Raw genomic sequence first — 280,076 nt, forward strand, 5'->3', positions numbered from 1 at the left:
AGAGGGAGGATGACATATACTTGTGGTTCAAGGGGTATGAGTCTGCTCTCCCCATGAATCTGGTCCCTGAAGCTCATTGGGGGGCGGCACTGTGGAAGCATTTTGAGGCAGAGGGGAGGGATACACTGACAGCCTTAGGGGATGCTCAGAATCTCACCTACTCTAAAATAAAGGATGCCTTGCTTACAAGGTATGGTCTTACCCCTGAGCAGTACAAGGATAAGTTTAGGTCCTACAAGAAGAAGGAATCCCAAACATGGTTGGAATGTGTTGATTCTTATTGCATGTCACTGGATGGTTGGGTGAAGGGCAGTAAGGTAACTACGTATGAGGGGCTTTACAATCTGATTGCTTGGGAGCACTTGTACAGTTTATGTTTTCCAGAGCTGCGCCAGCACCTGATTGACAGCAAGCTGACTGACCCCAGGAAGCTTGCGCAAGAAGCGGACCGCTGGGAGAGCACCAGGGTCCAAAAGAGGTATGGGGGAGACCATTCCAAGGGTGGGCAGGGTCCCTCTCAGAAGAAAGGGCGGGGTAAGGGTAAACAGGGGGAGTTCTCTAAAGGGCCCCAAACTGATTCCCAGGGTAAGGATTCCCAACCCCCCAGTAAAAAGAAGCCACGGTTCTCCAAAAGGAAGCCAGTGGCAGGGGGTCCCCCACGTAAGTGCTATGCATTTGACCAAGTGGGTCATGTGAGGGGGGGCCCCAAATGCCCCAAAAGTACACCAGCACCCACTGGTGCGACATCCCAGGGTTTGGCCAGTGTAGCCATTGGGGAGGAGTTGGTTTCAGATGGGTGGGAACCAGCTGAGATGACCCTTGTCTCACTAGGGGACAGTGAGATGGTCCAGAGAACCCTAGTGCCTGAAAACACTAAGAAGTACAGGCAGTGGGTGACCATTAATGGACAGAGGGTGGAGACTCTGAGAGACACAGGAGCCAGTGTGACTACAGTGAGGAGTCAGCTGGTGTCTGAAGAGCAGATTGATCCCCGGGTACTTCACCAAGTAGTTGCAGTGGACAACTCAGAGCACCTGTGCAGAGTGGCGCAGGTTCCCTTTGAATGGGGGGGTCTCAGGTTCCTTGAAGGCAGCTGTGAGTCCAACCATGCCTGTTGATTGTTTGCTAGGCAATGACCCGGAGGATTCCCCTTGGAAGGAGGTGGAACACAGGCCTCACTTGGAGATGTTGGGTCTGCCTGGGTAGGTATGCGTATCCACCCGGTCAATGGCAGCCCATCAGGGTAATCAAGAGCCCCTGGAGCCTGAAACAGTGGCCCAACGGACCGCCAAGAAGAGGAAGGGCAGGGGGTGCGGGAAACTGGCCCCAGAAGTTCCCACGGTCTGGGAGGAGGCGGAGCCTGAGGGTGACGCCCCGGAGCCTACAGGGGAACAGGTGGCTGAACTGGGGGAGGTCCCTGAGCTGTTGCAGTGGCAGCAGGAAGGGGGGCCCACCAGGGAAGCATTCTGAGCAGCACAGAAGTCATGCCCTACTTTGGAGGATTTGCGGTAGCAGGCGGCAGACCAGGCGGCTGGCAAGGAGCCAGGATCACACCTGATTTATTGGGAGGATGACCTCCTGTATAGCGAGCCTAAGGTTCCTGAGCCTGGGTCAGCCCGTGTGCTGGTGGTACCCCAGTGCTTCAGGGCCTTCCTACTGGGGTTGGCTCATGATGTGCCTTTAGCTGGACATTTGGGGCAGGACAAGACCTTTGAGAGGCTTGTCACCCACTTTTACTGGCCCCTAATGCGCAGGCACTCAGATGCACATTGCAGGTCTTGTCAGACTTGTCAGGCAAGTGGCAAGAGTGGGAGGAAATGTAAGGCTCCCCTCCAGCCTTTGCCTATTGTCAGTACTCCCTTTGAGAGGGTAGGCATTGAAATTGTGGGGCCTCTGGATCCCAAGACAGCCACGGGAACAGGTTTATCCTGGTCTTGGTGGACCACACCACCCGGTACCCAGAAGCCATTCCTTTGAGATCAATCACTTCCCCTGTGGTGGGTCATGCATTGATAGGGGGTTTTATCCGCATGGGGTTCCCCAAGGAAGTGGTATCTGATAGGGGTACCAACTTCATATCCACGTATATGAAGTCTCTGTGGAAGGAGTGTGGGGTAACCTACAAGTTCACCACCCCTTACCACCCCCAAAGTAATGGTCTGGTTGAGAGATTCAACCGCACCTTAAAAGGCATGATCATGGGCCTGTCAGAGCCCTTGAGGCGGAAGTGGGACGTCCTCTTGCCATGCCTTCTGTTCGCCTACAGGGAGGTGCCTCAAAAGGGACTTGGGTTTAGCCCCTTTGAGCTGATTTATGGCCACCTCGTGAGGGGACCTTTGAGTCTGGTTAAGGAAGCTTTGGAGAAAGCTCCTAGTAAATCCCCCCAGGATGTATTCAGTTACATGCTGGCTTTGAGAAACCAGACTGCCCGCTTCAGGAGTCTCGCTCAGGAGAACATGGAAGCAAGCCAGGAGGATATGAAACTGTGGTATGACCAGAATGCCACTCTGGTCGAGTTTCAACCTGGTCAAAAAGTGTGGGTGATGGCACCAGTGGAGCCTAGGGCACTCCAGGATAAGTGGACTGGGCCATTTGAGGTGGTGGAGCGCAAGAGTGAAGTCACCTACCTGGTGGACTTGCGGTCTCCAAGGAACCCTTTAAGGGTCCTGCATGTCAACCGCCTCAAACCTCACTTTGAGCGGACTGAACTGTCCATGCTCCTTGCGACAGATGATGGGGAAGAGGAGGAGAGTGAGCCTCTTCCTGACCTCCTGTCTGCAGGAGAAAAAGATGGGTCAGTGGAGGGAGTGATCCTCTCCCCCTCCCTGACTGAGGAGCAGCAAGGTGACTGTTGCCACGTGTTGGGACAGTTTTCCTCACTGTTTTCCCTGATCCCAGGAGTCACGCGCTTGTGCACACATGATGTGGACACTGGGGACAGTACACCTATTAAACAGAAGGTTTACAGGGTGACTGACAGGGTCAGGGCATGCATTAAGGATGAGGTATCCAAAATGCTTACCCTAGGGGTTATTGAGCACTACAGCAGTCCTTGGGCCAGCCCAGTGGTATTGGTCCCAAAGGCTGCTGCACCTGGTGCTACCCTAGAACTCAGGTTCTGTGTGGACTACCGGGGACTCAATGCGGTCAGCAAGACTGACGCACACCCCATCCCCCAAGCTGATGAGCTCATTGACGGGTTGGGAGCTGCCAAGTACTTCAGTACGTTTGATTTAACATCTGGGTACTGGCAGATTGCCTTAACTGAGGGGGCCAAGGAGAGGTCAGCATTCTCTACACCAGATGGACACTTTCAGTTTAAAGTGATGCCATTGGGATGAAGAATGCCCCTGCCACCTTTCAGAGGTTGGTCAACCAGGTGTTGATAGGACTGGATGAGTTCAGTGCCGCCTACCTGGATGACATTGCTGTGTTTAGTTCCACATGGGAGGAACACCTGCAACACCTCTGGAGAGTGTTAGAGGCCCTGCAAAAGGCAGGCCTCACCATTAAGGCGAGCAAGTGCTAAATAGGGCAGGGTTCTGTGGTGTACTTAGGACACCAGGTGGGGAGTGGTCAGGGGGCACCCCTACAGCCTAAGATTGACACAATTCTGGCTTGGGACCCTCCCAAGACACAGACTGAAGTGAGAGCCTTTTTAGGTCTCACAGGATATTACAGGAGATTTGTTAAGGGATATGGAACCATTGTTACCCCCTTAACTGAGTTGACTTCTAAGAAGCAACCCAGGAAAGTGATCTGGGCAGAGGCTTGCCAGAACGCTTTTGATGCCCTGAAGGCTGCCATGTGCCCAGCACCTGTGCTGAAGGCACCTGCCTACTCCAATGAGTTTGTTGTGCAAACAGACGCCTCAGAGCATGGTATTGGAGCAGTACTCTCACAGCTTAATGAAGAGGGCCTAGATCAACCTGTAGCCTTCATTAGCAGGAGGTTACTACCCAGGGAACGTAGGTGGAGTGCCATAGAACGTGAAGCGTTCGCTGTGGTCTGGGCACTGAAGAAGCTAAGACACTACTTGTTTGGGACTCACTTCCGAGTTCAGACCGACCACATGCCCCTCAGATGGTTAATGCAGATGAGGGGTGAGAATCCAAAACTGTTGAGGTGGTCCATTTCCCTACAGGGGATGGACTTTACGGTGGAACACCGTCCTGGTACAGCTGGTGTCTGAAGAGCAGATTGATCCCCGGGTACTTCACCAAGTAGTTGCAGTGGACAACTCAAAGCACCTGTGCAGAGTGGCGCAGGTTCCCTTTGAATGGGAGGGGGGGGGGTCTCAGGTTCCTTGAAGGTAGCTGTGAGTCCAACCATGCCTGTTGATTGTTTGCTAGGCAATGACCTGGAGGATTCCCTTTGGAAGGAGGTGGAACACAGGTCTCACTTGGAAATGTTGGGTCTGCCTGGGTGGGTATGCGTATCCACCCGGTCAATGGCAGCCCATCAGGGTAATCAAGAGCCCCTGGAGCCTGAAACAGTGGCCCAGGGGACCGCCAAGAAGAGGAAGGGCAGGGGGCACGGGAAACTGGCCCCAGAACTTCCCACGGTCTGGGAGGAGGCGGAGCCTGAGGGTGACGCCCCGGAGCCTACAGGGGAACAGGTGGCTGAACTGGGGGAGGTCCCTGAACTGTCGCAGTGGCAGCAGGAAGGGGGTGCCACCAGGGAAGCATTCTGTGCAGCACAGAAGTCATGCCCTACTTTGGAGGGTTTGCGGCAGCAGGCGGCAGACCAGGCGGCAGGCAAGGAGCCAGGATCACACCTGATTTATTGGGAGGATGACATCCTGTATAGCGAGCCTAGGGTTCGTGCGCCTGGTTCAGCCCGTGTGCTGGTGGTACCCCAGTGCTTCAGGGCCTTCCTACTGGGGTTTGCTCATGATGTGCCTTTAGCTGGACATTTGACGCAGGACAAGACCTTTGAGAGGCTTGTCACCCACTTTTACTGGCCCCTAATGCGCAGGCACTCAGATGCACATTGCAGGTCTTGTCAGACTTGTCAGGCAAGTGGCAAGAGTGGGAGGAAATGTAAGGCTCCCCTCCAGCCTTTGCCTGTTGTCAGTACTCCCTTTGAGAGGGTAGGCCTTGACATTGTGGGGCCTCTGGATCCCAAGACATCCATTGGCAACAGGTTTATCCTGGTCTTGGTGGACCACGCCACCCGGTACCCAGAAGCCATTCCTTTGAGATCAATCACTTCCCCTGTGGTGGGTCGTGCATTGATGGGGGTTTTTACCCGCATGGGGTTCCCCAAGGAAGTGGTATCTGATAGGGGTACCAACTTCATATCCACGTATATGAAGTCTCTGTGGAAGGAATGTAGGGTAACCTACAAGTTCACCACCCCTTACCACCCCCAAAGTCATGGTCTGGTTGAGAGATTCAACCGCACCTTAAAAGGCATGATCATGGGCCTGTCAGAGCCCTTGAGGCGGAAGTGGGACGTCCTCTAGCCATGCCTTCTGTTCGCCTACAGGGAGGTGCCTCAAAAGGGACTTGGGTTTAGCCCCTTTGAGCTGATTTATGGCCACCCCGTGAGGGGACCTTTGAGTCTGGTTAAGAAAGCTTTTGAGAAAGCTCCTAGTAAACCCCCACAGGATGTATTCAGTTACATGCTGGCTTTGAGAAACCAGACTGCCCGCTTCAGTAATCTCGCTCAGGAGAACCTGGAAGCAAGCCAGGAGGATATAAAACTGTGGTATGACCAGAATGCCACTCTGGTCGAGTTTCAACCTGGTCAAAAAGTGTGGGTGATGGCACCAGTGGAGCCTAGGGCACTCCAGGATAAGTGGACTGGGCCATTTGAGGTGGTGGAGCGCAAGAGTGAAGTCACCTCCCTGGTGGACTTGCGGTCTCCAAGGAACCCTTTAAGGGTCCTGCATGTCAACTGCCTCAAACCTCACTTTGAGCGGACTGAACTGTCCATGCTCCTTGCGACAGATGATGGGGTAGAGGAGGGGAGTGAGCCTCTTCCTGACCTCCTGTCTGCAGGAGAAAAAGATGGGTCAGTGGAGGGAGTGATCCTCTCCCCCTCCCTGACTGAGGAGCAGCAAGGTGACTGTTGCCACGTGTTGGGACAGTTTTCCTCACTGGTTTCCCTGATCCCAGGAGTCACACACTTGTGCACACATGATGTGGACACTGGGGACAGTACACCTATTAAACAGAAGGTTTACAGGGTGAGTGACAGGGTCAGGGCATGCATTAAGGATGAGGTATCCAAAATGCTTACCCTAGGGGTTATTGAGCACTACAGCAGTCCTTGGGCCAGCCCAGTGGTATTGGTCCCAAAGGCTGCTGCACCTGGTGCCACCCCAGAACTCAGGTTCTGTGTGGACTACCGGGGACTCAATGCGGTCAGCAAGACTGACGCACACCCCATCTCCCGAGCTGATGAGCTCATTGACCGGTTGGGAGCTGCCAAGTACCTCAGTACGTTTGATTTAACATCTGGGTACTGGCAGATTACCTTAACTGAGGGGGCCAAGGAGAGGTCATTATTCTCTACACCAGATGGACACTTTCAATTTAAAGTGATGCCATTTGGGATGAAGAATGCCCCTGCCACCTTTCAGAGGTTGGTCAACCAGGTGTTGGCAGGACTGGATGAGTTCAGTGCCGCCTACCTGGATGACATTGCTGTGTTTAGTTCCACATGGGAGGAACACCTGCAACACCTCTGGAGAGTGTTAGAGGCCCTGCAAAAGGCAGGCCTCACCATTAAGGCGAGTAAGTGCCAAATAGGGCAGGGTTCTGTGGTGTACTTAGGACACCAGGTGGGGAGTGGTAAGGGGGCACCCCTACAGCTTAAGATTGACACGATTCTGGCTTGGGAGCCTCCCTAGACACAGACTGAAGTGAGAGTCTTTTTAGGTTTCACAGGATATTACAGGAGGTTTGTTAAGGGATATGGTATCATTGTTACCCCCTTAACTGAGTTGACTTCTAAGAAGCAACCCAGGAAAGTGATCTGGACAGAGGCTTGCCAGAACGCTTTTGATGCCCTGAAGGCTGCCATGTGCATAGCACCTGTCCTGAAGGCACCTGACTACTACTCCAAGGAGTTTGCTGTGCAAACAGACGCCTCAGAGCATGGTATTGGAGCAGTACTCTCACAGCTTAATGAAGAGGGCCTAGATCAACCCGTAGCCTTCATTAGCAGGAGGTTACTACCCAGGGAACGTAGGTGGAGTGCCATAGAACGTGAAGCGTTTGCTGTGGTCTGGGCACTGAAGAAGCTAAGACCCTACTTGTTTGGGACTCACTTCCGAGTTCAGACCGACCACAGGCCCCTCAGATGGTTAATGCAGATGAGGGGTGAGAATCCAAAAATGTTGAGGTGGTCCATTTCCCTACAGGGGATGGACTTTACGGTGGAACACCGTCCTGGTACAGAGCACACCAATGCTGATGGTCTGTCTAGGTTCTTCAGCCTTAGTGATGAGAACTCCCATGAGGTTGGGTAGTTGCTCCCCACTTTCAGCTGAGGGGGACACGTGTTAGACTTTTCATCCTTGGCGTGGTCTCCCTTAACTTTTTGCCTCTGTTACCCAGGTTGTTGATGGGTGCTGGACTCTGATTTTCCTGTTTTTGTTACTCTGGGCACTTTACCACTGCTAGCCAGTGCTAAAGTGCGAGTGCTCCTTTACAAAATGTGTATGTGATTGGTTTGTCCATGATTGGCATATTTGATTTATTAGTAAGTCCCTAGTACAGTGCACTAGAGGTGCCCAGGGCCTGTAAATCAAATGCTAATAGTGGGCCTGCAGCACTGGTTGTGCCACCCACATAAGTATCTCTGTAATCCTGTCTCAGACCTGCCACTGCAGTGTCTGTGTGTGCAGTTTTAACTGTAAATTCGACTTGGCAAGTGTACCCACTTGCCAGGCCTAAACCTTCTCTTTTCTTACATGTCAGACACCGCTAAGGTAGGCCCTAGGTAGCCCCAAGGGCAGGGTGCAGTATATGGTTAAGGTAGGACATATAGGGGGTCATTACAAGCTTGGCTGGCAGAATGCGGCCGCACTCCTGCGGTCCCCATTACAACATCCCCGCTGGGCCGGCGGGCGCAAACCTAGTTTACGCCCGCCGGCCCAGCGGGGATGCGGCCGCAACATAGGAGCCGGCTCCTAATGGAGCCGGCGGTGTTGCGGCCGTGCGACGGGTGCAGTAGCACCCGTCGCGCTTTTCACTGTCTGCTATGCAGACAGTGAAAAGCTGCATGTAGGAGGCTGGACTGGCTTGTAGTGAGTACCAAGGGGTACTTGCACCTTGCACCAGGCCCAGTTATCCCTTATTAGTGTATAGGGTGTCTAGCAGCTTAGGCTGATAGATAATGGTAGCTTAGCAGAGCAGCTTAGGCTGAACTAGGAGACGAGTGAAGCTCCTACAGTACCACTTAGTGTCATATGCACAATATCATAAGAAAACACAATACACAGTTATACTAAAAATAAAGGTACTTTATTTTTATGACAATATGCCAAAGTATCTCAGAGTGTACCCTCAGTGAGAGGATAGGAAATATACACAAGATATATATACACAATAGCAAAAATATGCAGTATAGTCTTAGAAAACAGTGCAAACAATGTATAGTTACAATAGGATGCAATGGGGACACATAGGGATAGGGGCAACACAAACCATATACTCCAAAAGTGGAATGCGAACCACGAATGGACCCCAAACCTATGTGACCTTGTAGAGGGTCGCTGGGACTATTAGAAAATAGTGAGAGTTAGAAAAATAACCCTCCCCAAGACCCTGAAAAGTGAGTGCAAAGTGCACTAAAGTTCCCCTAAGGACAAAGAAGTCGTGTTAGAGGAATAATGCAGGAAAGACACAAACCAACAATGCAACAACGCTGGATTTCCAATCTGGGGTACCTGTGGAACAAGGGGACCAAGTCCAAAAGTCACAAGCAAGTCGGAGATGGGCAGATGCCCAGGAAATGCCAGCTGCGGTGCAAAGAAGCTTCTACTGGACAGAAGAAGCTGCGGTTTCTGCAGAAACGCAAAGGGCTAGAGACTTCCCCTTTGAAGGACGGATCCCTCTCGCCTTGTAGAGTCGTGCAGAAGTGTTTTCCCGCTGAAAGAACGCCAACAAGCCTTGCTAGCTGCAAATCGTGCAGTTAGCGTTTTTGGATGCTGCTGTAGCCCAGGAGGGACCAGGAGGTCGCAAATTGGACCAGGAGGTAGAGGGGACATCGAGCAAGACAAGGAGCCCTCTTAGCAGCAGGTAGCAACCGGAGAAGTGCCAGAAACAGGCACTACAAGGATGTGTGAAATGGTGCTCACCCGAAGTCGCACAAAGAAGTCCCACGTCGCCGGAGAACAACTTAGGAGGTCGTGCAATGCAGGTTAGAGTGCCGTGGACCCAGGCTTGGCTGTGCACAAAGGATTTCCGCCGGAAGTGCACAGGGGCCGGAGTGGCTGCAAAAGTCGCGGTTCCCAGCAATGCAGTCTAGCGAGTTGAGGCAAGGACTTACCTCCACCAAACTTGGACTGAAGAGTCACTGGACTGTGGGGGTCACTTGGACAGAGTTGCTGGATTTGAGGGACCTCGCTCGTCGTGCTGAGAGGAGACCCAAGGGACCGGTAATGCAGCTTTTTGGTGCCTGCGGTTGCAGGGGGAAGATTCCGTCGACCCACGGGAGATTTCTTCGGAGCTTATAGTGCAGAGAGGAGGCAGACTACCCCCACAGCATGCACCACCAGGAAAACAGTCGAGAAGGCGGCAGGATCAGCGTTACAGAGTTGCAGTAGTCGTCTTTACTACTTTGTTGCAGTGTTGCAGGCTTCCAGCGCGGTCAGCAGTCGATTCCTTGGCAGAAGGTGAAGAGAGAGATGCAGAGGAACTCCGATGAGCTCTTGCATTCGTTATCTAAAGTTTCCCCAGAGACAGAGACCCTAAATAGCCAGAAAAGAGGGTTTGGCTACTTAGGAGAGAGGATAGGCTAGCAACACCTGAAGGAGCCTATCAGAAGGAGTCTCTGACGTCACCTGGTGGCACTGGCCACTCAGAGCAGTCCAGTGTGCCAGCAGCACCTCTGTTTCCAAGATGGCAGAGGTCTGGAGCACACTGGAGGAGCTCTGGACACCTCCCAGGGGAGGTGCAGGTCAGGGGAGTGGTCACTCCCCTTTCCTTTGTCCAGTTTCGCACCAGAGCAGGGCTAAGGGGTCCCCTGAACCGGTGTAGACTGGCTTATGCAGAATTGGGCACATCTGTGCCCAAGAAAGCATTTCCAGAGGCTGGGGGAGGCTACTCCTCCCCTGCCTTCACACCATTTTCCAAAGGGAGAGGGTGTAACACCCTCTCTCAGAGAAAGTCCTTTGTTCTGCCATCCTGGGACAAGCCTGGCTTGACCCCAGGAGGGCAGAAGCCTGTCTGAGGGGTTGGCAGCAGCAGCAGCTGCAGTGAAACCCCAGGAAAGGCAGTTTGGCAGTACCAGGGTCTGTGCTACAGACCACTGGGATCATGGGATTGTGCCAACTATGCCAGGATGGCATAGAGGGGGCAATTCCATGATCATAGACATGTTACATGGCCATATTCGGAGTTACCATTGTGAAGCTACATATAGGTAGTGACCTATATGTAGTGCACGTGTGTAATGGTGTCCCCGCACTCACAAAGTCCGGGGAATTGGCCCTGAACAATGTGGGGGCACCTTGGCTAGTGCCAGGGTGCCCTCACACTAAGTAACTTTGCACCTAACCTTTACCAGGTAAAGGTTAGACATATAGGTGACTTATAAGTTATTTAAGTGCAGTGTAAAATGGCTGTGAAATAACGTGGACGTTATTTCACTCAGGCTGCAGTGGCAGGCCTGTGTAAGAATTGTCAGAGCTCCCTATGGGTGGCAAAAGAAATGCTGCAGCCCATAGGGATCTCCTGGAACCCCAATACCCTGGGTACCTCAGTACCATATACTAGGGAATTATAAGGGTGTTCCAGTAAGCCAATGTAAATTGGTAAAATTGGTCACTAGCCTGTTAGTGACAATTTAGAAAGAAATGAGAGAGCATAACCACTGAGGTTCTGGTTAGCAGAGCCTCAGTGAGACAGTTAGGCATCACACAGGGAACACATACATATAGGCCACAAACTTTTGAGCACTGGGGTCCTGGCTAGCAGGGTCCCAGTGACACATAACAAACATACTGAAAACATAGGGTTTTCACTATGAGCACTGGTCCCTGGCTAGCAGGATCCCAGTGAGACAGTGAAAATACCCTGACATACACTCACAAACAGGCCCAAAGTGGGGGTAACAAGGCTAGAAAGAGGCTACTTTCTCACACTGCACGGGCCCTGTTAGGGGGCCCCTGCACTGCCCATGCCAGTGGCATGGGCAGTGCAGGGGCCCCCAGGGGCCCCAGGACTCCCCTTACCGCCAGCCTCTTCCTGGCGGTGCAAACCGCCAGAAACAGGCTGGCGGTAGGGGAGTCATAATCCCCAGGGCAGCGATTATCACCGCCGGGGCTAAAACGGCAGGAAACCGCCGGCCCCGGCGGTGCGACTGGGTCTCCGTACCGCCAGCCTGTTGGCGGTACGGACGCCACTTTAGCCCTGGCGGTCTCCGACCGCCAGCGTTGAAATGACCCCCATAGTAATGTGTTTTATATGTCCTGACAGTGAAATATTGCTAAATTTGTTTTTCACTGTTGCAAGGCCTGTCCCTCTCATAGGTTAACATGGGGGCTACCTTTAAATCTGATTAAAGTGTAGATTCCCTTTGAGAGCGGATGGACATGTGGAGTTTGGGGTCTCTGAGCTCACAATTTAAAAATACATAATGATTTTAAGATTGTGTGTTTGAAAATGCCACTTTTAGAAAGTGAGCATTTTCTTGCTTATACCATTTCTGTGACTCTGCCTGTTTGTGGATTCCCTGTCTGGGTCAGTTTGACAGTTGGGCTGGTTGCACCTCACACTAGACAGTGACACAAAGGGAGGTGGGGTGTAGCCTGCATATCCTGATGAGCCATCTGTGCTAGGAGGGAGGGGAGGAGTGGTCATTCACACCTGAAAGGGCTGTGCCTGGCCTCACACAATGCAGTCTCCAACCCCCTGGTGAGTGTCTGGGGCCTGGCCTGGGCAAGGCAGGATTTCACATTCCAAAGAGACTTTACTTTGAAGTAGGCCTACTTCAAAGGAGAAATTGGGTATAAAAAGGGCACCCAAAACCACAGACTTTAGAAACACTTCTGGAACCAAGAGGAACCTCTGCCTGGAGAAGAGCTGAATAGCTGAGGAAGAAGAGCTGCCCTGCCTGTGACTATGCTTTGTGGAGCTACCCTGCAGTTGCTGCTTCTGCCAGAGTAAGAGGGCAAAGACTGGACTTTGTGTGCCTTCCATCTTGAGAAGAAATCTCCAAGGGCTTGATCTAGAGCTTGGCTCCTGTTGTCTCTCAGGGACAGCAAAGACTTCTCTCTGCCAGCACCTGGAGTCTCTGGAGAGACTCCTACTCTGCCCTGGGTGCTCATCCAGTTCCTGGGACCCTGAAAGGAGAAGCTGGCAGCCTAAAGACAAGAAAATCCACGCACAGAGCGCTGTGCGGGGAAAAGATGGACGCAAATCTGATCTGCAGCTGAGAAAAATGACGCACCGCCGGCTCCGCAGCTGAGAAACGACGCTCGCAGGAAACACTACCGAAGAATCGACGCACAGACCAGGAGAAACGACGAGCAGCATCGCTGACGGAGGCTGGGAGATCACAACCTGTGCTGCGGGATTTTCAGATCATCGTGCGGCTATATTTTTGACTTGTGTACCGCTGTGCGGAGTTATTTTTGACGCACACCCGTCCGTGCGGGGTTATTTTTGACGCGCACCAGGTACATTTTTCACTCTAGCAGCGCTAGTGTGTATTTAAAACTACTTAAAGACTCTTTGATTTTAAACTGATAACTTGACTTGTGTATGGTGGATTTTTTGTCATTTTGGTCTTGTTTTGTTTAGATAAATATTTCCTATTTTTCTAAACCTGTGTTGTGTCATTTTGTAGTGTTTTCATTAAGTTACTGTGTGTGTTGGTACAAATACTTTACACCTAGCACTCTGAAGTTAAGCCTACTGCTCTTCCAAGCTACCAATGGGGTAATCAGGGGTTAGCTGAGGGTGATTCTCTTTTACCCTGACTAGAGTGAGGGTCCTTGCTTGAACAGGGGGTAACCTGACTGTCAACCAAAGACCCCATTTCTAACAGTGGTGTATCACTAAAAATCTATTCTGATTCAGGGCTACTATACGCCATTGTGAATGAGGGTGTATGGAGAACAAATGTGGCAATAAGGTTGGTCTGCAACTTTTGTTTGGAACCAGACATACAGCCTGAGGGATATAGTGGAGAAAAACAGAGGTCTTGAATTTCAGGTGATTAACATTCAGGTTTAAAAATCGAAGTGCAAGAGGGAAGCTGTACATCACAGGGAATGGTCCATCTGTTCTGATGTGGTTGGATCAAGGTAAATTGTGTATAATCCTTGGTCCAAACAGTGAGGAGAAGGTTCTCATTGTGGATGAAGGAGTAAAATTGGTATTGAGGTTTTAAAGTAATTTTCAGCATTGTTCGGTAAGACATTGGGGAACTTACAATATTTTGAGCAAAAAATATTTTACAAGTTATTGCTAACCCAAAAATCCATAAAGTGCATAATATTCCTAATATGGTGAGAGAGGAGGTCTCGAAGGAACTGGAGAAGCGTACTGCAAATAATATGATCGAACCAGTGGAGGTCTCAGAGTGGATTTCTCCCATGGCGGTGACACAAAGCAGCACTGGTAAAATCAGGCTATGTGTGGATTTGCCCCAAGTGAAAAATAATGTAGTGATAGATCAGTTTTGACTACCTAAGACCAATGAGATGGCAATGTGTCTGAAGGGTGCAAAGTGGTTTCCCACCTTTGATCTATCATCCACTTACCATCAGGTTTCTATGGCACCAGATTCTAGGAAACATATGGCATTCATGACGCCTTTCAGATGTTCCCAGTTTGAGAGGATGCTGTTCAATCTGGCTTTTGCTGCGGCGGTTTTCCAAAAGCGTATGACCAGTTTATTTGGGAAAGAACACAGCATCGTATTTTCTCAGGAAGACATTTTGACTTTTGGAGAAAATCAAGTTGTTCATGGCGCCAGGTAGCGGAATGTGTTAGGAATCCTTGAAAAGTATGGTCCAACAGTGGAATTTCCTTAATGCAAGTTTGCAGAAAACAGTGTGACATATTTAGGGCCTGTGATCGGGGTGGACAGGGTAAAGCCAAAATCTTCATTGATCGCAGCTGTTGATAGATCTTCTGCCTCAACCAACAAGGAATAGGTTAGACCATTTTTGGTTACGACTGAGTATTATGCAAAGCTTGCTTTCAAGCTCACAGAAAAAACTTACAACAGTTATTAATGAACAAAACCAAGTTTGAATGGGCACCCCAGTGTGAAGAGTATTTCCAAAGGAATAAACAGGATTTTGTTAACGTTACGGCTTTGAGCAGTTTTGACCTTGAATTGGATAATTACATCACTACTGATACCAGTAATAAGGGTATATGAGCGGTTCTAACACATAAAAATTTGCAAGAGAAGGAGCCAGTGATTTCTTTTGCTTCTAGGTCATTATCACCATCTGAGGAAAAATGTCCTATCATAGCAAAAGAGGCATTAACCTGTAGTTGGGCCTTAAACTACTTCAGGGCTTTTATATGGGAGAAACCTTTGGTTATTTTTTGTAATCATACGCCCTTGGTGAACTTGTTGATGATTGAGGGACTGGTGAGTGCTTCTGCAAGGATTGCTAGGTTGTTTAAGCGTATGCAAGATTACATTTATAAAACTGAGTATGTTTCAGGGAAGGATAATGTGGTGGCCGACTGACTTTCTCATATGCCAGCACTATTGGAGGAGTGTGAAGATGACATGTGGAAAGATTTTCGAATGCCGTTAGTACATGATTGTGGTATGTCTGCTACAAAGAAGGATGCGTGGATTGAGGAATATGGGAAGGATAATATTTTGCAAAGTGTACTCAGGAAATATGGCCAAAAAAAGGAACTTCTCCAGAATGATTTGAAACCATTTTGGGATGTCAGGTCAGAATTGTCTGTTGAGAATGGACTGTTTTTAAGAGCCAAAAGTATTGTACATCCAATTGGGTTGATGAATGTGATACTAGGCTTGTAGGTTTGTATCATGAAGGCCACTTTGGTGTGGTGAGAACCAAGTCTGCAGTCAAAAAAGTTATTTTTGTGGTTGGATGTAGATTTAGCAGTCAAATGAATGGTGGGGAATTGTGTTAACTATTGTTTGGCAGATAAATATCTACATACTTTGAAACCGGCCATAAGGGAATGTTGTGTGCCCAAACAACCACGGGAATCAGTAGCTACTGATTTCATGGGGCCGGTTGGGGAATTACAGAAGTATATCATTGTGCTCATGGATTTGTTTTCCAGGTGGCTGGTAGTGGATGTTGTTGATGAAGTGGATACTTGCATGGTGGTGAATTTTTTGTACAATATTTTTGTATCTGAAGGCATCTAGTAAATATTATAAGTGATAATGGAGTACAAGGTGTAGCTAAGACATCAAAGAAGTATTTTGAAAGGATTGGCACTAGACCCAGGACCACTTCTTTGTATATGTTCTTTGAACAATCCCAGTGGTAATTACACGCTTGAAAGATTCAAGAGTGTACTCAAGGAGGTCATTCAATCAGCTGTTGGTAGGAACAGTGATTGGGATGTTCAATTAATGAAAGCGATGTGGGCCTATAGAGTGACATGCAATGATATTACTGGACATTCACCTTTCTTGCTTATGAGATGAAGGAATCCAAGGACCAAGTATAGTCCTGGATTGCTGTGTGGTACTGGTGTATAGGAGTGGTCAGTGGAGTTGGTGCCAAGAAGGATAGCAGACGTTCATAGGAAAACAAAAACTTATTATGAAACAAAGCAAGGAGAGAAGCCTCTTTGCATTGAAATTGGAAATTCTGGGTAAGAATTAAAAAGCCCTATAAAGTAGCCAATGGTGAGAGCATGTTTTTTGATCCAGAGAAAGTGGTGGAAGTATTGCAAAATGCGGTCAGAATGAGCAATGTTGAAGTGTGGAACTTGAAGAGGGTTTCCTTGCGTTTGCAAGATTTGTGGAAATGTTGTTGTGGTATGTCAAAGGGTGGAAATCCTTTGTGGGATTTAGAGGATGATGAGAGTACTGATACTTTGCTCTTGGTGAGAAATTCACATCTGATGCATCGCTGGAGGGTGAAGGGGGGGGGGGCTTACCCACAGTTGAGGATTCTGTAGCAGAAAGTTCTGCATCAGAGAAACTGTTGGGGAATGTGTGTGAACCAAATTTGAATGTTGTGGATAAAGGATTGGTTCGTGATACGGATGATGGTGGTGAAGAGTTTCTTAAGAAGAAGAGAGAGAAAAAATTGCCAAAGTGGTTAAAAGACTACTTTGTAGAAGTGGAGAAGACGTGTAAGGATTCAGTGGGGGGTTAATAATGTGATCTGTTTTTTTTGGGTAGGGTGGGTGGGGGGGTGTTATGTGTTGATGCTTTCTTATGTAATAGGATTCTTTGTGTAGCACTCCAATGATGTGTGGAGTGTTCTGTGTGAGCACAAAACACTGCAAGCAGAGGAGTAGGTTAGACTACTTTCCGTTGTTCCCTAGAATAAACGTAAGTACTAATTTGGAGCAGTTTCATTAATTTAGTTGAGATTTTAACATAACAACGAGATCTGGGAAAAAAACTGCTTCTGTGGGCACAGTATCCATCAAAAACATTTAATATATCCAACAGTCGACTTGGTTCAGCAAGGAAAGAAGAAAGACAGCATTAAGACTGAAAGTGGTGGTTGTAGTGACAAAAGAAGCCCAAATTGGGAGCTCTACATAGTACGCAGTGCTTTAAATTGGAAAAGATAAGTGCAGGTACTCATTAAAATGAACTAAAGGTATGATGGGTGGACTTGGCTAGGAAGGTGAGACTAAAAGGAAGACATGATGATACTCAATGACTTCTATACCAGTTGCAGCACATACTACAACCCAAGAAATGCATTTATATAAACAAAACAGGTTCTCATTTCACAAAATGAAACTCAAACGTGATGATATGTTAATATGTACTTGTTTTTTGTAATATTTGCAGCTTCTTAATGCCATACTATTATCTATTTTTGTTTACCACAATACAAAACCTTCCTGGGCCTGCACACACTGGAAAGGAGCAGACATTCACACACAAAGCATTCCACACATATCCTTTAAATACATCCTGAGAGTGTCCCGTTTCTCTCTCTATTTCTCTCACATAAAAACACAGGAGCAGGCAAGCACGGACATAAGCAGACACTCACACTAAAGACTCGGATGGGATTAAAGCCAATTTAAACTCCTTACCTCCCATGGCTTTCTTATTGCCGTTGTCAGTGGGCTGACTTGATTCCTGTGCTTGCACGAATACGAACAATAGCTTGAATGTCATTGAAAGCACAGTGCTTGGACGGATCCTGCTCTGTCAAACACAGCGGGACGGTGAACACAAGGCCATTATGGAAATGAGCCCACGGTGAACTTGTTCAGCGTGAGCTCAGCTCAGGGCTACAGGATTAACTTGGCTATCAGCGACAGGTACTATGACAGCCCTGTGCTCACCAGCGCTAGCAGCCAATGAGCTAACCCTTTCATGAGTGCCAGTACTGTCCTTGACTGAAGAGAAGTACCGGTACTCTGAGTGATAAAATAAGAAGTGCCGATACTCAGCACTTGTGAATACTCCCCCATTTAAAGCACTGACTATGCATGCTGTACCTCACAGACAGAATGACCATAGTGGTCCATTTTTACCTGATAGAAAAACCAGCATTCTATAAACTGCACTCAAGTCCTCTTAAAAGCACAGACATACTAAGGTCAGCAGGGAAACTGGGGAAGGACCACAGGGTGAATAATAAGCAAACATACATGGTAATGGTCAACAATGTAGGCATTCCAGAGAAGTGAGCAAGTAAAGATATTACCTCTTCTCCCTCTCTCAAAATGAATTATTCCAAGAAATCATCTTTAAATCTGGTAGGCAAGCCAACATTGTCTGAAGGACGCCCACCCAGTACACCTTGGTTACCCATGGAAATCTCAGGGGAAGACTCTCCTATGTCATGGTGGAATGTGGCATTAATAGGCGATGTTGTTGACAAGGAATGAGTGGAGCTTACCTTATCAATGATGGGTGTGGAGACACTGCCATCTGTGCTAGGGATAAGAGCAGGTGGCAATTAGTGCAGTGGGATACTCACCACCAAAAATAAGTTGCGCCAGTACCTGTTTTTGACGTTCAAGACGGAGCTGGTGATCTTTACCACTTTCAAAGGATGACTGAATTTGTCACCCCCAAATTTATTGAATGGTCTCCCAACTCTGACAACATCCCCAACCATTATCTTGTTGTGGGTGGCCACTTTTCTTTGGTCATAATAATGTTCCATTTTATTTTGTTTAGTCTCAACAGCACATCTTATATCATCCTCATTAGCACCTGACCAAACAAAAAACCTCTTCTCTCCTTTTTTTAACTAGATTGGGGCATAGTTAGGCAGAGACAAGTCTGTATTTAATTCGTTCACATGGAATTTTGCCTGATTCGAAGTGAGAGATGGTCCGGTACACCAAAGGCAGATTCTTAAAACATTTTTGACAAGTAAATTCCTCTTTAGTACCAACTTTTTAATAATACGGTTGGTCTGTGGAACCTGCCCATTACCTTGGGCGAGGTACAAGATGCCTTGTAATGGGTAGGGCCACATGACTGAAAGAACTTGGTTATTTATGAAGAAACAAAATGGGTGCCATCCTCACTCTCCAGTTCAGAGGGAAATCCCTCCCTTCAGAATATTTGTTTAAAGAATCCCAGGATACTACTAGTTGTAGGGCTTTCCAGAAATTCTATAACCAGCAATGACAATAATGTAAAACATCTCAGGGAGCTATTCATGCATAGGTTAAAATAAATCCACTCCTACTTTCTGCCAGGGCCCATCAGGGAGGGGAATTGGTGAAAGGGGGCAAGCACGCACCTCAGGGCTTTATCAGCATTTTTCCATAAATGCAACTCATGTACATACATTTCCATGTCTCGGTCCATAGATGGACACCAGTAGTCCATTCTCAATTTCTTCTTGGTGCCTGCCATGCCAAGATACCCTTTGTGGGCCAAGCTTTTTCAAGGGGATAAGAACAATAATGTCACCCCAATGGACAAGTTATCCTTCACCTTCCAGTATGGCCTGAGATTGACCTCCACCCTCTTTTCCTTGGGCCAACCATTGATAATAAATGCAGAAACACTAGAGTACTTAGGGTTATCAGCATTGGCTGTCATCCACTCTTTCTTAGATAAGGGATTACCGATGTTAGGTACATCATTGTTATCATCATCATGTTCTTCATCCTCAATATTAGTGTCACATGCATGCAGGATAAAGAATTTGCTGTAACATTAGACTTACCCGGAATAAGGCAAACGTATCTTCATACAATGTTCATGCCAGTTTGGTTATGTGTGAGGAAACCTTACTTGAACTACCCTTTGCTGAGAATACAGATACGGCCCACACACACATGCTAACAGTTCTCGTATGATAATAGCAATGAGCAGTTTACTATCTTGTGCAGGTAGACTGAGAACTGCACAAGGACCACTTGGCTAGCATCAACAATGACAATGGAATTTAAGGATTTATCAAAGAACTTTAAGGAAGGAGTGTGTTGCAGTTCTTTCTTTATGTCACACATGCTGTATTTGCATTTTTCACTGCATAGGAGGTCTGTGTCCCTTTTGGTGAGCTTATGCAATGGCTCCACCTTCTCTTCATGGTTTTTGATGAACTTAAACTAAGGTTCACATAGTTCTTAGAATCCTATCCTTGTTGGACGATTCTGGGGACAGAACAATGGCAGAGATCGAGCTTGTTCTTGGCAATAGGCCTTCTGTACCAATGTTGTGGTTCAAGTACTCCATCTTACCTTGGAAACATTTTAATTTCTTGTTCTTTGGAGTCAATCCACTTGCTTGAAATCTTCTAAGAACCTCCCACAATATTTCTATGTGGTTTTTCTTGTCATGGAACAAATGAGTGCATAATCTTGGATAGCTCAAATGCCCTTCATTTCTTGGAATAAATTATTCATCACTTTCTGAATAATTGTGGATGCAGAACTGAAGCTGAAGAGCATGCAATAGAATCTGTATCCCCCTTTAGTTTGATGAATGACATAAGGTCAAGCAAATCCCTATGCAGCAGTATTGATGATGAGAAGCTGTGAAATCTAAAGTAGAGAACACCTTGAGGTTGAACAAGGTAGCCATCATCTAATGAATGTGGGGCAAGGACTGGCTTTCCACAACTACTTGTCAGTTCAGTTGGCATGGATCTATGCATAATCTGATTTCACTGTTTCTTTTCTTTGCCACCACAACCAGCAAAAGGCATGCAGATGTGGCAATGGGTTCAATTACGCCCTCTTTCAGCCAACTTTTTGAACACATATTTGACTTCCTTGCGTGCAGAAACAGGAATAACACATACTTTCTGCTTGATTGGAAAAGTGTGGTCTTTCAATCTGATGAAATACTGACGTTCCTTCAATTGCCCTGCGGTTCCAGCAAAAGCTGACCTGAATTCTTGCAAAACATAATCCACATCAGTCCCATGAATAATCAATACATAGAAACCCCTGCTCAGATTGATCAGCATGCAAAGGTTTTTCTGCTCATGCCACCTTAGAATGTTGACACCCCAATTAACAACATGAAACCTGGCCATAGTCATCCTACCTTTAAATGGGCTTTGAATAACCATTTAAGGATGATCCTGTGTGCACCATAAGCACCAGGTGCAATGCAGGTGAGTACTAGGGTGTTATTTCTAGGCAGACCATCATATTTTCTCTTGGAGATGATCAGGATCCAGTGTCCACCAATGTAGTGACATTATGACGGTTGACTTGTACTGTGACTTGGGCTGGTCACTGGTATTGGGTTGTCAAGGAGGGCTACAAGTAGGAGTAAATCCTCAATATGTTTGTCAAAATCGGATTTAGCATCATTTTGTTCCTGAACAGTAAGCACCTCCCTTTGGTGATTGCTTGTCTAAAAAACATGTGCAAAATGATCTCTCTTAAAACATCCACAGCATTTTTTAACCCACAGCGGGGACATTTTCGTAGGATACAACAGTTGCCATACCTGCATCAATAGCTTTTATTGTGGCATATGACCCCCTATTTGTAAGAGGTTGTGCTCAGGCTGTTCCTGGTTGTCAGGTTGTCACATCTGGGTGTCATGTGGGTCAGTACATTGTTCTTCCGCAGCACGCTCTTCTATTTTCATAAGCATTTTCACTCCTTTTGCAGAATGTTTGTGGCCCTTGATTGTACTAGCAACCTTGTCAAGACTCAGGTTTCTATGACATAATAATCTTTCTTGTGCCTTGGTACAGGTGCGGCATATGGCTACTTGGTCATGTGTCATTTCATCTACATTGCCATATCCGCATGCTGTTGTCAGTATGCGTAGTGTAGCAACATGTGCCTCAGTTTGCCCTCTGGGGGCCTGGTACTCATAGTAGAAGTTGTGTATTTCCATTATTACACTCAGGGTGGTGTCAAAATGTTCCTCCATCCTTCTTTTGGTTCCAGTCTACTGATCCCAGCCAGCCTCGCCTTCAGGTTTAATCCCTGGAGCCACAAATTAATCTGCCTTCAGTGCCCAAGCAATTGTAAAGTAGAGCTTGCTTGTGCTCTGCACTGTACCCAGTTCCATCAATGGCTATCAGATGCTTTTCAAAACTAAGATTCCACTGATTTCACCACATGAAAACCAGAGAAATTCAGCAGTTATAGTTACTTCAAGTAAATATAATTCAGGCCTAAGATAACTTTAAATTGCGCAACCAGCCATGCAGTTTATTCTTCAGTAATGTAACTTCTAATGTTTCATTTATATTTTTATTGACATTATAAAAGTTGTCGTGAGTGCTGTAATATCTTGGGTAATTAGCAGGTCATGGTGAGGGGGCAAGTTATAGTTACCTTAGGCAATGACTTATAGTTTCTTGAAATAACTCTAACTGCTGAATTTCTCTGGGTTTGTGCGAATAAATTCAGAACCTAACTAAAACAACGCCATGCTGAGCATGGCCTTTGGCCATTTTGAGCAGAAGTTGGCCACAGGGCCTGTTGCTCTGGGTGTGAAGGCAAAGCAAGTGTGTTTACTTGGCGATCCCATATTCAAAAAATTATCTGAAATCCTTTGAGGAGGTTAATGGATCGTTGATCTATTGGAGCGCAATCTGTATGTGACTGTGATGAGCAGGTTCTTTCTTGTCCTTCCATGGGGCCAGAGGGGCTGCGTGTCCCCATCCCCTGGACCATTCCCAGCGTCCTACCTCTAATCAATAATGGGGTGGGGGGCCACAGGGGCCCCCACCCCGGCCTATTCGGCCTCGGGGACCCCACTCCTGGGGCCCACCTCTATTAAATGGAGGAAGGGGGCATGCACCCCCCCTCTCCTGGCCTATTTTGGCCCTGGGACCCGGCCATAACATATATATTTTTGGGGAGGGGGCCACAGGGCGCCCTTCCCTGGGCCGATCCTCTGTTTGCTCTGACTTGGTGGGAGCTGCCAAGTCAAAGCATACAGCTGTGTCCCAGGGGTGGGCACCTCGGGATATAGCATGAGCCGGCCCTGGGGAGTGGCAGTCCCAACCGTCAGTGACACCCGTCTAGCTCTTTGTGCTACAATGAATACCGTTCCCAACACTCTGCCTCCTCCTTTCAGGCTCCTCCAATGTGAATGGAAATCTTCATGCTGGACTTGAGAAGGTAACTTTTATGTAGGACAAACCTGGTCCTTGCATCCAACCCACGCTGTACCATAGTTGGGCTGAATTCATGACTTTACCTTGGTTTAGAGCAACCAGATGACCATGATGCAGCCCTTTGTGCTTTTAGGCACTATTTTCACTTACAATTTTAAAATTCAAGACTCCAGTTTTACTGATTGGATTTTTGTTGTTCTGGTACTATTGTAATTATTTTTAAAATGTATACTTTCTAAATTGGTTTAGATCTTTCTTGTGTTTCCACTTTATTACTGTTTGTGGGCTGCATACATACTTTACACATTGCCTCTAAGTTAAGCCTGATTGCTTTTATGCTAAGCTACCAGAGGGTTTAGTACAGATTAATGTCATGACTTTTGTGGTTCATCTTGACAATTACTGTGGTTGATGCCTGGGTGGGACTACCATCCCCCTTAACCAATAACCCAATTTCTTACAGCAACTTGTCCATTTCAGGTTTTCATTCTCTTTTCTTTTCCTTTCCCATCACATTTTTCTTTCTTGGTTTCAAGTTTTTTTTTTTTATTATTATGTTTCCTGTCATGTGGTGTTTGATTGCATTTCATTTTTCTCTTCTTTAACTATATAAGGGCTTCAATCTGGTTGGAGAGCCCGTCACAACAATGCAGTGTTCAGTCTTTTGTTTTCTACCTCTGTCCACTTGCTGATTCTGACTCTTCTCTCCAGTAGAATACTAGTAGTAGATTCCTGATTCCTGGCTTCTTCAATCCTTTGAAGTCTTCAAAACCTCTGGATATTTCCTACTGACATAGTGGCAGCTTCTGGAGGGCTCTTGTTTAGCACTTATTCCAGTGTGTGGTGACATCTTGGCTTCTGGCTTCCCAAAAACAGTTGTCCTTCTAAGTATTGTGGAGATTTCTCAAGATTGAAGAAGTTCTTGGACAGCTTGATGTTTATTTTCCTTTCGACTTGGACAATTTTTCCTCTGATAAATCCAAAGTAGGGTATTTGGTTGGTTTCTTGATCAGTGGACATCTGGCATGGACAACTCCCCTAGTTGTTGCTGAAGACCCTTCACTGAACAACTATGCCAATTCTTTTGCAAACTTTAAGAAGATGTTTGAGGATGTCTGATCCTAAAGCTTCGACAGTATGCCCTGTGTAGGATATCTTAGGAAAATTCTGATTACTGTCCTATTTTCACAATGTTTTGAGCTTGCTGCTGAAACTACTTGGGTGGAACAAATTCAGATGGCTTGTTCCAAAGTGTGTCAAAGAAGGAGTTGCAGGATGAGCTGGCAAGAGTTCTTCTGGCTTCTTCATTTGCTGAACTTCTGAATCAAGTTGTCCTGATAGAACACAGACCAAAACAAAGGAGAATAGAAAGCAGATAAATCAGAGGTTTATTTTCCTCCCCAAAGTGTAAGGTGGACTGAGCCTACTGATCCTTCACCTGACGTGTCTGGTGAATCAGTGCAGCTCAGTTCTGCAAAAGCCCCATTGTCCAGCTTCAAAAGGATTGAAGATGCAAGAGAGGTTTGTGTGTCTATTATGAAAGCACCCCTCACCTACTGCAAGACTTTTCTGTTTACCCTTCTAAGCAACAGGAAAACACCAGCTCCAATACTTTACAAGGATGAACATTGATGCAGAATCTGCTTTCCCTAGAGTTTTCAGTTCCTCTGATTTCTCCAGTTTACGCTTGTTTGTGTTGAATCTAATTCTTCGTGTATCACAACTCGTCCATCTTTGTGCCAGCCCTCTTAGATGCCATTGCCTCTGGAATGTATATGGATTTGAAGTCTGCTCTGAGACTCCAAATTCCAATGAGGAAGAATTTTTCTCCGGATCATGTATAAACTTTTAACAGATCTCCATTGACATCAAGTCTTGTGAGCTACATCGCAATTCCTCTTTTAGGCCCTTATTTATATATTTTTAGCTCCTCATTTGTGCCACTTTTTGACACAAAAGCAGCGCAAACTGAAGAAAAACAATTGTATTTTGTAAGTTTGTGCCGCTTTTGCATCAAAAAATGACGCAGATGCGGCGCTAAAAAAGTATACATATGGGGCTTAGTGTCCTTAGGCAATTATAAACAGATGGTTGACTTTGATCTAATCACATCTCCAAACTATGCAATATTGTCAGGATACCCTGGCTTGAACAACACAATTCCTACAGCACTTGCGAAATCAGGGTCATGTTGCATGACCGTAGAGCTAATTGTTATTCGGATGGAAACTATATGGCTCCAGAAATACAAGGCCTTTCTGAAAGTTAGTCTCATGCCACTATTTCTCAAACCTTGTCCATCCCTGTGGCCTATCAAGAGTTTTATTATGCTTTTCAGAAGTCTACTACTGTGTCAGTCCTTCTTCAAAGGGATTTAGATTGTGACATTCCAACTGTACTCCGAGCCATAATTCTCTATTGCAGGATATATTCTTTTTCCCAGCACAAGAAGCAGGTTCTGAAAAAATGTTTGGACGAAACACTTCAAAATCTCCTGCTTGTCCAGTTGATGCCCCCTGTTAGAGCTCCTCTTTTCTTCCTTCCAAAAAAGTCCAAAGTGCTAAGAGCGTATATCAATTACCATGGATTAAATTAGGTCACCATTAAGGAACATTACCTGCTTCCATTCATCATAGGCATCCTTAGACACGTATAGGCTGATGAACGTTTTGGATCGCATGGAGTATCCTAGCCATGTAGTAATTGATGACCATCAATAATCAATGCACAAACAATAATCAATAAGCAAAACCTTAGTCAGCAGATAATAATGTAAACATTTCATGAATAACCACAACTCAATTATATGTTTTATCAATTTTATTTCCCTATTAGTAACAATGCTAGTCCATTGATTAATTCAAACTTTATTTAATCGACTCAAGATTAGTTCATTAATGACCACCAATAACATAATCTAATCAGAACTTGAGAAAAAATATATTCTAATGCTTCAGCAAAATCTAACAAAGATGTATATATGAACATTAATAGCAGAGTTCAGCAATCAGTTCGTCAATCATTTGTTACTGTCAACGTCACCCAAGGAAACCTAACCCAAATTAGCATTAGCATGTGGGACTTCATGAAAAAACAATTTGGAACAAGAATTTAGAAAACATCTAGCTAGGAGAAAAAATATTTAAACAGCGCAGTTGGTACCTAGAAAGAAAGGCACAAAGGTTAAAGTCACATTGTCATAGCTACCTATCCACAGAATGGATCAGCAACAAAGTCAGTCTTCTTCTTAGGTTCATCAATCGATCAGCAACGCATCAGGCTCTCAAGAGCATGAGCTCAATGACAGAATCTCGAACTGCGTCTCCTGACGTCATCAATTCTCTCCTTGCATCTCGCACCTCACATCTGAAGATTTTGCCCTTTGTCATGAATTATTATTAAGGTTTTCCAGTCCATCCCCCTAATTCCTAATTGGTCAATTAATTACCAGTTATGACTCTATACGTAATATTATTTTTTGCAAATCTATGACTTCTAATATTTCACCGTTCTCAGTTCATTGATTGGTTCACTGTACGATGTCCTCATCATCCAGTTCATAAGGTATCGAAAATGTTGCATCTTCTTCTCCAGTCAGTGCTTCTATTGGTCAAGTCCTGGGAAAGTACATTGAGTCTGTCTTACACCAAAATTGTTACATACTCTGGTCCCTCATCTCCTGTCCATTCTGCAAAAGAAAATTGCAGAAAATTCTAGCTACGCAGATTTTATTAACATACGCAGTTCATGGACAGTTCAACGCACCAGCTTCTCTGCAGTGCGCTAGAAATTCAGCTTCTGCATGAGGCCTGGTAACTAGGCCACAACTTCGGCTAAGTTAACTCTACAATATAATGCAAAACACACGTTACACATCTCAATATGACATATTATTACGTTATTATTACTCTTTTCCATTATTTCACACATTTTAATCATTTTAGTACAATTTCGTATAAGCTGACTGTCACTCTCTGTGGGCACATTTTCAAACGTGAACATTAATTTCTCTTTGTTTAGTTTTCTTGTTAATCAACACGCATAAACATTCATTGTCACATACTCTGGTCCCTCATCTCCTGTCCATTCTGCAAAAAAAAATTGCTGAAAATTCTAGCTAAGCAGATTTTATTAACATATGCAGTTCATGGACAGTTCAACGCACCAGCTTCTCTGCAGTGCGCTAGAAATTCAGCTTCTGCATGAGGCCTGGTAACTAGGCCACAACTTCGGCTAAGTTAACTCTACAATATAATGCAAAACACACGTTACACATCTCAATATGACATATTATTACGTTATTATTACTCTTTTCCATTATTTCACACATTTTAATCATTTTAGTACAATTTCGTATAAGCTGACTGTCACTCTCCGTGGGCACATTTTCAAACGTGAACATTAATTTCTCTTTGTTTAGTTTTCTTGTTAATCAAAACGCATAAACATTCATTAATAATTTCTAATTAGCATATCTGCTTCAGCAGAGCTTACCATCTGCTCTGGATATAGAAAAGTGATGAGTGGAAGAAGGTATTCAACCCCCTTGGACTCTATGAATATTGGGTCATGGCCTTCAGGCTTGCCAATGTTTCTGCAGTATTTCAGGGATTTATTAACAGCATATTCTCTGATGTCCTGAGCCAGTTTCTAGTGGTTAGATCTTGACCTTCTTTCCTTCCCTTCCAGAGCATCAAGTCCACATTCGTTCTATCTTTCTATGTCTCAGTGAAAACCATCTATCAGGTAAAGTGGAGAATTGTGAATCTGAGAGATCAGAAGTGCAGTATCATGGGTATCACTTCTCTTTGAATGGATTGTCTATGGACCCTCATAAAATCTCTGCCACCTTGGACTGGCCAGCTCCTAAGTCAATCAAGGAGACGAAGGGCCTCATTACGAAGTTTCTGACCATCGGCCCACCTGCCCAGTGGAGAGAAGACTGTCACGAAGCTGGCGGTCTCCCCCCAGGCCGATTACAAGGTTTCCACTGGTTGACTCTGCAGTTACTGCTGGTCAGTCAATTGGAAACAGTGAGGCGGCATTACCTCGGCTCCTCGTGGTCCTCAAGGTCAATGCCATTGCACAGAGGGTGCTCCCAGCACCCTCAGAATACATGCCATAGCAGACAGTGTGCATTCTGAGGGTGCTGGGCAGGGGGGACGCTGCACTGCTCAAACCTGCTTGTGGGCAGTGCAAGGGCCCCCTTATGGCCCCACCAATGGCTTTCCACCAGTCTTTCCATGGTGGGGTCCCGCCATGAAAAGACTGATGGAAACTGGACTTGTGATCAGCACAGCATTGCTGAACTTAAAGCTGCTGTGGCTTTCCACAACTCCGACCGCCACCACCCTGCAGGGACCCATGTTCCTGGTGGTGGAGGCGGTTCCCTGGCAGCCTGACCTCTAGGATTTTAATTAGGCAGTTGGATCACCAGAAGTGCGGCAATCCGACTGCCACTGCTAGTCTGGCAGTCTAAAGACCGCCAGACTCGTAATGAGGCCCTAAACGTTTCTTGGGACTGACGACCTCTTATAGCCAGTTCATCAAGAAATTTGCCATCAATCTGACACTTTGAAGAATGGGAAACTAACAAATGGTTTTCCTTGGACCTACAAACCCCAGGAGGACTTTGTTAATCTGAAAAAGGCTTTCAACCAAGCTCCTGTTCTTAGATCTGTCCAGGATATTCATTGTGGTTACTGCCCCTTCAAATTTTGCTATTGACACTGTTCTACTTTAGCTCCAGGAAGAGAGCTACGAAAATACCAAGGCCCATATTTATACTTTTTTAGCGCAGCATTTGCGTCATTTTTTTATGCAAAAGCGGCGCAAACTTACCAAATGTAATTGTATTTTGTACGTTTGCGCCGCTTTTGCGGCAAAAAATTACGCAAATGCGGCGCTAAAAAGGTATAAATATGGGCCCATATTTTATCTCTCCCATGCCCTGAATTATTAGGAGCAAATTTGTTCAGTTGTAGAATGCAAGCTTTTGGCCCTCAACCATGTTTTTCTGGAACAGCAGCCTTTTTTAATGGGAGCAGTGTAACTTTTTGAGGTTCAGACATCCCCTCAAAATCTTCAATGTTGTAGAGCATGCAATGTAGAAACAGAAAACAAGCTTGCTAACGCTATTCCTTTCTATATATGATTTTTATGTTGCTCACATTCATGGCGCGCAGACTATTCTTTCTAAATCCTTGCCTTCACAAAATATTGTGGTTGTGGATTCTGAGACACCTGTCCTTTTGCATCCCTGCAAAGTTATCTGCCTAGCAAAACCCTTTTTACAGCATGTGAGAGACCCTTGGGCTACTGGCAAAATCTATAGATTTTTTAGCAGGCCTTGTTGTTCTTTACTAACGATGTTTAAATCAAGGTTCTGTTAATATGCCACAACACTGTAGTAGCAGGTCATTGTGGAGTTAAAGCCTCCTTTAAGGTCAGTCCTTCTGACGGCCAACATTTTGTCATGGTGTAGAGCTGAATGTTAAATCCTGTCCTATCTGTGCACAATTGAAGTCAGGCCACAAAAAGCCTTTTGGGTTTCTCCAGCCTTTACCTGTCCCTCCCTGTGAACAAGTGGATTAGAAGTTGAAGAGGATGCCAGTCCTCTTCAAGTAATAATGGCACTAGTCCCTATTAGTTCCAGTTAGGTTTCAATAATTTAAACATAGGTTCAACCCTTAGTAACTGTAGCGCAGAGGAGACAGGCTTAACTTAGGAGAAATATGTAAAGAATTTATCAGTACCAAAACAAGTACAAAGTAGAAAACACAGCACAATAATAATCAGACTTCAATTTATAAAAATAGAGGAAATATTATTGAACAAATAGACACCAAAATGACAAAATTCAGATGTAGGTACCAGAGTTATGATCCTTGAAATAAATGTTTAAATAAAAATAGTACCAACTGCTGGTATCTGTTTATACCCGACCAGGACAAAATCGCAAGTACTGGCTGACTGCAATGGAGCAGGTGCGTCCAGCCTTCGATGAGAGGACTGCATAGATCTGTAGGGCTTTGCATTGCTTGTCGTCCATTCCAGTAAAGCCTTCACTAGGAGGTACATGGCTCAGCTCTGTGGGGGTCTGTGTTGGATCCAGTGAAGCCTTTGGTGAGGAGCTGCGCGGCTCAGTTCTGTGGGGCTCTGTGTCATTCTGCTTTGGATCCAGGGAAGCGTTCAGTTGGAAGCAGTGCAGCCTTGTGCCGCTCAGTGTTTGATACAGTGGACTTCGATGCCGAGCTGCACAGCTCTGCTTTGCTCTGCATCAGATCCAGGCAAAACCTTCTGTTAGGCAGGGAGAAGTGTTCTATGACTCCAGGACCTTTAGGACAGCCGAGGAGACCTGCAAAGATACAGCTGGTCAGCTGGGAAGCAGGAAAGGTCCTTTTGGGAACTCATTGCATCCCAGTAGTTCCGACAGGAGGGCAGCCAACTGACCCTTGGGGTCCCTTCTGGGGTACTGGCTACAAGTGGGAATAGGTGAAACCCCTGGAGTTTCTTCCACAGGTTCAACAGCAGGTACGGTCCGTCTTCTGTCTTCTACAGGTACAGATGTGCTCTGAAGAGGACACTGGTGATGCCACTTTTATGCCCAGTGCCAGAATGTGGGTAAGGGAAACTCCTGGTCACTCTATAACCAATGCAGTGAAAGTTTGCAGGGGTGCCCCTATCCCCTTTTGGAGCACTGTGTTTTTTACTGTAACAGTGCCCCTGTTTACCAAACAAATGCAGCATAACACCTCTCCTCTTATGCAGAGCTCCCTGTGTCCTCTCAGAGATTTGGCTAGCATAGTGGGCAAACCCTTGCTTGTGGTCACTCAAAATAGGTTGTGAGGCCAACCCCGCTCCTATTGGGATTGGTGCATGGTTGGCTAGCAGGACAATTAAAGGACAGGTCTAGGTGTGAGTTACATCTGCTTGTAACAGGGCAGGGCCCCTTTGCAGTGCAGTTGAGTTTTTGGGCACGTCCAGATGGCCATCCTGTCAGGGGAACATGTATCTCCACAAAGCCCAGTCTTTTGTCCACTGCCTGGGAGCAATACATATCTCACCACAAGAGAGCTATTAACAGTTATGTGACCCAAAACACTGCCTAAAAAGGCACATTTGACCTAGGCAGAGAAAATACCAACTTTCTAAACATGGTATTTTCAAAATAATTTGAAATCTGATTTGGACATTACATTGGATTTAAAATTACTATAATAAGAGTCATTCAATCATTGTTCTACCTATTCACAAACTGAAGATATGCATTATAATGTAACCCACTGCTTTTCTATTGGAAAGCTAGCCTTGCCACAGTGAAAAAAGACTTTGGACATTGTTCACTGCTACGACATGTCAAGGTTAAGTACACATTTCCCACTTTTTACAAACCAAGCACCCTGCCTAATGGGCATATAGGGCCTATAGGACCTAACCTAGTGGTGACTCGTAAGTAATAGAAAGGAAGGTTTAGACCTGCCAGGTCGAAATTGCAGTTTGAAAACTGCATACTCAGGCTGCAGGGGCAGACCTAAAAACATGCTATGAATTGTCACATTAGTGGTAGCAATCCACTAATGACATTTAACTTGCAGGCTCTGGGTATGTGAGGTACCATATACTAGGGACTTATAGGTAAGTTAAATGTGCCAGTTAGGGGTTTAACCCATTTGACCAGTTTTTTAGGGGTCGGAGCAAATGCACTGGGTCCTGCTTAACAGGATCCCGGCGTACAAAGCCCCTAAACCAACAGCATCAGGTAAAAAAGAGGGCTTTCTAGAGAGGCATGGTACTGAAAGAAAATGTGTTACCCAAAATTCACAAGAGTCTAAAATTGCTATAAAAGCTAGAACCAATAAATTAAAAAGACTAGTCCCAATGTTTAAGGTAGGAGATAAAGGTTTGGCTGGCTTCCAGGCTCCTGCCCGCTCAAAAACTGCCAGTCATTTATATTTTGGTCCCTTTGTAATAACCAAGCAAATGATTTGTGTTGCCTTTAGACTCTGTCTTTGTAATTCTTGAAAGAGCTACCCCACTTTGCTTGGGCCTTAGCAGAAGCCTTATGTCCCAGATCCTTATTGTTGGAGTTCTCCTCCTCCTGCTATGGTATATAGGGAACCCGAAAACAAGGTCAGTGAGATCTATGATTGCCTGGGTTTTAGCAGTAGGTTACAGTTCCCCGTTCCATGTAAAGATTGAGGCCCGTATTTATACTTTTTGACGCTAAACTGCGCTAACGCAGTTTAGCGTCAAAACTTTTTGCGACAGCTAACGCCATTCTGAAGCGCCATGCGGGCGCCGTATTTATTGAATGGCGTTAGCCGGCGCAAGCAGACCGGCGCTGCCTGGTGTGCGTGGAAAAAAACCACGTACACCAGGCAGCGCCGGCGTTGGGAAAAAAGGCGCTAGGGCGTCTTAAAAATGGTGCAAGTCAGGTTGACGCAAAAAATCGCCTCCACCCGATTTGCGCCATTTTTAACGACGCCCAGACGCCATTTACATGACTCCTGTCTTAGTAAAGACAGGAGTCATGCCCCCTTGCCCAATGGCCATGCCCAGGGGACTTCTGTCCCCTGGGCATGGTCATTGGGCATTGTGGCATGTAGGGGGGCACAAATCAGGCCCCTCTATGCCAAAAAATAAATAAAAATAAAAAAAATTATACTTACCTGAACTTACCTGAATGTCCCTGGGGTGGGTCCCTCCAGCCTTGGGTGTCCTCCTGGGGTGGGCAAGGGTGGCAGGGGGGGTCCCTGGGGGCATGGGAGGGCAGCTGTGGGCTCATTTTGAGCCCACAGGTCCCTTAACGCCTGCCCTGACCCAGGCGTTAAAAAGAGGCGCAAATGCGGGGTTTTTTGCCCCGCCCACTCCCGGGCGTGATTTTTGCCCGGGAGTATAAATACGACGCATTTGCGTCGCAGTCATTTTTCTAGACGGGAACGCCTACCTTGCATCTCATTAACGCAAGGAAGGCGTTCACGCAAAAAAATGACGCTCATTCCTCATACTTTGGCGCTAGACGCGTATAACGCCAAAGTATAAATATGGCGTTAGTTTTGCGCCGAATTTGCGTCGAAAAAAACGACGCAAATTCGGCGCAAACGGAGTATAAATATGCCCCTGACTCTTCAGTCCATGCCCTCAGATAGGTCCATCATTTTTTTTCTGGCCTTCCCTGACAAGCTTGGGACCTCTTCAGAGGGGCATGCTGTCATGTCTGCAGTGCCTTTGCTGCCTGGGAACCCAAGAACCATGGTACCTTTTGTTGTCCCGTAGTTCCTAGTGCACAGAAAATGCCACAAGTCTGCAGTTGGTGGCTCTAAGGTCTACTGAGGGGCTGCCTTTTCTCAAGCTCCTGGATTACTGGCTGCTGCTTACTGCCCCTCCAACACCAAAATGGCAGTCACCTGCCTCAAGGTTTTTAGCTGCCTTTTAAAGTTGCTTCACAGTTTCTCTAGTTCAGGTTTTCATTCTCTTTTCTTTTCCTTTTCCATCAAGGCTGCTTCTTCCTTGGTTGCTAGCTGTTTTTCCCTAACCCTTATGTTTTCTGTCATTTGGGGTTTGATGTAATTTCAGAGTTCTGTTACTGTATGTCTGTTTGGAGGGTGCGTCAAAACAAAGCTGTGTTCCTTTGATTGCTTTCTCACTTCAGAGAACTGTGGCACAGTGGTTAGAGCAGCAGACCCTGATGCAGAGATCTGGCCCGGGACCACGGTTCAATTCCTGCCTCAGCAGGGCTTGAGCTCAATTCCCTTGGGCCAGATAATTCTAGCCTTGGTGCCTAATCTAATTAATAGTCCCACTCTGGGCAATAGCTTGCTTAATCTCCACAATGGCCCTGACAGTGCTTGGATGCCTGGCTTCATCCTGGGGGTTGCCCAGGAGTGGGTGCCTCACAGGGAAAAGCCAGGAGGGGTTCCACAGTGGTATGTGTACAGTGCCTTGAGACCCTAATGGGTGAGTAGTTGTAGTGCTTTCCTCTTAGCTAGTTTTTAAGCACTAACATAACACAACAGAAATGCACTTCTGAGGTCAAAGAAGACTTTTATTGTTGTTAATTCTTCCCCAACCACAATTTTTATGTATGACGAATTAGTAGCTTTCAAGCCCGCGTTAATCAAACAAAATATATCAGTTTGCAATATACACAGCAGGTTATATTTATAAGATATTGAATGCAAAGCAAAACAAATACTTCACCGTGTGGGAAACTATTTACAGCTTCATCTTTCTAAGGTCTGCAAGCTGATGACCCCCTGTCAGCCGCGAGAAAGAGATTCATCTACCCACACGGGATTGCTGGCAGCTGGCGCCAAGCTCCAGCACGAGGTCCGGCAGATTCGAATCTGAATCTCTGCAGCCTGTTACATTCGTTACAAAGGTGTGCCCCCTCCTCTCAGACCTGGGAAACTGAGCAAGCCTTTTGGAGACTGGCCAGGTCTCCAAGACTACTCCTGTTCCCAAGCTCAAGCGAAGAAAAACAACACCCATGTACCCTCTCTTATCAGGTCTAGTCTACTGTGAGAACAAAACATCTTGGTTCTCTTGTGCAAAAACACAGCTTGGAAAAATACAGCTTGGATTCTCAACTGCAATGTCTAACTCCACGTTAAAGGCAATAGGCAGCTAACCTAAATATCAAATGCAATGTTTAGTGTCATGCCAAAGCCAATAGGCATCTGAGCTGAATACAAAATGCAATATATAATATCATGTCAAAGCCAATAGGCAGTTAAGCTGATAATATCATGTCAAAGCCAATAGGCAGCTGAGCTGATCATGTCAAAGCCAATAGGCAGCGGAGCTGAATACAAAATGTAATGTATAATATCATGTCAAAGCCCATAGGCAGAATATCTAATAGCATGTCAAAGTCAATAGGCAGCTAAACTGAATACATCATGTCAAAGCCAATAGGAATGCAATGTCAAAGCCAATAGGCGGCTAGACTGGATACAGCATGTCAAAGCCAATAGGCAGAATACAGAATGTAATGGCTAATGCAATGTCAAAGCCCATAGGCGGCTCAACTGAATACAGAAAGCAATGGCTAATGCCATGTCAAAGCCCATAGGCGGCTCAACTAAACAAAACATACAATGTGCTACTGGTGAACATTGAGCAACTAATATGCGCAGTGGTGAAACACAAAGTCATTGGTCAAAACAAAATTTATCAAATGGCAGTACATTCCGCCCTTTGACCAATGAATTTTTGTTTCACATATCTCTTGTTTCAAACAAAAACAAAAAACAAAAAACATCAGCACAAAAAAAACATTATCAGCAAATCAGATTTGAATGATCAAAGCAATACCTGTAAAGCAATAGAAGTTAATTAACATATAGATCTCATAACCTTTCACATCAGATACATCTACACAGAAAAGACTGAGCAATTTGTACTCTGAATGAGTCTCTAATTCAACAGTGTTAGCAATTTGATGTGGCATGAGTTCTGCTCATGTAAAGGTGCACGGTCCACCTGAAAGGTTTGCTGGAAGGTAAGCAAAAGTCAGAGTTCCATACGAGAGGGAAAAAAAAAAAAAAAAAACACAGCTTAGTTCCAGTGGAAGAATGCAATCAAACAAGTTGAACTTGAACTGAAGGCGCAGTTTGTGCAAAATGGATCCATGGTGCTGGCACTTTACTCAGCCAGGTTCAGGTTGGGGATTCGGACCCTTCCCCGACCCCACACGCACACACCGGAAGGGGGACCACACAGCACACTCAGGGACAGTGGCGAAACGTGGTAGGATCTGCAAAAGAAACAAGTATGACTTTTCTTGCAAATAACATTTGTCATTTAAACTGCACCCTTCTTCTTTCTTTCCCTGTTTCATAATCAGCAGGACGCTTTTGGGGCCCTTTATTAGAATTTCTGCAGGTTCTGGAGGATCACTTGGGACTTTAACCCACACATCAGCACTGAGGTTTTTATCTGCTGCACCACAGCTTCCCTTTTCTTGCACTGTCAGAAGGGCTGGGGCAGACTCATTCTTTACCAAACCTCCATTCACTGCATTTTTGCCAAGTTGGGCCATTCTGTCTCCAATTTGTATGAATAAATCAGATTCTTTTCTAGGTATCAGCATAATTTCGATTTTTCCTTGGTAATCTGCAGCAATCACTTTCCCTAAAACCTGATCAATTTGCCATTTCTGTCCTGGTAACTTTCCTCTCCCCAACTGCTCTGTGACTGCTTGCATGACAAATTGCTTTTGTGCGTGCTGCACAGTTTTTATCAAATCTAGGGGAATGTGCATCTCTCTCATCTCTGTCCACCTGTAAGTGGCTTTTTCTCTCAGCTGTTCACATTTCTGGGGCACCCACTTAGCCATCCCCACTAAGGCAGAATTCTGGGTGTACACTTCTCTCTCTGAATTTTTCTCATTAACATCTGCAAGGTAATTGAACCAGTTAGGTGCTAAAACATTAGCAATGAACCAAAAATCAGCGTAAAAATAACACATCTCACGTAGCTCTTGCTTTAAAATCTGACACACATTATACAACTCCATTCCTTCTCCTGTGCCAGAAAACAACATTTCAGTCAATGAATCATTAGTAAAACAAACATGCTTTTTATCTTCAGTAGACACGAATTCAAATGGTGCACACAACTTCATTGATAACTCTTTTACCTGTGGTACTCTAGCCCTGTCTTGCAAGTACCAGATCCAGTGTATGATCCTAGCTAGGGGCACTATTTTCTTCCCTTGTTCTTGAATTACATGTACATAAGTATTTCCTTCTTGCACTGCGCAGAAACCTAAAGTCTGCATTATTTCATTTGCCAAATCACAAGCGCGCAGCTGCATATTATTTTTCACAGTGACCATATACAAAAGTGTTAGGATTTCACTCAAATGAGGGCTATTCTTTTTCCAAAAATCAAACAAGCTAATGAAAGTCGGCTCTTGCTCTAAAATCTTTCGTTTTACTTGTGCATTTTGCAACGGTAACTCGTAAATCACATTCTGGTCTCTCTCGTCCGTGTTATCAGTTAAGGAATGCATTTTGGCTGCCAAAAACCCTGGCTCACACGAAAACTCAGTACAGCTCGGAGCTGTCTTAACTCCCTCATTACTGGAATGGGAAAATAAAGATTCTTCTACAACAGCAGTTTTATAACTTTCAGAATTATTTTGAATTATTGTATCCTGGCTAATTTGCTCACGTAAATTCCTATTTTCATGTTCCAACTGCCTACATTTCTCCTGCATTTCTCTGTAAGCAGATAAAGGTATCCAGACCTTTCTGTCATCATTACTTCCAAAAGACACTTTTTCTACATATGTACAACAGAAATTATTTCTCAAAACACTATCAGGCATTTTAGCTACACATGCATTTTCAAACATGGTCTGCCGTGCTTCTGTAATTCCCCAAACAGAAAACAATTCACAGTTTTTCTTAGCACCATCGGGCAGTTTAACAACACATGCATTCTCAGACATGGTCTGCTGTGCTACTGTGATTCTCCAAACAACAAAACAATTTCTGTAATTCTCAAAACAACAAAAACAATTACACTTTTAAAGTGTGCACTTAGAAATCTACCAATTCGTCAATACCCCTTAATCAACTCTTAATGATCGACCCCACTTCTGGTACCAATTGTAGTGCTTTCCTCTTAGCTAGTTTTTAAGCACTAACATAACACAACAGAAATGCACTTCTGAGGTCAAAGAAGACTTTTATTGTTGTTAATTCTTCCCCAACCACAATTTTTATGTATGACGAATTAGTAGCTTTCAAGCCTGCGTTAATCAAACAAAATATATCAGTTTGCAATATACACAGCAGGTTATATTTATAAGATATTGAATGCAAAGCAAAACAAATACTTCACCGTGTGGGAAACTATTTACAGCTTCATCTTTCTAAGGTCTGCAAGCTGATGACCCCCTGTCAGCCGCGAGAAAGAGATTCATCTACCCACACGGGATTGCTGGCAGCTGGCGCCAAGCTCCAGCACGAGGTCCGGCAGATTCGAATCTGAATCTCTGCAGCCTGTTACATTTGTTACAAAGGTGTGCCCCCTCCTCTCAGACCTGGGAAACTGAGCAAGCCTTTTGGAGACTGGCCAGGTCTCCAAGACTACTCCTGTTCCCAAGCTCAAGCGAAGAAAAACAACACCCATGTACCCTCTCTTATCAGGTCTAGTCTACTGTGAGAACAAAACATCTTGGTTCTCTTGTGCAAAAACACAGCTTGGAAAAATACAGCTTGGATTCTCAACTGCAATGTCTAACTCCACGTTAAAGGCAATAGGCAGATAACCTAAATATCAAATGCAATGTTTAGTGTCATGCCAAAGCCAATAGGCATCTGAGCTGAATACAAAATGCAATATATAATATCATGTCAAAGCCAATAGGCAGTTAAGCTGATAATATCATGTCAAAGCCAATAGGCAGCTGAGCTGATCATGTCAAAGCCAATAGGCAGCGGAGCTGAATACAAAATGTAATGTATAATATCATGTCAAAGCCCATAGGCAGAATATCTAATAGCATGTCAAAGTCAATAGGCAGCTAAACTGAATACATCATGTCAAAGCCAATAGGAATGCAATGTCAAAGCCAATAGGCGGCTAGACTGGATACAGCATGTCAAAGCCAATAGGCAGAATACAGAATGTAATGGCTAATGCAATGTCAAAGCCCATAGGCGGCTCAACTGAATACAGAAAGCAATGGCTAATGCCATGTCAAAGCCCATAGGCAGCTCAACTGAACAAAACATACAATGTGCTACTGGTGAACATTGAGCAACTAATATGCGCAGTGGTGAAACACAAAGTCATTGGTCAAAACAAAATTTATCAAATGGCAGTACAGTAGTGTGCTATACAAGTGTAAAGTTTACGTTTACTTGCTCATCCTGTCTCTTTGCTCCAGTAGAATTCCACTACTGGATTCCTGATTCCTGGCTTCTTCAATCCATCCAGGAAGTTGGCTTTTCTTTTTTTTTACACCTTTGACGTTTTCCTTCGGAGAAGGTGGCAGCTTCTCAAGGGCACAGGTCTACCACATGTTCCAGCATGTGGTGACATTGTGGCATCTGGAACCAGCTGCCCTTAGCTCGGACAGTGGAATGCTTGGATTTGAATTAAAGATGACCACCCAGCCCTGAAAAGCAGATGGATAAAACTCACCATTGTGCTGGCTTACTCAGGACAAGATGCCATTCTTTCTGAAAGGATTCACATTAGATCAACCACAAATGTATTTGCTTATTAAGCAGTCTTTCATGGAATAACTCAGAAGGAGATGTGTATAGGCAGGACTTGGGCTTTGGAGTGATGATGATAATTTTGATTTATCAGTTCTTGCTTTTGTAAAATCGCAATCAAACGTCTATATTATGATTTATAGTTTGATTTCATTGCCCATTGTTTGGAGTGTACCACTTACACATTCATATTCCAGATTTCTGCATTAATGGACGGTTGTTTCTCTCTCTATTCCCAATTCTCTCTATTCTCAAAGGCATCTTGGCTAAAGTATACCTCATAAGGAATAACTGGACTGAGGGACACAGAGATAATAGCCCGATTACTTAACCATACTCTTCAATACTTTTCATCATACCTGTTGCAGTCAGAACACCACATCTGCACTCCCTCACTGTCTATCGTCTAAGACTGTGCTTAATAGTAACAGAAGAATGCTAGGAAGACATCTAACCATGGGTGGGCAGGGTTTGCATTTTCAGCATTCCTGGTATTTCATGTCTCTGAAGTAGCATTCACCTCACTAGTAATGACTGGGACGAGTAGGAGTAAGATTAAAGAAGATTACTTACTGGTAATCAAACTAAAAGCAAACAAAATGTCAGCAGCGAAACACACACACAAAAATAAAATATTTTTTGGGGACATAATGCTGCCAATGTCCCCATGTGTTTGTTATCCCTCCAACCAATCAGGTGCCACCCAAGAATATTAGGATGGGCAGCACCCCGTACTTTGCTGCTGTGGAGAAAATTAAGTATAGAACCATAACTACTAAAAAAGTAAACCATTGTCTAACAACATCAATGCAGAAACTGGAGAAAACCTGTGTAGAAATGCCTAACCCAATATAGCCTTAGAACCCGCCGTAGCGGGCTCTACCGGCTATTAAAGGCTCACTCCCCGCGTTAAATGCCCGAGCCGAAGGCGAGGGCATTTAACAAGGGAGAGGGACTTTAATAGCTGGTAGAGCCCGCTACGGCGGGTTCTAAGGCTATTAGAACATTCTGCCACACAGGGCAGAATGTTCTATAAAAAAAAAAAAAATTCACGGAGCCCGAGGGGATTAAAATCCCCTCGGGCTCCGTGAGGCTTTGTTCACAGCTGTTGCTGTGAACAAAGCGAACATTGGAATGTTGGCGCCGCGGGCTTTTACCGGCCTGTAAAAGCCTGCAGCACTCCATTGTTTTCAATGGAGCCCCCAGCATTCCAATGTTCTAATACATCCATAAAGAACCTCATTGAATTCAAAAACTATACCTTCAACATACCCCCACTAATTCAGTGAACAGCTCTTAACATATCGAGGTCCTGGGGCAGTGAGTGTTCATTATGTAGTGACCCTTGTTGATACTGTTGCAACTTGCATCCCAGTGGCTCCAGTACTCATCCAGCTGGAAACTGAAGAGCTCAAGAAAATCCCTGTTTTCTGTGGAGGACTCAGCATCTATATAAAATTTATTGGAACTAAACTATCCTACAGCAGCATTACATCCCATAATTATGCTAATGACATAAACTATACACTGAAATCTCCATTTTCCAGACATCCCGCAACCTGTCTCAATTTTATTCAGAACTGGGGGCAATATTTATCATTGTATTGCATTTCTCTAGCATCATACATGGTCCTTGCAAGGGAAACTCAATACTTAATTCAGATTTATCAAGCAACACAAAGCCACAAGGCCTCCTTGCATGGCCTTGTGTTGCCTGTTAAACCTGGAGTAATACCAGGCGGCACAAGTCACTGCCATGTGTTACTCTGCCATTGGAAGGCGTTCCTGGGTGGAGTGTGGGTGTTCCCACGCATCCACCCATGGATTTTGGTGCATTTCCAGATTTACCAAGACTGGTAAACTTGGGAATGAATCAAAATGCTATGCCTTCCCAGGGGAGGTGCCCCTAGGAGAATTATCTTTATTTCTCCTCATTGTTTCCTCTGTGCTGTATCCTACTGTACACCTAGACAGAGGAAAAACCCTCTAATAGTTGTTTTTGTGCAGTAAGGTGTGCCTTCCTGCACAAAAACAATCCTACCTGCAACACAGGCCCACTTGTACCATGGCACAATGGTGCCCTCATTGGCGCTAGGCAGCAGGCTGTGCTCCAGCGCAGGCAGAGAGACGGGCTGCACCATATGTTGGTAAATATGGCACATTACTTCCCTTTCACGCAGTGCAGCAAGTTGCCTTGCTGAGCTGTGTGAAATATTGATAAATCTCGCCTGGATATCTCTCACCTAACAAAAACTCCCACAAAACAAGACAGAAATCCTTATGTTCATCAAAAGCAATTAACCAAAACAAGCCAAAGCCTGCTTTTCGAAAATGAACCTAGAAGGCCCACCTGAAAACAGACCCCTCCACCCGCCAACACAAAACCACTAGGATTCTCTGTCGACACCAACCAATCTTTCAAAGAACCCATCGATACAAAAACCAAGTCAATATGGTGCCACTTCTTCCTTCCGAAAAACGTGACATTTTCTCCCCAAAACACAGATTTCTAAATAACAACCAAACCCTTAGCCTTCTTGCACCTGGATGGAGGCAAAACCATATCCACATTCTCCCAAAAGCAGACGGAACTCACTGGAAGGTGTCCCATAAACTTCATATCATATGTTCAGAGGCCTGTAGAACATCAGCTATACCACCACAACCATGAACCACTTTAGCTGATCCTCCAAAACCGCATTACCTTGAAGACCAACTGCATCAATTGGCAAGGCACCACATATGGTAGATATGCATAACTGGCTAAGAATGTTGGATTGATGTCACTGTGATTTTCCTCACGCACTACCTTGTCACCCATCTTACATGAGGGAAGCCCAGTTGCTACAAAAAAACAACTCACTCGTCTCCCACCATTTTAAGAAGGAATTTACCAGTGTTTGACCCCCAGAAACCATTTGAAACTCTCTGGTTTGAGCACATTAGAGGTAATATAAGAGGAGCGAGATAGTGAAATATACTGCCTAGCAGTTATGCATGTTTGTAAGGAAATGCCTCCTTGGCATAGTTGCCCCCTGACTTGTTGCCTTTGCTGATGCTATGTTTACAATTGAAAGTGTGCTGAGGCCTGCTAACCAGGCCCCAGCACCAGTGTTCTTTCCCTAGCCTGTACTTTTGTATCCACAATTGGCAGACCCTGGCATCCAGATAAGTCCCTTGTAACTGGTACTTCTAGTACCAAGGGCCCTGATGCCAAGGAAGGTCTCTAAGGGCTGCAGCATGTCTTATGCCACCCTGGAGACCTCTCACTCAGCACAGACACACTGCTTGCCAGCTTGTGTGTGCTAGTGAGGACAAAACGAGTAAGTCGACATGGCACTCCCCTCAGGGTGCCATGCCAGCCTCTCACTGCCTATGCAGTATAGGTAAGACACCCCTCTAGCAGGCCTTACAGCCCTAAGGCAGGGTGCACTATACCATAGGTGAGGGTACCAGTGCATGAGCATGGTACCCCTACAGTGTCTAAACAAAACCTTAGACATTGTAAGTGCAGGGTAGCCATAAGAGTATATGGTCTGGGAGTCTGTCAAACACGAACTCCACAGCACCATAATGGCTACACTGAAAACTGGGAAGTTTGGTATCAAACTTCTCAGCACAATAAATGCACACTGATGCCAGTGTACATTTTATTGCAAAATACACCCCAGAGGGCACCTTAGAGGTGCCCCCTGAAACTTAACCGACTATCTGTGTAGGCTGACTAGTTCCAGCAGCCTGCCACACTAGAGACATGTTGCTGGCCCCATGGGGAGAGTGCCTTTGTCACTCTGAGGCCAGTAACAAAGCCTGCACTGGGTGGAGATGCTAACACCTCCCCCAGGCAGGAGCTGTAACACCTGGCGGTGAGCCTCAAAGGCTCACCCCTTTGTCACAGCACCGCAGGACACTCCAGCTAGTGGAGTTGCCCGCCCCCTCCGGCCCGGCCCCCACTTTTGGCGGCAAGGCCGGAGAAAATAATGAGAATAACAAGGAGGAGTCACTGGCCAGTCAGGACAGCCCCTAAGGTGTCCTGAGCTGAGGTGACTCTAACTTTTAGAAATCCTCCATCTTGCAGATGGAGGATTCCCCCAATAGGGTTAGGATTGTGACCCCCTCCCCTTGGGAGGAGGCACAAAGAGGGTGTACCCACCCTCAGGGCTAGTAGCCATTGGCTACTAACCCCCCAGACCTAAACACGCCCTTAAATTTAGTATTTAAGGGCTACCCTGAACCCTAGAAAATTAGATTCCTGCAAACTACAAGAAGAAGGACTGCCTAGCTGAAAACCCCTGCAGAGGAAGACCAGAAGACGACAACTGCCTTGGCTCCAGAAACTCACCGGCCTGTCTCCTGCCTTCCAAAGAACTCTGCTCCAGCGACGCCTTCCAAGGGACCAGCGACCTCTGAATCCTCTGAGGACTGCCCTGCTTCGAAAAAGACAAGAAACTCCCGAGGACAGCGGACCTGCTCCAAAAAGACTGCAACTTTGTTTCAAGGAGCAGCTTTAAAGACCCGGCAATCTCCCCGCAAGAAGCGTGAGACTTGCAACACTGCACCCGGCGACCCCGACTCGGCTGGTGGAGAACCAACACCTCAGGGAGGACCCCCGGACTACTCTCCGACTGTGAGTACCAAAACCTGTCCCCCCTGAGCCCCCACAGCGCCGCCTGCAGAGGGAATCCCGAGGCTTCCCCTGACCGCGACTCTCTGAAACCCAAGTCCCGACGCCTGGAAAAGACCCTGCACCCGCAGCCCCCAGGACCTGAAGGACCGGACTTTCACTGGAGAAGTGACCCCCAGGAGTCCCTCTCCCTTGCCCAAGTGGAGGTTTCCCCGAGGAAGCCCCCCCTTGCCTGCCTGCAGCGCTGAAGAGATCCGTTGACCTCTCATAGACTAACATTGCAAACCCGACGCTTGTTTCTGCACTGCACCCGGCCGCCCCCGCGCTGCTGAGGGTGAAATTTCTGTGTGGGCTTGTGTCCCCCCCGGTGCCCTACAAAACCCCCCTGGTCTGCCCTCCGAAGACGCGGGTACTTACCTGCAAGCAGACCGGAACCGGGGCACCCCCTTTTCTCCATTCTAGCCTATGCGTTTTGGGCACCACTTTGAACTCTGCACCTGACCGGCCCTGAGCTGCTGGTGTGGTGACTTTGGGGTTGCTCTGAACCCCCAACGGTGGGCTACCTTGGACCAAGAACTGAACCCTGTAAGTGTCTTACTTACCTGGTAAAACTAACAAAAACTTACCTCCCCAGGAACTGTGAAAATTGCACTGTGTCCACTTTTAAAGTAGCTATTTGTCAATAACTCGAAAAGTATACATGCAATTGAAATGATTCAAAGTTCCTAATGTACTTACCTGCAATACCTTTCAAACAAGATATTACATGTTAAATTTGAACCTGTGGTTCTTAAAATAAACTAAGAAAAGATATTTTTCTATACAAAACCTATTGGCTGGATTTGTCTCTGAGTGTGTGTACCTCATTTATTGTCTATGTGTATGTACAACAAATGCTTAACACTACTCCTTGGATAAGCCTACTGCTCGACCACACTACCACAAAATAGAGCATTAGTATTATCTATTTTTACCACTATTTTACCTCTAAGGGGAACCCTTGGACTCTGTGCATGCTATTCCTTACTTTGAAATAGCACATACAGAGGCAACTTCCTACAATGTTGATGTGTTTTTTTACCTTATTCGAATAGCACCACACCAGAAGTCAGGATATCTCCAAACAAAAAAGTGCAAGGAAAAAAAAACTTGACGATAGGCCCCATTTATGCTAAGATTTGGGAATGCAGAAGCGAGGGATTCAAGAATGGAAATCTGGGGAAATTCATTTCTCCATTCACTTGCATTGAAATGGAGGATGTTCTAAGCGGGAGATAGATAAAATAAAGCACATTTGTGTTTAAAGAAATGGCACTCTCCCACCTAAATCTGATGAGTTTGGCAAATACACAGGTCTGGGATCACGAACAGTCTCCCAGTCAACCTTTGAACTCTCCTAGGACTATTGCAATTGAAAACCTACCTCAATAACACAAATTTCCTCTTCGGTAATATGTCTCATTAGTTGTAATCTTAGGCTCACGTTTGCGCTCAGCACTTAGAGCTCTCCAGCTAGGTATGTGCCCTATTTACTTACATACATGCAGTGCTGTTGCACTCCAAGAGGATAACCAAGTTACCGCTGTTGGCAAACTGAGCAGTCAATTATTGCTCTTGGTGGGGATAAGGGTTTAGAAACTGGGATAACGCATGGCCTAGTTATGCTTAATATATTTAATGTGCAGTCCATACTATGTCTCCAACGAAGTATAGAACTTTTATTAATATGCGAGTAAATAGTTACAATTATATTGGACAGGGACACCCAAGGCACAAGATTTCCTATAACATGGTCAGTGTAATATGAGGCTGTGTTAGGGTGAACTCTGCTACTCCGCTGACAACGTCTCGGTCAATGGAACATATATTTCAGACTAAATAATCTAGCACAACAACTTTGTGATGATATATCTGGCCCTTGAATCAATAGTCACGTGCTGTAACACTGGATAATTCTGTGCACCGAAGACCCCGCTGCTTAGTTTTCAGCAAATCTACTAAATATTCCTTTCTTTCCCCAAAAATCCATCATCCAAAAACCAAGGGTACCAACCACATAAACTCAATGAATAAGATATGGGGGCATATTTATACTCTGTTTGCGCCGAATGTGCCTCAAACATTTTGATGCACATTCGGCGCAAACCGTGCACCATATTTAAACTTTGACGCCCGCGGACGTCAAAATTCCTCTGTGTGTGTGATTTTTTGGATGCGGGAAACTGCCTTGCGTTAATGACATGCAAGGTAGGTGTTCCTGCCCAAAAAATGACTTTAAGGCCTGTGAGCCTTATTTATACTCCTGTGTCATTTTGACGCACAGGAGGGGGCGGGCCTTAAAAAACGGTGCACAGCCTGATGTGCGCCGTTTTTTAACACCTGGGTGAGGGCAGGCGTTAAGGGACCTGTGGGCTCACTTCCACTTCCATGGTCTTTGACTATGGAAGGAGACCAGAGGTGCCCTTCCCTGCCCCCAGGGGCACCTCCTGCCACCCTCGCTAACCCCTGGAGGACACCCATGGATGGGGGGACCCATCCCAGGTAAGTACAGGTAAGTTAAGGTATTTCTTATTTTTTTTAAGTGGCATGAGGGGCCTAATTTGGGTCCCCCTACATGCCACTGTGCCCAATGATCATGCCCAGGGGACAGAAGTCCCCTGGGCATGGCCATTGGGCAAGGGGGCATGACTCCGGTCTTTGCTAAGACAGGAGTTATTTCAATGGGGGTTGTGCGTCACAAAATGGCGCAAGTCCGGTTTGAGGCAGTCCGCAGCTCCGGCTAACGTCATTCCTTAAATAAGGCACCCGCACGGTGCGTAGGAATGGCGTTAGCCAGCGGTAAAATTTTCAACGCAAACCAGCGCCGGCGCTGGTTTGCGTCAAAAAGTATAAATATGGGCCTTAGTGTACGAAAAATCTCAGTGTGCAGATCCAATTGCTGCTGGGTACCCTCTGACCAGTGATCAGATGAGTTTAGTTCAGTTATGAAACCGGTCAAAGACCCAAAAGGTTTTTAGATATTCATGGGTGGCAGGGGGTAATTGGATCCAGCATGAAATGCAGGGCTCACCAGTGGTACCAAACCTTAGGACCCGTATCTTGAAGTCATCAACTTGGAGTCAAGAATTTCCCATAATGGGAGCAACCAAGTGACTTGGTGCACCCAAAAGAACAAAGGCTTTACCACTTCCAATTCGATTAGTAACCACAATCTCTCCAGACAAGGATGTGCTACAAAGGTGTGCCAAATAGTTCCAAAATAATTGTTGGCCGGCTCCACATGATGAAACCTGATCCCATATTAGGGGTGTGAAGGTGCAAGAACGTGTGTCCATGGTGACTGAAAATTGGCAAATATGGGCCGACTGGAGGAATAGGGCAGGTCAGGGACACTGCAGGATCACCAATGCAAAGGCAGGGAAGCTTCTTTATAGCTCCATGGTACAGGCCATGTTCACTTTGTAATCTGCAGTTTTCCTTATAGTCCGCAGGGCTTCAGGGATCTCACGGCTCCAGAGTAATCTTGATTTCTAGAGGTGTGATGCATGCAGATCGTCTGCTACCTGAGCATTGTTCAGGTCTTCCAGAGCACAGGGGCTGCTTGTCTCCCTACATGGGAGTGCAGCTCCTCGTTTTCACATGCGACAGCTACAAGTGTTCCAAGAATTCAGACATGGCTGCAGCCTGAAGTAATGCAGCCTCCTAGAGGTTATAGTCCTAGCAATGGGTCTACCAAACACTGAGGTATCCAGGGCCATATTTATACTCTGGTTGCGCCGAATTTGCGTCGTTTTTTTCGACGCAAATTTGACGCAGAACTAACGCCAACTAACGCCATATTTATACTCTGGCGTTAGACGCTTCGGGCGCCAAAGTGCCCGGAGTGTGCGTCATTTTTTAGCGTGAACCCCTTCCTTGCGTTAATGATATGCAAGGGAGGCGTTCCCGTCTTAAAAAATGACTCCCAGGCCTTTACGTGGTATTTATACTCCCGGGCAAAAGAGACGCCCGGGAGTGGGCGTGGCCAAAAACAGCGCATTTGCGCCGCTTTTTAACGCCTGGGTCAGGGATGGCGTTAAGGGACAAGTGGGCTCAAAATGAGCCCAGAGTGCCCTCCCCCGCCCCCAGGGACCCCCCCCTGCCACCCTTGCCCACCCCAGGAGGACACCCAAGGACGGAGGGACCCATCCCATGGACATTAAGGTAAGTTCAGGTAAGTATTTTTATTTTTATTTTTGGTGGCATAGGGGGGCCTTATTTGTGCCCCCCTACATGCCACTATGCCCAATGACCATGCCCAGGGGACAGAAGTCCCCTGGGCATGGCCATTGGGCAAGGGGGCATGACTCCTATCTTTACAATGATAGGAGTCATGTTGATGGGGGATGGGCGTCGAAAAAAAATGGCGCAAGTCGGGTTACGACGATTTTTTCGACGCAACCTGACTTGCCCCATTTTAAGACGCCCATACGCCATTTTCCCCCTACGCCGGCGCTGTCTGGTGTACGTGGTTTTTTTCCACGCACACCAGGCAGCGCCGGTCTGCTAGCGCCGGCTAACGCCATTCAATAAATACGGCGCCCGCATGGCGCTTCAGAATGGCGTTAGCCGGCGCTAATTTTTTTGGCGCAAAACTGCGTTAGCGCAGTTTTGCGTCAAAAAGTATAAATACGGCCCCCAGTGTTAGGCAAAATTATCACCCCTATCCCTTTAAAGGACTTTGGCAGAAAACCCAGGGATCACTAGGCTCTTTTCCTTTATACAAATTAACCCAGGCACAAGGGCCAGCATAAGGCCCATTCAAGTTCAGGAGGTGGAATGTGTACAGGAGGAGGCAGTAGCTGGCCAGCAGTCTACCAAACAACCTGACAATGCTGAGTCTTGAAGGACTGCAGCATCAAATTAAAGGGCGCAGGTGGATGTAAAGGAGAAATTGGTTGGTACAGCTGGAGATCTTAGGAGAGCACAAGCAGACGAAGTGGGGTGTTGTGGATTGGCTTGGATCACTCTGGAGACGAAGGGATGTCTGGACTCTGAACTGGAGTAAAACACTACGGTAAATAAACAAACAACAAACCAAAACATAGCTCTAAAGGGAAGTGTACAACCAGTGCTTTAAATGGCTAGGTGTTGTCCAGTACTGAGTACTTGCACTTCTTTAATTTGATACACAGAGTACCTGCACTTTAATTTGATACAGAGACTCCCCGCACTTCTCAGGCCTGCTGCAATACATTTGATGGGAGAGTACCGGCACTACTCAGGACCAAACAGGTACTCTACAAAGTGAGTACCTTAAACGTACACAACGAAAGAGAAGCCGGGTGAGAAGGGCGTATATAGAAGTGCAAAGTCTATACCTGTATTTAGGCGCTCGCATATTGTCTCTTCTAAGAATCAACCAGAACGGGGAATTCTGAAATGCGTTCTGTGGATCGCATCACTGCACAATTCCTCCTTTGAATGGGGTTGCCGTTGTAAGTGTGTGTTGCCTCTTTTATAGTTTTTCCGACACCTGATTTAAGACAAGGTGACAAGGTGAGGTGAGTGTGAGATTACAGTATCGCCAATCAAACGCTGGAAACAACCAACCCCCAGGAACACGCACTCTAACTGCCACTAAAACAAGGCCGTGACCATGAGCTCGCTAGAGGGCGGGGCGTTACCGCGAGGAACTACCCCCGGACGAGTACTGAGAGCCACAGCCCTTTCGGGTAAAGCCACTGAAGCAATTCTATTCCCTCATGGTTCTCGTGGTCCGTGATGCCACTGATACTCCATTTTCAGACTGTGTTTACGGCTCTGCGGCCTGCGCGTTGAAGCAGCACACGTTCTACATCACTTCTCTGTGCACCGACGAAGGTTCTAGTAACCGCTCGCCCCAGAATTACTGGGAGAAGAAACTGTGCCAGTTTAGAGCCCGGAGGAACTAGAATGTGACTGTCCGCACATGTTTCCGTCTTCTCTCCTAGGTTCTTCCCCCTTTATCTGAACTCTTAAGCTGCCTAGAAGGGTCCGTAGTCCCTAACATATCAGAAAAAAAATCTTCGCTGTCCAGATGATGTCATGCTATTAGAGCGATGGGAAGCATGATGTAGCCTACCTTAGGGCACTGGCAAGATGGCTGATCCAACCAAAGTTCAGCTTTTTATTTTTTTATTTTATTCAAGGTATTTCCCGCCTCAGTGAAAAAAAAAAACAAAAAAAACCCCACTTTTCTCCCCATTTCTATGATTCTCACAACCTCCTGGACCAGTCTGATAGGTCAATTGACTATGGACAGGTCGAGGCGTGGGTGCATAGTGGTCAAAACAGAGCTCAGCACAAAGCGGAAGCTGCTAGATGTTGGCCTACACCGTAACCAGAGATGGGAGGGTGAGTGTGGCTGTAGCAGGGGAAACATACTCAACGTGAAAGTATGGAGTGACTGCTCAGCTCATCCAACAAGGCAGATTTGTTTCAGGGTGGTGGTCTTGAGTGGAGGGAGCTACAAATTACCATGGTCACACATCGAGATGATTATATTATGCAGCTATGCAAACGGTGCCCAAAATTGACACCATGCATTCAATCCACAGTCAATCTCTCACACACACACCCATAGTAGTCCCACATGTGAGGACAGTGTGTGGGCCTGGATAAGTCTAGATAAAGGACAGCTGGCAAGCAGTAGCCACACAAGAAATGCAGGTGCAAGGGCTTTTATTTCTGAACTAAAATAGCTGCCAAAACCACTAGTCACCCACTAATAGGCTTTGAGGAGGTAAAACCCACTCCTACTTGAGTTGAAGGAAACCTCGGGTTAAGCTCCTTCAGTAGAGTCTTGGTTTGTTGACATGCAGCAATATTAAATTGAAGAACACCTCAAGTGGCTTCAAAGACTGTAGAATTCAATGGGAAAAATTAAAATGGGCCGTACTGGAAAAAAAGCAAACATGGCAAGGTGGCACACTTTTTCCAGGCCACATAAAGACTTTCACATTAATAGTCTCTCATTTCCAGAGAAGTAATTAGGCTAAATTGTGTGCAAAAATTACACCATATCACCTAAGATGGAAGAAAGGCATGTGTGAAAGTCTAGTTCTTTCACCATCATGCCAGAAAGGATCAGCTAGTAAAATGAGGTACCAGCTGAATCAGTATTTAAAAAGAGACGTGAGTATCACACTCCCGGCCAACCAGACATTTCACCAGATGAAAGCTGATGATAGTTCAGGGTAGAAAACCAGGTGAGCTTAGGAAATTACTGCTAGCATGGGGTGCAGTAACACTGGTCCCTACAGCAAGTTTCATTACAAAGGCATGGCTCAGGGTCCCAGTCAGAATACCATGGAATTACCCCTGTGGAAGAATTACCAATAGCCTTGGTATCAGTTTTTCCAGGTGTTGGAATACTGATGCAGTATTCCTGCATTCTACAAATGGGGGCCTTTTTGTCACTAACAAGGCAATGATTTTCTTTAGCTGCTAGCTACACATTATACACCAAGGCACGGAGAATACAATTTTGTAAGTTCAAAGTGTATTCATTACAGTATGTAAAGTATGTTCAGTGTGTTTATTGTAAAATGCCTTCAAGGTCCATATACTGTTCTCCCCAGACTGTCCTCCAAACAGTTCTCCTCAGACTACCCTACAATACCTTTCCACCATGAATGATTTAAAAGTCATGGTTTCCCATGAAAAAGCTCCCCAAGTCTGATTTGGAAATGGCGATCACCGCTGCTTTCATTACTCATCTGGTCAGAGTAGTGCTGAACATGGAAAGTTGTCTCTTTTTTTCAAAAGCAAACACAGGGTGTGACGATTGGAGTCTTAAATTAGATGTGCTAGTCATTTTACCATGGAGAAGTTCTGTTTTTTTTCTGAAATTAAGTATACCTAGTTAATGTTGGATCCCTCTTGGCAAGCCTCGTAAAACTAAACCAAACATGATAGGGACAAAATGCACTTTTTGATATCTCAACTTTTATACTAAATACGTTTTTGTAAGAACAATGACACAATAGTACAGTCAACTTAGCTCAAAGGTGCTTTAAAGGTAACTTCTCAACTCTCCTTTGTTGAGTAATGTTTAACGTAAATATTCTCTCCATAAAATGTGATACTGGGCCTTAGGTGGTTTTAGAACTTTCATTAGCCATAAAACCCAAGAATGCAACCCCATTAAATTCATCTATCAAAGCATGTGTAGCACACAAGTTGACCTGAAAACATTGGTTGTGCAGAAAACTTCCCATCAAAAAGTGAAGATAAAAAAATAATGACCTTTATTGGAGATGTCATAGTTGGATCCAAATGTTTTCCCACATACCATTGACCCTCAAGTCCCAAGCTTTATTATACCCCTTCAAATTTCTAGGCGTTCCAGTCTCTCTGACAGTGCATGATGTAAGCCGTTATAAAAATATCACTGAACACCTCAGTGCCCTTGAAATCTGCCAAACCACTGGCTCAAGGGAGCCCTGCAACAGGAGTTGGTGGATGTTATCTGGGTCTGCTAGAAACGCCGAGATAGTAGGAAGCTTTAAACAGAAGAACCGCTTGCACTGCACAAGTTACTTGAAGACTCACCGCCAAAATCTGTCTCAGAATAATGGTATAAGGTGGGGACGTAAACATATCCAGCATGATCCTATACAGCAGGAACACACTCAGAGCCATCGCTTCTATCACTCATGTGGCAATAAGATCCACTTATGAAGAGTCCAAAATCTGAAGGATTCTGTGAGAAATCCTTTAATCAAACATCCCATCGCGGGATCCGAGCCTGTCCAGCACTGTTAATTCCCAAAATACATCATGCATTGTTTATGTTCTAGAAAGCTAAGATGTAGATCCTGAGAAGATTCTAGGATAAAATAGTCTGTAGGACGTTTTAGAAAGTTGATATTTGATTTTTTAAAATAATAAAATAGTTTATTAGGCTAAAGGTAAAAATAACAAATAACACATAACATTCTTCTTACAATTCAGTAGGTTACACACATTTCAATTTGTAAAAACCCAACACATTAAAAACATTGAACTACCTTTCATTATGCATTGTGTGTTGTAACCTTTATGTGCATACATGAAGGTAATTATAGTAAAACGCGTGATAAAAATGATTTGTGTCTTTAAAACCCAGGACTGGCAATAATCTCTGTGATGGCATGCAGTGAGGTGGTCACTAAAAGGGTTTCAGTAGAAACTAAGGAGGTCATGTTGTCCCTGGAAGGTGGACTGCCGGTTCACCTGAAGGCTGTGGGATGTTCCCCCTACTGAGAGATCTTTGCCTGCCTGGCAAGGATCTATGTCCTGCAAAAGAAGCCACTGCTGCAAAGTCTTCCTTCACGGCAATGGAGATTTGCTCGGTGAGCGCCATGTTTATAACAACCTCTTGGCAAACTTTTTTGTTTAGAGAAAACAAACTAGGGGATGAATAGGAACTTTCCCTGCCCAAGTCTGCTATGGGCGGGGGGCAGAGCGGGAGTATTACCAATTTACGGCAATGTTCTTGCTCTGCTAGACTCTAAATTGGGCCTTAAGGATGTTAATGTATCAAAGACGATTTAAAAAACATTTTCTATTAGAGGAGGTCAGAGATAATTTTCTACTGCTGGATCAAACATATCAGAGATAGATGAGTTATCTGTGTTTCCTGTGGCTCCAGTTTCACATGGTCAAAGCCCACTCGTTTTTTTAGAGATCTAATCGGGAGGGAGGGGCTGACGACATGGAAGTCGGCTGGAGGGGGGACTCTGGGCGCTCTGTGGCGCTCTGTTTTAGAATGGTATACTCATTCCCTTTAAGCAGTTACAAACTGACTATGATCTCTGGCGGGCCACTTTATGTCTTACGGCCAATTGCTGGCCAAAATTGACCGACAGTGGCAGATTGCAGACACTAAGCCGCATCAGCAGCTGCTGGTGCACACCTTGTGGTGAGGGCCGCCAATTGATAATATGGCTCACACGCGCCCTGTCACACACTATACATGATCCCCTATTGATGATTTGCAGGAGCTGGGAACAGGATATAGGCCGGAGCTTAACCCAGAAGGAATGGGATAGGGCACTACTGTATCCGCACAAAGTTTCCTACAACACCAAATTTTAACACAACTTCCTACACAGGGCCTACCTCACCCCATCAAGGCTACACAGAATATTTGAATATGCCTCGACTTGTCCATGGTGCCAAGAACCAGACGCACATATGATGCATATGTTCTGGAACCCCATGGCAGCTGATTTGTGACGTGAGGTCATGGATGTGCTGGCTGGCATCACAGTGCATGAGGATCTCTACACCATAGTGAGCGCAGTATTGGGACTGTTGAAGCACAGGAAAGCAGGAAGCGCTGAAAAACACTTCATAGACCTAGCAATGTTTATAGTCCGTAGGTCGATCTCCATACACTGGAATGCCACCAAGCTACTTGGGGAGAGACACTGGTGCGCAGCAACACTTAAGTGGGGGAGGGCCGAATGAGTGGTGCTGAGGTGAGAGGAGGCCTGAGGGCCGCGCAAGACTCCCATAGCAGCAGACTGGGAAAAACTGTTAGAGGAAGTACAGACGTTCCAGGATGGGCTCCCTGGACGCGAATGAGGTACTTACCTAGCTCATAAAAGGCACTATGTTTCAGGGGATGATGCTTGTTCCCCCCCTTTTCCCATGCTAGATTGCTCTGGTGGTGGGAGATGTGCTGCACAGGGGTGTGGGACCAAATTTGCCAAGAACGGCGATGTTTCCAATAACAGGGGTCGGCATACGCAATGGGTGGACATGTGATGAGAGGGATTGCTACCCCGTCCTCAGGTCCCTTTGCTTGAGACTGCAACTGTCATGGCTTATTGTTTATGTTCTAGTTGTTAATGTACTGAACCAATCACTCCTGCAAGACCCGATGTTGCACAATGTTTGTAGATGGACCATGGTGGGGTCGCAAAACGATAGAAACTGTATGGTGATACTGCAAAACCCAATAAAGATGGTTTAAAAAAAAAAAAAAAAAAGGACCACTGGGTTAAGCAATTGACCTTGAGTGCTTTGGGCCCTTATTAGTGGTAGACCTAATCTAATTTTCAAAAGCAGACAAGTGACAGGATTGTGGAAAAAACAAATATGCTGACACGCCACAAATCAATTCAGATTTCAGAAATAAGTACAAGGTTTTTTGTGGTGACATAAATAATGTCATCTTTACGCAATTGATTAGCTGTTAGATCCTTAAAATTTATAGTATGGATTCCAAAATGGGAGGTAAAAAATAGTAGAAAGATTTGAAATTCTAAAAGAACACTCTAGACACCACCACCACACAAGCAGACACTATTGCACCAAAGACTCTTAAAAGAGCTCACCTACTTTGCATAGGAACACACACCAGACTGCCCTCTGAACACAGTAATAATTCCAAAAAGCCAGACGGTCCCCACTCAATGAAGAATATCTTGGTATTTTAAGGACCGCTAAACAGGTATACAAACGAGTTATACGGGCCGTAAAGAGGCAAAATATCCAGACGTTTTGGGCTGGACTAATTTGAGACCTCAAGCACCACAACCCGAACAGGTTCTGAAAAATGGTAAATGACCTTAAAAATATGGCCAACAGCAAACTGGAATGTAACATTGGAAAAGAAGTCTGGGCTACCTAACTATACTCACATTTTAACCTGCTAATGGGCATTAATGCAACCGTGCAAAACTCAGAGGTACTACATCCGGAGGGAACTGACTCGGTTGTAGAGCTACTGTTGGATCCAGGCACCTTGCCTCAAATCACTGCTAACGACGTCCTCCAGCAGATTGCTGAGGGGCGTTACCAGTGCACCAGGCCCAAATGGGATCCCTAAGGCCATTTCCAAATCAGAGCCTTCAATTTGGACTGAAGCTATGGTGCTACTTTTCAATCATGCTCTAACAGGGGCCACAATCCAAGCCTCTTGGACAGGCTCCATAATTTCCCCGATTTTTAACGGTGGCCATAAACTCGATCCTGGGTATTATAGGTTAATAGCCCTCATTGACAATGAGGTGAAACACTACGCACGTATTTTACTTGAGCATCTCTGTGACTAGGCAAGCTCAAAATCATAATTCCTCTGAGTCAAACAGGCTTTACTAGGAAAACTGGAACCACAACAAATATGGTGGGTTTGTCTCTAATCTTTGACTTCTCTAAAATCAAGAATCTTCCTTTATACTTGTGCTACGTTAATTATAAAATGGCCTTCAACTGTGTCAACCACAGAAGGCTCCTGGAAAAGCAAAAGGGTTGGGCCATCCCCCCACGTCTCTTGAGAGCCATAGAAAATTTGTATTTTAACACCTGGGTCTGAATTAAGCTGGGGAGCGGTGGAAATTTATCAAGGGCTATACCCATGGTTAGCGGCCTCAAATAGGAGTGTGTTTAGGCACTGACCTTATTAAAATTATTCTTGGCCGACCTTCCCTCAGTTTTGTCTTTGACAAACTCACATTCTCCAAATTGGGGTCAATACAATTGGGAAACATTCTTTATGCCGACGATCTTGTGCTACTGAGCCGAGCCAGGGTTGGGATGCAACGCTTCTTGGGTGTGACACAAGAATACTCTCTGGCAAATCAGCTGGGAATAAACATTAAAAAGACCAAAATTATAATTCTACCAGGGAACACTCTAAAAGGGGAAACCAGCTGGATCCTGGATGGAAAGAAGCTCAAAAAGACAAAAGACTCTAAATATCTTGGCCTCTCTTTCAAAAATAAAAGCTCTTTCAAACGGCATAAAGAGAAAATTAAAAGGAAGGGGATCGCCTTGGCGGAAGGGCTTTCTGTTATGTTTAAGAATTTGAACGGGTACTCATTCAGCCCTATATTGGAAATCGTAGGGCATAATTAGTTCCAACCTTGGCCTATGGCTGTGAGGCTCTCTGGAGGAGAGAAACAACAATCCTGGACACCACAATAATACATATTTACAGGCACATTTTTCAGCTGGTTATAAATCACCAGCCCAGATTAGGCTACTGTTTGGGATGGTGAACCAGTCCCTCGCCAGGCATGCAGCGTTTGCCCTCTTTTGCCACAAGCTTAAATCAGCCAAGGTAAATACAATTAATCACTATATATGGCAGGATATCCCGACGAGGTTTCATTCATCAGCAACAGACTACCTCAACCAAACAATCGCTCTGCGTGGGTTGGGTAGCTATTGTTGGCTGCCGTGAGCCATGGCATTTTTAAAAAAGCTGTCAACTAAATCTCGAAAAGAATTTCCTCACTAGATAAGGCTACTTTAGAAAAACGCTCTCATGCCTGGACCATACTTAACAGCTATAAGGCCTTAAGTTCACAGCATTACCTTGGGGAAGCCCTGAACTGCAGGACCAAGAGTAGATACCTGAACTAACACCTCTGGATCTTGCCAGCTTCAATCTACAACAGCCCCTGGCTGAGGACGCAGGGGGCAAAGAATTGTCAACTATGCAGCACCACTCCCGAGACCTGGTGTACACTATTTGCTTCACCATTGATATCTGCCAGGAATCGCTGCGCCCCCTCTGGAATCAGTTAGGGGGGCGCTCAAGTAAATAAGCCATTCCAGCATGCCTGAATTCAGCAGACCACAGAACAATCTCACTGACTGATAAATATCTCCTAGGAGTAGAGAGGACACTATAGCAGGCACGACCCATTCAATCGTAATTTGATTGCAAAATTACTTACCTCTCCTGTTACTATCAGGCTCCTTTTAATGACTGCTATTTTTTTAATGCCTTGCACTCGCACTTTGTGTCCCATTCTGCACATGCATTCTTGAACGGCTGAAATCTGTTCTGGTTGTAGACTGTAACGATTTTAATTAATCTAACAATAAATTGTTGAAAGATGAGCACAGTGATACATGCACCTTGCATATGTTGCATCCATACCTACTAAAAATCTCAAGCCCCATCTCTCCTTTATGTCACCGTCTTTCCACTGCTTCTATCGCAGCGAGAAAGACCTACCAGTTAGTAACACATCACTGAAAAGTGCCCCTATGTGTCCATCTCCACTGCAACCAGCCATACTACATGTGCTCAGGCTGATCTCAATGCCTCCCCAACTAACTCTCCTGCAAGCACACAACCTGCACAACAGTATAGACCACCCGATTAGCAACTTGTCAGACTCAAAACAACAGCTATACACCATTCTGTCTTAGGCATACCGTCCTCCAAATATACCTCCATTTAAGAAAACAAGTTCCATGTCACCACCTGCACAAATTCTCAACAGCACGAGCAGGCTATCTTGTAGGTTTACACATCCAATCACTAACCGGACTATCACACACAAGCGGGGTTAATTCTTATTCATATCACAGAACAGACGTGGCTATACAGCCACAGATAGTCCTCAGGCATATAGGCCCTCGTTACGAGTTGAGGAGCATTTCACCCAGAACAAAAACTGAGTGAAATACCACAACTCACAAGTCCAGAGTCCTCTGAGCCCAGAATTATCGGCTCCAGAAATTGTGCTGTAGAATTTCCTGGCCTGGAGACACTGGAGCCTTTTAGATGCTGCATGGGCAAAGGCTGAGCGGGTTGCACCATTGTCTGACTTCTGCCAACTTAAATGCAACAGTCAGAGGGAGAACAGGCAAAGCGCATCCTGGGCAGGCCCCAGTCTGCACTTCACCCCTGCCTCAGACCCCCACAAGCCCCCATGTTGACAGTTTCTGTCTGGTCAGAGAAGGCAGAAAATGTTAGCATTTTTTTCCCATGGAATGGGGCAAAACCAAATGGGAAAGACCTGGCGTCTCTTGGTTCATGTGGTTATTCCCAACTGTAGGGAGAAAAATAGGAATTGAGAGATTTTGGTGTGCGGATACCTGTAATAAGGGCCTGTGAGGCTACAGTGGTGGCGTACACACATTATGCGAACACTGCTATCATAACACGAGTGTTTGCTGGGTAAATACCCAGTGATTTTATTTTTACATCATCCATCATTCTTGTTGCAAACAGTGGGTTACACTTCATATACTTATTACATTTCTGGACCATATCAGTGAGGTGCATCTTGAGTTCTGCAGGTCAGCGGGTATGGGACTCACATCAGGTCATACATGACGCACTTGAGTGTCACACTGAAACACAAAACTGAATGCTTGCAAAGGTCTCAGCCACTGGCAATCACTTGGGACTATGCCACACCAAACAGAAGAGGTATACTGGGCAGACAACCTGGACCACCTACAAAGACTGAGCCTTTTGCAAGAGTTCCATCTCTGAGTGTGACAAGAGAAGATCCGTGTCAGGCGCTGAAAGGGCTTTATCCAGCCTCCGTGGGCTGTCTGAGTTTGGAAACCGGGATGCAAAGTCTCCTGGCGCTGCTTTGACCTGCTCGTTGATAGCAAATCAAGCCTTTGTTGTCTCCCCGTTCCCCACCCTGCTGCTCCTGTACTTTCTGCCTAATGGTGAAATCTGCATTAAAGAGAACAACAAAGTGAGGAGTTGAGTACACCCCTTTCAACAGCCATCCTTGCTGACTATGGAGCTGGGGAACAGGTTCCAGTCTCCGTGTGACATTCTGTGATTCTGGAAAGATCACTTAATCTCTCTGTGCCTGAAAAACACAGAATGGGTCATTGTATGGTGTATCCGGCCTTCAGGTCGAGTTCGTTCTTTATAAAACTACTAAAAAAAAAAACTCTCTCTGCAATACAATCACACCTAGTCCATTTTAGCCCCTCTGTTCATCTCTTCATTAATCTGTATGATGCCATAAATCCCCTACTGTAATCTAATTCCTTTCAATTCCTTTCAATCTATCTCAAGGAAACAAGTAAATGCATGGAATTACTTCCTTGAAAGCACAAGGCTAATCATAATAGCCTATCAGCAGAGCCACTGGAATTACGCGATTGTGTGGCCATGGCGATTTTGGTATAGTTATAGATTTGCCACATAATCCATCATCTGCCGCAGGATTTGCAGATCTTAACAAAAAAATGTGTTTCTAGCTCAATCGGTTCAAAGGTTACTAAAAATGCAGCAGCACGTGTTGGCACACAGTGAAAGGCCCTTTGCAGACTTGGGTTTGTCACCGTTTTGTTGCTGAGTGCAATATTTGGGTATTAACCTAGTACTAATAAGGTGCACCCAGTGTCCAGGCTGGGTTACCAAGTTTAGAAATGCTGAAATAATACTGCTACAAAATGTGCAGCATTATGTTGCATAATTTCCTTTTTCTTGCCACATGATTTACTCAGCCTTGCATTCCAGCAACCCTGCCTAAAATATACTCAATCGACTTCTACCCTTGGTTTCCAGTAGTACTGCGCAATTCAGCTTAATGCATCATCAGGGGTAGTGTGCACTATATAAGTGCAATTACAATACAATACATTTGTTACATAAAAAAATGTTTTAATGAAAGTTAGCGTTGCAATTGCTACAGGATACGAGATGAAAAAGTTTAAAAAGCAATTAAACATTTTTATTTTATTTTAAAGACATAGAGCTATACAAATCATAACTTTTCCTAAATAATGCATGATGTCATGTTATTGTGAGTATGTGCACCTGAAGTGGTGTACAACCGTTTTACTGCACTACCAGGAATAGGGATTAAAGAGTCCCATATTGCAGCAGGAAGCTGCAAATATAGCCCTTTGAGGAGTCCAGAATCACAAAACATGTTTGCCCCTGGCTCCAAAAAACCTTGCAATATTCCTTTCTCTTAATTGAAACTTTGTATTAAGTGAATGGCAACAATGAATTAGCATAGTTGAGTAGATCATAATATACAGATGTTCAGTCTCAAAATGTGTTCTTTGGTTGGAATGAATCTACCTTAGTTTGCCCAATTGTACACTCATTAGAATAAATGTACAATTGTTTAGGCGCACTTTCTAACATAATGGACTTCCTACCAGTTTCTTTAAGCAACACCATATTGTGGTCTCTGGATAGTAACCATAGCTACAGATTTTGCCTTAGCAATGGCTTTGAAGAGCACTATGCTATATTGTAGCATTTATGAATCACTTTTCCACCCCTAATGATGCCTCAAAGATCTTTTGGGGCTTCAAGAAAGCATCAACTTGGGTTCTGATGTATGGCTAGTAGATTAGGTGTTTCATATTGTGGTCTTTGTTAGAAGTTATTTGGGGTTGTGTGTGAGGTTCGGAGGCTTGCTCCAAACAGACGTTTAGTTAATGTGTGGCTGTGCTTAACCATGGCATGAAGCAGAAAGATGTGGGAAACAGAATCACATTTGCCTACATTTCCCTTACTGTTCTTATCATCATTATTTGGTGTGGTGACAGAGAAGTGAGCTGTTCCTGTTGTGCTTTTGAGTAGGTGTAGGCTGGTAGCCTAGGCTAAGAAAGGTCCTGACCCAATGAAAATCAACAGACATTGTTCTTACATGGTGCAGTCATGCACTTACATAAGATGATTGAGCTATCCCATTCATAAATGGGTTAATGGGATCCAACCAGGGTTGATAGTTATGTGGCACACAAAAATCAAGAGACACTTTTATATGAGCTGCAGTGGCACACTGCATAGTGAAGGTGCACCAACCCCAAGAAATCTGGTATCTGTTGGGTCCACTTAGGAGCAGAAGATGCTGTCTCAGGACAATAAAGAAACACCACTTTTACATAGGTACGAGAGGTTCACATACAAGTAAAAGGTGGTAACCATGGGAAACTGGTTGACACCACTTGTACATGAGCCTCTGGGGCCCACTCTGGAACAGAGATTGCTACATCCCAGTCTTTTGGTGAGAACATTATTGAGAAATATTTAGCGACTTGTTAAAGTCGCTAACAACAGAAAGTCCACATTGAGACAAAAAGTCCCTTGCATGGCTCTCAAGGGTGTGCTGCACTGCCTTTGTTGTTTTTCAAGGTGCAGCCTTTTCCTTCAGTGAGCCCAACAATCCATCAAGATCACTGATGCACCTCCATGTTGCATAGCTTTAGACCCCAGAGGATTGCTCTGAAGTCTAGAAAGCACTCACTGTCCAGTCTTTGGAGGATTGGTGGTAGTGACGGAATGATTCCTACAGAAGGCACAATCCTTGTTGCCTGACTTTTCAGCGGGGAAGAGGGTCAGCCCCATATCAACATGTTTGCACATGTCTCTTAAACATTTATTTACACAGGATTAGGATATGTGTAAAAGAATATGGAAACTTGAGAGGAGCTGTGATCCAGGGTTAGAATCTCCCTGGTTACAACTCTTCTGCAAGACTGTGGACTGAGTATGGAACAAGAATCCTGCTCAAAGCCTTTCAAGAAGAACCCTGTCTGTTGCTGAAGGGGGTTATCGAACAATAGCTTACAGAGATGAGACTGCCTGGAAAGAGAAGAACAGTCTAGCTGCATGAATACTTGTGGAAGATGTAGTTGTGAAGTCTATGCCATTGCAGAATGCAACATCACCGAGGTGCTGTACAGGGAAAACACCTACATCTGTCTGCATCACTCAGGGACCAAGGGAAGGATTAACACTGCAGGAAAGCCAGAGCATGTGTCTGTTTGTCTTCTGCAGCTTTGACAACACCCTCCGTTCTATCTCCAGGCCTGGAAAAATCGAATGGGTAACAAAGCGAGGCCACACTGAGTCTGTAACTATATCTGGGTGTATGGGTGTAAAGATACATTGATTTCACCATTAAGTCCCTGTCTCCAATTCTGCTTTCAATGAGGACTACACACATCTGAATCCATGCCTTAGGACTCTGGGCATTTTCTACCACCGTGACTCATGGCTTCAAAGACCCAGAGCTGCAAATGTAGCAGTTCCGATGTGAAATCCACACTTATGTACTCACATATTGTGCTGAATGTGGGGTCCAAAGGAGCCCAATGGCTACCCTCTGTCAAGACTTACTTAAGCATATTATGCTAGCATGTGGATAGGCTTTGACAACTGGTCTCATTCATGGCCAATAGAACTATTAAAGTAAGAACTGCAGAGAATGATCTTTTGTGCAGGGTGTCATGGTAAGATTTCCAGAACAGATTTTTAAAAGTGTTTTTGCTGGAAATGCACTCTGAACATGATGGATTTCATCTAATTATAATTCATGCTTGTATACAAAGCAACGACAATCATGCTAGAGAAATGGAAGTGAGAATGGCGATGCTCTGGCAAATCCATACACCTGTAGTGAGCAGGGTGCAGGTTTACCTTTTAAGCACTTAAGCTGATAAAGACGCAGCTTCAGCTGCATTCCTACAAGTTCACGAGAGTGTAACTGCACTAAATGTACACATCTGACAAAGGAACAGTGCAGCTGCACTATTGTTGCTGAAGTGAGGTACTAGCAGTCCAAACAGAATTATACAGGAGACCTTGATTAACTTCACTTACTAAAGCCAGCCAATGTGGAACTGAAACCCAACTGTGCCGGATCAATACTGGATTGTTCAGAGAAGCCCAAATGAGTGGTGTTCAAAACAAGAGTACAGGGATGTCTTCTATGTGTACTATTACATATATGAGGGTACTCCAACTTGAGTCTTCAAACTCTGTGACTATCACCACAACACTCCCTAACTATACGTTGCAAGAACATGTGTCTTGGGTTTTTAGCTTTCTGTACTTGATTGCATTTGGCAACATTCATTCTGCACCATCCTCTGAATGCACTGTATGTGCTGAAGGCATGCTGCATGTGACAGAGATTATGCAGATTTTCAGAGTAAATCACAGCCTCTGAATAGTCCAAAAAAAGGTAGAAATTGAAGAAATTTTCCATAGAAGATATAGACAAGGACAGGAAGAGAAAGGAAAAAGAGATAGGGGCATAGCCAGATAAGGAGGCAAAAGATAGAATAAAAGAGAAGAATATAAAGAGAAGAAATGGAAAGACAATGTTCTAGAGAAAGGGATAAGCAATGGACAAGGCCAGAAGAGAATGACCATAAAGGAGGAAATGAGAGAAAAGAAGGAGGTGATAATAGAGAAATAAAAGATAACTAGTTAAAGAAAAGGATGATAATGAAAAAGATGACCAAGGTTAGAGATGACCGTGGGTTCAACCAACATGAATGGTACTTCTTGAAATGGAAAATGTCAGGAGCATGTATTTATTATCTTGCAGTACTTGTTTTATGCTCAGAAGATTCCCTATCTTTGAAATTGCTCAGAAGATTCTCTACCTTTGAAATTCAAGTGAGTTTGGTATGAAGATTGCTGTGTTTATCTTTTGCTCTCACTTCCCTGCAGCTGCAAGACAACAGAACCAAGTACTACTGCAAATCACTCTTTCCCTTACACTATAAATACTCCTGTTTGTCCAGAAGCTTCTTCAAATTCTATCTCTGATGGGATTTAACCCCACCACTCTTGCTAGTAGACAGATTCATGTATTTATCATTCTTTCTTCTGTTAGGCTAGTACTGATCTTTTTCTGAGTCTAATGCCATGACTCCTACACCTCATAAAATTAAATGTGAATAACAGATATTTGTTTTTACCGGCCTCACTGGTATTCATTTTACTGACCTCAGAAGAATTAAAGTTTGGATGGGCCTGGTTGGAATATGAACTATTTTTTTACCATGGAGGCAAACATAGATCCCTGCAGTTGATGCATGAGTCCATCCAACTTCACACAAGAATTCCACTGAAGTCACTTATTACGCTGTCTGTAAAATGTCCACTGGCATAAATTGAAGCTGAATACGAGCAATATTGCCAAAAGGTGTTTATGAAGTGTATTACTATTTCATAATGTATAGATACCAAGAATTTTGGGTGGATTACATGTTTTGACATTGATTCTGTGTTGTGGATAATCACACTTCATGCTCAGTTTCTGTGTTTCCTGAGTGCCTGTACAGCCAACATCTTTCCAAATGATCTCCATTTCAGGCCTTGGAAGTGAATAAGCATGTCAAAGAAAAATGATATTTGGTGTCGGCTAAAACTCAGGGATACTATATAGAATGATGGAAATACAGATTCAACATTCTGTGTGTTACAAACCCTGGCAAGATGTATTCTTCCCCAAGACTTTAAGAAAGTTGATTCATGTACTAAGTGCTTGATTTAAAGTTTGGCAGCAAGGTAGTCTGTTGCAAACATTGACAAAGTACCCTTCCCACCGAACCTTTGGTCTGTCTGCCTTTTCCGCAGCTTACCAGGGCTAATGGCTGAATATGTCACACAACAATATGAATCCTGCTAAAATTCCTTGAGGCAGAACCCTCACCCTACTGTAAATATTATTAAGTCTTCCTATGCTGAGATCAACTATACTTGTCAATGAACTTAAAAATGCATTATCAAATATATATCTTTGAGAACAATGGCACCAGGCATTATGGTATTGTACCAGAAGATTGAAAGGATCCCCACAAGTAATTTTAATGCACCTCTGAAAATGGCTCCCACCCACCCCCACTCTTCTAAGTGTTAGCCCCTCCCCCCGAAGTTTGGGTTCAGTTGCGCCTCTGATCTGTGTGCTTGCTGAGCCATAGGACTCAGGCGACAAGGCAGACCCAGTGTGGGATTGGTTGTGTTCTTGTTGAGAGGGGACCTAGAAGTTTGGGCTGAACATTTCCTGGTGGTGCTGGACTGAGTCTTATTTGCATACAGATGATCTCAGTCTGGAATAGCATAGTGGACAAAAAGCAATGGCTGGAATGTGGTCCAGAGTGATTACTACCTATAGCCAAGACTTCTGCAAGCATTCAATCCATCACCTTTGTGTTTCGGTATTAGGTTTGCACCCATTAACAGAAGCTTCTTACTAAAAAAACGGAATGGGGCTTGAACCAGAACATAGTATACACCACAAAAACGAAACCACACACAAGCACTGACTTCAAACCCTCATCACCTCACCAGCCCCCACAAGAACAATAAAAAGTAAATAAAAATGCCCACTTTTATATTGTTATTAAGTAACACACTCCCCAATTACCAAGCAATGAAAACACCTTTTGGTAGCCACCAGTGGGATTTTCGAAATGTTCCTCTCGCTCACTGGAGTTAATGCTGAAAACTGGAGCTCGCTGCATTTTGTGACACATTCAGTATAGATGAGGGAACTGAGAACCCAGGATCACAGGTATTCTTCAAGCAGGAAGGTCAGTATTAACAACAAGGCCACCCATTTAACCACTGACCCACATCCACGGCCTAGTGTGGTCCACTCCACGCTGCTGTGGTAAACAGCTGTTTATTCCCGAATGAAAGAATCTCTGCTTAAAGCATATCTTGGAAAATGGGGGATAGATGATTTCCTGTGTTTTTTCTCAGATGTATATCAAGGAAATTAGACTGAGGAGTATCACAATGGAGGACAAGCTTGCAAAAATGTACAGCGCGCACTCTGAGCTTGCTTTTGGAGATAAACATCAAATGGATTCATGAAGTCCTTGGGCTCACCTATTCAACAGATTGTTGAATGTTTTCCATGTTCAAGCTGGAGACAAAGCAGAATCAGTGGCCTTGCAGTATGAAAGTACGTACAGAAACAAACAAACATTTGAGGTCCAATAGTACTGTTATGCCATTCGTCTGTTCCAATGCTTTTCTAGGTATCTCTGCATTTTGATGTATTGTGATGCTGCGGTTCTAGAGGTTGCCTTTCATTCTTCTTTCCACAATTCCAAATTGTAGTTGCCTACCTAGATACACATTCCATTAGTTTGGACCAGAGGACTGTCATGCCTAGAAAGGGCATGGCCTCATTCAATTGCTGCATGTATATTAAAGGTGTGGTTACACAAGAGCAACCCAGTTACCCTAGGACCCTGGGTAAATCATATACACAGAAATAAATAATGTTCAGCGTTGTCTATAAACAACCTTAGTTATTTGCATAACCATTAATTGATATCAAGAACATTAAATTAGTTTTCAACCACGAATAAGGAAGACCCAATAAAATATAATTCATCAATATACTGTACTCAACACTAAGAATATTGACTCAGCAGTTAAAAGTATCAAAAGGCTGCTACAGAAGTGAACATGTGATGGCGCAGTGCTCAAGTGACAATAAACGTGCAAGGAGAGAACAAATAAGGAACGTGGAGAATGATGGGCAGCGGCTGTCTGTAAACAGCCGTAGGTGGGTAGACTCATTTTCTATTGGGTTCCGGTATAACATGGAGTTTACAGACAGTTCAGAGGTGAGAAAGTCCATGTTTCGGCTGGTAAGGCATAAAGTCACAGAGTTACCATTAAGAACAATAGGATTTAGGGGTCGCATCCCTAGTAACAGGAGAGATAATATGGGTAAGTTCCCGTGGTACCATGTGATGTGCCTGGACGTATGGAAAACACATAAAATAGTGCTTACGTATTTTAAGACAACAGAAAACTGAATCGCTTAGTTGAAGAAGTAGCCCTGAATCGAGAGAACTACTAAAAACTATTCTAAGAAAGGCAGGCAAGGGAAAGAGTTAAATATGTGCCGAAATGTTAGGTAATCAATGCTCAAAATGAACACTACAAAACGTACTTAATTGGATTAGACACACATTTAGGGGAAATTGCAGGGGGTCCCACGACCAGGAAGCAATTGAATTTGATTCACTGAAGGTTTACCGGTCCCTGAAGTCTGTCTCCCAGAAATGAGTAGCCATATTTTGGAAATACAGTAGATTAAACACTGTACAGCTAGAGATATGCACTGCTTAAAATAATTCATTCTGATAAAGTCAGTGGAGAAGTCTGCTCTCAAACGTACATAGAGCAACACCTCTAATTGTTACTTAAAAAACATTTGTGTCCACTGTGAAGGGTCAGTTTGGGTTCCATTTTTAAGTCAAATCATTTATTAACTTGTGCTCGTGTGCTTGATTTATATTTTTTCTCATCTACCAATGGATGCAGGAGAGGTACGATTTAAGAAATGTACCAAACAGAAACGAATTAACCCATAAATCACAAAATTAAACATGTAATAGTCTTAGCTCGCATTGGAAAATGCCAGTTCAAGAAGGATTCCTTTGCATTTACTGAAATTGAAAGGATATTGGTGAACGATCAACTTTAGACAAGGAATGGCGGAGGCAGCCCATGCATCTAGCCCATAAAAATGGTGAATATAACTGCAAATCGTGGTGGTTCCTAAATACTCAGAGCCATTTTGGCCATTGCTAAAAAAGATAAAAGCTGCATGAAGGCCATCACTTTATAACTGAAACATTATTGATCACTGAGGTGGCCAGGTTTACCATCATTGATATGTGCGTCTGGGTAATTTATTTCGAGAAACTAGTAGTATTCAGGGACATAACATTAGAGTGCAAAAGAGCTTACTCTTACAAATCAATCAGGATAAGAAGAAATCTACGGATGTGGTAAAATGTTATTTAATTCTTGATAGACATGGTGTGACAGTTTAAATAGTGCTTAAATACGTTTAAATTATGTCTTGCTCTGAATGTAAAAAGCAAATTAGATTTATGAATCTGAGATTGTCAAGTGATGGTATATCTTCCAAGCCCTCGTAAGAAGGGGGTATTACTGTAAGAGGTTACAAAGGGAATAGGGAGATTAACTCAGATGCTATTTTCTCTTCTTAACTCAGGGTTGTATCTGCACCTGGAGGTTGTAATCCAACCACAAACATATGCCCCTTACATCACAGAGGACGGCTCATCCATCAAGTGTCAAGCAATATACTCTGGGGAGGGACATGTGAATAGGTTGGATTTGAGCATCTAGGGAACCATTTTGTTGGTCAGACAGATCTGAGTGATTTTGAAGTATGAATAAAAGCTTAAAATAGCAGAATAGAAAGACTCCTAGGTCAGTAATTAGGTGCAGAAGACATTCTATTTGAGACACATTCATTTCGGTAGACACTCACTTCACTTCTAGATACACTTAAATGCTGACATATCGTTCATCGAAACATGCATTGGCTATCATTACATGACGTGTTGCACATTGCCATGCAGCAGATGAATACATTTTTTAAGACTGAGGCTTAGTTTCTTCATGGATTGAAAGAGAGAGCACATGTGTTCTAGCCCTCTACTGTCATTGTCGGAAGTAGTCTTTTGAATGAGTGGTGAGAAAAGTGCAAAGAAATTCTGAGGGATATCAGAGTGGAGTAAGCAATTGCATACATTGCGCCACAATTAGTTGACGCTTCACATAATTCAGCATTTCCCAGATAATTTGATGAACTCTGTTTATGGAAGAAACCCAATTCTGAGCCCATTCCTTTGTGTATCTCAAGTGCAGACACTGGATAAAAGGAAATGTGAAGTTGGACTCCCTGTCCAGTATCCACAGTGGTCATATATGTATTTATGTGTTTTTTGTATATCACAAATGCTGTACAGGGTCAAAATCAAAGATACAGGCAGTGAGCGATTGAAGAGGAAGATGGATTTGAGAGTGGAGATGAATATCCACTTTGTTGATGTAGATTTCTGTAAAGAGGCGTGTTTCTGCTCTTCCCTACATTGGAGCACGGCTGGGCGGTCCTGAGGGACATAGGCCTGTTGTTCCAGATACTAGGTACATAGGTGGAGAAGGCCTATTTTCTTGATTTTTCAGTTCAGTGCTTCTTTATGTCCAGTCTGATGGTATCCTGGCTATGGGGATGCCAAGAGCCACCGGGAGTTGTGAACTTGTAAGACAGGTAGACAAGAATGCTGGTTGTGATGGCTTTATACATGATGCAGCAGGTTTTCAAGATGGTGAGGCTAGCAAGGGATCAGGTGAATTTCCATCGGGGTGGGGAGCAGGGTCATCTTAAATTCTGACAACCTACTCATTAGAATTGAAAAGTTGACATTTTCCTGATTAGCCCTCAATGGGTTTCATGTGTCAATATTCCTATGTACATATTTGGCCTTAGGAAAACACCTCACTAATGGTTCAGCACATCACATTTTCCTATATTTAATTGTAGTTTATTCAATTAGAACCATAACCCCTCAGGTAACAAGCACGTATATTCATGTTTCCAAAAGGTTTGGCTAAAAACAAATGGGCGCATTTTTCATTCAACTAATTACACGGTGTGTGATGGACTTGAACTTAAGTGTGATATCACATGATCAAATCAAATGTACCTCGAGTAGCAGTGTCAGTGTGTGCAATCAGCCTTTGGGCAAACAACATATTGAACCTATTTGGGATGCTTGATTAAACATCTGCATATTAACCGAATCCTGATTCAAATCACACAATATTTCTTTTCAGTTTTGCACTGTTTTAAAAGTAAAAAAAGAACCTACTGTTTTTCTTCTGTGTGAAACTAAAAACGCTGTGCCATTTGAAAGAGAAAGGACCACCAGATCTACAAAGCATTTTTGTGGTCTCAAATGCTCTAATGAAGTTTGCGACCATAAAAATGCTGTTAACAAAGAACTAAAACCATTTTATAAGTCAGTACCTTTTTTCCCGACTCCTAAAATGGGTTTAGAAATGGATAAGGAATCTCTGTTTAGAAGGGGCGTGCTATAGGTGTCCCTTTCAAATAGTGATTTGTATCCCTAGGAATCAATGGTTTAGGACCGAAATAGTAGTTGTGAACCATGGAAAAGCTATTGACCCAAAAGTTGGGGAGGTAACCTCTTCGCAAAAGGGATGAGGTCCCCTTGACTCTTTCCCCTTTTTGAATGTTAAAAATAGTTTTTAGGAGAGGAAGCTGTGATCCATGCGACCACTAACAACACTCAACATTAAAAAAATAGAAAGTTTTTTTTAATTTTTTAGACACAATCCCGTTTCCCTTACGGAAAACAAGCTGCATTTAAAAAAAAAAAATATTTATTGAAAGGCAATCACATCCATAGTCCTCTTCTAAATGTGATGGCCTTCAATCACATCTCCTGAATATTAAGGAGGTAGTTTGGATTGAAAGACACTTCCAATGTGAATTTTCCGAACTGAAGTATTTGTACACAAGTCGGGTCAAAAAAGTATTTACTGGCCACAAAAATACTGGTCGCAATCTGCAACCAATATTTTGTGAGCAGTAAATAATACATATGGCACAGGGTTTTGCAAAGCACACAAGTTATATCTATGTTGGTATAACAGTATACGTCTAACAGTTTTAAGATGGATGCTATTCATATTGATATGCATTCATAATGTATGTGATTTAAGATTAGAGAAACAGTGACAAGAAATGTGTTTAATAATAGTAGTAGTGCAGTCTCACCTGGCTAAGAAGCATGGTGAGGGTTCAATTTCATTTAGATGATGCCTTTGCATGTATATGATATTTGTATAGTACAAACCTAGCAAAAGGCATCAAGGTGAAATACAAGGTCAAAGGTAGCATACAGTCGACAAGTGAGGAGTGGCTGGATACTGGGAGCAGAACTGCACTGCTACTGTTTTGTGAAGTAATGTTCTTTAATGATATTTTATAACCCTTGAAATAAATATAATTGAAAGCAAAATTAGTTTAATTCTTACAAACACATAACTCAATTAAACTGTGAAGTATTTCTAGACTAGCTCTATACATTGCATGTTTTCTTCTGTTTCTGCCTGTTCATGTGTGTATTATGTCTTAGCCTCATGGAAAGCTTGAGTACGGGCAGATATTGATTATTGGAGTGTTTCAGTCTTTTTCGTTTCTGTCAAGCATTAGTAATTTGGCAGGAAAGTTAGGGTTCCCAGTATAACTTTGTGTCTATTTGGCAAGTTCTTGGCTCATCTCCATATTGCAACATTGAGGTGCACTCTCTCAGGTGAACCTGACAGTTTCATGTGGCAATTTCTCTTTATTTTTTCTGTCTGCATTAATTTCGCCTAGATTGCACTATTGTAAATTATTTTATGGTGTGATAACATGATTTTGTTAATTATTTTAACGTTTTTTTTATCTTTCTCACTTAAAAATCTAGCCGTTTGTTCCAGGGTCCCTCAACTTTAATAACCCCTAGACCAAGTCCTCAATGTACTGTTTGTGTGACCCTCTAAAAGTTTGTTTCCCCGTCCAAACACCTGTAGATCTCTTCCTTGTACTCCTTAGTTTTGTCTGTCCTTTGACTGGGGCCATCTTGTCTCGTCAGGAGTTTGCAGTGATTGTCCACTACTCTCTCCTTTCAAACATAATGGTGCTTCTTCTTGCATCCTTCAGGGCTCCTCTTCTGCAGGACAGCTCCTCCTTAATATACCAAGGTCTTGCTACCTGCACTAGAAACTTTAGAAAAAGCCCCAAGGACATCTTACAATTTTTCTTCTTAGTAAGGGGTACAGACTTTGTTTCGATTTTTTTAGATTTTGGGCAAACCATTCCAAGATTAAAGTGCATTTCACCAACTGAGAATTTTTTTCCCTGTTTACTGAATGGATGCAATGTTTGACGATGCAATATTCACCTCTGTGTTCATTTCAAAGACAGTAACATTGAAGTGACAATTTTACTGGTAACTGAATACTCATATGGTGTGTCTTCTTTATGGGGTGAATTACGTGGTTACTGTAGTTCCTCCCCCCCAATATTACAAGAATTTACAAGGAAAGACTTATTTCAGGTAAAGCTTCAGACAGAAGACCAGACTTCAAACTGCTTAGTGCAAATTGATAAGTCGCTACTTTTGAATAAGAGTCTTTCGACTTGAGGTTAGTCTTTGTTCACTCGTTCTTCAGCAGCTCTTCCCAGTGGATGGGTTGGGAGAAGACCTCCCTTTCTAGCCACAGCTCGTACGTGTAATGGAAGTCCTCGGGGAGCTCCAGTCGCTGCCCCAGCACACTTTGTAGGCAGTTATCCACTGGTGCAAACTCCCAGTTTGGGTTTTTATCATATCTCCGACTGTTAAAGCTCTCAATGTTGGCCCTTAGCGTGCATTCTTCAGCTTGGAAGTCCCAGGGCCTCGCGTCGATATCTGGGATGAGTAAAGCAGAACACTTTTACAATAATGGATGCAATTTGTATAAATAAAAAATGCAATAATTTAGTGGAAATAATTTCTAGTAGGAAAAGGTTTGGAAAACAAAATAAAACAAGAAATGTATTTAATAGAATTACACTTATTGGTATTAAATTGTACTGCCATCAACTAGAAATGGGCTGGAAAACATCACAGAAAGTCTCCTCTCTATCATAAAAGGAAGGCTAGTGTAATGGAGGTGGGAAGAGGACAACAGCAAAGCTGTTCTATCTTTAAAGCAGATGAACATAGCCCAGGAAGTGACCAAGGAGACAAGCTTGAGTGGGGACAGGTTAGAAAGTGCATGGCAGGGCCACACATAAGGAAACTCAGTTACTACTAAATTGCATTTATTAGTAAAGCAGAAGGGACTACATTTCTGCAGTGACACAAGCTCAAACGTCACAAGGCATGTTAAAATAAGCCTTTTGTAAAAGCACCATAAGCATGGGAACCAGAAGTGAGGAAAAGGGAACTGTGCTTAGATCAGCCGTGAAGAACATGTGGGCAACAAAACAGCAGTTGAAAAGCATCACAAAATATGCTGTACGATGTGGTATGTTTGGGAACCTACATTATGGTAGAGTTCAGGTAGTTTTCAGAGTGACCAGCAAACACTAAATCATTTGGGGCAGGTGGAGGAGGAGGAAGCAAACATGGCTACATTGAATTAAGTAGTATTAAGTAGTGGGCGTGATAGGGGAGGGGCATAAACCGAAGGGAGGAGTAAATCCCAAAAAGAGATAGACTAAATTAAAGGAATTTACAAACAGTGAAAGAAGAATTCCACAGAAAAAAAAATCAACCCCATTTTTTCTAACTGTGTTACAAATAGGAACACAAAGATATTTTTGTATATACCTTTGCTTATGAAATGGATACATGAAATAGTCTCTATAGGCACTCCACATGTCTGTTCACCACACGTCATTACTAGCTACTGCTGCACTTGCTTCTGATTTTGAGAAGACATAGCCTGTAGGCTATTGTTTACCAAATTAATACGAAAAAGGAAAAGCAATCTGGTGACTAGTATCTACTCTACATATGCGAGAAGAAGCAGTCCTTTTAGTGGTCCCCACTCTATATCTACCGAAGAGAACAGCCCTATTGGTAGTTGGCACTCTACTTCTTTTAGGAGAAGATATTTGGTAGTGGACCAAAGAGTAGTGTCATAACGGATGTGGCCATCTTCCTTATTCCAAATTTAGCAACCTTTTTGGGAGTACTTAGTTGATGCATATCAGAATTCTGAGTGTTATTGAGTTTGCTCATCCCTCATATACTGGTAGGACACCTTACAGGCTGTGTACTTCTCTTTTATTCCAGTAGCAGAAAAACTATTAGTGGTGGCATCTTTACACTGGTGGAAAGAGGGCTACTTTGGTGGTCCCTCTGTTTGAACTGGATAGAGCAGTTTTATTGTTGGCTGCAGCTTTATTTATACTTACAAGCAGCGTTTTTGTTTTTTGCTACTCTACATATAGCAGATTGAAGAGCCCTATTGAATTAAGACAATATCCTACTGCTGGGGTGTTGCCTGTACCGGGGTAAAAGCATTATTGGTGGCAGCTAATGTAGGAAGCTGGCTTTGTATATACTATACCAAAATGAGCTATGGTGTGTACTGAGTCCAGTGGTTCCCCAGGGGCTTAACAGAGGCTAAAGTAGATAATATTAATGCTTTCTTTTGTGGTAGTGTGGTCGAGCAGTTAGGCTTATCAGAGGGTAGCGTAACACATTTGTTGTACATGCACAGTCAAGAAACAAGGCATACACTCAATGACTAACTCCAGGCAAATTGTTTTTATATAGCAAAAATATATATTCTTACTTTATTACTAGAACCAAAAGGTCTTTGTTGCAGGTCAGTACAGTTTTAAGTATTTTCAATCAAATGTACTTTGTCTGATTATTGTAGATAAAGAGGTTTACAAGTAAGTAACAGTTTTCAATTTCAAAAGTTGACCCTGCAATTTTTCTTAGGAGTCTATAGAGTCCTGGAGGGAGGGGACGTGTTAGCACAGATAACAGGTAAATCCATGACTTACGATTCCAGTCTTCAGGGGTTAGGATGTCCACAGGTCAAAGTTTAGGCTGGCCCCAAAAGTGCACCACCAGCAACACGTGGCGGCTAGGTGCAGAAGTCAAAGTTGGCATTGTGTTTGCAATGGAATCCTATGAGGACTGAGGGTGCTTGGTAGAAATCATATTGCAGGTAAGACCCCATGGTTCCAGGACACTGGCCTGGGGGTTTCGGTCAGCACCAGGGGGACCACAGGTTCACACCAAACATATACCCTCAGTGGCACAGGGGTGGCCGGGTGCAGGGTGCAAACACAGAGCTTGGCACCCAATTCCTTTCAATAGGGGGGCAGCAGGGGTCACAAAAGATGCTGCAGGCTGGGACCAAAGGGTTGGTTGTGGGAAACCAAAGGTTGAACAAACAGGAGAGGTGCCCGCTGGATGTTGCTGGACCATCTGTCGGATTCTCCAAAGTGAGGGGGCTGCAGGTGCAGGGGTCTCCTTGAGCATAGGGAATCTTCATTAGATCCAGTCAAGGGAGTCCTCTGGATTCAGGCAGCAGGTGTTGTTGTGTTGGCCAGGAGGCGTTAACCTAAAACGCACTCAAGGTCAGAATTGCCTGGGGACCTTCTCTGGTCTGGTGTGCCACCTGGACTCGGGTCGTGGGCTTTGGGTGCAGAGTGGACAGGGCTCGTGGCTCTGGGGCGGTTCTGGAGTCCTTTTGGAGGGTTTGTTCTAGACAAAGCTGCTGTCGTTGGGAGTTCTTGGTCCTCTGCTGGCCAGGCTGTCCTCTGGGGGTTTGTAGAGGTCACTGGTCCTGCAGGATGCATCGTCTTTTTGGAGCAGGAGTCTTGAAGCTGGTAGGGCTGTGGCCAAGTCAGTTGTCGTCTGGAGTCTTCACTGCTGGGGCCGGCTTAGCAGTCCTTCTTTCTTCTTGAGGTTGCCAGGAATCTGGTGATTAAGGTTCAGGGATGCCCCTAAATACTAGATTTAGGTCAGTTACATGGGTCAGAGCGCAGTAGCCGATGCCTACTGTTCCTGAGGGTGGCAACACCCTTCTTGTGCCCACTTCCTTTGGGGAGGATGGCACATTCCTATCCTGATTGGTCCCTTTCGTCCAAACCAAGATGGGGGATTTTGCAAGGAGGGGGACACTTCAGCTCTGAACACCTTATGGGTGGTCCTAACTGCAATGGTCACTCCTCCTTGTTTTACCTAATTTTCCCGCCGGCCCTGCCACCAAAAGTGGGTCCAGGTCCAGGAGGCATGTATCTCCGCTAGCTGGAGTGCCCTGGGACACTGTAATAGAAGACCTGAGCATTTGAGGGTCACCGCCAAGTGTTACAGTTCCTGCAAGGGGAGGTGTGAAGCACCTCCACCCAGAGCAGGCATTGTTTCTGACCCCAGAGAGCACAAAGGCTCTCACCGCATAGGGTCAGAAACGTGTCTGTTAGTGGCAGGCTGGCATAGACTGGTCAGCCCTGCACTAAAGAATTGGATAAAATACAGAGGGCATCTCTAAGATGTCTTCTGTGTGCACTTTACAATAATTCCAACACTGGCATCAGTGTGGGTTTATTGTGCTGGGAAGTTTGATAAACAACTTCCCAGTCTTCAGTGAAGCCACCATGGAGCGGTGGAGTTCGCAATGACAAACTCCCAGCCCACGTACTTAATATGGGCACACTGTACTTACAATGTCTAAGAATGGACCTAGACACTGTAGGGGTCCTCCCCACCAACCTACGCAAGACCCAGGATCTCCTAACCTTCAGAAAGCACCTTAAAACATGGCTTATTGAGCAGTAACCGGCAACCCCCCTTAACCCCCCAATAGCACCTTGAGACCCTAACGGGTGAGTAGTGTGCTTAAGAAATTATTTGATTGATTGATTGATTAACTGATAGGGCATACTGCTCATGCAGCTATGCCCTCTCCTGTGGTATAGTGCACCCCTACCTTAGGGCTGTAAGGCCTCCTAGAGGGGTGACTTACCTAGGGCCCAGGCAGTGGTTTGTGGGTATGGCAGCCATGTCGACTTTACCTTTTTCTCCCCGCCAACAAACAACAATCTGCAATGGCAGTGTGCATGTGTTTGGCGATGGGTCCCTTATGGTGGCACAGTACATGCTGCAGCCCTTAGGAACCTTCCCTGGCTACAGAGCCCTTGGCGTGCCAGGGGTGTGTCAATTGTGGAAACAATGGTACAGTTTAGGGAAAGAACACTGGTGCTGGGGCCTGGTTAGCAGGATTCCAGCACACACTCAGTCAAGTTACAATCAATACCAGGCAAAAAGTGGGGGGAGGGATAATCATGTCAAAAAGGGCACTTTCCTTCAGCTATTGTGAAGACATTTAGTGCTTAATGGCTGGATGGGACTTACCATTGCCATAGGCCCAGTCATCGTTCATGCGGTGCCGCACATTCTGGTAAATGGCTGACATGGTCTTCATGTTACTCTTTCTCCACTGTCGGCCCAGGTACTTGGTCTGAAGTTTCAGCAGTTTTAGGACATGGAGCTGCATCATTGCCTGTTTTACCTTCAGGGCCCGTTTCAGGATAGGTGCCGACTTGAAAACCACCAGCATCTATAAACACCCAAAAAGAAATCAAAATGTTCAAGATGGGTTGTTGTTTACCACTGACCCACTGGGCCAGAGACATTAAAGCGAGGGTAAGAATAAAAGCAGAAAAGTCAAAGCTAATTCCTGGTATTTGGCAAGAACAACAAACAAGAAACCATACACACCTGGCTCAATGTCCTGAATGTTGACGGTTTCAAGCCCTAACTCTCACCAAATGCTAAATCACTCTGATTCACACTGGATAGGAGCCTTTCCCCTAAGGGACACACTGCCAAAAACAAAAGTGGCTTGGTACCATTTCTCTTCCAAATAAAGCCAAACCATTTCTCTCAGAAAGTGAATTCAAGAAGTGCTATTCTAGCCCCTGCACTCTTGCATCTAAATGTTGGTGATACCTTATTCTATGGTTTCCTAGACTCCACACCAGCACCCCCTAGGGGCAAACTACACACCGCAACATGTCTCAACCAGGGCATGAAGAATTATGACCACATCATCCAGCTCCATTGGCTCCACCTACCAGGGAGGCATAATTGTGAGTCCTCGACTGCACAGCTTTTTACTCCATTTATTGTATTTTTATATGTGCTCTTATTGTTATTTTAGTGCAGTTTGTTCTCCATTTTAAATTGCTGAAATCCTTACGAGGTTGGGTTCGGGCCTGTAAGAGCCTGCCCGTCCTCCATTGACGCGCCATTCTTGTTGCCTGTGTGAGACAGGTTAGGAGACTAGTGCTGCCTGTCACGTGGGGGGCGTTTTCGGGGGAAGGGGCCATAACTGTTGGAATGATACAGGCGCGCAGTGAGGCATAATTATGAGTCCTCGACTGCACGGCTTTATACTCCATTTATTGTATTTTTATATGTGCTCTTATTGTTATTTTAGTGCACTTTGTTCTCCATTTTAAATTGCTGAAATCCTTACGAGGTTGGGTTCGGGCCTGTAAGAGCCTGCCCGTCCTCCATTGACGCGCCATTCTTGTTGACTGTGGGAGACAGGTTAGGAGACTAGTGCTGCCTGTCACGTGGGGGGCGTTTTCGGGGGAAGGGGCCATAACTGTTGGGATGATACGGGCGCGCAGTGAGGCATAATTGTGAGTCCTCGACTGCACGGCTTTATACTCCATTTATTGTATTTTTATATGTGCTCTTATTGTTATTTTAGTGCACTTTGTTCTCCATTTTAAATTGCTGAAATCCTTACGAGGTTAGGTTCAGGCCTGTAAGAGCTCACCTGTCCTCCATTGACGCGCCATTCTTGTTGACTGTCGGAGACAGTTTAGAGTCTAGTGCTGCCTGTCAAGTGGGGGGCGTTTTCAGAGGGAAGGGGCCATAACTGTTGGGATGATGCGGGCGCGCCTAAGGCAAGCCCGTCTGCGCCCATACGTGCACGGTCGAGGACAGGGGCCAGGGGGTCTGCTCAGAGCAGGGTAATCCTGAGTCGCATCTGTTACTCGGGACCCGTGCTCCAGGCTATGGCTCCGGCTGATCCGTGCAAACACGCGCTTCTGCCATATTCAGGGCAGATTTTTAAGAGGGTTTGCAGGGATTGTGGATGGGCTCCGGTGACCTCCCAGACATTTTTGGCACTAGGTGAATCTGAAGTGGTCCTTCCTAAGAGGTAGGGGTTACTAAACCGGTAGTTTATGCATTGACTAATGCACAGTCATTGGCGAAACATAAGACCGAAATTGCGGAGATGATTATCTCTAAACAAGTGGACTGTCGTTTTATAACAGAATCATGGGCTAAGGCAGACTCCAGCCCGGATTTTATTGAAGCCTCCCCTGGTGGTTATTCCTTTTTTAGACTGGATAGGCTAGTAGGCATGGGAGGAGGGCTTGCCATTATTTGTAGGTCTACTCTGTCCTGCCAGTGGGAACCGGCCAGTTCTCCACATAAGTCTTGTGAGGGTTTGTATTTTAAAATTCGCCAGAATAATTGCATGCTGATTGAGGGCCTCTTGATTTATAGACCACCAGGCTCAGCTGCTTTATTCATGTTAGATTGGCCCATTCTTATTGAATCAGTGATTGCGGCATCTAATTGTATCATTCTAGGGGATTTTAATTTACACTTTGATAATGTTCAGCTTCCTTATGTTAAAGAGTTGGTGAATCTTATGGCTTCGTTTGACTGAATTCTTTCAGTCACCTTGGCAACTCATCAGGCAGGGCATATTCTTGATGGGATTTTTGCCCGCCCATAGGATCTGGTGACTGTGTCCAACACTCCCTTGGCCTGAACTGATCACCACCTTCTCCTGTTTAAAAGTGCTAAGTGGTTCCCCAACCAACAGATAAAATCAGGCAACAAATCATTGCGGCTATGGAATAAAATTACCAAGACTCAGCTGGGCCTGGCAGTAAAGGAACGCTGGGAGGTAGCGGAGAATCATCATTTGCCTGCTCTGGAGGTTTTCAATTCAGGTTTAGCCCTCGCTATGGATAAGTTGGCCCCGGTGATATTAAAGCCAGAGGGCAGGCCTAAGAAAACTAGTTGGCCCTGGTTTAATAGTGATTTGAAGGTGCTTCAGAGGAAGTACTGTCAACAAGAAAGACGATGGAAGTTATATCCTAATGAGACAGAGAAGGAGAAATTAAGAATCGTTTTAAAAATGTACAAGGCAGCTTGTTTTGATGCAAAATCGGCCTTTTTTTCTACTAAAATTAAGAATGCATCTAATGCGCCTAAAGAACTATTTAAGGTAGTTCACTCGCTAATCCCGCCTCATGTTCCCCCTACCACCTCACCTAATTCTCAGGCAACTTGTAATAAAATTGCGGTGTTTTTTAAAACCAAAATCCGGCAAATGCATGCAGATTTCCCCCTGATGGATTCTTGGATAGCCCCCCGGACTCTCCAAATCAGGATACCCCCCTGCTTACATGTTTCCCTCCGTTGTTGCCGGATAGGATTAAAGAACTTCTAATGGGGATTAAATCTGGTTCACCTATGGATCCCTGTCCACCCGGCCTTTTGCAGATGATTTCAGAACCTTTGGCTCCGAAATTAGCTACTATTTTTGAGGAAGTTCTATCCTCAGGGGTCTTCCCTTCTACATGAAAGCAGGCCACTGTTATTCCCCTCAAAAAGAAGTGCGATCAAACTGCCTTTGATTTAAGCAACCTGCGACCTATTTCCTTGCTACCGACATTGGCTAAGATATTTGAAAAACACATTAATTATGAACTGTCCATGTTACTTAGCCAGGCTGGAGGCTTTGATCAGTCACAACATGGGTTTAGAAGGGCTCGTAGTACGGAATCAGCGCTACTAACGACATCTGACTCCATCCGGAAACCACTGGATGAGGGGCAAGGCGCTATTCTTGTACTATTAGATCTTTCTGCAGCATTTGATACCATTTCACCTGCGATCTTGGTCTCTCGCCTCCATCATGCTGGAATAAGACATTCAGCTCTTAAAATCCTGGAGTCTTTCTTAAGTGATAGAGCTAATATTGTAAGCTGGGAGGGCTTTAAAGCACCGGCTTTTCATCTGCCATGTGGTGTACCTCAGGGCTCGGCGTTGAGTCCAACGCTTTTTAATGTCTATGTGGCCCCCTTGGCAAGACTTATCCGATCATATGGTTTTATCCCATCCTCTTATGCTGATGACACACAACTTATCATTCCGGTGTCCAGGAGCAACTGGGAGGAAGTGGCGGATCGGTTTAATAGTTGTATGCAGGATATTAATCGGTGGATGAGACAGAATTGGCTTAAGCTTAATAGAAACAAGACAGAGATTGTCTTGTATGGCTGCAGTAAGGAACTGTGGAGTCCGCGATAGTGGCCGCATGAATGTGGGCAAATACCGGTCCCGTGCGTGGCTACTAGAAATTTAGGAGTGATCTTTGATGACTCATTAAGTTTTAAACCACAGGTTAGTGCTATAGTCAAATATAGCTATTGGACCCTGAAAATCCTGAGAAAAATCTTACCGTTCCTGAAGCAGGAGGAAAGAGTTACGGTTATGTTAGAATTGATCATGTCCAGATTGGATTACTGCAACTCTCTGTTGTTGGATATTGATGAGAGCTCTTTGAGGAAACTGCAACTAATTCAGAATAATGCAGCCTGTATGATTTTGGCACTTCCACACTTAGCTTCGGCTTCCCATAGCCTAAAGTGTCTTCACTGGCTTCCGGTTGGCAAAAGGATTATTTTTAAAGCCCTCTGCCTAACCTTTAAAGCGCTATATGGGGACGGTGCTGAACACCTGGCTGATAGACTCAGGTGGTATCGTCTAGGACGAGTCCTGAGATCGGACAATTCCTACCTGATTCAGGTCTGTCGAACGCGTAGATTCAGGTAGGAAGACAAAGCTTTCACAGTGGCGGCTGCCAGCTATTGGAATGCTCTACCGCTATACATCCGGAAAGAACACAACTTCACGATATTTAGGAAGCGGGTGAAAACTTGGCTGTTTCCTCGGTAGGGTTACTGGCTTTCGGTCGTCCTCTCATTACTTATGTCCTCGAGCGCTTCGATGCTAAGGCCGGAACGCGCTATATAAATATTCATATACATACATACATACATATACATACATACCATCATGGGCCATCTTCAAAACTAGCTGTATCATTTCTAAAGCCATCAAAACCAGCGCTCCTGCTTATCTTGTAGTCAAGCTCACCATTTCTAGTGTTTCACGTCAGACTTGCAGCCAGGACCCAGCAGACTACAGACTAAGAAGTGTTAAAATGAAACAGACCTTTTTCATCTAAGCACCCAGTATGTGGCACAACATCCCTGTATTCATCAGTACTGCTCCAACTCTTCTCCGGTTAAGGAAAGAGTTGAAGACACACTTCCTTAAAGAACACAACATCACAACGCACCAACCATTCACACTCAGCTTCCTCTATTATCACTCACTGACTTCAAACTTGGCTTTGACCATGTACCACTCTCTGCTGCCTTTTGGCTAGATTTGTGCTACAGAAATATTTAGAAGTACATACATAAATACATACTAATCACCCGTAATTCTTTTTTGTGAAGTGTGAGTCTGTTTGTAAGTTCACATGTGACCCACACAACTTCTACAACCTAAACAAGAAAGAAACATCTGATGTTCAGGTTGGATATTGTTGCTCCTAAATTTGATTTGTAGCTGATGCAGGACTATTGGGCATTTAGTATAGATACATATGGATATAGAAAAGTGACCTACCGCTGAGCCTTGCTTTTAACTTTATATCTATTAAACTGCAGATTGTACAGTGCTTTTCATTTCCACCCTGACCAAGAAATTGCCCTTCATTTGGATAAAAAAAAAAAAAAAAATCACAGGGCAGATGTTAAGCCAGTAGTCTATTGATCAATCAATGAAATTATAAATAGGATTAATGGGGATTTCAGCCAGCTCTTTAACCACCCCACTCTCTGCAGCCAAAGTAAAAGAATTAAAGAAAGGACATGGTTAGAAAACGAGACAGCTTTGAAAGATAAAGCCAATCAATCAACCAGTAGATCTGTGAAGCACTGCTTGTCACCCGTGAGGGTATCCACGCGCTGGCAGGGTCTGGGCGATTAGCTGAATAGCCTGACCTTCAGGGACTTTCAGAACTATGGAAGAGTTGAAAGGGTAGCTCGTTCCCTGTCTTTGCTGCTAGGTAGGAGAAGAAGTGGCCTCCACATCTGCTACGTCAGATGCGTGTGGTGGGGTGAGGGTTACAGAAAGAGAAGCGGGCAGAGGTGTCCGGTGGGCTGATGGAAGTTCAGCCAGTGATTCAGGTAACTCAGCAGAGTGAAACATATATTTTACCCTTTGTTTCTGAAACCACACTCAAGAAATAGTGTAACTGTTCTTCAGACTTCATTCACTTATAAAATGTGATTATAGAACCATCAATCAGGTTCCTGTTTTTTTTAAGATCATGTGCTTGTTCAGTGTCCTGGATTGTTTCTGGCTTCTTCCCTTTTCAGAGAACATGTGTCTGCATATGCTGTTGTCTCAGAGATACAACGGCGGGGGATAGCATGGAGTGAGCTGAGGTGCTAATACATATGCAATACCTGATACAGAAAATGTTTGTCTGGAGAAATATGGTTTCTGAATTAGATGTGTTGAGCATCACACTCACAACATAAGGATTTGAGTGGCATTGCGGACTCCTAACAATGTAAGCTGGCATGGTGCCTTCAGGGGGCACCCTCACTGTGTATGCGATGTGAAGTCTAACGCTAAGTAGAGTTAGATGGGGCTAATCACAAAGGTAGCTTACAATTGTACAAATATGAGTAATGTGCATGTGGAAGCTTACTGCTACACTTTTGAGTAACTTTACTGCTTCTGGGTATTCACAAAATCAGAGTGTAAAGTTACTGAAAAGTGTAGACTTATACATCTAAGCCCCCTGAAAAAAGTGGGTTGAGCCAAATGTATCGGTTTAAGTTACTACTGTTGAAAAGAAACACTAGTAAGTCCAGCAGCACACATGGCGAACCACAGATATGGAATTAATTAAAAGTAGTTGAATTATATTTTAATGAACATTAATGTTATATTAATTTAGAAATCCAAAAATAGCTTGTTTATATAATTAAATAAGAAATATTTGTTATGTTTGGATATTTTTTAACATTAAATAATATTTATAATTTTAACTGTTTTAAATAATTTAATTTAACATTATTTCCTAAGAGGTTTTAAGTCCCTACCATCATTATTTTTATTAGGTCTGTGTTGCAGTAATTTACTACTGTTTTGGGTCCCTATTTGTCTGTAGTAACTTTAGAAGTGTAGCTTGTGAATAGCAATAAACCTACCCTTTTGTGGGTGGGTACATGTCACTCTCTAAATCACCCCTTAACTTTTCCTAAATTCTTCTTTACTCCTCCTTAAACTCCTGACATTTAGTAGTAAGTATGCCCCTTTTTCCAGCCACTCCCCTAGTCCCTCCCACATTCACTAGTAAGTAGTAAAATTACATGTGTGAGGATCTCCAACTTGAAAAAATAGGAGAGGTGGAGAGTCACACTCCTGATTTTCGAATAGCATTTTGTAGTACTTTACTAGTACTATCACAGAATTACTAAAGTACAACAAAATACATTTTTGAATAGGGCCCTAAGTGGTTAGACATCTTTAAAAGACAAAGGGGGTCATTCCGACCCTGGCGGTCATGGACCGCCGGGGACGGAGGAAGCACCGCCAACAGGCTGGCGGTGCTTCAGGGGCAATTCTGACCGTGGTGGTAAAGCCGCGGTCAGAAAAGGGAAACCGGCGGTTTCCCGCCGGTTTTCCCCTGCCCCAGGGAATCCTCCACGGCGGCGCTGCAAGCAGCGCCGCCATGGGGATTCCGACCCACTTCCCGCCAGCCTGTTCCTGGCGGTTTACACCGCCAGGAAGAGGCTGGTGGGAACGGGTGTCGTGGGGCCCCTGGGGGCCCCATTATGATTTTCAGTGTCTGCAAAGCAGACACTGAAAATCGCGACGGGTGCCACTGCACCCGTCGCACACCAGCAACTCCGCCGGCTCCATTCGGAGCCGGCTTCATAGTTGCTGGGGCTTTCCCGCTGGGTGGGCGGGCGGCCTTTTGGCGGTCGCCCGCCTGCCCAGCGGGAAAGTCAAAATGACCGACGCGGTCATTTGACCACGGTACGGTCTTTTGGCGGTCTCCGCCCGGCGGGCGGCACCCGCCGCCCGCCGGGGTCGGAATGACCCCCAAAATGTCCAATTGGAGCATGACCATATCACTTTTCACATTATCATCTTATTTCATGTCAAATTCACAAAAGCGTTTATTTCATGCCATGAGATGCAACCTCATTAAATAAAGGTTTGTTTTGGAATGTTATAATTGTCTCTGCCTGGCACTGAATGAGTTCTCTAGGACGTGTTTGCAGGAAATACCAATGTAAGAGTACAGTGCAAGTGCCTTTACATTACTATGCAGGAAATGTGAGTTCAATTCACCTGTCCCCTGAAGCAGCAGAGCCAGGGCTCCCACTAAAGCAGATTCCCGTGGAAGGCCAGGAAGAGAGAATAGCTGTGTGGTGCTGCTTTTTAGCCATTCAAAACACAATTAGGTCCTCAGTCCCCAGTCTGCCAGATACAGGAGATGTGCAGATGCATCTGATCGTCAATGAGGCCATCATGGTGGAGAGGAATACACAGGACTTTGTCTAGATGCCTTAAGAAAGTGTGCAAATAAAAGAAATCATTAGCATGCTCACCATGGTACGTGAATGTTTCCACTTAGTCAGCTTGTTGAGGATCCTCAGAAGATTAATGCAAGAGAAGAGGTTTCTCCAGCAGAACTGGTTAGTGTCTCCAGTTTCCTGCATACAAAGAGGAATAATACATGTCAGGCAGTGGTAAAGGTATTTGTCTGAAGCGGATGGTTAGGGGGAAAGAACTCTGGGCCTGATGTACAAAGATTACATTTGTAAAAAAAAAATGTTTTTTGCGAACGCAATCTTATTTTGCTTCTCAAATTATATACTGATAGTTTGATTTTCAAAATACAGAATCACAGGGGGTCTTAGAATGCCCTGTCAAATTAATATTCATTAGGCAGGTCACCATTTGCCACTCCCTGTGATTGGTCATAATCACTGAGATGGTAACCTGTATAAGGGCCACAACACCACAAGATCTATAAATGTGTTTAAATAACAAAAACATATATATATTTTTTTTTTTAAATGCAGCCCATTTTTCTTAGCCGAATGAGTTTTTTTTTTAAATAAGCGTTTTTTATTTGTAAAGTTGTATTGAGAGTCACCATTGGTCTCGTGGAACACTGCCTAGTCTCCCTGAAACATTTTTCAACATTCACAAAGGATATATTTTCAAAGTGGACTCCTTCCCATTTTCAATAAATTACCACCCCAATTTGTGATTTAGTAACCAATCAATGGTTTTTAATCAAAATTATGAATGCACACAATAATCCACGGTCCTGCTGTTACCACATGATTCAACCCACTCACAGATCTCCACCCAGAAAGATGTCACAGTGAGTTAAATATGCGTTTTATCTAGCCATTCATCCTACCCCTACTAGTCAGAGTCCCACTCAATCCTTGTGGACAAAAAGGCTACGGACAAGTTATGCAAATATACATAATGTCGCAAATCTTTCTTGCTGGATTTGACTTTAGTATCAATACACTAGCAAGGGTATTCAATTGTAAATTTCGTCAAGAAACACCAAGGACCAGATGTATGAAATGTTTTTGCACTCGCAAACGGTGCGAATCGCAAAAATCGGCCGTTTGCAAGTGCAAAAATGTGGTCTGCGATGCATGAAAGGCATGCGCAGACCAAAAATTAGAAATTGCAAAAATTGTGATTTTTTGCGGTGCGACCTGGTTTTGCGAGTCGCATTTTGCGATTCAGTATTTCCAGTAGGAAATTGCGAGGCGCAAAATGCGATTCGCAAAATCCAACTCGCAAATAGATGCATCCAAAAATCGCAATTAGCGATTTTTCGCAGAATGGCATTTTGCACATGCAAAATACCACTAAGTGAAACCAGGTGGTAACCAGGTGCATCCTATATAAAGAGGCCAAAAATGCCTCAGACTCTTCTCCACAATGGCTGAACTCTACGTCATGGCGAGGAGGATGAGGATCTTGGCAGGTTTGAGGAGAGGGAGGAGGAGACAGGAGCGCATTTTCAGAGTGCGCATTACACTATTTGACCTGACAGAGGAGGAAATATTTGAGAGGCATAGGTTGAACTCAGCCATGATACTTGATCTGATAGCTGAGCTACAACCCATACTGCAGCGCAGAACACTAAGGACTCACAGCATACCCACCCATGTGCAGGTATTATGCTCCCTACACCTACTCGCCTCAGGGAGCTATCCAGGGGTCATAGCAGCAGCTGGAGGGGTCTCACAGAGTACCCTCTCCAGATTTTTCAATGCATTTATCAACGCCATGCTAAGCAAACTCCAACAGTACATCAGATTCCCTCACACCCCACAGGAAATACAGCAGACAAAAATAGAGTTTTACCAGATAGCACAGTTCCCCCACGTCCTAGGTGCCATAGATGGCACACATGTGGCAATATGTCCACCATCAGTCACAGAGTATGTGTACCGAAACCGTAAATACCAACATTCCATGAATATACAGGTGATATGCAATGCCTCCTATATCATAACTGATCTCGTGGCCAGGTACCCAGGGAGCACACATGATTCGTACATCTTTTGCCACAGTGGCATTCACACAAGACTGCTAGCTGGGGAGTTTGGTGAAGGATATCTACTAGGTAATGTCACTCTGTACACTGGTGCATAGATGGCAAACCCATGTCAGATGGCTGAGTTACTTATCACACCTTCTGTCCCTTCCAGGAGACAGTGCCTACGCAGTGCGCACCTACATGATGACGCTCTACCTCAATCCCGCAACACCAGCAGAACGGAGATACAATGCAGCACACAGGGCAACCCGCAACGTTGTGGAGCGCACATTTGGACTGCTGAAGAGTCGCTTCCATTGCCTCCACAAAAGTGGAGGGGCACTACAGTACAGTCCAGAAACCACATGTAGAATAGTGGCTACTTGTGCAATCTTGCACAATATAGCTAGAACCAGGGACATACCTATAGAAATCAGTGACACTGAATCAGATGAGGATGACGATCCCATACCACCTCTACAGCCAGCAGACAGGACCAGTGCAGCAGAGGGAAGGCAAAGGCGTGCCAACATCACACACAACCATTTCAGACGGGAGTATGAATGACAAAAATCCACTGACAACTGTACCTGTAGTGATAGAAATGTATTACCTTACGTCAGGTAATGAATGAGTGATAAATAAAGTAAACAGGTGATGTAAAAAACTCAAATTAACAAATGAACTGAGTCACGCACGATTACGTCATAGTGGCAACAGCAGTGTAATTGCGGCAAGAGTCACTTTCTCCTCCCACGCACACCACTCGGGTGCCCAGTTAACTCACTGGCACCTTGAATGTCACCTTCAGTGGCAGTGCTGCGCCTGGCACTGCGCTGTCTGGTGTCTGCTGCAGGTACGGCAACACTACTGAGGCTAGAACTGTCCTCAGTGTCCCCCAAGGCTACCTCACTGGGAGTGGCAGATCTCTGTCCCATGACATGTTCAATCACATTAGTGATGTGCACAAGGCCCTGGATAACGTCCTTGCTGGTGTGTGCAGCCTCCACTTGTGCCGCCACAGCGCGACGGGTGATGAGTGCTGTGGAGTTCGCCATCCTGTTGGAGGACCTGCAGTAGCTACCGAACATGGTCCTGAATCAGTGTTCCTATCTGCGCCGGCTAACCCCTTCATGGCGCAGCTCCTGGCAGAGGTCACGGACTGCACTAGTAAGGTCCCTAGTGTCCTCAGAAGCCTGCACCTGGTCCCTCACGCAGCTGTGTGATGTTGCTATTCAGTGCGTCCAGTTGCCGATGCAGGCCCATCATGTGTCTGTTGTGGACTCGCAGGTTCCAATCCAAACTAAGTATGCACTTGTTTTGCAGGCGCTGCTGCTGCAACATAGCAGCCTCAAGGCCCCCGAACAAGGACAGACCCTCACCTGCCTGATGAGGTTGCTGCTGGGACATTGTGGCACTCCTGCGTTGTGCTGGCTGACCCCTGCCCTCCAGTATCTGGCTGCGCCTGTCTGGTGCAGACGGTGTGCTTGGCCCTCCCTGCTGCACATCCAAGTCGCCGCTGAAGTCTGGCAATGATAGTGCCCTGGGCCTGCGGCGCACAGTGGAGCTGTGGATGGACCCACTGGTGTTGGTGTCAGAGGGCTGCTGGGTGTCCGTCTCCCCTACACATGGACTGTGTGTGGCTGCTGGGCCTGGGCCACCTGCAACAACAATATGCAGCATGTCAGTTCTGTATGTTACATTATCTGTCTGAAAATGGCAATAAAGGTACAGGTACTGCTCTACATGGTGTTGTGTGTGTTGTGTTACCTTGGGTGTCACTATGCTTCATTACATTTTTATGCTACTGTCTGTACTAGTTTGTGGACCGCAACTCCCATAATGCATTGTTGTGCTGCTTCTAAGATGTGGACTGGACTACTTCACACACTACTTCACATTACATGCTAATTCCGAAGGGGCTTTTGTGCATACACATATTGGGTTCACAAACAACACTGCACTTACCTTGGCTGGTACTCGGTTGACCGCAGGTGTCGATGTCTGTGACCCCTGTCACAGCTTCAGGGAAGAGTGTGGATTCCACCAGGTCCTCCAGTGGTGTGGATGGTGCTTCGGTTGGTGGTCCGCCACCTGTACCCCTGGCCTCTGCAAGTCTCTTTGCCACCCTCTCCTTTGCCCGGAAAAGCAGGTCGTATCACCTTTTTTTAATCTCCTCTATGTAGCGCTGTGCCATTCCAATGGCGCAGATTTTTCCTTGGATGTCCAGCCATAACCTTCTTTTTTCGCTCTCAGGAACCTGGAGTGAAGATTTCCCAAACAGGCGGTCATGGCTCCTCACAACCTCTTCAGTCAGTACCTCCAGCTCCTGTTCACTAAACTTAAGCTTGCGCTTCCTCTCTTGCTTCTCCTGTGATGTTCCTGGGGTCTCCATCCTGGCTCAGGTGTTTCTGCTCCTGCTGAGTGCTGCTCTGTGTGGCTGGGCTGCTCTCTCTCAGGATGCTGGTTTGGGTGTGGCACCTGAAACTGCCTGGGATGACTCATTTCCTGCTGGTAATGTCATCAGGCTCCTCCAGGTGTGCATTCTCGAACTTTCTCGCAATTTGCGATTTTTTACCGAATCGCAAAAAAATCGCAAATTGCGAGAATGCAAATTGCGATTCGGTAAATGGGCCTCGCAAACCACAAATAGCGATTTATAAGAAATCGCTAATTCCGAATCGCAATTTTGTTACATGGCCAATTGCGACTCGGAAATAGCGATTTCTTAAAAATTGCTATTTGCGATTCGCAAGCCCCAGTTTTCATACATCTGGCCCCCAAATGTATAGTTTCATTAATTCCAAGGAAACACACAAAAATAATGCCACCAGCTAAATCGAGGTTCATCCTCATATAAAAGAGAATAAGGCAAGATTAATCCTCATATAACGAGCATGTGAATGTACTTTTATTTTGTGGTGAAACCATCCCCTAATAAAGAGCTAACCGTCTGCGGGACGATAAAGAGGTGTATTGTCTTGGGCAATATTTCCGTTGTATGGTACATTTCACATTTGGGATTAGCTCCATACATTAAATTTGCAGCAGTCATTCATGCCAAGCATTTGGAAAATATAAGAAAAGGACAGCGGTGAGGCAAGTGAAATGTGAGCCAGGAATTTGCTCTAACACGTTTTGTGTTTGCAGTAGCACTATCTCATTACTGGATGATGGCAACATACTTCGTCATGACCTTCTGCATGTAATTACTAGATGTGACCCAATGTCTGCAGGGAAAATTAAGCAGGGGTTGATGAAAAAGCTTGACACCAGAGAAGATTTAAATTGTGAAGGAATTGAAAAGAATGCACGTCACAAGCCTACATTTTTGTTGAAAAATGACGACTTGCATTTAATATCTCGGAAAATAAAAACAAACCAAACAGTAAATACCGTAAACACAAAACATACGCTTTGTTTTGGAAAAATAAAGCTAGTAGTTACCATTAAAAACCTTCTTTAGGTTTCAACGCGCCCTTGTTTGTTCAGGATGTAGGGCAATGGAAGTCAGAGAGCATTTAAACTGTATTTTCTAACTTCCTTTCAACACAAACTGTAGCTATATGTCAACGCGGCACTGATTAAATTATTTGTAAGTAGCACATCAAAACAATAACAAGTCAAACTTTGACTACCACAAAGGCAAAATGTAAGCATCATTTACCATTCCTGTATCTATGAATGCATTTATGCATCACCATATCTTTCAAGTTACAGGTAGGCTCGATATTTTACTCAACTGACTTTTGGATTTGTGGATAGTTTTGTATTCTAGGTCATGTAGTTTTAGTTTACCAATGAGCATGGACTTCCATATCCCAGCCTGGAAACAGTTATTAGTCACAATTATTAGTCAAAACCCCAAAACTACCACACTTTTCAGCTACAGAGGTGTGCATGTGTCTGAATGCAAGTTGTGTTTGATGGTATTTGTGCATCTGTGTCTTGTCTTTGTACATGGTTATCTGTATTATTGAGCGTGAGTATATAGGACTTGGAATGCACTGTACATCGGTGCCTGTGCATCAGTGATGGCTGGGGCGTAAAAGTTGGGTATGACTTTTATGAAGCAAGTGAAGCGAACAAGCTCAATGGACATACATGGGGTCCAAGGTGAGTCCTCCTCTCAAGGCAAAATTGAAAAAAGATTGACAAATGGTGCATTTGAAAGCAAATGAATTTAGTGAGAAAGCAAGGTTTATAAAGCGGTGAGAACATATAGGCCCTCATTATAACATTGGCGGTATTGACTGCCTACCGCCGCGGCAACGGCCGCCAAAACACCTTTGCCGCGTTACCTACCATCCGCCAAATTATGACCGTAGCCCGAATTCCGGCAGAAGGATGACGGAATTCCAGCTGCGGCCACGGCGGCAGGCGGCGGTAAGGTGGCGCTGCTGCCACCAGCAGCGCCACGCCAGTAGACCGCCGCAGACCGTATCATGACCCATGATATGGCCTGGGTGTGTTCTGCTGGCGGATGATGCTGCTGGCAGCAGCGCCCCATCTCCTGCCGGAGGACCCCCCGCAATCAGGTAAGTCGGGTGCTCCGACAGGGGGAGGAGGGTGTAGTGTGTGTGGAGGTGTGGGTGTATGTTTGTGTGTGCGTGCATGCGGGTGTGTGGCGTGTGGAATGCGTGTGTGCATGCATGGTTGTGAGTGTGCGTGCATGTTGTGTTGTCTGGATGCGTGGGTGCGTGTATGTATGTCAGTGTGTGTGGATGTGTGTGTGAATGGATGTATGCATGCGTGGGTAAATGTGGGTATGAGTGTACGTATGCATGTGTATGATGGTGCATGAATGTGCGTATATGTCGTGGGGTAGGTCTGGAGTGGGAGGGGGAGGGTGGGGAGAAATCTGAGAAGGAGGGTGGGGGGAGACACCTATCAGTTACAGGGAAGGGATTTCCTGTCACTGATAGTGCCTACCGCCATGGTTTTCGTGGCGGTAAGGAAGCCACGAAAACCATGGCGGTAGGCAGTGTCATAATCCTGCGGGTGGGACAGTGACAGCTGCCAGGCTGGAGACTGAAGTCTCCAGCCTGGCGGCTATTACCGACCTGGTGGAGGGAGTGGTACATTGGTGGTTTGGCTTGAGCACATAATGCATAAAATGCACAGAAACACAGCATGATTAAACAGCTAACTCTCTTGGGGAATGCAAGATTAGGTAAAACATGTGAAATAAGAGGAACTACATGGCTGACACACATTGCACACATTTTAACATTCATTGTCCGCATATCAATCCATGTTTGTGGCATTAACGTTAAGGACATGACAATAGGGCCACTTTTAACGCCATACAGCAGATAATAGCCTTTAAGCTAAGCAGTTTGACTCAGATATTTGGATCCATTTTGCAAGGGAGGAAGAGCCCTGCACGTCTTTTGAAACAGTTTCATGAGGAATAAATACAGCAGTTCCACTTCTAAAGAAGCCAGCAATCTGGAGGCAGAGCCTGGGGTGTCACATGGGGGAGGTTAGCGTGACAAGAGGTCTCAGTATATACAATAAAAATACCACAAGATTAGCATTGTAACACTTACCATTACCGAAGACAAGACACTAAGGCCCTCATTAAAACCCTAGCAGTTGGTGATAAAGCACGGTAATTTCGCCATTAGGCTGGTGGTAACTACCGCCAAATTATGACACTGGTGGAAAGAGCTCGGACAGACAGCCACTTTACCGCACCAACAGCCAGGGTGGAATCAACAGGCACCACGGCGGTTGCCACCACCAGCCAGGTGGAAGCCAATGTTCGGTCCACTGTATTATGACAGCCCAATCCACCACGTTTTCCAGGGCGGTACCCAAGACATCAAAAGCCTGGCGGAAACAGACCTCAGAAGGAGTGCAAGGCCACAGTCTCTCAAGTGGGTGAATACCCCACTGGTTCTGGAGGGGGCAACATGCTCTGTGATCTTCATCCTGGAGAGGATGGGGTGAGTGAGTGTCTTTACCACTGGTTCCGGAGTGGGCATCGAGCCCTGTGATTTTCATCCTGGAGAGGATGTGGTGAGTGGGTGCCATACCCACTGGTTCTGGAGGGGGCATTGTGCCCTCTGATGCAGATCTTGGGGAGTGCATGGTCAAAGTCTCTCAGCCGGGTGTCGTTCCCACAGGATTTGCAGGGGCAGGCCACACAACAGCCCATGGAGGCAGGACTAGAGACTGTCTGCCGGCGGCAAAGCCTGCTCAGTAGTGGTGCTACTGATGCTGCCGCTGGAGGTGAGGGGAGGCTCCAGACCATCCCCCACAGCCTTGGACGGCTGCCCACTGCTGGTGCTGCTGCTGGTGGTGGTGGTGGTGGAAGAAGGCTCCAGCCCATCCCCTGCAGCCTCAGACGGCTGCCCACTGCCAGTGGTGGTGCTGGTGGCGGTGCTGCTGGTGGTGGTGGGGGAGGCTCCAGCCCATCCCCTGCAGCCTTGGACGGCTGCCCACTGCTGGTGGTGGTGCTGGTGGCAGTGCTACTGCTGGTGGTGGTGGGGGGGAGGCTCCAGCCCATCCCCTGCAGCCTTGGATGGCTGCACCACCATGGTTGGTGGTGGGGGCTCCGACTGTGTACCAGCACCAGGCCTCTTGTCCTTTCTGCCTGCTAGTGCAGACCCCTTGCCCTTCCTGGCAGCAGTTGGGGATTGTTCCGTGCCCTTCCTTGCAGCAGCTGGGGGTGGCACCATGCCCTTCCTTTCAGCAGCTGGGGGTGGCTCCTTGCCCTTCCTTTCAGCAGCTGGGGGTGGCTCCTTGGACTTCCTTTCAGTAGCTGGTGGTGGGACCTTGCCCTTCCTTGCAGCAGCTGGGGGGTGGCTCCTTGCCCTTCCTGGCAGCACTTGGGGCAGGCACCCTTTCCGTGTGGCTGCCTGGTGCCCGGATCCTTTCCCACCACGAGGTGCTGTGGACACTACTGGGCCCATGGACTGGGTGGCTGAGGTGCTTGCCTGGGTTTTACCCACCCTGGCCAGACGTGAAGGATGGGGGGAGGGGTAGGGAAGAGGTCAACGGTGGAGAGGAAAAGCTTCTTAGGGACATTGGAGCGGGAAGAGGGAGAAGGTTTGGGAGTGGAGGGAGTGGTTGTAGGAGATGTCTGTCTGCTGTGTTTGGGTGCAGGTGCATGGGCTGGATGCTGCTGTGAGGTGGATGGCTGTTGGGTGTCTGAGTGCTTGCGTTTGTGTACCTTGGTGGGGGAGACAGACACAGTGGGAGAGGACACAGAGGACGTGTGCTGGATGTTGGGGTGGTGACTGCCAGTGAGGTGTGTGTTCTGATAGGTGTGCTGGTGATGGAGGTAGTGGATGAGGATCTAGTGCATGCAGGTGTGGGTGTTGAAACAACTGGGAGGGAGCCGGAGGAGGAGGGGGCCACAGTGGAGGCAGTGGATGTTGGTATGTCTGCATCTGGATGGTGTTTCTGTGAGTGCCTTTGGGGATGAAGTGTGGTGGCTGTGTTTGCCTGTGCCACTCTTGTGTGTTGTCCTGTGTGCATGCTGGTCTGCCTGTGTGCTTGGGATATGTTGGGGTTGTGGGAAATGGGATTGGGTAGAGGACGTTGGAGGGGAGAGGGTGGAAACACAGGGACAATGGCTGCCATCATAGAGGAGGCCAGAGCCTGGATTGATCTCTGTTGGGCCACCAAGCCAATGTAAATGCCCTCCAGAAATGCATTGGTCTGTTGCATTTGGACTGCCAGCCCTTGGATGGCATTCACAATGGTTGACTGCCCAACAGAGATGGATCGCAGGAGGTCAATAGCCTCCTCACTCAGGGCAGCAGGGCTAACTGGGGCAGGGCCTGAGGTGCCTGGGGCGAAGGAGATGCCCACGCTCCTGGATGAGCGGGCACAGTCAACTCAATGAGGTGCTGCTGGGAGGGCGGTGCTGATATGGGGGGGGGGGGGTCGGATGTACCTGTAGCTGGGTTGGGCACAGAGGTGTCCGCCACCACCAGGGAGCTTCCATCAGAGGAGGTATCCGTGTCCAAACGGTCCCCTCCTGTCTCCGCAGTGGTGGGCCCTTCGCCCCACTGGTGCCCTCACCGTCGGTGGACTCTGCCGCCTGGGTCCTGTGGGGTACAGCTCCCTCCCTTACCGTGCCTCTGCTCCTCCGCCAGATGATGCTAATGCACATAAGGACAGGATGCCAAAACAAAAAGGGGGGCGGGACAAAGGATACACTGGGTCAGTGGCTGCACCTACACCACTTTTGGCGTACACAGCACCCTCACACACAGGGAACAGCCCTACGCACTATATAGTAACAATGCTAGTCACCAGGCCAAGGGGAGGGACACAAACAGCAGCATACCTGGGACCCACACAGCCCTGCCCAGTAGTGGATGCCTACTATTTAGGTTGGAGGAATTTCAGAGTAGGTTCATGCCCCACAAGGAACCTACTCTGCAATGTCAGGCCTGGCCTAGGGGCACCCACAGACACACATCCCCCACCTGGATACCACCCCACCATGTGTAAGTAGTAATGATGGACACTGTACTCACCCCCTTGTGGCTGCTGTGATGCCCTCAAGCGCCCATCCAGTTCCGGACAGGCCACCACCAGTATGCGGGCCATCGGGGGGGGGTCAGGGTTCGACGGACACCCCTTCCTCGTTGGGAGGCTATCCCTAGATGGGCCTCCACCGTCTTCCGTGCCCAGTGTCTCAGGTCCTCCACCGTTTCTGACAATGGGTGCTCTGCCTGCCGTAGACCCCCAGGGTCCGCACCTCCTTGGCAATGGCATGCCATATACCCTTCTTTTGATGGACGAAGACCTGCAGACTAAATATACACAGGGAAAGGTATTAGTTAGACTGTCCTGGCTGTTACACTCATGGCCCACCATAGTCCTTCCCATACCCTTACGCATAGACATTGCCCAGCATACATGCTGCATGCTGCCTAGGGCCCATCCACCAACCACCCCCTACAGGAGGCCTTCACACACAGCACTCCATGCATTTATACCCCATGCATCGTGCTCACAGTGTACTCACCTGTTGGTCTGGAGGCCCATACAGCAGTCCGTACTGGGGTAGGACCCCATCCACTAGTCTCTCCAACTCCTCCGAAGTGAAGGCAGGGGCCCTTTCCCCAGCCACAGGTCACAGCAGCACATGCAGTGTAGGTCCTCTCCTGTTGAAGGTCAGGTAGCAAGTGAGTGAACAGATAGAAAATGGTGGTGACGTCCACGGCGGTGCATACAGTCACCACCGGTGTACATCACCATTGGCCACTGTACCCCATAGGGCCCAATATTATCCAATGAGGAGTTGCATGGCGGGTCCTGACCGCCACCGGCTACGGCGCACAATGCCAGCGAAATTACCTCACTTCTGCATGTCCCGCCATACAGGACAGGCAGACGCCATTTTAGGGGGGCAGTGCATGGATCATAACTGCGTCACAGATCACTATTGTACATACAGGACATATGCCTCTAATACACTTAAAATTCATATCATGCACTGAACTGTAGTGGCTACAAAGAAAAGTTTATGACAGGCTCCTCACTATTTTGTCCCTTAGACTGCAACCGCTGCAGATGAATAAGAGATGGAGACATCCCCCCATGTAGAGACCCCTGGTGGACTTGGCAACAATGGAGGACAGGCACATTAACCTCAACTATGGACTTGACAGGGCCACAATCACTGAGCTGTGTGCCCAATTGGAGCCTGACCTGATATCTGCTATCCGTCACCCCACTGGGATCCCTCCCTGTTGTGCAAGTGCTGCCTGTGCTCCATTTCTTGGCAAGTGGTTCTTACCAAGTGACAGTGGGCTTGGCAGCAGGAATGTCACAGCCAATGTTCTCAATAGTGCTAACAAGAGTGTTGGCTGCCCTGATTAAACACATGTGCAGCTACATCGTTTTCCACCAGGTGGAGGATTTGGCCGTGGTGAAGGCTGACTTTTATGCAATGGGACATATCCCCTACATCATTGGGGCGACTGATGAAACACATATTGCATTTGTCTCCCCACCCCCCGGCAAAATGAACAGGTCTTCAGAAATAGAAAAAGATTTCACTTGATGAATGTGCAGATGGTGTGTTTGTCTGACAAGTACATTTCCCACGTCAATGCTAAGTATCCTGGGTCGGTGCATGATGCATTTATCCTGAGGAATAGCAGCATCCCAAATGTGATGCCCAACCCCAGAGGCACAGGGTGTGACAAATAAGTGAGCCCTGGTTCCCACCCAGTGGATGTTGGTGTATGGGTATGGTGTGGGCCATAAGGGATAGTGTGTGGCTAATAGTTGTCTCTCAATATTTGCAGGTGACTCAGGTTATCCCAACCTATCATGGCTACTGACCCCTGTGAGGAATGCCTGGACAATGGCTGAGGAACCTTACAAGGAGGCACATGGGAGAATAAGAAGGATCATTGAACGTACATTTGGCCTCCTGAAGGCCAGGTTTCGGTGCCTCCATGTGACTGGTGGATCCCTGTGCTACTCACCCAAGAAAGTCTGCCAGATAATTGTGGCTTGCTGCATGTTGCATAACCTTGCCTTGAGATGCCATGTGCCTTTTCTGCAGGAGGAGGAGGATGGAGATGGCAGTGTGGCTGCCGTGGACCCTGTGGACAGTGAAGATGAGGAGGCAGAGGATGAAGATGAGGGCAACAGAACTGCAGTGCTACGTCAATATTTCCAATGACATACAGTTAAAACAGTGTAAATTCACATTTCATTGTCAGTTTAGTGTCACATTGTAACTGGCAGGCTGAAATTTCCCACTTCTATGGCCACTCACTGTACCCTTTGGCAACTCCTTTTGCAGATGTTGGTGCCCCACTATCACTCCTGGTGTGTTCACTGCAGCCAAATACAGGTCTTTCCTATGTAAACATTACCGTACAGTTGTATTGCAATGTTTAAACCTTGTTAAACAAATACATACTGAAATCATTTGACATACTCCATACTTTTATTTTTTCAAAGTGTGTTTATTGCTGTGCTATGAAGAGAAGGGAGAAGTGCAATGGGCTGGGGTGATGATGGAGGAAAGTCCAGGGTATAGTTCCAATCTATTTGTTGCACAGGTGCATTGTCCAATGGGGCATTGGAAGTGGAGCAATGGCAGTTCAAGGTGGACAGGGTGACAGAGTGGGACACAAGGGTGACAATCAGGAGAGTCTTATTTCCTGGTGGGGTCTTGGCAATAGTCTCTGACTTCTGCCTGGATCGCAGGGAACGTTTGTGAGGTGGTTCTCTTTCTGCAGGGGGAGGGGTGTTGGTGGCCTATTGGTCTTGTGGCTGAGGGTCCACTAGCAGCAGTGGAGGTGGAGGGCTGTTCAGTAGTCTGGCTAGTGGCAGGGGCCCGCTGGTGTGACACTGCCTCCCTCATAATGTTGGCCATGTCTGCCAGCACCCCTGCAATGGAGACCAGGGTGGTGTTAATGGCCTTCAAGTCCTCCCTGATCCCCTGGCACTGTCCCTCCTGCAGCCACCTGTTCTCCTGCCTGTTGTCCAGGATCTGGGCCAGCATATCCTGGGACTGTTGGTATGCTCCCAGAATCTCAGTGAGTGCCTCCTGGAGAGTCGGTTCCCTGGGCCTGTCCTCCCCCTGGCGCACAGCAGTCCTCCCAGCTTCCGTGTTGTCCTCTGCCTCTGTCCCCTGAACCGTGTGATGGTGGGTGTGTGGCAGGTGGTGGAGTGATGGGAGTGAGGGTGGGAGTATGTGATGGCATGCAGGTAGGGGGGTGAAAGTAGTAAAGAGTAGACTTACCAGAGTCCAGCCCTCCTCCTACTCCTACTCCTACTCCTACTCCTACTCCTGCCAGGCCCTCTGGATGCATGATTGTCAAGACTTGCTCCTCCCATGTTGTTAGTTGTGGGGGAGGAGGTAGGGGTCCACCGCTAGTCCTCTGTACTACAAGCTGGTGTCTTGCTGCAATGGAACGTACCTTTCCCCGTAGGTCGTTCCACCTCTTCCTGATGTCATCCCTGGTTCTGGAATGCTGTCCCATGGCGTTGACCCTGTCCACGATCCTCTGCCATAGCTCTATCTTCCTAGCAATGGATATCTGCTTCACCTGTGCTCCAAATAGCTGAGGCTCTACCCGGATGATTTCCTCTACCATGACCCTTAGCTCCTCCTCAGAGAATCTGGGGCGTTGTTGTGGTGCCATGGGTGTTATGTGAGTATTGTGGGCGAGGGTGTGTAGGGTGATGTGCTGGGGTGTGTGATGTGGGGCGCGTGGGTGGTGTATGGGTGATGGTGGTGTGTGTCTCTGTTCATGTCTATGGTTGTGGTGTCTATCTTGTGCCAATGGTTTGTATTCGTAAAGGGTTGTGGGTAATGTGGTTGTGTGTTTTATAGTGTTGTGGGTGTGTGGGTGTGGTGTATGTATGGGTGTCAGGTGTGTGTTGTTTGAATTGTCCAATGTGGTGTTGTTTTGTTTGAGTGTGTGTTTTTTGAGCGTGGCAGTATCTACCGCCAATGGTTTATCACCATTGAATGTCCGCTGTGGTGATTCGTGGGTCATAATGTGGTGGGCATGGTTCTGTTGGCGTAATGGTGTGGGTTTTGATACGCCAGTTTTTCATTGACCTTTGGTGTGGCAGAGTTGTGTCTGTGGCTGTATAGTAACGAATTGGTGTGTGTGTGTGTCATAATATGGTGAACGGATATCCGTGGCGGCGGCGGTGGTATGTTGACGGCAGTCAGCATGGTGGTAAGTGGAGTTTACCGCCAATGTCATAATGAGGGCCTAAATCACACATGCTTGTATCCACTCCTACTGCGTGAGGAATGGGGAAGAGTGGGATCTATGCCTGTTAATGACAGATGGCTGCCCTCATGCAGGGATGAAGACTCGGACGCTCAAAATCATGACGCTAAAAGCGTCAGTGGCGTATAGTGGATACTGCAATAGACCACAATCGAAATGTAGGGCTTCAGAGCAATCAGCCCTGCTTCCTGCGTCACAGTGTATAAAGTTGATTTACCGCCTGGCTTCCATCTCGTGCTTCAAAGCGAGGCGGGGCAGGCAGCCTGGGACAGACAGCTCAGACTTAAATCCAACAATTTTTTTAGAGATACGATTGTATCACTAACAAATCGATCTAGTTAATATATTTTCTATGTATGTGTAGGAATTTCAGAGGAGCGCAGCCCCTCCGCCCTAAAAGAGAAACTGCCCCTGCTGTGCATGTACTGGCTTTGGGCATCAGCACCTTTAAGTGTGTCAGTGTGTATACATGAAACCTGCAACAGTTATGCTCTTCCTGCATATTCTGGAGATATAGAAAAAAGGTGCTAAGTAATGAAACTGCCATTTTTAGGGTCGATCCTGCGTCTCATGCGCTTGCGCATGCGTTTCGCTAGCGAGATGCTTTAGGAATTAGAAAAGGGCTCGGAGCCCCGTCCACATCACATCAGTGTCTTTCATTGGTTCGAGGGCTTGCCGGTTAGAATCTGCTTGCTTTGATTAGTGGAAGGCACACATACATCATGCCTTTTCCGGTGGTTAGCCCTCCTCGAGCTCAGCAACCAAGTACAGAAAACATGCGAGGCTCGCTGTTTCCCATCAGGCTTGTGGACTACTTTTTCTCTATTTTTGCAGCGCGATCTCGCTTGGCAGAAGTCGAGTGCTTTGCATAATATCGACCATGTTACACAGTTAATTGCACTTTTGCAGGTTACGTACACAAATGCACTTTTGCTGATAGGTTTCATTACGAGTGAACTGTAGCAGCGTGATCATGCTGTTTTTTTAAATTTTAACGTGGCAAGAAAAATCCGGGTGGGAGTTTACAACTGGTAATAGCTGTAACTCGGACAAATGCGAGACCCTAGTGCATTGCAAATGCTTGTTTTATTTGTAGGGGAGAGAATTATACAAGTGTCTTGCTTCAGAAATGGAGTATACTACTTAGACTGTTCTAATGTGATTTACAGTACGTTTTGCAGTTTTCATTGGAGTTACATTTAGAAGAAAAAAAACATTTTAACAGAACGCATTTAGCAAACATTTATTGTAATAGCAAGTGCTTATTTCAATGTCGGTATTACTGCACAACCCTACTGTAACAAGTGATCACTTTCAAATAGACGCAGTAGGGGTAGTGTCCCTCAAAGATTTCATTGCATTCGACCCATTGTTTTTAGGCAAATGTATACTCAGATAAATAAACATATTTGAGTGCCTACAAGAGTAAAATAAGTCAAAATAATGTATATAGCTGCTGTCCTTTTTCATCTATAGTTTCAAATAATGTGAATAGAAATCATATGTAATCCCCTTCAAAGCAGGAATATAAAATTCGTCAATTTTGTCAATAGCAAACTTGCCAAATTAATATTTTTTGTAGAAATTTAAATCTGGTAGATTTAATATAGGCATGTTGTAGTGCAAATATTATTGCTAGATTTCGCAGCAGAAGCCAGGAATCGTGTTTGTGGTCCTGGACTTTTTAACAAATCAGAGACTCCTAATTGGAGGCCTACGAAGGAGGCCTACAAATAACTATTCCAAAGAGGACAAGAAATTGAACTATGCGGAGTTTTATAGAGAACTAGGATTCAGTAGGCACTGAATCGCAATTTCTTTCACCCCCTTAAATTCATTTTCTCTACAGATGGGCTAAAGGTTAAGCGAATATGAAGCCTGCATCTATCCGTTTTTCAGGCCTTGTGCCTGGTGAGGTGTGTTTTTGTCTGCATGTATGTTTTGCAGGAGTATGTTTTGTCTGTGTGCAGCCCTGCAAGTGCCACATGTCTTGGATTAGACTAATGCATTTAGGGCCATATGTACCAAAGCATTTTCCCATTGACACAGAATGGGTAAAACCCTTTGATATATCTGGCCCTTATTTCCTGTCCCTCCATCATCACACTGAATTTTATTGTCATACAAATGGAGCTCCTCTTTGCCTTTGTACTACTGTTGCTGGAGGCGCTCATTGGGGTATTGCATATTTATTGCCAGCCGAGCTGTCAGTCTGCAGCTGTTTCATGCCGAGGCAGAGACGGGATCGAGGAGAGGTGGGGCTGCCATGGATGCACCAGTGTCTTGTCTTCCGTGAATGTGCGGGCTTCATCCCAGGCCTCTTTGGTCATTAAAAGTCAAATGAGGGCAACAAATACCCCTGCCCTACTGGGCCCCAGAATTCCCCCAATCAGTACAGCACAACTCTACAAACCACCAGCACTTCAGACCCTTCTGCAGAACTGGGGGTGCCTGCTTTTCATAGTAAGGGGGATCTTTCCCTCCACCCTGCTTCCTGTCCTACATTAGTGGTGCCCCTGCAGGGCAAGGCAGCGAGCACTAGGTACCAGTGGCTGGACAGACGCGACTGAAGCATCAAAGGAGCAGAAGTACTGCCCTAGGGTGGCTCGAGCTCAGGGATGACATTTATCTGCACTCTGCCCTCCACTTCTTTCATTGCTGCCCCTGCTCTCTCTGCAGCTTCCCATCTGCCTCAGTACACTCAGCCCTTATCCATTTTAGGTCGCAGCGTACCAGACAGTGCAGCTGCCTGGTTTGCTAAAGATATCTTGGGGTCTTTCAGAAAGTTAACCTAGTAATGCATTGTGCTTGTTGATTATCATTGGCTTTGTGGTTTGTAACTCACACTTTCTGGCTTTCCAGTCACTGGCTTTATTTGTTTTAGGCTCTCTAGGTTCAGTTCGTCCCTCCCATTGCCTAAGCTGTGCTTCCTGTATCCTTCCACAAACTCGCTTTCTGTTAACAGGCCTTTAAATCTTGTTCTTATCTCTTGACATTTGCTGTGCATCAAGGACCAAGGCAGCTTGTTTACTTTTCTTGCTCTGACTTTAAAGTGAGAAGAATTATGTGACTCTTGCTGGATACTTGGGGTAGGAAATAGACTTTTTCTAGCACACAACATTTAAATGAACTGTGTAAGAATTTCAGAATATAGCAGAACTACAAACAAACAAATGTAGCACATTTGTTGTTATTTCTGAAGTGTGTTAGAAACAAATGCTTTAATATGATCAAAACAAATCATTGCACTAGGTGATGCAATGTCCACACATTTTTGTGTGTGCACTGTATAATTTTATTAGTAAAACTGTATGTCCGTGCAAATGTAATGGTCATTTCAATTGAAAATATGTTGTCTGTTGTCTGTAATGGCAGTGGGCGACCACACCATGAATACTCCACTCTATGCCACTCCACTATACTCTGTACCACTCTACACCACTTCAATTTCTCTGCACCACTCCACTTTACACCACTCTATGCCTATGCGCTCTATGCCCCTTTGCGCTATGCCTCTATACTCTACCCTGTACTACTCTGCTCTCTGCCAGTGCACTCTTTGCCACTCTGCTCTGCACAACTTCTCTCTAGGCCACTGTACTCTAAGCTACTCAGTAACACTGCACTCTATACCAATACACCCTATGCCAATTCACTTTACTCTGTAATACTCAACTCGATTCACCTGCACTCTACACCAATCCAGTGTACGTCACTCCAATCTACTCTGCACCATTGCACTCTATGCCACTGCACTCTACACCACTTTGGTTTACGCCATTACACACTATGCCACTCTACGCAATCGCACTTTACCCTACACCACTCCACTCTACTCTGAAACAATCTACTCTATGCCACTGCACTCTATGCCACTCTACTCTAAATCACTGCACTCTACAAAACTGCACTGTCACTGCACTATACTCTGCATCACTGTACTCTACACCACTGCTCTCGACGCCATTCTATTCCACTCTACACCACTGCACTCTGACACTCTACAACACTGCCCTCTCTGCCACTGAGCTCTATGCCACTCTAATCTGCACTCCTCCACTCTAAACTACTCTATGCCACTGCATCATATGGATATATTCTACTCTGCACCACTCTATGCTACTCCTCTCTGCACCACTCTATGCCTCTGCACTTCTAGGCCACTCGACTCTACGGTGCCACTGCCCTCCTCATCACTCAACTCAACTGCCACTCCACTCTGCACCATTCAACTGCACTCTATGCCACTCTACTTCACTCCTCACCACTCAACTCTGTCCCACTCCACTCTTGCCACTCCACTCTGCACCACTGCACTCTACTATACACCAATATAATCTATGCCACTGCATTGTAAGCTGCTGTATTGTACGCTGCTGAATTCAATGCCACTACACTCAATACACTGTGCTCTACACCACTGCACTCTGCAAGTCTATGCAATGCACTCTACACCAGTCCACTCTACGCCACTCCAGTATATACCACTCTAAGCGACTCCACACTATGCCATTCCAATACACAACACTCTCTGCCACTCCGCTCTACAACACTGTACTCCACTGTGTATGCTGGTCCCTTTGTACTCACTCTCTTTCTGTCTCCTATGCCTGCTGGTCTCTGTGCTCTCTCTCACGCTCTGTCCCCTGTGCCTGCTGGTCCCTTTGTGCTCTCTCACTCTGCCCACTATGCCTGCTGTTCTTGCCCTGTACTCCCTCTCAGTGTGTCGCTGGCCCGTTGGTCCATATGCACTCTGTCTGTCCCCTATGCCTGCTGTTTCCTGTGTTGTCAATCTCTCTCTCTCTCTTATATGCCTGCTGGTTCTTATGCTACCATTTTCTCTCTCTCTCTCTCCTATGCCTGCTGGTTCTCCCTTCTCCACCCTCAGTGCTCCTGAGGCCTACTGGTGCCTCTCCTTTCTCTATCCCTGCTTCCCGGACCCGCTGGGCCATGTGGGCTCTCAGATGTCCCTTACCCTGTGGATCCCATGCACGCCTCACCTAAGCAATATCTCACTCAATACCTGGTAGTCATCTGTTGTTGGTGTCTGTGGTCAAAGTAAATGACCAAAGGAGTATAATAAGACCTACCGCTTCACAGTGAAGTCTCAGAACTAGTAACAGCTCTCGTGTCAGGAACAGCGCAGTAACACAGGCTTAGTTGTTAAATAAAAGCCGCTAGATGCACTCAGAATAATGGAAACTCAAGAAAAGATGAATAGAATATTGACAATGAAATTTCAATAACGAAGGACATTACTCAGATCCCCACTATACCAAACACAGAGACATGCTGTTGCCCTTCCAGAAGTCCACATTTTCCATTCATTTGTCCCAAATTATAGCCAGAAAGCCATGGCAGAATTTCCTCACAAGATTTACATACAGCCTAATTAAGGCTCAACCTCCCATCCGTCCCAAAAATATCCTAAGGGTCCAGCATGAAGCAGTGTAAGTAGAAAGACGCAGCTTCCATATGAAGTCTTCAGCCAGTCATGGCTTTTTAGGCATCAGTATTTTGGAAGGGTGGGCTCATAAATGCCATCATATGATGTTAAAATCAAAGCTATATGTCCCAGAATCCAACACGTTGGCCACAAATTCAGAACAGGCTGAAAACTTAACATTCAACATGGTCCCATTTGGTAGCTGTGGTGGACACCATTTTGCCTCCCTCATTGTTAGATAATGATGCTACACAGGTAGGCAACTTAACACATTATATATAGTTTTAACTTCATGACTGCCTGGTAGTGTGGCTGTATAAGGCATGGAGAGGCATGGTTTGATTATGAAAAACAATACAATTGCGTTGTAAAAACAATGAGTCTGGCAGTGCTCCTGGAAACGTGCTATGACAATAGAACGAATCTGGCACAACTAATACAAAATGTTTAAAGTTTCCACAAACGGAAGCAAATAGAACAATTATCAGCAGTATTTCAAATTCCTTCGCTCTGTGAAAGGGAAGCACCACTCAATCTCTGTTTAGAAGGCAATGCAAACACCATCCAATCAGGATATAAGTGTGTTACAAGGAAGGGAGGGGTCTATAACATAGAACCCAAATAGCCCCATGTCTTGTAGGATGGACACCTTCTGCTTCCAAGAGCAGTTCTAGTCTTGCTTTTCCCATTGCCAGATAAAGAAGAAACAAAGGGCCTGATTACAAGAGTGATGGTCGCGGTGGATGTCAGACCGCTGCAGTTGTGGTGGTTCGACTGCCACATTACGAGGTTGGCATGCAGAATGCAATGCAGACAGTGAGCATTGTGACGGTGCTCATACACCCTGCAGACGGCAGCATTGTCACTGGCTCGATTACGAGCCGACGACAATGCTGCCACCATTTTCCTGCTGGACTGACGAGCCGGTGAAAATGCTGCCGCCACTTTCCCGGTGGCTCATGGGTGGAAAACAAGGTGGGAAAGTTGTAATGGGCTCGGTGGGGAGGTAGTCAGTAAGGCGGTAGCCTCACTATTGGAAGTTCGGCGGACGGGTCATCCCGTCCGGTGAACTCGTAATCAGGCCCATAGTCTCACCTGGCTTTGGCTGAACTGGGCCTCTCCGCTGTAACTTTGCTTAAATGCCTGGAGGTCCTTCTTCAGGTGGGGGGCCAACTTGAAGCGGTGTAGCTAAGGGGGGTGGGGTGGAGGGGAACCCCCCCCTCATAAATGTACTTTCTGATAAACAGTTGGGTGCAGGTGCTTTCAGTCAGGTATGCTGAGATGTCTGTCGGATTTCACCAGGAATTGTTACATACAGACAGACAAAAACGCACACACACTCTCGCCTTCTCTGTTTTGAAAGTCCTCAATATTGTTGGTTATTACAAAATATTGCGTTTTCGCTCTTAGTTCTCCTACCAATCTGCATTCCTCTCCATTTCCACTGCTTCTTAGGCCCTTCTCCTGAACTCTGGTTTGCGTATAATGTGTTATCACAATATATGCCAGCCTAATTGTTGGGAAAATCTGAAGTTCACCACCCCCCAATCCTACTTACCAAGCAACGTCCCTGCCCACCTGTGCTGTCTTTGTTGGAAGTCACTACATTCCTGCAGTCTCTGTCTTCCTGTCAAAAAAGGTGCCAGGACTTCTCTACTCTCTATGACGCATGTCATAGCTATCCAGTCTTCTCTTCCTTCACAGGGAGAGTGTGCATCTTTTCTGTCTTTGGAGCAGTGTTGGTGCTTCTTAATCTCAGTGAATCACTGAGTCTGGCTGGCTCAAATAGAGGCCAGACCATGTGGGTCTTCAAAACTGCACTTACTCAGGGAATAATATTTACACAAGCTGCTGCCCACCCTTATGTCCCATTTATGCTTCTTCTTCATGCACACTGTGAGTACCTATCTTTTAGACCCATTTACTTCTACTTGTGCAGCTGTGTGTTACTCACCCTGAGACCCTGGCCCTGGAAATACACCCTCAAAGCTTATGGTAAAGAGATCAACACCAAGAAACCATACAGCACGGGCCCTACAAACACTTGGTGCCAAGAGCTGGCGGTTGAACAGGGACTTCTTGGTGGGTGCCTTGCATTTACACTTTATGATCATTACAGCTGCTTTAAGTCTGTTAAAGATCATTACATTACCAAACAAGCATTTGCAATGCAATAGGTCTCGCATTTATGAGAGTTAGAGCTATTGACTTTATAAATGCATAATTGGACTTTTTTTTTTACACATACATTTTTCAACCCTGCCTCATAATTTTGTCCTTTCCTGCCACATAATTCCACTGAGCAATTAGCTCTGCAAGACCATGCACAACAAGAGGGAACTTTTAATGAGAACAGTGAAACAAGAGTTGTCAAGGATAGGGTATCATAGCACTATACAATGATGAAGAAAATTAAAGTGCTTAACTATAATTAAACAAGCTTTGTGATGCCATTTTGTAAGCTGTGCCGGATGCACTGTCCTCCCGTAAGTGTGATGTGAGGTATCTAAGACACAATGTGAAGTAACTGGTAGTCATGGAGAGAGCTCTTGATAGTGCCCATTGCGCTGTATAAAACGTGAAAGCGCCATGGCCACCATAAGTGGGAATGAAAAAGTAAGCAATGAGAAGTAACTGGTAGTCATGCAAAGTGTGGCCGCCATGAGCGCAAATGAAAAACAAAGTTAACAATGAGAAGCAACTAGAAGCCATGCAAAGCGCTCCAATACTGCTGATCAGGGTAGTGCTGTGTAAAACTTGAAAGAACCATGGCCGCCATGAGCGTGAATGAAAAACAAAGTTAACAATGAGAAGTAAAGCGCTCCAATACTGCTGATTAAGTTTGCACTGTGTAAAACGTGAAAGCGCTATTGCTGCCATGAGCAGGAATGAAAAACAAAATAAACAATTAAAGTAACGGGTAGTCATGCAAAGAGCCCCAATACTGCCAATTGCTCTGTGTAAAACTTGAAGCGCCATGGCCGCCATGAGCCAGAATGAAAAACAAAGTTAACAATGAGAAGTAACTTATAGTCATTCAAAGTGCTCCAACACTGTCCATTGCGCTGTGTAAAACGTGAAAGCACCATGGCAGGCCATGAGTGGTAATGGAAAAGTAAACAATGAGAAGTAACTGGTAGTCATGCAAAGTGTTCCAATACTGCTGATCGAGTTCCCGCTGTGAAATATGTGAAAGCGCCATGGAGCGCGAAGGGGAGAGAGCAAATAAAAAAGTATTTCACTCACAGTAAAACATATTGGCAATCATGCAATTATCCCTGTAACAGGGTTGGTGTCCAAGGCGGTAAAGCCACCCCAAGGCGAGACAAACGTAAAGCATGTAGCAATTACATCAAGGGATTTTTGAAAGGCAAGCCCACGACCAAATGAAAGTGATGGGCATGAGATGAGCGTGCTTAAATCCCACTGAATAGAATACAACAGGTCTCAAACACTTGAGTGCTCGACCTAACAAGCATTTGCAAAGCAATAGGTCTTGCATTTGGTTGAGTTAGAGCTACTGGTGTTTTAAATGTATAACTGGACTTTTCTTGCCACATAAATTGGTGAACCCTGCCTCATAATTTGGTCTTTCCCTGCCACATAATTCCAGAGGCCCTATATATAACTAAAGCATTTCCAGTTAACTTCTGCTTCTATCTGCAGCAAACAAATGACAATGTAGCTCTCTCTCAATGTGTGAACAGTAACACAAGTGTGGGGTGCAACATAGTTATGCACAATGGCTTTCACAAAAGCACATATTTGTATTTAATAAGACACATGTCCAGTGGTTTGCACAGAAGACACATGTCCAGTGGTTTGCACAGATCACAAATAGGTGTAAGGTACATCAAGTGTGTATGCAGTAACACAAATGTATGCTTCATGCTGCGCAGTAAAAAACATATTTACTGTGGTCTGAAAAGGAGCAACATGAGAGTTTCTAGAAATAAAACTGTGCACAAAGGTTTGCACTGTAACACAAGTGGATGGGAAGTACTATAAGCACATATTCGGCAGTCTGCACAATAAGTCAAGTGTATACAGTAACAGAGTGCACTATGGTCTGCACAATAACAAATGTGTTTGTGTTGCTGTGTATGTAGAAGTATGTAACAAAGTTGTCTACAGTGGCTTCCACAAGAGAACGGTTTGTATTCAATAACATAAGTGTTTTAAGTGGTTTGCATTGTAATACAAAGGTGAGCACACAACACAGCTAAGTATTTTGCCCTGCACAGAGATATAAGGGGGGTACAATAGCAATTATGTTTAGTTACCTTCGACGTAACACAAGCATGCACAGTGCCCTGAACAGTTAGCACAAGTATGTGTACAGTAACATCTGGACCACAAAGTGGTCTCCATATGAAAATAGTTTATGTTCAATAACAGAGGTCTGTACAGTAATACACATGTGTGCACAAAATAACACAACTGTGGACAGTGGTCTGAACAGTAATGCAAGTGTGTACGATTACACAATTATGTGTACTTGTTTTCGCAGTAACACAAATGTGTGTACAGTTACTCAATATATACAGTGACACAAGTGCCCCTTCAGTCACAAGTGTGTATAGAGGTCTGCACAGAACATATGTGTAGATTAATACATGTGTTTAGGATTGGGCAGTAATGATGAATGTATGGGTACATGAATAAACGGTAACTCAAATATGTGTAATCACTGAAGGGAAACACAAGTGACTGTGCAGTAAGACAAGCATGCACGGGGATTGCACAGAAATATATGCACGTGCATTGTAACTCTCACAGGAGCACACATCTGTGTCCAATAATTGTGTTGGTGGTTTGCAGAGAAACAACTGAGCCATGATGTAACGTGACCTATACATTAATACAAGCCGGTGTACCATAACACAAGTGTGAACAGCGATCTTGATAGAAACATGACGTCATGCATTTGATTTTCACGACCCTAGTGTCGCATCATGGGAAGTGTCGCGTTCACTGATGATGAGCACTACATTATGGGCAGGTGTGTAAAGATCCTGCGTGCACTCTCTGCCATGAAGCCCAATAATAATGTGCCCAGTGTCTGCCAACAGGCCGCCCTGTGCCTGCCAACTGGACTCACTAAGACTTGTAACATTTCCAATGAAAGGGCCGGTACTAGTAAATATGAGGTGTTTTCGAGGCATTGGCTTTGTTGTAATAACGAACCTCCGTTTCAGATTAAGAACATCCTGCGTAAGGTCACATTAAAAGTGTACGCAAGCCTCAGATAGCATTTATTTCTGGCATATACAGCTTTTGTGGAATGAGACAAGGTTAACAGTTAACGCCGAGATGTTACTAACATTAGTGGTTAGATGTTATTAATTAACATTAGTGGCTCCACATCTCATCGTCCCACGGGCTGGGGCAACGTCCAATGTTAAAAAGTAGTGCATGGGTGCTTTCCATTCACCCACTCTTCAAGTGTACCCCGAATGCGATGGAAGCATTCTACACTCGCAATGTCTGCACTGTAAAGTGAAACACTCGCCTTTCATGCATGTGATGTGGCCTGCCCCTGATGTTTTAGCAACATGAGGTCGAAAAGCGCTTACACGCTCGACCTAAAAATCCAGAGTGCGCTCCGGTGAAGAGACCGCAGCACTGCGGGAGAGAGACATGCTACGCTGCACTAGAGAGGAAGAGGCGGAGGCAGCACCGCAGGGAAGACTTCTGACTTTCACGAGAGACCACAACACTACATGTGAGAGAGAGACCCACAACACTGAACGAAACAGCCTTCCATCGGAGACAGTATCACATTTTAAGAGACCCCAGGACTGCCTGGAAAACCCTCATCCAGCACTGGATGGGAGACACAGCCACTACTGCGTGAGAGATCTAAACATTGCATGGGACATACGGCGAGAGTGCCGTGGGGGTAAGTTAAAACTCAGAAAGAGATCATGGGACGCATCCCAGCGATGCAAGGCTGAAACAGCACTGCAGATGAGAGTGAGGGTGCTGGAGGAGGAATAAACAGCACTGCAGACGAGAGTGAGGGTGCTGGAGGAGGAATAAACAGCACTGCAGACGAGAGTGAGGGTGCTGGAGAAGGAATAAACAGCAGTGAAAAGGAGAGAGGAAGGCCAAAGCTCCTCACAACAGGACTACACTGCAAAGAGAAATAGCGCTCCATGGAGGGTTTTGGCATCCCGAGTACTGCACCAGACAGCACGCTGCAGGTGAGAGGCATTACTGCAGAAGAGCGAGTTCAGCACTACATGAAGGAGACAATATTCCGGAGAGACACATGCCCGTTGTGTAAATCCCAGCAGTGCACGAGACAGGAAACACTGTGAGAGAGAGAGCGCGCTGCATGAGGTGGTTCCAGTACTCCAGACGGGACAGGGCACTGTTAATGAGAGACGTTTGTAGAAGAGAAACAGCCCTGCAGGAGAGAGAACTACGCTTGCTGCCCCTCTCGAGGCCCCTTCTGCTTGCCCGATGTAGCAGGTGGTAGGACCAAGAACGCCTGCAACCCCCTGCATCACAGTTAAGATAACAGGCTGGCCGAACAGCGCGTTCAGAGTAGTTTCTTGGAACTATAAACATAAACAGATGTTTAACTCAAATGTATGCCATACAAGTTATAGACCTCGGAAAGATGAAAGGATAAGTAGAGCCAGTGAGGTTTAGTAATGTGCACTCCGATGGGGTTGAGTACCATGCACTACGTGCCTGATGCCAGTTTGATGCCCCTCTGAGCCCCAAACCATCTAATGTTTTTCTCTGGGGAACGGCAGTGCGAGCCGATTTGAAGTGCCATGGCTGCCATGAGCATGAGCGCAAAAGAAACACAAAAAAAAAAAGCAGTTCACTCACAAAGGGGTGAAAGTGATGGGAGTGAGGTGGGCGTGGTTAAAAGCCCACAATACTTACAACAGATCAAAGTGCTTCCACGCTCGACCCCAACATGACTCCTTTTAGAAATTTTTCTACTTAAATGGACATGAACGGTTAGCTCTACTTGTGGTTGATGACGCAGAAAAAGAAGGTCCGACATATATTCATACATATCGTATAATCAAAACATGTAATGTAGTGTGATTTTAGTAAAGAAAATAATGTACGAGGGAAATTGTGCCCTCGGGGTAGTTCGCCATCATTGTAAACGAGCTTTATTAATCATGAAGTATTGAAAATGTAGTAATCTGTCATAATCGCAAATGTATGCCATGATTTCTTGTTTGAAAACTGTTTTGCTTAGCTTAAATTTAGTACAGGCTTTGGCCTAGTTGCCTGGTTTCGAATTCTAACTGCGTGGTTTTCCTTGAACTAATGAAACATATATTCTTGCTTGAAGTTGTATTTTTCCAGTAGAGCTGACTGGTACACTTATCTTCAAGGTTTCGTGCTAGGGCGGTTTCATCCCCTTTGATACAAGGTCAGTCTCTGCAGGTGCGGACAATGAAGGTACAGATAGTAAAATAATTGGCAACCCATGTTACAACTTGTGTTCCAAGGCTCCAAGGACAGTGTATGCATAAATGAGCGCTAGTAAAAGACAATTTTGATTGGATTGGACAATTTGAAGCCAACCTATGAACCCTCCAATGGAAGACCCTGCAGAATTTGGAATGTTTCTTACTTAAACCCACCGGACAAAGAGAAGTCAGCCATTTTCCTCGATGCCAGTTTGAAGCCTGATGCCAGACTCCATTTTGGACGACACCCTGATGCCCTTTTCTCTATCTGAGAGAAAGAGACTTTAAGAATTCTCACCCTAGAGACTTTGCCCTATGCTGCTGCAAGGAAGCTTGCCCTTAACTTTGCCCCTTTGAAATTTGCCCCATGCTGATCAACCGGTACCTGAAGGACGAAGACTTTTCTTGAATGCTGATTGTATTTGGTAAATATGAAAGGATAAATGTATTATGCATTGTGTTTTTCCTTTTAGGTACCAACTGCTATTTTGATGGGGTCCTAGCTAGAAGTTTTCCAAATTTGTGTTGACTAAATTCGTTTTGCATGAAGTCCCACATGCCAATGCTAATTAGAGGTTAGTCGAGGTACTCATTCGATGTATCATGCTAATTTGAAATCTTGTTATGCTGACCAATGTATGCAATTAGTCAAATACAGTTAGTCATATTGGTGATTTGCATTGCGATAACAGAGTGTATCATTATTCAGATTTTACGTAGATTGCGTTTCTTCCGCCGTTATGGACAGCTAGTAATGTTCATATACATATATCAATTGGTTTTGAGACATATATACATCGTGCTAGCTTTGTTAATATAGGGAAATAAATTCACTAACTTTTAATAAACTGGTGTGGTTATTCATGACTGAAAGGTCATGGTGCGCCGAAATACCAACTGTTATTGATTTCTGATGCGCTATATTGATCTATTAATTGAGTATTGATTACCGATTGTAATAGTTATTGATTATTGATCTGAGTGACTCGACTATTTTAGGATGAGGAGAGCCCGACTCGGTTAAAAGATTCACCGACCTCCAACGTGTCCAGGTACAGGTAATTTATAAGGGCTGGACGCGTTATCAGTAGATGGTAGCAGAGGATGGTTTAGCCCTTTGGGAAGCCATCCGAACGATAGACAGAGTCAAGTTAGAATTTTCTTTGATAAAACAAGTTGGAGAGATGATGATGCCCTAAGTTCCCAATGACTTTCCCGGAATCTTGGAGCTTGCGAATGAGGAACATGGAGGTATGAGAATGGTCTCAGCGTTTCTAGTGACGGTATGAGTGAAGTTAGGGTTTCGCGCTTGCACAGCTTATCGCCGCAGATTAATTGAGAAGTTTGTGAGGATTTAAGGGGGGTTAAAAGATATTAGAGGAGTGTTACTCCAAAGGTGTGAGAGTAGGGAAGTCGTCGAACTTCACGTGTGTGTAGCGCTTTGAGCAGAAAAATTGTCCACGTGGTTGTTGATGTTGAGACGGGCCCTGCGAGGTCAAGAGACTCCGGAGTATGTTGAAAAGTGTATGCGACACTTGTTTGATGTTGTGATCTGGTCAGGTTTAATAGGTTGATCGGGCGTGGTCAACAAGTCGGTATGAATGTTGCAGAGTGAAAGAAAACTTCGACTTTGAGATTTGACGAATTCTAAAGTGCACTAGAATAGTTCATTGATCAGTTGAGAGTAAAATTTGCGGGTCAAATTTTGCTTGCGAAAGTGGGAAACCGAGAAAGATGGAATAACTGCCGAGGCTAGTGAAAAATCCCTAAGGTTTCTGAAGCGATTGTATTACCTTTCCTGTAGTAAACCGACAGATCTGTTTTATTCTTTTGGTTAAGTGCTCGCGTTATATTGCAGAAATTAGTTTATGAGTAAAGCCGAATGAAAAGAGGACAAGCTGCGGGACTTTGTCAGCCGCAGTGTGTGAGTGTGACGTCACTAGGAGCCGCGCTGGGATAGGTCGGTTGGTGAGAAGGGTCGCGCACGGATTGGACGCAGTCCGTGAAGCGCAATTGGAAGGGGAAAGGCAAGCGAAGAGTATTCCGGGAATTAAAGTCGCTTATTGATTACATATTTTAGAAAAACAAAAGACGGAAAGATGAAATTTTTCAAAGCATTTAAGAGTGCCATGAGGGGAGATGTTTATATTAAAGCAAATGTAGGAGAAGAAACACCGCCTGAGGGTACACCAGCTTACATCGTCATTGAAGAAAAGGGTGTAGCGCCATGTCTTTGGTTAAAACAATGGTGCAAATTAACAGAAAAACATGGAAGTGTAGCGTTCCCTATCCATGGGTCGTTTAATCTAAGAGTTTTAGAAAATCTGAGATTTGCGCTATACGACATGAAAGTACCTCCAAGACCAGCACAGTTTGAGGCACTAGCAATTTGGGAGCTAATAGCTAGAAACCAACAACAAAAGAAATTTGAGACAAGAATAAGAAAAGTAGAAAAGACACTAGCGGATGCTAGATGGGACAGCACACAAAAGGTTTGGAGATCGGACGTATTGCAGGGGATTAAATTGTTTCCAGCGATTACTGATGAAGCGGAGACGGAAGGAAGGAAAGCCACCTATAAGACAAACAGGAGTCAGTCCAGAGAGAGAGAAAGCAATAGAAACTCGAAAAGGGGAGACGAGTCAGATGATGAGGAGTTCATTATACAATTGCTGAATGATCTCCCACCACCATATGTGGAAAGCGAAAAAGGCTCAAGCATTAGTACTGCCCCTCCAGAACCAATACAGGGTAATGTAACACCAAGTTTGGGAATATCTCAGAGGCCGAGCAGCTCCGACATGCCTTTCTCACCACGAATACCACGATTCAGAGAATGTACCCAGACATGCCTACATTGAAACCTGCTGATAACTATCAGCCACAGGTTCAAAGGCACTGTTGTGATGAGCATAACATGGGAATGACTTCTGATTCAATGGCGCAGGGAGGACAAAACTATCAGAGACCGACATTGATTCAAGCTGAATCAACACAGTTCTCGATGCCCCAAAAGCAGACACAAGAAGTGCGAGTAGTAGAAAGCCAGTTAGGTATGCCAGCAATGATGAACCACAATGTGGGGATTAACATGCCACAGAATTCGGGGAACAGACAGAATCCAGATGCAATATCTCTACCTATCACTGTAGGTCCACCAGTACCACTGTACATACAGGCAAATTCAAGCACAAGCGACCAAGGGTTAATGATACAGAATGGGACAGGGAGAAGATGCATAGAAACCACTCCAGAGACAACTCCGATAGCGGCACTGCCAAATGGATCTGGGTCCTTGTCGGAATTTAGTCCAATTCCAATTTGTGCTCCGTCAACCGTGGTAAGGTCACATCCACCACTATTAGTACCGTTAACCTCACAGACTAAAACATTACAGAAACCGTCAATGGCAGTTGATGTAACTGCTACACTGATGGGACTGAACGCGCAACAGTTAACACAATGGTTCAACAGCCTGAACTCCCCACAGAGTACATCAAGCGGGAAGGGAGAAGAATACCTGAATAAAATAAGGTTGGGCATGGAGGCAGATGAACTGGTAGAGGGAACAATGGGTTTGAACAGATTAGAATCATACACAGAGGAAGAACTAAGATACATGTGCCCTAGGATTACAAGAGAAGTGAGCAACATACATAAGAAGTTACAAGAAATCGCAGACAGAAACGAGATCGATATAGGTAAGACCAAACACCTGAGCAGAAGTTACAGGTTAGACTTTGAGACAAAAGATTTTGAACACATGAGATCCGCAGGGATGAAAACACACCTTAAGGAGATACTGCAGAGTGCACAGGTCTGGAGATGTTTAGACAAGTGGGAAAGTAGATGGGTTAAGAAAAAGGACAAAAAGAAAGAAAATACTCTAGAACGGAATGAGAAAAAACAACAGAATGACGATCTGATAACTATGCTACCAATGAGAGAAACAGCAGGGGGAAAACTTGTACATGTACCATGGCACAGGTGCGATATTCAATCCTTTACGGATGACTTTCCCAAATTGAGAGAGAAGCCGATTGAGTGGTATCAACAAACAGATAGATTTGTGAAACTCGCGAAGTGTCTCTGGGAAGACCTGAATACTTTATTTGAAATTGTGGTTCCGGCAGATTTGTGGGAAGATTGTAAAAGGGCTGTAGGTTGGCCGACGAGTGAACCAGAGAGAGATAGGGACACAGGTGCGCCATCACCTACGGTAATGAGCTTGTACCACAAGGTGATCGAGCACTTGAAAACCAAGGTTGCGTCGAAAAATGTGGATTGGCAAAGGATTGACAGGACCGCTCAAGAGGTTAAAGAATCTATACACGCGTATTATGAGAGGTTGTTGAAAGCGTTTAAAAATTACAGTGGCACGGAAACGATTGAGCCAAAGGACATGCTCCATTTTGTGTTCAGGTTTGTGGAAGGGCTGAGACCCGAAATTAGCCAGATGATTAAATCGCATTTGATTTGTTGCCAGTCAAAGTCGATCGATGAAGTGTTAAATTATACAAAATACTGCAGTGATGAGATTGAGACAAAGCAGAAAAGATTGAAAGAAAAGGTGATGGTGATGCAGCTCAGACAGGTTTACAAGGTTTGCAAGGTTTTCAACAACAGATGCCGCAGCAGCCGCAGCAGGGAAATTCTATGTTTCAGCTGCAGATGAGAGGCAGAGGCCGAGGAGGTTTTGTGAATAATGGTCCTGATTTGAATACCGTTATGATTCCAAATGGTATACAGGCAATGAAGAAGGTGATGCCATGTCACACGTGCGAAATCGTCGGGCATTGGAAACGGGAGTGCCCAATGATGGTGCAGGAAGGTGTAGGTCAGCAAAACAATGATGTCAATGCATTTCAGACTATGAGAGGACAAAAATTGAGAGGTCCGAACCCAAATTTTCAAAACAATATAAACCAGATGCAGGGTTTACAACCCATGCAACCGCAACAGGTGCAAATGCCTTGTGTGCAAATGACACAATTGCAGCCAATGCAACAGCAGTGTCCTATGGTAGCTAATCAGCAAATGCAAATACCCTTAGCACCAATGAATCAGCAGCAAGCAATGCTTCCTCAACAGGTCACGGGTCAGGGAATGAGTCAAAATGACACAGTACACCAATTCCCACTACACAGCGAGAATGGAATAAACGATGTATGGGAGAGTGGAAGTTCAGATGAGGAGGGAAATTGTGTGCTTGCAGCATCTTTGGAAGTTGATCAAAAGGGTCCGTATGTGGAGGGAAGAGTTATGGGTCATCGCGTTTCATTCTTGGTTGACACAGGAGCTACACGTTCCACTGTTAGGAGCATTGAAGTGCCAAATTTGCCACTTTCAGGGAGAACAGTTCAAGTAGTGGGAGTAGCAAACAGGTACCTGACGAACCCAATCACAGATTCAGTACAAGTCAGAATTGGTAACTATCAAGGGACACATCATTTTGTGGTATATGACTCAAGCCCGATATCACTGTTAGGGAGAGACCTATTGTGCAAATTGGGATGTTCAATTATGTGTTCGAACAATGGAATTAGAATTCAGACGAGCAGTGATGGGGAAGAAGAGGACAGTGTAGAAGGGGATGAGATGGAAACTGTCGATGAAGAGTATCCCCTGATTACCCTTTTTCCGATGATCACTGAAGCAGATATTCCTGCTGAGTTACAAGAAACAGTCGGAAAAGAAGTGTGGGATATGACAGGAAAAGAGGTGGGATTGGTGAAAGGAGTGGAACCAGTGAAAGTGACTGTAAAACCCAATGTAACCTTTCCCCAGACCCCACAGTACCATATGGCACAAGACACCCTCATGAAAGTCGCCCAACTCATTGATGAGTTTGTAAAACAGGGAGTACTGAAAGAAGAGTTAAGCAATCCATGTAATTCACCAATTATGGGACTAATAAAGCCAAGTGGAAAGGTCCGAATTGTGCAGGACTTGAGGAAAATAAATGACATAATAATAAAATGTTGCCCTGTAGTACCAAACCCAGCTGTGATAATGTTTCAAGTCCCTTGTGATGCCGAGTGGTTCTCAGTCATCGACTTGTCACAAGCATTCTTTTCGGTGCCTCTTCATGAGGACAGCCAATTTCTCTTTTGTTTAAAATTCTTAGACAGAGTCTACAGTTGGTGTCGAATTCCTCAAGGGTTTTCGGAGTCACCGTCAATTTTCAATCAGATTCTAAAGAAAGATTTGGAAGCGTTAGAATTGCCATTTGAGTCAACCCTAGTACAGTACATTGACGACTTACTGATTGCATCCAAGACAGAAAGTGACTGCACAGCCGACACCATTGCCCTATTGAACCATTTGGGAAGGAATGGACACAAGGTGTCTCCTTCAAAATTACAGTTCTGTCAGAAGAAAGTGAAATATTTGGGTCACCAAATAGAGAAAGGGTCACGAAGGATTATGAAGGAAAGAATAACAAGTGTACTTCAAATGAGTCCCCCAAAGACGAGGAGGGAGGTGAGGAAGTTTTTGGGAATGGTGAGCTACTGTCGCCAATGGATTCCCAACTTCTCAACTCTAGCAAAACCTTTACTGAAACTGACCCAGAAGGATGCATTGGATGAAATTGAACTGAAAGGAGAGGAGATGGATGCTTTTATTGAATTGAAAGAATGCATGTGCAGGGCTCCAGCTTTAGGTATGCCTGACTACACAAAGCCTTTCACATTGTTTTGTCATGAACGTGATGCATGTTCCTTGTCTGTCTTGACCCAAGCCCATGGTGGCGTAAACAGACCAGTATCATATTTTTCAGCTACTTTGGATCCGGTCGCAGCAGCACTGCCAGGGTGTTTGCGCGCCGTAGCCGCAGTTGGTATCAGCCTCACTCAGAGTGAAGGAATAGTGATGGGACACCCTTTAACAGTCATGGTCCCTCACTCAGTCGAGATACTTTTGACACGCTCCCGAACACAGCACATGACGGGTGCTAGACTCACAAGGTATGAAACAATAATTCTGGGATCACCTAATGTGCAGCTGAAAAGGTGCACTACGTTGAATCCAGCAACCTTGTTTCCCAGTGAAAATGCTGAAATTGAGAACGCTGAAGACATCGAGCATGACTGTCTTCAGGTGACTGAATTTTGCACCAAACCAAGACCTGATATCAAAGATACCCGATTGGAAGAAAATGATCAAATTATTTTTGTTGATGGTTCATGTTTAAGAGATGCACTGGGTGTATTGAAAGCAGGGTACGCTGTATGCACGGTAACAGGTGTTTTGGAAGCATCTTGGCTTCAAGGAGATTACTCTGCACAAGTAGCAGAATTGGTAGCCCTTACTAGAGCTTGCCAACTCTCTGCATTGATGAAAGTTACCATTTACACTGACAGCCAGTACGGGTTTGGAATAGTGCATGATTTCGGACAATTGTGGTCACAGAGAGGCTTCATGACCTCTTCAGGATTACTAGTGAAAAATGGTGAAACAATAAAAGAATTGTTACATGCCATCCAACTACCAGGAGAAGTAGCAGTGGTAAAATGCAGTGCACACTCGAAGGGACAAGACTATGTTTCTCTGTGAAATGGATATGCGGATCAAGTCGCAAGGTTTTGCGCATTGAACTATATATTGCTTACGGATGAATGGAATTTGATAAGTGAACCAGAACTCGAACCAAGCAAAATATTTGCTCTAAAGGTGGTAGATACGATGGACGAATTGAAATCCTTACAGAATGATGTCAGTGAGGATGAGAAACTCTCGTGGACCAAATCACAATGTGTAAAGAGACTAGATGAATTATGGGTTTCAAGTGAAGGGAAATTCGTTCTTCCAAATAGCCTTTTGACACAGATAGCCAGATTTTACCATGGACAAGCTCATCTTGGGAGGGATGCCATGATTAGGTTGTTTAAAACTGATTGGTTTAACCCCAAATTCCGTCAAGTTGCTGAAGCAGTTTGCCACCGTTGCGTCATTTGCCAACAGATGAACGCAGGGAAGGGAACCGTAGTAAATTTGAGCCACATTGGAAGAGCAGGGTGTCCATTCAGCAGGATGCAAATGGACTTCATTGAGATGCCTGTGCATGGAGGCTTGAAGTATGTGTTAGTGGTTGTGTGCATTTTTAGTCACTGGATTGAAGCATACCCTACACGTAGAAATGACAGTCTCACAGTTGCAAAACTACTCTTGAGAGAGTTAATACCACGTTTTGGATTCCCGATCTCTTTAGAATCAGATAGGGGAAGTCACTTCAATAATGAAGTAATAAAATTGCTTTGTGCAGCACTGAACATTGAGCAAAAGCTGCATTGTAGCTACCGCCCTGAAGCATCAGGTCTAGTGGAGCAAATGAATGGCACATTGAAATCAAGAATGGCGAAAATATGCGCATCAACAAACTTGAAATGGCCTGACGCATTGCCTTTGGTACTAATGTCAATGAGAAACACCCCTGACAGAAAGACTGGACTGTCCCCACACGAGATTCTCATGGGCAGAGCTATGAGACTTCCAGCAGTTCCTGCAAATGCGCTTTTGAATATTACAGATTATATGGTGTTAGACTACTGCAAAGGTCTAGCTGATGTGGTTCGCTCTTTCTCTCACCAGGTGGAGGCAACCACCTTGCCACCGATCCAAGGTCCAGGACACGCCCTGAAAGCAGGTGACTGGGTCGTGATAAAGAAGCACGTGAGGAAGTCGTGTTTGGAACCCCGTTGGAAAGGACCTTTTCAAGTGATTTTGACGACTACCACCGCTGTGAAGTGTGCGGGAGTTCCCAACTGGATTCACGCCAGTCACACAAAGAGGGTATTGTGTCCCACAGACGAGGAAGTTGAAGCGTTGAAGTTGCCAGTACCTGATAACAAAGTACCAAGAGCTGAGACAGAGCGAAAAAGAACTAGAAGCGAACAGGCAGAAATAGAGGAGGGAGAAATATTCTCTGAGGACAAAGCAACTGATTCATTTGGGGAAGACCAAGGAGGAGCCTCAGAAAGCGACGAAGCAGCTGAAGGTAACAAAGAGCCTGAAGCAGCTGAAAGTGACAAAGAGCCTGAAGAAAGTAACAGTGACAAAGGGCTCGAAACAGGTGAAGAAGCAGGAGAGCCTGATCAGAGGAGGGCTTTCCCAGAAGCAGACGATACAGAAAAAGAAAAGGAAAACCTGATTGACTCCCCAGAAGGAGGGGACAAGGCAGAACAGAACGAAACTGCTCAAACTCCTTCAGAAGAGATTGCAGGTCCATCAAGTGGACACAGTGCAAAAAGAAGACCAAGCATATCGCCAGTAAAATTAAGAACTAGAGAAACGTTGAACGACAGTGAAGGGCCAAGAGTGAAAGAGAAAAGAAAGGAAGTGTCTGTCGTAGTACCAATACCAAGTGAAGAAAAGGACTTGGCCAAGGAGGAAAGTACCAGTGAGAAAGAATCAAAGAGAGATGCAAAATTGAAAAGAAAAAGGATACCGAGCAGGAGGTATTCCGGTCCGGAGTGGGCATACGTAGCCAATAACGATTGGTCAGACGAATTCGTATCCCTTAGTCTTGAGAACAAAGAGGCAGAACTTCATTTTGGAAATAAAAACTTTATGGACTCTGTTGATTGAAACCATTGATCACCTGATTGACTTTTCAACCGGCTAAGACATTGCTAACTTGATTGACTTTGAAACCGATTTTGAGACAACGCTGCTAACCGATAAGAGACTAAGCTGCTAAAGAAAACTGTGTGAACATTGAACTCGTTCAGCTTTGTAAATACCTGCAAACACGCTTTGATAAAGTGTCTTCAACTTTCTGATTCTATACAGATCATGACTAGCTTCACTACACAGGGGCGTAAGATGAAGTGTTGTAAATACATGTGTATAGGCTTAATAACCGCATGCGTACTAATCATTGTAGCAATAGTTCTTGGAATGCATGGTAAGAATGAGAATGAGACGAATGATGCTTCTACTTCTAAACCTATTATCGTTACTGAACTAACAGCTCTGAAGAGACTTGAGCAAGACGAGAGACACTTGCATGATAAGAAGGAACTTTCATCTAAAGTTTTCTATCGCTTACTGAGTGAGTATGTTGAGACCATGGATGCGAAAGATTGTTATGTGTGTACACAAATACCTACCTCAGTAGTGGAAGGGGTAACGTATCACAGCATGCCTCTTACGTACGGAATTACATGTAGTATAATAGCTTCCAGATTTTATGGTCAAAAGGACATTCATTATTTCTACACTAATTACGATGTTACTTTTGATTCATTTGGGGAAGACCAAGGAGGAGCCTCAGAAAGCGACGAAGCAGCTGAAGGTAACAAAGAGCCTGAAGCAGCTGAAAGTGACAAAGAGCCTGAAGAAAGTAACAGTGACAAAGGGCTCGAAACAGGTGAAGAAGCAGGAGAGCCTGATCAGAGGAGGGCTTTCCCAGAAGCAGACGATACAGAAAAAGAAAAGGAAAACCTGATTGACTCCCCAGAAGGAGGGGACAAGGCAGAACAGAACGAAACTGCTCAAACTCCTTCAGAAGAGATTGCAGGTCCATCAAGTGGACACAGTGCAAAAAGAAGACCAAGCATATCGCCAGTAAAATTAAGAACTAGAGAAACGTTGAACGACAGTGAAGGGCCAAGAGTGAAAGAGAAAAGAAAGGAAGTGTCTGTCGTAGTACCAATACCAAGTGAAGAAAAGGACTTGGCCAAGGAGGAAAGTACCAGTGAGAAAGAATCAAAGAGAGATGCAAAATTGAAAAGAAAAAGGATACCGAGCAGGAGGTATTCCGGTCCGGAGTGGGCATACGTAGCCAATAACGATTGGTCAGACGAATTCGTATCCCTTAGTCTTGAGAACAAAGAGGCAGAACTTCATTTTGGAAATAAAAACTTTATGGACTCTGTTGATTGAAACCATTGATCACCTGATTGACTTTTCAACCGGCTAAGACATTGCTAACTTGATTGACTTTGAAACCGATTTTGAGACAACGCTGCTAACCGATAAGAGACTAAGCTGCTAAAGAAAACTGTGTGAACATTGAACTCGTTCAGCTTTGTAAATACCTGCAAACACGCTTTGATAAAGTGTCTTCAACTTTCTGATTCTATACAGATCATGACTAGCTTCACTACACAGGGGCGTAAGATGAAGTGTTGTAAATACATGTGTATAGGCTTAATAACCGCATGCGTACTAATCATTGTAGCAATAGTTCTTGGAATGCATGGTAAGAATGAGAATGAGACGAATGATGCTTCTACTTCTAAACCTATTATCGTTACTGAACTAACAGCTCTGAAGAGACTTGAGCAAGACGAGAGACACTTGCATGATAAGAAGGAACTTTCATCTAAAGTTTTCTATCGCTTACTGAGTGAGTATGTTGAGACCATGGATGCGAAAGATTGTTATGTGTGTACACAAATACCTACCTCAGTAGTGGAAGGGGTAACGTATCACAGCATGCCTCTTACGTACGGAATTACATGTAGTATAATAGCTTCCAGATTTTATGGTCAAAAGGACATTCATTATTTCTACACTAATTACGATGTTACTTTTGCCTATGTCCCCATAATAGGGCACCTGAGTAAAATAGCTAGAGATTGGTATGCCAAATTAATGAGAGAATTCTTCGAACCGATGTCACCTTTTCACACAGCTCACGCACATAGAGAGAACCTTACATGCTTGCTTTCACCAGTAGAAATAGAATTTTTAGACCGCACTGACGATAGGAAGAATGAAATGAAGGAGAAATTAGAGAGGGAATTACACGAAAGAACATCTGTAGATAATTATGCTTTTGCTGCAATAAAGACACAAGGGAAAATAGCTTTAGATACATTGCACGTAGGGAGATTTTGTATACATAGACATCAATCATATTATGACACAGTTTTTGTGGGAACGAGTGAATGCAAACATACGTATGCATTTCAATCTAAGTGGACGTTCATGCTGAATGGACAAGACCCAGTTATTCCTGGAGTATATTATATTTGTGGACTCAACGCCTATTATCGTCTTCCTAAAGGATGGTATGGGAGGTGTTATTTGGGAATAGTGTTCCCAAAGGTTTACCAGCTAGACGACTTAAAGAAATTTCCAAGGCTGTCTGAATCACATCATGTTCAGAAAAGGGAGACAGCTTCTGGTGTGGTAGGAGATATATTCGGAGCATTGATTCCTTCAGTAGGAGTCATATTGAATTCAATCAAAATACGAAAGTTGTCTACTATTGTGGATAACATGCTGACAAAGTTTTCAGGAGCTATAATCCTGATGGATGCTGAACTTGCTGCAGAAAGAGCTATGACTCTTCAAAATCGGCTTGCCTTAGACATTCTTTTAGCAAAGGATGGCGGCGTTTGCAAAATGCTTGGTACACGTCACTGTTGTACATATATACCAGACAGCAGTGGGAAAATTAGAACAATGCTTACAAACTTAACTAAAGAAAGTGTAGATTTAAAGGAATTGAAAGAACCCGGAGTTTGGGAGAAAGTTGGAAAAGGATTTGCTTCTGTGGGAAATTGGCTCAGCAACGTTTGGAACGGATTGTTACTAAATATAGTAAAGGGAATATTAATAATATTAATTTGTTTATTAGGTTCTTGGGGAATATGGAAAGCTTTCAAAATGTTAAAAGCAAGGAACAAAAGAAAAAGAGAAGAGAAAATAGAGAACAAAATGGTGGAAATATATCGAGAAAAGTCAAAAGGGACTAAAAGAAAAAGGGAATTGACTTAAAGTGCCAAATTACTATACAGAATTTGAATGGAATAAAATTTGTGGGTAGATTTGATGTGATGACATAATTAGTCATCAGAGGAGGGATTGATGACGCAGAAAAAGAAGGTCCGACATATATTCATACATATCGTATAATCAAAACATGTAAGGTAGTGTGATTTTAGTAAAGAAAATAATGTACGAGGGAAATTGTGCCCTCGGGGTAGTTCGCCATCATTGTAAACGAGCTTTATTAATCATGAAGTATTGAAAATGTAGTAATCCGTCATAATCGCAAATGTATGCCATGATTTCTTGTTTGAAAACTGTTTTGCTTAGCTTAAATTTAGTACAGGCTTTGGCCTAGTTGCCTGGTTTCGAATTCTAACTGCGTGGTTTTCCTTGAACTAATGAAACATATATTCTTGCTTGAAGTTGTATTTTTCCAGTAGAGCTGACTGGTACACTTATCTTCAAGGTTTCGTGCTAGGACGGTTTCATCCCCTTTGATACAAGGTCAGTCTCTGCAGGTGCGGACAATGAAGGTACAGATAGTAAAATAATTGGCAACCCATGTTACAACTTGTGTTCCAAGGCTGCAAGGACAGTGTATGCATAAATGAGCGCTAGTAAAAGACAATTTTGATTGGACAATTTGAAGCCAACCTATGAACCCTCCAATGGAAGACCCTGCAGAATTTGGAATGTTTCTTACTTAAACCCACCGGACAAAGAGAAGTCAGCCATTTTCCTCGATGCCAGTTTGAAGCCCGATGCCAGACTCCTTTTTGGACGACACCCTGATGCCCTTTTCTCTATCTGAGAGAAAGAGACTTTAAGAATTCTCACCCTAGAGACTTTAATTTTGATTTGCCCCCGTCTTGCCCATGCAGTAACTTTGCCCTATTCTCCTTGCCGCTGCAAGGAAGCTTGCCCTTAACTTTGCCCCTTTGAAATTTGCCCCATGCTGATCAACTGGTACCTGAAGGACGAAGACTTTTCTTGAATGCTGATTGTATTTGGTAAATATGAAAGGATAAATGTATTATGCATTGTGTTTTTCCTTTTAGATACGAACTGCTATTTTGATAGGGTCCTAGCTAGAAGTTTTCCAAATTTGTGTTGACTAAATTCGTTTTGCATGAAGTCCCACATGCCAATGCTAATTAGAGGTTAGTCGAGGTACTCATTCGATGTATCATGCTAATTTGAAATCTTGTTATGCTGACCAATGTATGCAATTAGTCAAATACAGTTAGTCATATTGGTGATTTGCATTGCGATAACAGAGTGTATCATTATTCAGATTATACATAGATTGCGTTTCTTCCGCCGTTATGGACAGCTAGTAATGTTCATATACATATATCAATTGGTTTTGAGACATATATACATCGTGCTAGCTTTGTTAATATAGGGAAATAAATTCACTAACTTTTAATAAACTGGTGTGGTTATTCATGACTGAAAGGTCATGGTGCGCCGAAATACCAACTGTTATTGATTTCTGATGCGCTATATTGATCTATTAATTGAGTATTGATTACCGATTGTAATAGTTATTGATTATTGATCTGAGTGACTCGACTATTTTAGGATGAGGAGAGCCCGACTCGGTTAAAAGATTCACCGACCTCCAACGTGTCCAGGTACAGGTAATTTATAAGGGCTGGACGCGTTATCATGGTTAAGTGTCACTCAAAGTGTCACAGACAACACATTAAAACATCACACATAAGAACACTGAAAACATGAAAGTGTTACACCCGAACAGACTGAAGACTCGACAGCTATGTAATTATGCATAGCCCCTGTGTGTGAGCATGTGACCTAAGTATTTCTATTGGTGTATGTGAAATAGTAGCTGCATGTATGTTATGTTCCCTATGCATGGCCACCAGCATGTCTGCTAACCTGTGTTCATGAGAGAGAGAGAGAGAGAAACAGAGAGAGAGAGTGTGTGTGTGTGTTTTATTTATTTATGGGTGATCTTTTTACATAGGAGCTTGTACCTTGTGAGTATATCTTTATATGCATCTACTACACAGAAGCTCAAATTATCTGTTTTGTCAGTGCCTACTTTACTTGGCATTACATGGCTAGCCTTGGGTGCTTCTTACCAGACTTTCCGCAGTCAGTTCCGGAAGCTCGTGGGCACTGCAGTATGGATAATCTAGGATGTAGATACTGTAAAAAAAAGAAGCAAAATGCCATCAGAGACATCACTTCCAGGTGCCCTGCAGGCGCACAATGTGAAATTAGCGCTGCCTGTCACTAGGAGATCATCTATCTGCTGGGACATCTTAAGGAAGTGTGGGGCCCCAAGCAAGAACATTGTGGGGCCCCTTGCTATAGGCATGTTTGCATTTATTACCGATTTTCGGCTTATTCATACCATTGCCATCCTAACCAATACTGAATTATAAGTTATACTTTCAGAAACGTTGGCACTGAAAAACAGCCAAAGCTCAATCTGTCTGGTGTCTGCCAGTCAAAAGCACAAAAAAAGCCTGAAACGCATTGATGAAGCCATTTCTTTTTCTGCTTGGACTTAGATTTTTCTGTCTTGGAGCAGCAATATTGTACTGAGAAGTCGGTGTCTAACCGTTTATTCATCCCACTATAGGAAAGACGTGACAAGGAGGACTTGATGGATGTTTAGTGGCCTTGTACATAATATTAACATAAGCCATCTGCATAGTGCTTGAAAATGTTACTTTGGCTGCCAGTTAGGCATAATCACAAATAAATCCACCCTCACAACCAGCATTCTCATTACAACAGAGACAATCAAAGCAATGCATCAAGGGTTTTCACTGTTCCATCGGATGAAACCTGGTAGTTTTCTCCTCAATTCTCTTCTGCTGCCTTGGCCATCCTCGTTTCTTTCTATGTCTGCACTTTCACTAGACGGCAGCCTCTGATTTTGCTAATAAGATTGTTAGCTGGATGGAGACAGAAAGTCAAGAGATTGTTCCAGTGACCCCTGACCTGCCTTAAGGCCAGGCACGACTCCTCGCTTTGGGCGGATCTCCCATTCCCGTCAGCGCCCGTCTGCGCCTGGACCGCGCCCAGTGCCAGGACCCCTGGTCCCCAAGACCACCACGGCCAGCAACGCCATTACACCGCCAGCACCCTCCACGCACTCAACACCGGACGAGCACATGCCTGCTTCCTGGCCTCCCCCAAGCACACCCAGGGACCCTTCACCTGCCGGAACTGCAGCCTTACCAGCCTCGAAATCACCAAACCTCCTGCTGAACCTGACCCCAACTACCTCCGATGCGTCCTACTAAACACCCGCTCCGCATGCAAACACGCCGTTGAACTCTGGGACCTGCTCGACACCGCCACCCCGGACGTCGCCTTCCTGACTGAAACCTGGATGAACGCCTCCTCGGCCACAGACATCACCATATCCAGTTCCGGATGGCCACAAGATCACCCGCAGGGATCGCACCAACGGAATCGAAGGCGGAATCGTGATCGTTCACAAGAACACCGTCAGTGTCACAACCTGTACCGATGACACCCTCAGCACCGCCGAACACCTGCACTTCCAAATCCACACCGACCCCAACACCACCCTCAGGGGAACCCTCATCTACAGACCCCCCGGACCACGGCCTCAGTTCTGCAACTCCACCGCCGACCTCATCAGCAGGCACGCCCTAGCCTCCACCCACTACGTTCTCCTCGGCGACCCGAACTTTCACCTGGAGAATAACGACCCCAACTCCACCACCCTAATCGACAACCTCGCCACCCTCGGACTCAAACAACTCGTCACTACTCCAACACACTCTGCTGGCCACACGCTGGACCCCGTCTTCTCTGCTAGCCCACACGTCACCTTCAGCCACACCACCGAACTCCCATGGAACGACCACCACTGCATCCACTTCACCTTCCATAAACCCACCATGCACCACTGCACCCAAGAGATCCCCCGCCGCAACTGGAGCAAAATCAGCCAAGACCAGCTGAACACCAGCCTCGCCCGAAAACCACCCACGAACCCACCAATCCCGACTTCGCTGCCTGCAACCTCTGGCGCTGGATGGACGACTGCGCCAAACCACTCGCCCCACTCAATAAACCTTCCAACAGAGGTGCCAACAAGAGAGCCAGTTGGTTCACCTCGGACCTTCAAGCTTCCAAGCAAACCTGCCGGAAACTGGAGAGAAAGTGGCTCCTCGAACAGACACCGGACAACCATGGCGCCTTCAAGAATGCCATCCGCAACCACCATCACCTCATTAGATCTGCCAAGAAAACCTCCTTCAAAGACCACCTGGACAACAACGCACACAACAGCAAGGAGCTCTTCAACATCGTGAATGAACTCTCCAACCCCAGCTCCAGCACAAACAACATCCCACCTTCACAAGACCTGTGCAACTCCCTTGCCGCTTTCTTCCACCACAAGATCACAGACATCCATGACAGCTTCAACAACCAGACCACCCCGCCAATCACCGACTCCTCAGACCTTCCACCCACCTTCAACTACGACCCCCTGGTCGTCTGGGCCAACGTGAACGAAGACGACACAATCAAAAGCATGAGCACTATCCACTCTGGATCTCCGTCAGACCCATGCCCGCACCACATCTTTAACAAAGCAAGCGTCACCATCGCACCCCACCTCCGCAAAGTCATCAACATCTCCTTCGAGACCGTGACCAACCCCGAGAGCTAGAAACATGCTGAGATCAAACCCCTACTCAAGAAACCCAAGGTGGACCCGAGAGACCTCAAGAACCTCCGTCCCATCTCCCATCTCCCATTCCCGGCCAAGGTCATCGAGAAGATCGTCAACAGACAACTGACCCACTACCTCGAAGAAAACAACATCCTGGACCCATCCCAGTCAGGGTTCCCGAGCAACCACAGCACCGAAACCGCCCTCATCGCTGCCACCGAAAATATCAGGGCCCTGCTTGACAACGACGAAACCGCGGCCCTCATCCTCCTGGACCTCTTGGCTGCCTTCGATACGTCTGCCAACGCATCCTACGCGCACGCCTCCACAATGCAGGGATCCGGGACAAAGCTCTAGAGTGGACCACTTCCTTCCTCTCTGGCAGAACCCAGAGCGTCCGCCTCCCCGCCTTCTGCTCCAAAGCCTCCAAGATCATCTGCGGCGTTCCCCAAGGATCATCCCTCAGCCCTACACTATTCAACGTCTACATGGCCCCGCTCGACCACGTCGCCCGGCTACACAACCTCAGCATTATCTCCTACACCGACGACACCCAACTGATCCTCTCCCTCACCAAGGACACCCTCACCGCCAAATCCAACCTCCACGAAGGAATAAAGGCTGTCGCCGAATAAATGAGGAACAGCAAACTGAAATTTAAATCAGACAAGACAGAGGTCCTCATCCTCAGCGCCAACCCCTCAGCCTGGGACGACTCCTGGTGGCTGACCGCTCTGGGAGCAGCCCCAACACCCACCAACCAAGCACGCAACCTGGGCGTCATCCTCGACTCAACACTTTCCATGACCAAGCAAGTCAGCGACGTCTCCTCATCCTGCTTCAACACCCTCAAAATGCTCCGCAAAATCCACAGATTGATCCCCACAGATACAAGAAGAACAGTCACCCAAGCCCTCGTCAGCAGCAAACTTGACTACAGAAACGCCCTCTACGCAGGAGCCCCGGCCAAACTCCTCAAACAACTGCAACGCATACAAAACGCCTCCGCACGCCTGATACTTGATGCCCACCGCCACAGCCACCTCACTCCCCTTCTGAGAGACCTACACTGGCTCCCCGTCAACAAAAGGATAACCTTCAAGCTCCTCACCCACGCACAGAAGGCGCTCCACAACACCGGTCCAGCCTACCTCAACAGACGACTCACCTTTTACACACCGCCCCGCCAACTCCGCTCAGCCGACCTCGCCCTTGCCACCGTCCCCTGCATCCGAAGAGCAACTACCGGAGGCAGATCCTTTTCCCACCTCGCCGCCAAGACCTGGAACACCCTTCCCTTGCCCCTAGGACAGACCGAAGACCTGCTGACTTTCAGGAAGCGGCTCAAAACCTGGCTATTTGAGCAGTAGCAGCACCCCCCCCTCCCCTCAGCGCCTTGAGACCCTCGCGGGTGGAAGTGCGCTCTACAAATACAATGATTGATTGATTGATTGATTCCAGTGAAAGTGGTGGAGTGGAGGGGGAAGGGAGGTTTTCATAGAGATGAAGTGAGATCAGTGATGGATGGATTAAGGGCAACAAGAGAAAGGTTAGGTGGCCCGAAAGAATGATACAGAGGTAGAAAATGGAAAAGTAGGATGATGGAGAGGCATAAAGAGACGGGTAAGGTTTTAGAGTGTGACAGAGCACGCTAGAATACGAAGAGCGGTGGCGTACACCAAGAGTTAGGGTAGGGACAGAGAGAGATACGAGTCAGAAAGAGGGTAGGGTTAGAGAGATATGGAGGTAGACAGGTAAAGAGGTGCGGTCGAGACAAGTATAGAGAGGAACAGGGTAGACACTGGTGAATGAGAGACAAGGACCAAATGATACAAGGTGTAGAAAAACATGTAATGCAATGAGAGTAGTGATGCAGCAGGAAATGTACAGGGAGAGTGTTAGAGAGTAGCAAGAGAGATGGAGCGTAAAAAGAAAAGTGTAAAAGAGAAGCAGGGTAGAGAAAAAGAGAGGTGAGCTTGATACAGATGTATGGAGATAGGGTGACTTGGAGAGTTATGAGGTGCAGAGGTAGGTGAGATATATTTATAAGAAGAGGATGAGAGATGTGAGGTGTAGAGGTTGTGATGAAATAGAGGAGATGGAGCAGAAAGATAGAGAGAGATACAAGGGCGATGAAACAGGGACAGACAGCAGAAGTGAAAATGAACTCTGCAGATAAATTGGATCTGCAAGGAAGCAAAGTAAAACTCTGCCTTTTATTGTATTTTCAAACAAAAAGTTTGGAATCCTGCCGGGCCTAGTAATGCACAGTGGGGAAAATACATACACAGGGAGAAGATGATGGTAGAAAACAATTAATCTGGCCAACCTAGCTCATATCATGCTAGAGGTCCTCTTTCTCGCATCTCCATTACTTCTAGGAAAAACGAAAAACGCTTGCACCTCGTTCAATTATTCATAGACTCCTCCATCCTTTGCATAGTCGCAGACATGTTTCAACAACTTCACACGAGTGCAATACATGAATGTGGTGAACCATCAGTGGAAGAACCATTGGTGTCTCTCTAGAACACAGACAGTTCTGGAGCAGCAGTCAGGGAAAAGAGGATTGGCCAGTCATCAGTAAGAAAGTAACAAGGTACCTGAGCCCTCTATGATGTTCCTTGTGACTCAGTAGTGGGTAAAGTGTGTCTGGGTGTTATTTACCAGTCTTTAACGGGACGCATAGGGTCACCCTGTCTCCTTCAACTTCTCTGCTTCCCCCCCATGCATGCCCCTCCTCTACTGGTACCTGCTGTGACTAGATTGAAAACCTACCTGTTCTTAGCACAGATGTACGACATGATGTTCTGGTTGAAGAATTTCAGAATTAGGGGGATGCAGTTGGCGAACACCAGGTGCTGCGAAACGTACTCAAACTAAATCAGAAAAGACAGAGTCACGGACCAGGAAAAATGAGAACCAGTAATTCTCAGACGCAATGCGTCCAGAGTACAAGTTATCTGTTAATTCATAACTTCCGAGCCAGCTGGCCCTCAGCAGAGATATGCAGTCTTCAGTCACCTTACAGATTGTCATGCTCAATGTTATTCACTAGTTTCAACTAAAGAGCATGAAGACTTCTTACCACCAAATAGCATCAGTCGCGTCTCACAGGGGTTACACGGGGCAGGCCAGCGCGCACGGGGTGGGGGGCAGGAGAGAATATTAATAAACTTTAAAAAGTAAATTTAAAAATACAAAAAACTTACCTCCGGTCTGCGCCACGCTGCCGCTCCTCGGTCTCCTCAGCAGGCAGACACAGGATCCCAGCCTGCCCTGCGGCCAAACTGACGCTCAGAGCAGCGTTAGGATTGACTGGGAGCCTGTGTCTGCTCTCTCCAGCCTGGCAAACACAGTGCCGAGCTGGAGACAGCACAGTGCACATGCGTGTTTGGATGTCCCGAAACAGCCAGCCAAACATACATGCGCACTGAGGGGAGTACTCTGTGCACTCCGCTCCATTGCTGTCATCCCCAATGCCCCACCCCCTTTTACTACAAAACGATAATAAACATAGCTTATTATCTTTTTGTAGTAAAAGGTTTGCAGCTGCTGCTGCTGGCGGGGGGCGACGCTCCTTCGCCATAGCTGAGGATCCACCCCTGAATAGAATGCTCATCTATAACGGACAACTGCGTACAAGTTTGGAAATAGACAAAGGATAAGGAGGGGACGCCCCTCTCCTGAGGCTCTTTCTTGCTGAATTTAACACTATCTTCAGCTTCTTCTTTCCATGAGGAAACCACCACTCCTTCAAATCCCATGACTGGAGCAACTAGAGCCGCAGGATTTACGAAATTTAAAATGAATGCAAAGTATTTTTTTTTTTACTTCTTCAGTGCCCTTGCTTAAATGCAAAGGGGAAGCAATGGCTTATGAAGCACCCAGTGTTAAAAAAGACAGAGTATTTATAGCAAAGCTGGAATACTTAAATCTGGAAAAAAATATGCAAATCTCGCGCAGAATAGTGCAAATCACAATTTGCATGTGCTGGTGTGAAATCGATAGGGGCTTGTATAAATCATTTAAATACGACCCTATGCAGTAAATGCATATTAAGAAGTAAATAATGTTGCTTAAACCCTGATTACAGTGACAAATGTATTTTCCTTTTCAAATACAACAATTCTTTCTAAAAGAAGCATACAGCCCATCCGTCTGCATACCTCTTTAATTGCAGTGTAATTCATTTATACATCACGTCATACCCTTGACGAGGCATCAAATCGCTTTTAGGTGATAACTGGCACGCTACTGTGTAGGTTTCTGTCTGAGAAGAGGCATACGCAGCCCCATACAAATCGGATTATAAAAATGGGGTGCTCAGAGCTTCGCAGCCTAGGGCTGGTGGTGATCACACCCATGGTCGGCGGTGACCCACCCCCTCTCACCTGGTAGATGTGGTTTAGCTTGAAGTGCTTCAGCAGGAGCAGCAGCAGGGCCGAGATGCTCTTGACAATGATCTCTTTGTGACGATTGACGTCTATCCCCAGCCTCATGCTGTCCAGCACTGTAATCCTGGTGTTTGGACAAAAAAAATCGAGTTAAAAATATCGGAACACAGAAATGTCAGTAGTTAAATTTTTGACACACAAATATCGCGATGCACAAATATCATTGACAAGAATATCATGTGTTGATGTAATACCGTTTTAAATAATATGATGTCTTTAAAATCGTATTCACTAATTCGGTGGTCAAATATATAATTATTTTAATATGTTTTAGTTGACATATCAATTGTATGTGTTACTGTTTATTTATACGCTATTAATTGTTTTTAAAATATAGCTTGTAAGTTTAAGTAATTGCAAATTTGTATTTACATTTCAATTGTAACTTATTATGTCGTAGCAGGTTGTTGGGTTTGTAGGGGGATAGGGTGAGAAGGTAATTAGGTAATAATTAATTAACAATTATTTAATGCATTTTGTTTAATTATGTGATTGATATTTTTATGTAAATTAAGTAATGTTGATTTATTTTTGTTATATGTTATTTGAAGGCTGCTAGGTGTGTAGGGGTATAGGGTGGGAAGTTAAGTAAAAATAATTAATTGCTAATTAGTTGATTTTTAATTATGTAATTTATAGAATACATATTTATTTTACTTATATTTCAGTTGCAGGCAGGCTGCTAGGCTTGTAGGGTGGGATGGTAAGTACTAATTAACAATTATTAATAGTTAATTATTTAACTGATTTTTAATTATGTAAAATATGGACTATCTATTTGTTTTACTTATATGTTGGTTGCAGAATGCTACGTTTCTAGGGGTATAGGCTATGAAATTAAGTAATAATCAATTAAATATTAATTATTATTTGTAAATTATTTATTTGATTGAATTTTAAACAAATTGTGGAATACGTATTTATTATCAGTATATTTTAGTTTCTGGGTTCTAGGTTTGTGGAGGTGTAGGGTGGGAAGTTAATTAAGTAATAATTAACAATTATTAATTGTGAATTAAATATTTCATATATTATCAATATGTGAGTTATGTGACACTTTTTATGGTTATATTTTAAATGTGGGCTGCTAGAATTGTAGGGTTACAAGGTGGGAAGGTAATTAATAACAGAACAAATATTTATTAATTAATTTTGTTTTATTGAGTAGTAATTCTGTAAATTGATTGTTTTTTTTAGTTTTTAAAATACATATATATTTATATATACTTATGGTAATTCATATTTTTCTATATTTTGTTTAATATTCTTTCTATATTTATGGGGTTACTCATATATGTAATGTGCTTCAAGTGAAGTACTCTTGCTGAGACTGCCGTAGGAGTTGTAAAATTAATTTCTTTGCAGTCCAACACTTTCATACTATTCCACTGTTTGGAGTTGGGAAAATACATTTTACCCCTCCAAAGTCCCACATTTTCCATAATGTTGCACTGTTTGGAGTGGCAATAATAAAATGTACCTCTCTGAAATCCAGTGCTTTCCTTACTGTTGCAGACTTGAGTGAGATTAGTACATTTACCCCTGTGAAGTCCAACACTTTCCCTCCGTTGCTCTGATTGTATTAGAAATACTAAGGGCCTCATTACCACCCTGGCGGTCTTAAGACCACTAGGGCCGGACCACAGTCAATGTCCACCAAGGGAGTTACGAGTCCCTTCTCCGCTGACGATTACATGGCGGTAGCCAAGGCACTTAGCATGGGCAGTGCTGGGGTCCCCCTAGCCAGCCCCGTCGCGATTTTCACTGTCTGCAAAGGTGCACCCTACACACTACAGCATTGCCGCTGGCTCTGTTATGAACCGGCATCAATGTTGTAGGCCATTTCCTGCTGAGCTAGCTGGTGGAAACTCTGTTTTCACCCACTAACCCAGCGGGAAACTCTTAATGGGGCCTGCGGAAGGGGGCCGCACTGGTGGTAACTTGATTGCGGGAGTTTGGCGGATGGCCTTTCCATCAACCAAACTCATAATGACCCCCTAAATCTAACTCCTTCGAAGTACAACATTTTCCTTATTATTGCGGTGACTGGAGTAGAAATAGTAAATCCAATCCCTCTGAAATACAACACTTTCCATACTGTTGAATAAGTTAGAATGAGAATAGTATATTTATAATTTTTACACTTCAATAGTTTTAATAATATAGGTTAAATAAATTTTATAGCATTAATTGTTTTTCATATGTTATATTATTCCCTATTATTTATACAGGATTTGAATGTTTATAGTATTTTTAGAAAATGTATTTTTTTTATTTTGATTTTCAACATTCTATTAATTGTCTACATTAATTCATATATTTTTTCTTATTCAACTGTTGATATTTTTTATGGTTTTAATGTGCATGCAATATATGGTTTATATATATGTATAGTATAACATATTTAATAACATTTATTTTATATCATATTAATTGTAATATTATTTGTAACTTGTTGACGTGAATATATATCTATATATAGATATATATATACATTTTCATATTACTACATTTAAAATATTAAAAATATAATTTAAAAGTAGATATTTTTAGCAACTGTATTTTATATTTATATATGCATAGTAATACAGTTAAAATTGTAAAAGAAATAATATAATGTAAAAAAAATATTTTTAGCAATTATTTTACTATATCTATCTATATATCTATCTATCTACAAACATATATATGTTTTTGTGTATTTATATAACTATATATTTATATATCCTATTAAATATTAGTGGAATATATGTATTTCACATACTAAATGTATATATGTAATTATAATATATATATTTATATATTAAAACATTTAACATTCACTACTTTAAACTGTATTTATATATTTTTTTAAAATCTATATTTTGGTCAATATTCTTTTTCTTACCATTATAGTTTAGGAGGACAGTATTGGGGTAATCAATATTTTCGGCACAATATGTGTGTCAATGATATTTTTGACCAAAATATTGTGTCAGTAATTACTAATACTGAGGGGTCCAACCAAATGGAGACAAAAGTAAACGAATATTCTGAACATTTAACCTACAAAATATAAACCTACAAACTGTGAAAGTAGCAGCTTCTGTGGCATCATTAACAAACTGAGCTATATCATGACTTACTAGCAGCTAAACTACAACTCTGGATTTTTTACCACTGCAAAGACTTTGGGTCTCGTAACGAGGTTGGCGGGCCAACATTCAGCCCGCCAACTCCGTGGAGAGGAGTCTGCTGCGGAGCTGGTGATCTCCCCCCAGGCCAATTACAAGGTTTCCACTGGACTGACCGGTCACCCAGTGGAAACTGTGCAGCAGCATTGACCTCTGCCCAGCACCCTCGGAATACACACTATTTGCTGTAGCAGCCAGTGTGCATTCCGAGGGTGCTGGGCAGGGGCCCCCTGCACTGCTCATAACATGGTTGTGGGCAGTGCAGGGGCCTCCTAGCACTGGACTCCTGATCAGCATGGCGGCGCTGAACTCAGCGCCACCGTGGGCGACCATGACTCCGACCGCTGCCACCCCGCCAGGAACCATGTTCCTCGTGGTGGTCCCCTGCCGGCTCGAACACCAGGGTTGCAATTTGGTGGTCCAACAGCCAGTGTTGCAATTTGGCAGTCCGACTTCCACTACGAGGCTGGTGGTCTTAAGACTGCCAGCCTCGTAATGAGGCCCTTTGTGTCTGTCAATCCTATTGAACGGTAGATCTCCCTCTCTTGCTCAGCTATAATTTTATATTTATATTTACATATTTTGGGAGTGCCTACAGAATTTATACAGAAATGGTTTACAGAAGTGTGGCAAAATCCAGCCATGAGGTGGGCCAATGGTGAACTGAGTACCTTATTCAATAACCACATCCCGAGAACACAACACCAACCTGGACTGCCCACCACATTCCATGACACCACCCTCAATACATTTTACTGATAATCTCACAATATTTTACCCCCAATCCTGCAAAAGGTGGTGAGGTAATCATACATAGCATATATACGAGATTTTCAAGCAACAGTTACATTTATCAGTTAACTCTGGTAAGTCTGTTTTCCACAAGTTGGACAGTATGTGATGACACAGGCACACAGAGGGAGAAGACTGACATTGTAGGAGCTAAAGCAATCATTCTTTTTTTTCCACAGCTAAAAACAACTTTCATTACTCACCTTTCTGTTTCAAATGCCTAAACATGTTTAAGTGAGCCCACAGAAGCTCTAGCCTAGTTATAGTTAGGACCATGTTTCCATAGAAAAAGTATTTTTTGACCCATATCTTTGGCACCATTTGATGAATCTTCATGAAATTTTCCAAAAAAGTGTGCAGGAATTTCTTGTTGTACATGAAAAGTTTCAGGGTGATCCGTCACTCAGGGGTTGAGAAAAAGGGGGGTAAAAAAACATGTGTTTTCCATGTTAATTCCGAATTGGAGTGAACCAGTGGATGGAATTACACCAAATTTGGCAAAAATGTAGCTGTTGGTACGCAGATTATGCTTTCAGTTATTTGGTGTAAACCAGTTCAGTAGTTTTTGATATATTTAAGGAAATCCAAATGTTTATATTGCTGGCCACGATGACTTCACGAATAATCACAAGCTTGTACAGGGAAATGCAGAGCTCTAATTGGCTGCCAACACTTCAACCAGGAAGTGTTGGCAGCCATCCTGGGAATCTGCTTCAGCTAAGTCCCATACAAAAGTAAAACAAATAAGAAAAGAGGTGACGGAGGGACACCCTGATCTCTTAGCTCTGGTGCTGGGGTACCAGAGGAACCCCCCCAGGGCTTAAAAAGCATTTATTTTTTTAAATGTCAGCGCAGGTCCACTGAAATTTAAAAAAAAAAAAAAACAAGTGCATGCTCCGCTTTTGTTTTGTAAACAGCTCATTTATGGGCCAGGTCCCGGGGGGGGGGGAGAGGGGTGGGTTGGGAGGGATTACATTTTGAAGGGGAGGGACCACAAGCCCCCCCCCACAACCTTCCCAGGGCATAGTAGAATGCGAGGGTGTGCCGCTCCTACCTCTCCCTTAGCCCTGGGGACCATCACCTGCCCAGGGCTGTAAACAAATATAATGCAGGGGGCCGCAACCCCGAGGACTGCCACATCCCTGGGGCTACAATAAAAGAGTAAAGGAGGTCTGTTTCTGAGCCCCGGGGAACACCACCTCAACACCTCCTACTTGAAGAAAGAGGAGTTTTCATCTGTTTCTCTGCATGCAGGGGACGACCACCACCTCCCCAGGGACCACTGCCTCCCTGGGGCAATGCTCATTGGATGAGGGCTGCGCGTCTTCCCTTGTGGAGTCAATAATGGCCCTGGGGACCACCACCCCCCAGGGACAGCTCCTACTATGTCCAAGGGTGCCCACCCCTGTGACATAGCTGTTTGCTTTTGCTTGGTGGGAGCCGAGAGCTCCCACCAAGCAAAAGCAAGCAAAGTCCGCTTTCTGACAGCAGGAGTAGTCAAACTGCTCCCGCTGGCAGAAAGTTGAGTTTTCATCTGTTTCCCTGCACGCAAATATGTGTGCAGGGGAACAGATGAAAATATTTCTCCCAGAAGCAGGGAGCTGCTATTTAAAGCAGCTCCCTGCTTCTGGGAGCAATGCTGGCTCCCGCAAGACACAGCAAACCGGGTAGGACCGCGGGGGCCTTAAGGCTCCTTCACAGTCCTATCACTCTCTCTTTCTCTCCCTCTTCCATCCCATATTGGGATGGAAGAAGGAAAGAGAGATGGAGGTTGTCATTCAATGGTACCTCCATGCAATGACTTCAAAGAGTAAGACTAGCCAGATGTTTTGTATGAATGTTATAGTTGCGTTGGGATGCAAAGCAGAACAGAGTCACTTCTGGGCTAATGGTCAAGGTCTTGTGCTGTCACTCGGTAGGCTGAAGGTTCAAATCCTAGTGTCGCTTAGCTGTGTGTTTGTTTTTTTTCTAGTGTTTTTTTAATATCTCATTCTAAGTATATCATTCATCAAAGCCTACAAAACTCTTTATCTCTCTCTCTCTCTGTATCTCAATTTCTCTTTTTCAACCTTTTTCCCACTCACATACCCACTCAGACCCGTATGCACTCACTCACAGACCCAACTCAGACACTCACGTACCCATTCACAGACCAACTCAGACCCTCATGCATCCACTCAGACCCTCACGCACCCAGTCACAGACCCCGAGACCCTCATGCACCCACTCACAGACCCACACAGACACTGACACACCCACTCACAGACCTACTAAGACACTGATGCACCCACTCTCACACCCAGACACTCTCACACCCAGATACACCCTCCCACACCTATTCTCACACAGGCTGCAGGCAACTCCCACTGGGCGGTTTGGGTGGTTATAGAGGTTGGCCACAATGCCTGGCCATGGCCAGACCCTGTGGCCAACCCCTGCTGCCCATGGCCAAAGTCTGTGCGCAGCACCGGGTTGGGTGGTTATAGGGGTTGGCTGCAGGCCCTGTGGCCATCCTCTGCTGTGCATGGCCGAAGGCCATGAGCAGTGCAGGGTTGGGTTGTTATAGGGGTTGGCCACAGGCCAGGCCCTTTGGCCAACCACTGCCGTGCATGGCCTTCCACCATGGCAAGTGGTGGTTGGATTAACGTATAGTAATAAAAATTACTTTATGTTAAAAAAACATAGAATTTCACTGGAAAAAACAAAGGTTGCAGGGACATTATTGTTGGGAAAATAGATTTTTTTAAAACATAGAAATTCACTTAAAAAAACCAAAAGTTACAGGATGTTATAGTTAGGCTCATATTTTAAACGTACAAAACCATAGAAATTAACCTGTTACAGTCAGAGTTATCTCAAGTAACTATCGCCCTTATCATGCGCTGCTAGTTACCCCACAAATCAGGGCAATCATGACACCTTTGATAACATCATTGATAATATCTATGTAATATTTGCAGTAACATTTTTGATGAAACAACTGTGCATGGTAGGGTGCAAGTTACAGTTACATTAGGGCACGAGTTATAGTTATACTTGAGATACTTAACTATAACAGGTGAATTTCTATGGCATACACACACACACACACACACACACACACACACACACATATACATTAGAAGGGCTTTTGGTCAGCTATCTACATCAATTGGTCAGTTCAACTTTCCATCATATTTTGCTTCCACCCACACAGCATACAGCTTGCAGCAATGAAACAGCCAATTTCAGCCATTCTCTTACACTGAGTGACAGCATTTTGCCTGATCACATATGCACACCTAACTAAAATGAAGCACACTGCAGTGGCACGACTGGTGGGCCACTACTTTACTTTGTAACATTTTGTTCTCAATATTTTGTTATTTCTTTTTGTAATCATATATATGTTTAAACTATACTGTTAGAGTACAGTTTTTCGAATTACATCTGCCTTCTAGGAAGCACTCACACTGTTCTATTGAAATAAAAGTATATGTGATTGACATATGCTTTATTTGTATTGCAAGCAAATGGTGACACCACTTAGGTGAAGGCATGTTTTCTTTTTTTATTGTGGTATATGCTTGCAGTAAAATATGAGAAAATCATACCAGGTTGCAAAGGCCAGACCTACTGGCTTTGCAAATTATTGTGGGTGTTGTTTTCAGAGACTCCTAGGAAAGCTCTCAGCTTGTGTATTATTGTCTAGTTCTCTCACATAAAATGAGGCAAATTCCCTTTGAGCATAACCCCACTGATGTAGATTTCCTGTCTTCAATCAGTCACACAGTCCACACCAATGTTACATTTCTCACAGCCAAGTAAGACCATTTCTCTGTAAAACCTCTAGAAAATGTTCCAACCTTGGGTCAATTTCCAGTACATTGTCACTAACACAAAAGAATTGTTCTGTAGTCCTGAAAGCATCTCACACTGGACATCCCTTAAATAAATTACTCATGATCGCAAAAATGTTGCAGTAGAGGCTGACCCGAAGGGCATTGTTCAGAAGCAGAAGTTATTAATGGTGTTATGAGTGACGTTATATGCCTGGAATCATCTTACAACAATACTTGGAAGTACTCAGAGTATAGATCCAAAGTGAGCAACACCCTGACATTGGAAAGCAAAGCTATATCAATGCATTAGAAGGGGCAATGGATGGTGGTCCTTCCATGTCTATTTAGATCATGCAGATACTCTTATTTTTGTGCTGGCTTAATAGTGGTTACTAATTTCGACAACAAACAAAAGGCATCAACTTTACACATGCTGTCCAATTCTTCTTAAGTTGGCCCTTAATGGAAAGTGGCCTATTCCTAAATTTGTGGATATTGGCAATTCCACTCATTTTGGGATTACTTTATGCACCATTCCCTTGTGATAACCCACCTTTTCAAAGAGGACTGACAGTTACTTTTCCTTTTTATGCCTCGTGCATAATTGTCCCTAAGGTTTATTGGCTGTTCTGGGAACTTGGAATCCAAAATGACTTTCTAACATTTTTTGCATTTCAACCATAGACCTAGTTTCCATAGGAAACATTGTTTTTTGACTTTGATATATGTTTGTCACTGTTTGACAAATGTTCATCAAATTTTCAAAAAAAAAGTGTCTTGTTGGATCTTGTTGTGCATGGAAAGATTTGGGTGATCAATCGGGGGCTGAGAATAAAAGGGGGTCAATGGGTTTCCCATGTTAATTCCCACAGGGATTTTGAACAAGACTTCAGCACAAATTGCTGGACGGAATTACCCCAATTTTGGTAGAAAGGCAGTTAGCTCTTGGTCCAGAAAACACACTTTTTGCTATTAGGTGTGAATCCATTCAGTAGTTTTCAAGATATTAAAGTAAAACAACTTTGTATATCTAGGCAGAGCCTAAGCATAGATCTCATGGTGAGAACTCATTGGCTGTCAGCACTTCAACCAGGAAGTGCTGGGAACCAACTTGGGACCAATATATATGATAGAATGCATTGTAGTGAATGGCAGGTTTCGAGGGTCACCAAAAGGAGAAAATATCATTTTAGTTACAATAGTAATCATTTGTTGATGGGACCATACTAGTTTTAGGAATTGTGGTGTGTTATAAGGTGATTCTACCCTGTGAAAAAGCCTTCTGCTGGGATTTCATGAATCATGTTAGAGGGAAAACAGTTTTTTTCATGATTTTCACATAGAGGTTATGAAAGGTGCTCCACAGGCTAAAATAAGAGCATATTTTCTGTAAATTCAGACTATCATTCTCAGCCATATGAGAATGAGGTCTGACGTTATCAGCAGGGGCAGCTCCTTCGCTATGGTGAAGTAGCATCGCCCACAATGGCTGAGCCAGAAGCAGAAAAATAAAACGATAGCCAGTAGTGCAGGGTGGGGCTAGGCCACGGGAGGTGGGAGGGAGAGGACCTACCCCCTCATTTGCCCAGTGTTCCCCTGCCCTCTTGTTTTAATCTCAGACTCCAAGAGGACATGTCCTATACTCTTGGTCGCTCACTCTCAGAAGAGTGCACTGATCATTTCTTTCTGGCCTTCACTAACAACAATTGTTCCTTTGTTGATAGTAAAGCTCTTATGTATCAAAATTGAAACTTCACTGGGCTGTTTGATGTGTAGCTCCATAGTAGGGTATTGCCAGTCTTCTAACCTCACTGACATTCTCATAACCCTACATTGGACCCGTTCTTCCTGGCATTGCTCTCTGCCTTTGAATGTAACACTCCTCCCTATCACAAGGCGTCCGTGAGGGTGAGGTGTCCAGTCTACGGTAAAGTACTGAGCACAGGAGCACTGAAATTCTGCTTTGGTCATTCAGGGATTTCTTGAAAATGACAGCAACTAGGAATTAATTTTAACAGTGAGACAGAAAAAATTATAATTCACAGGCTCCAAAAAATGTTCTTCCCTGTTTTCATGTCAAGGCTGGTTTCAAAGCAGCGTAAACATGTACTGTAGGCCCAAGTGTTTCCTCCTTGTGTGACTCACTGCCAGGCCACCTCTCCCGGGCCTGCATGACTCGGGGTCTTTGTGACAAGTACTGCTGCTTCCCTTGGAAACAAGGACTATGGCGAGATCACTGATCTCCAAAGTACTTGCTTTTCAATTTTTGATTTTGAGGGTGTAACAAAGTCGAGCAATCAAGGCTCACTCTTAGAGGGTGGTGTGTGGTAGAATATCTTGTTTAGGTGGTACACGTGTTCACTCACAATAGACAATGTCCAAGCAGTGTCATTCTTTTTCTTTAAAAACCATGTAAGACTTTTATTACATTGAGGAATATGCGCAGTAACTTCAACACGTTTTATGACGATATCACTTCAGTGAGGAAGTTGTTTTGTGATACTTTGTATTAGTATCTTAAACTAGGGCCATTACATTGTCTGGTAAGAGATACAAAGTTGCTAGCTTAGGGCTCTAACCAAAGACAGCACCGGGAAGTGTGCATCTGCAAGGCCCACAGCTCACTCTTACCCATTCCTTTCAGAAGTGATGGGTATCTCCCTCAGAGGACATTTCTGCTGTTCCCGGGCCTCGTTGCAGGGCAGAGTAGCCCACCTGATCAAGCATGCTTCAGGAAAATCACTGGCTCAGAGGGCCAGCCTGCAGCAGCCAGCGGCTTGGGAACTGCAGCACCTGTGTGAGGATAGGCTCTCGGCATCTCAGCCTGGGCTGGGCTGGAATGCAGGAGTATATTCATTACCTGGGCTGCACAAAAAGCTAGGAGCTCATGGACTGTCCACTGAGCTTGAGAGCTGCCACATTCAACATCCCTGGTCTGGCTGCAGCATGCACCTGAGCTGCTCCACAGTGCAGAGTGAGGAGAAAGTCAGGAGTGGGCGGCTGCAACAGCACTTCTCTCACTGCACCACTTGCATTCTCAGATGCTGGTCCTGGGTCACAGAACCTCCCTTCTCAGTGCTGGGAACGTTAGGTTGGCTCCAGAACAGGCACACTACACCCAAAGCAGTTTAGCATTCTTTTGGGGACACACTAAAATTATATGAAGCGCATGCCATGAAAACATACCTAGTTTGGCAGAACAATTAAAGGAAGAGTAGGTTTTCATGTGTACACTGTTCCAGCAAAGTACAACAGTCTCCGTTGTAGAGTCAATATGAAACCGCCTAGGAAAGCTGCATCACCCAGAAAAGTACACACTAAGTGCTAGTAGTTGTTAAAGTGTATACACTTTGTAGGCAATACGTGATTGGTGTATAAAGGGTTATCAGGACTGAAGTGACCACAGCAGATGATATTGCAAATGATATATTTCCCAACTGACGTATAACTGTGATTTCCGTTCCTTTTGCGTGCAGTATACTACTTTTTACAGCACATTTATCTCGCGGCTCAGCCTAGTAATATGTGTTTAATCAGCTGGTTTGTTCATAGCTGTGAATCCGATGCCACAGAGGAAACACTAATTAATTAGAGCTCCCCACATACTCCCTGTAGTAATGAGACCATTTTTAATATTCCTTCACACTTGAAGAAATCAAAGTATGTGTCAGTCAATCTGCCATACTGCTATGCAGCATACAAGCTGGTCCTAAGTTCTAAATGTTGCTTTTCTTAGCAGCCAGAGAAAGCCTCAATTGAGGGGGCCCTCATATCAAGTGTCACTCATACATCCAATCTTTGAGAGTTCCCTCTGCTCTTCTAGTGCCAGCTCCTTAGTGTACTTACGGCATCTCCTCGGGTAACACATCAGCCAGGATGTTGATGGAGTCAGTCTTTGCTTTAGAGGTCGGGGCAGCAGCTAGAAGGATCTTCAGGAGAGCAATCTGTGCAGGGGGAGCAGAGACATGACAAGACATACAAGGAAAATCCAATGACATACCAAAATCATGGGGCTGCAGAAGTCACATATATCATTACCAAGTTAATGTCTTGGTCAATGCTCCAGTAATTGGCCAGTTTCTCTGAACAGTGCCCAGCTCAGAAATTATAGTGCCTACACGTTTAGGCCCATAAGTGCCCTATAGAAGCCTTCAGCAGGGCTTCAGTAGACCTATAAAAATATAAATGAGGTTGTACTGTTCCATGGTTGGAATATCTGCAGTGTCAATACCAGGTGGCCCAAAAATCTGTAATCCAAACTGTGAACAAATTACTTAGCTTCTGCCAGAGAAAAAGTTAAACTGCTCAAATTATTCCTAAATATTTTTAAGCCAAATAAATATAATTGCTTCTGATAGCTCTTGGTTTATTTTTCTGCTGTGAAGGACAACGGTTTTAGTGTTCAAAATGGTAGACAATAGCACTGTTTTAAAAAACAACTTAACATCTGGCTATTAATTAGCATATGTATTCCAACATAAGTATGTTTTCTTTGTGGAGAGGATCCCCAGGATTCTTTGGGAGGGGCAATAGAAAGGATTTTACAAAATATCCATATAGACCTACCATGTATTGAGGGAGGTTGTACAGCATGGTTCGATAAAGAACCTCGCAGGGGGTCTCTTGAACATTCTCCTCTCCCTGCAAAGTGATAAAAACAACACAAAAATAACATGAGATTATCAGTTACAATCTACCACAAGTACTGCCATTCATCATTCTGCTATTGATGAGTTAAGCCACATAGCAATAGGTTATTAGAGACAAGTCAATCATCATCAACACGGTACACAAGCACCACCTATTCTCCAAAACGTGTTGTTGATGCAGTGACTCATTAAAGCACACAATGAAGTACTTTAATGTTGCAACAATAGCATGAAATGTTTTGTAATCTCCACATGACTCACAACAGAGACTTTAAGCTGCCCTCCGCCATTTCCCTCAATTTACGACCAAGAGGGGCACCTTCAACAAACTTCTTCATGGGCTATTAATAGAGACGACCATGAGTTCTACAGCACAGCCCCAGTCTCCTTCCCACAGAGACCCCATGGTCTCCTTCACAACCCCTCTATAGTCCTCCCCACCGAGCCCCCCGCCCCCAGTATCTTCTCCACAAAGCCCTCAATGTCCCCTCCACAGAGCACTTACTTTAATCTCTGCAGAGACCACTGTGCCCCTCATCCACAGAGAACCCACTGTCTCCTCCACAGAGATTCAAGTGCTCCCCTCCAAAAAGCCCTTGTGTACCCATCACAGAAATCCCTGCTACTCCTCCACGGAGAGCCTATGGTGCCCTTCACAGAGTTCCCATCACCTCTACAGAGATAAAAGAAAATAAACAGAAAGGGTTATGTGGAAAAAAAATAAAACTCATTTGTTGGGATTGTCATACAATTTCTACAAATAACAGAGAATCAGCTGCACAAAGAGACAACAGAGGAGTTGGTGCATAGGTGGGCGTAGGCAAAGGGAGCCCAGATGAAGTTTAACTTGATTGAAGTGCATCATTTCAACAGAGGGTTCCTAACCAAACAGCCTTACCAAAGACATTGGGCAACTCTCCAGGTCCTCTTCATTGCGTATCTGCACATCTGCCACTGACACATACTTGTACTGGAGGAGAAAAAAAGAACACCAACTGGACACAGTTAGCACACAAACATTAGGCAGCATGTCCAATCTAGTACAAGTCCACACACCACCCTGCACATAGACTCCTATTGAGCATGGGGGCCACACATACAGGCCATCATGGCTCAAAGGGTGACTTCTATGTCTCATCCGGAATTAAAACAAGAGAAGAACAATACCTACAAGTAAAGTATGGGTGGGAAGTAAAACAAGTGATGGGACAAAATTGAAGAGACTTCAGACAAATCTAAGCAAGGTTAAAGAACTGGCATCCCACACCACAGATGGCATGAAGTATCTTGAACACTAGTAATCAATAACATCCCTGGTTTGACACCAGTCCATTTAAGACTTGATGATGCATGTCCCACCAAACTTGCCAGAAAAAGTCAAAAATCGCAACAGCCACGGAATTGGGAGCTTTGCTCCGGGAACAAGACACTGGAAAGGAACATCAGAAAGTCCTAAGTCTGTGTTCAGAGAAGCTATGGTTTAAAGCAAGCACAACTATGATTACAGTCTCTGGACTGTTTGGAATCTTGCTTTATCATTCTGGAGATGTTGCCTCCTCAACAAAGAACATCACACAACACCAGGATTAGAAAATAACGTTTGTATTAGTGGCACAACCTACTTTTTGCATCTCTCCAATGTTACACCCTTCTTTCTCTTACTCTTCTCATCAGGACTGATTCTGTTGCAAAGTTACAAAAAGTGACTGCTATAGGTACCACTAGCAGTGGGGTGGAGGTTTGTCTCTGGACTAGTTAAGCATAGCCCCATTGCAAGTAAGAAACAAGAGTTTCACTTTCATTAGGGTGTCACAAAATGTTGCACTGTTTCTGCTTTGTGTGGCCATGTCACTCTTTTAGGTCATATATTCAAGACTGTGAGATGGCTCAACCAAATGCTTTCTTCCCTAGCTGAGACCTGTTCCTGCATGGGACAACTACTGAGAAGTTGGTGGCAGGGATCATTAAACTGTGTCAAATGGCCATAAGAGTTGGGCCGTTAAACAATCAGCAGATGCATTCTGAATCAGAACCACAACTAAAACAGAAGACATGACTTAGGCTCTATACTTTTGAAGTTACCTGCTTTAAGGTCTTGACACTTTCATGGATGGGCCGGGGTAACCCAATTAAAGTATCTGTGTCACTGCAATTAAAATAAAAGCAGAAATCAGATGAAAACAACGACAGACAAGAATATTGTAGCGAGAACTGTACCAACCTATACTCGACTGGATGAGTTACAGTGGCGGACATCAGTACTCAATATATTTATCAGTATAGTTACTTGTTTGGATGTGGTAGTTACAATTTTATAGTGTGCATCTAGTTTTGTTTCACTCCTCAATCAAACTTCAGAAAAAATAATGTAACATTCTGAACAGATATTATTGATTGTCTGACCACCCACTGCATTCTCCAATAATGCATGACTTCAAGGGCCATCTTCTTCTCTTAAAATGTTCCTCAAGACATCCTGACCATTATCCAAAAATAAAGGCCATTTGACAGGAATAGCTTTGCCATCCCTAGTAAAGCATGATACTAGGACAGCAAAACAATTGACAGTTGGACATGGCTGACTCAATCTTTACTACATGGAAATTCATTGGCTAACATTCCACTACATGATCTTAATGCTCCTGCAATATTACCGAAAGGGGATAAACCATATACAATATAGCCACTGCTCCACCCCAAAAGTTGCAGTCCTGTCTGAACTGATGGTCCATGCGCCTCTGAACACAAGGTACTACAAACATGTACGGCCATTTTAGGAAAAGAGTGTCAAGGGCCCTTGTTTGGGCACAACCTTCTCACAGGGAGATTCACTATGACAAACCCTTGAGCTGCTGTTCTTTGTCATTTCTCAGAGAGATCGGATGCCCTTCAAGGATGTCCTAGTGTACCAACGCTGGACTCACAAAACCTAAGACAATGTTTTCTTGTTTCTTTTTCTGTGAGAGGCCAACATTATGTTGGAGTCACTGTGAGGCTGGATTTAGTGCCTGCAGTTTGTGCATTTGCAAATACTATCTTGATCACCTAATAATTTCTGGGAGGAAAAAAAGAACGGGTAATCTCTAACCCAACAGTTTGAACGTGTCCCCTAGTTGTCAGTGACACCTTTGTGTGACTTGCGGATCTCCAGCTCCAGCCCTGGCAGAGTGGGCTCAGCCTTTCATTATTTCAAGGTTGATAAAAGAAGGGCCATTTAGCTTTGTGTAAATTTCAGGATCTCTGAAGAATGGTTTTCCTCTCTGAGCCAACAAATGCAAAGACCAAGATCCCACTTCACCAGAAGAGACCCGTGTATGGGTGGCGTGATGGGTGCGCATGGGGGAGGAGGTGGAGGAGGAGAGATTCACGGGGAGGAGGGGGTCATGCAAGCTACTTGCACAGCACAATGGCTCGAGTCACCCTAATTTGATATGAAAGGCTACTGTTCACTTTAGAAGATTACAGTTTTGACCTCTTCTCCACAGTTATTTTGAAATAACCCCTTTTTTAATTATGCCTTGCATTTCAGTTGCTGTTAACTATTGAACTGCTACCTAATAATTAAAAGTTTCACTGACCCTGAATGATTTAAATCGTGTATACACAATGACAGGTGAGCCACACCCTCAAGCCGCTCTAGTCTGCCTATTTCTGTGCATTTCGGTGCCTAATGTACAGGGGCATAGCTTAAGAGGGGAGGGGTGTTTGGGATGTGACTCCCCCCTACCCCCAAATAAATGCATTTGTGGCTTGATGGTTAGGCCTGGGGGGGGCCAACATCAGGTCTGTTATGTATGTCTGTGTTGGTTTTCTTACTTTCTTCGTTCAGAAATGTGAGATTCACACCCCTTGAATCTCAAAGACTAAGCTACACCCCTGCTAATGTAACGCGAGAGGCTTCACTTAATCTCCATCATTTTCTTTGCTCTAGCACCCGTCCCTTCCTGTATTTGTTCCTTGCTTTTTTTACTATTGTTAATTCTGTTCAGCCCATTCCAACTGGTGTGGGGGTTCCAAGCATTTCCACCCCTTTTTTAAATAAATAAATAAGAATGTTTTTATGTTACTTATAAACATCCTACCTCCCACCCCTTACCTCAAAGACCCTCTTTCTAGAAGCACACCTCCATTGCTTTATATGTACCCCAAGGATACTTAAAAGTCTCCTTTGTACCCCTCTTTCCTCCGCACTTACAGACTATAGACATGTAGATCCTGGCATCTCCCTTCATTACACTTCTGAAGGGGTAGGTGTCATGTCAGTGGAAAGGCCCAGTAGACTTTGTAGTACTAACTGATCTTTTACCTGAGATATCACTCACGACAGAACATTGCAAAGATTTTCAGTGCTCAAGGCAAAATAGAATTTTGCTCTTTGGAGTTCTCTCTATCCCTTAAAAAGGTGTGTTTTGGTTGCGCTACAAAGTGGCACCACATGGTTGATGCCTTACATTATGGAAGCACTTGCTTATTTCCTAGTGGTTCATTTGTAGGCCTGGACCAAGAACCTGTCTTTAAATCCCACCATCCCCCTTTGACTAAATTGTATGATTCTAGACCAGTGATACTCAAAGTACGGCCGACGGCAGCAAGCAGCCCTTCTGACCTTTAGATGCAGCACATTGGTCAACAGCAGCACCTTGGGCTGCTTTTTACTTGAATCAGCACTGACATAAAGTTAAATAAACGGGCAAGCATTTGTTTTCAGGGCCATTGAAGGTACAGAAAGGAAGTAACTACGGTTTCCTGCACCACTTAACTTAGAAACACATTCTATTTTAAAGACATCTTGCACAAATGTATGAAAAGTTGATAAAGTAAATTCCGAATTCAAAAAGTGAATTTCATGGAGAACCGTTTCACCTCAGTACATCAGATTATATCAGTGCATTGAGAAGTGTTTTCATTTCTAAAATGATATGTTTTTTAACATGAATTTAAGAAACCTTAATGGTTCCTTCCACCCACACTGATAACCGTGAACTAACAAGAGGCAAGTCACTTGTTTTGTGCACTCTTGGGATGGCCAGGGTTGCTGTTATACATGGATAACATCATAGTTATTTAAATCATACACATCACAAGGGTTGTACAGCGCAGATCTTAAAGTTATATGTTTCAATGTCATCTTCTATGTGATAATGAAGCAAAAGTAGGGAAAGTGAAATGAAACAATGAAACCGTTTCCTAGAAATACACAAGTTTGTCTCACAGGGAGGCCAGGATTGATTTTTCTAGTTTCACATTGTGCAATGCAGCCACTAGATGTACATGCTTCACTTCTCCCACAACCACCTTACAATCACCAACCCTCCATCTCCCTCCCGCTACCCTGCTGGCATCAATGGGGCCCTCAATCACACCACAGAGCAAACTTTTTGGCCCTTGGCAAAATGTTTGCGGGTACCCATGTTCTAGACAAACCGCCTGATCACTAAGGGCCGCATTTCAATGTGTACCAAACACCGTCAGTGTCCAGAGTTGTTTTAGTATGCAGAATGTTCTATACAGGAAATTTCATTCCCACAATTCAGTCCTACCTCTCTCAATGTAGGTCTACATGAAGTGTACAATACTAAAAACTCAATGTTTTGCACAAACAACAAAAGAATGTGTTGCAAAATATATTACAAAAAATAGGCACAAAAAAGAACATTTCTGAAAAACGAAGAACGCATAAAAGCCATTAAGGAGGTTAACTTCAACTACAGTAATCCAGCACTTGGCTCACTTCTGTAAATCGGCAAATCTTATAAAAAAAATATCATTAATAAAAAGTAAATGCATCAATAAAATAACTCATCTTGACGCACTGGTACTTACTGCCCGAGAGTAAATCCAATAAATTTGTTCCGACTGGATTCCAGGAAGTTTTCAATGTCTCTCTCCCTAATCATGCAGGAAAGAAGAAAAACAACAGAGTTCAATAATGTATATATAAAAAGCACAACACTTAACGCAGCTCTCATATGTACCACTAACAAACAAACCCACCTCTGTCCCCCCAAAGCGTCTTCTACGTGGATATCCCTCTAAATTACCACTACTGAGACCCCTGCTGCAGTTACCATCTCTTCAGCCGAAAACAGACACTGCAAATTGATGCCAGGCGAACATTTCGGAAAATGAACCCCACAAAAAAAGAGAAAGGTTAGACAAAAGCCACTCAAATTATGCAGCTTGACTGACTAAAATATATAACAAAAAGGCCAAATTAGGTGGCATTCAGGAGGTTCTGTGGCAGTGCTATATCGTTGTGTTGTCATTTTAACAAAACACATTCTAGAAAAGGAATCTCAAGCCTATACGAAACTGAAACATTTCTTAACATCCACCAGCGCCTATTGAAAATGTTATTTAGCAACAACTAATCATTTTGGGCCTCATTAGGAGGCTTGAGACCACCAGCCTCTCGGTGGCAGTCCGACCGCTGCACTCCTGGTGGTCCGACCGCCACATTACGACCCTGGCAGTTGGACCACCAGGAGACCACCATCCAGCCAGGAACATGGATTCCTGACAGCAGTCGCACTCATGGTCAGCCACAGCCGTGCTGAGTTCAGAGCTGCCATGCTGCTCACGAGTCTCCTTTCTGCCAGACATTTCATGGTGTTTTAACCGCCATGAAAAGGCTGGCGAAAAGGAAATGCTGAGGGCCCCAGGGCGGCCTCTGCCCACCACTCTCGGAAAGCGCACTGTCTGCTTGTGTGCATTCCGATAGTGCGCTTCCTTAAGGGAGCCGAGACCAATACCGTAGTATTGTTTCCACTGGGCTGACCAGTGGGAATGTTGTAATAGGATATTCCAGATGGTCAGCCTGGTGGGAACATCATAATATGACTGGAGGGGGAGGCGGCTGTGTTGATGGCAGTCTCATTCCAGCAAGTGTGGCTGTTGGCTCGTCCGACCACCAAACTCGTAATCAGGCCCTTTGTCATCAACACTGCTTCTTCCGTTGTAAAATAGTTTATGTAAAATATACTCAGCAGAAAACAAGCCTGCACCATCAGATAATAAAAGTTGGTCCGCTTCCATTCTACATATTACAGTTGTGTTTTACAACTTGTCTTCAGTTTTGGTTTTACGCTTCTAGTATCTAAGAGCACATCTATCCATTAGGAAACAACCTTGCAGAACAGTATTCACATTACTCATGCATAGTGTAAGTGTCTCACTAGGAGGCACTGTAAGACTCAAGGCATCAGAAATATTTGGACTTTAACTGTATTCTGAGTGCCCTACCCGAAAAGCTGTTTTGAGAACAGTGTGTGTGGTGTAACTTTAATTTGCATGACGTTAAATATTTTATGGCAACAAGCTTACACCTGGCCAAGGAAGTGCTGTGCAACAGCAGAAAAAGTTAATTACCTTTGGTAACAATCTTTCTGGTGGATTCTGTGTCCACCTGCAGAGTCCTGACCTGTTTAATATCTGCAGGTGCCAGACACAATCCAGAATTTTTTGACATAGTGCTCCTGTACCATTAAGGAGTGAGGGCTCCAGCTCGGCGCCGGATTCGTTGGTGCAGTGGTGTCACTGGAGCCACAGAACACCCACTCTGACACACCAACATCAGTTCCCCGTCCATTTTGTATTGCACCAATTGTGGCAGTGTAGTGCAGCAATCTAGATTGGAACCTTTTTAATGTGGCCTAAGACCATCCTTCAGAAAAGGGAGGTGGGTGGGATCAGTGAGGAATTTGCAGGGAGATAGAATCCACCAGAAACATTGTTACCAAAGGGAAATAACTTTTTCTTCTGAAGGATACTTCTACCTGCAGATTCCTCCCATGTTAAATAGATTCCAAAGCAGTACTCCTCCCAGATGGTGGGTCAGAGGGAATGGTCAAAAGAGGAATACCTGGAGTACAGAATCTGTGAAATGGCTATCCAGCCTCACCTCTGAATCCAAAGAATCCAAACAGTAATGTTTAGCGAAGGTGTGAAAGAAAGCTCATATCACCACTCAACAGATAAGCCACAGAAACTCACCTGCCCAATGTTGAGGTGAAAGATTCTGTCCTGGTCAAATGGGAAATTGTCTGGGAAAGCAAAATGAAAGGGTATAGCACATCTTAATGCACATAATTATGCACCTGATTAAATTCCTGTTTTGGAAAGCCTTAGACCAGAAGCCTGATCTCAACTTCCCCAGATGAATAACTAATCCAACAGTGTCCTGGGAGATTATGATGGTGTCTGGCAGATTCCCCCATGCAAGAACCACTGCCTTAGGAGGCATGAGAGGACAGCCCTCATATGCCAGTTTGCTTGCATAACCAGGATATTACAGAAAGCCAGCATATCTTGCAGGCAGGGGACGTCATCAGAACTGAAAAATGAGCTTTTTCTTGAAACACCAGAATGATAACCTGAGTGTCTTGAGTTTTGTGGGGTGGAGAGAAGGCTCGAAGAGATATCATATCTAGTACTGCTCCGATAAACAGGAGGTGTTGAGAGAAAGCTAAGTGAGGCAGAGAGAGAGAGAGAGAGAGATGGAGGAGTGAGGTGGAAAAACTCATGTCCAACAGCAGGAGATGCAACATCTTCTGTGGGCTGGCCAGGAGTAGCAAGTTCAGGTAGCAATTAACACCGATACCCGACCTCCTGAGAAAGGCCGCAATTATTGCCATCACCTTGGTGAAAATCTGAGGTACTGATGTCATTCCAAACAGGAGCTTAGTTACATGGTGGTGAGTAGATCCTACCACAAAATGTAGGTACCTTCTGTGTGACAGCAGGGTTGGTATCTGAAAACAAGTATCCTACAAGTTGAGAGACACCTTCCAGTCTTCTACTTCGAGCATCACAAGAACCTTATGTAGGTACAGCATCTTTAACGCTTCTTTGCAGGAGTAAAAGTTCAAGATCCTAAGGTCTAGGACCAGAGAAAAAACACAGTTCATCTTGGGGACCAAGAAATACAGAGATTAATGCTCCTACTCTGGAACCAACTCCACCCCTCTTGTGCAGCATAGCAGCCACCTCTTGCTTCTGGATTTCAAGATGGTCTTCTGACCATCACTTAGGTGACTGAAAACCCGAATATTATACTGCAGCTCTTTGAGCCTTAAACCTTTCCAGGGCAGTATCTGTATTATCTCTGAAAAAGCAGGCTCAGTCGAAAGGCATGTCCATCAATGTGGCCTTATGTCACATTGCCATGACCAGCTAATCAGCAGTATCTAGCCCATCTTTGCAAAGTGGTCCCTTATATGGTCCAAAAAATTTGGAACAATCATGGCTGCCATGACCCATAGAGCATGTGTATATCTCCCCAGGAGACAGTTCACATCAAGAGAGTGTGCAGCCAGGCTACCCACTGAAAAATATTTGTTCCCCTCCGCCTCCAACACTTTTTTACTCCTTTTCACGAGTCAGGGATGGAAAAGCTCCCAGATTTTCTTTAGTACAGAACAAGACTTTCTGTGGAAGAATGCATTTACAAGAACAGTGGATCATCTGCAGCTGGTCAATATCTCCTGAAGTTCACTTCTGGTGCTGATGTGGGTTTCTCCAGGCATCACTTGGTGGTGCATTCAGTGGCTCCTTAAAAAGAAAGTAGTTGATCTGCTGAAGTGGGTCTTGATTTTGATCCACATATAGAAGAGACAGTTCTAGTACCTCATGCCTCCTTTCTAAAGATGGCATGAGATAAGGCTACATCCGCAGGTGGTGGCCTTGAAGGAAGATCAATATCTATGCCCAAAAAAGTGTCAAATCCGTTCACGTTCTATAGTGCTGAGTAATTCGCTGTATCAGAGGAAGGGGTGACAGTAGATTGACAGCCCTGCTGCTATCATAAGTGTCATGTTGCACCAGTCTCGCAACTGTAAGGGATCCTAATTGGATGCAAACATGCTGTGCATAGTCTACCAGCAATGTCAGTGAGAGGCATCATTTTCCTCCCTGTATCTTTCTACCTCAATATTTTTCTGAGCTGCTCTTCTGGTCCTAAGGAACTCTGCTGACTTCAGTGGTGGTCGATGTTGGGGAGACTTTGGCAATGTTGGAGCCAGTGGTGGTGCTGGTGTCAGTAATGTTGCCTGCAGAAGGCCTACCAGGGACGATCTTAGCACAGGAATTATACCAGCTCATAGGGGAGGTGTTCCCAGTGGACCAAAATGGATGCTCGCTGCCAGAGAAGGACCCAGTCGTAGAACTTCAAACAGAGCCCCAAACAGTGCCATGGGGTGTAAAAGTGCATCAGAGGGGACCAACACATGTTGGAACATCTCCATCATTCCATGTGGAACAAGACCACATCAAGCTATGCAAGTGCTATAAACGCCATCATGTCAATAGGACTCGTACCTGCCCTACAACTGGGGATAGTGTCGGTGGTGCCAGTGGATGTGGTTCTTCTGATAGAGTTATGTCATGAGCTCCAGCTCCAAGGACTATTCTGTTGGGGTGTAATGGGCAGTGGAGATTAGCCGTTAGATCTCAAACTGCATCAAAGAGAATCCCCTATGGACTTCTTCTTGTTCTTATGTTTCTTTCACTTTTTCCTAGAAGACTTGGAGGAAGGCAGTGATGAAGTGAGAGGCCTCGTAATGTAGTTTGATCAGTGGAGATGGTCGAGCTCTTTTATTGCCTTGGGGTTCATGCTGCAACACTGCTTGCAATACCTTGAGTCATGCCTCGAGCTGAGGCACCACACGCAGACCTCATGGGGATCAGTGATGGACATTTGCCCATTACAATTGCAACAGGGGTTAAACCCTGTGTTTTGGGAGGAGACATCCCTGAAGCACTGCGTGAAAAAGAATTTAGAGAAAAAACACCTCTGAGAAACTCACGTAAAAATTAACAAAAATCAAGGAGAGAATTTCCAGATCCATGTTGAAACACAAACTGTGCACTTCTTCTGGAACAAAGGTAGAGCCTGACCTGTGTGTGAGAACTAGATCAAAAATATCCAATCTGCCTGGAGATATTCAACAGCTGAGGAATCTGTTGAAAGAAGTATCCATCAAGAAGTCATTTACATAATTTTAGTAGGTCTTAAGCATGTGCATGCACTATATAAATGATGTTCATTTCAAAGAATTCTGGTAACTGCCTGTACATCTGGCACAAAACTAAAGAGATCTCTCATAGAAATTACAAGCATGCCTCACGACACTGCTAGTACTACACATTACAATATTTGTTAACTCTACCCTCCTACCTTTTCTATGGTGCAGTGCAATTCTTGTGCTGTGACAATGCCTTATGTCAGCAAACCTTCTAGGAAAATTTGCAAAAGCAAAATGCATGGAGGATTTTTTCAAAGTGTCTGGTACAGTTCTCTCCAAAGTTTGTTTTACCCCACCGCCCCACCTTTGCTCCCATCAAAGAATGAAACTTCAGAAAACAAGGCATTAACAAACGTCATTCATCTTTCCTGAGTAACCAGCTGTTAACTACCAAGCAGGCGTCCCACAAAAGACTGGTCATACACTGTGTGTCTGGGAGTGCCGCCACCGTGGAAAAACCTGGTGGACAAATGTCCAATTCACAGATTCCTGGCATAAGTACCTTTATTCCCTCTTCCTGTCCTTCGCCCAGGAGATGTATTGAACTCTGGGAATGTAGAGATAATAAAATGAGCTAGCGTGTTACTTTCATCCCATAAAATAAAATCGTCTCTGCAGTCCATCTCCGCCCAACAAAAGTATGAAAAACTAAAACTGTATTCCAAATCAGTCTTCATATTTTCTTCTGGTATGAACGGGTTTAGGATTTCTTCACATGCAAATATTTTCTAAGTAAAAATTTGTGTGAGAAATATGCAAGGCACATTTCCCATACTCGCATGGTGAATGCACAGGGCTATGGGGCATATACCTGGCGTTGTACAAGGTCATAGATTTCCAGAGAATATGTCTGAAGGCCTGGAGAATTTCATAACAATTGGAAATCTTCACAAACTGTATGTATTTTTAACTATTTTATGAATAGTCCCCTGAGGTCACCATTCTGAAAGTATTTCTATGTATTGTAAATCTGAATCTTGCCTAAATGATAGAATATACATTTATGTTTTGTGATGTAATGAGGCATTGTTTTTAAATAGTCATGAAGTAATTGATGCAAGGTTTCTTGATGGTTCTAATAAAAGAAACTATAATAATAGAAGATCTGTAATAATAGGTAAATTTTCAGTCGCAGCTCACGAAACGTGGAAGGGGGGAGGCACGTATGGGGGGAATACACATTTAATTAATAATAATAAAAAGCCACACTTACCTCCATCGCCCCGCTCTGCTCCATCCACTCCTCTGCTGCAGGCACAGACTCCCAGCCTGCCCTGCGCCAACTCTGACGCTGCTCAGAGCCAGGACGCTACCAGGCAGACTGAGAGCCGGTGCATAGAGCCTACTGCGCATGTGTTAATGCACAGTGAGGGGGAGTGCTATGCACTCCCCCTCACTGCTTGTCACCCCATGGCTTCGGCCCTTTATCAGAAAACAATAATAAACCTAGTTTATTATTGTTTTCTGGTAAAGGTTTTGCCGCTGCTGGCAGGGGTGGGGGGGCGACGCTCCTCTGCCCTAAAGGAGGACCCGTCCCTGCCCATTTTACCTGCAGATTACCTTGCTTATTTCCTCACATCAGACTCAATTTATTCATAGAACAGCCCTTGATCAGCCATTGTGGTTACGTATTGCTTTGTAAAGAATAGAATGAAAGAAAGAAGGAATGTTACTAATTCAGATGCTCAACAAAGAGCAATAGTTATGTGGGTGTTGGTAACTATATGGTTGTTGGTGTTGTACCTATAGAACCTTTGAGGTGTCTTTCACTGAGTGACTGTGTACAGAGCAACAAGCATCAAAATATGACACTATTAATAGCCACAATAAGGCAAATTAGGGATGGCTGCAAGTCAACGGGTTGCATGAATGATATAGTGAAGTTCCAATATATAACAGACACTCACAGGGATTGGACACAAAGAAATAGGCAAAGATACTTTCTCGAGCGGTAGCTTTACCTCACTTTGGGAGCCCAAGGAAGGCCTTTGGGGAAGGTCACTCGCTCAGCGGCAGGGTGAGAGGAAGCCGTTGATTGGATAATGACGTCTCTCTCCATTGGGTCCATTTCTCCCTCAATTCCGCTATCGACATCATCATTATCTTCCTCGTCCAGCATGCCCTCATCATTCTTGAATGGATCTCTCTCGTTGTACAAGTCTAAGCTGTCCTGTTTTATCAGTGGCTGAAGGAGAAGAAGAAACTATGTAAAATTCGCAAGAAGTCAGGATGTTGGAAAACGTATTAATTATTTGGGAATTTATTGTGTCCACCCAGGTGAGTTTTATCGAAGCATTAAACCGTGCTTTATCCAACGTTTTCTTTCAAGAAAAAGAGCTAAGCTGACTGGAAGAGGCAATGGTAAATAACTGATTTTGGAACTCTTTTCAGACTTCAGAATATATAGGGGCAGACAAGAAGTGATCAAGCATTGTGGCTCATTTGCTTTTAAGTCCTATGATCTCATGGGCATATAATCAAGAGAGGTTCATTGTAGGGACATTATCTGTTGGAATGGCAAAGTGTTCTAACCACAGTTGCGGAAAGCTAGAGAGAGGCAAACATTATGTGGATTTTTTAGCAAACTAAGTTTCTCTTACAATAGCTAAAAGGACTTCAGGTGGGTCTCCTAACAGGAGTGATCCTGAAATTATATCTACTGTCCCACAAATCCGTGTTACACACATGATATCATCAATGTTTCACATAAAAATTGTTCTGCTGTCTGTTAAGAAATTACCGCAAATCCAAAATGTGATAAGATTCTAAAACATGAGGAAATGTACAGCTTTAGCAGCAAAACTAATATCACAAATAAAAAAAGGCAATGCTCTATACTACGGCCTTGTTTGTAAGCCCCACGCGTGACTGGTTCTGCTTCGGTCAGGCTTATTTTTCAAAAGCATTTACCTTGACGAAGATTCCTCTACTTGCTTATGAGCCAGTCAACTGCCATGTAAGTGTCTAATAATTTTCCAGATTCTAAGAAGCAACCCTAAACAGGATACGAAGATTAACACAAGGTGAGTTCAAACTCTAGATAAGAAGGCATGTACATGGGATTAATTACATCATCCCTAGGGGCAGAGCAAATTATTAGTGTTAAAATTAAATTGAGATTTAAATATCTTTTTGAGTAGGTGCTGTGATTTTCCAAGAAAATTGATTTTGATTTTAAGTCTTACAAATATGTCATAATAATATGCTGTCCATATTTTTTAAAACATTGTTTTTAAGAAATATAATATTTTGTTTTGAGGTCCTGATAGAGCTGGTGTAAAGTTTTTGTTATCTTAGCCGTGATCTGACCCTTTGCAAATAATGACATCTGAGCCAGGTAAGACGTTCTCCTTCAAGGATTATTTTGTGTTCATGAAAATCTAAAGGTGCATTTTTAAAGAACATCTGAATCAGTCTGACAAACAAAATACATCCAGAGAACTAATTTGAGGACATGCCCCAAAAGTATTTTCAGATCAAACGATTAAAACAGTTTATCTTTAAAACACTTTTTGGTTTGTCTCAAAAAGTGCTCCTTCTGCACAGGGGCCCCACACTTGTTGATGTTGTAGACAGTTGTATACACTGTCCATTGGATTGGCATTCACAAACATGAATGATTTAGATTGATACTAGGTTTCAGGTATTCAAATATAGTTTTCATTGTGATAGGCCTGTCGGTTGTTACAAGACAGGCCAGCTGAGTGGGAAAAACAATGGCCGCTCTTACCCTCCTGACCCGCCTTCCACGTTTCTGCTGCTGTTCCAGCAATTCCACAGCATAGGCTGGAGGAGAAGCAGCTCTCATGCCGCGTACCACCTGCAGGCTGTCCTCTGGGAGAGGTGGCAGACCCAGCTCCTCCCGTTTCTTCACTTTCATAGCCTGAAGGTCCTCAAAGCCCCCAAGAGTGAACTGTGAAGGGAAATGTGAAACAGGTCAAACAAAACACAACAAAGACTGATTTAATGAATGATTTGGAAATCTGTGCACCCAAACAAAAATGTTTTGTGGCACTGAATAGCAGAATGTGTGACTTATTACAAACTTTTGGATGTTCCAATTTAATGAAATACTTTATCAATCTGAGATCAAAGTGCAGAAAAGTGTCAGGTTGCTACAACCAGCTAGCCACATTTGCTGAAGCATCCAGTGATTTGTTTTGCATTCGGATCTTTTAAAATTGACTAAAATTTACTGAAATTTCACCCGATCATCCTGCAACAGTACATAATATGTGGATAACAAACAATTTGTGCGCACTTCATTCCACTCCCAGGTATTCGGTCACTGCTGCACTGCTGCAGTTGCTTTAACTTTTGTTACTTTGTCCAGCAAAGTTCAAGTTGCCACTCAACCCTGTATGTGTGGAAAACCCTCTATAGCCTGAGGAGCATTCATTTCAAGAAACCCTGTCTTTGCTGCTAACTCCTCTTAAGCACATGAAAAATTCAAACCAAGATTTGTTTATGTTTCGCAATCCACCCTGAATCTCAAACAGATGACGACCTCCTGGCCCTTCACCAATCCCGAGACTCAATCCCTGGAAGACCCATCTGAAATAAGTTAACTAAAATTCTCTCCTTATCCATTCTGGCTTTTCCCATCCAGACATATTCTTGACTTTGAGTGGTTGCCTGTTTCTATGCCTTAAACTCCAGTTTGCCCACTACTCTTATTTTCTTCCCTTGCTGAGCAACTGAGCGTCTCCATACCTTAACAATACCTTAAATAGTAACTAAATTACTGGACACAGTTTTTGTTGCAATTTGTAGCTCAGGCATTTTGTATTTTCATTCTTGGTTTCCTGTGGTATAGAAGCTTTCATCATTTTCCTCTGGTAGGCCTAGCAGCAATAGTCTCTCCAAGGTACTTAAGTAGGGCACATATCTTGCATCACAAGAAACAACCCTTCTAGTTCTTTTGGTAAAGCAGAGCCTCAGGTTTTAATGTGGAGAGAAGATAGAGAAGGAACTTCCTGCATTGTAAAAATCAGTTTTTAAACTGATTTTTTTGTAGGTATAATGTACTTATTTCAAGTTTTCATATAAGGCTAAAAATGAAGATCTGGAGGCCAGATCCTAGCACAGCAGTGTCCACATACAGTACTTGGCATAATGGAATCAACAGTAATGGGAAATTTGCAGATCGTTGTTGAGGAAATGCTGACATTGTTTTTCGGGGTTGATCAATTCTCAAAGCTATTTTTGGTGGCAAGTTCACACCGCTCCTTGATGGCGTGCATGCCGCCGGGTGCCCCAGCTTGACCAATCATTACCAGACCTCTGAAGTTCCGGGATGGGGACTTAATATTACAGATGGCGCAAGACAAAAAAGACCTTCAATAAAAAGGGAATGCAATATCCTTCTACCTGGACTTTACTCTAGCTGTACAAGAGGCCAGCTGTATCTTCACTTCAGTCTACAAGCAATTGCAACAGCTCTGGTTATCCTACCCTATGCTCTACCCTGCAAGACTTCGGATCACACATGAGGATAAGACACAAATCTCCACAGACCAACATCAAGCAGCTCTCTTAGTCAAATCTTGTAAAGACCAGTTAAAAGAGGGTCCAGAACAGGAGGAGTGTAGCTGACCAATTAATTGTGGGAGGACTCCCCCAACAACTTTGTGGTACACCTTGGCATGCCTGGGTGCAACAACACGCTTGATAAAGCCTGTTTAATGCTTTGATAAAACTCACCTGGGTGAGAATCCTGGCATTCCTACTAAATAAGTTAACATACAGGTCCCCACTCCTTGAGCAACAGAGAATGAGCCTGGTAGCTACAAAAAAACAGCTCTCTGCCCCCAAACTGGTAAAACCCTGGGGTTAAAATTGAAAGGAGTATCTTCAGGTTTTCAGTTGGTTTGTAATTAAAAAAAAAAGGTTTGTATGTCAATGTGATGCTCACCAGCTACATTGGGGGTTGGTGTGATGGGGTGGGACATTTCCGGGATGCTATGTACCATGTTATGGACTCTGTGGTATGTAAGGCTCTGGAGGGGCCAGTCCCAGAGGGGGTGCTGATTGATATGTGGCATCAAAGACACACATATCTGAAGGAAGGGACTTACTACTCTGCCACTCACAACATACAGTCACAGCTTGACTTCTGGCTGGTTGCCCAGGACGCTGGTTCTTTGGTTGCAATGGTGGAACACCTAGCCCATACTCTGTGATCATGAGCATTAACATGGGCACAAATATAACCGACTATGACATCCACTATGGCTCTCCTTGACACAATATTCAAACACAAGATAGGTACCAAAGTTAGAAATTACTTTGACACCCAACATGGCACTAGGAGGGTACAGCCATGTTTTGGGACGCATTCAAGGTGGTGCTCAGAAGTCATTGCATATAATTGGGTCCTGTGCTGCCAACTAGAGAAATTGTAGGTAGATATTAAATGTCTAGCGGAAGTCCTAGGCAGTACAAATAAAGAATCACAGCAGGCAGGCATCAGGGAAAAAATAAATGAATATAATGAAAAATGAGAAAGAGAAGCTAAGTATATAGTAAAATACTCTAGAGCTCGCATGTACATGAAAAAAGAAAGGTTGCAAAAAACTTTGGCCATCATAGTAAAAAAAAAAAAAGAAAAAAAAAAAAGAGCCATGGGTTGTCAACTATAATATCACCATTGCATATCACTATTATAGACTCCAATACGAAGCAGCAGAAATTGAGGAAACTTCCGGTTATACTATACGTAGCAATACAGACCCCAAACACTTTACAGACACCAAACACTTACAACAATATTTACAAGATACCACGTTCGCCTGGATGAGCAATACCCAACAAGAATCCCTAACATATCTTCCGAAAGTAATAGAAATCAAAGAAGTCATCTGGGACCTCCCAAATGGGAACGCAACAAGTACACATGACCTGACTTCCAAACTGTACAAAACGTACTCCAATTTGCTTACTTCACGTCTTGTGCCAGTCTTTGATGAGGCAGTGTCCAAAGGTGTGCTACCACCCACCATGCTTAAATCTGATTGTTATAACGAGAAATATCAAAAATGCAACCAGCTGTGAGTCTTATTAGCTCCTCTCTTTAATAAAATGTAACAGGAAAATATTTGCCAAATTTTTAGCCAATAGGGTGCAACTGTTCCCGTAATGGTACTACTTGTCCAGGCTCTGTTCGTCTCAGGCAGGTCAACTACACAAATTCAATGTACCCTATGTATTGAGCTCCATCAAATACAATCCAAACCAACAGCTATGCAAGTTTTCCTGGATGCTACAAAGACGTTTGACTCCCCTAATTTGGGAAACCTGCAAAACGTTCCAACCTGTATGGGAGTCCCCTCTGCTTTTTGGATACTCATTGCCACTCTTTATGAATCACCCATTGCTAAATTGTTCAGCATGGAACCCGACAAGGATGTCTGCTCTCACTGCGAACCAGACGAGGATGTCCACTCTCACTGCTGCTATTTTTGATGGCACAGTAATGACTAGCTGCCAAGCTTCAGCAACACCATGCATGATAAGTACTGAGTTTCCAGGAGCCCCTTCCCTGTTGATATCACTCTGTGCCGGTGATATTAACCTCTATCTCAGGAAGCCCCAGGAATGTATCCACCATTCCTCAGGAATTTACAAGGAGCTAAAAAAAACGAAGAACCACCTGAGTGGCAAAACAAACAATGAATCACACCAACTTCCCCCCCGTGGGAGATCATGCACCATATATGCAACAACCAACATGTTGCTGTTAAAGGATACAGGTAGTCCAAAGTCAAGAGCACTGTGGATTGTGACCCCCACCTTTCCTAGCACATCACATAGTGCTGGAACTGTTAAGGTGTTGGATTCCGCAGGAGGTTGTACCTGGGGAGACACCAATCATGTCGAGGTCACTCAGTGCAGAGTTTTTCAGCCTCCTGTTCTCTACCAGTGGCCGATAGTTCAGCAAATTCGGGTGCCATTTGGGAGGGCTGTGGAGATAGCAGTCCTTCCTTGTGGGCTGGTTATGAATTAGACATGTCCTGATCATCCGAAGCCTCGTGCAGGTGTCCAACTGCAGACTCCTACGGGTTTTCGGGAGTTCCTTTAAACAGTTTAAAGTGTGATATATTGCGAGTAATTGTCTCTCTGCCTCTGGATGCAGTTACTAATACCCTGTGGATCCTGGTGATCTTTCATGGTCTTTATTTAAAAAAGGGAGCCAGAACTTGCTTTCGGGGTGCCGGTCCTTCACAAGCACCCAGTTCCCTATGGTCAGCTGAGAGGCTTTTGCACACCAGCGTCGAGATGCCTGGCGGTTCTATTTTTCCCTGTGAGCTTCATCATTGCTGGGTGGCATGGGAGCTCGCTCCCAGGTGGAATGATGTGGGATGACATCTGCGACCTTGCTCTCAAAGCAGAAGGTGCTTGTTACCACTCCTGTGGTAGAGTGTGTAGTTAATCGGTAGTCTTTTAACCATTTCGCTGCCAGTCCTTTTCCCACTCAGGTGGCAGGTCTTTTTTTGACTATTTGGGGCAGCTCGCGCTTAGGCCCTCATAACTTTTTGTCCACATAAACTATCCACGCCAAATTTGCATCCTTTTGTTTTAACATTCAAGGGATTCTAGAGGTACTATTGGGTTTGTGGGTTCCCCTGAAGAAGACCAAGTAATTAGCCAAAATACAGCAAACATTTTTTTTTTTTTTTTTTAATAAAAAATGGGAAAAAAGGGCTGCAGAAGAAGGCTTGTGATTGTTTCCATGAAAATTACATCAACAAAGGGTTTGCGGTGCTAAAATACCCATCTTCCCTCTTTTAGGAACAGGCAAACTTGAATCAGAAAACCACATTTTTCCACACAGTTTTGGTATTTTACTGGGACATACCCCATTTGTACTATTTTTGTGCTTTTACCCTCCTTCCAGTTAGTGACAGAAATGGGTATGAAACCAATGCTAGATCCCAGAGAGCTAAACATTTCTGAAAAGTAGACAAGATTCTGAATTTAGCAAAGGGTCATTTGTGTAGATCCTACAAGGTTTTCCTACAGAAAATAACAGCTGAAATCAAAACTATTAAAAATGAGCTGAAATAAACAGCCATTTATCTCCATGTTTTACTCTCTAACTTTTTCCTTCGTTTTCAGATTTGTGAAAGCAATATATTGTTACATCTGCTGGACTCTTCTGGGTGCAGGGATATATAGGGCTTGTAGGTTTATCAAGAGCCCTAGGTACCCAGAGCTAATAAATGAGCTGCACTTTGCAATGTGTTTTCATTCCATGTCGGGTATACAGCAATACATTTGGTGCAATATATATATAAAGTGTGAAAAATAGGTGTAAAGAAAACCTTTGTAGTTACAAAATGGGCACAAGATAAGGAATTGAGAAACAGTGGTTATTTGCACATCTCTGAATTCTGGGGTCCCCATACTAGCATGTGAATTACAGGGCATTTCTCAACGTCTTTTTTACAAACTGTCTTACATTTGGAAATAAAACATGTAGAGAAAGACACGGGGCAAGAACACTTGTTCTGCTATTCTGTGTTCCTCCAAGTCTCCTGATAAAAATCGTACCTCACTTGCGTGGGTAGGCCTAACGCCCGCGACAGGAAACGCAACATGGACACATCACATTTTCCCAAAAAACAGAGCTGTTTTTTTGCAAAGTGCCAAGCTGTGGATTTTAGCCTCTTGCTCAGCCGGCACCTAGGGAAACCTGCCAAACCTGAGCATTTTTTAAAACAAGACACCTGGGCGAATCCAGGATGGGGTGGCTTGTGGGGCTCTCGCCAGGTTCTGTTACCCAGAATCCTTTGCAAACCTCAAAATTTGGCCAAAAAAACACTTTTTCCTCACATATCGGTGACAGAAAGTGCTGGAATCTGAGAGGAGCCACAAATTTCCTTCCACCCAGCATTCCCCCAAGTCTCCTGATAAAAATGGTACCTCACTTGTGTGGGCTGGCCTACTGCCCGCAAAAGGAAATGCCCCAGACACATCAAAATTATCAAATACAAAATTATGTTTTTGCGGGGGGACACCTGCGTTTTTGTTCCTGGGCTCAGAAGTCATACATGGAAACCTACCAAACCTAGACATTTCTGAAAACTAGACACTCGAGGGAGTCCAAGGAGGTGTGACTTGCGTGGATCCCCCAGTGTTTTCTTACCCAGAATCCTCAGCAAACCTCAAATTTAGCTAAAAAGTCCAAATGTCTCCCCTATTTCTGTGTGGGATCATCGCACCGGGACAAATTTCCTACCACCCAACGTTCCCCTCAGTCTCCCGGTCACTTGTGTAGGAGGGCAAAGTGCCTGTGACAGGGAAGAGCCAAAAACATTTCGAAATTGAGGGGGAACCAAAGCGGGTCCCAAAGGGCAGTTTGAAAAAAAAAAATTCTAGGCTGACAAGTGGGGCAGAATTTTTATCGGTATAGATGAGACAACGCTGGGTGGTAGGAATTTTGTGGATTCCTGCAAATTCCGAAATGTTCCATTACAAAAATGTGGAAAAAATGAGGGATTTACAGCAAAATTGGAGGTTTGCAGGGCATTGTGGGTGAGAAAATAGTGCGGGTGCATTTGAAGCACACCACCCTGGACTCACCCAGATGTTTAGTTTTCAGATGTGTCTAGGTCTTATGGATTTTTCTACATGGCAGCGTCCCAAAGTCCAAAAAGTGCAGCCCTCACCGTTCCAAGTGGGACGATTTTGAGAGATAGCCTAGCTCTCATGGCCCAAATGTAAAACCAAAACAATCAAATGTCCTCTTGCTTGCCATGTGATAAGATGTTTTAGTGTGCAGGGAGGACAGCTGAAAGACTGTTACCCCCTTCAGTTGGGGTGGGAGTATAGCTATTCCCATACTGGTTGGTAGCCACCACCCCACTATTTCTTGTTTTTTTTTAAATTCACTGGCATCTAGTAGACTTTCTGCCCCCCCCAGGGTGTGGATTGGGGTAATTTTACCATCTGCCCACTGGTGGGCAGAACAACTTTGGCCCCATTTCTTTGGGGCGGGGGTATGGCCATATCCCCACCCTCTTATTTTGAAGAAAAAAAAATCTTCCCTGGTCTCTTGTGGGTTTTCTGCTCTCGGGGCAGATGGGCCTTCCGAAAAGAGGCCGATCTGCCCCCAAGGGGGACTGATATGGCCAACAGTAATGTGCCCCGATGGGGAGCGACCCTTGCCCAAGGGGCTGCCCTCCGAAACACTACACACACATACACACACACCAATCTTTGGTGCCTATTTGGTTTCTGCCCCCCTAGGGGCAGATCGGCCTAATAGAAATACGCTGATCTACCCCCAAGGGGAGCAGAAATGGCCTAAAATAAATTTGTCCCCCCAGGGGAGCGACCTTTGCCTAAGGGGTCGTTCCCCTTGCGTGAAATTGGCGCAAAAACAAAAATCCCCGGGGCCTGGTGGTTTCTGCCCACCTTGGGGGCAGATCGGCCTAATAGAAATACGCTGATCTACCCCCAAGGGGAGCAGAAATGGCCTAAAATAAATTTGCCCCCCCAGGGGAACGACCCTTGCATAAGGGGTCGCTTCCCTTGCATGAAATTGGCACAAAAAAATATAAGTCCCTGGTGTCTAGTGTTTTCTGCCCCCCTTGGCCGCATATTGGTATAATAAAAATAGGCCGATTTGCGCCCTCCAGGTGGGTAGATGTGGCCAAAAGACTATTTGCCCCCCAGGGGAGCGACCCTTGCCTAAGGGGTCGCTCCCGGCATATAAAAAAATAGAATAAGCACACAAAAAAAAAAATCCCTGGTGTCTAGGGTGTTTCTTCCCCCTCCCCACCCGGGGCTGCCCAGCCTATTGTAATTAGAGCAGATTGGTCTAATACAAATAGGCTGATCTGGCCTCAAGGGGGGCAGAAATGGCCTAAAATTAATTTTGCCCCCAGGGGAGCAACCCTTGTAAAACCAACTCATATAAAAAAACATAAAAGAAACAATAACAAAAATTATCCCTAGTGGCAGATTGGCCTAATTATAATAGGCCGATCTTCCCCCGGGGGGGCAGAAATGGCCTAAAAATAAATTGCCACCCTATTCAATAATTTGAAGAAAAAAAAAATCTCTGGCGTCTAGTGGCATTTCTGCTGCCCGATCGCATCATGATCAGGCAGCAGAAATGCTGAGAGAGACATGAAAGGAGAGGAAAGGCCTTTCCTCTCCTTTCATGCCGCTCTCGCCCCCTCCACATGATCGGAGGAGCTTCCAGCATGGAGGGGTAGGCCTCTGATGAGGTCAGCGCGTGATCGCACGCTGATGTCACCAGAGGCTACGGGAGGGCCAGGTGGGGCGGGGTGTAAGGGGAAGCGATTCCCCTTCCATCCCTGCCCAGGGGAGGGGAATGCGAGGCCCCCGGGGGGGAAGGCTAGCGCTTCCCCCAAGAGCCCCTACTTGGACGTAACGGTTACGTCCTGGGTACCCGAGCAGTAATGCCCAGGACGTAACTGTTACGTCCTGGGCACCTGAGGGGTAAAAAAAGGTGTAGATGTCACACTATGCATTGCTGCTCTGCCTGCACAATGCAAATAGTCTTTGTGTTTGTCCTCCTGAAAAAGCAGTTGGCATGAGGCCAATGGGGGGTATTACAGTGATGCTTGGTCCCTCTTGTCAACAGGTAGTTCACCAGGTCCTGGCTATTGAAGGGTGGGCCATTATCCATGCGGAGTTCCTGCATAAGGCCATGGGTAGCTTTTTCTAGCTTAGGGATAGTTTCTTCTGCCGAGGTGGCCTTCACGATTTCTGGGGTATTCGTCGATGACCACTAATAGGTGTCTGCCATCCAGCAGGCTACCAAAATCAGTGCTGGCACGATGCCAGCAGTTGTCAGGTGACCACTCGGTGATGACAGGGGCAGGGGGATCCACTTGTCCGGTGGCTTGGCGGAGACCACATTGTTGGACTGTCTGTTCAACTTTGTTGTCAAAGCTAAGGAACCACACCTTGTTTCTTAGCCTAATCTTTGTCTTGACAACTCCCTCATATAACTCTTGAGCGAGGGACACCATTCACGGAGTCAAGCTGGCTGGCACAACAAGCTGGGGCCCTCTGAGCTGACATCTATCTGCTGACATGGTAAGTTCCTCTCTCAAGTTATGTTGTGACCTGAGCGTGTTTTGGGCTTCCGACATCTTTTGGGGCAGGGTTGTCATGATGGCATCCCACCTTCCTGACCTGGTGGCTGTCATGGCCTGCTGGAGCCAGTTGTCAACCTGGGAGGCATTGATGATGTTGGTCAGCGAAATGGGGAGGGGACATGACGGTTCAATGACAACCCTCACATACTCTTTGGCATCTTCAGCCTCTTGTTCTTCCTAAGGTGTGGCGAGTCAGACGTATTGGGAGAGGTAATCTGCAGGGTTAAGGGTGCCAGGCCGGTACTCCTCGGATAAGTGATAACTCCTGCAGCTGCAGGACCTACTTTTCAATCCATGGCCGGGTTTGAACACTGAGCTTTTAAACAGTGCTATTAGAGGCTTGTGAGCGATACTGACAGTAAATGCGTGTCCATAAAAGTAGAGGTGAAAATGTCTGCTTCCCTAGTGGATCACAAATACCTCCTTCTCGAAAGGGGAGTACTGCTGCTCGGTGGGGGTTTAGAGCACTGCTGGAATAGGCAATGAGGGCCCACTCTCGACACTGTTGTTTCTGGGACAGGGCAGCTCCTATGCCTTTGGGGCTGGCATCCACAAAAAGCTACATGTCCTTGCTTGGGCCGAAGTAGGTGAGTGTGGTGTTGGAAGACAGGGCCTGTTTTGTAACTTGCGAAGACTTCTCTTGTTCAGGTCCCAGTGATGGCGTCGGGTGCAGGTGTGGTCTGGATATCATGGACCTTGGCAGGATTAGGGGTGGTGCTCTTCTCAGAGAAGCGGTACCCAAAAAAGCATATCTTCTCTCAGGAATTACCCCATCTGCATGTGCAAAGTAAGGCCACAGCTTTGGAACCAGTGGAACACTGATCTCAGTCCATGGAGATGTTCTTCCAGAGTAAGGGTGTGGACCATGAACTTGTCACTGACATTCATATGCCTGTAAGGCCTGCCAGCACTCCTCTGATAATGTCCTGAAAGACCTTGACAGCGCTGAAGATGCCAAAGTTGAGGCATTTATATCGTAGCAAACCAAGCTGGTTGGAGAACATGATCACATGCCCGGTACTCGGGCCCCTAGAAGATCGGGTCATAGCCCAACCATATATTCATTTTCGAGAACCACCAGGAGCCAGAGAGTTCCCCCACAGTGTCATCCTTTGTTGATGTTATATGGTATTCTCTCTTTATGTAGCTGTTTAAGAGCCTCATGTCAATGCATATGAGCACTTCCCCCGGTTGTTTTGGCTTGCAGGTAACTACAATTGGCAACCCCCAGGGCATTGGTCCCTCCACTCTTCCGATGATTTTGGCATCTTCCAATTTCTGCAGCTCTGCCTCCACTTTGAATTGAAGGTGGAAGGGCAATTGGCGATGCCGTAACACAACTGGTTGCACCGACTGGTTTATGTGGAGGTGGATTACCCAGTCTTTGAGGCACCCAATGCCCTAGAAGAGTTGGTCAGATCCCTCCAGGAGGGCGTCACCAGCACTGACGTGGGCCCCCAATGTGTACTGGACCAGCTGTAGCTGTTGTGCTGTGTGATAGCTGAGTAGCATGTTAGCCCTTCCTTCTGTGATGTACACTTTCATTTTGATGGCCTACCCTTGGTGACTGATGGTGGTGGTGAAGACAGTTGTCAGCGTGAGGCATGCAAAGGTGCCATAGGCATAGACTCTGGTGGTGGTGGGATGCAGTGCTAGTGGGGAGGCCATTCTTTTGTGCAGCGACAGGAGAAGGATGTTGATTGAGGCCCCTGTGTCGATTTGCACCACTAGTGGCTGTCCGTCGACCTTCACTTGGCACCTGGACGGCATGGTGGATGTGACCTGGGTTTGGTTTGATGACACTTATTACATGAACTATGACCTCATACTCGTCGTTATTGATGTCATAGTCATTCGCTAGCACGGACTCAGTGTCCACCCACTTGGCCGTCTTCTTCCTGTGCCCTTTCACCGAGGGCATTGAGTGACAGACCTTGGCATAAAGATTCATTTTACTGCAGGGTAAGCATTCTCTCTCCTTCGCTGGGAAGTTTCCCACATGACGGGTGGGTACTCAACACCACCTGCATGGTCTGGCAGCTTGCGTCTTGCTGGGAGGCGAGGAGGTGGAGTTCAACTGGTTGATGAGTTCAGCCTGATGGCCCACTGTAGTGTGGCTTCCATGTGGGCGGCTTACAATTGCAACACCTCCTTCAATTTGCCCATGGTGAGGATGTCCCCCATCAACATCCTTACAGCATGTGTTCACAGAGTTTTGATGATGTATACCCCTAGATGAATTTAGCAAGAATTTCATCTTGCCAGTAAGGGAGGATGCATGTGTTCACCAGCTTGCAGAGCCTAGCATAAAATGTGTCCACCGACTCTTCAGGTGTCTATCGGGCTTGTTTGAGCAGGAATCGCTCGAAGTCTGGATTGGCCAAGGGTGCAAAATGAAAGGTTAGGGCCATCTTGAGCATGTCATATGTGTATGGAGGGCCAGCTTCATCTACCGTCTTGGATAGTTTGCTTATTGTGTCGCCATCGAGATGGAGAAGCATGAGTTACCGCCTGTCTCCCTCCTGTCCGACTGCCGCAAAGTATGTTTCTAGATGAGCTACCCATGTCAACCATTTGGCGGTTTGAGAGGATGGCATGCCAGGAACAGCAAAAGGTTCGATGGTGGGTATGACCTACATGTAGACAGATGCCTGGTGCTTGTTGTGGTTTTTCTGGTGCCAGAGGGGGAGATGAGAGGGTGGTGGTGGCTCCTTACCGGCTCCTTGCTATCTGTCTTGGTTGCACCGGGTGGTGATATGGACAGGGTGGTAACTCTCCCTTACAGGCTTTCCCAGGGTGGGAGATGGAGGTGATGTTTCCTGTTGGCTACCCAGTGGTGGAGATGTAAGCCATGTGCAGTGGAGTCTGGCGGGCTGTAGGCCAGAGTACCGCAGCCCTTGAGTGACTTCTGCTGGCCTCGTGCATTGTGCCTGTGGTTTGCAGGCCCGGTGATGCTAGGGGCGCAGGCCGGGTCCTTTTTGCTGTCTTTCCTCCACTCCTTTTGGGCAGCTAAAGTTTTCTGGTGATATGTGGTCTTCTTGTGTTGAGCCAAAATTGAGCAGGGGCGTAAGTCAGGGCCACTGCCCAGAAGATTCCAAAAATTGCGCTCACTGAGCATGTGAGGCAAGGATAGTAGGAGACAGTGCGGGCGGTGGGCCATGAGATGCGGGACTGCCGACCATGTGACTAATTTGAATCACATGTGGCTGGTGGGTGGAGCTGCATTGGATAGATGCGATGCTGTTGGCGAGCACAGCAGACCAGGATGGGCTACATGTTAAAGAGAGGGTGGTCTGATCTCATCCTCGTTGCCAGTTGTGTTCTGGGCCTGGGGGAGCTGGTCAGGGCCCAGGATGCACAGCGGACACGTGTTACACATTCGACCTGATCTGCCACTGGACTGCCTACAAGCAGCCACGCCCATTTATTTATGCCCGTGGTCAGCTGACAGCGGGCGAAACCAATGGATGACATGAGGCCGGAGTAGGGTCTAACAGCATCCCCCACTTCGGCCTACAACACTACAGGCATGGTGAAATGCGGAACTTGACACACGCCTCACAAATGAAACCTGGGAATACTGCTGTCTACAAACCGCGAAATTACTTCTGTGCCTCATTCATTATATAATCATCGGTAGAATGTACTACACCCCGGTGGAACTGCAAAAATGGTGGCTGAGAGAAGACTCCAGCTGTACGCGGTGTGAAGGAGTGCTGTGGGATTCCTCCTCTTAGCAAGGGCATGCCCTGACATCTTCCAATACTGGTAGCAAACAGTCGGGGTGCTTCAGGATATAACTGAGGTCCCCCTGATGAGATCCCCGTCACGGCTCTCCTGGGCTAAGTGAAATATATTTCTTACCAGAAACACACCTGTTCTGTGCTCTTTCACTTCTGCTGGCCAAATGATTAGTTGTCAAACACAGGAGACGTGAACTGACCTATTGCTGCGAGCAAACAGACCACTATGAAGAACTGCTACCTGAAACATCACAGCCTAAAGACGTATAAACAGGATTTAAACCAGTGCTTGAAATGGAAAAATAGAAGTGCAGGTACTCTGCATCAGGGTACCTGCTTGTTTCTGAGAAGTGCCGGTACTCTCCAATGGAAAGCATTACGTTTTTCTTGATAAGTGCAGGTACTCTCCCTCGCAAAATAAAAAAGTGCCGGTACTCCGTACCGGACAGTACCGGCCCATTTAAAGCCCTGGTTTAAACAGTACCCTCTTGATAAACCAGTTCCGGAGACGACTCCTCCAGAACCACCGTAAGCCACCTGGAGGTTGTTAGGGCAAAACTGGGCCGTTCACTGTGAGGAAGGAGGGAGTAAGCCTGAAATATAGCGGAGGTGAATATTTGAGTCTGGTGTTCACATAACGGTAAATGCAAGGTATGGTTCTTTTGTTGTGATCTGTGGCCATTCTTTAACGAAAAAAAAAACTCTTCAATAAAAAATAAAATAGATAAAAAAGGAAATCAAAATAGCAGAATACCACTGGCGCCATTTCACTAAAGATCACAGGGTAGCAGAATTCCCACCACACACCCTCTGAACCTACTTCCCATGGTGATACAGAATAAGTGCCATAGCATGATATATTGGCTTGATAATGTCAAAAGAAATAGCATCAAAAAGTACTGGACTATGATAAATCCAAAGGAAGTAGTAGGAACATTCCTACATTAAGTGTAAAATAAATAGAAATTGCACAATCAAAGTTAGGTGGGCGAAAAAGAGGTGTAGGCAACAATTGAGGCACTGGGGTATAATACCAATAAATTAACTATAACATCTCTTTGAAGCATGTATTTATGTATATACATTTCATATAGTGCAAGACTGGCTGGGAAGCAATAGAGTGGTGTACATAGCAGCCTGGGAGAATGGACTCAGGAGCGGGGAATGCATGAGTGTGAAAGAGAGGTATCAGAAAGAGGCTTAGTGGTGTCACAATTCCAACTCCTTGTAACCCCTCAATAATGCCCATCATTTATTCCGCTACAGAATGCCTGCCTATGAAGTTCGTGCCGATTCCCTCAGGATGATGCACATAAGCAGCCATATCTCCACTTCCTGGAGAAGAGATGGCTGACATGAAAGAAGAGCCACAGGGGTTACACTACCATAAAGCAGGGGCACTGGGAGGACCGCGGAGATCATTTGTGTGACAAGTCCCCTGGTAATCCGTTCATCTTTTTCAGGGAGTCTCTCAGAGCCCTCCTCTTCCTTGGCATTGGCCACTTACCAAAGCCAAAGGACACCAGTTGGCTGCACTCCACCTTCTCTTTCCACCCAATAAGACAGTGAAAGATAAGAGCAGAGTAAGAAGAAAGAAATTGTGCTTCGGAGAAAAGATAAACTAAGTGAAATAATATAAGAGAATGGAAAGGTACAGAATCATGTTTTGTTTTCTAGGTGACTCAACAACTACTCCATCCGATGCCTGTAAGTGTGTGTTTAGCGCTCTGCACCACTCTCTGAGAGAGAAACCTTTGTTTGTGTCTATCACATCTGCATGCGAAGCCCCTACTGCACAGCACTCACCAACACCACCTTCCACAGCAGCAGTAGTACTTTCTTCATGGGAAAATGAGGTGCATGTCCGCTGCAGAACTTCGTCACCATAGTGAAGAGCAATAGTGCAAAAGGTTCTTCAGTCTGCACTGGAAAACCTGATGAGACAGGGAAAGAAATGATGGACAGAATGACAAAAACGCCTTCAACATTGCACTTCCTGAGTGTTTTACTATTGTGCACAGGTTGTGGATCTTCGTATGATAGTGACCATCAATCTTTGCCTTCCGCCGAGATGTCAAGGAGCTGAGGTAGCATTGGACACAATGTTCTTTCATCCATCCAATGACTTTGTTCAGCTGGAGACACATATCTCACACCTGTGACATTTTAGTTCTCAATTCTCAACGTTAGAACAATATATTGATCATAAAAAAGAATAAATAGCTTCTAATGAGCTTCCACGTTGGGAAAGTGGCAGGTCATAAAGCAAGCCAAAAAAAAAAACAACTATCAAAGGCGCTAAGGTGTGCTGAGGCATCAACAAGGATAAGGGAGGCTGGGTCCTCGCTTTTGGATGATAAAGAGATAATCCACGATGGTGCAGAATCCTCCTTATGCTACGGTAGAAACAAGCATGCACATAAAGGATGTCACAAGTAAAAGTCGGGTTTAACCATACATTTTCAATTGTTTGGCTAGAAACAATATGTTAGCAAGTGATTTGGGATTGCTGAGTTCTCTTGATAACTTTGGTTACTAAGGCTGGATCCAAATTCAGATGATAGATGTGTGATTGTGAGGAGGCAATGATATGTGGTGATAGGAATGATAAAATAAGCAGGCATTACTCACGGTTACCCTGCATATTTGAAAACTCCACTTTCTACAAGCAGGAGCTGTTTGACAGCTCTAGCTTGCAGAAAGCAGAGTTATGTTTGCTTTTGCTTGGTGGGAGCTGTCAGCAAAGGCAAACAGCTATATCCCAGGGTTGAGTACCCCGGGACATAGCAGGCACCGGCCCGGGGTGGCGAGGGTACGGGGGCAGTCCCCAGGGCCATGTATGGCCCCCTTCCCCCTCCAATGTTGTATTTGCCCTGGGGAGGTGGTGGTCTTCGGGGACAGAGATCCGCACTAGACCCTGTTCATTCTTTTATTTGAGCCCCAGGGAGGTGGCAGTTGCCAGGGCTGCGGGGGGCCACGCAGTCCCCCTCTGCATTTTTATCTATGGTTGCCACAGGGAGGTGGCAGTTTCTGGGGATAATAAAAGCCCACCTCCTTTTTAAAACCCTCATGCCCCTGGGTCCTGGCCACCGGGGGCAAAAGAAAAGAAAGGGGCGGGATCTGCAGATTCGGATTTTTCTGCCATTTATAAAAAATGTTTTTTAGCCTTGGCAGGGACCCTGAGCAATGCCTAGATTAAGGCTAGGGCCTCAGGATGATCCTACCCTGGCCCCTTTTATTTTTTTTCACTTTTTTGTGGGACTCGGCTGAAGAAGAGTCCCAAGATGGCTGCCAACACTAGCTGAAGTGTTGGCGCCCAATCAGATATCAGCACGGGGACAGTTGTATTCACGCCCTTAGATATCTATATTTTTTAAACCCTCATATCTCCAAAACTACTAAATGGATTTACACCAAATCAAAAAAGCATGCTTTCTGGACCAAGAGTTAGCTTTCTGCCAAATTTGGTGTAATTCCGGTCAGCGGCTCGGGCTGTATTTGTGTTAAAAAATTTAAAAAATCCCATTGACATAGAATGGGGAAAAGTGTTTTGGGATCCCCCTTTCTCTCTACCCAACTTGGTGGATCACCTCAAAACTTTTAAGACAGCAGCTGAACTGACCAAAGCATACATTTTGAAAATTTCGTGAAGATTCCTCAAACGGCACCAAAGTTATTGACAAAACAAAAAAATGATAAGTCTATGGAAAAATGGTCCTAACTATAACTACCTACTGCCAGTAGGGTATGGGTATATATATATATATATATATATATATATTCACTAAAGAGAAAAGAGAACTTTAGGTAGTTCCCAAGTTTTGCTGGAGAGCAGCTCCAGTCTACAGCACCCAACAACACCAACGACCAGCTCACCTCAAATGTCTGCTTTTCTAGCTAAGTTTTTAAGCATCGGATTAGCACAGTGCTATCCACGCCGAGCTAGAAAGGGACAACGTCTTTTGCCATTCATACAGCAAAGTCTTTAAGCATAGGATTAGCACAGTGCCATCCTTGCCAAGCTGTAAATGACAAAAGCCTTTCACCACTCCAGGCTCAGTATTACAGCTTTGAATTGGTAAAATACAACCAAACCAACCTGGAATGAGCAAAAGCAACCCTTGACACGTTTCCCTATTATTATAGCTCTTCGGGGAGGTTTAGCTTTGTCCAGACAAAAGGGAGCACCTTTCAGGCATAGAGGGATGCATGAATTATGCAAAAGAGAAAAGAGACCTCAGGGTAGTTCTCAAGTATAGGTGCAGAGCAGCTCCAGAATAGAGCACTCTACAACACCAGCGACACTTTAAATTTGCTCACTTCAAATGTATTTTTTGACATATATATATATATATTTATACACATACACACACTTACCTGCTATATACTTACCATTTTGTTCTAAAGGCATGCACGTGGTAAAGGCATATATGTGGTAAAGGCAATGCGTTGGAAAGGCATGGCCATTGCACGGTAAAGGATGCAAGGTAAAGGCATTACGTGGTAAAGACTGCCTTGTAAAGGATGTTTCCCTTTCAGGAACATCCTATTACCGGAGCCAGGAACAGTAAATTATCTTGACCGTAAGATTTAAGGACATTTACCAGACACCCCACATTCCCGACATATTTAAGGACAAAATAGTTTAACATTCATAATTCTGGTCCTAGTACGTTTCATATGTTCCCAGTAAGTGCTTAGAATGGATTACCTGAGTTCAATGTAGCTGTAGTACGAGCACAATGAACAAAGATGTACTGTATTTTTGTTGCCTGAAAAAAATCCTCTAAAATTAATCTAAACGGGTAGCATTCACTGGAGGTTCTATGGTTCAGTCCTGTGCATGATGAGTGAAGTAGTATAGACTGCATTGTTTCCATTCTTTATTTCTGGCAGTGTACTCATTCTTCCCTTGGTTGGGGTAGTACCTGGCCATGGGTCTTTACTTCTCCACAGATGGGTGAGCCAAACACAACCTCACATTGCGTATGCCGGGTCCTGATGTTACACAATACCCTTAATGGTGTTTATGAGGTGTTCTGACACAACCACATTATAACCATTGTTTGTTAAAGGCTCAGTTCATATGAAGAGCTTGACAAACAAACTACTTGTGTATGAGACATGTCTGACATGCCATTCAAATTTTCAATCAGCTTGCAGCCGAAGTTCTTACACTTTATTCATGATTTGGGTTGAAAGAGGAGGTTTAGAAAAGCAATGCCTAATCAGGTTTAGAATGTATTAGAATAATCTATGTGCTCTCACTTAAAGAGTTCTGAGTAGTACCTAATGTATATTTTTTACAGCAGGCAGAGGCATTTAAATTTCACCTATACTGTTACTGGAACAGAATGAAGAGCCTTCTTGGACTTACTTGCACACTGCTTACAGCAGGAATCTTCACTTCAGTATGGAATTTACTACTAAAGTGAGAAGGACTTCTCTGTATCTTTGGTGTGTCTAGGTATATTGATGATATTTCATGGGATCAAACAACAATTGATGTGACGAAAACCCTGTGGCACTGGTGAGCGCATTGGAGCTCTCGCATGTGGACTCCCTTGTTGGCATGGAGGTTTTCCAGAGATGCACTGGATTGCCTGCAAATCAAGCAAGATCTTCTCCACCATGGAGTGGCTCTCTTCCCACTCCCATTCCTGCAGGTGCGTCTAAAGTGAGACTTCCGCCCATTGCATACAGAAAAGCTCACAAAGTGCAGGACCCTCAGGCTATTCTACATTACCAAAGATTGGTTGTGAGTTATCCATCTTCCCCTCTGAATCTGTATTTCAGGTCGCAATAATATTCAGGATCAAAGTCAGATCCTCTTTAGTTTGACCTGGCACAAATCTGTAGTCCTAGCAAATCTCTCCCCAAACCCAAACTACTGCAAAGTATTTTGTTTTGGCCTTCCGCAGATTAACCAACTTCTGCATTTTCAAAATATGGCTGTGTGTCTCACTTTAGGCCTTCCTCATTCTAATATTTCTCAGTATCTTGCTTCCCTTCATTGGCTCCCCATTCAGAAGCATATTATTAGGACTGTGTGTACATGTCACAAAACCTACTTTGGTGCTAGGCCTATGTTCATTTGTGAGTGCCTGAAACTCTACAGACTGTCCGAACCCGCTGTTCATCTGATGCAGCCTTCTGATCGTACTCACTTTAAATGATCCTGATGGGGAGGGGTGGTAGATCATTCATTTTTCTTGCCCCAAAACTGTGGAATTCTCTTTGTAGTTCCATTCTAAAAATGCCATCCCGCTTGGTATTTCAGAAAGTCACTAAAACATTGGTATTCACCTCAGCCATGGCCTAGTAAATCTTATCATCTGACGCAATTAGATAAGCCCAGACATACCTCTGCGAAGTCAAGTTTCCTCTTTCTTTCTTTCTTTCTTTCTTTCTTTCTTTCTTTCTTTCTTTCTTTCTTTCTTTCTTTCTTTCTTTCATTCATTCATTCATTCATTCATTCATTCATTGTCTGGAGAGTTTTCCAATACTAGGTGCATATAATCTGGATATTAGATAGGAGAGGCACTATGAGCCACAAGGGCTAGCAGGAAATTTGTCAGATAATTATACAACTAGGAGGCAAAAGCAGTGAAAGTGCATGCATAGGGAACTGCACCTCATACAGTATACCTGGTGGAAATGCCAGTATTTTCCCTCCTAAATAGGAAACATATTCACCATTGATGGTCAGGCTTTCAGACTTCATATCTATGGTTAGGTTTATCACGCAAAGCAAATATATTCAGTGCAAGATGACAATCATAATCACCCAAACAAGTAACCCCCAAGGATACATTTACGTCCTATGCAAGATACTCAGATGCACACACACTATTCACACAACCGGCCCATTTCCAGGTGAGGTCAATAAATTGATCTACTTATTCATTAATAATACCCCATAATACCTCAGCTTCTTTATTCATAAAACTCCGCTATTATGGCAGTTCTATTCACCTACCTAACTCTAAAAACTGAAGTTGCTGCCCTGTGTTGGGGGAAAAGGTGGCAGCGGAACAGCGCCTTATCTAATAAGATATAGCGCTGTTCTGCTCATTCCCTGCACTGGTTCACTTTAGGCAGCCGTGCATCAATGCACACACCCTTGCACCTTAGTGTAAGGGTGTGTTTGTTCTGTAGGGTATAGTAGTTTTTGTATAGGATGGGGACTGTTCCAGTACATAAAATATCCTTTATTACTTTTCCTTCTTTGTATGTGTGCTGTACAATTTAGCACTCATTCAGAGTAGGTAAAACAAGGAGAAATGAAAACACTTCTCCTCATTATGGCTGCCTCTATGAGGAATAGGATTTTGAACCAAATCCCACTGTACAATTCTTTGTGGATAAGGATTTGCAACAAAACCAATGGTTGAATAGGAACGCCCATTCACCACCCATGGAATGCCCACTTGACACAAATTAATGCAAAGCAGCATATAGAGCAACTTTATGTTATTTTGATAAACTATCAAACTCAAATCCTGATTATTCTGTATAGTAAATTGCAGTATAACACTTTACTTTGCGGGTTGTGTTACAAAACTTTACAAAATGAACGCAAACCTGGCACAGAACATTAGTAAATCTGATTGGGAATGGCTTGGGGCACAATGGTACATCTGTTCTTTGTCTTGTTTCAGGGTTCCTGCAACACATGATGATGCTATTACAGCGAGTGATAGCCAACCTTGGTTTAGAGATTAACATGGATTTAAGTCCCGTGGCACAGTGTTTTTTGAGCATGAAAATCTTTTTTTTTTAATCAAATCAGGACGATAGCCTGAAGTACGGATTGTGAGGAAGACCCAAGAGATCTCCAATTGTTTATGGTAATTTCCTACTTACTGAGCTCAGTCTTGAAAGTCTCCTTGGCGATTCCCCAGTCAGGTCTATCAGACTCAATTGGGAGTCGAATGTTCTCCACCATCAGGTACATGGCACTCAAGAGTACCCTGGAAAAAAAGAACTTTCTTAACGCACATCAATGCGAAGAAATGGGGGCCACATGAGTCAACATAGAAGCATGCTGTGAGGCAATAATGGACTGTCCCCTCCAGATTAGATCCCTTAAAAAAAAACACCCATCATAAACTCCTGGTGCCCACCAACATTTGAAGAATGGCACTAATGCAGATAACTTCGCAAGTATCGCCAGCACATACAGCACTAGCCTAAAATTATTTTCATATTTTAAGGAGCTGGTATTTGCTTATTTAAGGTACAAAAATAGGTCAAAAATCCCAAACTGATTTGGAGCCAGGGACTCTGTGACAAAAGTGCAGAAAAGAAGAGTAAATTGCGGCCACAGTATCTCTTTAACAATCACTTGCTGCAGACATTAGAATTTAAAGTTGCAGCTCCCACGGCATTTCTACTGAACCCCTATCTTGCTTGTCTCTATTTATGGTTCACGTCACTGGTGTTTGTCTTCAGCATCATGTGTGCATTTTAAGTGACCAAACTAGAGTGACCTTTGTGGACGGCATAGAGGTCCCGAGCACTCCAAAGAGGTCGAAGATTCACAGTTGTATTGGGTCTTTATTTTAATTAGATTACATTTTCGTCATTCAAATTCATTATAACTCTAGTCCACAGGTGTTTGGGAGGACTTGTTTTTATTATTGAGGCATCTCAGAGTGTTTAGTTTAACCCTATTTACAATAGAAAACGATTATGTGATATTTGCATTGACTGTAGCTGTTCACACTATCAGTAGATTGGGTGTTTTGTAGGCGGTCATAAGACATGATGGTTCAGTTACAACATTAATTACTACTAGTTCTATAATTCATGCACACAATCTTGTGATGGTACTTATATCTTTTTGCTTTAGATTTCAGACATATTGAAGGATCTACAAAATATTTGTGTAATTGTGCCATTTGTTCTGTGTAGGTGGCGACTGACAAGATCAAGTCCGGGGCTGGTGAGGGGGGGTTTAATTTAATATTGGTCAATGGGATTCATTTTGCGGCGTGTTAGTAACACAATCAATATACATTGGTGTACTTGATGTTTATGACAAAACTATAACTAACTTAATCTTTCCAAGATATTGGTTTTGTGCGTTGCAGCTAATGATGACTTTGGCTTTTTAGTTTTGAAGAATTGCTCTTAATATTAACAATATGTGAGTCATTTGCCTATCACACGGTGTCTGTATTTACTCATGGGGACTATCTTGCCACAATTTTGACTTTAGATTTTGGGTGATAAATTCTCTGGTGTGTCATAATAGGCTGACCAATGTATTTGGCTATTTACAACAATACAGTGTTGGTTTATATATGTTTGATTTTCACATTGATTTTATTATCCGTTCCTCTGAAATTTGAATTTGTCCCTTCTGTACTTCACTGTGATATTGGTAATGGTAAATTATTATGGATTTGGATTATAATTCATGATTGTATTCTCTTAATTTTATTTTATGTATCTATTCTAGCACTGATGAAGTTGAGGGTAAATTTAACCGCAATTAAACATTTTTTTCTAGAGTAATAACAAGCTTGAGTGACGAGAAGTTAATCTAATGAAATAAAAGTATACGATTACATAATACAACTGTGAATCTGAGACCTCTTTGGAGTGCTTGGGACCTCTATGCAATTCTTGGACTGTGTCCGAGGAGTTCTTGGTGGTAACCCTGCTCCCTACCTTACCCAGCCACCAAAAATCATTTTGACTTTTGTGGATGTTGCAACAGTTCAGGTGTTGGCATTAGTCCTGTTTGCGAGTTTCTGGTGTTTACCGCCAGACAGGTCCCATATAACATAAAACAACAGTGGTTTGTGCATAAACAAATTGCAGACATGCTCCCCCATTATTCAGATGACCAAAATTCTGCAGTTGTCAGAGGTGATGTGACACATTGCTACAGTGCACAATAGTGTGACAAAGTCCCAAAGTCACTGTTACAGAGAATCCCTTTTACCCGATCGATGCGCCAGTAGTTAGCCTATTCATTCAGGTGTGCAGGTGGCCTGAAGACTCCCATGAGTATATGGATGCCATCCTTCACTCCATCAACACTGGGGTGCCACCGGACAGGCTTGTTATGGGATCTGAATATGCAAACCATGCCTGTTTGGACTCAGGGCCAGGTTGGTGCCCTTTTTTCTGGGTTTGTGAGGGAACACCAGACATGCACCAGGCTGAGTGAAGTTGTTGCTTTTTCAGGACTGGCTTGCCAGCAGAGCTGTTTGCCAGACCTATTATTACCATGTTTTTACATATACATAGAATGGGCTTTGGTCCCGCCTAGAGGACAATTTCTCTCTCATTTTATGTTATTAGCTGCTGCATCATTCCACCTCCTATTGTCAGCTCATCATCTCCCTCACTAGGAACCCAGCCACCGCCAAGAATAACCTGTTTGCCGGACTCCTCGACATCACCAACTGGATGTCAGCAAGCCACCTCAAATTGAACTCAGACAAAACAGAGATCATCATCTTCGGCCCCAACAAGGCAGCATAGAACGACTCCTGGTGGCCCACCACCCTTGGACCACCCCAACACCGACCAGCCACGCACGCAACCTTGGCATCATACTGGACTCGTCTCTATCCATGACCCAGCAAATTAACGCCATATCATCCTCCTGCTTCAACACCCTTTGCATGCTACGCAAGACTTTCAAATGGATCCCTTTAGAAACAAGAACAGTTACCCATGCCCTCATAAGCAGCAGACTGGACTATGGCAATGCCCTCTATGCAGGGACCACAGCCAAGCTTCAAAGAAAACTCCAGCGAATCCAGAGCGCAGCCGCACGTCTCATCCTCAACCTCCCTCGCCACAAACACATATTCACTCACCTCAGATCCCTACACTGGCTGCCCATCAACAAAAGGATAATTTTCAAAATCCTTGTCCATGCTCACAAAGCCGTCCACGACACTGGACCAGCCTAACTCAATGAACGAGTCAACTTCCACATACCAACTCGATAGCTCCACTCCGCAGACCTCACCCTTGCTACAGTCCCCCGCATCCAACGCACCACCTCCGGCGGCAGATCCTTCTCCCACCTCGCTGCCAAGACCTGGAACTCCCTCCCTACCAACCTACGCAAGGCCCAGGACCTCCTAACCTTCAGAAAGCAGCTAAAAACATGGCTTTTCAAGCAGTAACCGTCCCCACCAAGCGCCTTGAGACCCTACCGGGTGAGTAGTGTGCTTAAGAAATTATTTGATTGATTGTTTGATTATTGAGTGCTTGCATTCCAATGCAGGAGAGACTATTTTACAACACAAAAGTGCACTGAATCATTACACATTACATTGTGTATCTCCTAGATGAGTTGTAAACAAAAAGCAATCTTTTTTTCTTTTTCACTGAATAAGTCCTAAATATATTAGGGCAGTTTGAATGCCCGGCCTACAGGCTTTGCCAGTGCTTGTTTAATTTCATTGTTGCAGATCGTCTGATAGCCCATTTGGGGATATCACACCCTTTTGCATGATCTCCAAATGAGGCATATGGTTGCATAGATGCCACTCGATGAGTTCATGTGTAGATCAATGGAGGTAACACAGAGGCATTTGAGGTCTCTGGTGGAAATAAGTAGAGTGGAGGAGGTGATCGCTCTCCAGTGGAGGTGTGGTTCTACTGGGTGAAGCACTGGTTCAACAATGAGAAACTATTTATGGTAAATGCACAAAGCTCCTTTCCAGCGGGAGTGGAGGTGTACCCTTCAGGATTCAATGGGAACCTGGGATGTGTACAATTGTGTAATCATAGTGTAAGAGCATGCACACCGCTAAGGACCAAAAAGAGCCTGTTCTGTTGAGTAGACAAGCAAATGGATGGAGAAGATGAGCATATCAGTAGTTACCTGCAGTCAATGTCTGTGTATCTCTGTGTGTCTGTGAGCTGGTGAGTAGAGGCACCAAGACTCCAATATAATGACTGTCTTGTGCACACCAACTTGTGGAGAACTTTAGGCTTTTGTAAAAGCCACCAGGGTTTCTTCCTGACACTAGAAGTGGTGCTGAACGGAAGGGTTTGCATCACTGATGGCTTTCAGCCTACTCAGTAGGCCTATTCAAGACACTTGCTAGGCCTGATGGTACTCTAGGGAAACATGGCTATGTCCTTCAAAAGTATTGACATGTTCACTAGTGCAACACACATTGGCAGCCCCCTTTTAAAATTTAGATTATCTGCCCTCCCTTTTTTTTTTATAGATTGTTTCATTTATGTTGAACGGTACCATGGTAACTGGAATATGAAAACAAAAAGTTACCTTAGCTCAGTGCTGTCTGCCAGGGAGATGGCCGGCTTCCTCAAGGCGCTACTGCAAGCCTGGATATTACTTAAACCATGAGAGAGAAGAAGGGGTTTGTTAAAAAGAATTGAGAGCTAAAAACATTACTCAGCCACACCTTCAGTAAATAGAACACTCAAAAGGACCCATCAAACACCCCCCCTGCCCACGATGAATTTCCAGATGACCAATTGCAACTTATTCCTACTAGATCGAGATACCGCATATGCCTTATGAGATCATTCAGTGGAAGACTGAGAAATTAAGATCAATTTTACTTGTTGAAGAAAACACCCACCAAATCCAAACACTCCAATGAAAACTAATAATGATCCTATGAACCAGATCCCACAGGTAGACTGGTATAACCATCCGGGAAGTGGCTTCATGCAGCTCCTAGATCTGTACGTAATCAGTTCTTTTCGGGGCTCATCGTTAACCAATGAAAACAAATAAACTGCAGCAGTAAACTGGTTCTGTAAAAAAGTGATACCTGCAATGTCCTGTAATTAAACATGCACTGGCATTTTCGGTGCTGGACTTTCCACGTGCGCTTCTACACGCATATAAGATGTGCCAATGATGACAATACATGGGAGGCAAAAACGAAGTCGTTGATTGTCCCATTGACTAGTGCTCGATAAACTCTGCCCTGCTTGGCCCATTAGATTTCAGCATGAGTTTGCTTATGCTACTGCTGTTGCCTCCATCTTTACCCCCCCACTTTATCTCTGGCCCCAGTCTTCACCCTAGGTAACCTGACCTTATAAGAGGCTAGAGGGTGAGCAATCCCAGAGACAGCTGGGTGGAGCAGTGCAAGGGGACTGGTAGGAGGTTTGTACTGGGGTGGGGAGAGCACACCGAGAATGCATTCAGTGACGTCTTTCAGCCTTGCAAACATCTTGAGTGCTCATGTGAAGGAATGGACATGTATGGATGAGACAGCTGGGGGTATCAGAAAGGAAAAAGGGTGAGATAGTGGACGGCTGATGGGAAGACGAGGAACAGTAGTCCACCACCTTGGTCAAAGAATGCAAATGTTGCACTCCACACAACAACATGGTTGGTCAACTGCCATTTGGCTGAATTATCATGCGAAAAGCAATTTGTCATAAATCTAAGAATCCATCCTCGCCCTGCACAGAGAACTTGTAGAAGGCAGCATAAATCACTGAATGATCTTGTATATTGTCCCTGGTTGCAGGAGGTCTCTTCTTTCTACAATCTTTAAATATTCTTTATGTGGATTATGTCATTTCCCAAGGGTTGTTTCTAACAATCTCTTTCAAGAAACGAGGAGCACAAAGATCGACTGGAGGGTGAGAAGCTTGAAGCCTTCAATGCTGCCAGAGTCAGGGTTCCTACACTCGGTGAATAATACAGCCCAGCAGCAGATGAGCTCATTCAATGAGTTTATTTGACCCCAGCCGATGTCAATTGAACATACACTTTTTCATCACAAAACGAAGTTTTTTCAGGGATTGGGACTGATAATTTGACTAATTAGATTCCAGAACTACCTTATTTACATGAGCATAAAATCTAAACTTTAAGCTCATTTTTTAGAAACTTTCCTTCCTAGCACTGTCCCTTGCAGGCATGAACACCCTCATGCTTTCCATGTTTCCTGTTTCAGCTTACTTTGGATTCCATGTAGGTCTGACATGATCAAGTGCCAAAAAGAGATGAAAGGAACAGTGTGTCCTATGAAACATCTCATTCACCCATTGCACTGTGCTTGGCCTTTATACACTGAGCTAATTTGTGCAGTGGGACAAGTAATTACAAGTACTCCTTCTTGCTCAGGCTCTAGTCTCTGCTCTCCAAAGGGACTGCCTGATTAGTTTCAGGGGATCTATGTTATGTATACATCCACATCCCTTTTCAGGCTCACACAGGATGCCCACGTTTACAGAGGTCAACGACCCCTGCACAGGATCCTTACTCTTGGATGCATTTCTAGTGTCGTGGGCTTAAGGTGCTTTCATTTATATATAACGATTTCCATTCTTACCAGACTTTGGCACATATACATTCCTAGGCCAGGCTTCTCTCATCCCATCATAGAAAAGTGGAGCTTTCAGTAGACCCTTATTACATGTTATGAGTTTGGCAGTACAGCGTCTGAACACGTTGGAAGGTCAGCCCCCGAACCTTTGAAATTCTGTCCAGTGATTCCAAGAGGAACCAAGAATAATTCATTATTTGAGCAATTATCATAAATATTATTCTAATATAATATTAAAAGAATAATTATTATAGATCCAATTAGAAAATTGTTTTTATATTTAAGGAGGGAAATTAGTATGTTCGTAAACTGTTAGAGACATTATGTTGTTTGTTAAAAATGACATCCAAGTATATTTATTGGTTCTAATGTACTAGTGATGTCGTTTATAGTCAAAGCCCTGCAAGAGTAAGAACCGTGCATTGACCAGAAGCTGGCCACAATGAGAGCAAAAACCTTTAAAAATACATAGAGGCCTAAAATAAACAAGTGGACAGCCATAAGATTGATGGTATTAACAGAGCCCTGTCAGAATCAGAGCCATCAATTAGTTAGAAGAATGCAAAATTTAGACCGCTAAAATAGTAATTGATCTGGCCTAATCAAAGCTGGACAATGACAACGATCCCAGAAAATTTAAATGAGCTGCACAAAAAAACAGATTTCAGCAGAAATCAGAGCCCATTCTTATTCAATGCCCTGAAGTGCTAATACCTATGTAAACTTCAAAGTCCTGCAATGATCAGAGCCCTAACGTAGTACCACAAACAATAAAAATACTCATACACACCTCAGATTTGTAAATATGAGCAACAGCTTGCTGCAGATTTCTTGCTTGTAAAAATATATTTCACAACTACCACTGACAAATTGAGTACAGGACATAATGTCATACTGGCAGTGACTGCAATCAATTCTGAAAGTGTAAAACGTATCCAACGTCACCATGGCGAGCTCTAGAATGAATACTTCATGAAATCGAAAGGGAATGCTTCCACTTGTACTGCCTTTAAATTCCCATTTAAACTTAGTCTACCCCTGATATGATTGGCAGACACTTTTAGACGCCAGGCTTGGAGGGAGGCACGGCGCAGCATGCTCACTCAATTTCCATGCTGAGGAGCTCCTGGAAGGCAGCGAAGGTTCCCATCTCGTACAGCAGGAAGGAGTTGGACCGGGACCAGAGGAGAATCTCGGACTCAGAGCTGCAGTCACCGAATACACCTGTAGAGGGCACAGAGAGAGGAAGGAATGAAGGCAGATGAAGTACCCGTGGACCTCTGTCACAAGTGGGTTTCAGCTTTGTTACTTGAAATCAGACCAATTTCAGATTCTTTCCTACGAGACGTCAGGTGTTTCATCTTTGTCTTTTGGAGTCTTACCTGTCAGTCTCAGCCCTCCTTCACACTGAGTACAGCAGTCTCTTAAAGCATATTCAGCCAACTACTTGGCTGTATGATTTGGAGCAATCCGCGGGCATGATTCCAAAGGGCAGATCCCATATCACATACCGGTCCAACTCTTACACTAGTCAGAATTCCTTGTTCCTTCCTGCCTCTCTGCTTAGATCTAGCTGTTGTCCTTTACAGCCCGGATTGTACCTTATCTTGTTATTGTGCTAGGAGTAGCGACCTTAATCACTTGTCCCTGCCATCAGTTCCTAACAGTTGCTACCACCCTGCACGCCATAGCAACTACCACCTAAATTACAGTGGATTAGCAGGGGGAATACAAAGCTCCCAATCATTCACTGACTGACACAAAATACTTACCTTGTGCCAAGTAAAGAATCGCCCGAGCCACCTTGAGTCGCTTCTCCCTGTCGACCACTTCCAGCCCATCCAGTAGCCGCATAACATAGGCCTTCCTCTGAGCAGTGTCCAGGTCTGGCCATTTGGTTCCTTTCACTACAGAAGAGATAAGCAATACAGATGAGAGGCAGCCATCTATACAGTCTGATGCTCGAAGTATGACTGTAGAAGGTCTGGCTGAAGTTTTCAACTCTCTAATGGCCTCAATGTCTATCCTGTTTTATATGGCCTGCAGTTTCCCACACAAGGCCATACATTTATTTATGCACATGATTACAGAGGGACATCGTTGGATCTCATCCATTAGTCAGCCTTGGTGCAGCTCAATGCATCGTTGCACGCCTCTACAATGCCTGCGCATACGTCTTTAACTAAGTCAAAGCCCTACGCTATCAGTTCTCCATCCACAAAAGCCTTCCATAAAGGTCTGCTACCATTAACGGGGTCTTTAGACTGCAAGATGCTCTTTAGGTGACACATCAACACTTCAGTATCGGCTCTAATCCACGGGAAAGACTCAGCGAAGAGTAGCAGCGATACTCCGCGCTAGCTACCAAACACTCCTCCCTTCTGTGTCCACAGAGAAGTCCACCTTTCCAAGTTCTGATCCAGGTGGTCGAAAACACCCGCCCTCCACCCTCCACCCTCCCTCCCACGACCTCACAGTGTCACTGAATGTTTCGCTTGGTTTTCTGCTTCTTTCATTCAGTATTAAGTGCGAATCTACAGGGTTCTTGCTACGTGGCTGTAGCTGTTGCTGACAGTGATGTATTGAGAAATTGTCAACTTCTGTATCATTAAACGTTCCGGGACCTGAAAAAGGATAATATGACTTGCATCGAGAGTTTGAAGTGTCAAGGAAATGGTACATACTTTGTCAGCAAAATATTGAATGTAGCAAAAATAGATCATCAAACATCGTGGTACAAAAACGCTTATGAGCGTTCTGGAGATTTACATTGATTGCCCCTGAAACTGTACAAGACCTTTCAATGGAAAGTTTCCAAGTATCAAGGACAAAAGACAAATAACTGCACTGGAAATATGCATGTCACAAGCTAAGATTGGGTACCTTGGCACTGAACATTTACGAGCAACAAAAACAACATACTTACTTTGCCATTTAAAGTTTATAGGAGCCAAGAGCCATGGACTTTGACATTGAAAGTGTACAAGTTCCAAGGGCGTAATGTTTGTTTCGACATTGAAAGTTACAAGTATTAAGAGTACTGGAGGTCAAGCCCAGAAGAAAGAAGCTCTTACACTATAGGTGTGCAAAAACGCTTGGATTAACTCTGTTGGGAAATTCAAAGGCATGGAGGAAAATGCATAATTTTGCCATTGAAAGCTCACAGCTTCCGGAAAAAAAAAAAACAACCTCCTTAAGACTCAGGCAGTGGGGAAAATGTTACCTTGGGATTGAAAATCTTCTTCAAAACACCTTTTGTTGATGTTGAATTCTGGCTGTTCTGTGTAGCTGAAGAGTTCTGTTGAGAACAGAGAAAGAACCGTGGAATCAATGGAAATGTTAATTGTATTCTACATACATCGGCTACTGGACAAAACTACTGACATTTTAGAAGACTAAGGGCCTGATTTAGATGTTGGCGGTAATGGTCCTGCTGTTGACTTTTCAACTGAAAACCCATCTGCCTGCCTGCCGGTCCGCCCGCCGTATTCAGATGTTGGCGGTCCCATAGATGAAAGCCCGCATTTGAACTGCCGTCTCCGCCAAGAAACACCGCCTGCGTCGCTGGGGAGAGAGGCAAAAGTGGATCCTGGTGGGACCCCAGCCACCCTTCCCACTGTGTAGATTTGGATCTGCCTTACCGCCAAAAAAAAGTGGCAGTCTGACCTCTCCTGAGTTGGTGGATTGGGGGAATAAGGGGATGAAAACTCACCTTTTTTCCCCATTCCTCCTTATCTTCTGCTGGGCACAACTGGAAAACACCTGCTGTCACTGCTGCCACCGACGCATGGAGGAAACACAACCCCCTTGTCACTGGACTCAAAGGTAGGGAACCCGCATTGCGAGGGTACGTTGGGTGGGCACTGCACGGTAGGTCAGACCACTACAGGCATGTACATGTCACAGTATTTTTTTAAATCACTGAGACATGCATATGTCACAGAGACAATTGTGTCACGCATGGCTGGGGACACACTGGCACAACACGCATATCACACACATACACAACTCTCACTGTGGTGTCATCATTCATTTCCAAATGAATGCTGGCACCACAATGACAACACACTCACACCTGAAAAGGTGTCTATGTGTGCGCATTATAAGGGGACCTGTAAGGGTAGGTTTGTGCTATCTGTTGTGTGTGTGTGTGTGTGTGTGTGTGGACTGGCTGCTCGAGGTGAAGGGAGCTGGAGTGGGTGATGTGATTGTGTCTGTTTGTGTGCTACTTGCATGTCAGACCAATGTGGTAGTATACGTTGTGTTGCAGTGTGACACATGCAGGTGAGTGCCGTTGTGTGGTGGACGATGTTGTGATGTGTTTAGTTGTGGTTGTGTGTCTGTGTAACTGAGTGTGCCGTTGTGTTGGTTGTGTCATGTGTGGGTGCATTGACGATGGTGTGTGTTGTGTCATGATGTATGTTAATGTGTGTTTTCATCATGTATGGGGTGGCTTGTGTTGGAATTGTAATGGATGACACTGTGAATGTAGTGTGTAGTGCAGGTGGACACATATGGCTAAGATACAGTGTGTGTGTTTTTTCACTTAACTCTATTCCATAGCCACTGCCATTGTACTAAGTCCATTGGGTCCCGTCGCCGTCTCCTTCCATCAGCAAACCATTGCCAGTACACCGCCTGCAGGACTGTAACATCTAAATACAGCGGGCAGAACACCATTGACTTGACGGTCTTCTCAGTTCTGCCACCGATGCGGCTTGGCGACAACACCGCCATGATCTAAATCAGGCCCTGATCTCGGCGGAGGGGTTACTTCGCTGCAACGGTGACTGATATCCAGCCCGCCAAAATCTAAATACCATTGTTTTCTAAGGTATTTAGATTTCGGCAGACGACATATCCATCACCATTGTGACAGAGTAACCCTTCCACTGAGATCTAAATCACGCCTTAAGGGCCTGATTTAGAACTTGGCAGAGGGGATACCCCGTCACAAACGTGCGGGATATCCCCTCTGCCATTATGATCCCCATACTATATAAAGGGATCTTAATATGGCGGACACGATAACTGTCAAATTTATGATGGAATATTCTCTCCGCCAGGTTCTAAATCAGGCCCTTAAATACTTTGCGCTGGTGGAAATTATATTTGATCAACCATCAATCTTTTTTTTACTGGATAGACGTGTAGGTTTTTGGTCCTTGGACTATTAAAAAACATGGCAATTTCCCACTGATTAAAAATCGAAAGTGAAACTAGCAGGTACTATTACACATAAAAAACAGATCCAAATTGCCACTTGAATTTTGTCCAAAGCAGTTCAGTATAAGTCCAAAAATCCTTATGTTTACAAACCACTTGAAACTGGTCAAATCACTTTTTTGTACATGAAAGTACTTTAAGTAAAACATTACTTTAGGCTGGCAAAGGGGCATTGCTTTTGGATGACTGACATCAGCACTTGCTACAGAAACAGCAGCTGGTTTCACTCTAGCCGGCAAAACAAGCCTGTACTCATTGGATGTTAGTTGTTGATGTACTTAACATAGCAACAGCGGAACACCTACATGAGTGATGCAGTGAAAGACAGCCAGCTTGGACAGAAGGCATCGTTATTTGTCATATCATGGTGGCAAGAAGGCAAGTCTGAAACAGTGCTCTGTGGACACCGTCCGCTGCCCCATCGTGAAATTACAGGTTGGAGCTGCATCAGTAATTCATATACACTTTTAGTTAATGCTTAATTTGAACGAGTGGCTTTTAGTGCTCGCCACTGGCACTTTATTGTCAAAACCAGCTCCTATGACAACCTGTCACACAGTGGCACTGTTTGTCTAATTTTGTGAGGAGCACAACAGTTGTTTAACAAATAAATATACATCAAAATCAGTAATACTTGCCACCCAAAGCTATAGGAATAGCTTGGGAGGGCATGCATTAGTCATTTCTAATGTATACTTAAAGTCTGAATTGTCATTCTTGTATGAGTGTGATGGCTATGATTGTACTGTAATTGGCAGTGTTAGTGGAGACAAGCTGCAGTGACCTGACAAGGGTCCTGGCACTTATTTATTTATTTTTACAAATTACGTTTTTAGTTCTGGATTCATGGAAGGGCACATGGATCTTAAATGGGTGGTATTTTGGAAAGCAATAGGGAAAAATACAAGAAACAGACACCGATTAGAAGACAGGTAAAGCGCGGATGAAGGTAAGAAATAGAAAAAAGAGCATGAGAGAAATAAGCAGAGACAACCTGTGATAAAGAGAGATAAGCACAGACAATGGGGGTCATTCTGACCCCGGCGGTCATGGACCGCGGGGGCCAGGGTTGGCGGGAGCACCGCGAACAGGCTGGCGGTGCCCCGCAGGGCATTCTGACCGCGGCGGTTTGGCCGCGGTCAGATGCGGAAAACCGGCGGTCTCCCGCCGGTTTTCCGCTGCCCAAATGAATCCTCCATGGCGGCGCAGCTCGCTGCGCCGCCATGGAGGATTCTGACACCCCATACCGCCAGGAACAGGATGGTGGTATGGGGTGTCGTGGGGCCCCTGGGGGCCCCTGCAGTGCCCATGCCAATGGCATGGGCACTGCAGGGGCCCCTGTAAGAGGGCCCCACTTTGTATTTCAGTGTCTGCTTTGCAGACACTGAAATACGTGACGGGTGCCACTGCACCCGTCGCACCTTCCCACTCCGCCGGCTCAATTCTGAGCCGGCGTCCTCGTGGGAAGGGTGTTTTGCACTGGGCTGGCGGGCGGCCTTTTGGCGGTCGCCCGCCAGCCCAGTGCAAAACCCAAAATACCCTCAGCGGTCTTTCGACCGCGGAGCGGTATTTTGGAGGGGGGAACTCTGGCGGGCGGCCTCCGCCGCCCGCCAGGGTGAGAATCACCCCCAATATGTGATGCTTATATATCTGACTAGGTTGCACTGTTCCTAGAGATGTATCATCCTTTTTTCCTATTCTTTTCTCTCCACTGGTGATGAGCTCCATATGTAGAACAGTGTCTCTTCTTTATTTTACCCTCCAGAGTGGAGGTCACTGGTGCCAACACACTCTTCCAGTTCCTTTGCTCCCGGATATCTCTAAATTTCCTGATTGGCACAGTGGTGCTGGCAGGGTTCCCTCACACACATACGTCTGAAGAGTCTCACCATCTCTCTGGAGTCACATATCATTTCCTTTTTAGGTCTTGGCTAGACAATGCATGTGCTGTCTCGAAGAGACATGGGGTATTCAATATGTGGGCTTCAGCATACCCATAGGCTTGCCATTTGTTGGCTCCATCATCACTATCATATTCTTTCTCCCCATTTGTCCATGACATGCATGCATCATGCTTCTTCCTGTGTTTAACCCTCTCTGAGATCATGAACCAATTACGACTATCCATCCACTACTCCCATTTTAGGAACTGTTTTAGGAACTACTTTGAGACATTTCACATGAATGCTTGTGTTTTCACTCACTCCGAGCTCAGTTTCTGTAAACAGGCCTGTAAATCTTGCTATCTCGTCACATATGCTGAGCATTCAAAGACCGAGATCAAATGTATGAAACTGTTTTCCGAGGTTGCCTGTTTACTTTTTTTTCTTTGACTTCAAAGTAAGTGAATTTTTTTTTTTTTTATGTTGCAGTGCTGCTTGCCCATGCCCCAACCCCCTCCCGCATTGCTGCTTGCCCCCTCTTTGCTTACCCCCTCTGTTAATCATTGCTTGCGCCATCTCGCTCCCCCATCACTGCTTGTTTTTTATATCTTCTTTCTTCTGGCAGTTTCACTTTTTCTACGCATGGGGGTTCAGAAAGCCTTATGACTATTCTTCTTGGATGAAATCGAAAGCTTCAAATAAAACATGGACTGTTTCTCATGTTAGAGGAAATTGGCTTGTTTCCATTGAGTTTTTCTTGAAGGCCGGCTGTGTGCTTTTTTGTCTCTGTCCGAAACTGTGCGCTTGCTGTTGCTAACATTCCAAAACAGCAGGCATCTCTCTAGAAACACTATTCCCATTTGAACCCTACAATCTAACCTACATTGACGCAAATATCATGCCCAATTTAATTAAAAATGCCTGTTGCAGCTACTCACAGTCACAAAATTCTTAGAAGTACCTTAAATTCTACACTACAGTCAATATACAACATTCACATTTATCTGACACTGTTTTCTGAGGGTGACTCTTTACTTTTCTTTCTCTGACTTTAAAGTAAGTGGATTTTTTTTGTTCATGCCTTAGTGTTGCTTGCCTGTCCCTCAACCCCCTCATGCTTCGCTGCTTGACCCGTCCCCTCCACCCCATCCCTCATCGCTGCTTGGCCCCTCCTTGCTTGCCTCCTCCGTCCATCATTGTTTGCCCCATTTTGCTCCTGCATCGCTGCTTATCTTTTATATTTTTTTTTTCTCGCGTTTCACTCCATCCTTGCATGGCTGTTCAGAAAGCCTCATGTCCTATTCCTCTTGGATGAATTCCAAAGCTTCAAATAAAACATGGGTTGTTTCTTGTGTTAGAGGAAATTGTCTCCTTTTCATTGAGTTTTTCTTGAAGGACGATTGTGTGCTTTTTGTTGCTGTGGTTGGAATCTATGTGGCTGCTGTTGCTAAAATTACAAAACAGAGTCGGGAACACTAATCTTGTGCAAACTTTACAATCTAACCTATATCAACGAAAATATCATGCCTGATTTTGCAAGATGCCTATTGCATCGATTCACCATCATTTAATGCATGAGAAGCACCTTAAATTCTACAATACAATCAATATATAACATTCACATTTGCTGTGCATACAGAGACTGAGGTCGAATGTCAGATCCCCAACCACCGAAACAAAATGCGATATGACGTGGACACCACTGGATGCATCATAGCACTTTTTTACCTTCTCCCAACCTGCCCTTCGCCCCCTCCTGTGTTGTGTTGCTTGCCCCACCCCATGTTGTGTTGCTTTCCCCACCCCATGTTGTGCTTCTTGTCCCGCCCCTCCACCCAGACAAAAAAGCGCTATGACTTGGCCAGCGCTGGTTACATCATAGCGCTTATTTCCATGGCTTTCAGCCACGCTGAACAACAGTGGTGCTGCTACATCAAATGGCTAAAAGTCATTGACAAGGCCAATAGCTCTTGCATTGCCAAGACCTATTGGCTTGCCCATGCTTGTTTGATTCTGTACTCCCTGGCCAGCTCTTCCTCCATCCAGGCTGTCTGAGTAGGTTTTCCTGTTAAGTCTGAGAGCACAGTTACAACCTGACATCTAGTTCTGCTGTTTCAACTAAATCCCAGGGTGAACACTAACTCTAGGTGGCATTTCAGAAGTGACATCAAATGGACTCCGAACCCTGTTCACAAAACGCCATATTTTTCTGTTTTAAACTTCCGTTATTAAAAACGTATGGCAACAACAGTATGCTATGGAAATAATAAGTGAAAACAGATACAAACAACCAGCTACTTAAAAACAAAAGTCATATTGGCTTTGAAACAGTCTGTAATCCCACTCAGTCAATCTCAGGAGCTGTAAAGTAGCAGAGGTATGTTTCCAACAAACTGTTTCTTAAAGTTTACCTGACAACTCTGTGGTGACGCTGTCAACATCTCCATATTCAAACTCCACACTGGGGCAGTCCACAGATCCCTAAAATGTGGAAATATTTTAAGAACAATGTCAGACAGTGGGGAGGGTAGCAAGCTGACTTTCCAAACGCAGACTCATTCGCCATACAGCACATGGTTGGGGAAGCGGGTGGGGTGGGAAGGGGGGTGAGGGATGGTAGACACTGTAATGCACAGTCTCTTAAGACAGGTGTGGAACAAAAAGAGGGCAGTCTTTACAGCTTTTTTTGAGAAATTGTCCCAGCAGATAATAAAGGATGTCTAGGTTCTTCCAAACTTGAGGAATAAAAGGGGGCCTCAGGCCCGTTTTGGAATCTCTACTGAAGGTCAAGTGGCAATAGAAACTGATGTCACTTTCTCCTTATTGGCAGGCAGCACACTCTATGTGTGGGCGCCAGAGTGATGAAGTATATTAGGAATTTGGCCGAGGGACTAAAGAAAGGTGGTGATGCTCAGCAGTTGTTTCCTTGTATAGGACACTATTTTAGCCCCGGAATCTCCCAGTCCTGCCAGGTGAAACAAAGCCACAGGGTAGGGAGGGTCCTTTTCTCCATCAGGATTGGCATTTACTATAGTGTATACAGTGTGGACTGCTGTGCTTGTGTATGTAGTGCAATGTGTCACCATCATCTTCTCAAACAGTCAAGAATCAAGTGCCTTTATTAGTTGTTTTTCCAGTGCAGGGACTAGGTTCACTATATCTACTGAAGACAGAAGCTCTTAGTGCCAGTCAACTCTTTTATATGAATCATAGTACATAGGTAAAGTTCACAACCTCCTTGGAGGATATGATAAAGGATTTCTTCTCAAAGTTCGAGCCCCCATCTATTCAAATAAAAAAAACACTTCCAGTGCAACATAACATGATGGTATCCTCACTTTCAGGCTTCATAATCACTTAGCATCATGCTACTTTCAGCCCTTCGTTTTCTAAAGTCAGCAAAGGTCACAACTGCACTTATTCAGGGAAATGTACAGTGGTTCCATCACAGAGGGAATAAGGTAGAATTATCAGGATATCACCCAGCTGCCAGGTTTATTCTTACGCCCGACACTGTAACACACCTCTGCATGCGGATGCCCCAGAGCCTCCAGAGGTGACCTGTTGGTGTGGCCTTGGACCTTGCCCCCTACTCAACTTAACTCTCGGAGAACAGTCCTGTAAGTCGCTGTGAAGTGTCCAAATGCAATACATGTTCTTCGCCCACAGGATAACATTACCACACCAGAAAATTGCAGTGTCTCCTAAAAACTCTAAAAATCTATAGCTTGTAAAGAGCTCACCTCATTCCTGTGATCTTGATGTCAAAGTTTATATAAAAGTATGTGTTATTTTTATAAATTGGTGTCTGACTTTTTTGAGTGTGTGTCTCACTTACTGTATGAGTGCGCGCCTTACGTGCTTAGCAGTACCCTCTGATAAGCCGAACTGCTCGACCACACTACCACAAAAGAGAGCATTCTAGATGTAATTTGTGCACCTGTGATATCTCTGGGGTTTGTCTGGACTCTTTGCACAGTGTACCTCATTTTGGTCCCCTATATAAAGAGACAGCTTTCAACAGTTACGCAACGTATACTATTAGTTTAACTGGGGATATTTTCTTATTTCTCCGTCGCATGACTATGGGTCGTTGATGTGTGTTATATGCTTAATTGCTAATACAAATGTAATAATTAAAAAAACATATCTCCTAACTTTGGACTCCATCACCGACAAAGTACTCTTAGAAGCATTTGGGTTAGCTGTGGCAACTCTGCTCATCTTACACGGAAGGCAGATTATTAGGGATGGTATTTGCGTATGCCAGCCACTGTTCCCTTCAATCTCTTTGCTGCAATGACTGCCTTCTGACTCAGTATGGCCTTTTAATTACTTACGTCACCAATGCAGTTTTGTAGCACCAATACTGCTGGGACATGTTTCACTATAACCCACAAGGGACACTAATCATGTTTGTATTGGATGGCATCTGTCATGTGCAGACAGATAATCCATTTACACCTTATGCAACGCTCTTCCATTTGAACAGTATCATATTTGAACATTGCCATAGAGTAAAACTGCTTCTTAGAAAGCAACTGTATTTTTAAATTAACTATTTTTGTACATTTTGGCATACTTGTGGACTTTCTGACTGGTAGCCTTACTTCTTGGAACACCTGAAAGGCGCCCCACGTATTTATGTTGTACCTGCAACCACTGTGCTGGGGTTACACCCACTGTTCGCATCGAGGAGGGGAATTGTCGCAGCCTCACCAGGAAATAGGAGACTAATTGTTGGTGCCAGGGGATTCATAGTGCAGGGACACAGGTTATTTCACCTGTCACCTTGGGAGGCAACTGTTGAGCAGAGGTGGCCATGGCATGAACTGAGCAACTCATAAGATATGCAGTGAGGTATGTGACTAGAGTTGACCCAATAGCCAGTGCTGTAATGAAGGCACCATTGGCCCCATTGCAAGTATGGAGAATTGTCACCCCCAAACCTAGTTATATACTATCATGCAAACATATTATGGTGCGGTTTGCCCCCACACCTTTCTGTCCTATGTCACTGTCCCCATCTGATGCACTTATTGTAGCAACACACCTAGGTTGCAGCGGGAGTTACAGGGCCCCGTGCTCACTGTGTCATTGGAACTAAGCTGTACCCAGCTGATGAGCCCATAACTAAGGTGAAACAGGTCCCGGGTTGCTTCTGTTCCAGTTCAGGAAGGACATGACTTGGCAACTCAGGCTGGACTGTTCCCATTGGGAGCAGGGTCAAGACTGATTAGCATATGTCTGGGTCCACACTAAGGTAGCATGGCGAGCAAGAGAACGATGGGTTGAGATGCTACCCCGAGCAATTGCCAGTGATTAGACAAATTGTAAGCATTATTCCCTTCACCTTTTGTGCGTTTCATCTAAATCTTGTCCTCACACAAAGTCCTAGATGCCATGGTGTGCTTTTACTAAAAGTTGGGCATCAACAGCGCTTTTATCCCTGAGGCATCGTACTCAAAAAGCATATTTTTTTGTGATGCACATGGTGAGAGCAGAATCTCATTTCTGGGACCCTGGTTTCCCGAGGTATGTGGTATTGAGGATGTCATCTCACTGAGGGAAGGGTTACCAAGAGCATGTGACTTTAATGTTCAGTCTCTAGGTTATCCTTTCTTTGAGCAGTGAGGATTAAACCGTTCCTTACATCGTCTGTAGTATAAAGGATTTACTTTGCTCAAGAATCTCAATGTCACATAGAGGTTAACGAAGGCTAGTTCTTATATGTGTGTACAAATGTGAAGACTGAGTGTGTCTTAAACGTGCAGGTGGTGCTAGCATAAACGCTGGACCCATCCAGGATGATTATGTCAAAGCCTACACATGGAACCAATGAGAATGAATGGCATCTTATAAGCTATAATAGGCTGTCGTTCTCAGCAGCTATGAGACTTTGTAGGCAAGTTAGCGCAGTGCTTAATTTGTGCTTGTTCTGCCCGGCGCTTAGTTTTCTGTCTCAAGCATTTACTGCGAGCAAAAGACATTTAGGAAAGACGGAGGAAAAGAAAAACGAAAAAGCGTCAGAAAGGGGAAAAGCAGGAAGCTGACAGAGTGAGCTGAGGGGGCAGGGAATGGCTATAAATGGACTGAAGAGGCCCGAGATGGCTTCAGGATTACGCTGCCACAGTATTATGTGCTCGCACTTTTAATTGCAGCCGTCGCGTGTTTAAGAGGAGAGCTTTGAGCACCGGTACCTTTTTATTTACAAATTAAGCACTGGGTTAGAGTATATTGCTGCGTGGTCTGAACTGTGGTCCTTCTGCCATGATGGCTATGAAAGCAGGCGAGGGGGCGTCAGCATTGCTTCAAGGGTGTGTTTTTATCTCAGTAGTAGCTCCTTTTAAGGAGCATGGGGGCTGCACACTTGCTCCCCCATTTACTGTCTCTTAATTCTTTCTAAAATGCTATCACGGGCAGTGCCACGTCATCACTCATGCATTTTCATGGTACTTTCCATTGGACCGGATGCTCGTGTCGTGTCACAGGTCTTCCAAGGCTTCCTCAGGGTCCGCCCTGGCCCCTTGCACCCTGTGACGCTGTAGGACCACAGTCACCACACCTACTTGTGGCTCACAGCACCCACGCTGGTTGAGGCATCAGCTCGGTTTTTTCCCAAGGCTGTGTGTCAATCAGCGAGGGCGACCCTTTCCCAACTTACCACAGTCCTCGCGGACCACACTACACCCCGTAATAAACTGGGAAAGAGTGGGTGCTCACAGGGCCCCTGCAGCTTTCTCCTGGAGTCGCAGGCCGCAGAGGCTTCTCTCGGGGTTAGAGGGCTCGGATCCAGACTAGCAGGCACCCCCTCATTTCCGCCAATTGGCACAGCACTCTCCAGGAGCTGCTAGAGGCGCACAGGCAGGCATTACAGCGGGAGGGTGTCACTGCGCAATATTTTAACTGTTCTTCGAGTTAGGCAGTAGTAAGCCCGCCCAGGAGATGAGTGCCTGGCGCAGTAATCATGCTATAACCGGCTGCGAGACATCGGTTAGAACCATACCTGATTATCAGTGTCTTTTCACTTTGGCTTACTATTGACACCGTTTCTGCACTTTCTAAAGTTTGCTTTTCTGTTCTTCCGAGGACCAGCACTGGCCCCAAGTGAGGGGTTAAGTTTTTGTCTTTAAAATCATTTTTTGCACTTTAGTTTCTGTTTTCCTGACAGATACTAGTTGGACAACTTTGCCATGGCGTCCTGGACTCACAGGCCCAGGCTGGGCTGACGATTATGTGTCAAGAAAAGGAAAATAATTCAGCGCAGCTCGACGCATTTTGTGATAGTATTTATTTATTTATTAATTTGGCATTGTGATACTTGTTAACACTGTCTGGACATTGGTTTCACCCCATAGGTACCAGTTTAACACCCAAATATACCAATAAGCATCCGAAAGGTGGCCAGTCAACCTCTGTAAATTCGTTTTATATTACGATCTACAGATTATGCCACAGGTGATGAGTTACATAGCTTCTGTGGAAAATCCATAATTATGCGAAAAACAGCTGCTGTAAAATTGCATAATTTCAGTGACTCCGACCTATGCAGAGGAAATGCATTGCCCTGGTTTGACAGTTTAATCTGCATACCATCGGTTAGACCATTTAAGGACCTGGTAGCTTAAATTGAAACAGGCAACTGAATGCTCATTCGATCAATGGTAGATGAGGTCAACTTTACGAACCAGTGGCTTTGCCCCCTAGACGAAAACTGCAGGTATAGCCTCGATTTAAATATAAAAAAAAAAAGTCTTGCGACATAAGACACAACTATATCTTATGTCCCACTGCAAGGTTTACCAGCCACCACGGTCTCTACTTTCATGCTAATGACTGTTTATATTTTAATTTATGTAACCTTTATAATATATCACCATACCTTTATAATAGTGCTGTTATTCAAATAATTATTGACTGACATCCAATAAATAATATTATAATTGCATTAGTGTGGGTCTTTCTGCTGTTTCTACATGGTAAGCCCAATTTAACCGCATTCAAAAGAACATGTTGAATTAGGTTTTGATACCTGAGCACACCTGTCCAAGACACCATCTCATGAAGCTGTTACCTCAGTGAGGTGTCAGGTTCTTTGGTGTCTCCCTGCTGAAGGCATTTGTCTAAAGGGGTTTCCTCACTGATGCGAGAGACTTCAAGGAAGTCTCCTTGCGACAGCATGATGTGCAAAGTGCAACTCCTCACTAAATCCTGATATCTGAAGGTCTTCTCCTCAGTCAGGCATGAGAATCGCAGACCATTTTCTCACTAAATGGTGGGGCATTTCCTCAGTGAGGTATGAGATTTTAAGAACTTCCCCATGCACATGTGGGGTTTCATAGCTATCTCTTCAGTGTGTTGTGGGGTCTAAAGGCCATTCCGTCACTGAGATTTGGTTGAAGAGGTCATTTCTCTGAAGTGTCAAACTCTGCCATTATCACACTTACATACTAGTTCATATAGCTAAGTAGTCACATTGTCAGATTGGATTCTTCACTGAGGCATTGGGCCCTAAATGTCTGTCCTGGCAGTGGTGTGAGACCCCAAGGACATTGAGGTATGTGGTCATACTGCCATTACTTCCATGAGCCATGGGTCCTATGGTTGTATCATCATGGAAGCTCAATCTCTCATTCTCTGAGGCTCTCCTTATGCAAGGCATCTACAGGTGGACTTGCAAGTAATTCACTACTGACATGCTTGTGTAGATTTCATCTGAACTATTTTGATGATTTGTGCAGTCATCCGATTACAAAGTAGCTCAGCCTATAGGAAGCCGGATCCCCGCCCCTCAGCCTTTCAAAGCATTCCCCCTGCACTTTTCTCAATCAAATATGAGTGTGTCACTGTCTGCCTGGGGCAGGGCTCATCTTAATCACTGTGACAAAAGTCACCCTCCCTCCCCCCCGGCCAGTGGAAACACTGAGGTAGGCTTCAGACAGGCACTTGCAGGCCATGGCAGAGCGTGTCTCCTCACAAAGTGCCAGAGCCATGGACTCTTAGCACCCAGATAATGACTGGGTCATCGCTCCGCATTTCGGCCAAAATTAAGATATCTGTGTGGTGGTGAGTCTGGACCATAACAAGATCAGACTGGAATTAATGCTGGTGTGAAGCTGTGCATCGGAACATAGGCCTGAATTGTTGCCGACCACATTAGCACAATTGGAGTGGGTCTCATGTTCCAATTGACATGTGAAATCGGTCTCCGAGCTTTCCCCCTTGCTGCATCCACCTACTTGGACAGGCGTTAGCGACAGGCGGTCTTTCCAAACTGGCCACCTGCTTAAGTGACAGGCATTGCTACTTCAGGAGCAATGATACTGACTGTACTGTACCAGTGGGTGGCCTGCTTCTCGACCTGAGGTCTATGTTGCTCGCGACTACTTACTCTCCACTCCAAGAGAATAGTGATTCTCCAAATGAAATGCCAAGAGAATCTGAATTTCACCAAAGACATGGAGGGTAACATTATGCATTATTACTTTAATGCTACTCCAATGCTGCTCCACATAGCATTTGAAAGGAATTGACATCACAAAAAAACATTCTAGAACAGAACCATCAATACACATAATTAGTCCAAGCAGTCAAGAATCTGCCTCTTTTAAATGCTAAAGATGCTGTATCCAATAAAGATGAATGGAGATCAGGAAACCACTTTAAATGAAGCCAATTGAAATGCAAAACATCAGAGAATCAAGTCTTCTAATAGTAAACCAGCAATTGGGTATTCTTTGCAAGAAAAAGGCAAAGTTAAAATCTCAGACAGTGTAATGTCAAAGACAGTAAAATAGGAATACAAATCATTAACTAGAAAAAATGTATTTTAACAGATAAAATGTAATTTATTACAATAAATGCTAAGAGTTTGGACTAATTATTTTAAATGTTTTATTTTTATTTTATTTTTTTATTTTTGATACATATATGAAGTGTTTTGGAGGGTGGGATAATGTTAGCCTCCGTGTCTTTAATGAAATTCTGATTCTCTTTGCATTTCATTTGGAGAATCGTTATTTCGTTACAAGACAAAAGGCTACCATTATGCCTGTTGGTAGCCCCTCATTACCACATCATACATGTTCAATTGGTTTAAAATAGTGTTTCACAAAGGAGGAGGAATTAGACCGAGTGGCTGCTTTCAAAATATCCTCCAAATTTACTACCTTTGAAAAAAGGCTGAATTGCCCTAGCTTCCCTCATAGAATGCCCTTGAAATTTCTGTAAATCGATTCCGGTGGATTGTACAATCCATTTTACCCATCTAGCTATTGTAGCTGTGGTAACTGCTATGAAGGGTTTAACATAAGAAATTAGAAGCTGATTAATACCATCCGGGCGAAATTCACTTATTCTGGAATCATACACTTTCATGCAACTTGCAACACTACATTTTCTTCAGGAATCAAAGCTTGTATAAAAAATAGTATCAGACGTTGTTTTTGTTCTTTTAGTAATCTCAAAGGAAACCTCAAAGGCATCATAAACCCTATTACTTACCCCCAGAGTCTTAATGTCCGACACATGACAGCAAGAAATCAAACAAAGAAAAGAGGCCAATGTCACAGAAAGTCTTTTCTAATCCTAATACTTATTACTAGGCAAAGAAAAAAACATGGAAAGTATCAGAATTTAATAACAAAAATTTGTATCTAGGTTTTGGAGGTCTCACTAGTTTAATGCTTTTGAGCACTCTGCAAACCAAAACATTCTTTCCTACATTCCTGCGGTTGATGAGACTATGACCTGCAGAAGTCACAGACCTAGAAAAGTTGATACTTCTAGAACTAAGACTTCTATCAAACTATTATACAAGAAAGTAAACAACTTCCACTATAGGCACCTCCACAGGATCCATATCCCTTTCCAAGTATCAACATACCCATGTCTTCCATATTCCTTTATACCTGCGTTGGGTGCCTGGAGCCCAGGATTCTTCCAGGAGTTCCAGAGCTATTCCCGAAAGCCCTGACATTTCTCCAGATCTCCTGATAGTCTCCAAACAACAAGGGTCAAAATTCCGTTCAGAATCAGGGAATGTTCCTCCCCATCTACGTTTTGAGGAAGGCCTTACATGGCAGGAAGAAAGAAGGGGATGTTGCAGGCTAATTCCAGTGTCACTGGGAACCATGCCTTTAAAGTCCAAAATGAAATTACTAGTACAAATTATCATTTCTCTTGTCTGAAGAGCTCTCTGTATCATTGCAAAAGGTGGAAACGCATAAGCGTTTGCCCCTTCCCAGGTTTTGTGAAACATGTTCACTGCTAGAGCACCGGGGTCTGGCATCCAACTGTAGTATGTCTTCAGCTGAAATGTCAGCCTGCTCACAAAGAAATCTATCTCCAGAGGACACCACATCTGAGACAACTTCTTGAAACAAAGACTGTTCAGCTTCCACTCACTGAAGTCTTGCAAGAACCTTGAATTCCAGTCTGCAGAAACATTTTCTTTCCCAGGTAAGTATTGTGCCTGCAGACTAATCTTGTGCTTCCAAACAGAGCAACCAGAGTTTCTTTGCTAATTCTGAAAGGTCTAAGGATCTCGTTCCAGCTAAGCAGTTTATATATGCTACTGTAGAAACCTTGGCCATCTTTACCATCTGTACTGCCCTGTAAACATTTTCTGAAACTCAGAAGGGCATAGAGACCTGCCGTCAACTCCAAATAGTTTATATGATGGAGTTTCTATACATGAGACCACAAGCCACCAGTTTCATGAGAACCTAAGCAGCACCCCAACCAGTTAAGGTTGTGTTTGACTCCAGAACAAAATCAGGAGAACAACCAAAGATTGCTCTGCTTTTCCAAGCATCCAAGTTCTTCAGCCAACAAGATCTGATCTTTCTTCCCCATCCAGAAAAAATCTTGTCTCCATACTACTACAAGCCTCCCTGCATGGCCCGATAATGTAAAGGGCCTGGAAATATTGCTTTAATCGAAGCCAGACATAAAAGTCTGGCTAACTCCCTCAGCTTAAGGGACTCTTGTTTTAGAACTTATATTATCTACTTCTGAATTTTGGCAGTCGTCTTTAGAGGTAATAAAATAATTACTTTTATAGTATCTATTGTGAATCCTAAGAATTTTATGGATCTTGAAGGAGTAAGAACGGATTTCTCTTTGTTTACCCAAACTTACCAAAAGGGAAATAACTTTGTTCAGACCCTTCATAATTTGTGATCTGCTCTGTGACATGATAAGGATGCCATCTAAGTAAATAATCATCCAAATCCCTCTCTCCCTAAGGAAGGAAGCTACTGCTCTCATTACCTTCATAAAACACCAACTATGCTCATGATAGGCCAAAGGGAAGTGCTTGGAACTGATAAAGTCGACCCCGCCAGGTGAATTGAAGGTAAGGTTGATACTCCTTGGCCATGGGAATTGAATAAAGTTTCACTAGCCAATCCTTTTTGTAACATATCCTGTAAAAGATGGGTCCCTTCCATCTTGAAATATCTCTAGACTAAGAACTTGTTCAGGTCTCCACCCTCTGTCCTTTTTTTCCCACAAGGAACGTTGTGTTCCAAAGGAACCTGTTGACTCACTCCCTTTTCAAGCAAAGTGTTTACCTCTTCCTCTACAATTATTTGTTGAGGTTTGGGTAAACCAACTGAAAAATAACTTTCCAAAAATCTATTTTGAACTCTTGAACAATTTTTAAGATCTAAGGATCTTGTGTAATTGTTTCACATACTTGGGGGAAAAGCTTGAGTCTTACTCCCACCTTTGCCTGGACAGAAGAAGGATCTAAAATCATAGTACTTACCTGCGAATCCTGATGAGCCATGTCCTATTATCCTCTTCCGCACTATACACGTCCTCTTTGCGGATAAAATGACGTCATTGTTACAGACTGGTACCCTTTAAACGAGTTTTCACTTGGTATCTTGAATTTGAAAAATGGGACCTTTGGGAAGCACGGCCAGAAGAAAGTCCCCTTTTTCTGGCCCGCTAAAAAACACTAGATCTACAAACATTGCGCATATAATTGCACCTTATCAAATCTAGTGAATGTTGCAACCTATTTGCAAAGTGATTTAATCATATCTTCACCAAATCTATACCTTTTGGGTTAATCTTCATTAATACAATTCTACACCTCTCGGCATTAAGGCCTGTATTTGCATTACTGAGGAGAATCATAGCTCTTTGGCTCCATCCTCTAAGCAGGTTTATGTCCGGAGGAATATCATTGGCGTGTGCCTCTTCCACCATATCTATTATTCTTGCCAGTGGTCCGAGTATGTCAAGGAGACAGTCATGGCAGGATTTAAGGGATCTCTCCAGTCCCTTTCTCGTCTCTCTACAAAGTCTAAAAAGAAAGGTGATAAGCTCTGGGTCAAGGTTAGGTATAATACATACTTTGTACTTTATGACCAGCCTTGAGCATTTTGGTCTAAAAATTGACCTTGAGCTTTTTTTCAAGTGGATTTCAGATCCAGCGCTTTTTTAAACTTGGCTTCACGGTCAAGGGGATACAACTCAGCACCTCTTGGGTGCTTGATGCTGTCCGGAGAAAACATTTCCTCTCCCAGATGGTCTATAATAACATATTTTGAGGTAGATAGAGCATCCTCCTTGAAGAGATCATTCCCTTCAAACTCCCCTTGGTCGAGGTCCAGAATATATTCATCTAGGGGTGATTCATATGACTCTCCCTCACATACATCAGTAATTTGAATGCTGATTAGGACATCTGAAACTGGTGTGTTGCATCGGACAACCTTTGGGATTGTGCCTCTTGGGACACACATACTGTGCGAGGTGCTTAGACCTCCTTTTTCTTTTGAGGTGTTTAGACCTGATTTTGTGGAGGTGCTTAGACTTCCTGTTTTCGTCAAGGTGCCTAGACCTCCTATTTTCATCAAGGTGCTTTGACCTCCCATTTTTTTAAAATATTACAGCTCCCTTCTCAATATGTTTGCCTTTTCTTTTACCCTTTTTTTCCTCTGGAATTGGATATTCTTGTTCATCTGTTTCATTACTGGAACCCCTCAATCACATCACCTGCTTAAATGTTTCCTGTACACAAGTGGGCATCTCCCACTGAATAATCTTTTAAATAATCTCTTCACTCATACTAAATTGAAAAATCTCAGGGACTTTGTTTTCTTGGCTACACATTATAGCCTTAAGAAAACAGAGACAAGTATTTAAAGGAGACTGATAATCTTATAATTATTTTCTCTTGGTAATCAGTTTATATTGAAACCCCTGGGTAAATGTGTAAAAACCAAATATCGGGTCATCAGCTGATCAGCACACTGCAACTGTCCCTGTAACCAAGGAGACCCATTGCAGTGTGTCACACCATCCTCTCCAAAGTATGTCAACAAAGTGGGCAAGTATAATTCATCTAATTATTTTCCGACACATCACTGCAATAATGGACAAGTCGGGCAGCCTCTGAGTTTCGGCTCCTCCAGACCACCGCTGAACTTTAAAGAGCAGGGCCTGCTCAAAGCCCAACCAACCCAAAGTAGAGCGGGGCACCCGTTGAGTATTCCCCCTGGTCTAAAGCGCAGGCGTCACAACTGCAGAAGGAGACCACTCTGGTTCGAATGACAGTCTGAGACTCGGGTGTCACCAGCAACAACTGCAGGAGTGGACCGCCCTGCTCCGTGTGCTGAGTTGTGTCAACAAAGACGGCCTGTGAGAGCAGGCAAACGCATAGGATGAGATCTCAAAGAACGTGTAAAGAAGGTAACCTATCAAAAGGATAAAAAGAGTCAAATGGCACCGTCTTAACAATAAGCACGAGCACACGATTGGTGGGTTCCATTAATTGGAAGCCACTAGACACATCACAAACAACAAGTTATTAGGTAAAAGCATTATGAATAAGCAGTAAAGTATAGGCATAAAAGGATACTTACCAGTGAAGAGCAGCATTTAAAAGAGGCAGATTCTTGATTGCTCAGACCACTTACATGTATTGATGGTTCTGTTCTAGAATGCTTTTGTGATGTCAATTCCTTTCAAGTGGTGTGTGGAGTAGCATTAAAGGAATAATATATAATGTTAGCCTCCAGTCTTGTAAGGAATTCTCTGTCACTGATCTTGCCCTGCACCGCAGAGCTGTCTAGCTTGTGGCTTCATAAATTGCAGTGGGTGCCTCAAACCACACTGTTAAAATGGCCGGTAGTAGAAGAATGAGAGCACCATCTGTTAATGGGCTTCTCACACTTAAAAGAAGAAGGATAAAGGATGTCATAAGTTGTCTTTACTCACATTTCTCCAGAGAAGCACTCTGTGTCAGCATAGTCAGTGCACATTATTCAAGATTATTCATAAGTGTTCTTAGCAGAGATCAAGTCTGAAGTAACCACCACTAGCTGAAAGGTGTGCTTTAAATATCTCAAGAAGAACTAGTATTTCTGGGACCATGGTAAACAACCTCAAGAAGACCACAGACGCTTGCTCCCAAAAAATAATCAAAAATGCGCAGGGGCTTAGCATCAGGTGGGCTTGACCCCCTCCCAACCCCCTACACTCCGCTGCAGAATAAATCCATTCTTGGCTTGGTAGTTAGATTTGGGGGCCTGAGTTGGTTCTGATATCTATGTCTCAGATTTTCTCTTTGCGAGTCAAAAATGAAAGACAATGCAGGGATCACTTATGTCAGTAAGAGAGCGAGAGAGATGCTCATCTGGTGGCTGAATTTCAACATTTTAAACCAGTTAACCTGAAATCTATACATGCTTCCTTGCTTATCCTAGGCAAATAATTTATTTCACAGAACCACCTTTTTCTTTATTATCCCCTATAAGCACACTTTAAACACTTGAATTCAGGATGTCTGCTGCACAAACATTTCTTATATTTGATTTACTAGAGTGTAATGTTGCTGCATCTATAATTTGAATTCAGGCCACATTTAGAGTTTAATTGACTACTGAGTTGCCTTTTAATTCACAAAATGGCATCACTGGGGGAGATCAATGAATGTCAATAGTCGCTTAAATATCTATCTGTACAGGAACATAATCTGATGTACTAAGGTGACACGGTTCCGCATGCTAAAGAAATACATGTTTTTGAATTTTGAAAAGATATGTTTCATATTTTTACATTATGGGGGTCATTATGACCCCGGTGGTGAGTATAAATGTGGCGGTAGTACTGCCAACAGGCTGGCGGTACATACTGCCACATTATGAGCTGCAGCAAACCCACCACTTCACTCATACCGCCATGGCGGTATCAGTCGCTGGGCCGGAGATGTCAATCTCCTGCCCGGCGGCTGGCATAGTACAGCCGGCGGCATAATGAGCCTGCCTTCCACCATGGTTTTCGTGGCATTAGAAATGCCAAGAAAACCATGGCGGTAGGCCCTACTGGTGACAGGGAATTCCTTCCCTGTCACCGATAGGCAGCTCCCCCGAACTCCCAAAACTCACCTGACACCCCTTACCCCCCCTCCATCCGATCTCCCTCCCACCCCCTCCGATCCTCACACTCACCTCGCCACCCCCCATACATTCACACACCTGCAGCCACGCACCACGCATACACCCAATCACTCACACTGGCATATACGCATACTTCCACACATGCTCACACATATTCTTACACACAATTACACTGACATGCAGACATGCACTCCCCACCGTTCTTATACACCTTCACTCACACACATACAACCACGCAAACAACAACACACACACACACAGACGCATTCACACAAACACACTCACACCTTCATGCACACACTCAGACACACACACACAACATCCCCCCATCCTCCTACCCCCCTCCCCAGTCGGAAGCCCGACTTACCTTGGTCGAGGAGGTCTTCTTGCAGGGAACGGGAAGGGGCGCTGCTACTGCCAGCAGAACACCGCCAGGCCGTATCACAGGTCATGATGCGACTGGCAGGGTTCTACTGGCATGGCGGTTCTGGTGGACCACAGTCCGCCAGTATGATCACTGCTGGGTTTCCACCCTTCTTGTGGCAGTTGTACGGCAGTGTACATAATATGGCGGACGGATGGTAGCCGCGGTGACGGTGTGTTGGCGGCTGTCACCGCGGCAGTAAGTGGTTTTTACCGCCATTGTTGTAATGACCACCTATGTTTCTTGCACGACATACATGCCAAATGTTTTCAGGTCTCAGCTTATGCAGGGACTCTTGGAGCCAAGCCAGACCAATGGCTCAGTTGTGGCTCGGCCTGCCCTATAAATTTGCCTGTGCACACTGCTACATTTGAGACTTGGGCTTAGTACATGGTACCGCCAGTCACTTGATAAAATGATTTGTAAAAGGCAAGGACTGGAGACCTGAAGCCTTGCCTAGATGTGCTGATTTGACAACCCTACCATCAAGGCTTTTTGAAGCAGGGGTGAAGAGTGCATGCAGTGAAAATACATTTAAAATAAGTGATCCTCGACTGAGGGTGCACAGACAAGCAATGGGTATACATTCCATCATAACGTCAGATGGCTCCAACCTCACTGGGGATGGTACTATCAGTTCCACCTTCCGTGAATTCTATAAAGACCTCTACACAGCACAGGACCTATCCCTAGATACGATGAACCAATACCTGAGAGAAGCTCATATTTCATGAGTAATCTCAAAGCAGGCCACTATGCTAAATCAGCTGATCCAGATTGAGGAAGTAGTATCTGCAATTGCCAATCTGAAGCTACGTAAATCTCCAGAGCCGGACGGATTCCTAGCCCTTTCTTATAAAACATTACAATACAACACTAACTCAGCTGTTCAACTCTGTTCAAGGCCCTGACACACTACTGTCCTCCATGCGGGAGGCCTCCACAATGGTTATTCTGAAACCGGGACAAGTTAAACAACAATGTGCTTCCTACCCAGTAGATCCTTAGCAACTACAGCCATCAGAGGGCCACTGTTGATGTGAATGGCCAGGCTTCCAACCCGTACCCCATACGTAGGGGAACTCAACAGGGGGTGTCCACTTTCATTCCTCCTGTTTGCCCGGTATATGGAGCCCATTACCCAATGTGTGAGAGATAAGGGGGTCCCTTATGGAGGGAAAGAGCACACTATTAGTCTCTATGCCGATGACGTGCTAGTAGCCCTACAGTAACTGTCCATGTCTCTTCCGGCCTTCTTGGCAGAACTGGAAAGCTTTGGGTGCGTGGCAGGTTTTGAAGTTAATGTTCACATGTCCCGAGCAATCAACCTCTTACTCCCCCTAGCCTCAGAGGTCCCCCATTCAGTAGGCTACTACCTCAATTCCCTACCTGAGAATCCAACTGGCCTCTGCTGCCAGGGCGACTGCAGCTCTAAATTATAGATCTCTCTACAAACACATCAAAACTGACCTGCCCAGATCGAAAAACCACCGCCTTTTCTGGCTTGGTCAGATACCGCCCTGAAGATAACGATCCTGCCGAAGATCCTGTTCTTGTTTCAGACTCTCCCAGTGGAACCACCTTCCAGCCCCCTCCAGAGAGACCTGAATTGCTTTGTATGGCAGGCGCCTGCCTGTGGATGCACAGAGAGCTGTGCTATAGACCTCCCCGAGAGGGCGGACTCGGCATCCCCAATCTGTTACAATATTATCAGGTGACTCAACTCCACTTCCTGGTTGAAAGGTCTCGGGAGGAATCAGAGAAGCAGTGGCTTTTCATGGACCATGCAGTTGCAGGGCAACATCTGTGAAGGGTTCCCTTTCTATCCAAAGCAGTCCACCCAAAGAGTCTTTACATTTCACCTGTCACTAAATCTCTGATGGACGTTTGGGACCGCAGGGGAAAAATGAGGAAACTGGCTTCATTCCCTTCCCCATTGACACCGATCCTTGACAAATCGGACTTCACCCCAGGCCTCGACTGTAATGCGTTTTGGATGTGGCAAGGGCTGGGTGCCATTCTAATAGGCCACATGTTTACAGAGTAAAGCCCCCTGACATTCGACCAGCTTTGTGCTGACTACGTACTCCCTGAGACCGAACGTTTGTGCTCAAATTAGGCACTGAGTGCTACACCCATCGGTTTGTGCTGGGGCGCAGTGGCCCCTCACCTCTTTTAAAAAGTGGCTAGTGACAAACATGTCTGACAGACGCTTAGTCACTGAATTGCATGGCCTCCATCAGTCAACACCGCAGATTAAGCTGGTGGGTCAGAAGTGATGAGAGCAGGAGCTGGAGTGCTAGCTGACCCAACAAGAATGGGTAGACATATACTATTGTGCAAGACATACAGCTCACAACTCATAGAAAGCTCCACTAAAATCACTACATACTGGTATTTCACGTTGGTGCGCTTACACAGGGGGAACCCTGCACACAGCACTGGCTGCTGGCGTGGCCGCAGAGCCCCCGAGACCCAACTGCACCTGTTATGGGAATGACCGTAACTCACTTTTTTGGACCAAACTCCTGGACAACATTGATACAAACTTACACACACAGCTCTCTGGCTTACCCACTTATCTTGTTCTGGGGCTATCTTCCTCCTTATCTTCCTCCTTAAATTCGGCAGGTGGGGGCCAGATTTGGCTAGCTTTGGGGGCAGTGTTGCACAATAGTCTGTTGCATTGGGGTAGAGACACAGCTCCTACACATTTGGGGTGGCTTCATCGACTTTGGCATCTCATAGGTATGAAGAAACTGACTTTATCCTTCACTGCACAAAACGACTCACATTACGAGCTATGGTGCCCCTTCAATATGCTCCCTTCCACCGAATTTTGAGAAATTGCATGACTTAAGTATCTCTGTCTTCTTTGCCTAACTGACCCAACCACAGCCTCTCATCCCAGAGATCCAAGTTAGGGCGACACTGGTAGCTACATGGTATATCACACTACTTTTTCACCTCAGCTTTGCGAGTGCGGGAGAGGGGAAGAGTATCGTTATTATCCTGAGTTTATGTTGTTTATGCATGTATCACTGCATTGCCGTTTCACTGCATCTGAAATACCAATAAAGAAAGTTGAACCATAAAATAAGTGATCCCAGGGCAGGAACTCCAGGCTGTTGTTCAGTATGTGACCACAGTTATAAGTCTCCCGAGAGATCTATCAGGACCGGTGGAGCGAACAGGGGAGTAATTTCAGCAGGGGTGTTTGCATTCTTAGAGTGGTTGTTGGATCTGGGGGCCCGAGCTGATCTGATATGTCTGCGTTGGTTTTTCTCGTCATTCCCACTTCATTAGGAGGCATCAACTTATTCGTTTTGTGGTTCAGGATCTTAAATAAATAATGACCGCTTCACGAAAAAGTAGTAAATCTGCACCTCTAGAAGTACTCTTTGAATGGATACAAGTTTACTACTTTTGAAATTCACAGTAGTAGGCTTGAAAAGCTGCACCAATCTCAATTTTCCGGGCATACTACTGGCAATCAAACACCCAAAAGGTGATGGGATAAATGTTTGCAGAATAATGGCAATTCCATCATTTTGTACCCAATACTGACCCTGTTCATCATAGAAACAGTTCATGCCAAACCTTGGTCATCTCCCATCTTAGTTGGGAAATTTGAGATTCACACCGCATTCCCCCACACACCAATTTCACTGACTACCCTATGCCCATCGAAATGCGGGGAATCATTCAGACCTTGTAAGAACAAAATGGAGTTGCTCATGAAGCATGAGAATACTGAAAAGAAGATTTGAGTAATAACATTCCCATAAGGGCCTTCCAAGAGATGCAGAGGTCCAGGACATCAAGTGCTTTATCCATGCCTTTCTTCACCATATCCTAAATCAGCCAGAGGACCCCTACAATTATACTGGACAGAGCACATGGAGTCAGACATCAGACAAGGGTACATGTTTTAATGTACATGTTCCAATGATCAAGTATGTGCAAAAAATGATGATGTTCCAAGGCCACAAACTACAATTGTTCTACGATTTGGAAGCATCCATACTCGAGAGCAGGAGGGATTTTAGGCCAATAACAAAATGTCTCCACTTTCATAATGTGCTGAACAATGGAAACATACGTTCTCCCTGCTCTTGTGCAGGCAACACAAGAAAGTAATCACTACGATACTACGAGTCCAAGAAGACTCTGGGCATCATACATTATATGTAGACACGAGCAGAAGGATCCTATCATGATAGCAATAAAAAAGACATAGGACTATCACGTTCATTAGCTTTTCTATATTTTACCGTATGTCTTGTTGAAAGTTTAAAAAATTCATTTGGGACTTGTCTCTCAGACGCTCCTAGCCATACATTTCAATATGCCGCGAAATGAATACCCGGTTGTTTGTTTATGATATTATTCCCATGTTGCCCAACTTTCTGAAAGTGGACGAATGTATTTCTGATGTATTCAACATCTTTTCTTGTACTTCTGTAAGGTAAACGTTCTAGAAATATATATATATAAAACCTGATAAAATATGTTTAAAAAGTAACGACAATGCAAAGATGATCCACCCCATCAGGTAAAAGGTCAAGTCACGAGAAGCGAAAAGGAATCTCTCCCCGTTGGACAGGGTATTAAACAGAAGCAGTATCCCTCAACAATGGCGGGAAGTGAGCGGTGGTCGATTGTGATCAAGATTCTCATCGATGACCTTCAGATTTGCAGGAGACCTAGAAGACACGGGTTACTAGATTTGTTCCACAGACTCCTTTGGTTTTCTATTCCCAGGGTCTCATGGTAAAAGGCGCAAGAGGCCATCAACAACGACCTTAACATTTTTTGGAACCGTTATTCAGGGAAATCTTTAAGAGTATTTGTTTTATTCTGAATTTTGAAATTTGGAAGACTTCTATCTATCCCACAGCTTTTGCTGCCCTAAGGTCGTGAAGTCTAATCTTTAAAATCAATAAAAGTATTTGATCCATAAAAGAAATTGCCGGATACGTGACATAAAACCACTTAACAGAAGGTGCACCTACAGACATATTTGTTGAATTATTCTGAATAAAACCAGTCTGGTATTATATAATGCCCTTTAAACAAAACATAATGCTATGAAGCAAATATTCTCTGTACTGAGAGCCACAGGAGAAAGCATAAAGAAGGAGACATATGATTATATATTATTCAGGACTAACTGCCTAGCAGCAGCATCCTGGACCCACAGAGGCCCATTCACATCTTTCTCTGGGAGCCCAAGATAAACTGCATTGCTACATTCAATGTAAGATGTTGACTGGAACCACACAGTGGAAGAAAGATAGGAATGGCACAATACAGTCCATTTAAGAATTCCCAATCTTCTCTCTACTCCTGATGTCTCAAGAGAATTATGGAACTTGGCAAAAGGAGCTCGAAATCACCAAATGAGACTAGAGATCAGGTGGAGGACCAGATATAGCAATGGCAAACTCTTTTTTGTTCTTCTCTTCAGGGGGGCGGAGAGTGGAAGAAGGTGGCAAGTTTATCCTCGACTTTGGAATGCCGTAATTTCAAGAGTGGCAGCCGCTGAATTACAACATTTATTGATGACTGCAAACAATTCCTGTGAGATATCTTTTGAAAAATATTACTGGAATGGCAGTTTTTTTGCTTTCCTAATTGCAGGAGCGTCCAGTCTTGACTGACTCCATAAGGCTGCTGCTACTGCAGCGTGGGCATGTGATCTGAGCCATTGTCAGGCTCGCTGTCCTCCTGTAAATTTTTAGTGAACCACTTCAATGCCCGATGATAGAGCCATGTTTCTGGAGGCTCTGATAGATCCAGCCAAATGTTTACATTTCTGAGGATCACCTGCTGGCCGTGGAGGAGAGCCTGCTGGGCTGCTATATCCATGAAGGTACCCAGATTCACCAGGAAATAATGTGTTGTGGTTTACTATATCACAGTAGTCATGATGACATCATAAAAGGAGGGTGAAAAACAAAGACACCGTAATTCCCCATTCCTTTGTCCATCTGATGCTGTCCCCTTCTTTCAGTATAGAAATCCAGTGAAAACTTCTAGATGATAGCCCGTGATTTAGTTAGCTGGGGGTTATAATTTTTGGAGAGGCATGCTTTTAATTGTCTGAGTCTTCACATCAGTGCTTCAGACTCCAGGTAATTACTAGCTCTGCAGAGGCAGCACTTGTAGGAAGCTGGGCTCGTGTGTGGTGAGCACCTATGGTGTTATCCCTTATACAAGGTCCAGGTATCGCCTATAAGTGAAGTCAGTGTCTAGGAAGCCAGGGCTCTCTAGCGGTAGCTGTGGATGATCAGCCAAGACTTATCTAGCACACATGCAAAGCTTATGCAATACCACTATAGTCACACACCACTATCACACATGAAAGAACCACACAGTGTTACAAAAATAAAGGTACTTTATTAGGGTAACACAATTACTAAAATACTAATAGGCAGTCTCCCAACTGGAGGTAAGAAAAGACACTTACATACACATCAGCAATCAGTAAAGAGCATAAAAAGCAATAAGCACTGGCAAAAGTAATAGTGAGGGTCCTAGGGGAGTGCCAAACCATATAGTAAGAAAGTGGAATGCAAGATACAGTCCCCCAGTCAAGGATGTGGAATCGGCAGAGGAGAGCTTTAGGAACTAGGAATCCCAGGAGGTGAGTACCAGAGTGACCCTCAGCGACCGGGAGAGCAGAGGAAAGTATCTATTTTGCCGAAACCCAACAGGAGGACTTAGAAAAAGGATTGTGCAAGACCAAAACAAGACTTGAAGAACTCAGAGGTGCAGTCTAGCAGAAGAAGACCTGCAAAGGAAGGGGACCAAGTCCAGTTCATGATAGAGTGTTCGATCGTGGCAGGAGCCACTACCCGTCCTTCTGTGGATGCAGGATCAGGTCGATGGGGGATGAAGAAGACAAGCTGGCAAGCAGCACAGGAGCAGGAGAGGAGTCCCTGAAGTGATGCAGATGGTGTCCCACATCAGTTGTCGGGTTCCAGTGGGTCATTGCTATAGGAGGACCACTAATAAGCCTTGGCAAATGCAGAAGACGGAAAAGCAGTGTTACAAGACTGAAGAGGACCAGCAAGGTCCAGGGGAATCCACCCAAGGAATGGAGTCCGGGGTGACCCTCAGCAGTCAGGAGATTCACCAGAAGAGAGGCAGCCCCCACAGGCAACCCACTAGCAGAAGGCACAGCGAGGCCCACTTGACACACCTGAAGAGGAGTTCCACGTCGCTGGAGCAGTAGAGAGGAGACTGTGCTTTGCAGAAAGAAGTGTTGGGGGCCAGGGCTACACAAAGCTTAATGATCCCTTGGAGGAGGAGCAAACAAGCCTTGGTAGCGGCAAGAGTAGCAGTGCACAGGGATACTGTCCTGCAAGGAGAGGCAAGGACTTACCTTCTCCAAAGTTGGAAAGCTGGCAGAGAGGACCAAGGGTACCACTCCAGACTACCACCTGTGATGCAGGATCCCCGCAGTTCCAGAGGAGAGAAGATCCACACAGACAGCCATCGTTAGTTGGTGCCTGCGGATGCAGGGGAGTGACTCCTTCACTTCAAGGGAGCTTCCTTCTTACTTCTTGGTGCAAGCTGGAGTCTTGTCGACCTCAGAGGATGCACAGCCGGGGAAATGTTGCAGTTGCTGGAATGAGCTAGAGAAACAATGCTGAAAAGCGGAGTCATCACTCGGGTTGCAGATTGTTGGTTCTTGAAGAGTCCAGTTGCGGTTCCAGTGGCCAGAAAATGAAGTAAACATTGGAGAGGAGTCCTGCTGGAATCGTGCATGTCGAATCTGAGGACCCACCCAAGAGGGAGAACCTAAATAGCCCAGGAAGGGGGACTGGCCACCTAGCAGAGTGACAACTTACCAGGAGGGGTCTGTAATGTCACCTACCTGACCTGCGCGTTCAGATTCTCACAGGGGCTTTGATACATCTTGGATTCAAGATGGCAGAAACAAGTGGCCACCTGAAGGAGCTCTGGCACCAAGCCTAGGGTGGTGATTGTCAGGGGAGTAGTCACACCCCTTTCCTTTGTTCAGTTTTGCACCAGAGCAGGGAATGAGGGTCCCTGGACTGGTGAAAACCGATTTCTGCAAGGGGAGCACAAAGTGTGCCCTTCAAAGCATACTGGTGGCTTGGGGCGGCTACCCCTCGCAGGCCATGTAACACCTATTTCCAAGGGGGAGGGTGTTGCCTCCCTCTCCCACAAGAAATCCTTTGTTCTGCCTTCCCCTGCTTGAGCTGGTCAAGCAGCACGAGGCCAGAACCCTGTCTGTGGGGTGGCAGCAGCGCAGGATGCCCGGAAAACCCTATAAGACTGGTAGGAGCAATACTGGAGGTCCTCTAAGGAGCCCCCATAGTGCATGGAATCATACAACCAATACTGGCAACAGTACTGGGGTGTGATTCTGACATGTTTGATACCAAACATGCCCAGGTTCGGAGTTACCATTACGTAGCTGGACATAGGTAGTTACCTATGTCCAGTACACAGGTAAAATGGCTTTCCTGCACTTACTAAGTCCAGTGCAATGAAACTGGAGTTTGTAGGGGCCCCTCTGCATGAGCACACACAGGTACCTGCACTCTACCCCCCCTGGGCTTGGAGGGCCTACCATAGGCGTGACTTACAATAAACCTGGTGCAGTGACCTGTAGTGAAAGGGTGCATGTATCTTTTCACATAGGCTGCAATGGCAGGCCTGCAGGCACATTTTGCATAGTCTCCTATGGGTGGCACAACACATTCTGCAGCCCAGGGGAGACCCCTGGTGCCCCATTGCCTGGGTACCTAAGTACAATGTACTAGGGACTTATATGGGGGAACCAGTATGCCAATTCTGGGGTGTGCAAAGTCATAAGCAAACAAATTTAGAGGGAGAGAGCACAATCACTGGAGTCCTGGTCCAGTCAAAGCATACTCATAGCAGGCAAAAAGTGGGGGTAACCTTGCCAAAAAGATGGTACTTTCCTAGAGCACTTAACATTCGCTTTGATTTCACTTTGACCTCTGAGGTATCCTCTGAGAGAAGAGCATTGTGCCAAGACCAGGAACTCGCTGTGTTGTTGATCTCACCAAAGACTGAAAAAAGCCTCATGTTATGCCGTCTGTGACAGTAAGACACAACATGGGGAGGGCAGTCAAAAGCATTGTGTTTGTTTTTTTATTTCTTAGTTTCCAGAGCAAGTTAGCTACACCTTGTCTGGTCCATCTCTAAAAGTCCCCTTCTGTTTCCTGTCCCCTTTATCACCACCCAGTGACAATACAGCTGGCTGGAGGCAGAGTCAGGGTTCTAGCAAGCCAGAATCTATACCTCCCCCTTTTTCGAACATATTACATTATTCTTACAAAGTCAGATGTCTTCAATGAGTCTGCGAGGCCTAGACACCACTCAGCTAGATTCGGTGACCAGCGTTGGAGAAGTAAGCTTGATGTACCTCTGGCCACTCAGAACAGGGGCTGGTACATCCGTTATTGCTGCCATGGTTGAGAGGTCAATATGGTCTTGGCTGTTTTCAGTGGGCCGGAAGTGTGATGCATTTTGACATATAGACCTTCAATTGTGAGATACTCTGACCATGCTCCCTTTAACCTATGTCACTTGCGATGGCTGGGTGTAGAAAGGGTTATTGGATTTCTTTTGTTGCTTGGTTACCACCCAGTCACCTGGCTCAAAAAGTGTCTCCTGCACCCTTCGCCTACATCAGCATGATACTTCATCTTCTCTTTCTTCAATTGGTCTGTGGTCCTGATTACATCAGAGTTTATTCGTCACTTTGATGTCCACTGTGGTAATTTGGTGTGCACGGATCACCTGAACATGAGTGTGGCTAGACTTTCTCCCATTGTTGAGTGTGGGGTGGTCCTGTATGGCCTCAGAACCTGACAGAGCATCTTCCAGCACAAGTCCCTCTTCTGTGGCTTTTTTCACAGTTCTTTGAGAGTTCCCATAAATCCTTCCACAATTCCACTGGCTTGAGGCCACAGTGGGGTTATGCGTTGGTGTTTAATACCCAGGCTTTCCAGGAAATGTTTGAATTCTCTGCTTGTGAATGGTAGCCCATTATCCAATTTCAAAACTAAGGGGGATCTTTAGATTTCAAAAACATCACTGAGGACTTTGAGGACCTTAGCTGTGCTGGTGGAGGAGACTGTCTATTAGTAGAAACCAGGAGTATTCATCAGTTATATTTGCCAGATTATAAAGGGACAAAAAAATGACTGCTACTCTCTGCCATACACCTTCTTGTGTCTCTGATATTTCTCAAGGCAAAGGCCTGTGACCAATAAATGGGTGTATTTTTGAAGTTCCATATCCACCAAAATGTTTAGGCCCAGGAACCACAACCTATCTCGGAGTGTCCTCTTGGTAGAACTATCCCTCTGTGTCCCTTGTGGGCTAGGTCAACCGCGTGCTTGCGGAGTGTCTTATAGATCACTATCAGTGGCCCTCCTAGGATTAATCCTTCACAAGTGACTGCCAGTTCATCCCAGTTGTGGTAGAATGCCCTGATTACCTCAAATTCATCACTCCACTCCTTGCTATGCTTCCACATGTCTTGTTTGATGAGATGCCTTAAAAGGGTCAAGGTGCTGTTGTTTTTTCGTGGCTTCCGCTGTTTGAGAAATTGAGAGGACGTCAGAAATGCAAATATGGTATTCCTCAGCCGTGGATGAGTGTCTTTTAGGCAAATCTTGAGGTTGCCAGGAGATGTTGGCTGGATTGTGCTCCTTTCCAGGCTCGTGAGTGATAGTGTAGTAGTATTCTTGGAGGTGTATTCCCCATCGTTCAATCCTGGGAGTCATCTGGGCTTTGGGATTCCCAAACATGGTGAGAAGGGCCTGGTAATCCATGATGATGGTGAATTTCTTACTGTACAAAAAACATGGAAGTGTTCACAGGCCCATACTAGTGCAAGACTTTCCTTCTTATGTTGGGTGTAGGCCTTTTCAGTATCTAACAGGCTTCTGCTGGCATATGCGACTATGTGATGTTGAGTCTCCGAGGTTCCTGAGTTTTGAGCTGGAAAACGTGCCAAGTCCTTCTAGGCTTGCATATATTGTCACTTCAGTATGCAGTTCGCGTTGCAGTAGGACATGACAGGAGCCTTGGCTAGAGTGGGCTTAATTTGATGGAAGCTCCACTCACAGTCCGGAGACCACTGGGAGGCCACTCCTTGTCTTGTGAGGTGTCAAAGAGGGCCATTGATGGTGAGATACTGTCAGGTATACCTGGCACAGTAGCTGGCCATATCCAGAAAGTAGCAGAGCATTAGGACATCACTTGGTGAGCTGACAGATGTGAGGGCCACAACCTTGTTTGGGTTGGGGGTCATGCCTTCTTCCGAGAAGAGGTGTACAAGGAACTTCAGCTTTGTCTTGTGAGATTCACACTTGCCGGAGCTGAGGGTGAGGCCAGCATCACAGTGGAAATGGCAAACTTTCTATAGTGCACGGCTTCACGGGTGGCTCCAAAGACAAGAAAGGCTGAATGATTTTGCATATAAAACTTCTTGAAAGATTTCAGCTGCTGATGAGATAACGAAATTGAGTCTCTTGTAGTGGAACAAACCCAAATGACTGGTAAACTTTGCGATGTATAGGCACAGATCCGCCAACTCAATCTGATGGTAGCCCTTGTTGAGGACTATTTTCAGAAAACAGTTTGGAACCATTGAATTGGGTGAACATGTCTGCAATGTGCCCCTAATCCATGCATAAGCAGACAGCCCATGGATTTTCCTTCAGGACCACCACAATGGGAGACACCCATGGTGTGAGGCCAACAGATGGTTTGATGATGTCCTGACTGAGGAGATTGCCAGTTTCTCTTTCCACCATGTCCTAGAAATGGATTGTGACTGTCCTGTGTTGCTGCAACAGTGGGCGGATGCTTTAGTCTATGTAAAGGTAGACACGGATATATTTCAGCTTGACGAGACCAGAAAAGAGGGCTGGGAGAAGACAGGTGAAGTCAGGGACTGTCTCAAGGTAGAAATGGATGGAAATGAGTCCCATTGCTGCCACTGTGGCAAAGCTGAGAAGACAAGCACCAGACATCTTTCCTTCTAGCTCATGACTGGGAGCTGTGATTGATTTCTCACCATGGGACAAGTTTGCAGTAAAGGAACCACAGCTGTGTAATTGTTTGGATGCGGCCCATGTCTACACTTTCACAGACAAGTGTTTAAGTTGATGCACTGGGTCAAGCACAGTGAATTCATCATACGACATGGCATTGATCAGTGCTCCACTATCAATGATGAAGGATACAGATTGCTCATTCATGAGTAGGTGGACAATCAGGCAGGTGCTCGAGGTATTTGTAATGTGACCCTGGTGAATTATTTCGGAGCCTATGTATACTTGGACAAGCCCCAGTCTGGCAGCAGTATCTAGAGAGAGGGCCCTGGGGACAGGTACTCAACAGTCTGCAACGCAAAAAGTAGCATTGATGCTTTGCTTGCAGTATGTAAGGGTGGCTCTGAACTTTTCCATGTAGCATATGAGTGTATCTTTTCCCCAGACGTGTATCCTCCGTCCAGTACCACCAACTGTACGCAGCCTTGGACAGTGGTGAGATCTTCTCTACTGATATTGATGCAAGTGTCACTGTTGACAAAGAAGTTCAGGAGATGCCCATTGAGGGAGAGGGTAGGCCATGGGATCATAGGTCTGCGCGGTGACATCAGAAAGTATCCATCCTCCCTCCTCACTATCACTGGTTGATGACATGGGGGAGTGAGGGAACAGTGAAGTGGGTGCATGGACTAGGGGCATGGTAAAAATAATTTTCAAGTGATGTGTTTTGTCATCTGATATGGGACACTGGCGATGCTTGATACTCATTTTGTCTCAGCATCTGCTGCAATTGGATGAGCGGCGTTGTGACTGTGTGCAGCAGACAGATTTGATGTGACTCTGTTTGCCACAGCCTTTGTACACTTGTCCTATGGCTGGGCACTTCATCATGATGGGATCATGTGGGAAAAACAGACCACACCTGTAGAAGAATTTCAGGGTGTCTGACTGTAGTGTCTTGGGTTTGTTTCTGCGTACACGTTGGCTGTTGCTTAAAGTCAGTGCAGACTTCACAGTACTCACACCTTTTTCATTGGAGAATTCAGAGAAGCAAGTGTTTGTTGAGATTGTCCAGTAACTCAACGGAGTCATCAGTAGACTCCCATGGCGTTTGTCGAGCTTTACCGAACAGATATCATTCATAGTCTACATTGTTGGCAGGATCAAACTTTTTAGCAAGTTAATCTTTGAGTTTGGCGTAGATGTTGGCTTCTTTCTTGGAAATTTCCTTTATGGCTTCTTTGGCCCCATCCCCTGTGAGAATTTTTAAACTTCAGCTGATCTTGGTGTCATCAGACTCACCTAGATGCTCGATGTAGTTGTTGAATTTTTCATTACAGTCAGCCCATCATGCACCTATGTTGTGCTTCTTGGACGTGTTGAACAAGGGCAATGGTTTCAAGAATGCAGCAGCATTGTATGTAGGTCGCCTGTCAGTGGACATGAAAACAGATAGGGGACTGGGTATTGACAGAGCAGGAGTGACGATACAGCGGGTGAACGCCACACATGACATAGTAGCCACCACTGGGTGATGAATCACAAGGTGAAACCACCAGGAATGATGTGGAGGGAGGTATGAAACATGTGGACTAGCAGCCAGGCACAGGAAGTACAGTAGCCAGGAGCAGTGCAGAGTCAGGAATGGCAAGTGTCAAACAGCAGCCAGGCAGAGTGCTAATCCTGTGAGGCGAGGGGGTTTCCCAATCCAAAATGGACACCAGTGGTAGACAGGTTCAGTCTAAAGGGTGGTGTGCCACTTCAAACCAAGACGGGCACCTCCAGGTACGAAAACAGTGTTCTAGGGCAGGTGTCTCAATTCAAGATGGCCACCAGATTGTTAATGAGGTCCACAGGTTACTGATACCAGTGTGTCAAATTTCAGCTGCCACTCTGGGCCACTCAAGTACAGTGGCTGAGTCCTCAGGGGCCAGGACATTCGTGCTGACAAGTAGCTTAATGTCTGTGAGGGTCGCACATGGTCAAGAGGGATGCAGCAGCACCGGTGTTTCATCAGCAATAGTAAGACACAACACAAGGAGGGCGGTCAGAAGTATCATATTTGCATTCTTATTTCTTAGTTTCCAGAGCAAATTAGTCACACGCTATATCTCACCTGGTCTGCCTCTAAAACTCTCCATCCATTACCTGTCCTCTTTACCACCACCCACCTCCGGCACAGGCCTTGATGACACAGCCAGCCGGAGGTAGAGTAAGGGTCCTAGTGAGCGCGACTCGACACCTAGGATCTTAAAAAGAATGTTTGATGTGCCCTGTCTGGTGATGGAGAGCCACTGCCCTAATCTCTGGGTATGGTAGGTTTTCCTCGGTATGGTAGCTGAACTAGAGCCCAAAATCTGCAGCTACCAACCCTGTAAAAAAAAAAAAAAAAAAATTGTACGAGGCGCCAAGCCTAACCACACAAGTGGGGTACCGTTTTTATTGAGAGACAGGTAGAAACACAAATTAGTAGAAAATGTGTTATCATTTGGATTTCTGTGCACTTGTGGCTTCCAAATATAAGCAAGGGTGCAAGACAAATGACATTTTGTAAAATGCCCCCTGAATCACACGATTGTCTGGGTAAATACAAATTCAGAGATGTACAAATAACCACTGTTCTTAAAATCAGCATCTTGTGTACATTTCAGAAATATACAGGTTTCCTTAATACCCATGTTTCCTTCTTTCTATTTTATCATATGAATTGCTGTAAAGTCGGTACGCAATAAAAAAACATTGTAAAGTGCAGTTCAGGTGTTGATTCTGGATATCCTATGTTTTTGGAGCAACAAAAAACGTTATATATATGTATATAGTGCCCTGACAGTTATGAGGTTACTGCACCAAGGAAATATTAATTTCTTCTCCTTGGCAGAGAAGAAATGGAGCAGGGACTCAGGTGGATGTGAGAAAGCTCCACAAGTACATGGGGACAAAACCTGCTTTACTAAACACTGGAGAAATGTGGCAGGTTTAGTTAACAGTGCAGAGTGGCAAATGTAGGCTGTTAAAACACACTGAAATGTGCACAGGAATTCTGCGTCCCCAGACCCACATTACACTCACCCACGCCTCCCATTGCCTATCCCAAGACTGTGGCCTGTTTTTTGATAACTGAATGAATATCTGTGTTAGATGGGACAAACAGATCACATGCAAGGAGCAGCCTGTCCCATACCTACCATAAACACATTCCTCCATCCCCAGTAATTACCTAATCTTGTCCATCTGAAAGAGCATAACATGGTTGTGCCACTATGGTTTTAACGTGAAATCAAGGAGTGGTTATTTTCCCTAAGTAAATGCATGAAGTGATTCTCATAATTTGATGCATTGAATTGTACATAAGTGCATAATGAATATAACGTTATGTAATCGCATTTATTCACCGTACTGCAAGTATGTTTATGCATAGCACATTAGAAATGTTCTTTCGTAGTCATTTTATATTCACTGAGAAATGTGTGGAAAATCATTTGAAATGGAGTATATTCATTTTAAATCGTGGCTACAGTGAAGGCCAGAGTTCTTTGTGTTTTAAACTTTGATGTGACAGCATGTTTATTAAATGTTTTCCTAAGGCTGCAGGTGTCAGAATACGAGTTTGGGTTAATAGAGAACTCATTGCGAGGGAAGATAAGAGGGCCTGGAGAAACATTTTATCAAGGACTGAAGGAGTATCCTGAGTTGGAAGCTGTAACTCTTCTGAAATTCCAAAGCTCAAGTGTGCACCAAGATCGAATGCCGAAGACTTCAGATAGATAAAGTCTCACTTGAAACTTGTGATTTGTGATCTTGCTTTTCAATTGGAGGTTTTTGGTAATGATGCCACCTTTGGAACAATAAAGATTCAAGTGTGGTTTAGCTAGTGGTATTATTCAGATTCCTCCTGTCCTTTGCTGAAAGCGGACCTTTCTGAGATACAGACCTCAAACTTTAATTTCTATGTGGCTGCATTCCGCCAATCCTCTCTTGACAGCCACTTATAGAGAGGTTCTGCATGCTGACCTTTTCTCTGAAACCTCTTCAATATTAGAATAGCTAGAGATCTAGAGTTCATGGTTAGGCAGGAAAATTTGGATTTGGACTTGCATCAAACGTTTTTCCTTATTTTCTGCATTATCGATTTGAATCGGCTGTATTATATATGCTAAATATATTCAATATTGTGCAACGCTTTGATCCTTTGGTTATTCTGTACATCTATAATATGATTTTAAGACTCATATACGCAAGTTTGACTGAGTATGAAATAAAACCCTTTGAACTTTACTTGGTTTTTATATTTAATGTGTGGCCACAGGCTGCACTGTAATTTGCAGAGGGAAATTTAACGTATGTCTCCTCACCCCTCGGAACAGAGAAAGGAAAGATTCATCGGACCTCAGATTTGGAAACAGAGTCCTGAGCTGGATCACTTCCAAATGGATGAGGCACATGGCAGCAGCAATGAGAAGGAGACTTTGAGGTACCCCTCTCTAGCTCACAAGTACACAGGGATGTAACAAAAGTCCACCCCCCCCCCCCCCCCCCCCCCCCGACACCTCTGTGGCGCAGGAGGATTCAAACCCTTCTGCCTCAAGTCTAATGAATATCTGTGAGGTATGGAAGACTATGGGGCCCATCTGCACATTTCGCAGGGGGACATTATACAGTGAAACTGTGCTGTACGCTGTCTGGTAGCCTAGTTACGATGTATATATAGAGCGTGGAACTGGAGATGTTAAACCTGGAGCACCGGAAACGCGTTATAAACCCATTATAATTATGGTTGTCTCAGCCAATAGAACGCACATTCTATGTTTTTCGTGTTTATTCTACTTTTAACCGTTCTACCTGCTACTGTTGTAAAAAAAACAATGATGTATACCTTGCTGCAGCCATAGCTCTCACCGGGCAGTGTTATTACATCTCCACCATAATGTTTATGAGTTCTAAACCTTTATCACCTCCTAAAGCAAACTTTGCTGCTGGATCACTTTACGCTTTATAGTGCTGGGGTCCAAAAGAAAATGCCTGGCATCTACTCAGTAACTTCAGCATTTTGGGGGCTTGGCCAAGAAATATTTTTTTTGGGGGGGGCGTTTAGAACAGCTTTGAATTTGATTACTGAATTATGAATTTTAAGCCTAGTTTGCCTAACAATATTGTAATATACATTGAAAGTTGAGTTACAAAAATGAGCTCGTCAGAAAATGCACTTTCCCATGTTGGCCCTTGGAAGGTGGGGGCCCTAGGCAATTGCCCGCTTTGCTGATGCCTTGAAGCGTATCTACATCTACTGAAGCAGTAAAACGGGACCAAAGCCAAAATCCACTAATGATCAACAACTACTTAACAGAGAACTGTCCTGTAACAAGCGGCTGTCAGAGACCCTGGGGGAAAGGATGCACACCATCTGCAAATCATATGAAGAGGTGCTCCGGAGCAGTGAGGGAGGCCTCTTGAAAAAGCCCTGCTGGGTGATGTTCAAAATACATTCAGTAAGGTTTTTAATCACTGCTGTTCGTCTAGTGTATTTTTAAATGCACTATTTTATACTCATTTTTTCTACAAAAAAACAGGGATGGGAGCATCATGAATTGCTCCCAAAGTTAATATTTTTCCATTGCAGGTCGCCCCATAAAACAGAGCATCAAAGATGGTGCTTCGTTTCACAGTGTCGGTGAAAACGTAGTGAATGACATCTCACTCGACAGGCACTGAAAGTACTATGTACAACAAAAGCACCTTATAGTAGCGGTTAAAGTGGCCAAACAAGACAGAAGAAAATATATTTTGCACTGTATCCTATGTTGATCTTTTTCCCTCGCTTTTCCTTGATTTTTAGGTCGTGCCTACAGTACAAGTTGTCCGGTTGCAAAAGCCCTATTGCGGGATAAAAGCTGCTCATTGCTTACCTTTGGTTGGCTTTACTCAGAACCCCCAGAATATTGAGGCTTGGATTAGAAAGTTTAGCAGCAACAAAATGGAAACTTTGCAGCACACATTTGCATTTTTTGCCGAATTTTGGTGGCACTTTACTTTATTGACTCATTACTTTTTTAATAGCTCTGTTTTATGAGCTACATTTAGTAGCACTAAAAAGGTAATAGCCTTGGGGTGTTTATTTCTGGCCCACGCTACATGCAGAATGTGAAAGAGAACGCAGGCGAAAAATGAGCTGTGCAATTAACAGGTTTGTTCACTAATACGTGACACCTGAGACATACACGTCACTTACAAGTGTGACATAGTTGCAACAAAAGGGAGGAGCAGAGTGTACTGAAAAACAGCAACTTTGATGTAAATACTTAATTGCATCAGTGATCAATGATCAGCTTGGAAAATGCTGCACATTGCTTCTCTTTCCATACAGGCCAAGGGGACACAGGTTTCTCTTGTGAGGTTAGCAGGTGCCTTTCATTTTAAAATCATAATAGAATTTGGGAACTGTAGTCTCCGGTCTATGGCTGCCTAGATCATGTTTAATTAGGTTAGTGGGTTAAATCATAAACCTTGTTGTCTTCTTAATCATATTAAAATACAAGCATTGCAAAACCAATGGAACTCGTCTTTGCAACCTACTGGCTTTGCCAATGTTTTTTCGCAATGATGTACAGCATTCCCAAAGTTGTGCAGCATGGCTATAGAATACATTTTTAAAGCCTATCATGTGACAGCCTGCATCATTGTAGGAGAGCACCCTTTTTGGCATGGTTAGCCCCCTACTTTTTGCCTGGTATCTGATGTAATTTCGACTGAAAGTGCACTGGCTTCCTGTTAACCAGGTCCCCAGTGCCAGATCTCTTTACCCCAAACTGCACAGTTGTTTTCCCAATTGGCAAAACCTTTAGCACCCTCTGTAAGTCCCTAGTAAATAGTACCCATGGTACCTATGGTCTAGGGTACTAAAGAGGATCCCTAAGGGCTGCAGCCCAGATTGTGCCACCCTAAGGGCTCCATCACACAACAGGTCATTAAGGCTAGAGCCAGTGCTCTTAGGGTCCAGAGACAAAAGCCTGCACCGGGCGGGGGTGTTGACACCTCCTCCAGGCAGGGTGTACATTTGAGGGTGGGAAGCTTCAAAGGCCTAGCTGCCTTTGTAATGCGATCCAGCTCCCTCCAACTGGCAGAGATGACCAACTCCCCTGTCCTGACCCCACTTTTGGTAGCAAGACTGGTGGGAGAATTCGACAGATTAGGAAGTGTGCCCACTTCATGCCAGTCCCACCCCCAAGGTGGACGAGCTAAAGTGAACACCACTTTTAAAATTCCTACATCTTGGTTTGGAAAGAATTAGGCCACTAGGGTGAGGGTTATGCCCCCTTCCCAAAAGAAGTGGTTATAGAAAGGGAGTAGTTACCCTGAAGGTGGGCAAATCCATTGGCTGCCACCAGGCACTCCTTGTAAAATCCCTAAATTGAGTATTGAGATGGCACCCTGAACCACAGAACACAGAACCTGACAACCTAAGAAGAAAAGGACAAGGAAGAGATACACCTGAAGAAGAGGAGAAGAAAAAGCAGATGACCTGGCACCAACTCCCCCTAGCCTGTCTGCACTCCGTGACAAACTCTGCACCAGAAGACGCCTCATTGTGCAGCTGAACCTCCAGAATCCTGGGAGGACTGCCTGCCTTTGAAAAAGACTCAAGTCTCCCATGAGCAGTGGACCTGCTCCCCGACCAACTCTACAAAAAGGACTCTGCCGCCCATGCAACCACAAAGACCCAACACCTGAAGACACCACTGCACCTGCTGCCACCGACCCAAGCGGGAAAGGTCCCCGAGCTGTCCAGAGTCCGAGTCCATCATGGTTTCACCCCTCCTGGACTCACTGAAGTTGCATGCAGCCTCTGCATGCAGGCCCCCTCTCCCAGGGCCTTTGTGGTGAGGGAAACCCAGTACCTAAAGCAACAACTGAACCCTTCATTATCGACTTGAGTTGAAGTGGACCCCTGGTGTCAACAATGTTCCCCCAGTTATCCTCCGCTCAAGTCAACTGTGGCTTCACCCCTCCTGGACTCCATGATGATGCCTGCAATCTCAGACCACAGGACCCCACAACTGTGAGTGCTCCTGGACAAGGAAACTCGATACCAAAGCATCTGTCACCTCTAGGCCTTGGAAAAGAGGACCAAAGGTGCACCTACATCCCCAAGCATCCCACATTTGCAACGTACCTGCTAGTTGTACCCAACTGGCGCCCCCAGCCAGAGCCTGCAACCTAAATCCACGGAAACCAATCCCCATTGAAATACATTGGGCCCCTGACACCGTACTGCACCTCTGCACCCGGCTGCCTCAGTGCTGCACGGTGTGACCGGTTTGTATGTGCCTGAACCTTGCCCAGTGCTCACCTTAATTACACAAGATTGCTCCTGTGAGTCATTGTCAAATGCTTTTTTGCTGAATGTGTTTTCCTTCCATAGGTTAACACTGAAAAACTTTGAAATTGCATTGTCAATTTTTGCAACTAAAAATAATTTATGCTTAAAAACATGCTTATTGAGTAACCAAGTTCTTGGGTTTAAAGTATGTATAACATAAAGTGTTATTTTTCGAAATTGGTCTCAGATTTATTCTTTGAGTGTATCTCATTTATTGCCTCTGTGAGTACAAAAAATGGTTAGCAGTACCCTCTGAAAAGCTAACTGCTCGCCTACCCTATCACAAAATAGAGTATTAGTCCTATCTACTTTTGCCTTTGCAATCCAATTGGGGATGCACAGGACTCTCTGCTTGATGTACTTCTTTTTTTAGTGCATCATATAGAGAGCCAGCTTCCTACAGTCATTTTGTGTGCCTACAAAATGACGCGGGCAATTTATTTTATTTTTATTTATCTCCTATATTTTTGATAAGCCCACAATGTCTTTTGCAACAAGACAGCTGCGCTCTCTGGTACGATCGACCTAATGAAATTATGTTTCCCAAGCTAAAACTAAAAAAAACTAGCTTCAAAATAAATGTGAGCTTCATTGTTCTCACAAAACAAATGTCAAATACTTGTGGGGATGCTCAAGGAGATATCTTAACCCACTGGCCTGGGAAAACAGAGAAAACCAAAAACAAATGTGCAATTATTAAGAAACATCTATGACCAGCAGTCATACAACCCAAACAAACAATGGCAGAGCCAATAGGTATTGCCTACAAGAGAGCTATTGGGTTTGTCAATGTTTTTTAGCCATGCTAGCACAGCTATCAATAAAAAAGCACAGAAAAAGCAGTGTGATGTGGCCCACACTGGCTGTGTTATGGCATTTTAATTTTTGTTGCTGGCAGGGCAGGATGAAACACAAGGGAGCGAGGGTTACAGGGAGAGGGGGGGGATACACAGACAATAAAGGGTGTGGAAAAGGTGCTTTTTAAATGCGGGTGGGAAGTAATATGGAGGAAGGGAGCGGGAGGCAACACTGAGGGAAAGGAGTAGGGTGAGCTGGGGAGCAACATGGACAACAGGGGTAGAAGGGAGGAACTGAGAGCAAGCACATAGACAATGGAGGTGGGCAACCTGATGGACAACCGAAGGAGGGAAGGACTGAGGTCAAGCAACATCAGGGACATCAGAAGGTGGGAGGGAAGATGGGGGTAAGAAAGAACACACAAAATAACAGAAAGAGGGGGGGTTGATTTGTGAAACAACTGGTTAGCCAGGCAAATACACAGACAGTGGGAGTGAGAGCCAGTGGGTGGGGGAAGCAATAAGAACAAGGAGGACAGGTGACTGCAAGCTACAATGACAAGGGATGCTGGGAACGTGGGTGGATGTTAGCAAGTAACATTGTAAATGGAGGGAGGGACACAGATGTGGGAAAAGTACACAAGGGAGCCAGCTGAAAAAGACGCAATCCGGGAGGAGAGACAACACATGAAGAGGACAGCGGCAGTTCCTCTGCTATGGCAGAGGAGCGTCACCCTCCATGAGCAGCAGCCGCTGCAATCCTTTAACAACGAAACAATAATAAACTGTGTTTATTATCGTTTTGTTGTTAAAGGGGCAGGGCCATGGGGGATGAAGGGGATATGGAGGAGGGCACTCTGCACTCCTCTCAGTGCGCATGTGTGTTTGGCCGGTAGTCTCGCACATGCGCACTGTGCTCTCCAACCCAGCACTGTGTTGCAGGGCTGGAGAGAGCAGGCACAGGCTCCCAGCCAGCCCGGGAGTGCCCTGGCTGGGTGCTCTGGACAATCCTAATGTTGCTTTCATGCAGCCTTAGGATTGGCTGCTGGGCAGGCTGGGAGCCTGTGCCTGCCAGCAGTGACCAGGAAAGAGGAGCAGCACGGTGGCAGAACAGGTAAGTTTTCATTTTTTCTTTCTTAACTTACATTTTTTTGTCCCCTCCCCCTTTTCTCCCCCCTGCTGTGCACCCCGCCCCACCCTTTACCACACAGTGAGCTGCGTCTGGAAGAGGAAGGAACTGTATGGTAGCTGACCAATAAGAATCAAATAAATGAGTGACAATGAAGGCAACCATTGGTGAGCAATGGCAGCCTCTAATCCTACTGTTATGTCTCGAAGAAACAGCGCATGCACTGACTAGGCAAGACCTTGCAATAAAGGACATCAGTGAAGCGGCTTATCAGATAAGTTAGTACTAGATCAAGGTCCCATTGGGGCATTACAAGAGGAGAAGGGGGAAACGTGTTGCAGCCCTTTCAAACATCGCATTACAAGTGGTGACATAAATAACAAGGGCTGACCTGGCAACAGTAAGAAGGCCGGAAGGGTTGAAAGATAACCCTTAACTGTGCCCCAAAGCTAAAGCCTTGCCAGGCAGGAGAAAAATGTCAGATAACTTGGCTTGAAGTGGGGCAATCTGGTGTGTGTCGCACCAAATCACACATTAGTCCCATAGGCAGGAGTATACACTTTTTGTTGAGTGCTGCCTTTCTGCCAACATGACATCAACCACCTCTGGGGGAAGGTCAAAGGTGTTCAGCTGTTGCTGCACAGTTGCAAAGCATAAAGTTGAAAATTGCCAAGGCTCAGGCACAGAGGCTACTCTGTTGCTGTGACAGCAAGTCCTCCCAGAGGAGTAGCTTGACCGGCAGGGGCGGCTGGCAACTATAGCGAGTGGAGTGTCGGGCAACTGGATGGTAGGTGGGTACAGTAAAAAAAAAAAATGCTTTAAAAAAAAGTAAAATAAAAATAAAAAAGTTACTTACTGTGTTTCTGCAGACCCATCCTCCTTGCTCCAGACTTCCTCTTCTCTTCTCGTACAGGGCCCTGCTAACTCACTTAACCACTCCTGGTGCTGCTCTCATGATGTTAGCCAGCATGGGAGAAGCACCAGGATTGGAGGGAGTGGTCTCTCTCAACACCTCTGAGGACACTGGAGTCCTATGCTTTCTATCAACCCAGCTGTCCTCAGACAGCAGGGTTGAGGGGTTAAAAATACATATGCTAGGCGGCTGTCGCAAGACACCAGGCCAAAGTGACAATGTGCACTTTTAAATTAGTGCACAGGCAGTCCACTACTGCTGCCACTCAGCAGGCCCTGCCCTGTGCTGGCACTCTGTTCAGGATGAGTTGACGAAAAATAAAATGGCAATTAACTCAATTACCATTTTATTTTTCGTCTCAGGGGCATTTTAGCAAGACAATGATCCTCCACTCTAATGGATGAGCCACCCCTGCTGACCGGAGGACATATGTTTAGGCTCAGGAGTTTTGGATACCATACTCTCCATGCCCAGTTCGGAGATACCAGGATGAGTTGGGCCCGGTCTGTTCTGATATTCTTGAGAACTCGGGGCAGGAGTGGTTTCGGCAGAAAGGAATAGAGAAGTCCCAGTGCTTGAGGTGGAAACCGACTGAGCACGAGGCCCCTTGGAAACTCCAACATGCAGAAGTGTTGACATTCCGCTTTCTCAGCGGTGGCGAACACATAGAGACAAAGTTCTCCCATTTGCAGAAGATACCTGGCACAACCTCCGGGTGTAGCTACCTTTTGTGATCTGTTAGGGGTTGATGGCTGAGTTTGTCCGTCCTGGTATTCGATGATAATTCCAGGTGGTTCACCACTAGGAAAATTCCTTGTGAGACATGCCTTTTCCTCCTGGCACAGGGTCCATGACCCAACACCCACCTCATTTTTGCAGTACCACATGATGGTGCTACTGTCAGTTAGAACGTGTACCAGCTTCCCCTTGATGGACAACAAAAAGTATTTCATTGACAAGTGGATGGCTCTAGAAGGTTGATGTGGAGACAGCTCTGGTGGAGACCAGAAGCCTCTAATCTCCACTTCCCCCAGGTTGTGGGTGACCTCATCCCAGAACCAATGCAATGGTCACTACTGGCAGCTCTGGGTGGGGAAGGGAGAGGGGTCCAGTAGCCATCACTACAGTGTTTGCAGTTTCCTCTGAAATTTGAATGTGGTTGTAGAGGTCCCGTTAATGTTGGGCCTACTGGGACTTCAAACCCCACTACAGTGCCCACGTATGTCACCTATTGTGCTGGACCAGCAGGTTGGAGGAGACCATCAGTCACAGCAGCCTTATAGTCGGTCTCTCTGAAATCCAGGACCAAGGCTGACTGGTCCAGGGGAAAGGCACGAAATTGAACCATCTCAAAAATGGCTCAGATTAAGGGGAGGTTCTGAGAAGGATTCAGATGTGACTTTGGCACAATGATAGTGAACCCCAAAGATGGCGGGATGTTTGCCATAGTCTGGAGGTGGTTGACGACTGCGTGGGGTGAGCCTGCCTTCAGCAGCCAGTCATCAAGGTAGGGGAAGACTGACACCCTAAACCCCCAAAGTTGTGTTGTCACCACCACCATTGCTTTTATTAACTCTCGAAGGGCACTGGTGAGACCAAAGGGGAGGACAGCGAACTGAAAATGCTCCTTTCCCTCTATGAACCGCAGGTAGTGCTGATGGACTGGCAGGATGGGAATATGGAAACAGGTGTCCTACAGGAACAATGCTACCATTGAGTCTCCAGGGACAGGAGCAGACAAAATATGGGCCAAGGTGAGCATTTTGAATTTCTCCTTCTGGAGAGGGCACAGGTCTAGAATAGGCCGTCCTTCTTGGACATCAGAAAGTAGCAGGAATAACAAGCATGCCCTTCTTCTGGCACCCTTTCAACAGCTGCTTTGGACAAAAGGACTTGCACTTCCACCCTTCCACTTGCACTTCTGCCACAAAATAGAGAGATGATCCTCTGTAAGTTGCTGACAGGACTGTGGAAGCTGCGACAGAAAAGAGAGAAAGTGCAAGGCACATCCCTTGTGAACAACCTGTAGGCCCCACCTGTCCGACGTGATTGCCTGCCAGCCAAGTAAAAATCAATGGGGTCTGCCTCCCACCGGGTGGCTGTGTCTTGCAAGGGCATGCTGAAAAGGTTTGGTAGGTGGGGCCATAGGGGAGGCAGTGGGGGGGGGGGGGGGGGGTGGAGCATTGACTTGGCCACGCGGGCGGTGGGCCCCTCGGACTCTATCGGAAAATTGCTTGGTTTCCTATCTGGGCCTGGGTAGGGTGGAAGTAAGGGACATTTCGGCCAACCCACAAAAGATACAAAGGAACTGTTGCAGTTGGAGAGGCTGGGCAGAAAGGCTCAGAAAGCAAGCAGTAGCCCTGATCTCTCTAAGATGCTCAAGCATGGAACTGGTTTTATCCCCAAACAGGCAAATCTCATCAAAGGGCATGTCTATCAAGGTGGACTGGACATCTTGCGAGAACCAAGTCAATCCTAGCCATGCATATCAGTGAATGGCAACGCTGGTGCCAATGGCATTATTGGTGACCAAGCCACAATGAATTGTGAACTTGCCAGCTTCAAGACCATCTTGGATTGCCTCAGAAAGTTCAGGGCAAAGGTCTTTGGGAATACCAGGGAGGACTTGTGCCACTGAATCCCAAAGTGTGTGTGAGTATTGTCCCAACAAACAGCTGGGGTTAACAGATTGGAGGGCCAAGCTGGTAGAAGAAAAGATACATTTGCCAAATGATCTACTTGCTTAGATTCTCTATCAGAGGGAGTGACAGGAAATGTGTTTGGATTAGAGTAGCTGGTGAAAGCTTGCACCACTAGGCTTTCTAGCTTAGGGGTGCTGTGAAAGTAAAGCTAGGTCACCCGTAGCAGGGAGATGCCATCTTGCAATCTGCCTATTGACTTGGTGGGGCTAGGGCAAGGTTTGGCCCATGCCCCCATTCCTTTTTGAAGTGAAGAAGGGGCTCAGAAGATACTTGCCTGGGTTGGAGGCCCTCCATTAAGACATTTATTTTAACCTTTAAAGTGGGAAGCTGGAGGTCAAGTACTTTGGCCACCCTCTGAATTGCCATAGCATAGGAAGGGGACTCTTCTGTGGCTGATACAGGAGAAGGAAAAAAGAGCAATCTTCGGAAAGTTGTTGAAGCCACTAGTCTCCTGCAAGTACTCTTACCAATTGTCATCTTGGTAGGCCTGAGTGAACTCATCATCCGGGTTGTAATCCTTATCAGTCGGTCCCAAAAACGGAATGGAGAGGTGCAGTTGGTGCAGAGGGAGAACCTGCCGACAATATCCCAGGTGGAAGCCCTCTGGGCTCCTTGGGGCCCAAAGACTCATCAGAGAATGTCAGTAGTGATCCAAAGGGCAGGAGCACCGCTGCGCATAACTCTTTGATCAGACACAGAGTGACTGAAGGCCCCTAAAACTCAGACTGCGTGGAATCAGCTGTTGAATTGTCTCCAAAGTCGGCCAAATTCAGTAGCGAGATTGAGAAGGGTGGCACAACACCTGCATCTGTTCAGGCGAATGAGAGTGGGGCTAGGGAATAGAATACCAGTCGACTTCTTATGTCTTTTATGCTTATCTGAAGTGTTGGAGCACAACGAAGGCAGACCTCTGGAGAGTCTTGATGGCTCTAAAAAGTGTACCATATGTTAGGAATTGGTTGTCTGGTATGTCATAACCCTCCATTAGTGACTTGAGGGAGATCAGTCCTCCTGCCTCAAAAACAAAAATCTCCAACCATCACTATATATTCTATGATCCTAAACACAGTTTCTCATGCCCCAAGCCTCCCCCTTTCTAAGATATTCCTCTTTGTGGTACACTCCCACACCCAGGTATTGGAGAAAATGTTAAGGCAATGTTATATTCGGTTATTTGCTGTGGTTTGGTCATTTTCCTGGTCACTGGGAAGGCACAAAAGCAGTGCCCAGTTTACCCAGATTCCAGATGTTTTCTTAAATTCCTCCAGAAGCTGAGCTGCGGGCTCCTGCCTCACCTCCCCATCTTTCAAGTACAAGTTCATAATGCCAGCATACACAGAAAATGTACGTACGCCATCTCCCAGGGCTACGCCTCTTGCCTCCCCTACTGTCCTCAGCAGCTCATCAAATGGTTCCATGTCTAACGCAAAGACCAAGGGGAAACTGGACATCTCTGCCTGGTGGCACAGTACACTGTATGCGTCAGAGAGTACTTTTCCATTCCCTCTCTAGCTGACTCTACGTTGTGGGATACCTATCAGGTGTAACCAAATGAGTTGGAGAAAGGATATAGGGTTAGGGGGAGAGCAGCTGACTTTGGAACTGTGGTTCGAGTCTCGGTGTTGGCTCAACATGCTTTGATTCTGGGCAAATCAAGTATTCTTCCCGTACCTTAATGAATATGACTTTGTGTAGAGTAACTGGTGCTCATGTTAAAGTGGTCCAATACCTTCGGGTTGAGTTAGTGCTATGTAAAACAGCAAAAAAAGAAAAACTCCTAAATTGCCTCACATCCCCATGCGCTAAGTAGATCCGCCTTCTTCTTAAAAGGAGATTTGTGTTATAACAAGGCAGAACTTCCAGTCCTTTCACATCAGACAAAATATACTTACACCCAGGGCCTGTGGAATTATGTGATTCTGTGGCCACAGCTTTTTTCCACATCAATATGGATCTGCCACATTGGCTACATAATTCATCATCTGCTGCATATTTGGCAGATTATAATAAAAATAATAGTTTTTAGTTCAAATCATTGAAAAGTTACTAATAACGAAGTGACGTGTTGAGCGCAGTGGAAGACAAAGTTTGACTGGTCACTTTTCTATTGCTATGTCTGGGTGGTAACCTGGTACTAATAAGGTTCAACCTACTCCCAGACAGTGTTAACAAATCTAAAAATTACAAAATAATGAATAATACTTCATAATGAATAATGAAGTAAAACTATCAGAAAGTGTGCCGCATTACACCACATAATTTAGTGAAACCTAACGCATAATTTGACCCTCTCCTGCCAGTTAGTAACTCGTGGCCCAGCTTAAACCACACAAACAACTTCCTGCCCCAGCTCTGAAAACGTGCTCCTGTCGTCCCAATATATTCGCATACTACACCTCCCCCGGTGATAGGAGAGAGAGGGTGCGTAGGACCCGTTCATTCAGGGCCATATCCTCTGACCTCCAAACACGAGGGGCACGTGGGCACGGGTTTCCAAAGCGGCCCGCCCGCGTGAGCAAACACTGGCGTCTAATTCTATCAGTGGCCCGGTCGAGGCATTCCCGGAGGGGGTGAAACATCAGCTTGCGGTGCCGCGAGGCTAAAAATAAACATTACAAACTAAAGCGACCCCGGCGAGCCGACTGTTATACCCAAACCATCAGCTCGCCTGCCCCTTTGGTTATTTATGGTGCAGCGGTGTCACCACCACCGAAGACCACGTGACAGGCCGGAAAGACAGCTCAGGGGATTGACGGGTCTACTGCATAGAAGTGTGCGCAACTTGCACGCTAATAGATATGAACTGCAGCGGCCACAACTCAGAAATGAATGAAACGAAACTCCGTGAAATATACTGTTCTTTAAAACGCCATTAGCGATATACAGAAAGAATAGGTATAGAGAAATGACTCAACAACTACATTTCAAGTACATGACGTGTTTTCCATAAGGGGGATTTTTTTTTTATTCAACTTGCAAGTTACCAAGGCTTTTACACTTTTTGTAATATCCCCACCTTGAGTTGCTACAATTGTGAGAATCTACTTGTCGCATGACAGGCTGTTCAGGTACTTCCTGTACCACAGGGCGGTGGTAGGTTTTTGATACCAATTAATCCTTTAACGAGACACGTATTAAATTCAAGTGTCTGGACCCTGAATGAAAGGCGCACATATATTATTCAACTAAGCACTGCTCATCACTGGGTGACCTAGTCCAGCGCCCTCAGCAGCCCTGTCTTTCCCCAGTCATGAACCCCCGTCCCTCCTTCCCCCATGGGGGGTGTCCACCCTAGGCAGGCTCTCGGCTCACCTCAGACTCCTTCCTCTGAGTCCTAAAGAGCTCTCGGCTCCTGAACTGACCCTTCTGTTTGCTGCCATTGCCCGGTTCGTCCATGCCTGCTGCAGATAGTGTCTGTCAGTCTGAGCTCCAAACACCTGCTGCAACTCCGGCAACAGCACAGGCCCTGCCCACCCAGTCTGCGGTGGTGGGTCACTGACCGGAATATGCCCCCTTCCCCCACACAACACTGGCAGCAGACAGGACCTGCCCACGGAGTGCCCTGCGGGTGGGGTCAGTGCCCAGACCACTGCCCCTTCCCCCTCAGCAGCACAGGTCCTGCGACGGCCTGTCCCAGGCATGGTGGTCATTGTCCCTGTAGGGTGGTGTCGCTCAGACCAGTCACACTTCCGCTCTAACACCCCCCCCCGCCCCGGACCGGCCTTGCATATGGAGAACCCAGGGTATGAGTTAACCGACAGATCATAGGCACTTTAGTTCAGCATAGCAACAGAGAACTGCGAATCAAGTGGCAGCCGAGTTTAGAAACACACCCGGAGAGAGGACAGGCTGCTGCCAGCACTAGTGCCCTGAAACTGCTCGATGCTGTGGAATAAGTGATCATTCGGAGAGTTTTTTTTTTTTTTATTGAAGGCCAGTGGAGTGAGGGGGGAAGAGACAGAAACTGTAAAATGAGCTTGGTGACAGACAATTTCATATGCACATTCCCCTACCTACTATTGGCATTTGTATAGCGCTTTGCTGTCCCTCACGCTTTCAGGTCGGTCGAGTAAACAGCTATGTTGGTTAACTTACATGGTTGGTAGAGAGTAGACTTTTGTGTTTTAGAGTGGTGTATATGAGCTGTTGGTGTATTAGTATGGAGGTTCCGGCTTCACCCGGAGTCGCGCTCGCATTGGTAGGTAGATTGAAGCGGCAGCAATCTCTCATTTTACTTGGCTGCAATAGAAAGGAAGCTTAGTGTGTTGAGTGCCAGCTGCACAGATCTTCGCGTGTAACCTACCTGAGGTAGCACTGAAGTTATATTTTAGAAACGGACTAAACGAGAAATACCGAGTTGGGAGAGACAAAGTTGTGTTTGAGATGCGTTTGTGATTTAAACTTACAAAAGGTTACAGCCATGTGAGTGGAAGTAAGGGTGCACAATCTTGAGCCAGGTTGTAAGTACACTTGTTTCTCCTTAAGGAGGGTACTACCATGTTCAGAAGGTCAGCCCCCGTTACCTCAACACCACATTTATGACTACCATTACTTCAGCCTGATACCGGACCATTACCAAAGCACGACAGATCTTGTGCCCCAAATGAGCCTAAGTTGAGTCAGAATAGTGAGTGTGAGAAATTGAGTTGTTGGTTGAAGGGGGTGATCCATATTCACGCAACAGCCACAATGCCAGTTAGGGTGAACCAAAAAATTCTAAATTAACGTGTGCTAAACCCTCAAGTCGCTTCACACAAAAGCAATCAGGCTTGACATGGGGGCAATATATAAAGTATTTGTGCAGCACAGAAAACAATAATAAAGTGAAAACACAACACAAGAAAAATCACAAACAAATTTTAAAAAAGAGTGAATTTTGCTAATTTTATTTGACACCAATGCAACAAAAACCCAATTAGTAAAACCGGAGGGACGGCTTTTTAAAGTTTGCAGTAAAAACATCCCACACCAACTTAGAAAAATAGAGTACATTTTAATAAATTATTTAACACCAAAACTACAAATAGTCTACTAGTAGAACTGGAGTTATTCATTTATAAAGCATTAAGTAAAATCTAGTGCCAAGAACAAAGTGCCAACTGCAGACATTTAGTCGCGCAAAACCTGGCCAAAGTCTAAAAATATGGCCGACTGCGATGAAGGAAAGGCCGGATAAAACAAGTGGTATGGGCTTGGTCAGCACTTACCTTTGAACTTGGAAGAAATTCTGAGAAAAATGTTCTGAGAAGGCAAAGTTCTTCGGGCAGGCTGCAGGCGGTGTCCGAGGAGGGAGCATCGTCGATGGGGCACCCTGGACGGAGTAGCAGTGAAGATGTATACATTCTGACTTAGTCACCTTTTTGGAAGTCAGAAATCTCCAGTGGGATGAGGTAGTAGGCTCTGGCGCAAGCCAGGCAAAAACACCACGTGGCACAACCACCGTGTGTCATGTTACCATCACTGCATCCGAATATATGTAAGTCACCCCTACAGAAGGGCTTGGAGCACTAAGGCAGGATGCATTATATTTGATGTGTGGTCCTAACTGCATGCACAGATATGACCCTGTGATACCCAGACCCATTGCTGAGCACTGCAAGTGAACAGGGAAGCCATCTTAAGGGATGTGCTGGACACACTTCATCACAAGTGACTCAGTCACACAACGCCTTCATTGAAACGTTTGGTGTTTGGTATCAAACACCTCATCTTAATAAATCCAGGCTGATGCCAGCCTCAGATTTATCCTGACATGCACCCAGAGGACACCTTAGAGGTGCCCCCCTGAATATGGGCTCTGAGTGTGTTGGCTGACTGGTCTCTACTAGCCTGCCACCACAGACAGGCTTCTGATCCCCCTGGAGGTGAGTACTCACTTTATCTGAGTTCTTAAATAAAGTCTGCTCTGTCACCCACTCCAGCAGGATAGCTAGGAGATCTGCACACCAAGGCCAGGGACTTCAAAGGCCCTGCTGCCCTTGGTATCAACTCCCGGCTTCCACAGACATGGGTGTAGACCCCCACCACCCTGATGGCCATTTGGCACCAGGACAGACATGAAAATTAGTAGGTGAGTACTAACTCTGGGCTAGCCATACCTCTAAGGTGGGCTACCCGAGGTGGACACTAGAGGAAGAGTTCCACGTCTTATTTTTGGTTGGAACTACCCCTCCTGGGATAGGAATATGCCCACTCCTCACAGGAAAAGGTCACATGGGGTAGTAGGTGATTGGCTACTACCCTACGCACCCCTAAACATCCCTAAAATGAGTATTTAGGTGGCTCCCCCGCACCAGAAGACAGACTCTCTAGACACAAGAAGGACGACACTGAAGAGCCACGAAAAGCAAGAACTGATGACGAGTTACTGACTTGGCCCGACCCTGCCAACCTGCCTGCACTCGTCAACAATTGAGCTAAAACGACTCATCGTGCAGCTGCTCTGCCTCAAGAAGTCTGGGAGGACAGGCTGCTCTTTCGAGAAGCCCCAGGATCTCCCTTGGAGTAGCAGAGCTACTTCCCTGCAGGCCCCCAAGAAGAACCTTGGGGACTCTGGACCGCCAAAAACCAGGCACTGGAAAGCACCACTGGACTCTAGCCCAAGTCAAAGTGGGCCAATTGTGCCAGTGTGGACCCCAGGCCCTCCAGGACACGAGCCCAACTTGAGTTTCTCAACTGTGGACTTTCAGCCACCTGCAGCCTCTTTGTGGAGGCCCTCTTTACCGTGACCATCTCAGGTGACAATGCCTCAGGTCACCTTTGCACCCGGCCGTCCCGAACCAAGGAGATGAGGACCAAAGGTGTCCCTACATACCCGAGCATCGCAAGACTTGAGCGCCCCTGTTGGTCCAGTCGGACTACTCCCCCACTAAGCCATCCCACCCCTCCCCCACCCCCCCCAGTTCTTATCTGCAGTTTATTTTCCCCAGGACCATTTTCCACTGAAACCAACGAGGAACCACACGTTGTGAGGCACCTCTGCACCCAGATGCTCCAGAGCTCCCCGAGGTGACCTGTTGGTGCTGCCTTACACAGTACCCCGTACTTACCTTAACTCCTGAAGATTGGCACTGTAAGTTGCTGTTGAGTACCCGTTTCCAATATATGTGTTTTTCTCCATAGGAGAACCAAGCCTAATTGTTCACCCACACTAGCACAAAAGAGAGCTTCTGGGATTGTCATTTGTAACCGTGTCAACCAATAAAGGCCGTATGGACTATGTGCATAGGGCCCTCCTACATTAGTGCACTGCACAGATAGCAAGCCTCTCCTCCTCCTTGGTGGGATGGGGTGGAGGGATGAAGATGAGAAGAGTAATGGACTGCCCCAGATGGAATGGTGTCACAATCATATGAAGGAAAGCCCCTTTAGTCTTTACAACCAGTTCGGCTAAAAATAGGTGAAAGGTGGGCAGACATACAGCACTTACAGCTCATTGAAGGCCACACTAAAAACAGTACTTATGTTAAAAATAACATTGGGGCATAACAAAGGAAGAAGATGGAATCATATGTGAGCTCCTTCAAATACCTGAGATCAATTGGGGACTTGAAGTAAGACTCATCAGGAAGGCAGATAAATGTCAAGAGGGAAGAAGTGTAGTGTTCTCTCTAGTAGTGCCTTGTGGGGAGACACAGATACAAGCTGAAATACCCCACCCTGCTTTGCCCTTTCTCACCCTCTCTCCCCCATAGCAAACCAGTTTTTTATCATTAAGATTTACTGGTAGCATTGACATGGAGGGAGGAGTGACATAGGAGTCTTGGTCATGTTCTACAATCCAGGAGTATCTGGCAGTACCACGTTGCTTTCTCTCACTATAGACTTAACCCTTTGCAGACCTTCACGCAGGCCATAAGAAAGTTTAAAGAGGAGACAGCCCTTCAAAAACACGCTTTCTTTCTCAATAACATTAACCAACTCAATGTTTCTGATACTTTCCCTATTCTATTGACAGGCCCTAGTGGTTTCCTCTAAGGTGGGGGAATCAATATTCCATCTAAAGGTGGAGGAAGGACTGATATTGCTAAGTTCCTGTCGGACATGGCCCTACTTAGGGAAAAATCCTAAAACTTCTCTTTTTCTCCCTTGCCTTTGCTGTCTCCCTCTGCCCGGCCATAGGATTCTGTTCACTTCCCAGCTTTCTGGCAGGGAGGAAGTGACTCCCCCCATCCCACCTGTAGTAGGTAGAGGCAGGGAGGAGGACGTGGCAGGCACCACACCTAGGTTAACCACAGAGGACCCTGGTTGTCAGGAGAAATATGGGCGCCTATGCTGCCCCTGTTGGCAACACCCGTAGCCACGTCCATGGCCTGATTGTAGAGGCCTGAAGGGACCTCATAGGGAAGCCACTGAATGGGCTCTGCCTCATCCTCAGAGGGACCTGATAGAGAGGTTGGAGGGCAAAGTAGAGCCAGATGGGTGCATCCGAAAGGATGTGCGCAGGTAGGGAAGCTCTCCTAAAAGGGGGAGGCCTCCTACTGGAGGGAAACTGGCAGGGAACCCCAAGTGGGGTGCCGGATCCCAGATAAGTGGCTGTGTACCACGGGCTCCAACCCCCTGTGTGGGCAGGGGGCAAGAGCAGGTGCTCCCTGAATGTAGAGACTGTGCTGATCAATGTATGGGGACCTGGGTAGACCTCAATAAGGCGTTTATCTGTGTCTAGGTACACTGGGGGTACCTCCCTACACCGGGAGGCTGAGGACCAGCCGATGCATAATGCTTCATCAAGGCATCAAACGACTAAGAGCCTAGGGCTCACAGCCTTTCCCCTCTTGCAATGCAGAGTGAAAGTACACACACCATCCATATGGATTGACACACTGGCCCTGACACCAGGTGTACGAGGTTAGCATACCCAGGAAGAGCCAGGTATGGATGGGGGGTTAGACTCTCTTACCCTGGATGTACATGATCATGGTGGGGTGGAGTGGTGCCTATAGGGGGACATGCATGGCCATTGTGACCACAGTGCGCACATTCACACCTGAATATTTCCTAGTAGGAACAGAGCCGGTGGGCTCAGGCTAACCAAGTCGCACAAGCGCCGTGTTGCTGGCTGAAGCCGAAGTGTCACCTGCGTTAGCAGGAGGTTGCATGCGCCAGGGTATGCGTGCCCGCAGAGTACTGAACACCCATGTGTGTTCGCACTACCCATGAGAGTTACTCTACTTAGTAATATGGGAAGCTGAGGCTTAGTAAGTCCATTTGCACTATTGGATTGCAGGGGAGGAACCTCATACTGTTTGATATTGCTGAACTCGGATGACAAACCTGCACCATTGATCACTGTAGTTTTGTCATCACTGCCAAAGAAGTGCCACTTTGGGGAAGTGGGCATTTCTAGGTCGGAACTGGTTCTGGTGCTCCATAAATTAGGGTTCATTACATCAGTCCTGGGGGAAGAGCACAACTGCACATTCCCCTGATGACCGCTATAGAGCTTGGGCATCCAGAACGACAGATCCCTGCAATTTGGGGCCTGGACAGATAGATGGGGGAGTGGTTGTGACACTTGGTCTCCTGGAGTCACAGCCTGGCACCAATAAAGATAGAGATCTGCATTCCAGGACCCCAGGGCAGAGAGGGAGGAAATGTAGGGGAGACATCTGTGGTTCTAAGTAATATCCTTTGAACCATCCCTAACTTCAAAGCATTTACCTAATACAAAAAGGGATACTCAACGTCTGCAACTCCGAGTACCACCAATAGAGACCAGTGCGGCTGGACTGTGTCGACACTGATAGAGGAATCTGGGTACCCAGGAGGATAACTGCCCAAAGAGGGGATCCGCGCACCCTTTAAAAAGGCTGTGGCTGATTGCCTGCTGCAGTGTGGCATCCTGAGAGTGTCTGTCCAAAGGCAGGTTGGCCTGTTTTTTCGGCGGCGGTCTCAGGGACATTAAAGACCTCCGGAGGGGTACTTTCATCGTAAGAAGTAATACTTGGGGAGCGTGGTGCCCTCTGTTGTGCGTAGACTGTGCTGGATTCCAACTGGCAGGAGAAGTGTGCGCGTGACCAGAGGAAGAAGTCTGGAGACCAGGCGCATCATGTGCGGGGTAGCAAAGCACTATGCATACGACTAGTGTATGGCTCTCAAAAGTGAGCACAGCTGCACCCAGAGACGGCTTGTGAAGTGAACAGATCTCTATTGTGGAACCCTGGTGGGGCTTCACCCAGGTTGAGTGGGAGGCATTTCTCTCAGGTGAAGCCTCAACTGCATGCTCATTGTGTGCCGTGCTCATGCATAGGTGGGGCCCCTAGAGGTGTGGGTACAACAGAAGGAGTGTTGCACGTGGCCTAGTGCAGCACAACGGAACTTGTGTATGCTATATTCGCCTGGAGTGAGAGTCTAGTATGGCTAAGGTCATAGCATACTGGACGGAGTACCTCAATCCAGAGGGGTACGGAAATAATGAGTTGGTTTGATCTACCTTGTGCCTCAGGGATTTCCCTAAGTCATCAAAGCCCTGAGTAGTGTCCTACGTTGTGTGGGGACATGGCCCTGAGCTCTTTCTATATTGGATCAAACCTGTCTGGAGGGCCAGTGGAGGTTCCTGGGTAACAGTCAGGGTATCTCCAGTCAGAGGCATGGGCCTGGTAACTTGTGTACACTCCAGGCATGGACCTGGTAACTTGTTGGGTGCAATCTGAATTGTCTGCGGCGGGTCGAGAAGACATGCCCTAATAGAGTCTCTCCATTCCGGAGGTACTGAACTTGGTTACTATTTTGCAACATCAGATCATCTGTTGGGGCCGGGTGCCTCAGAGTCCATCGACTGGTCCAGGGGACTCTCCCCCTGCGTTTCATAGACCTCTGGGTAACCCTCCTGTTTGGAGCCTGAATGTCTCTGCCTTGTTTGTCTGCTGCCCTTTGTTTTTCCCATCTCCCGCCTTAATCCTGACGCCTGGGAAGTGTGACCCAGTCGGGAGCGGCTACATGCCCATGGGAAGTACAATGCTCTGGGGATTGCAGTGGGTGATGGCAACTGGAATGCTGGGTGGCAGGTGGAGGGTGAATTGGGTCAAAGCGATTCTGAAAGCAGAAGGGCATCCACTTGCCAGTTATCAGGGCACTGCATTAGGGTGCTGGAAGCAAGTGCGTACTAGAGTGTGTGCATGTGCACCTATGCCGACCAATACCCGTGCCTAGGCATGGGGTGGATGTGAGTGAGTCCTAGTGAGAATGAGTAGTTGCTGGGGAAGCACCATGGTGTTGCTGGGTACTCTGGTTCCTGCAGGATGGTCCTAGGATTGGCATAGCACTTTACTAGCGCGGCTAAGGATGTGGGTCTGGGTGAGAGAGTGAGAGTACTGTGATATACATTTTTTTGCTGCTACTGCCAGCCCTTGGGCACACCCTGATTTACACGTTACTCGGATTGTGGCCCTAGTGTGAGGGTGGGCATAGGCCTGACAGCAGGTGGGCATAGGCCTGACAGCAGGTGGGCACAGGCCTAACAGCGGGTGGGTACCTTATGCGGATGCAGGGAGTAAAGGTGTGTTTTCTCCAAATGTATATACAGTGATTTATCTTTAACACAGTGGGGTCTATTATCATGTGTTGCTTTGTTCATTGAGATTCATACCTACGTTTACAGTGCCTATTATGCGTTGTATGCTCATTGTCCTATAGGCAGAGGTCACATTGTAATTGAACTGTGCATATCGTGTGTGTGTGTGTGTTGAATACAAGCATTCTATACATAGAACCTGTGTGAAGTCTCTTTTTGGGGTCGTTCAGCTGAGGTGTTGTGGCTTTACACATTGCTTCTGGGATGAGCCTCACTGCTCTGTGCCAAACTACCCAAGGGTGAGTACAGGTTCTCCAACGGGTGCACCTGACCACCCCTGACAGGAGGAAAACACTTTGCCTGCTGGGCCAATGCCTTAACCAATCAGACTGAGCTTAATCCAACAGCTCCTTATTCCACAACATACAAACATGGTGCCACCCGAGGATTAGCTGGTGATCCCTGTCATTGTCAGGCATTGCTAACACTGCAATTTACATTTTATAGCAGGACCTCACGCGTTTACCTCTAAAAACAAAGGCCCTCATTACAACCCTGGTGGACGGTGATAAAGTGGCAAGTTATGACCATGGCGTAAAGAGATCAGACAGACACTACCACACCAACCGCCAGGGCGGAATAGACAGGCACCACGGCGGTAGCCACCAACAGCCAGGCGGAAGTCAATGTTCCGCCCACTGTATTATGACAGCCCAATCCGCCACCTTTTACAGGGTGGTACCAACTAAATCAAAAGCTTGGCGGAAACACTGCACAGAAGGGAAACGACTCGCCATTGGAGACACAAGGAAGAAGCACGCCGCCATGGAGCCCAAACTGCAGATCTTTCCAATGTTATTCTACGTGATGCTCCACCACGAACACCAACAACAGCGAAAACGACCACAGTGAGTACAGCCACCTAGCACACCGGTGAGGGGGAGAGGAAAAAGAGTGACACAAACGCAACACCCCCAACACCATACACACAAGCAGATGCAGTAAGAAAACATATTCACCCCGTAACCCTCAGGAATAAAGCAAGGACCACAGGAATACATGAAGAACAAGTTACTTACCTTCAGTAATGAGGTATCTGGTAGAGACTCTATCTAGCTGCAGATTCCTTACCTTAGAATTCTCTGGCGTCAGCTTCGAATCCAGAGTTTTCTCTTAGCAGTATCCTGCGCGTGCGCCGTCGTTCGGATCCGCGTGCGTCGTCAGAGCCGTCTATGACATCACAGTTGTCTGTATAGACGCCGTCTCGGCACGAGTACGTCAGTTCTTTTCCACAACTTCCCACGCCAGAAGCGCAGAGTCATGGAAGAACCAACAATTATGGATTTTACCTCTGACTGAAGTAAAAATTCTTTCATGCCTTTAAGAAAGGCAAAAATGCCAAAATGATATATATATACATACATATATATATATATATGCATACATATACATAATATATATATACACACACACACATAATATATATATACACACACACACATAATATATATATACACACACACACATAATATATATATACACACACACACATATATATATATATATATATATATATATATATAAAAATATCCGCAGAGCGGGGAGGCTTGGGTGGGTGTAAGGAATCTGCAGCTAGATAGAGTCTCTACCAGATACCTTGTTACCGAAGGTAAGTAACTTGTTAATTTGATAGAGACTTCTAGCTGCAGCTTCCTTACCTTAGAATAGATACCCAAGCTATAACCCCTGGCGGTGGGTCTGAAGGAGATTTTTACACTAGGAAGTCCTGCAAAACAGACCGGGCAAAATGGCCCTCTCTTCTGACCTTGCTATCCAGGCTGTAGTGTTTTGCAAACGTGTGCAAAGAAGCCCACGTTGCAGCCTGACAGATGTCCACCACAGGTAAGCCACGTGCTAACACAGTGGTAGCAGCTTTCCCCCTAGTAGAATGAGCTCTCAAGCCCTCGGGAGGCTGCTTCTTTGCCAAAGTGTAGCAGATCTTTATACAGAGAACGACCCAGCGCGAAATGGATCGCTTCTGCACCGCCCGACTCTTCTGTGCACCAGAATACCCCACAGAGTTGGTGGTACACCCGGAACACTTTAGTGCGGTCAAGGTAGAACAATAACGCTCTTTTTGGGTCCAGCTGATGGAGACGCTCCTCTTCCTTAGAGGGATGCGGTGGTGCAAAGAAGGTGGGCAGGGTGATATTTTGACCCAGATGGAAAGGGGTCACCACCTTGGGGAGGAAAGAGGCACGAGTTCTTAACACTACCTTTTCAGGATATATCATGAGATAAGGTGGCTTTGAAGATAAAGCCTGCAGCTCACTCACTCTCCTGGCAGATGTAATTGCCACCAAAAAGGCTGTCTTAATAGTGAGCAGCCAGAGAGGACAGTTATGCAAGGGCTCGAAGGGAGCACACATAAGGAAGGTAAGAACCAAATTGAGATCCCACTGGGGCATAACGAAAGGCACAGGCGGTAACAGATGCACAAGTCCTTTCAAAAACCTCTGTACTATAGGTGATTTAAACAGAGATCGTTGATCGGGCAACTGAAGAAAAGCCGATAAGGCTGCAAGATAGCCCTTGAGAGTCCCCAAGGAGGAACCCTGCTGGGCAAGAGACAATATAAACAAAAGGATGTTAGACAAAGAAGAAGAAAGAGAATCAATAGACCTCTCTGTACAATATGAAACAAAGCGTTTCCAACGGCAGGCGTAGATCGACTTAGTAGAGGGACGCCTGGCTGCCAGAATGACGTCACAGACCTTGGGAGGGAGGTTATAAACCATCAACTGTCGCCGCTCAATCTCCACGCATGAAGGCGCAGAGTTGGCAGGTTCGGGTGGAGAACCTTCCCCTGCTGCTGCGACAGAAGATCCTCCCGAAGAGGCAGCCTGATTGGAAGACCGATGCTCATTTTGAGAAGCTCTGGATACCAAACTCTCTGTGCCCAATCCGGAGCTACTATAATTACTTGGGCCCAGTCGTTCTTGATTTTCTTGAGAACTCTGGGCAGAAGTGGTATAGAAGGAAAGGCGTACAGGAGAGGCCTGAACTCCACTTGTGACGAAAAGCGGCACCTAGCGATAGCCTCCTTCGAAATTCCAAGGTGCAAAACTGCTGATATTGCACGTTCTCTACGGAGGTGAACAGATCTAACCAAAGCTCTCCCCACTGCTGAAAGAGTCCTCGCGCCACCTCCGGATGGAGACACCATTCGTGATCCTCTAAGCATTTTTGGCTGAGCTCGTCTGCCCTGGCGTTCAGAGAACCTGCCAGGTGTTGAACCACCAGGGTCATGCCCTGCTGTTCCAGCCATGTCCAGAGACGTAAAGTGTCTTGACAAAGGGTCCATGACCCCACTCCGCCCTGCTTGTTGCAGTACCACATTGCAGTAGTGTTGTCCGTGAACACCTGCACCACCTTCCCTTTCACAACAGGAAGAAATGCTTTTAATGCTAGCCGGTTCGCCCGAAGCTCCAGCAAGTTGATGTGGAGTCCGGATTCCGCCAGAGACCAGTGACCTCTGATCTCCACCTCCCCCAGATGGCCGCCCCATCCCAGAAGTGACGCATCTGTCACTACCGTTAGATCTGGTTGGGGAAGGGAGAGAAGGCTGCCTTTGATCCAATCGCAGTTCACTAACCACCACTGCAGATCTTTTGCAGTCCCCTCCGAGATCTGAACCACGTCGGTAAGATTTCCCTGATGCTGCGCCCATTGGAACTTCAGGTCCCACTGCAGAGCCCTCATGCACCATCTGGCATGCTTGACCAATAGGATGCAGGAAGCCATGGGTCCCAACAGCCTCAGAGTCTGTCTCACCGAAATCCAGGATAGAGGCCGAAACATCAGTATCATAACCTGAATATCCTGGACCCGCTGCTCGGGAGGATAAGCCAGATACTGCACTGTGTCCAGAACAGCTCCAATGAAAGTGAGCTTCTGAGAGGGAGTCAGGTGTGACTTCGTCATATTTATAGTGAACCCCAGCGAATGCAGGAGGTCCGCCGTCGTCTGGAGGTGGGAGACGAGAGCCTGGGGCGTAGAAGCCTTCAACAGCCAATCGTCCAGGTAGGGGAAGACTGAAATCCCTGACCTGCGCAGATGAGCTGCCACCACCGCTATCACCTTTGTGAACACCCAAGGGGCACTTGTGAGACCAAAAGGAAGCACGGGAAACTGAAAGTGCTCGTGGCCTACCTTGAACCACAGGTAACGCCTGTGGGCTGGCAGGATAGGAATGTGGAAATCTGCAGACTTCAAATCCAACGCTACCATCCAGTCTCCTTGGTCTAGGGCAGACAAAACCTGAGCAAGAGTGAGCATCTTGAATTTCTCCTTCTTGAGGAAGAGATTGACGTCCCTTAAATCCAAAATAGGGCGAAGGCCTTTGTTCTTTTTGGGAATCAGAAAGTAGTGGGAATAACAACCACTGCCTACCTCTGATATCGGGACTCTTTCTATGGCTCCCTTGGCCAAGAGAGCCGTAACTTCCTCGCGGAGCAAAGCCAGATGGTCCTCCATCAGCCATTCCTTTTTCGTAAGGATAGAAGGAGGGAAAGACTGGAAGGGAAGGGAGTAGCCCTTCCGTATGATCTGCAGGACCCACTTGTCCGTGGTGATGGAAAGCCAGTGAGGGAGATGAAAACGAATCCTCCCTCCAAATGGACGGACGTGATCCTGCAGAACCATACTAGGAGGGCTTGGGCGCAGTGGAGGGGGGCTGTGTGGCGGCCGACCTCTGGCCAGACCCTCTGGGTCTGATGGTACCAAGACCACGTCCTCTTCCGGGATGCTGTGAAGCCCGAGGACGGTGGCTTAACTGTGGCTGGAGTGGTACCATGCCCCTTCCGAAGCCTCGAAAGGGGCGAAAGACAGACTTGCTGTCGTGCTGGCGCTGAAAGGCCCAAGGATCTGGCCGTGGCTCGAGAATCCTTAAACCTCTCAAGCGCGGAGTCTGCCTTTTCGCCAAAAAGGCGAGAGCCATCAAAAGGCATGTCCATCAAGCTGGACTGGACATCCCCTGAGAAACCAGTAGAACGTAGCCAGGCGTGGCAATGTAGGGCCACTGACGATGAAATCGCTCAGCCCAGCGAGTCGGTCAGGTCAAAACCACACCGGATTGTAAACTTGGCTGCATCTCTCCCATCCTTGACAGCCTGGGTGAGAATGTCCTGTACGCCCTTCAGGACCTTGGGCAGCACCTGTGCCACCATATCCCATAAAGTATGGGAATAACGGCCCAATAGGCAAAAGGTGTTTACGGACCTCAATGCCAGGCTGGTGGAAGAAAACATCTTCTTCCCAAGCTGATCCAGGCTCTTGGATTCCCTATCCGGGGGAGCGGAAGGGAAGGCACCACGGAAAGTAGAGGCTTGGACAACCAAGCTCTCAGGAGTGGGGGTGTTGTGTCAGGAAACTAGGGTCGCTCAGAGCGGGCCTATGGCGGCGGCCGACCGTCCTATTCACTGGAGCGCCTGTGCTGGGTTTGGAGCACGTACCCAGAAGGACATCTGTAAGAGCCTCATGGAAGGGCAACATTGGCTCTGATGTGGTCACCCCCGGCTGAAGCACTTCTGTCAGGATATTCGTCCTGACTGGCACCATAGGCAAATCTAGGTCCAAGACCTCAGCTGCCCTACGCACCACCATAGTGAAAGAAGCACCCTCCTCCGTAGCCACATTAGGAGGAGAGAGCATACCAGTATCTGGAGACGTGTCCAGTCCACTGGCCTCCCCTAGATCCTCATACCAGTCCTGTTGTAATCCACATTCTAAAGGGTCCTCAGACCCCTCCCATTCCTCTCCTGTGTCTGGCTGATCTAAATAATGCTCAGACAATGATCTGGGCCGAATTGGCTCTGTCGAACTCGGAGTTGACGTCGTACGACGTCGCTCCGGATCATCCGGAATAAGGATGGGGCTGCCACCGGTGGGCGCCGGTGGCGGAATCGTCAACGTCTGACCCGGCGCAGAAGGAGGTCGACTGTGATAGACCGTCGCCGGTCCAGATCCAGTATCTGATCCTGGGGTCCCCAAAGGCGCCGAGGCTGAAGCCGCCAGTGTCGAATCCGAAGGGGACCCTGCTGACCCCGCGGGGCCCGAAGACCCACCCGAGGGTGCAGCCCGCTCAAAAACGAGACGCAGGGCCTCATAAAACACTTATTTGAGCGGGGGTCAATCCGGTCCCCGGAAAGGGGGGAAGCCGCAGAGCCGACCCTGGCGATGGCTCTGCAGACCCACGCACGGAACGTCGAAATTCCCTAGATCCCTCGTCGGCCGACGGGCGTGGCGAATACAAAGTCCGCTTGGACTTCTTCTTCTTCTTGTGCCTCTTACCTTCAGATGACCTCGAATGTGAGGAAGAGGACTTGGGGCTCCGGGAGCGGTGCTGTGACCTCCTCCTGCTGCGGGACCGTGACCTCTGCGGAGTCGCGCCGACCTAAGATGAATTTCAGGCCGCAAGAAGCTTAAGGGATCTCTCCCTCAAGGCCTTCTGCGCCATGGCCCGACAGTCGGAGCAGGAGGTGGAATCGTGGTCCTTCTCCAGGCACCAAAGACAAACACGGTGCGGATCCGTCACCGACATGGTGCGATGACACGCACCACACGGCTTGAATCCTGTCTTCCCCGAAGACATGACTTCAAACAGTCAAAAAAGCGTTGACAAACCGTCGAAGCAGGGGAGCCCTTTCCGGAACTGCGCTTAACTGGTGCGTAAGGAAAAGAACTGACGTACGTGCGCCGAGGCGGCATCTAGTTAGACAACCGTGACTGCATAGACTGCTCCGACGACGCGGACGACGCACGCGGATCCGAACAAAATCGCCCGACGGCGCGCCCAGGGTACTGCTAAGAAAAAACTCCGGATTCGAAGCCGACGCCAGGGAATTCTAAGGTAAGGAAGCTGCAGCTAGAAGTCTCGATCAGATAGTGAGTGTAATAATTTAAACATAGTAGAAATACAAAATTTCAATCTAAAATATATACATATGTAAAAACAAGGGACACTGCCCAGTCCTCAATCTGTGTGGGCCACAGGGCCACATTACAAATTCCAAGGGCCCACTTGACTCCTGCAACAACACGGAGAGAACACTGCAGGGGTATCAGTTTGAAAATAGAAAGGCACCTCAGGGGGACAGGGAACGGGGGGGGGAGCACCACAGCCGGTAGATGGTACAATACCACTTGTCCTGGAGGGGCCAACATGCCCTGTGCTTGGTCCTGGGGAGTGCAAGGCCACAGTCTCTCAAGTGGGTGACTTGCCCACATGCTCTGGAGGGGGCAACATACCCTGTGGTTGGTCCTGCGGAGGCTGGGGTTGGTGGGTTGCTTACCCACTGGTTTTGGAGGGGGCATCGTGCCCTGTGATCTTCATCCTGGAGAGGATGAGGTGAGTGGGTCCCATACCCCCTGGTTCTGGAGGGGGCATTGTGCCCTGTGATATTCATCCTGGAGAGGATGGGGTGAGTGGGTGCCATACCCCCTGGTTCTGGATGGGGCATCGTCCCCTGTGCTTCAGATCCTGGGTAGTGCAAGGTCACAGTCTCTCAGGTGGGTGTCATACCCACAGGATTTGCAAGGGGCAGTCCGCACAACAGCCCATGGAGGCAGGAGTACAGACTGTCCGCCGGAGGTGACAGCTGCTCAGTGGTGGTGCTGCTGCTGGTGGTGGTGGTGGTGAGGGGGGGGGAGCTCCTGCCCAACCCCTGCAGCCTCAGACGGCTGGCCACTGCTGGTGGTGGTGGTGGTGCTGATGCAGCTGAGAGAGGGTCCAGCCCATCCCCTGCAGCCTCAGACGGCTGTACCACCATGGTTGGTGGTGGGGCCTCTGACTGAGTCCCAGCACCAGGCCTCTTGTCCTTCCTGGCTGCACTTGAGGCAGGCTCCTTGCCCTTCCAGGCAGCAGCCGGGGATTCCTCCTTCCTCTTCCTGGCAGCAGCTGGGGATTCCCCATTCCACTTCCTGGCAGCAGCTGGGGATTCCTCCTTCCTCTTCCTGGCAGCAGCTGGGGATTCCCCCTTCCCCTTCCTGGCAGCAGCTGGGGATTCCTCCTTGCCCTTCCTGGGAGCAGGTGGGGGTGGGCACCTTGACCTTCCTGGCAACACTTGGGGCAGGCACACCTTGACCTTCCTGGCAACACTTGGGGCAGGCACCCTTTCAATGCGGCTGGCTGGTGGCCTGGATCCTTTACCACCACGAGTTGCTGTGTAAACTACTGGGCCTGTGGACTGGGTGGCTGAGGTGCCTGCATGGGCTTTACATACCCTGGCCAGACGTGAAGGACGGGGGAGGGGTACGGAAGAGGTCAATGGAGGAGAGGAAAAGCTTCTTAGGGACATTGGGGCGGGAAGAGGGAGAAGGTTTGGGTGTGTAGGAAGAGGGGGTGGTTGTAGGAGGTGTCTGCTGTGTTTGGGTGCAGGTGCTGTTGTGAGGTGGATGGATGTTGGGTGTCACAGTGCTTGCATCTGTGTACCTTGGAAGGGGGGGCACAGACACAGTGGACGTGTGCATGGATGTTGGGGTGGTGACTGCCAGTGAGGTATGTTCTGATAGGTGTAATGGTGATGGAGGTAGTGGATGAGGATGTTGTGCATGCAGGTGTGAGTGAAGACGCAACTGGGAGGGAGGTGGAGGACGAGGAGGAGGCGTACACAGTGGAGGCAGTGGATGTTGGTATGTCTGCATCTGGATGGTGCTTGTGTGAGTGCCTGTGGGATGATGTGTGGTGCTTGTGTTTGCCATGTCCACTCTTGTGTGTTGTCCTGTGTGCATGCTGGTCGGCTTGTGTGCTTGGGATAGGTTGGGGTTGAAGGGAATGGGTATGGGAACGGGAAGTTGGAGGGGGGAGGGTGGAAACAGGGCAAATGGCTGCTATCAGAGAGGAGGCCAGAGCCTGGATTGATCTCTGTTGGGCCACCAAGCCAGTGTGAATGCCCTCCAGAAATGCATTGGTCTGCTGCATTTGGGCTGCCAGCCCCTGGACGGCATTCACAATGGTTGACTGCCCAACAGAAATGGATCTCAGGAGATCAATAGCCTCCTCACTCAGGGTAGCAGGGCTCACTGGGGCAAGGCCTGAGGTGCCTGGGGCGAAGGAGATGCCCACCCTCCTGGGTGAGCAGGCACAGGCAACTCGCTGAGGGGCTGCTGGGAGGGCGGTGCTGGTACGGGGGTGGCGGCTGTACCTGTAGCTGGGGTGGGCACAGAGGTGTCCGCCACCACCGGGGAGCTTCCATCACAGGAGGTATCCATGTCTGAACTGTCCCCTCCAGTCTCCGCTGTGGTGCTCCGCTCGCCCTCCATCCCACTGGTGCCCTCAGCGTCGGTGGACTCTGCCTCCTGGGTCCTGTGGGATGCAGCTCCCTCCATCGCCAGTGCCTCTGCTCCTCCGCCAGATGATGCTAATGCACATGAGGACAGGGTGACAAAACAAAAAGGGGGGGGGAGAAACAAAGGATACACTTGGTCAATGGCTGCACCAACACCACCATGGACGTACATACCACCCTCACACACAGGGAACAGCCCTACGCACTATGCAATGCACTACCAATAACAATGCTAGTCACCAGGGCATGGGGTGGGACACATACCGCCAAATGCAGCATACCTGGGACCCACACAGCCCTGCCGTGAATGCCTACTAGCTAGGTTGGAGGAATTTCTCATCAAAACCCTGGCCAGCATGTGACCTGCTCTGTCAGGCCTGGTCTAGGGGCACCCACAGACACACATCCCCCACCCGGATACCACCCCACCAGGCATTAGTTGTAATGATGGGCACTGTACTCACCCCCTTGTGGCTGCTGTAATGCCCTCAAGCGCCCATCCAGCTCTCGATAGGCCACCAACAGTATGCAGGCCATCAGGGGGGGTCAGGGTTCGACGGGCACCCCTTCCTCGTTGGGAGGCTATCCCCAGCTGGGCCTCTGCCGTCTTCCGTGCCCAGCGTCTCAGGTCCTCCCACCGTTTCAGACACTGGGTGCTCCGCCTGCTGTAGACCCCAGAGTCCACACGTCTTTGGCGATGGCATGCCATATACCCTTCTTTTGATGGGCGCTGACCTGCAAAGGAAACATACGCAGGGAAATGTATTACTTAGACTGCCTGTTACACTCATGGCCCACCATAGCCCTTCCCATCCCCTTTCGCACTGATATGGCAGAGCATACATGCATCACGCTGCCCAGGGCCCATCCACCAACCCCCCCACTACATGAGGCTTTCACACAGCACTCCCTGCATTCATGCCCCATGCATCGTGCTCACAGTGTACTCACCTGTTGGTCTGGAGGCCCATACAGCAGTCCATACTGGGGTAGGAACCCATCCACTAGTCTCTCCAACTCCGCCGAGGGGAAGGCAGGGGCCCTTTCCCCAGTCACACGCGCCATGGTAGGTTCCAGACACAGGTCACAGCCGCACATGCAGTGTAGGTCCTCTCCTGTTGAAGGTCAGGTAGCAAGTGATTGAATAGATAGAAAATGGCAGTGACATCCGCGGCAGTGCATACGGTCACTGCCGGCGTACATCACCATTGGCCACTGTAACCCATAGGGCCCAATTATAACCAATGAGGAGTTGCACGGCGGGTCCCGACCGCCTCCCGCAACGGCGCACGTCGTCAGCGGAATTACCTCACTTCCACCTGTCCCTCCATAAAGGACAGGCGGACGCCATTTCGGGGGTGGGCGGGCATGGGGCAGTGCATGTAACAAAACTGCATCACAGATCACAATTGTACATACAGGACATATGCTAGTAATACATTTAAAAATCACATCATGCATTGAACTGTATTAGCTACAATGTACATTTTATGACCAGCACCTCACTCTTTTGCCCCATAGATTGCCACCGCTGTGGATGAATAGGAGATGGAGACATCCCTCCATGTTCAGACCCCTGGTGGACTTGGCAACAATGGAGGACAGGCACATTACCTCACCTACAGACTTGACAGGGCTACTTTCACGGAGCTGTGTGCCCAATTGGAGCCTGACCTGATATCTGCTATCCGTCACCCCAATGGGATCCACCCTTTTGTACAAGTCCTATCTGTGCTCCATTTCTTGGCAAGTGGTTCTTTCCAAGTGACAGTGGGCTTTGTAGCATGAATGTCACAGCAAATGTTCTCAATAGTGCTGACAAGAGTGTTGGGTGCCCTGATTAAACACATGTGCAGCTACATTGTTTTCCCCCAGGTGGAGGATTTGCCCACAGTGAAGGCTGACTTCTATGCAATGGGACACATCCCCAACATAATTGGGGCTATTGATGGCACACATATTGCATTTGTCTTACCCCCGCCAAAATGAACATGTGTTCAGAAATCGAAAAACATTTCACTCGATGAATGTGCAGATGGTGTGTTTGGTGGAACAGTACATCTCCCACGTCAATGCTAAGTATCCTGGGTCAGTGCACGATGCCTTTATCCTGAGGAACAGCAGCATCCCAAATGTGATGGCCCAACTACAGAGACACTTTGTGTGGCTAATAGATGAGCTCTGGTTCCCACCCAGTGGATGTTGGTATATAGGTATGGTGTGGGCCATAAGGGATAATGTGTGGCTAACAGTTTGTAGTATTGTAGTGTATCTAGTTTCAAATAATATTGTAGGTAGTATAGTTTTGTGATATTTTAGTGTTGGATTGTATTTCACATTCTTAGGGGTTGTAGCATTATGCAGTGTATATTTATAGTGTTTGGTATGTTCCATCTCCACCTGTGGCATATAGATTCTTCCTCAGCTGTGACAGCATTCCGTGCTGGACGGTTGAGGATGCTGATGCCTAAGATGAGGTTGGAGTTCCTTTTTACTTAAGAAGATAACTGGAAATAAAATACTGAAGATAACTTCACTTGTGTGGACCTGCCTTCATCTACAACTTCATTACCACATTTTGGCGACGATACTGGCGAAGGAACCATGATAACTAAGGAACTCTAGCCTGCTTCTGGCTTTGGGATTGTCGTTTTCACTTTTCCTTTGCTTTCTCTGGTCTCAGGTACTGTTTTAACATACAACTACTTTTATATTCTATATGTTTTGTCTTAGTCCTTCTTATTTTTATTTATCTTTAATCTTTTATGTGTTACCATACTCTTTCGTTATTTATTTTCTTTTTATCGTTTTAAATATTCAATAGCTTTATTTACTAACATTGTGAACATTTGGCTTTCTCTTCGAGGTTTCCATTATTTATGAAACCATCCAGGCATTTATATTAGTGCTGGATGATTTTTACACAGTTACCGTACCGTGTTTACTTTAGAAAATCATGGACGCACGCACCATTCTCGTTGCATTCCGCGTATGCGGTATCCAGGCAACGAGAACAACACTTCTCTTCGTGCGCCCGTGACTGTCGGCGCACGCTGCTTTATTGGGGTCAGAATTAGCGCGTTCCTGCTATTAACCTGTTTTCAGGCTGTTAGCTACGACGCGCGTGTGCGTATTTCTTCATGCGCCCGCTAACTAAAGAAGTCAAAACGAAGTTGTTCCTAATAATGGCCTGTTCTCGGGCTATTAGCTAAGACGCGCTTTTGTGTGTCAATTACTTTAACAAAAAATTAATCATTGAAACTAGTTTTAATTACATAAATTAAAACTATATATTTTTGTTGTACAGTTTTTTGTTGTTATTGTGTTCATAATAGGTAAACACTATACTATTTACTACTTATCTACTTTGGCTCTTTCTTTTATTTTGTTTTTGGTCTAAACCTCTTCTCTTATCTTATCTTTCACTAATCAGTAAATTAATTCCAGTTTCTTTTGTGCACTTCTTCACTTCTACTTCTTGGGCTCTGTTCTTCATATCCAATGCAGAACATCTCACCTCCTCCTTTTTTTCTATCTTCTCCTGGTGAACCGACAATTCCTTGGCCAAAATGGAAAAAAGTCTTTCTAACATATTTAAAGGTTTGCGGAAGCAATTTGTCTGTAGAAAGGAAAACTTCACTTCTCCAACATTGTTTGGGTGCTGAAGGACAAGAAATATTAGAGACCCTACCTATTGTGTCTAATTTAGATGGAGCTGTTGGAGATGCTCCTTTGAACGACTTTGCGTAAACTCTTCTTCGTCTTGACACGCATTTCTTGCCAAAAGTATCAATTCTTCTACAAAGATTCTATTTTGGGAAGTGTAAACAAATGGATGAGGAATCGATAGAAGATTATTTAACGAATCTCCGTAAACTGGCTGCACTCTGCAATTTTGGAGCTAGCTTGAAAGAACGTATTCGTGACCAATTTATGTTGGAGTGCAAAAGTGATAAAATTAGAGAAGCTCTATGGTCCAAAAGTGATCCTTCTCTGAATGAAGTATTGAACGTTGCAAAACAAATTGAACATTCTGAATCCTGCATTGAAACTTTAAAGAGATCTAAAGCTTCTCCTTTGTTAAACAAAATTGATTCAAAACCTAAGAACTCTACCAACATTAAAAACAAAACTAAAACAAACTGTTTTAGATGTGGTTCACCTTCTCATTTAGCAAATTTTAAAGACTGTCCAGCTATTCATATTGTGTGTAACAAATGCAACAAGAAGGGTCATTTTGCTAAATGCTGTAGATCTACAAACAAAAGTAATATAAAAATCAACGAGGTGACTGATGACAGTGAAGAACAAGCGTTTATTTTACAAATAGTTAATGATGTTAACTGCATTTCTACTGTCCATTGTGAGTACCCAAAAGATCTGGTTATGATAAATGGCATTTCAATCAGAATGATGATGGACTCCGGTGCAAAACTGTCTCGTGTCAATCGAAGATTTTAAGACATTTTTTGAAGGTAAAGTAGATCTACTGTTACCAGATGTATTTCCTTATTCATATGGTGGCAAACCTATAGAATTGAGAGGATACTTTATGGCAAGCATTAATTTTAAAGGAAATTAAATTAGTGGGAAAATGTATGTGCCTGTTGTTGGAGATACTATTCTGAGTTGGCCTCATCAAACAAAATTGGGAATTATTTTGAATCCCAATGCTGTGCCGCAAGTTCTTGTTCAAGAAATTTCTGACTTTGAACATCAATTATGGAATGAATTTCCAGATGTATTTAATTCCAATGTGGGTTGCATTAAAGACTACAAACATCGTATAGTTTTGAAAAAAGATGCCCAACCCATGGCTTCAAAAGTGAGGAACGTGCCGTTGAGTCTAAAGGAAAAAGTAAAACTAGAACTTGCAAGACTCAAAGACAGTGGAATTATTCAAGAGGTGGAAGCAGCGCAATGGATTGCCCCTATAGTTGTGGCAACTAAACGTTCTGGTGACGTTAGACTGTGTGTTGACCTTCGTTACCTGAATAAACAAGTTGTGGAGGATAGATTTCCATTGCCTAATATCAATGAAATGATAAACTCTTTGGGAGATGCAAAGTTCTTTTCCACTCTCGACTTAACCTCGGCATACCATCAAGTACAATTGACTGAAGACTCTAAACTTCTAACTTCGTTTATCACCCCCTTTGGTGTCTTTAAATTCAACCGCATGCCATTTGGTTTATGTTCAGCGGCTGCTGTGTTTCAAAGACTTATGCAAGACATTTTAGGGGGGATGAAAGGTGTTTGCTTCTTCCAAGATGATGTACTTGTTTTCACAAACACACATGAAGAACATATTAAGAAGCTGAGAGAAGTGCTTTTAATTTTCAGATCTAAGGGTATTACATTGAAGAAGGAAAAGTGTAAATTTCTTCAGTCTGAAATAACATATTTAGGTCATGTTATTTCAAGTGATGGAGTTAAACCCAAAAACGAATTAGTACACACTATTATAGATTTGTCCACACCAACATGTAAGAAAGATGTTCAGGTATTTCTGGGTATGGCAGAGTTCTATGCCAGGTATATTCCCAATTTTGCTAAGAGGTCAAGCTCCATTAGATCTTTGCTTAAGAAAGGCATTGAGTTTGTCTGGTCTGCAAATTGTGAATTAGAATTCCACGATCTTAAGACAGCTCTTGCTTCTGCGCAATCCCTTGGGAGTTTTCAACCTAGTCTTCCGTGTCATCTTATAACAGATGCTTCTGATAAAGGTTTAGGATGTGTGTTGAAACAACTGAGGGACGGAATTGAGATTACTATTGCCTTTGCATCTCGTACTTTGTGTGGTGCAGAATTCAATTATTCTACAATTGAGAAAGAGGCATTAGCAATTTATTGGTCAGTTAAGAAATTTAGACAATTTCTTTGGGGAATTGATTTTGAGGTGCGTTCTGATCACAAAAACCTGCAAGAGATCTTTGGAAAGAAGGGTCTAGATAACGTATCCTCCCGCATCTCTAAGTGGGTGGTAGGGCTTCAGGATTATCCATTTACGGTGAAATATGTTCCTGGGTGTGACAACAAAACGGCAGATTGTTTGTCTCGATTAACATCTAGTGATGTGTCTGATGATTGTAACAGTACGTCGTGGTGGACGGATGAGGAAGTACAAGTTTGTGCTATTGCAGATGGATGTGTTTCAGAACGTGAGTGGTGTGAAGAGTTGGGTAAGGATCAAGATCTCTCTAAAGTGATAACTTTGTTAGAGTCAGGTAATTTGAGGAATGATCAAGATGTTTCCATTTCTCCTTTCATGAGGGTGTGGGACGAGTTGTGGTTACATGACGGTTTGTTGTTGAGAGGTAACAAGCTCATCCCTCCATATTCCCTGCGAGAACATCTTCTTGATCTCTCACATTCAAGTCATCAGGGAATAAGTAAAACTAAAGAAAGAATGAGAGCATCGTATTGGTGGTCTGGTATGGACATTGCGTTGGAAAGGAGAGTCAGAGAATGTATTGAATGTCGCTTAGCGGACAAAGCGCTCAAAGTGAGGACTCAACCATTGATAATCAAAGAAATTCCCAAAGAAGTTTGGGAAGAAGTTGCCATTGACATTATGGGACCCATTTCTTCAGGGTCATGTTCTAAGTATGTTATCGTGCTTATGGATGTGCTTTCTCGCTGGCCAGAAGTGCTGATTGTCTCCGAAGTAACTTCAAAGGTTGTTGTAAATTTTCTTTCCAAGGTTTTCAGTAGGGAGGGAAATCCTAGAATGATTTTGTCTGACAATGGCGTTCAATTCACCTCAAAATATATGTGTGACTTTCTATTGTCCAGAGGTATTGTGCACAAAAAATGTGCACTATATCATCCAGAAACGAATGGTATGGTAGAACGGTTCAACAGAACATTGAAAGAAACTATACAATGTGCTAAGGTAAATGGAGTTCAGTGGGAAAAGTTAGTGGAGAGAAAAGTTGAGGAGTATAGTTTCATGCCACATTCCGGCACTGATCAGACCCCTTTTGTGTTGTTTAGGAAGCGTGTACCACATACCAAGATCAATCCTCCTTGGCTCAAAAAACATCTCTCTTACTGTAGATGAAGATGCTATCAAAACAAATGCTATAGAGAAGGATAAATATCACCAACGAAGAAGGAAAGAAGTATATGATGTTCGCAAGTCGGTGAAAGAGTGTACTGTACATGTTGGGGATAGAGTCAGAATTAAATTGCCGGAAAGACGCAAGTCTAACATTTCACAATTTAGTCCAATACATAAAGTTGTTAAAGTGTATAAAGGGGCTGTCAAGCTTGATGATGGGCATGTCTGGAATTTGAATAGAATTGTTGTGATATAGTTTTGTGGGGAGGGGGATGGTGTAGTATTGTAGTGTATCTAGTTTCAAATAATATTGTAGGTAGTATAGTTTTGTGATATTTTAGTGTTGGATTGTATTTCACATTCTTAGGGGTTGTAGCATTATGCAGTGTATATTTATAGTGTTTGGTATGTTCCATCTCCACCTGTGGCATATAGATTCTTCCTCAGCTGTGACAGCATTCCGTGCTGGACGGTTGAGGATGCTGATGCCTAAGATGAGGTTGGAGTTCCTTTTCACTTAAGAAGATAACTGGAAATAAAATACTGAAGATAACTTCACTTGTGTGGACCTGCCTTCATCTACAACTTCATTACCACACAGTTGTCCCTCAATATTTGCAGGTGACTCAGGTTACCCCAACCTATCATGGCTACTGACCCCTTTGAGGGAGTCCAGGACAAGGGCTGAGGAACTTTACAGTGAGGCACATGGGCGAACAAGGATTATTGAATGTACCTTTGGCCTCCTCAAGGCTAGGTTCTGGTGCCTCCATCTGACTGGTGGATCCCTGTGCTACTCACCCAAGAAGGTCTGCCAGATAATTGTGGCATGCTGCACATTGCAAAACCTTGCCTTCAGACGCCAGTGCAGGAGGAGGAGGTTGGAGATGGCCATGTGGCAGCAGTGGACCCTGTGGACAGCGAAGATGAGGAGGCAGAGGATGACGATAACAGATCCGCAGTGATTAGACAATACTTCCAATAACACACAGGTAAAACAGTGTTACTTCACATTTAATTGTCACTTTTTTGTTTCACATTGTCACTGGGAGGCTGTGATTTCCCACTTCTATGGCCACTCACTGTAACCGTTGGCAACTCTTTTTGCAGATGTTGGTGCCCCACTATCGCTCCTGGTGTTGTCACTGCAGCCAACTACCGGTCTATCCTATGTTAACATTACTGTACAGTTGAATTGCAATGTTTAAACCTTGTTAAACGAATACATACTTCAATCATTTGACATACTCCACACATGTATTTTTTCAAATTGTGTTTATTGCAGTGCTATGAAGAAAAGGGGGTAGTGCAAGGGGATGGGGTGATGGAGGAAAGTCCAGGGTATAGTTCCTGTCTATTTGTAGCACAGGTGCATTGTCCATGGTGACATAGGAAGGGGAGCAATGGCAGTTCAAGGTGGACAGGGTGACAGAGTGGGACATAAGGGTGACAATCAGGAGAGTCTTATTTCCTGGCGGGGTCTTGGCAATAGTCTCTGACTTCTGCCTGGATTGCAGGGAATGTTTGCGGGGTGGTTCTCCTTCTGCAGGGGGAGGGGTGCTGGTGGCCTGTTGGTCCTGTGGCGGGGCCTCTGGTCCACTAGTGGCAGTGGAGGTGGAGGGCTGTTCAGTAGTCACTAGCCAGAATACTAGTCTGACACTACCTCTAGTCTGACACTAGTGTGACACTGCCTCGCTCATAATGTTGGCCATGTCTGCCAGCACCCCTGCAATTGTGACCAGGGTGGTGTTAATGGCCTTCATGTTCTCCCTGATCCTCTGGTACTTTCCCTCCTGCAGCTGCCTGTACTCCTGTACGTTGTCCAGCATCTGGCCCAGTGTATCCTGGGAATGTTGGTATGCTCCCAGGAGCTCGGTGAGTGCCTCCTGGAGAGTTGGTTCCCTGGGCCTGTCATCCCCCTGGCGCACAGCAGTCCTCCCAGCTTCCCTGTTGTTCTGTGCCTCTGTCCCATGAACCGTGTGCCCACTTCCACTGACCCCCAGGTCCAGGATTGTCTTGGGTTTGTGGTGTGCCCTGGGGTCCCTGTAGTGGTGGGCACACTGCTGATTGACGTGTCCTGGGGACAGAGGTATGGGTTCCCTGGGTGGGTGCTGTGGTGGTGTTTCCTGAGGGGAGAGGCTCTGTGGTGGTGTGTGACTGTGGCGGGTAACAGACTGTCCGGAGGTCCCTGATGGTCCAGGTTGGACATCCAGAGCTAGGCGACCAGTGCCACTGTCACCACTGTGGGCCTCTTCTGTGGGGGGACTGGATGCTGCTGGTACCTCTTCTCCGGTGACATTAGCTGGGATACCTGTGAGGATGTAAATGCAGTGTTATTGTTTCTGTGTGGGACACTGTGCATGGATGGTTTGCCCTCTATGGTTGTTTTTGCCCTGAGGCTTTCACTTGTGTATGTTAGTGTATGGTGGGATGATTAGTTCTCTCTAGTGTGCATGCTTTAGTGATAAGTGTCCATGCAGGTCTGTGAGAGGTGTCCATGCATTGGTGGTGCATGCAGGGCTTGGCATAGGGATGAGTGAGATGTGATAGTGGGGTGTGTGGGTAGTGGTGGAGTGATGGGAGTGAGGATGGGGGTATGTGATAGCATGCAGGTAGGGGGGGTGATAGTAGTATAGAGTTGACTTACCAGAGTCCAGTCCTCCTGCTACTCCTGCCAGGCCCTCAGGATGCATGATTGCCAAGACTTGCTCCTCCCATGTTAGTTGTGGGGGAGGAGGTGAGGGTCCACGGCCAGTCCTCTGTACAGTGAGTTGGTGTTTTGCTGCAATTAAACACACCTTCCCCCATAGGTCGTTCCACCTCTTCCTGATGCCGTCTGGTTATGGGGTGCTGTCCCACGGGGTTGACCCTGTCCACGATCCTCTGCCATAGCTTCGTCTTCCTAGCAATTGATATCTGATGCATCTGTGCTCCAAATAGCTGCGGCTCTACTCGGATGATTTCCTCCACCATGACCCTTAGCTCCTCCTGAAAGAATCTGGGGTGTCATTGTGGTGCCATGGGTGTTGTGTGAGTAGTGTGTAGGGTGATGTGTTGGAGTGTGTGTTGTGAGGTGCGTGGGTGGTGTATCGGTGATGGTGGTATGTGGCTATGGTTGTGTGAGTGGTTTTGCTCTCTCTCTGGTGCCAATAATTTATATTCGTAAAGGGTTGTGGGTAATGTGGGTGTGGTTTTGATAGTGGTGTGTGGGTGTGGTGTGTGTATGTATGTCAGGTGTGTGTAATTCAAATTGTCCAATGTGGTGGTGTTTTGTGTGTGTGTGTGTGTGTGTGTGTGTATTTTGAGCGCAGCAGTATGTACCACCAATGGTTTACCACAGTTGAGTACGCCGTAGTGTTTCGTGGATCATGTGATGGGCGTAGTTCTGTTGGCGTAACAGTGTGGGTTTTGATACCGCCACTTTATCACTGACCTTTGGTGTGGCGGAGTTGTGTCTGTGGGTGTATAGTGACGGATTGGTGTGTGTGAGGTGACAGTATGTTGGCAGCAGTCAGCATGGCGGTAAGTGGGATTTAACGCCAATGTCATAATGAGGGCCTAAAAGTTTGCTTTTTTGCTGTCCTATCTTACAAGGAGTGTATTAACTTGAGCTACACCCTTCCTTAATAATCGGAGTCCATGGCATTCTAATTACACAGTTTTTTTTTCAAATTAAGTTTAACATATCTTTGAAGGACTAAAGGATGTACATACAGATTTACTAACTAAGACAAGGTTCACAAGATTTTATTACATATATTTTTCAATATCATCATTTAATATGAAATAATCAAAGTATGGAACATTACCAGGGGCTCGCTCCTCATGTCTCAGATGGGCGAAAACTTGCAGAGCAATTGGCCAGAAATCATCAACAATGTCCTCCAGGGCATAGGCCCTGTACTGCCCTCTCGGAGGCCCCCAGCAAGTCGCCCACATGTGTGTTCTATAATGGAGAGAAAGAGGAGCATCCATTGGATGCAGAAATTGTGCCACAAAACTGAAAACCCTTCATATAAATCAGAGCTAAATGTAATCATGCAGATAAACAGTGGCTATACTTTTATTCACTGTTGGATAAATACAACCAAGCAGATCTATGGAGGTATATTATAAATAAAATGAGTCAAGACCTCAGAAGCAATGCGATTGGATACAGCATGTAAACAAGGTATACACAGCTAATAGTGCCACCAGTGTTTGCCCCAGGGACAAATCCCATACTCAAGATACTATATTGGAACATGAGCTAGCAACTACGGCCAGCGAAGTTTCAAAAATCCTGCACACTATCAGGGAAACAGGTGCTCCAGGCCCCAATAGCATCCCTGCCCAAGTCTTTAAGGACAATATTGAGTTGTGGTCAACAGCACTCATCATTGTACTGCACATGCCTGGTGACTCAGGAGGTACCCAACAGCTGGGGGGGGGGATCCATCTTAGACCCAATATTTAAGAAAGGAGACAGGCAGGACCCAGCCATTACTGTCTCATCGCCCTTCTCGACATCGAAGCTAAGGTATATGCTTATGTCCTCCTAAAAGAGCTGGACAACTGAAAGGAAGCTAACAGCGTTGACCCATTTTGTCAAACAGGCTTTAGGGTGAACTCTTTGACTACCCAATACATCATGACTCCAGCAAGAAGTCGCCTCCCCCTCTTTATGCTTGCTTCGTTGACTATTCCGTCACATTTGACTCGGTGGACAGAAATCACTTATTGAGGAAGCTACAAGGCTGGGGCTTCCCGAATAACATGCCACGGGCAATAGTTTCACTCTATACATCAACCTGGGTGAGGTAAAGTTGTCGCAAACTGCTGTAACTAGGAGAATTCCAACATGCAACGGCCTAAAGCAAGGCTGCACCTTGCCCCACTGCCATGTACACAGGGAATATGCCCCGGGCCTTAAAACGTACCAACTTGATCCTGCCAAAAATCAGGAAGCTCAAAGTCATGCTGCCACAATGTGAGGATGATGTTTTGTTAGATCATTCCAGAATTCGGTCTTAAAAAAACATTAACCATCCTCTATAATTACGACACAAACAAAATGAAGGCCAATGTATCAAAGACTAAAGTAATAACTTTTGGGGAGATGCCCAAGAAATTGAACTATCATTGGAACATGGGCCCCCTAAAAATGAATGGGACCAAATCGTACAACTACTTAGGAGTGTGGCTGACTGCGAACGGAAAACTCTAAAATCCATCTGTGCCATCTCAAAGCAAAGGCCAAACTGATAATTGCAATAGTATGCCAGCTCAATTTACTAGAAAGCCTCTCCTCAGTAGCAATATGACGAGTGCTCAGGGCATCCCTTCTACCTACGCTAAATTATGGTCATGAAGCTTTCCCAGGGCAATTCACTAAAACAGTGGAAAAATCGCAAGCCAAAACCTATGAAAGAGCATTCAGGTTACCTCAATACATAAGAGGTTGCATGATCAGATTGGAACTTGACCTGGAAGGACAGAAGTGGGCCAACATGAGCGCTTTTTAAGATACTATTATTAAATCATCAATTCCCCCCCTCACCCCCCCCTAATCCATTTAAATCAGATCTCCATCCTATCTTCGACTCAAAAACGAACCCTTGGTCGCATTACTTAAAGTGCTTGAAATCCTCCAAATAGACCAGATGGAATTAGATAACTGGGTGCTCTTGTATGCCGTGCTTACAACCGTGCTGAAAAAGCAGATAAAAACACTCTCAATGACAAGTGATTACGCGAAATTGAACAGCACACCTGTGACAGCGGCACTATCTTATGACAAACACCTTCTTATGTAGACACCTTCTGTCTACCCAGCCATACTTAATGAGCGATTGGAAAAGCCTGTGACACCAATCATGGCTGCAAAGTTGTCGGTCCTCCAGATTACCCAAAACGGCATTCATTTTCCATGATTGTCAACTGCAGGGTCTCTGGCTATAAAATTGAGTCATTCAACCACCTACTATGCTGCTGTCCGGCACTGCTGAACACATACTACACCTTGTTAAAAACCCCTCTTTTTAAGCCACGTAATAAGAACCTATAATGAGGCCAGTAATCTTGTTTTTGCCATGACTGAGCCATCTGACCTGGCCAAATTTGGAAAGTACATCCACTAACTACAAAAGTTGCTGAAAGAATGCATTGGGGCTGGCTAGATTCAATAACCCAGAAAGCCTAATTGCGGAAGTAGTATTTAATCTAGAAATTGTGTATGTTATAAATTGGTTGCTAAATGAGCCGTTACCTTTTCTGTCCTATTGATGTTTTTTTTTTTTGTAATCTTTGGCACATGATAGGACCCGCTTAATTTTATACATTGTGTATGCTACTAGGAGTATTTGTCTGAGAACACTCAGCCTGCTGTGGAATAGTGGTTGCACCTGAAATTATACAGTCCACTCTTGCTGATTGCATTGTTTTTTCTGGTGGTATAATTGTACTACTAGAAAGCAGGCACATGAGGTGTTGACTGCCTGCTTTGCTACCTATCTGAGCTTCCTTTGTGCCTGTTTCTTAAAATCTTAATGTATGGAATAATGCACATTCCACTTGTGCTGACTGCATTGTCTTTTTTCCGGTGGAATAATTGAACTATTCGAAAATAAGCACATAAGGTGTTGACAGCCTGCACTGTTAACTTACTAAGCTTCTTCACTCTTTGCTTTTAAAATCTTAACACGTTGGGGCTTTTAACTCTGAGTGAAACTTTTATGTAATAAGAAATGACTGCTGCTCTGCCCCAGACTTCTCTTTTTAGAATATTTAGGTAAGCTGAAACCATGAACTATTTAACATTCTTACTTTTTCATGATAATTTTCTACTTTATGCAGAAAGATTTCAATTGTTTGTAAAGATTTTAAATAATCATACAATAGAAGTTACTACTCATTTAATATCAGATGGTGAACAGACCGATGAAGCGGAGGCTGTTACCTTTTAGGAGGACTTAGTGAAGGAAATAAAAGAAGCACTTTCATTGGTGGCCGGTCCTCTGATATCCTAAGTCACACTCATTGATTTGTGCGCTACAGATCAACACCCAAAAAAGACAACATTGGGGTGCAAGGAAATACCCATGTGAAGCTCTATAATGGTAACTCCCAAACAGCATAAGAACTCATAAGATCAAAGTCCCATACAATCTACCCAGATAGAACGTATATAGAAACACTCAATGTAAGAAGACTAAGAATGCTATTTCAGAATGAACTTATGTGGTTAAGCTGGGAATTACTTGTGAGACCAACCCTCTTGCCTGGGAAACAAGAATGCTCAGCCTTAAAAGGTGAATTCTGGTTGAGCCTTTCCTGCTCACTGCGATTCAGCACATCCAGAGAACATTACTATCCATCTTTGGAATTGTTCACTTTTCAGGGCCTTCATTCTGTGTTGGCTCTACCCGATTGTTGAGCATCTGGATGATTCTAGACTGTCATTTTCGGATTCGTCATCTCTTGAACACACCCAGGCACCAGACTGGATGCAAAATCTTTGTCATAGATCTCTACTGCCCATAGGTTTGCCAGCCCCATCTTGCCAAATGAAAAGGCACAAGTGTGAGGAGCCATATAGTACCACCCTGGTACACTGACAATTCCTCATCCATTTGGTCTGAGCCTTTAAAGAGAGAGATGAGGATAGCAGATGATTGAATGTGGATGCGCAGTGAAACAAAGTTGGATCCTTATTTGTACCAGAATCTAGGACCATTCTTTTGAACAGGGAGGTGGGCAAGATCGGTGAGTAATCTGCAGGGAGAGAAAATATCCACCATAAAGACAGTTACTGCAGGTAAATAACATTTTCTTCTGATGGCTACTTCTACCTGCATATTCTTCACCTTTCGAATATGTATCACAACAGTCCTTCCTCTGAGGTAGATCGGCAGGAGAGGTCAGACAAAGAAATCCTGCATCACAGAATGAGTGAAATGGCTAATCCTTTTGATTTCCGAGCAACAGTGGTTTGCAAAAGTGTGAAGGGAAGCCCAAGTCACCACATGACAAACTTCTGACATGAGGACATCCCAGGCTAGTTGAAGACTTTGCTCTAGTGGAATGATCACAGATTACCTCTGGTGATTCATTTTTAGAAAGGGCATAGAGCATTTTAATGCACAGATCAATACAGTGTGGTAATGTCCTCTTCTAGATTGTCTTCCCCTTTTTGCTGCCCACGTATCCAATAAAGAGTTGGTTGTCAGACGTAACTGCCTCAGTTGGTCGATTTAATAACTGAGCACTCTACAAGGATCCAGCCTTCCTACTCCTTGGTGGAATGGGGTGGAGGGATGAAGGTGGGAAGAATAGAGGACTGCCCCAGGTGGAAGGGGTTCACAATCATATGAAGGAAAGCCCCTTTAGTCTTTATAACCAGTTAGGCTAAAAATAGGTGAAAGGTGGGCAGACATACAACACTTACAGCTCACTGATAGCCACACTAAAAACAGTACTTAGGTTAAAAATAAATAACACCGGGGCATAACAAAGGAAGTAGGTGGAATCCTACATGTCAGCTCCTTCAAGTACCTGAAATCTATAGGGGACTTGAGGAAAGACTCATCAAGAAGGAAGATAAATGTCAAGATGGCAGAAGTGCAGCTTTTGAACGTGCCTACCACACAACTTTGCTGGGCGAACATGAGGGCAAAATGCAACACATCAGATAGGTATGCCTTTAGCAGTTCTATGGTTTGATCTGCACTCCATGCCACATAATGGCTCCACTTTCCTAAATAGAAATATTTTGTGGAGGGAAAACAAGATGAAATTATGAAGTAAATCACCTCTGTTGGTAAGTGAAAGGAGCTCAGATTCTCTGACCAATCTCCAGCTATGAAAGTGGAGGCTTTAGAGGCTGGTATGCAGAACCAGCTCCTCTGAAATGTGAAAGTAGATACACCCTGAGAGGGAGTTAGCATGAGGGATACAGGGAGAGTTGCAGGAGGTCTGCAAACCCCACCCCCTTCTCGGCCAGTCTGGGGAGATCAGAATGATGTGGCCTCCATTCTTGGTGCATCTTCCCCAATACCAATTAACTAAGTGGCTGGGAGAGAAATTTGTAGTAAAGCAGAACAATGTACCTCAACTGAATTGCACCCCCAAAGGCCTCCTGCAAGAGAATCTGGCAGCACAGAACTTTGCGCACTGTGCATTTTCGCAAGAGTAGAGGTCCATCTGATGTGTGCCCCACAGGGTGAAGATAACTTGTGGTCTGCAAGATAATACATACTCAGGCTGTTAGGGTGTTTAGATAACCTGCCAGATAGATGCTACCAACCAGATCCTGTTTACCGACTCCTAGGTCCATTTTCTGTGCTTCTTGGCAGAGAAGATGAGCCCCACACTTTCCCAACTTGTTGACATACAACATTGCAGTCATATTATCTGCTTACATCCGGAGAGATCAGATGTGAAGGGAGGACAGGAAGGCTCGGAGGGCCTGACAAATTGCCCACAACTTGAGCTGACAGGTATGCAGACACGTGATCTCCAGTTCCTCCAGATCCACATCTCACTCCAAGGTGGATCAGTCATTAGTACCTACTGAGGACCACTGCTTGTGGTCAATATGAGTATGCCTTGCATTAAGTTCACCTCTACTGAACAATAGAGCAACTCTGTCACAGCGGTGAATGTGAGTTTGGTGGTGTCCGACAGACCACAACTGTGTTAGAACCACTGCAGATGGAAGCACTATTAGAGAACCCTCAAGTGACAGCGTGCATGTGTGACCAGCACAATGCAGGAAGCTAGCAATCAGATAACCATCAGGACAGGAACAAGTGCTCCGTCCTGAAACATCAGAATTATATCTGAATGTCCTGCATTGCCTGCAAAGGAGGAAAGAGGAAAGGTTTGAAGAGATATTATGCCTACTACTTTCCCCAATGGACAGGATGCACTGAGTGGGCTCTAGGTGGAACTTAAGCAGGGTGATGGGAAAGCCAAGTGGAACAGCAGGGATGCTGTGGCCTGGAGAAGCTAATAGTCAAGGTACGAGAACACTGTGATGCCAACCCTTACAGATGTGCCACAACCACCTTCATCACCTTCGTGAAGGTCTGGGGTGCTGATGTTAGTTCTAACTGGAGCAATGTTAGTAGGTGGAAATTACCATGAATCACAAGTACCTCTTGTGCGACTGCAGGATCACTAGGCAAACATACACATCCTGCAAGTTGAGGGAATCCACCCAGTCTCTGTTCTAGCACCTGAGCCAGTGACAGCATTTCAAACTTTTCATTGCGAAGGTAAAAGTTCAAGTCCCTGAGATCCAGGATTTGAAGCAGACTGAGTCCCTCTTGGTAACCAGGAAATACAGAGAGTAATAACCATGCCCAATTGCTTGGTCTGGGACCAATGCCATTGCTCCCTTCCGTATCAGAACCACCATCTCCTGTTGTAGGATCCAAAAGTGATCTTCTGACTGACAGGGAAAGGGATCTAGGGATATGCCTGCTAGAGGGAAAAGGAATGCCCCGTTTTTCAATGATTTGCAAGGTACCCTGGCCTCATGTAATGATGTACCAGGGTTGTGAAAAAAACAAAGACACTCACTGGCTGCATGTGTAAGAGAAAAGGAAAGTGGCTTTTAAGGTGGGACGGGGAAGCATTGCTGCTACAACGTTCTGGAGTTCCTTTGCCTCTACCCCAGTACAGATACAGGTGCTGAACATGCTGCGAGGCTGGATGCTCACAAAAGGCAACACTGTTTGAGAAGCCTCAAAATGTATAAACTGCACATAGTCTTGAGTTGAAGATGTGGTTCCAATGATCTGGCAGAAGCCCTTCGTGTATTGAACATCTCCAAGGCTAAGTCAGTCTTATTGCCGAGCAAAAGTCATCATATGCCCTGCCCGTTAGGCTTGCCTGCTCACACCTAGAGAGTCCAGTAGACCTTAGTCACGTGTGCCTCTTTAACCGAGGAACCAATGGCCCTTGCCAAAGAGTCCACTGTGTCCAGGCCCTGATGATCTGCATGGAAGTCCCCCAACCCTCCCTCTCCAAATAGTCCTGTAGGTGGGCTATGCCACCTTCTACAATGCATGGGTATACCTGGAGGGCAGACAAGCAATCTCACGGCTAAACAGTTGGCAAAGAAAACATTCTTCGCCATTGCTTCCAATGTTTTGGATTCCCTGTCTGTAAGGCCATAGGAAAAGCCCTTGGATTCAGTTTGTTCCAAGACAGGGGCAGTACTACCAAGCTCTTCATCGAGGGATGCGCTGAGATGGAGGTGGGATCCCCTGGGGCCAGCCTATACTGCCTGGCAACCAACTGGTTCCCTGTTGGGGCAGAGGTGCTTTTGTCCCAAGCTGCCTCATCAGGGTCAAGCAAGGCCTGATTAAATGAAAGCAGCAGCTCTGATGTTGCCAAAGCAGGCTGCATGACCTCTGTACGTATGTTGGACCTGGCCTCTACTGTAGGCAGGGGTAGCTCCAAAGCGTTCTACCTTCCTCAGCACAGAATGGAAAGAAATTACTTCAAGGGGAGCCAGCCTTGCAAGAGACTCAGTCTCCATCTCTGGGGATGTGTCCAGCCCACTGACATTTTGCAATGCTAAGCAATCTGCAGTGTCCCAAGAGGAAGCAAATTGGCTGAGGTGCTGCCATCATTATCTGAGGTATGTGGCAGTGATCCGAGTTGGGTCCGAAGACATCCATAGTTTCCCCAATATCTGTGGGCGAGGGTCCAGGTTGGCATTTCTCTCTGCACAGGTCCTCATTGGCTAACCTCCGAGTCTACAGTAAGAGGTGGAGTCGGTATTGGTGCTGATGGAGGTGTCACTGGCTGAGGGCTCAGTGTCATAGCTGTGACCTACAGAGTCCCACTGGTGTCAAAAAGTGCTGAGAGCGAATTTACCAGCAATATCGTAAATGGAGCTCCAAACAGTCCCATGGGGCCCAGAGGGAATTGCCATGCCCTAAATAACACCATAATGGTGTGACGGAACTGAGGTAGGTTGGCAGCTGAGAAATCTAGGGAAAGCGGAAATGGTGTTGGGAATAGAAATGGAGCTGACCCTGGCCTGGGGACGATGGGGCCAGAGGATTCAGAACAGGCACCAAGGCAGGCACTGGAACAAAGAGTGCAGCCGGGGATATGTCCAGCCCACTGACATTTTGCAATGCTAAGTAATCTGCAGTGTCCTAAGAGGAAGAAAAGTGGCTGTGGTGCTGCCATCATTATCTGAGGCATGTGGCAGTGTGATGTTGACAATCTGACTCAGATGAACGGATTCTGCTGGAGGGAGAGATGGTAGAGGTCACCTACCTCAGGACCTTAAGTGATGCTGAAATGAGTCATTATCTCTTTTTCCTCTAATGCTCCCTTCTCTTTTCTTTGAGTGATTTTGGGGATGAAGGGGAATGAGACATTGAGGCCCACCTCGATGGCAATTCACGTACATGCTATGAAGAGTTTAGCCTTCCACTTCTGGATTCCTTTGGCTGCATTTGTCACAGGACTGAGTCGTGCTTCAGCCTCTGGCACCATAGGGAGGCCTTGTGGGGGGTCAGATATGGACATCTGTCTATAGCAGAAGCAGCAAGATGTTATCCCCATTTATTAGGGGGACACCAGTAAGCACCACGCAACTGCAATGTCTTTGGAAAAAGAAAATTAAAAGCTCACGGTGAGCAGCTCGAGATCTGCATCAAAGGCACTGA

At 45.2% G+C, this 280,076-nt stretch overlaps 1 protein-coding gene across 2 annotated transcripts; it reads right to left on the bottom strand.

Moving 5' to 3' along the window:
- Positions 1 to 71,077: 71,077 nt before the first annotated feature.
- Positions 71,078 to 242,968, bottom strand: STRIP2 (striatin interacting protein 2). Of its 2 annotated transcripts, none has more exons than XM_069229349.1 (21): positions 242,843 to 242,968; positions 199,061 to 199,130; positions 192,764 to 192,838; positions 191,313 to 191,447; positions 190,644 to 190,764; positions 187,512 to 187,580; positions 183,107 to 183,213; positions 177,047 to 177,174; positions 162,092 to 162,274; positions 160,323 to 160,546; positions 153,164 to 153,229; positions 149,423 to 149,486; positions 148,239 to 148,310; positions 147,258 to 147,332; positions 146,538 to 146,635; positions 134,843 to 134,969; positions 133,227 to 133,327; positions 127,864 to 127,930; positions 85,426 to 85,530; positions 77,033 to 77,237; positions 71,078 to 72,577 (listed from the first exon to the last, which is right to left on the bottom strand). In XM_069229349.1, exons 1-21 carry the CDS (start codon positions 242,858 to 242,860, stop codon positions 72,327 to 72,329), a joined length of 2,361 nt encoding a protein of 786 aa, XP_069085450.1. In that variant the 5' UTR covers positions 242,861 to 242,968; the 3' UTR covers positions 71,078 to 72,326. The 2 variants fall into 2 exon arrangements, with proteins under 2 accessions (XP_069085450.1, XP_069085449.1); XM_069229348.1 differs by having other exon boundaries at positions 242,793 to 242,967.
- Between the last annotated feature and the right edge of the window lie 37,108 nt (positions 242,969 to 280,076).

Source organism: Pleurodeles waltl, chromosome 4_1 (assembly GCF_031143425.1).
Source record: "Pleurodeles waltl isolate 20211129_DDA chromosome 4_1, aPleWal1.hap1.20221129, whole genome shotgun sequence".
Lineage (NCBI taxonomy): Eukaryota > Metazoa > Chordata > Amphibia > Caudata > Salamandridae > Pleurodeles > Pleurodeles waltl.

What these genes read in the sequence shown, in the direction of transcription:
- STRIP2 (XM_069229348.1), bottom strand. Translation starts at nt 242,876, where the DNA reads ATGGACGAACCGGGCAATGGCAGCAAACAGAAGGGTCAGTTCAGGAGC. An exon ending in GTGGAAGGCGGGTCAGGAGG is followed by an intron (nt 160,547 to 162,091) that starts GTAAGAGCGGCC and finishes CTTCTCCTTCAG; the next exon opens with CCACTGATAAAACAGGACAG. An exon ending in GGAAACATTCACGTACCATG is followed by an intron (nt 77,238 to 85,425) that starts GTGAGCATGCTA and finishes GGGTGTTTATAG; the next exon opens with ATGCTGGTGGTTTTCAAGTC.